This window comes from Leptinotarsa decemlineata, unplaced genomic scaffold, assembly GCF_025532065.1.
Source record: "Leptinotarsa decemlineata unplaced genomic scaffold, Ldec_3_MD MMD2_P_RNA_scaffold_2, whole genome shotgun sequence".
Classification (NCBI taxonomy): domain Eukaryota; kingdom Metazoa; phylum Arthropoda; class Insecta; order Coleoptera; family Chrysomelidae; genus Leptinotarsa; species Leptinotarsa decemlineata.
The window spans coordinates 11,859,620-12,140,535 of NW_027412529.1; the positions used below are offsets into that span (position 1 = coordinate 11,859,620).

General features: G+C 35.3%; 5 protein-coding genes and 2 long non-coding RNA genes across 10 annotated transcripts; 5 read left to right on the forward strand and 2 right to left on the reverse strand.

Moving 5' to 3' along the window:
* The first annotated feature begins 981 nt into the window (after positions 1-981).
* On the forward strand, positions 982-182,008 carry LOC111511424 (calmodulin-A). 3 transcript variants are annotated; one of them, XM_074183557.1, is made up of 5 exons: positions 982-1,234; positions 138,359-138,613; positions 170,170-170,441; positions 173,581-173,729; positions 173,912-174,194. In XM_074183557.1, exons 1-5 carry the CDS (start codon positions 1,145-1,147, stop codon positions 173,962-173,964), a joined length of 819 nt encoding a protein of 272 aa, XP_074039658.1. In that variant the 5' UTR covers positions 982-1,144; the 3' UTR covers positions 173,965-174,194. The 3 variants fall into 3 exon arrangements, with proteins under 3 accessions (XP_074039658.1, XP_074039663.1, XP_074039666.1); XM_074183562.1 differs by lacking the exon at positions 173,912-174,194 and adding an exon at positions 181,035-182,008 and having other exon boundaries at positions 1,036-1,234; XM_074183565.1 differs by lacking the exon at positions 982-1,234 and adding an exon at positions 134,368-134,514 and having other exon boundaries at positions 173,912-174,193.
* LOC111512220 (troponin C) lies at positions 29,386-119,862 on the reverse strand. 2 transcript variants are annotated; one of them, XM_074183576.1, is made up of 6 exons: positions 119,741-119,862; positions 115,671-115,701; positions 109,005-109,148; positions 35,320-35,439; positions 34,033-34,164; positions 29,386-29,523 (listed from the first exon to the last, which is right to left on the reverse strand). In XM_074183576.1, the coding sequence occupies exons 1-6, from the start codon at positions 119,741-119,743 to the stop codon at positions 29,495-29,497; spliced, it is 459 nt and encodes a 152-aa protein (XP_074039677.1). In that variant the 5' UTR covers positions 119,744-119,862; the 3' UTR covers positions 29,386-29,494. The 2 variants fall into 2 exon arrangements, with proteins under 2 accessions (XP_074039677.1, XP_074039672.1); XM_074183571.1 differs by lacking the exon at positions 119,741-119,862 and adding an exon at positions 119,618-119,656.
* LOC141485900 (uncharacterized) lies at positions 84,064-87,766 on the forward strand. Its single transcript, XR_012467521.1, has 2 exons — positions 84,064-85,603; positions 85,662-87,766. It is a non-coding gene; the product is annotated as an uncharacterized lncRNA (long non-coding RNA).
* LOC141487469 (uncharacterized) lies at positions 89,899-108,925 on the forward strand. Its single transcript, XM_074186555.1, has 3 exons — positions 89,899-90,231; positions 90,295-90,652; positions 108,869-108,925. Exons 1-3 carry the CDS (start codon positions 90,077-90,079, stop codon positions 108,923-108,925), a joined length of 570 nt encoding a protein of 189 aa, XP_074042656.1. The 5' UTR covers positions 89,899-90,076.
* Positions 182,009-210,465: 28,457 nt separating the features above from the next.
* On the forward strand, positions 210,466-218,348 carry Atg1 (serine/threonine-protein kinase unc-51-like protein Atg1). The gene is made up of 6 exons (XM_074183586.1): positions 210,466-210,486; positions 211,549-211,668; positions 211,767-211,840; positions 211,896-212,056; positions 212,208-212,359; positions 218,314-218,348. Exons 3-6 carry the CDS (start codon positions 211,805-211,807, stop codon positions 218,331-218,333), a joined length of 369 nt encoding a protein of 122 aa, XP_074039687.1. The 5' UTR covers positions 210,466-210,486; positions 211,549-211,668; positions 211,767-211,804; the 3' UTR covers positions 218,334-218,348.
* Positions 218,349-234,316: 15,968 nt separating this feature from the next.
* Positions 234,317-271,755, forward strand: LOC111515419 (membrane-bound alkaline phosphatase-like). Its single transcript, XM_074183592.1, has 7 exons — positions 234,317-234,605; positions 240,557-240,697; positions 240,905-241,038; positions 249,975-250,209; positions 260,456-260,785; positions 265,769-266,215; positions 271,282-271,755. The coding sequence occupies exons 1-7, from the start codon at positions 234,527-234,529 to the stop codon at positions 271,482-271,484; spliced, it is 1,569 nt and encodes a 522-aa protein (XP_074039693.1). The 5' UTR covers positions 234,317-234,526; the 3' UTR covers positions 271,485-271,755.
* LOC141485922 (uncharacterized) lies at positions 241,813-243,341 on the reverse strand. Its single transcript, XR_012467537.1, has 2 exons — positions 243,226-243,341; positions 241,813-241,999 (listed from the first exon to the last, which is right to left on the reverse strand). It is a non-coding gene; the product is annotated as an uncharacterized lncRNA (long non-coding RNA).
* Positions 271,756-280,916: the final 9,161 nt, after the last annotated feature.

Below are 280,916 nucleotides of genomic sequence, written 5' to 3' on the forward strand. Positions count from 1 at the left end.
GTAATGATTACATTCAACATATTTTTTTTGAATATATATTGTTCTTAATTATGTTTCAACGCCAATCGTTTACTTTTATTCAATAATGAAGAGAGATGAACATTTCTATGTTTTTTACCACTTTTAATTGTAACTAACGTTACTGCAGTTTCGTCCTATATGGACATTCTATTTCTAGTTTATTGTATTTCCCCTAGTTTATAATAATGCAAGGTAAGGTAAGGTAAAGTAATGCAGAGAGGTAAGATATTTTTTAACGTTTACGAAAAAGTAAAGTATGAAGAATTGCCGTAGTGATTATAGGTTTTGGTAATTTTTGAGTTGGCAGAATTGCATGAACAAATATTGACTTTTCATAATCTTGACAGCAGCAATCATTCATATGAAATAAATAATAATTTTCATTTCTATAATATTATGGAAGACGCATATTTTAATGAATAGAACAATACCCAAATTTCACAATGTGACGTTCAAGTTTATCTGGTGACATACCTTTACACCATTCGGATATATCCGTCAAAGTTCGTAGTATGGCGCTTTTTGATTGGTCGGAGGTAAAAACTCAACGCAGAAAGTTGAAAGTAGCCAACTTGTTACCTTGCGTTACCTTGCCTTACCGACGTTACCTTACCTTACTTTTTATCTAGAACGCAAGTGTGTTTTCTCAATGTTTCAACTTTCTTATCTTATCTTACCTCGTAACCTTGCGTTTTTATAAACTAGGGATTAGTTTGAGAATGTCCTTATAAGACGATACTGCAGTAACGTCAGTTATAATTAAAAAGTGGTAAAAAAACATAGAAATTTTTATTTCTCTTTTCATTATGATCTCCTACCACGTAGTAACGGCTACATTCATCAATTTATTTCATTCAATACTTAATCAACGAAGACATTTCTGCAAATATGAATTCAAACTTCGCATTAGAAAATCGGAGAATATGAATAACTCGAAATATCCAAACCTTGAATGCAGAACATCACTCCGATAAAAAACAAATAAATCAAGAATATTACTTTGGCTGGCAAAGTAAAGGAGTACAACGCAAGCAATAAAGGAGCCGTATTTCTTAGAAATAGATTTTGTGCAGTGAAATGTAAAATTCGTACGTGTGCAACATCCGTCAAGAAATTCGAGAAAATGGCCTTCGCCGCGGCAAGAATGATCCTTAAGGACAAAAGGAGGAAACCATCGAAGGAGGAGTACGTTCCAATCAGGAACAGGAGTAAGGTAAATGCTTTCTCATTTATATTTCCTTTGGGGCAAGACACAATAATTATGGGCATTCCCTTTGCGAACAAATAATGACAAAGAATTCATTAGAAAAAAATATAATCGATATTATTGTAATGTAATCTAAAATATTTCTATGAATGGATTTATTGGAGAAAAAATAGTCGATATTATTGTATTGTTTCTTATTACTCAGTGGGCTATGTTTGAAGACTGGCAGTAAAAAAATCTAAAGAAATCAACTTTAAACGTTTAAGCCAGTTTCGGATAACACAGTAGGTTGAATGGACTGACGCCTATCAGAAAACAACTACTTCACTGGCCAATACCACGAACGACGTTGGATTATATCCGACAGGCGTCAGCACAGGAATCTTCACAGAAAATTTCCTGCAAATGCAATTGGCAATTCATTTGAAAGAGTCGACCTTCAATTTTGGAATGGGCACACTTGCAGACCGTTTTCGGGCTCCTTAGCCACTCATCAGTGCAAGATAGTGACCATCATCGATCTAAAGTCAATGATATTCCATAATTGAAAATCGAAATTCTTTCAGAGGTATAACCTACCTTGGTATTTATGGAATTACCAAAAAGTAGTTCGGCCCAGGCTAGTCGATTATTGTCAGGGCTGGACGTGGGTAAGGAAAATATGTTTTTTTTACAGCCGAAATAGATGGAAAAAAAGTAAGCCCTGGGGCGCCAGTTGAACGGATTCAACAGGAAAGGGGGGTGGAGAAATAGCCAAAAAGTCAACAACGAAGCTCCAAGCTTGAAAATTATATTAAATTGATATATGGAAATTAATATTTACAAACGTCACTACCAACTGTGTAATAACTCAAAAATCAATTTTCACATGTTATTTGCAACGAATTGATGTATGAAAAACAGGCAAATATATATGCATCAAGTTTAAAGAACCTAATGAAAGAACTTAATACTAAAACAAACGTTTCGAGTAAATATATTATTACGTGGTTATAGGCCGTTTTGATCACGCTATTACTACTGGGGAACTGTTATCATGGAACAATATCGGATCAAAATATTCGAATAATGAACGGACACAGATGATCATTACATAAATTGAAAGTGAGGGAACAAATGAGTAGTAAAAAGTAACTGTCTGAATCTTAATCTATCCAGAATCTACTTTTCGATTAACTACAATCAAACTCGATAATTATTAATTTGATACCCCCTTAACAGCTGTCTTAGGTGCACAGAGAAAAGGCAAAAACTTAAACTATACTCTAATTTCAAGAAATGAACTGTAGATTTCAGTAATCAGACCGCTCCAAAATATATCATCAATATCAGGGCTTCTACTCATGGGGTATCATCATTTTTGATACTTTTCATACTTGCTACGATTTTCCGTTGCTACTTTCTAGAATGTCTCCTTGTATCTCAAAGAACGACGGATGTGATGCAACTATAGCTTTTCCGAAGGATTTCTCCAATTATATATCAGATAAATATTCCCTGAAAGCTTTTCTTTTACCATAAAAAAAAACGAATAAAAGGTCGGACAGTGCTTGACATGAATCTTTTTATTCTATTTTTCAGGTGATCTTACTATTCTTGTCCAAAAAACCTGAATACATGTGTTATGGAATTCTCTACCGATATTTCAAGAATGGAAAATGAAAATATTGAATTGACTGATTTGACTGACCTTAGATATTTTTAGGTTTCGGACGTTCCCTAGCTAGAGCCTAGATTTCGTGTCAGCTTTACGATAGATACTAATCTGAATAGTTTTTAAATCCTGACCGTGAAAATCTCCTCAGTTTTATTTACTCCTGCTTACTAGACAACACACCATCCCAGCAATATGCTGATAAAAAAACGAACCTACAGGGCGGCACTGCTAATTCTTCTGAACTCAGAAATTTAACCGTCACACAGTATTTCATTCCGCGTCTTAAGTTGAAGCGACCAACAAAAATATCACTTCATCTAGTGAACGAGGTACTAACCAATTGCATATCCGAAATTTGCCAGATTACTCCTAATAAGGCACATCTAGCTCTGTGAAGATTCCTTCACTAACGCCTGTTGGATATAATCCAACACCGTTCGTGGTATTAGCCAGTGAAGTAGTTGTTTTCTGATAGGCGTCAGTCCAGTCAACGTACTGTGTAGGTACATCCGAAACTGCCTTGAACATTTAAAGTTCATTTCTTTGGATTTGTTTACTGCCATTATTCAAGCATAACCCACTGATTAATAAGAAAGTTTCTATTCCTTATTCAGAGGAATCGGTCAAATTTCGGATATGCAGTTGGTTAGTACCTCGTTCACTAGATGGAGTGACATTTTTGTTGTTCGCTCCAACTCAAGACGAGGAATGAAATACTCTGAAAGAATTTTGATTTTCAATTATAGAATATCATTGACTTTAGGTCGATGATGGTCGATATCTTACACTGACGAGTGGCTAAGGAGCCCGAAACCGGTCTGCGAGTGTGCCTGTTCCAATATTGAAAGTCGACTCTTTCAGTTGTATGGCCAATTGCATATGCAGGGAATTTTCTGTGAAGATTCCTGCACTGACGCCAGTCGGATATAATCCAATGCCGTTCGCGGTATTAGCCAGTGGAGTAGTTGCTTTCTGATAGGCGGCAGTCCATTCAACCTACTGTGTAGGTATATTCTAGACGGGCTTGAACATTTCTTTAGATCTATTGTAATGTAAGTAAAATATTATGTTTATGTATGAAGTGACTTAGTGATTTATGTCTCTATAACCCTAGAAAAAAATATCAAACTGAATAAAACCCAAACACTCATATCACACAAAATCTCCCATTAATGCAGGCTGCCGTTTTTTCAACAGTCTATCTATCGCATGAAATGAAAAACTCAGGATCCCGGATGTTTTCAAATGTGAACTTAGGAAAGTCCTAGTCAGGGAATGCTGTTTTGATATAATATCAAAGGATTTATTACATCAGGTTAATCATTATTATAATAACTTCGTATTCTTTTATTTCGCCTTGTGGTAATCAGGTGATCTTCTGTGATATTATTTTCAACCACATAACATCAAAGTTTCGGGGTTGCAGCATTTTCTCTCGTTGACAGGAGAGGTCGCTTTTGATGAAAAGAGATACTCCAAAATTACGTCTGGATCAGAAGTGGAAATCAAAGCCGCGTTATAGAAAATTGACTGGTTTTGTTGAAGCACTGACTTTGGTTTCTGTGAGTGCAAGAATATGAGGACTATTTGATTGCAGAAGTTGGTGCACTGAGTTTATATTTGAGTTGAGTCCTCTGATGTTACAGAAATCGATTTTGAAGTTGCTAGTGGGCCTGTTAGCAACTGCAGTTACTATGCTATTTCCCTGTGGACTGATGTAAGTAAGACTTTGCTGACTGTCAGAAATAGTGGTTTTTCGAATAAAGGATGATGCCCTTGAATCAGCCCCAACCCGGAGGGCTGATTCAAGGGCATCTTGTATCTTAGCAGGTGATGTCGGGTGGGACCAGCATTTACCATCTATCAGTATTTTTGAATACGTTAGTTATGGATTTTCATCAAGTATCGGCCAATTTCATCATATAATTTTTATGTACTGTATATCATTACCATATGGATCAGATCTTTTTGGACGGTCATTTGGAAGTACTTACCGTTTCTACAGTTTCGACAAAAAATTTTTGAGTTTTTGAAAATTCGACTGTGCTATGTGTGTATGTTATATAGGTCACACCTTTCAAGATAAGATTCTTGCTTTCTCCGGTGGAATACTGAAGGTTTGTTAGCGCAAGAAGTGTGCTAATTAAATCACTTTAATGTGTCCTCTTCATCATGAAAGAGACACTTTAATCCAATAATCCAAGTAGTATTTCATCTAATTAGCCTAAGAATGTTTCAAAATATTTCCGCTAGCTGCTTGCAAACTTCCCGAATTCTCTTATTTCGTCTGAATTGACAAACTGGAATCTCGAACTGAAATAATTAACTTCAGGAAATTCAGGTGGGAGCAATATTGAATTTAAGGAATTAGGAATTCAGGGTATTTTCAGGTGGGTTTGGTTTTATTAAACACACAAGAACGACATAGTCGTTTCAGAGAAACGGGACAGTCTTCCCAGAAAACCTGTCTGACTTTTGGAATACTGGCTCCTGTTATATTTTCGAGAACAGATCGACTAAACACATTTCAAAAATAAACTTGCTAGAGTTTATCCTTAGCTCGCACAAGTTTCGACTTCTGAGGGTTGTCGTTCGTAGAGGTGCGGCAGCTGGTTAACGGAAGAACATATTTTGAACAGATTTTTTTTAAACAGACACGTGACTTTGTATTTAAAAAATTCAACTAGATTTGGATATTCCATAACTTATCAAGTTTTTACATGAAAACTTTGATACAATTGCGAGTCATCTGCATGTTTTTGTGCATGTTTTTGCAACGATATTGACGAGTAGATACCAAAAGACAATGGACCCGAAAGTGAACCTTGTGGTACCTCCGCTCACAGTTTCAGATCATTTGATACTTGAGGATCGAAACAAACTTGTTGCTTTCTGTGTCCTAGATGGTTGACCATGAATTTGACAGCATTTTTGAATAATCTTATATATCGAACTAGCGACGCGCTATTTCCAGACATGCGTCGCACCCCCTCTCCCCCGGGTGGAACCGCCGTCTCTGCATTTCAAATCTGTAAAATTTTCGAAAATATTCATTCACATTACATGCTGTGCAATGTAATGCACAATCTATTTGAGGTACTTAATTGGATAATCATTGATGCTGTATTGCTTAAAATCGCTTGGTAATGAAGTGGAGGATAAAGAATGGTTATTGTGGGTTATTTCTAAGAGATAGACATATACCATTGAAGACTTTTTTGCAGACAGACAGACAGATAATGACAGACAGCGGAAAGATACTTTGTTTTATACTATGTAGCGATGGTCTGCTGATATCGAAGAGAACCTAGATCGTGCATTTACTCTGATTCTTTATTCTCATTTTGTCATCGTTGATGGTATATTTGCTTCAGAAAAGTAGAGTTTTGTTCTCTAGTCTCAGTGCTCACCATACAATTTTTCTATGATAAAACAATATGTATACTATGCAATTTATCTCAGGAATTGCACGTTGAAAGGTAAGACCTCGTTAGTCCTTAGCTCGCACAAGTTTCGATTTTTCTAACGGTTATCGTTTGTACTGGTGAGACAGCTGGTTAAGGGAAGAACATATTTCAAACATATTTTAAACATAAGGACTATTCTTGTTTGGAAATCGGGATTGTCCCGATTTTCATCCAAGCCATAAGGTGTCCCGAAAAATTGTCTCGGGACGTACAAAAGTCCTGGAATTCGGTTTTGAAAGGATTTGGCAACACTGACTAAGAGTTCATCTATTGTCTGCTTGTCACGCCATTATATTACTATTTACTATTTTAGTCCTGAGTCTTGATGTTATGTCAGTGTTAGCGTAATCAAGTGTCAAGTAAAGTAAATGTTAGTGATTCTGATACCGGCTTCCCTTATTGAGCAACACGTCACAATGCCGAAACGTCAGTGCAAATTCAGTGACACTTATTGCAAAGAGTGGAACTTCATCAAGGGAGTTCGTTTCGAGTATGAAGTAGAGAATTCTGTGTCCATAGAGAACGCGTTGGACGTGTTGGAGGAGGAGTTGGCATTTTCATCAAACGTAATATTTCTCACGTACAATTCGGCATAGACTCGGACTAGTTACACGGCACGGAAGCCGTGGGCGTTGAACTCCAACTGAGAAGAGGTCGTCATAGAATAATCTCAGTTTACAACCCTCCATAGAATCGTCTAATCCCAGATTCATTAAATGAACTGCTGATGTCGACAGATACCCCCACAATTGCTGCTGGTGACTTCAACGCCAAGCACAACCTGTGGAGCAGAATTACCAATGCGAACGGCCGAGCGCTCCATGCGCATGCTGACAGGCATAAGTATCGAGTGATGGGTCCAGATGAGCCTACGTTCTATCGTGGGGATAATAGACCTGACGTGCTTGATATCGCACTGCTCAGGAACGTCTCCATATCCTGCGAAGTGTACACTTTGTCGGAACTTGACTCAGATCCAGTCATCCTGATGCTGGGTGATGATCCCCCTTCCCAGGAATATCGCATGAGATTATCCACGGATTGGGAAGCCCACCTAGTGGAGAGACGTACAAACCGTGAGGCGCTCCAAGCTCGCAACGGTCTCGACGCCGCGTTGGCGGATTTCGAATTGTCTGTGAACAACGCTTAGCGCGCAGCCACAACCAGGACAGAGATTCCGCTGTGAAGCAACAATGAGTTCCCTCCCAGGATAAAGGACCTTATCCGGGAAAGAAATCGCCTCAGACGAGTTTATCAGCGGACTCTCTATCCTAGAGACAAGGCTGCGGCTAGCAGGATGGCCAACCAAGTTGAGCAGGCCATCACCGACAATAGAAACGAGAGGTGGAGCGAGTATTTGGAATCGCTTGAGCCTGGGGATGATGAGCTATGGTGAGTCATCCGCAGGCTCGAGAAGAGAAAAACCGCTCCCTCCACCCTTCACGGACAGCTCGGCATCTGCTACTCCTCCGCCGAGAAGGCGTTGGCTTTTGCAGACACAATGAAGAGTTAGTTTCAATTTAATGTTGATCCGGATGATGATATTGACCTTGATATCCGGCTGAAACACCGGATTCGGCGCATCCTTAGGGAAGATGACGACGACGTGATCCGACCAGCTACGGAGGAAGAACTTAGGGGGTACATTATGGCCTCCAAACCCAAGAAGTCTTCGAGAGTTGATTCAATCAACAATAGGTTGTTGAAGCAGCTCCCAGAGAACTCCATGAGATATCTGCTGGACATTATTAACAGTTCAATCGCCCTCAGATACTTCCTTCGAAGATGGAAGTATGCCGTGGTTGTCATGATTCCAAAACAGGGCCAGAACCCGCTGTTTCCCCAGAATCATCGTCCGATTAGTCTGCTTTGCTCAGCAGCTGAGTTAACTGAATGTGTTGTGCTGCAAAGACTAACTGAAGAAGTTGACGACCAAAATGTTCTGCCTAACGAAAAATTCGTTACAATTCGCACACTCCACAGGCCCTGAGACTGGTCGAAAATTCCATCTCAGAGCAGAACAACAGGAAGACAGTCCATCTCGAAATGTCCTCTTGGACATTTCGAAGGCCTTTGACCGAGTCTGGCACGGAGGCCTGTTACACAAAATGCTCGATTTCGATCTGCCTCGGGGCCTGGTCCGGTGGACCAGGTTGTTCCTGAAAGGCAGAACATTTCAGGTCCGAGTTGAAGCAACCCTGTTTGCTGTCAGGAAAATTCAAGCTGGAGTGCCTCAGGGAGCTGTGCTGCCTTCACTATTGAACAGTCTTTACGTGAGCGATCTTCCGAAGTTCGATCACGTGAAGGTTTCCCTTTACGCCAATGATACGGCTCTCCTCGCCTTTTCCATTGGTCGCCTCTTCCAATGCAACGTGTATTGGACGACTTCGAACGCTGGTACCTAGAGTGGAAGATCCAGGTGAAGCCAGAAAAAACTCAGGCGATAGATTTGGGGAGACGTAACGTTTCTCCAGACACAAGGGTCACGATCTCAGGTAGGGAGATCGAATGGCGAACGCGAGTTAAATACCTAGGTATTTGGGTAGACCGCCGACTTACCTGGGCAAATCAAATCGACTATATCAAGAGCAAAGTCCAATGGAGGATAGCCAAACTCTATTCTCTGATTGAAATCTCAAAACTCAATTTCAAAAATAATATTTTACTTTACAACATGTTCAAGCCTGTCATCATGTATGCTTTAGGCACCTGGGGATAAACCGCTCCGTCAAATCTTTCCATTTTGGAAAGATTGCAAAACAAACTTCTTAGGATGCTGGTGAATGCTCCATGATTCGTGCGGATTGAAGTCATCCGCAGAGATTTGGAGCTCTAACCATACGGCAGTCCATTCAACTGAGGAAGCAGAGAGTTTTCGAGTCAGCGGAAACTCATGATAACCCATTAGTTAGGGAAGCTGTATATTATACTATAGACGACCCCTCCCCATACAGAAGGCTCCGTCGCTCGGTTGAGTGAAGGTCCAACGTCTGCTGAAATGAATAGTTTGTTCATCAAATACCCCAGTCAGGAAGGGGTACACAAGGCCAGAGCGGCATGGAGGTCATTGATCTTTATGTCGTCATCAAAAAACACCTTCAGTTATGAATCACTCGTCCTCCTGACGAAAGACAGTTGAAAGGGCAAGGGAAAAATTTTCGACCTGAAGGAAATCAGGATGACGAACAACCAGAGTGTTCCGTGTGTAACTCTTTCATTGGTATCGGTCATGGTGGCCGTTCGATCATAGTTGATAATATCAATTCGAAGAAACATATGAAAAGATTTGCTGCAACAAGCTGTAGTAAAACATTGCAAAACTATTTTGTTGCATCTCAATCAAGTAAAGATACCAAAGTTCGCGCAGCCGAGCTTACAGTAGTCTCGGTTTTCTCTAGGAATGATTTGGTCAATCTATAGTAGACTCATAAAACGGACCAAACTTTTGAAACACCCTAACACATGAAAACGGTATTGAAGAAGATTATTTTCAAAAATTCATCGTAAAAGGAAAGACCTTGTATACTGAAACGAATATTCCTCCCAACTCTCAAACTTCTGTTTCGTGAAAGTCAATGGATCCAAGCATCATTACGTAGTTCAACATCGATGTTGCTGAAGTAAGCGATCTTAGTTTGTTAATTTCCGGCTGGGTAACGAAGTTTTGCGGACGTTCATCACGTTCCGTATTGAACTGGAAAAACTATGTCATGCATTTCGGATGAGAACTTTCCAGGAAAACTTTCATTCCGAAGATTATCACGGTATAATGAAGCTAGGCTTTATAGCAATTACCTGGAAAAAAGCTGAAAACTTCGTCTGGACTGCTTTTATCATATCGCGGCTGGGTGTAATTTCAGGAAGATGTTGAGTAATTTAACAGAGTATGTAAGCCAAAAGGGCGTTAGTTAAATCAATATATTTCAAAGGGGAGGGTGGGGAGTTGTAGACGAGAGAAATGATCGAGGATTAGAAGAATATGAGGTATTCAATGGAATTCACAAATATAAAATTCTACATTATTTTGCGACCATAAAAGAACTCAGTAGTTACTGTGAAAAAACAAACCTAATTTTATTGTTTTCGAAATGTGTACAATGTTACAGTTATACAGTGTGTGGAAGCCAAATGAAATAAATTCATTATTTCGGTTGCTGTACATATTTAAAAAATCCCGAAACACGTTAAATGTAAATTATAATTTGAAATTCCTCAACGTAAAAATGTCACCCCCACCTTCAATCCCCTTCGAATGACAAGTACAACCCCCAATTTTTTAAATGCGAAGTATAGGTTTGTGATACAATGTTTGAAAAGTCTCTTTGTTCTCTATTCAAAAATGTTATCGCTTTTAAGTTTATTGCAACAATTAAGATAGAATAAATTAGAAACATGTGGTTACCGAAATACGATAAAATACACTCAAAAACTGAATTGTAATGCAAAACGTTATGAAATGTAGAATACGAAAAAGAACTGTGGATGTAAACGAAGTAGATGTTCAAAATGTTCAACGCGAACGTCTTGGCGACATCCTAATCTCAAATAAAACTGTCTTCTAACATTATTTAACATATCCGGCGTGACCGACTTAATCGCAAGCATTATTCATTCAAAGGTTCACTTTTGTACACATTGCTCTATACATATCCTTATAAAAAGAAATCTAATGATGAAAGAGGTGATCGCGCTGGCCATTCAACAGATCCTCGTCTCCCTGTCCGATTGGAAATTATTGTATCGAGGTATATCCGGATATTAACTTAGTAATGTGGTGGTGCTCCATCCTGCTGAAACCATATCGTATCCAATGGAACTTGAGGGGTTCCTAGATCAGGATATAAATTTGCTAAACTTGGAATGACATCATTTTGGAGTGGTGCCAAATAAGTTGCCCTCAATGAAAAAGGGACCACTGATATGGTTTCCTACAATCCCTGCCCAAACATTAACCTTTTGAGGTTATTGCGTGTGTTCTTCTCTCATCGAGTGAGGATTTTCCGTTGACCAGTAGCGGCAATTATGCCGATTAGCATGACCGTTGTAAGAGACTCATCAGAAAACATAACGTCTTCTAATTGGAATGTTATCCGACATGTCCATTATATGTTCACAAAAATAACTTTTCCTATCAAAAGTGTCTTTCATGAGCTCCTGAGTGGGAATCATTTTATAGGGATGCATTTTATTTTCTTTTAGTATATTTATCATCAATGTATGGCTAATATTGAATGTAGTGAATGCCTGTCTACTCGATGTATATGGGTTTTCCTCAAAATCAAGCATCACATCTAATTAGAGTTCATTACTCATTGCATCGGCAGCTGCTTTTTTCCTTTGCCCCACATGACCAAGTTGGCGAAACTGCTTTTATATTGTCCCTTGAGATATGCTAGAAGACTTTAAATTTTCAGGTAGAATGTTATACTCAATGATTGCTTCAAAAATTAGGGTTTCAATGTTGAACGTTTTTGTTCACATACAAATTATTCAACGCGTTTCATGAAAAATTGTCCTCATTGAAACGATCCAGTCACATTATAAAAAGGATCCACAAATCTGCAAGAAATTGCTCTGCCTCTGCCCTTTGCGAAATTATAGAAGAATGTTTACATACAAACTCTCCAACAAGCTGGGAAAACTGGTTAAATTTCCCTTATACTTTGTTCGCCATCCCACATGCCAAGGACTCCCGTAGATCTTCTCTCACATCTCTTATAAAGAGAAACATCAAACTTCTTGAATCCAAGACCAATGTCATTCCATCTCAGAAAGATAAAAGCAAATATAACTAAAACTTTTCTAAGCTGATGGTGAGATTAGGTCAGCTATCAGAATCTTGAGAGCAAGTGATACGTTGGCCGAATACGATGAATTTACACTTTCAGTTCTCCGATCAAAACACCCTCGATCAGACTACTCCACACATTCTCTGGATTCGCAACTACCACACGATTTTTCAGAGTTTTCGTTGTTCCAATTTTTAAAACATGAAGTATCGGAGGCAATTAAATCTTTTCGTTCTGGTTCTGCTGGTGGTTTGGATTCTTTCGACCTAGTCATATGAAAGACCTCATTAGTCACAGCTCTGGAGATTCAGAACAGAAACTTCTTTCTTCCCTTATAAAATTATGTAACTTCATTTTCACTGGTAAGGTTTCTCCAGAAATTTGTCCTATACTTTTTGGCGCTTCACTGTGTGCTCTTCGGAAAAAGGATGGAGGAGTAAGACCGATTGCCGTCGGTACCTTTTCTCGTCGATTGGTAGCTGAACTTGATTGTTTGAGGATTAAAGACGAGCTAGAATCGATACTACGTCCACTACAGTTTGGTTTCGGTACTGCAGGTGGATGTAAAGCTGTTGCTCATGCTGCTCGTAGATATAATTTTATCTTCATGGAAATCCCGATTGAAAAATTTTCCTGAATATAGACTTCAAAAATGCCTTCAACATGATTGATAGAAACATCATGCTTCGTAAAGTTGAAGATTCGTTTCCAGAATTATATCCCTTCTGAGAGAGGTGTTCAACAAGGTGATCCCTTAGGACCTGCTCTTTTCGTCTGCTGAAAAAGCAAATGCGCCACTGGAATCAATGAAGTCGCCCCGGAGCGCCAATTAATTTTAGTAATTGTTTTTATTTTATTTTTATTTTTATCGTTGTTTTATTAATTAAAAATATTTTTACAATTTTATTATTACACTGGTGGATGTGATTATTTGTCAGATATGTCAAAATATGAGGGTAGAAGGTTTGTAATATATTATGAATAAATATCATCGTTAAATATTCAAACCTACTTTCTATAAATGACCATTCTAGGGTATTCAACATCGAAGATATCGGGGTACTCCTATCACATCTCAAAATAATCCCCATTGCGCGATTCTGTGAGTTTCTAGTATTCTCATTTCATATAAATCAGTTGTGCATAGAAATGTGGTTCGATTTGAAATGTGATTGCATAGTCAATTGTTGGAAAACTGCTGTAAAAAAATATAATTTTTCTGTATGTAATTAAAATGGTTATTCATTGATGAATGCTTGTCTGCTATGAATCCTGAATATTTGAATTCCGTAATAAGCTCAATTTTGTCATTTTCTATTTTTATTTCAATTTGATTTCAATCTAATTCTCTGTACTTTGTTTTGTTGGCATTCAGCTTCGATTTATTAATTATTAAATATTACTGGAGTTTTCTCAATATTCAATTTTCATTTAAATTATTATTCAATGCCTCATTCATTTTTTGAATAGCTTTATGTATCATCATCAGCAAAATAATTTTTATAATCACATTAATTACATTTTCATTAATAGCAATTGCCCTAGAATACTTCCCTTCGGAACCCCATGATCTACGCTTATTGCTGTTGAAACATACCCATTAATTTTGATTATTTGCTTTCTTCCTGTAGGGTAATCATTGATCCAATCAACTAGTTTTTCTTTTACGCCATATTTTAATTAATATTTCACGTTAAACAGTTCAAAAACAGACGTGTCAATTGAATTGATTTTTTTCACATTTCAAATGTTCTCTTGATACCATTCAATGCCATATAGTAAAAGCAATTTTGAAATATTTTTGAACTGAAAATACTGATGCGTCTGGTACCTATATTCTGAACTATGACCTGAATATTCGAAAAGTAGTAAGTCTGTTGGTGTCCTATTTACTCGTGGTTATACTTTCTACTAGCATTATTCACTATTACGTGACGACAAGAAAACCGAGCGATACCAGATGTCCCGTTTGATTCATTATCGACCTGCTAACGCCTGTTACACTCCGTCTTCTTCTCAGATCTTGATGAAAGAGAGGTTATACGGATGATGGACTTCATAACAACGTTTTCTTTTTACCGACGGAGTATCGGTGTGGAAATTATACAGGACATTAAAGGATGACTGTTCAGGGCATAACATGATAACTATTTTCAGAAATATGAGTTTTGATAATCAAATTTGTTTTCAAAACACATACCTACTTTCTAATCTACATCCTTCATCTTCATACAAAGAATGTGGAAAATAGGAAGACCAGAACATTTTTTCACCAAACACTAATCTCTCCTGGAGTTTGAACACTATTCCTATAGGTAGGAGGAAATCAAATAAGCATATGAATGTCTATACTTACTGTCATCATAACGTATAGTGTCACCATTAAAGTGCGCACCATATGGGAAACTTTTTTTCGTAAAGTTTCAATGAAGTTCAACTTCGGCACTTGTTTGTGCTTTAAATTTAACTTAAAATGATGCGGCCAACTGCGACCCACTGACGTTTAGTGTTTGTCAAATTCAACTTTTCGAATTTAACGAAAAGTTACTTGAAAAAGTTGTGTCTACGGCAATTTTATATCCATATGCCAAATTTTATGCAACTAGGATAAAGTTAACATTTTGCTTATTTTTGACAGATATCCCCTTTATTTTAAAAAACAAGTTCGGTTAATTGTCATCAATTCAGGTATACATAACAAACTCATCATGTGTAGCATTCTTGAAGATGAAATCTGATTCAATTTCATCGATCTTTATATAAATCAATGTTCATATGAAAGTAGTTGTTGAAAGTGAGTTATATACATGATGTACACATTTTTGTAAATTTTTGGATGACGTATTGATCTAAGATCACTGTCGATATAATTTTGAATATTTTGAAACCTACCTGCACCGATATTAAAATTCATTTGGTTATTATCCGCATGTTCCTATATTTTGGAGTACCTGATATATGACTCGTGCAGTTTTTAAAAAACAGTGGCTCTAATGTTGAGCCTTGAGGTACTCCTGATGATACGATCGTAATATATCACTTGCGTATATACTAAAAAGCAGTGGTTCCAATATTGCGACTTGAGATATATCTGATGTTACGTTACGTAGGAGTTCACGTAGGAATTCACGAAAATATATCGGATCGGATTTGTTTAGAATAAAGTAGAGTATGATGAACAAGTCTTAGGTTATTGAAGTGGTCCTAATGATATCACCTTATTATTTATCAATGTTGACTATGTGTAATCTGTAATGTCGTAAGAAATATTCCTGAGAAAATGAAAACGTAATACGATTTCGATAATACAGATACCCTGTAAGTGACTTTGGATATTCAAACTGTTTTCATTATTATGTTATTTAAAAACTGTTCCTTAGTATCTCTGGCTGGGATCACGACGGCTATTGAACTCTGCGTAACTGACCTTATTAAATAATATGGTTTCCAAAGAGACACCTCATTCTGAACAACACATGCGTTTTTCTGTTTTATTTTTCACGATATAAGACCTGGGTTCATGACAATGTTGAAGTATTTTACCATTCTTCCAATTTTTACCTAATCTGAACAATACATTATTTCCAATTTTTCTGTCTGCCAAATTTTTGGTATGTCAGGAGTCAGGAATTGGATTGTTCCTGTATTTTAAAGAATCAAAATCCACAGCGTGACATTTCTTCAACATATTTTCACAAATATTCACACACTTTTTCGCCATACCATTACTTCTGGGATGTTTTAACGATATGTTGAATTCTTCTGAAAACAGTTTGAAACCTATTAAATTAAAAGATATCGTTGTCTTAAAATTGTGTATGTTGTAAATCATGAGTTGCAAATATTTTTTTAGGATTCCAGCTGAATGCTATTTTGCATCTCAGGGATTTCAATTCTATCGATTTCGAAAGTAATCCATGAGAGCTAAAAAATGTTTTTCATTATACTCGCAAATATCAGCTGCCACTTTTTGCCATGGTCTTTCAGGTATATCATGAGGTAACATTGGTATTTTGGGATTGCTGTTTCAAAATTCAAGACGAACATAACAAGCACTTGTATATTCATTATTATCCCTACTAATGTTTGGCCAAAAAATACTTTGTGCTCTTGCTTAGCACTCATTATCCCCAAATGACCTTCATGTCTTTTTTTTCAACATTTCACCTCTCAAACATTTTGGTAGCACCACTCCGTCTCTATAGAACACTAATCCTTCTTCGATAGTGTGTCAAACTTGTTTACTGTGGTTTTTCTCGGAAAGTAGTGCCACCCATTGAAAACTATCTGAAAATTCGTACTCTAACATTCGTTGTGGATGGAGTTTTATCGGATGCTCTACTGGTATCGAAGAGAGTGCCACAAGGATCTATCCTTGGGCCCTTGCTTCTCATCTTGTATATCTGTGATTTCTATCTGTTCGTGAGAAATGCAATATACATCACTAAGTCGACGACACACATTTACACATCGAAATTGAAATACTTTTCTCGGTGAAAAAAATAAAAAATGTAGGATTGTAATTTAATCCAGAACTTTGCTTTAGTAAACATGTCGGCTATCTGAACTAAACTTCCTACAATTTCCTCAGGCAGCTCAACAACACTGATCATGTCAAAAGTTTTTTATTGCGACAGTATTTATGTTTCAAGACAATCGGATGCTCTTCGACTACAGCGTATTCAGGATTCAGGATTCTCGTTTGGTATCCGGAAATATGACCATATTATGCTCAGCCATACAATAATCGGAATGGTCAAAAGTTGCGAGACGTTCAGCACTGCATTTACTTAACGTGCCGTCAACCTCATTATTTACTGAAGAAGCTTGGAACATTCTTAACAATTAATAGTTTCACCACACGGAACAGTGCAGTTTTAGACGTCCTGATGAAAAACAAATTTTCCATCTCCACCCACTGCCTCTGCTTCTCGATAAATGCACATAAACATTAAAACAAACTACCCTGTGAGTTTCGATCTTATACAATTGAAAAATTTAAAAATAGTAAAAAGACTCAGCCGATTGTCTAGTCTCTTGTTCGTTCCCGACCTTGGAAGTACAAAAAGGAATTTTCTACAGCGGTTGCAAAAACTAACTTTCTGATCTTGTCATCACATTATCACTATTACCTTGACTTTTTTTTTATTATTTTTCAATTATTGATATTTCCAGGTTGAGGTCTATTCATCTTCATACAGATAGTTTTCTTTTTCTCTTTTTGTCTGTTTTATTTGTAATTTTTATGGTGAATAAACACATGCTCATAGTGTTCAGCAGCATTGATCAACCCTGTCATATTACAAGTGTACGTAACATACTGATGAGTCAGAAATATTTGAAATTATTGATTTTTTTCTCTTGCTCGTAAAACATTTATTGCACATAGGACTACACTACCCCTCAGTCGAAAAAATGTCATGAATAGTTATTAATACTGAATACGATACTTTTATAAGCTCTATGAAATATTTGAATCAATTCTAGCACGCAGTAGTTTTCATTCAATCTGATCATATCTTGAACTACTATTGAATTCTGGTTTCTTTACAGGCGCGAAGTGGAAGCGCATCTAGCTATAGAAGTCTCAGTCAGGTAATATCAAGTTACCCAGTTCTAGACGATAACTGCTACTAGTTTAGAGAAACTTTTTCAGGTAGCATGGCTTGCTAGATTTATAGTATATCGAACAACATGCAATTATAGTGCATACATACAATTTGAGTTAATTTCGAGTACAACTGTTACTTTGCGAAATTAGCAGTAACTATTTTTTCAAAGAACTCATTTTTTAGATATCATGCATGTTCATCGTGCATAGAAATTTTTAGGATCTGATGAAATATTCATTAAGTAAAGAACTGAAACTGATGAGTCAATAAATATTTGAGAATAAATATAACTACCGTACATTCTGCTGAGTTTGTTGAACTGTTCAGATAGTCTGTTTGGGCTTCAAGTTTCCATATTATTTTGTTACTTCCTCATAATTTTCTGCTTCATCGATAGTGTTTTGAATATCTTTCAGGTGATATCTGTCGGTTTCTTGCAAATTATTGATTTCCTCTTCAATTCCTTCGTCAGAATTTCAACTGATTCACTTACATATCTTGCACGTGCGGTTCACACACAATAGTCATCTTCTTCAATTATTTAGAAACAAGATCCATCTTGCTAAATCAATCACAAAATTTTTATTAATAGAGCCTAGCCCGACCTCGAATCCAGTCTAAAATGATGTTTTTCCAATTCCAATACAGCTAAAAATCAAAATCCCGGAGTAATTCAACACTAGTTGCTGCCCACAGCTTTGCTTGTGTAGAATTTGGTTCGTCACATAAAGTTTCGTGATAGACAATTTTGAAAAAATGGGTACACTATTTTTTTAACAACCGAATACTTTAGGTTTTCAACTTCAAAACTGATGAAAATCAAACAATCTTCAAACCCTTATTTTTCTCGTTTGGGGGTAGAAATTCCTGATTCCGTTTCTTGATACCTATTAATGCTATACAAAAAACCTACCTGCACATTTCAAGATTCTGGAGCAGTAGCTTCGGCTATACGTTAATATAAGAGCGTCAGTCGATCAATAGGTACCCACTTATACAATATTGAATAGTATCAGCAAAAAAACTGAAACGCGGGTTGAACAGCGGAGAACAGCTACTTACACTCTCATATTAACGTACAGATGAAGATACTGAACTCGAAATATGCAGGTAGGTTTTTTTATATAGCGTAGATAAGAATCAAGAAAGGGAATTAGGAATTTCCACCTCCATGGTGGTACTTTGATTTTGATTGATTGATTCATACTGATGACAATGATAATAGAAAGGACAAAAGGGCAGAGGATATCATCTGTTGTAACCCAAATACAGGCAAATTTACCTACAGTACCTGCAGTATCTGCACCAAGGTGTTCTGACCGCATAAAAGAATAAACAAGAGGAAGAAACGTGCATTTTGAGTAAAGCCTTGAAGATAATAGCACGGCCAGCTGTCCAAAGCGCTCGCATAATGGAAGTTATAAAGCTTCGAATCCTTTTTGTGACATATGTTAATATTAAAATACTGAAAATAAAGGAAAATTAGTTGCGTCTTTTATAAACTTTTTCCCAGTGGATTCATTTTCAATCGACTTGAATTGAATTAGGCAATAAGTATACTGATATTAAATTTCTAAGAACAATCATTAGGCACAAGGCCTTACAATTTCTTATTTACAGTAACTGCGCTATCTGCAGATTCAACGTACATTTCCATAACACCTGACAAGCAGCCAACTCGCATTATAGACGATATTACGGTTTCCAGTTTTATTATTCAGCTGTATTATATCTTGACATTGTCCCAGTATCTTGATGTGAGATAGAAACCGACAGAACTGTGAGTTGGATACAATGTCATGTTTGTATGTTTTCTGAATGAGCAACGTGATGAAACATATGCATATATTCAGATGATCTTACATCGGATAAAAATGTCGTCTACAGTGACACGTATTTCCTTTTCTTATATCCCTCTATTCTATCTATAACGAAGTAGTGACTTCCTTTTGGAATGATGCACAAATTGAATTGAATTGTTAATTCAATCATCAGTGGTCATGATGAATAAATCGAAAACAGCATATAGTACCAATTTTGTTATGGATACTTTGACACTGAATTTTTTTTATTTTGAAATATACAGGGTGATTCAAAAGTACTTTGACAAACTTCAGGAGGTGATTCCTCACAATATTCCAATATGAATTGTCCAGATAAATAAATGTTCGGAAACGCTTTGTTTCCAAGATACAGGATGTTGAAGTTTTATTTTTATTTTCGTTTTTTTCGAATAACTTTTGAAATACTGAACTTAATTAAACGAAACTTGGTAATAGGAGGTTTTTGAGGTGTCGAATTCGAACCTGATGTTCTTATTGCTCTTACTCATAGGGGGAGCCATCTACACGTCTTTTTCTTTTTTAAAGATTCATAACTTTTTTGGGCGTACTTCTAGCACATTTGTCAGTAAAAAAATCGATTCCTCTATCATATCTACGTGAATAAGCTACCCTTGTTATTAATCGCTGTAAGCAACCGTTTCCTAAATATTTGAACTTGAAAACTTCAAGTCGATTATTTGATAATCGATGTATGTTGAAGTTATTACGAATATTTTGCTAATTTCACAATTTGTATGAAATAAGTCAGATCCTTAACCGACATTTCATATATTCATTCAATTTTCTCTCTATATATAAGTGAGTGAAACTTCAATATGACACTTGCCTAGGTATATGTTTTTTATACTTTGTGCAAACATACTTCTTCTAGTACCCCTTCAACAAAACTACTTTCTCCAATGTTCTGGTCACCAGAAAGTAGCTTCTTACTACTTCACCACTTCTGTTTCACTGATAAGGACCCTTCCTCACTTTTGATATCCAGTGTCACATATAAAGTCCACAACATATGGAACATTTTTGAATGAAATATGGTTTGTCGGAAAACAACTACTTCCCCGGCTAATATTACGCTGAATATTCAATTATATCCGACAGATGCAAGATTCCTTACAAAAGCTGGTCTCGCAGATGTTTCTCGTTCATCCAGCAGCAGGACCACCAGGAGTCACCAGGTGAGTGTAGGCCCACATCACTTAGGCTACATGTGACCCTTTGTACATCCTCCCGAGGAGTTGTCCTCCTAGGTCACCGTCCATCCTGTTCTTTCCAGAAAGGTGGACAGGTCTCTGGGAGACATCTCCTTTATAATAATAATAATAATAATATGTCTTTATTCACACTTAATTATAATACAATACTATATCCCATAATAGTGTGTAAGGGCGGAATTCAGTCGCCCCTATCCAAGGATACTGGTGACTGCTCTTCCATTCAACCCTTAAAACAAAACTAAAGAGAACGAGAAAAGAGAGAAAAAAAATAAGAGAAGAGAAAACAAATCTAAATCTAGAGGTTCACAGGCTTTACAAGTGTAACTTGAAGTCACGAAAAAATATATATTATTTACAAATCAAAAATAATAATAATATAAATGTTTTTAGCTGCGTGAATGAGAATCAGAATAATGCTAGGGTGCTAACAGTAATTAGATCATGAAGGTTCCAAAGGAAGTGATAAAAACAAAACAAGAAAACAAAGGGAGAGGCTTGAAGGCAGAAAGCACATCAATTATTATTGATCAGACTTTAAACTCTTGCTTTCGTGGCACAACACTTATATTTGAAGTCTATCCTCAAATAACATGTTTCTCAGTGAGTACTTGAAAACAGATTTATTCATGGTTTTTAACGAGTCAGGAATGGCATTATAGATCTTTGTTACATTATAAAAAAACGATCTTTGGTATAGTGAAGTATGGTGTATTGGAGGGGTAAGGCGGTATCGATATCTGGTATGAAATGCGTGAACGTCGTGTCTGAATAAAAGTTTGTTGTATAAGTAAATAGGTACTTTCGTTTGAATTACATTATGTATAAAACAATTTGTCTGTAGTAACCATCTTTGTTTCATAGTTAACCAACTCGATTCTTTAATTTTATGAGGAATTGAATTACGTTTCCTTATTCCGTATTCGGCAGGTGTAGGCCAAGACTCGCCGAACACACACTCTCTTATTGACGACTACTCCGGACATTCGCATAGGACATGCCTGACAGTTTCATCTTCTTGTTTACACACCCTACATAGAGGTATGTCCACTAGCCCCATATTATGGGGGTGTTTCCCTAGTTGACAGTGCCCAGTCAGAAATTCTACTGTTAAGCGTAGATTTTTCCTGGTCATCGCCAGATATTTCTTCGGCGCCAGCTTCCCAGGGTTTCCCAAAGTGATCTGGACAAAATTGCATCCTTTGATTTCATCCCATCTCCTCAGGGATTGAGAATGGGTGTAACGTTTGGCTAGTTTCGCAATTGTCAAAGTCATCAGGCCGTAGGTGCCACTGTGTCCTAAAGAATCGGTAATTCGATTACCTTTACTTCTGTCATGCCCTTTGATCCTCCTCAGGATAATGTTATTATCTACCTTGCCTAATCCTTAGGCTTAGTAATCTGGAGTACACTCCACATCCTGAGCCTTCTTTGGCTTTCGAGTGGTCTGTATATATGCGTATCACAATTGTAACATCTGACTCTGTGTTCTGTTTCATTTGTATTTTGCAGGATTCATTAAACACAAACGTGGGTTCAATTGCATCACTGGTTGCCTGCAGCAAATGTTGTGCAGTGAGCGCTTTTTGCCTCAATTGACCCATTCCTACTTCGAGGTTTACACCAGCCATGCGCAATCGTAACAGGGCCATTAACTCAACCTCTTTGACGTAGAGGTTCAGAGGGGTCAGACCAGTAATTAATTCCATTGCCGCGGTTGGTGTTGTTTCCATGGCTGCTGTCATGTTTGAACAAGCCATTCGCTGTATTTGATCTAATTTTTGGATGGCCATTGCTTGTAGAACTTTCGGTCCCCATGCAATGGCTCCGTATGTTAACATAGGTCTTATTGTTGCAGTGTAGATCCAGGTGACCATAATGTGACATTGCTCATAAGCCGTATATGCCCTTATTGCTCAACTCTGTAGGTAAGAATTCCATGATAGCTTTCTGTCGGGGATAGTACCAAGGTATTTCACCTCTTCAGAGAAGTTTAGTTTGCTTTTGAAGATTTCGGGAAGTTTTAGGCCCGATAAACTTCTTTGCCTGGTTGAAAAGACCATCTCAGTCTTCTTGGGATTGATCGACAGATCAAAGTGTTCTTTACACCATGTTTCTATTAATTTGAGCTCATCCTGCGCTCTATCACACAGTCCGTTCACAAATTTGCCGGTCTGCATGATAACTATATCATCTGCATATGCAATTGTGTAGAATCCATCATTGTTGAGGTGATTAAGCATGGTATCCAAAATTACGTTCCAAAGAAGGGGTGATAAGACCCCTCCCTGTGGATATCGCCATCAGGACCATGCTGAGACTATTCAAGTAAATCACCTGCAGACCGCGGTTTCGAGATATTACGTCTCGTCAGTACAGGAAAGATCCTATTCAGACAGTAAAGTGTCTGGGAGTCGAATAATTTCAACATAGCTCCGCTACATATATAAAACTTTTGTCTGAGAGAAAGATTAATTACTAGTAACAACTCCATCTCGTGAACAAACCCCAAACGGGGAAGAAACATGCCATATATCAAAACTCTTAACAGAAATCAAAAGTGAAAACTATCGTGGCGAGATACATACGTATTATTCCGAAGTAATAACATCTTCCAACTACCTACTGTGTCTGCGAGATTAGCCTCTGCATTAATGTCGGTCGGATATAATTCAATATCCAGAGGGGTGTTAGCCTGGGAAGTAGTTATTTTCCGATAGAAGTTTACCAGACCCTACTGTGTAGTTAGTTGGGAGAAATTATTATTTCGAAAATTTTTGGTACTCTCCGAAATAAAAAAAAGGCTTTTCAGGATAAAAAAGTCAAATTTGATAAGTTTAGAACGTGAAACATGACAAACTGAAAAGTCCAGTTTTCCACACATTTCTCGGGAACTACATTATGACAGAATCAAATTTTGAATGAATCTATTGATAAAAAAACTTATATAGCGAACTTCATGTGTGACACTCTGCCTATGATTCATCAGTTATTCAATATTTTGGTAAAATAATTATATGTCTTCGCTTCCGAATTATCTTCGTCTTCTTCAATTTTTTTTCATCAATATTTCTTCGAAATGAGTGAAAATATTCTGTAGTAGTAGTAGCCTATCTTCAACATGAAGTCGATGATTTCCGATAATTGAAAATAGAATTCCTTCAGAGTATCATTCCTCGAACTAGGCTGAAGTGAATAACAAACAACATGTTTGCCAACGCCCCGTCAGCTCGTGAACGAGGTAACCAACCACATATCCGAAATTTGCCCAATTCCTCGTATAAGGAAAAAACTTTTCACATAGTCAGTGGGCATATTTGAAGACTGGCTATAAATCAAATCATCTGAAGGAACAGTGTGTGTTGTTGAGAGGCCACTCTCAAGTCCCTACACTGTAGGTTGACACCTTTCAGAAAACAACTACTTCGCTGGTTAATACCACGAAGGGCGTTGTGGTCAAACATCCCGAAACCGGTCTGCAAGTGTGTTCCAATAATTGAAAATCTATTGCGGCAGTTGATTCGCCAACAGCATATACAGGAATAGCTTCAGTGAAGAATCCTGCACTGACACCTGTCGGATATAATCCAACGCCCTTCGTGGTATTAGCCAGGGGAGTAGTTGCTTTCTGATAGGTGTCAGTCCATTCACCTACAGTGTAGGGAGTTGAGATTGGCCTGAACAAATTGTTTCTTTAGATCAGTGGTTCTTAACCGATCGTTCGCGGACCACTTGTGGTCCATGGAATCATCCCAAGCGGTTCGCGGAGCCATCCTAAAAAATATGTTGTATGAGTCGACACGATACAATGCGACCCGCCACAAGAACTTGAAACGACGTCGCAAGGTGCAGCTGCTATGTCAATAAAGTCAATATATGGAGAAACATGGACTTATGTGGGAACAGCTTGCTGAGTTTTGTACGGACGGTTGCAGCATTGATAAAAATCAAAAATCCGTTTGCAATTACGACGCACTGCAATATTTATCGTCAAGCACTAGCTGCCAAGACGCTTCCAGAATGCTTTGCTTTGATGATGAAAATAGCTATCAAAGTAGTAGATTTCATTTGAAAGAATACCTCTAATACTCGTCTCTTCAAATAATTGTGTACTGATATGAACTCTGAACATGAAACTTTGCTTTTCCACACGGAAGTGTGTTGGCTTTTTAAAGGAAACATGTTGTTGAGGTTGTACGAATTAACAGAGGAAGTAAAAATGTTTTGAATAACAGGGAAAACAAAGAATTGTTTGATCAGATTTGCGAGTCCAAATTTCAAATACATTTTGCTCAAGGTCAATCAAATTATTGATGGACAGAGTGCTGAAATTAAAGGAGAAATACAAAAGAACATATCACATTTAAAAAACTCAAAAATTGAATTCATTTTCTATTTTCCCGACCGCGAGGATAAAAGTATTCATAAACTGATCCGCAATCCATTTATTTTAAACGTTTCTGAGGGGCCTGATGAAGTTCAAGAAGAAGTAATTGTTATGCTACACGACAGCAATTCGAATCAGGAATTAATCTTGAAAAATTTTGGAGCCAAAAGGCAATTTCTTCACCAAAACTCCGAGACATTGCTATTCGTTATCTAACTTCATTTTCTTCGATATATCTATGTTTTCGGTGCTTCTGATTATTAAAAACAAGCACCGAAATCGGTTGGATGCCACTGCTGATAAGCGTTTAAGTTTAAGTAACACTGAACCAAGAATTCAGAATTTAGTAAAGAGTTTGCAATCACAAAAATCGCATTAGTTTATAATGCAATTTTTTTACAGTGACAGATGTTATCTAATGATTGAAAGAAATTAAATAATATGCGTATTTCATTTATAGATGAATTAGAACAACCATTCCATTTATTTACTGTACTGTATTTATTTGTAGTTATCGTAAGGTACTTTATATTAACTACAAATTAATTAAACAACTTGTTGGTCCATGGTCTAACAGAAATTTTGTCAAATGGTCCCGCATAACTATAAGGTTGAGAACCACTGCTTTAGATGATATAACCTGACTGGACGAAAATATGACCCACATAATCAGACAAAAAAAAATCAATTATTATCATCTTTATCGTTACTCAGACAATTTTTATTCAGTTTTGTCCATAAACCCAATCATTTCAATAACGTATGAAGCGATTGAGGACCCTTCTCGTCATCTTGAGTCGCCTATAACATAAATCGATATTTGAGGAGCAAAGGAGCAAACGGTTCGGGAGGTTGACGCGATTTGTAGCTATCGAAGGTGAGGCAAAAGCAATAACTTGAAGATTGTCGACAATGTACGAGGTTGCAGTGGCGTTTCAATTGGAAATTGGAGGTTTTGAAGTAGTTTGACGAAGGATTTGAAGATAACTTTTGGTGTTTAATGGAAGTTGAAATCCACCAATTCACATCGAGTGGATCTATCTTGAAGGTTTATTCGAGATGAAATCTTAAAGAGTCCGTTTTGAGGAACCATGAAAGATGTAATATAATTCATGTAGCATTTGAATAGGAAATATATTCTGAATGTAAAATATCAAGGTCGATGAAATACTGATTTTCCTTCACAAAAAAAGACTTTCGTTGAATATCATCAAGTAATTTTTATTCGAATGAATTATTAATGATTTTATTCATTCATTCATTGATTTTTTGTCATGTCAGCTCTACGACTTCAAAATGAAGAAGAATATATTTATTGAAATAGGTAATCCTAATACACAATATTATATAAAACATAGTAAATGAAAATAAATATTTTTAGTTTGAAAAATAACGACATATGCTATTGAAAATACATTGCAATATAGGTGCAGCTCCAATACCACGATAAAAAGCAGAAAAATACAAATAGTATATTTATTAATATTATCTCACCGAGTGTTATTCTATCTAGCATTGTGGATGGATTTCAATAACTGTTTTTAAAAAATACTTAATGATGGACTAGATTTAATCTCATTTGGCAATTTATTGTATGCAACAAACCCTTTGAAAAATATAGAATTCATGACACTCCTCCTATCTGTTCTGCATAAATGCAAATCAATATGATTTCTTGTGGCATATTTGTGCACTTCTGAATTCAAACTAACAAATTCAGAAAAATATGAAGATGATAAGTTATTCAGAATTTTATATATAAATGTCAAAGTTAAAACATAATTCCGATTTCAGTAAATCAACCAGGTATTTCGCAAAGATAGTTTCAATTAACGCACTGTTCAACGTTGATTCGCAAAGTTTCGTTTCAGAGATTTCAGCCTCGAAGTGGCCGACTTCCATGAATTCAGGACGAGGATTTGAGGATCTTGGTGGATACGAACCCATCACTAACGTTGTGTGGGATGGCGGAAGAACTGAGCGTTAGCTCCCAAGCGGTGTTTGATGGTTCGAAGCGTATCAAAAAGCTTGGAAAGCTCGAAAAGCGGGTGCTCCTCGGTTTGCACGAAATTGTCACGTTTCGAAGACGTTCATTTTTGCTTTTATCACGTTTGTTGAAAAGGATATGTTCAGGGCGGTCGTTAGACACCGATGAACCACCCAGGTATTTCTCAAAGGTGACAAGCTCCAAAAAAGACCATGGTTACTGTTTGAAGGTCAGCAGCTGGTGTGATTCACTATAATTTTCTGCAATCGCGTCAAATCATCACAGCAAGTTCTATAGTGAGAAAATCGATGGAATGTACCAAATATTGTGTCAGCAGAAGCCGGCACTGGTCAACAGAAGAGGTCCGATTTTTCTTCACGACAACGCTTGCATGCACGTTACACCAATCAACTTCCGGTAATTAAACGAATTGAGCGTCAAAGTTCTGCATCATCCTTCGTACTCCCCAGACCTCTCGCTAACCAGCTACTATCTTTCCAAGCACTTCGATAACTTTTTCATCGGTAGCATCTTCGCCAATCAGGACCAGGCAAAACGGCCTTTGTTGACTTTATCAAATTCCGAGCTGACAAAATAAATTGACTTGTGTTACGTTTGCAAAAGTGCACTGATTCGAATGACGCTTATTTCGATTCAGATTAATAAATATCCACAGATATATTATAGTTCAGAGTAGACTCGCAAAAACTGACAAAACTTTTGAAACAACCTTATAGTTTACGTTTCAGAGGCTGGATTTCCGCTCGTCTTACAATACTGAAAAAAAATTACTGGAAAGAAGCTATACAAACAACTAAAAAAAAACAATTATCAATATTTTCTGCTGAGAATATATTTATTTTGTTTGCACTTAACAACAAATAAATAATAATTGCACAAAGAAACTTTCCCTTAGTTATCTCAGTGTTGTGATTTTCATGAAAGAGGACATATGCTTCTCCACTCACAAGCGATTTTGGTGAAATTGGTGACACGTGTGAATCGTTGTATACGGGTGTTTGCAGTATGCTGTATAATGCCCTCTGTAAGTAGTCCCACTGTGATTAAAAGTGCATATAGTGCAAAATTGTCCATATCCAATCCTACTACAAGAAATTTGATGACATCATTCAATATGCCTCTGAAATCTTTCAGTTGGAGATAATCTTTTTAAATGAATTAGTAAAATATGGGGAAACTTGTGGATTGATAGGAACTTTCCTTGCATTTAGAACACGTCGGTTTTTCATTTCCATCCAAAGTTTCTCCTGTTTTGAACGCATCCAAGTATTGCCACAAACTCAATTGGTCGATTCTTTGTGATATGGAGAGATACAAATCCCAGAAAGGATCAGAGGTTACTGATGAGTGTCCACAGTGTGTGCATTCCATCGTGGATTTCAATCGACCAACGAAATTATCTACAATCTTAGAGTTATGTATCCTCAAATATGTGAGCCATGACTCTTGTGCATCTCTGCTGTCGCTTGATTTTTCGTCAATCTCCATTAAAATTGATCCATTAAAATTATATTAACGTCTTCATGTGAACCTTCTAAAAGATAACGAAGAAACTCCTGGGCGTCTTGGTGGGAATTACCCATGAATCCAGGAGCAAAACTTTGAATCTGATTTTTTAAGGAGACTGTATTTACTACTCTATCAAATTAATCTTCTGACCACAACTCCTTGATGACTTCTGCAAACGCTTTGATTAAAGAACCCTTCATACTGGAAATACTAGTATTGATATCTTCCATGAATTCATCCTTTTTCAAATATTCCAATAACCATCTCGTATTTGATAAACATTGAATTACGCTGTTCATGAAACAGGTGTTACAAATATTTTTCAATCCATTTTACCCAAGGGTTTTGACTGAAGAATTTATTACTGAACAATTCGAAAAATCTTTGAAACCCATTTCAGAATTTTGCTGAGAGAAAGTATTTTTTCCATTTGCTTTTGTTTCAATTCCATAAAGTGGTTTGTTATTACCTCTCTTCTCTTTATAAAGTTGGTTTTCAGGAAACATGTAAATGTCATAAAGTTTTTTAGAACCAGGAAGAGTTATACGAATATATATTACTCTCAGTAATTATCAACTATTCAATCAGTTTCACACAAAATATTTGCATTCATATTTCTATCGATTATTATTACGTTATGACGGAACTGGAAAAAATCAATAAAACACTCAACAACGATATTGTACGTTTTATCATTCAAAAAAATTCAAATATCAACAAATTATCCGTATGGGAACTTTAAACCGCTCACTCCATTTTTTATACAGTTATTTGGATAGTTTTCAGTCACCAGTCATCATTTCCATGAATTCTGAAATAAATACAAATCAGTTAATATTTGCAAAACAATTGAGTAACTGTTAGTTGATTATGAAGTAATAGTTAGATTAGGTTAAGTCCAAAGTGAGTGGATCTATTCGACCCTCCACCGCAACCTGCGAGGGTTTATTGTGGCTCACACCTATTATCACTCTGCCAAACAAACCCAGCTTCTTAACGAAGCCGATTAGTTTGTATGGTGAGTGGTCTTTCAGGTCGGATGGTAAGAGTAGGGCTCTGCCCTACTCTGAAGACCTGATTCGGTCCCCAGCGGGGCAGGTACAAAGTATATGCTCTGGTAATGAGGTAGTCGGATATGATGTAATACTACTGAATAAATTTAAAAAAATCGTTCGATTAATTTCATTCAAGTACTACAAAATTCAGATGTGAAGGTAAGAGATCTCTTGAGAATCATTTTGAAGATTGAATTTCTAGAAATTCACCACCACATGCAGGGTTTCGGAATGAGAAGGAGGTTGTTTATTATCTGATTACATTGTGATAATGAAATAATGAAATATTCATACATGACAAAAACACATACTCATATATACAGGGTGGGCCATCGAAAACTTGACATGGAAATTTTGGGTACTAATCTTGCAAATCCGAAAAAACGCTTAGACAACGCCCATTTACAGCGTTGTCACTTCAACCCAGGAGCAGATGAGTGAACAACACTTGGAATTTTAATAGGGAATAGGGGGCGAGTCGCACATCGATCGTTTGAAAGATCTTGGAATTCTCTAAACAATGGTGTACATTTTTTTAAATTTGGACGTATTCAAAAGAGTTCTTTCCGATAATTAATAGCAACAAATTGTTCTACGCCACTGCTCAGTGGGAATGTATTTGGAACTCTTTCGTTTGTTTCTTAAACTACTTTTTTGTAAATTTGTTAGTTCTTCTCTGATAAGAGGACTATTAAAATTGAGAAATGGTTGAATATACTGTTTGTATTTCTCATTTTTATGTTAAAAGTAATAGTAGTGAGTGCCGTAAAGTGTTGCCAAAGAAACAATGGTTTACACAACTGCAGAGAGGGTTGAGTTGATTGAACTGTACTATGGAAATAGACATTGTGCTGCGAGAGCCGCTGAACTATTCAATTAACAACATGGGAAGAATGTGTCGCGATACTATGTTTTCGATTTAATTGCAAAATTTTGCGCAACTTGATCTGTAACAAATAAAAATGGCAAATCGAACCATCAGTAACAAATTAGGAAAAACAAGTGGCAATTCTGGGCCATGTTGAGCTTGACCATACTTTGAGCACAAGAAATTTGGCATTTGTTTCCGGAGTGTCACGAACTAGCTCGGCGTATTTTAAAAACCCACAAAATGCATTCTTACAAGATTGAATTAACGCGAGAACTGAATGAAGTTGATTTCGATCGAAGCTTGCAATTTTGCGAGTTGGTTATACAGTGAACGAGCGGTGGAAAATCCACATTTTGTTTTCAACTTTTGTTCCAGTGATGATTTTTTTTTCTGAATGGCACAGTGATCGTCTTAATTTTCGCTAATGGGGTGATTCAAATCCTCACATTATTCATGAAGTGCATACTCAACGTCCACAAAAATTAAATGTATCTATGGGCTGGAAATTTTGGTGACCGTATTGTTGGCCCATTGGTTTTAGAAGGCAATTCAACCGGACGAATGTATCTGGAGCTTCAAAAAGATACTAATGACCCCGTTCTCACTGATATTATTGAAAATGATTACAATTTTCGGGAGGATCAGTTAATATTTCAACAAGATGGGGCTTAGCCGCATTATGCTCTGCCTGTTCGGCATTATTTAGATCAGACTTTTCCAGATCACTGGATCACTGGAGGCGGGGCACTATCGAATGGCCACCACGATCACCAGACCTTTTGCCTTTAGACTTCTTTCTGTGATGTCATTTGAAAAAGCAGAATTTACTGTACTCCTCCTGCATTACTCAAAGATTTACCGCAACGAATCTCAAATGAATGTCGCCAAATCACCCCAGAAATACTCCAGCTGAATCTCTATTATTGCATGGAAGCTGGAGGTGTCCATTTTGAGCATATGCTAACATGAGAATGAAGTAAGTAACTTCAACTCTAACGTCCAAATAAAAAAAATGTACACCGTTATTTAGATATCTTTCAAACAATGTGCAACTCGCCCTCAGTTCCCTATTAAAATTGCAAGGGTTGCTCACCCCTGTGCTCCGGAGTTGAAGTGACGACGCTGTGAATGGAGAAAAAACTGTCACTCTCCCAATAAAAATCGACCTGTCTGAGTATTTTTTAGTGTTTGCAAGATTAGTACTCAAAACATCCATGTCAAGTTTTCGATGGCCCACCCTGTATTATCATTTCCCTCTACTTTTTGGGTAACATACCTCAAAATGAGAAAATTGGTCATAATGCTTTCGCAATTATTCCTACTTGAAACTTTCAGTCGTCAATACGCTGCAGAATCTTTTTTAAACGACATGAACAGGAACCGAATATTGTTTGGGTAGATTATCCATAATTTTATTTCCATTTATTTATTTTCCATTTATTTATTTTTTTTTTATCCACTTTCTGCTTATTGTTCAACCCATTGTTCATTTTCATTTCAGATCACAATAATTTGTTTTTTTTACAAATAAGCAATCAGTTTTCAATTCCATACTCATTGATCAAAGACGGCAGGAGATAACTGTGTATTTTTCGGATTTTTTGACCGTGGGCTGCAGGTTTTTATACCCGAAGTTCTGTCTACTATTGCGAAGATAGGTTGAAGATTTGTCTCTCTTCTATAAATACTTTCACGAAAGGTGTTCAAGTGACTTGGCACATTTGATTCCACCAAGAGCGAAATATATCAGAAATACGCGACGGACTGAGACCGCTCATCGTTTCAACTCAGTTCACCTAGAACTTTCTCTGTTTAAAAACTTTTTACACTTCCTGAGAACGTTTTTTCAAATGGATTCAAATCCAATGTGAATCACTACTTTCGCACAAGCACCGCTCTAAGAGCGTCTCAAGAATTTTTCTGTAGTACTTGTGTTTTGTCCATGAAAGAACTCTTCAGTTCCACATATTCCTTGAGTCCGTTCAGAGAGTAAATATGACTCCTATCTTTTGACTAGGATGGTGGTTTGATAGTGCGTGCAGGTATCTGTCCTTGAGCTTGGGTTTTCGGTACACTTTGTGGGTTAGTCTAGTACCACGCCTTACGATGAGTACATCTACGAATGCTATCCACTAGTCTTGTTCAGTCTCCATGGTGAACCTGATGCTGGGGTGGTGATCGTTCAAGTGGTCTAGGAAAAGGTTTAGGTTGTCCCTTCCATGATTCCAGATAATAAAAGTGTCATCCACGTGAAGTAGCCACAAGGTCGATTTTAATTCAAAGGTGTCGATTTTTTTCTCTTCAGAAAGTTTCATGAAGTAGTTGGCTATAACTGATCTGGAAATTTCCATCGCTACGCCATCTACTTGCTCATAGAAGTTACCCCTTCTTCGAAAGAAACTTCTTGTGAGACATGCTCTGAAGAGTCCGACGATATCACTCGAAAACAAGTAGGCTTTCTTCCTCAGAGAGTTTTCCAGTAAGACATTGGTAAACAAGGATACAACATCGAAGCATCCAGAATATCTGTCGTCTGCAGTCCCTCATTTTATAAATAATGTCTGTCATGAGGCTGGAGAAGCAAGGCCAGATGCTTCGCCATGTGGTAGGTTGGCGAGCTTGGGGCACTGACTCTTGGTCTCAGTGGCATGTTGGTTTTATGTACCTCCGGAAGACCATACAAACTGGGTGGAACGGCTCCACGTCTGAGTTTCCAATTTCCGGCAAGATTTTATGATTTTTTTGATGTTTCTCAACCTTGATTGTGTTGGGTCCCGTTTGAGATAGCGGTAGTTTGAAGAGTCTAGCAGTTCTTCAATTTTGCTCTTGTATTCTTTCGTTTTCAAAGCCTCAGTCATTTTGTCAAATGTCATACTAGTTTACGAAAAGTATGGAAGATGTATGAAATGGGTTTTTAATCGAGCAATTGTCGACTTTACCCAACTGGCAACCCTCTCAGGTTCAAACTTGTATATGTCCACGAATAAATTATAGTTTCTCCGAAACCACTAGAAATAATGTATTGTTATCTTCGAGTAATCTAACCTACGAATTGAATGATTGAAAACTTTGGAAACTATTTTCATTATCACTCATACATTTTTTATTCAAATTCAAATTTTAGTTTTATATAAATTCATACTTTTCTCTATAATTCCAACTGTCTCCACTGTCAATTTCACATAACCCGTTACCTGATCGATCTATGAATGTATCCTCATATTTTTCAATTTTTATTCATTTTTTTGTCATATTTTGAATTCGCAGATTTTTCCAGGTAATTCAAGTAAAACCCTTTACTCACAACAAAATATGTTATCAATAACATTGAAATAAACTGAATATCGTGTCCTCTAACGTGTACCACCATTAAATTGTTCATCATTTGCATTACCTTCAAAATCTACGGTCCCAGATGAATCTGTATCTATTTCTGCAATCATTTCATTAAGTTGATCGTTAGTGAGCTGATCGTCGAGTGCCGCCAAGATTTCCCTCAAGCTGGATGTTGGAATATATCCGTTACCTTCAACAAATAATATAACAGATAATATTTACATCAAATTCGCAAAAGCATGTTAGTTACACTATTAATAACGGCTAGGGCGGTTTTCATAATTTTTTATTTGGATCAGATGTATATATCAAGTGGAAAAAAATGATTTATTCTCCTAATGAGAGAAACGGACTGTTTGGCCACTCGTCAGTGTAAGGTAGTGTCTATCATCAACATAAAGTCGATGATTTCCGATAATTGAAAATCGAATTCCTCCAGGGTATCATTCCTCGAACTAAGCTGAAACAAACAACAACAACAGATTTGTCATCGTTTCATCTGCCTGTGAACGAGGTAACCAACGGCATATCCGAAATTTGCTCTTGTACTGACAAGTGACCAAACAACAAAAACCGGTCTGCAAGTGTGTTCCAACAATTGAAAATCTATTGTGGGAGTTCTATCGCCAATAGCATATGCAGGAATAACTTCAGTGAAGAATTCTGCAGTGACAACTGTCGTATATAATACAACGCCCTTCGTGGTATTAGCCAAGGGGTAGTTGTTTTCTGATAGGTGTCAGTCCACCTACAGTGTAGGGAGTTGAAACTGGCCTGAACGAATTGTTCATTTAGATGATTTGATTTATAGTCAGTTTTCAAGTATGCCCACTGACTATATGTGGAAGAAAATTGAATATTGATGCCTCTTAGTTGGAGGTTACATTATTCGGGAAACAAGACTCCAGAAAACGCTGTAAATATAAGGTCCAAGTAATAGTATAGACACTCAGTGAGACATGGCCTCAAAAGAAGAGAAATTGGCTCAGAATGATTATAGATCAACGAATACTGTTATTTCGAAAGAACATGAACAAAATATTGTTACGAATGTGGTGCATTGAATTGCAGGAGGCAACCAATTTTTGGATAGAAGTGGTGTCATGAAAAGGTGAGAGAAAAAGAAAATCAGGGCATGTTACTGCAACTGATTTGTCATTGACTCAAATTTCATGATAATTTATGATCATTTTCAATCATTTTGAATAAATGATATAATGAAAATATTGCTTTTCTGTACCATCCCTTCATTTGATTATATTAGTATATTCCTGATTTATGTTTTTGTTGACATCATTGCATGATTATTTCTATTTTATTTCAGATATAAAAAAAGATAACTTACCTTCTTTGTCATATAACCTGAAAGCCTCTTTGAGTTCTTTCTGGAGGGCTTCGTCATCTTCATTTTCCAAGAAATGGCTCGCTACTCGACAGAATGAATCGAAGTTCAAAGTTCCAGTGCCTAAAAAAATTTTTTGAATGTATAAATGAGTGGCTTGATAATTTTACGAGCTGAAAATGTATATATCAGATTATTCTGTTATTTTCAATAACACTTCCAAAAAACAAATTGTGAAATTATGAAGCACGGAGTGGTTATTAGTCATATTAGGAAACGCTAGATGAAGTTCCAGAAATTCACATAAATTTTTGCTACCTCTTGAACATTTACTACAAAGTAGTAAGACGTTAGTGATCGTGTATTGTCATTTGTATGGAGAAAACAGCTGTATAGTAAAAAAACGTACATGAACAGAAAACATAAGTTTTTGGAAAATGAAGAGATGATATTGATGATGATAGAAAATCCAGTAATCTATCATATGCGACCCCATCATCTCGGAATAGGAATTCTCCTGATGAAATTCGTTGCCTTGTATAGCTTTTCAAAAGCGCTAAGAGATATATCAATGAATATGATTCAACCATGTATATATATACAGGAATATAACAACTTTTAAGGAAAACATTTTTCATAATTCTATTTTGTGTATAGGTCTAACATTGTTATACTGATGAACTCTTTGAAAGAAAATTATATTTTCAGAAAATAGAAAACAAATTCATTCAGTAATCTGAGGAATTCAAAGAATGACTTGCATACAAACGAATAGAAGTAAAAAATACAAAAACCCTATGCGATATTCTGTTGATTTTTGAAAGTAATTTCGTGGGTTACGTATATTCGATTGGAATTTTTGATTTTTTTTGTGCACACGTCTCGAACATATGTTCACGTATAGCATGTTTAGATATGACAGTTGAAAATGTTTTATGTGATTTTCTGCTAACAACAAACTTAATAAAAAAATGTGAATCAAATTTTTTGTAAAAAATTGGAATGAGTGCTCAAAACAGTTGAAATATTGACAGTGGCATACGGTGATTTCATTCTGGGTCAGAAAAATGTTTACAAGTGGAACAAGCTTTCTAAAGAAGGTGGAGAAGGTCAAATCACCAATGAAGGGGTTGCTGAGGAAGTCGAGATATCGGTTGGCTCTTTCAATGCAATTTTTTGGAAATTTCGGGCATGGAGCGTGTGGCAGCGAAGGTCGTTCCGAAACTGCTGAATTAAAAAAAAGCGACGCACGATCATTGCATGAAGTCAACGGTGATTCAGATTTGCTCATGAGGGTCATAACTAGCGACAAAACGGCAGAGCCAAAAAACACGCCAAGTTCCATCAAATGTCAAGGTTTAGCTCATTTTTTTTTCGATTACCGTGGGGTAGTACATCATTAGTTCTTGCCACATAGTCGTACGATCGTTTGGTCATCCGGTATTTTGAAAAACTATTCACATCCATATCAAATCTGGTGCCCCCTACAACTTTTTCCTGTTGCTAAGATTGAAGGAATCTATGGAAAGATGACGTTTTGCGATGATTGAGCAGATAAAAACCGAATCACTGAGAGAGCTCAAGGACATACCAAAAAGAACTAATCAGGAACGCTTCGAGTACTGGAAAAAATCTTGCACAAGAAATAATAATATAATAATATCAGATATATGAGGGGGACTAATTTGAAAGGGACAAGATAGAAATTGATGAAAAACTGATCAATTTTTGAACAGAGTCGGACGTACATCATCAGAGTTATGCATTATACTGAGGAATTCTTCGGTAGGTGTTCATTTGCAAAATTATACTTTCAGAAAGTAGAAAGCAAATTCAGGCAGAAATCTGAACAGATCAAAGAAATAATCATTATGGAGCCTACAATTTTCTACAAACGAATAGAAGTGAAAAATACAAAAAACCCCATAGGATATACTGTTGATTCCTTGTAGTATATCACCAACTTTATTATACTGGAAAATTTTTCGAAAGAAAATTATTTTTGAAATCATGACAATTTTTCATGTATTATTAGGATTATTGAACATGATGTTGATTTTCAAAAATATGGCTCATACATCATCAGCGTTGTGTATTGTTATACTGAAACATTTCACTCAAGAGAATGAAAATTCTGGCAATTTTATACAAACTACTGGAAGTGTGAACCGTTGGTGAACCGAAGATTCTAAAAACCTTCGGATGAAGTGAGTAGATCTCAATAACTTTTCGTAGGTTGAAGATGTCGCACGAACTGTTCCAAAATGACAGGGGTGTGAGTAAATGAAGTAAAAAAAATGAGTATGTCATGATTTATTATTCTTCAGTTTAGTAAAAACAGGAATATTGATGCAATGTGGTTCGACCAGCTTCAAAATTTTATCTCGTGAGATTTTTTGCTGTTCGGTTTCACCATGTTAGGGTTCGTACAGAAACTTATGTATTTCTTTCAACTGATTCCACAGAATAGAATAGATTAGAATAGAATAGTTTATTGGCTAAGTGATACATTTGAACAAATATTTGTAGCAAGACAAAACAAAAAAGTATAAATATATCGTCATATATACAAGTAATATACAAATATCACAATGCTTGCATAACAGAACAATGTTCACAATAACAAATACAATCAATGTGAACTCATTTTTCTGGATAAACAGGACCCTAACATCATCGATCAATTTAACCTAATAGCTCTTGGTATACGAGTGATTGAAAAACCCAATTGGTTTCTTCTTGGTGCCCCATTATCTGATGATGCCTTAAAATTTTGTTTGGAAGAAAAATTACAATCACTTCGTGTCATGTCAGGACGTTTATCTATTTTACCAACACATGTCGCATTCCATTTATTGAAGAATTCATTAGCCATTCCAAAATTATCGTATATTTTGAGGTGCAGCCCTACTTGGCATGACGAACAGGGATTACAAAATATCGATGACGAATTAAGAAGGATGCTGGAACTCATTACTAATAACCGTATCAAAGACGAAACTTGGTTACAGGCATCACTTCCAGTTTCTAGAGGAGGATTAGGAATTCGTTCAGCCACTTCACTCGCTTTGCCATCATTTCTGTCCTCATTTTGCAGTGTTTCCGATCTGATAGAAATTATCTTACAATACCCAAAGCCAATATCTGATTGTGTTTTTGATCGGGGAAAATCTCTTTGGGAATCTAGAACTGGCCAAACAATGAAAATTGAAGACATGAAAAACCAGAGGGCATGGGATAAACCATTACTAGATCAAGCAACTAGTATTTTACTGAAGACAGCTTCTGACACTTCAAAAAATAAGGCTCGTCTTCTCGCAGTAACTGTGAAAGAATCTGGTGCTTGGTTAAATGCTGTTCCTATAGCATCACTTGGGACTCTATTGGATGACGACTCTTTCAGACTTGCCATCGGATTTCGACTTGGTACACCACTGTGTGTTCAACACTTTTGTAAATGTGGTGCATTTGTGGATGAATCGGGTACTCATGGGTTGAGCTGCCGTTTTAGCGCTGGTCGTTTTTCTCGCCACTATGCAATTAATGATCTAATCAAAAGGGCTTTAACTTCAGCAAAAATTCCTGCGATTTTAGAACCCATAGGCACAAGTCGAGACGACGGAAAACGGCCGGATGGTATGACACTTGTTCCATGGAAAAATGGTAAATCTATTGTTTGGGACTTTACTTGTGTAGATACATTAGCAACTTGCCATCTTCCTGCTACTTCTGCGAAAGCCGGTGCTGCTGCTTCTTTAGGAGAAAGTTCCAAACTACGGAAATATCAGAATTTGGGAAATAATTATATCTTTCGCCCAATAGCTATTGAAACGTTTGGTGTTTTTGGCCCTGAAGCCTTATCTTTCATCAATGAAATTGGAAAAAAGGTAACCGATGAAACCCACGAATCAAGAGCCACATCTTCTCTCATTCAGAAAATTAGTATTGCCATCCAAAGAGGAAATGCAGCTTCGTTTTTCGGTACTCTCCCTGATTCCAAAAAACTTGATGAAATTTACTTGATTCCTGAAAACCAATTTTATATAGAAAAGAGAGGTAATAAGAAACCACTTAATGAAATTAAAATAAAAGCAAATGAAAAAAATACTTTATCTCAGCAAAATTCTCAGATGGGTTTCAAAGATATTTCGGATTGTTCAGTGATAAATTCTTCAGTCAAAACCTTTGGGTTAAATGGTTTAAAAAATATTGGTAACACCTGTTTCATGAACAGCGTAATTCAATGTTTATCAAATACGAGATGGTTATTGGAATATTTGAAAAAGGATGAATTCATGAAAGATATCAATACTAGTATTTCTATTATGAAGGGTGCTTTAATAAAATCGTTTGCAGAAGTCATCAAGGAGTTGTGGTCAGAAGATTCTTTTGATAAAGTAGTAAATACAGCCTCCTTAAAAAATCAGATTCAAAGTTTTGCTCCTCGATTCATGGGTAATTCCCATCAAGACGCCCAGGAGTTTCTCCGTTATCTTTTAGAAGGATTACATGAAGAGGTTAATATAATTAATGAGAAACCTAAACCAATCTTAACGGAGATTGACGAAAAATTGAGCGACAGCGGAAATGCACAAGAGTCATGGCTCACATATTTGAGGATGCATAACTCTAAGATTGTAGATAATTTCGTTGGCCAATTGAAATCCACGATGAAATGCACACACTGTGGATACTCTTCAGTAACATTTGATCCTTTCTGGGATTTGTCTCTCTCCATACCACAAAGAACCGACCAATTGAGTTTGTGGCAATGCTTAGATTATTTTACAAGAGAAGAAACTTTGGATGGAATTGAAAAACCGACGTGTTCGAAATGCAAGGAAAGGAGAAAATGCATAAAGTCCCTATCAATCCACAAGTTTCCCTATATTTTAGTAATACATTTAAAAAGATTCTCTACAACTGAAAATAGAGGCAAATTGAATGATGTCATCGAATTTCCTCTAGAAGGATTGGATATGGACAATTTTGCAGGAGAAAATGTGGCTACTTGTTATAATCTATATGCACTTTTAAATCACAGTGGGACTACTAACAGAGGACATTATACAGCATACTGCAGACACCCGTATACTAGCGCGTGGCACAAATACAACGATTCACACGTGTCACCAATTTCACCAAAGTCGCTTGTGAGTGGAGAAGCATACGTCCTCTTTTATGTAAAGGATGGAACAAAATCGCGCCTTCAAGATAACCGAGGGAAAGTTTAACTTTTAGTTTCTTCAATTTTGTAATTTTTTTCAACATCTCATTTTTGTAAATAAATTGAATTATCAAACAACTAATGTTAAACATGAGAACAATCGTTGCTCGAAGTTACACGAATTATCTATGTTATATAACATATATTCATATGTGGAATAAAAACAGTGATAAAAAAAAGACTTCAGTTTTCGCTCGAAACGGGGGAAATTGAGTTGTTTTATGTGACATAATAATTTAGAGTTCCTGATCTCGTTGGATATTTATGTTGTTGCGATTGTGAAATGTAGTTGAATCTATTTTTATGAATTTCTATCAATGTTTTACATATAAAGGCTGAATGAAGCGGCATGATTTTAAGATGATTGAAAAGTGGGCGACAATGATCTCTGAAGTTGGAATTAGATATCAGCTGTATAACTCTTTTTTGCAATACGAATTATTTTTTGGAATGACAAGAATCCCCCCACAACACTATGCCGTATACCATGTGATTATGGAAGAGTCCGAAGTAAGAAAATTTGACCGCTCCGATACCGGCGAATTCCTTTAGTCTACGATAATGTCTTGGCCAGTTTGTCAACATGACATGACCAGTTCAATCTGTGATAGTAAATTAACTGAAAAGATTGAAATTATTCATAAACAAAAATTCAGAGAATCCAACACACGACAAAGACGCAAACAAATCCGAAACTAATTTTCAGTTCATTCGCAGTAGTCGTTATTCGTGAAAATTCATCTCATCTCAACATTGTTCTCGGAGTGGAAAACCATTTCGCCCTCTTCTCAGAAACTCTCGTGCTTCTGTACAAATTACAGTCCGTACACAATTTCCGCAATTTGCAGCCTGACACCATTTCATGAAGATGATTGACGTAGTACAAGTACTCAGGATGCGGTTGAAATTCAGCATGCAACGGAGTTTGGAACTCGAAAATGTTACGACCTGATAATTCAGGTGTACATTTTTCAGTTGTATTAGGTTGTTTCCAACAGTTTTATTTTGTTGGTATTTTATAATAACATCCAAAATGCTAATTGATTATATCAGACGTGTCGTCAACATAATATAGTTGTGAGCAATAGAAGTGTTTCATGAATTTGTCATAGGAACGTTTACGAAATAAAATTAAAAATCCGTTATAGAATAGCCACGAAATTATCAGAGAAACGTATTCACAATCAAGCCAGAAAACATATTTTTCTATGAAAGTAAATTGTTTTGTAGCGGTTTTATAGCACTTTTCAGTGAGGTTTTTATGCTCTTTATAAAAATGTTTCAACTGATTCCTGTAGCTTTAATGAAATTAATTTATTGGAATGCTTTCAATGACAATTTTATTTTCATCACCATATTGTCACTTCGATGATAATTTCCCAACTATTTCATAGTATGGTATATTTACTACAATTCCAAAACAATAAAATAACTGTTATAAAATCAATTTGCTTTCACCAATATATATTTGCTGTTGCCAAGAAAAAATGCAGCATTTAAGAAGAACCATCTGACTATGATTTTTGAGGTCGTGTAATGAGGTATAATTTGTCAGTTTTATTTGACTAGCGTCCCAATAGATATATACCTAATAACGTCGTGTAATATTGATCATTGGAAAGAAAATAAGAAAAATGGTTCGTTTTAGACGAGGACGCACGTAACCTAGTAGGTACTTCAATTTTGATATCGCTAAATATAGGAAAAGGTAATTGGTGATTAAAATCCGTCGATTTAAGTAGAGCACCATGTTTATATACACTCAAATCACTAGCTTCTTCGAAATTCAGCATTTATAATCGATGGAAGAAGCATCTTAGCCAAAAAATTTCGACAGATAATATTCATCCAAACAATACGTGAGAAATCCTGTCTTCATTTTTATAGAAATCTATAGCTTTAAAAGTAGTTCGACTCTGTCGCAATACCATCACTCCTAGAACTAAGTGTTTCATAGGAGTAACATATAAGCTGAAATACGTTAAAATTTTTACTATTGATACCAAATTATTTTATAGAACGACGCCATTTTAAAATGAATACTGACATTAGATGAGTTGAAAATATGAAATAATGCACACATTGTGACATTTACAGATGAAAAGTATATACATATCATTAGATTATATCATTCAGAACAAATAGAGTGATTTTTTGTTTAATTTAAGTTTTTTCAAAAATGTTAATAAAAGAGTGGCGCGCACAAATTTTACTAATAATAGGCTATATATTTGTCAATAAAATTTCATTAGCTGCTGAAATATCAATCGTTGAAGCACAAAAATGTCTTCAACAGTTTTATAAGTGCAAAAGTAAAATTATTAAAATAGCCCCAACGTTTCTATTTGTTAGTTTTCAGTTGATGACATCTATTATATTTTCCTGGTGTCCAATACAAAATCACTTTTTGCGCCTTTAAGAAAACATTTTGAACACTGTTTTATTTTATTATTATCGTTTTAAGCTGCATTATATTTTATAAAGCTGACTGGGAATTACTAAAAAACTATTATAAAATATTATTTCAATTATTTTATAAGATTCTTTACGAATAGTGTCATAAATTTTTTATAGTAACTGTCGAAATGTTGATAAAACTGTTTCGTAGTGTTTGTAAAAGGCCTCACAAAATAATAATAATGACACCGTTTTATAAAACGGTGTCAATTTCCTATTCATAGCTGTTTTATAAACACATTTAAAACATTTCTGGGAGAAATACAGTTTTATAATTTGTTTCTCCAGAACGTTAACACAAACATTATAAAATAAAAAATTGCTGGTTGGACTGGGGATTCTGTTTAATTTTCGAATGGTGATTTGTGAAACGTGCGTACAGGTGTTGTCATAGACCAGGATGGGATTTCTACTGTTGACTAGTACCGGCTGCAGCTGGCGCAATTTTTGGCTACATTTTGTCGATTCACCCGCAAAAGGACTCTGTTGTGATGGTTTGCCCCGGTTAAGTTATAGTAAATCACACCAGCCACTGATCACCATGCTATTTTTTGGAGGTTTTCGCCTTTGAGAAGTGCCTGGGTAGCTCATAGGTGCCAACCACTATCCTGAACGTCTCTTGGTGTCGTAAAAGATACATCACACGTGAGGATCCAATCCAGAAAAGGATCATTATGAATGCGCTAAAGCAAAGATGAACAGACCTCGAAACGTGTCAATTTTCGTCGATCAATCATATCGTGTCGCACCCACTTTCCTTGCTTTTTGATTTTTCTCATTTGATTCATCAAAAACTGTATTGGAGCTGACGCCCAGTTCTTCCGCCACCCCACGCACCATTTATGGGTCATTCTCTACCAGGGTCCTCAAATCCTCATCCTGTATTACTGTAGATCGACCACTTCAGGGCTTATCTTCGAAGCTAAAATCTCCGGAACTATCAATAACACTATAACATATCTGATTCAATTCCATAACGAATGTTATGGAATCAGATATCACAGGAACGCTTTGTTTACAGTATGGAATAATATCGCTGTAATGTTCAGTTTCAGTACACAACACCCAATCAACACTATAATATCATTACATACTAATAATATCATTACAAGACGAAAACTCATTTGCTTCGTATTATTACGATTGAATATCACCAGATGTGACAAATCTGCTCACATTTAATGACAGTGATCCCCCGCCACGGGGTGAGTGGCGGGGGATCACTGTCTCTCTCTTATGGGTGTTTGACAGTCCCCCGGTGCAGACCACACGGCACTCACCCAGTAAAGTTATCGGTCAACCACCCAATCCCGCATCTGCGGGCAACAGGCGTTGGCCGATTTCAAGCTAGATGTGTGGGAGAGGTGTCTCGCAAGAGCCCTCGGCGGTTACTCATCCAACGCTGGAAAGGTAGCTTTCCTAACATGAGTGCCCCTTGGGGTAACGTAAGGGTATGCGGTGCAGACCACACGGCGTACACCCAAAAGTTGTTGATGAACCGCCCTATCCCGCACCTATACGGGTAATGGGCGCGACATCTTCGACATATGATGTGTGGTAGAGGATGCTCGTGAGAGTCCTCGACGGTTACTCATCAAACGTTGGAAAGGGAACTTTCCTAACATGAGTTCTAGGGAGAAGGTGAGTGCCCGCTCGCGGCTGGAGGCTAGTGAGCCTCATCTCCAACTGGCGTTGGCCTCTTAGGGGCAGCGGCTCCGCTAGCGGGTAAAGGGATACGGGTTGCGGTAATCCATTCATGGTTGCATTGCAGCCCCATTCTGAGGCACTGGACGGCTTATGCTGTTCCGTGATCCTCGCCTGCTTCTGTACGGATCCAAGCGTTCGAGGTGTCGGGGCTCGCGGTCCTTCCGGGCTCTAGTATCCGAGTCTAGCCTTGGAGGGCACCAAGGCAGACGCTTGAGGTGTCGGAACCCGATTGGACGGAGCTACTAGTATCCGAGCTTAGGACCCCGGCCGGCCACTTCTGGGACCATAGTACCAACTGATTTGGCATGGCTGGTGGGGGCAGGTGTGCGATGCGAGCACACTCTGGCGAAAGAGGAGCTTAGTTAACTTGTACGAACGTTCGGTCGAACGCTGCCGATGGTCCTGTCTCTTGGTTAGCCACACTAAGTAGATGTAAGGAAGCAATTCCGGGTTCGGTGAGCGGGAGGAAGCCCTGCGAAATCCTGTTGGTGTGGGGTGAGGGGCGGTACCCGCAAGGATTTCCCGAAAATCCACCCCTCCACACCCGATCGCATCCAACGCCAGGGTGCGTCTGGGGGGCCTAACCGGCCCCTCAGGCCCCCCGGTGCGGTCGTAACTATGACTCTCTTAATGATGAATGATGCGAAAGTAGCGATTCACTATGGATTTGAATCGCTGGAGATCAAATCTATTTGGAAAAACATTTTCAGGAAGTTCATTCCACATAAACGCCGTTCTCCAAATGAGAGAATTCTTAAACAGTGAAGTTGGAGGTGTACTGAGTTGAACCTTAAAACGATGAGAAGCCACAATCCGTCGCGTATTTCTGATATGTACCGCTCTTAGTGGAATCGAATGGGCCAAGTTACTTGTACACACTTCCCGTGGAAGTCTTTATAGAAAAGAGAGAAATCTCCAACCTTTCTTTGATGTTTGGAGAACGTGTCATATCAGTCTGACATGTAACAATTCATGAGTGACTTGGGTTATCGTGATAACAGTGAAAAATTATTTCTCACTGCAATGGCGGATATTTCTCACTAGGTGAGAAATCTTTCATTTTGAACGTATGAAAGCGACGAGAGAGTGAGACATTGTATAGCATCCGTAAAAAAATTCTGATAACTTTAATTCTTCATCTCAAACTCCTGATGGAAACTCAATGCGACACACACTGTATGTATAGAGCATTTGAATGAAAGTAATCTTCAATTTTGATGTTGGTTACGATGGGGTGAAACAGAAATGAGGCTACCGTTGAGAAAATACATTGGACAATTTTTAAATATCAAATTTGAATAAGTAATTTTTGTGGAAACAGTTGAAATCACAAACAATACGAGCTTTCACTTATTCAACTCAAACTTTCCCTGAATGTTTCGAAACATTGACTGGGAAACATTACAAATAAAAGGAGCAGTTATTTGAATCGAAAAGTTCATATTGGTTGTCATCGTGTCTGTCGAATCGTAGTAATTATAAAATAATTTCCAATTGAACAAACAGTTGCAGAATTTCAGTTCCATTCGACAGTCAGTGCAATCATCCGAAATAGTGCATTGTATTTCGCTACGAATAACGCGGGTAATCAAAATTGAAACATGGGAATTATTGCCGAGGTAGCGCTAATGACAGACACTGAGGAATGGAGATAATGAGTTTCGTTCCAACGGATTCCATGGTTACCTCATTCGGATCCCGCGGGACCCTCATGCAAACCGAATAAGGAAAAACTGAAATGACGGAAAACCGACCGGGTATTTACACTGGATTTCGAGTGATAGAGGGGCTGGTCTATGTGTGATTTAGTGGATTTTAATGGGTTTGGATAAATTGTGGGCAAGATAAACTTCATGAAGTGTTTTGGGCAACAGTGTGCACATTTGCTTCCTCGTTTGGGTTACAATTTCAAATAAGGGAAATGTACATTGAATTCACAATGACCATGTTGTTTTGGTAAATGAGAGCATACAAAATACGAAATCGCAAGTGCTAGTAATGTGACCAAGTGGTCAGAAGGTTTAAAATATGTTCAACTGATGAAAAATAGAGCTTTTCATGAGAGTGTAAAGCTTTATTCGGAACAAGAATGAAATTGGGTTTGAAAACATCAAATTTACCAATGGAATGTGTTGAACAGCTAGAAACAGAAGAAGAGTTAGAGCAATTACTAGAAGAAGTACACACAGCCAATTCACTACATAGCAAAGTCGCAGAAAACGATGAATTTTTTATTGAAACGTTAGATATAATTTTGGATGATGGTTTATCATGCAACCAAATTGAAGATGAAAGTTTTGAGTTGAATTATGTTTTGAACGAGAAAAAAAATTTAATTGATAATGCTCGAAAGAAATCAAAGGACCATTTAGAAAATCAAGCTATCAAAATGTGTAATCTTTCGACTGGTGATTGGTGACAATGTTATAGTTTCCATTCCAGACGTTGATCGTGGTAAAACGGATCCAAAAAATTTGATTGGCGTTGTTTTGTCTAGAGATGACGAAAAAAATGTATATAGATTAGGGACTAAAGAGGGAGTTTTCAAGCAATCTTATTCTAGGCATGAATTCGCCATTTGCGAATAAAAGTTCATACGAAGATGTTCCTCAAGATGTTGAGAAATCGGCAAGAGAAATTATAGGAATGCAATCCCTTACTGGTGGACAAGGTTTAAAAAAATGCATCTGTAAAGTAACACGTTCCTCAAAAAAAAGCAGTTGTAAAAATGCTGGAATATTATGTAATTCCAAGTGCCACAATAGCAATTCTTGCTCAAATAAATAAAACTTTTTTCATTATGGAATTTCTATATGTTGCTTTATAGTTTTATAAAACTCAACAGTTATAAAGAAGGAAAGTATGTTATTATTATTATTTGTTTGATTCCCATCGTATTGGTCCTGAAAAACTGGGAAGAAAATTGTATTCATGAATATTGGGATCATAACCTAGGTACGACATATTATAATAATATGCAAAGAAAAGTATGTTTTGTTTGTCATTAACATTTTTTAATTAAAATAATTTTCATTATTAAACCCTTTTGTATGACGATACAATTGATAAAAATAATCGCTGAAATCAAGCATCAATAAATATAGTTGAGAAGAAGCAATAAAAATTGATTAGCGCTCCGGGGCGACTTCATTGATTCCAGTGGCGCATTTGCTTTTTCAGCTGCAGGAAAACCCGGAAAAACCTGCAGCACCACATCATCTGAAGATCTTGATCTTGTATTATGTTCATTCAAATAAATATTTTTTACTGCAATAACATTTTTAATTTATTTGTATTCCAACTTTTCTTAAAACATGAAGATAAGAGTATATATTTACTAAAACGTGAAGGCAAGAGTACACATTTGCCGGGAAATGTACATATACATTATATTCAGTTCACATATACCTAACTTTTTGGAAAATGTACACATTTTACGGTAAAAGTGTACATTTCCCAAGAGTGTAACATATCGTAACATATCGAATTGCAGTGTCTTTTTTGAGTAGTCAATACTATATCTCAATTATAAGTCAAAATTCCAATATAAAATAAGCGAAAAGAATTCTGTATGTTGAACGGTTTTATGGAAAATATGAAAGATGATAATGAAGGTCCTAGGTAACAGTCATCACACCACTTTCCTCAGCAACCTACTGTATTGATCAAATGAAAATATAATAAAATCTTTGTTCGCATTATTCACATTATTTTTCAGGTTACGCAACGCCCAACAATTTGTCCAATTGAAATGAATTTTCTGTAATTTCAGTCGAGCAAATATGAAAGATTGTTACACCTCAGGAGTTGAACGGTGATTGTTGGTTAATGATGCTGCTGCGTTGTTAGGACGAATCGGGGTTTTGAGAAAATGATCTCACCGTTTAAAGCGACTTAGGTGAAGGAATATAACTTTCATTTCAGTGTCAAAGGGTCTTTTGGTCTAACTCTCGGTGTACTTGAATCTCGGTTTCTAAAAATCAAAATGCAGATGACCTTCTCGCCCACGCTATTAGTGAAGCAAAACACCTTATGGCGTTTTATATATTGTGCTGAAACCTAGAGTGTCAGGAGGCTGAGTTCCCTTTTTGGTATTCAAAAACAGTTTTAACGAAAAAAAAAACACCTATAATGTGATCAGATTCTCCAGATTTCGGAACTGAAAAAATTCCCTCATGAAACAGAATTTTTTGAAACTCCGGTGTATTTTTCATATTGAAGAGTGGTATTTCATTTCCAATTCAGTTATATATACTCAAGATGCAAATTCAACATGGCCGCAGCTACAAAATGGCGGATTACATACTTTTTCACAACTACCTCAATATGGGTATCGAATGACAAAACTTGACTAGTAAGACTAGTAGTACACTTTGAAAAGATGCAAATTGAAAATGACCGCAATTACAAAATGGCGGATTACATATTTTTTTAAACTACCTCATTATGGGTATTAAATGATATGGCATGACTAGTAGAATAGTGGTTCACTTTAAAAAAGATGCAAATTCAAGATGGCCGCAGCTACAAAATGGCGGATTATGTATTACCTTGTAAAACTGAGGCACTGAATGAACTAAACAGAAATCGAATTCATGTTGACCGGTTTTATTGGAAAAAGATAATAATAATGTAGATTCATGCAATGTTTCAATATCCAGTCACAATTCTTTTTGTATATTTGATTACATTGATTCAATTTGATTGAGACATTTACTGTAATTCAAATTGTGAGAATCACGCAAACTCGACCCTGAGGGTCAGGTATGATTCAAAAACTCATCAATACAGTTTATTGAATGATTTTCACTATAATGGGTTTTACGAAAACCGCGACACGTGTTTTGCTATACAATGGCATTATTATTTATTATTATTAACGCTTGAGAGAGATATTGTGTAGCAAAACACGTGTCGCAGTTTTTGTAAAACCGTTTATAGTGAAAATTAGTTTCAATATGTATTTTCAACAAGTATCGGTCAGTTTTATTCAATTATCAAGATCAATGACCTCTGGATGTAAAGATCATGGCTGTCGGTTTTATCACTGTTGGGAAGAAGCGCTTTTTCGATGCAGAACGCTGTTTTTCCGGCCTACCTTTCAATTTTTTTGCTAACTTATCGATTTGAAAACAATAATCCTTCTGAAACAAGTGTTGATATTTCTGTTTACTGAACTTCCATTAGTTCTATCTTAAGTGTTCATGTTATTCAATATCACTCTTATTGATTCGATATTGTTCCTGATTACACGTGCGGTTTCCAGTCGGAATATATTACGCAATATTCCGAAGCGGTGCGTGTCATATTTCTAAAGGTAATTATGAAGGGAAACCTTACTGAAGCGAGCTTTTGTTGAAATGTATTCCATTTCAATTTATTTCGTTATTTTGTTCGGTAAGTGCGCATCGACTGAAAACCTCTGAGTTTTGTTATAATTTTCATGTCGAATGTTAACTACATTATTGAAATTTTATCAGCAGAAGTTATTTCTGAAAAAAATAATTTGAATCCACCACGTTATCTAGCTATTGGGACTGCTAATAACTATTTTTGTGCTGAGGTGACTCAAAGAGTTAACATTTTTTATCGAAAAATCTGGAAACTAAGATATTAAAATGTCGAATCTTAATTTACTAATATTTTCATTTAGAAATGATAATATTTCACCTGAGAAAAGTAGTTTTTGCCTGAGAAATTACAGTTTCCATGAAATGTTTTGAAAATTCTAATCATGAATTGTCAGAACTGCATCTGCTAATATAGAAGAAAATAAATATTCCGAAATAAAATTTCGGAACATTTATACCTACTACTGTGTGGGTACATTGTACCTACTGTGTAGGTACATTGTACATTGTAGGTACATTGTACCTACTGTGTAGGTACATTGTAGGTACTTATCCGGCTGATACCACGCTGGACATTGACAGAAATTCATGCAAGATACCTCACCAAAAGTCAGTCATGCAAATGTTTCTCGTTCATCCAGCAGTGGAACCATGCTGGAGTCAATCGAGTAGATCACCTACATAACGAACAGCAATGCCTGATATTCGATTAATTTCAACGTGGCTCGACTGCATGTAAGCAGCCTTGAGGACGAATATACTATTTTATAAACTCCGGTGATCAAAGGAGACTTCTAAAAACAAATACGTTGCTTATGTTTCAAGGAATTCCGTTGTTGAATATTTCTAAATGAAGTTGTTAGGGCTATTGATTTCTCAGAGTTACACCCAATTTTCACGAATATAGACTACACATTTGAAAATATACAGTGCGGGGAAACTGTTGTCCGTCCCAGCACTGTATATTTTCGAATGTGTAGTCTTTGTTAGAAAAAATCTAACAAATCTCGCAACTAATGGATCCTGTCACAATTTTTACACTAGTCATGTCCAGAATACCCTCTCACAGGCCGACTAAATTCCAAAACTTAGCCCTCTATAATGGAATCTTCTTGCCAACTCCGATCAGAAATTTTTAATCTGAAAATGTGTTCTGCCACCGTGTTGAATCTTTGTTTATTGATAAGTATTACTGTAGTAAACAGGAATATATGAACCATTATTCAATGTACTTTTTTGTTCTTCTTCTAATAAGTCTAATAGTTTGCTTTCTGTTTTTGATTGACTCACCGTACGTACATATCTGTAAAGTAGGGAGGGTGAGTGTAGGCCTACAACACTTAGGCGGCCACATGTGACCCATTGTACATTCTCCCGAGGAGTTGTCCTTCTAGGTCATCGTCCATCCTGTCCTTTCCAGGAAGGTAGACAGGTCCCTAGGAGACATCTCCTTCATATCAGCAGGTGGAGGCCAAGACTTGCCTAACACACACTCTCTTATTGACGATAACTTCGGACACTCGCATAAGACATGCCTGACAGTTCACATATCCTGCATAGTAGTGTGTCCACTAGCCCCATAATGAAGGTGTTTCCTTAGTTGACAGTGGCCAGCCAGAAACCCTACTGTTAAGCATAGGTTTTTCCTCGTCTTCGTCAGATATTTCTTCGGCGCCAGCTTCCCAGTGTCGCCCAGGGTGATGCTGGCAAGAATGCATCCTTTGATTTCATCCCAACTCTTTAGGGATTGAGCATGGGTGTAACGTTTGGCTAGTTCCGCAATTGTCGAAGTCATCAGGCCGTAGGTGTCACTGGGTCCTAAAATTCTCAGTCCAGCCGCTTCCTTGGCTAAAAGGTAGGCAATGCGATTACCTTTACTCCTCTCGTGCCCTTCAACCCACCTCAGGATAATCTTATTATCTTCCGAGGCTTTGGCTTAATCTTCTTCATAATTACTAGCCCACAGGGCTAGTACTAGCCCTGAGGGCTGAGGAAACACGTTTTCTTTTCAAGGCTGCTAGGGCTTGTCTACTATCAGTGCAGATTGTTATGTTTTTGTCAGAAATTCCTTTCCTTGTTATTTTTTTTGTGGCGATTGGGATACCAGCCAATTTTGTTTGAACCACTCTAGTATTTTTTTCCATTCCCCACTTAATCCTCAGGCTTAGTGATCTGTAGTGAACTTCACATCCTTACATATCGTACCCAATTGGCAAAAAAATAATTTACTATTATTGTTACTATTATTGATTATTGTTAACTATTGAAAGCTCCATCCCGTAAACAAAGCTGCTGGATGAACGGAAAACATCTACAAGACTAACATCTGTGAGGTATCCTGCATGAATCTCTGTCAAATATGATTCAGTGTCCAGTGTTGTATTAGCCAGGGAAATACTGAAGATATCTGCCGCAGAAGTAGATGAAACGTTTGATACAACAAGTTCCATTCAAACCCAGCCTACCAACGTGGATATTGTTCTCTTCGATATTGTTATTGTCTTTCATTACATATTTCAAATTTTTCAAATTATGGAAAGTCTTCGTTAAAATATCCCTCTCTCGCTCATTCTTTCAGCTTGACTCACCGGCTCCTTGAATTTTGTGATTGGCTTAAAAATCGTGATTAAATTTGAAAGTGAAACGAATTTAATGAATAGCTGTGGAAGCGTTCCAGAAATTTCACTATAGCTAGAAGATTGAACTGAAAATTACTCCACTTGGCTACTTTTACTTTTTCTAGTTGATTTTGAAAAGATTATGTGTCAGTAAATTGTTCCTGAATTGGTAAAAAATGCGCCTCCAGGTCAAAGCTCTTTCATCATGCCTCTTCACAATACCAACTCCAGCATTTTCACCAAACACCAAAAGTGCATTAGCTTCTTGATGCGTGCTTTACTAACCAAATTGATGTCATCCATGATGGGTGTTGTATGAACATTATTTGTGTTGGATTGTTTCCACATCAGAAGTGTGAATATGACTAGGTTAAGTTAGGTCCGAAGTGAGTGGGACTATTCTGAACTCCACCGCAACCGGCAAGGGTTTATTGTGTCTCACACCTATTCACACTCAAATAAACCTAGCTTCTTAACGAAGCTGATGAGTTTGTAACGTGGGTGGTCTTTCAGGTCAGATGGTAAGAGTACGGCTCTACCAAACCCTAAGAACCTGATTGGGTCCCCAGTGGGGCAGGCACAAAGTATGTGCTCTGTTCCATCATTTTCCAGAGGCGACACACACTGTCTTCCGGCAGTCCGAGTCTCTGCATATGATGACTCAAATGACAGTGACCTGTAAGAAGCCCTGTTAGAAATCGTAGTTTATTCCTACCGAAGTCCAAGCTTCGAAGAGTAAATAAATGCCTTGGAGTGAGCCAATCCTGGAAAATTTTGCCAGAAGTCCATAAATCTTCTCGCCATCCAGGCAAAGCCTAAAGCATAATGCAAATGGTAGGTTCTGGTCCGATGAAGCTGCTTGCAGCATCCTCTTTTGCAAGGGAGTCAGCAGCCTCATTACCTTCCAGGCCAGTATGGCCAGGAATCCAGACCAGAGACAATCTGTTGAGTCTTCCTATCGAGGAGAGTCGTTTTTGGCAATTTGCTATCAATTTAGACGTTGCTCAGTAGGAGCTAAGAGCTTCCAATGCCGCTTGACTATCCGGAAATATTTTCATTGACTTGTGAATGAGATTGGATTCTTCCAATCTCTCCGCACACAATTCAATAGAATAAATTTTCGCTTGAAATACAGTCGCATAGATTCCTATGCAAGTTAATATTTCTGTCCTGGATCTGCGACTGAAAACACCTGCACTAGAACCTGAAAGTGTTTTGGACCAACAACTATCTGCTCTTAATATTTCCTTCTCCTTTTCCACATAATTATTCAGTTGGGATTCATGAATACATTATTGATATTACGTTATTGATATTCCTATTCTCAGTTATCCGTGGAAGAGATCAGTATGTTTTTCGAAATCAATAATATGTTTTCAATTCAGGATTGTACCAAGAAAAATCTCTTATGGCAGTCCTATGATACTCATCGATTTTGCTGGGTAGATAATTGTGTATCTAACTTAGAGATTTACTAACCTCCAAGGAAGTTACGGTCAACTGTGTCTAACATTTCTTCATAACTGCTCGAATCAGAATTTTGTGAAACCTCACTGATTGAAAAAAGTATTCGATTGAAACGAGTTTCCGAAAGAATTTCTCACAAACGGATAATTAGCTGAAAAGAGAAATGAAAATGTCTATGTTTTTTTACCACTTTTATTTGTAACTAACGTTACTGCAGTTTCGTCCTATATGGACATTTTCAAACTTAAACAATAGGTTTGTTGTTTAAATTTGTGAATGTCCATATAGGATGAAACTGAAGTAACGTTAGTTACAAATAAAAGTGGTAAAAAACATAGAAATTTTAATTTCTCTTTTCATCATGATCTCCTACCACGTAGTAACGGCTACATCCATCAATTTACGGATAATTAGCATTTGTCTTGGAAAAAAATGTGTTTTTACAATAACGTTGATTATTTCATAAGAGCAGAAAGTATCTCAGATCTTCCTTCGTTAACTTTGATGAAACTTCATCGATGTTTTATTTTTACAGCGACCAACTCGGCATAGACTGGCAAGGTAGAATACATTCCATTTGACAAAGTCAACATCCCAAGTAGTTTTGGCAAAATCAAATTCGCACCATAGTTGTTTACACTAACTGTTAGTGTACAGATCAATTTGACAGCTCTATTATTTCTAACAGATGGGACAACAGTTTCAGTGTGTAGCAAATTTGCATGTTATGTTGTGTTATTTCATTTCTCTCCAAGACGGTATCTTTCTTCAATTAATCACTCCATTCTAGCCGTTCTCGATATGAATTGCTAGATATTTGTATTCCCGCTACACGAGCGTATTTACATTTCAAACCAGGTGATCTGTTAGGGTTGAAAGGCTTTTCAATTTGATAGCGTGGGATTAGCTTATATTCAGACGTCGTCCGCAAATGATCCACTAGAAACAATCCAGAATTTCATCACGTACAACTTCATTCTTCTTCCAAGGCAATTGATATCTAGAATTGGCTCGCATGCCACATATACTCCACGAAATAGATTACCTAACGTTGTTTCTGTATTATGGAAACTTGGATTAACGAAAATCATCTGCGAGACTTACCTATTGTGAGGTATCTTGCATGAATGTCTGTCAGATGTGATTCAATATCCAGCATGGTATTAGCCAGGAAACTAGTTGGTTTCCGGCAGGCATTTACAGAACCTATGGTGTAGGTAGTTGGGAGAGATGAATATTTCGAGATTTCATTTCGAAATATTCATATTTTCTTATTAGCCAATATGGTTATGGGAATAGTTCACTACGAAGATTGTCGATATGGGGTTGTCAACTTAAGCTATCATCCAAACTAACTTCAAGTAGCTTGACTGACTGAGATTGGCATGTGTCTGTTGAGCGAGATACAATTCCTTTGAGTGTTTGCTTCATTGAGGTTCAATGTATTTGTTGAGAACCATATTTCTGCTTCATCAAACAAAGGTAAATTCTTTCGAAAGAGAAATGTTTCTTTGAGAGAAGTATCATCCGCATAACAAACACAAAAATTTTGAGATAAGGAATCGAGGATATCATTTATATCAATAATGAATAGAAGTGGCCACAACAAGGAGCCCTGAGGCACATCATGATCAACATTTCTATACTGAGACAATATATTATCGAAGTACACAGACTAATGTTCAGATAAGATTCAAAATATTGAGTGCCACATTCCTAATATCATGAAAACTTAGCTTTTTCGAAAGTACATCATGGAAAATACAGAGAAAAGCTTTACTGAGATCGCACATAGTCAGTGGAATATGCTTTCCCATTTCGGACAAAGCACGACCTCGGAGATAGCTTCAGAGTGAAGCATATCGAAAGCAAATTGGTTCATATCCAAAATTTCATGTTTTCAAAAAAAATTCATGAGTCTTGGTTTCACTGAAATTTCAATCGGTTTACAAACAATGAGAATGACTGATATTGGCGAATATATCAACATCTCCCATATTCATTTTGTTCTTGAAAAAATTATCTTCGTGAGTTTGAAAACATCAGAAACAAGGTCTCCGGAGAGAAATAAATGAAACAAAGTTGAGAGGTTATGCTAAGGAGGAACGGAGATTCAGGTTCGAAGAATTTTTATGGAGAAATTTCAGTCAGTCAGTAGAAATATTCATTTTGATGAAGAAAATTGAAAGATGTATAGCTGATGTCAGAAGTGGTAATCTTTTTTGCAGAAAACTATCTCTGTTACGTTTCCAGCCTAGATAAAAGTTTTTTCAATAACGGGTTTTGTTGAAAATATTTTGATAATCTCTCTTTCAGGTTTTCATTCTTTGATCAATGAAGTATTTCATTCGATATATCATGGTATTTCAGGAAAGAAATCAGCGACAAAAGTGTATGTTGATGAGGAAGTATGATATTCGCCCCGGTCTGAGGACACAACGTCGTACTTTATGTTCACTATGGTCCTGAAGAAGTGAAGTTTGAATACAAGATTCAGCTGTTTGAAACGCTCTTTTCACTAAATAAAACGTAAACTTCATTATCGTTATACTTCCAGTGATTTTATGATGAACAACAACAGCCATAGAAAAAGAAAATTCACTAGCTGAACAATTTGCGTCCCACTCCACAGTCGATTTTTTTGGAAAGACGCCACCCATTATTTCCACAATGTCGAAAATTACTCTTCGACAACGTCTAGTCAAGCAAATTTTGAAACAGATTGATATCAACAAGGCGTCAGTTACAATCTGAATCCACGGAGAATGTACAACCTTCATGATGGGTCAGCGATACTCGACACCGCTGACGAAGATGAACTTGCATTTTCATTCTTATGAGAATTTTCATTTCCAAATTCAGTCCGACTTGATACTTCCTAATTGTAACACGTGCTTTTGAATAAAATAAACTCTTTAAAAAAATGTATTTTTCGAAAACCGACTCTTAACTGATCCTACTGACTGCACCAGTTTCGAAAAATGAGTTTTTCGAAAAGTTTATTTTATTCAAAAACACGTGTTACAATCAGGAGGTATCAAGTCAGACTGAATATAAAAATGAAAATTCTCATAAGAATAAAAATGCAAAGTTCATCTTCGTCAGCGGTGTCGAGTATCGCTGACCCATCATGAATGTTGTCGATTCTCCATGGATTCAGATTGTAATTCGTCCTAATGAAGTGACCGTCATCGTACTTGAACAGTGCGCAAATTAAGTGTCACCAATTTATTGCAGACTTTTCAGCCTCTTTCACAAAGAAGGGGTTTTTACTTTTCGTTGGAAGATTGAATATTTGAACGCTTCAACATCTTGAACAATCATCAATATGAATTTCTGTTACAAAGATCAACAGGTGACCTCCTATCGTATGTCACCCATATATGGGATAACGCAATCGAGAAAAATGGAGAATCCAAAGCTGTTGCGCTCGATATTCCTAAGGTATTTGATCGTGTGTGATCCTGAAAAAACTGTTTCCTGCAAGTGACCTTCAATAAATATCTCTCGAATACTTTTACCATCAACGCTGGAAAAAATCAAGAATCCAATATGATTCTTTGCTGACGACAGCACACCTGTCTCATAATTTCATTTGAATTTCAGGACAACAACTGCAGATTCTCATCTTTACCGGCAGCAGGAAGTTGCATATCCAAATAAGGATCTAGAGGTGATTTTGAATTGGAATGACAGTAACCAGGTTCAGTTCAATGCCTCAAAAACCCAAGCATCGAATTCAATGGTCCATATATATTCCAGAAACATATAATTTCCTGCTTTTAAAAACTTAGTTTCTAACAAACTGACCATACCACACAGTCCCCTGAGGCTCTGAGGAATGATTGATTCTCTACAGCCCCCTACGACTCTAAAGAATGTTTCTCCACAGCCCCCTACAACTATGAGGAATATATTTGATAGACCAGAGCTTCGGAAAGGATACACCGAAATATGTCCCGTGGAGTCCAATGAAATCATTGTATAGCCCTCCAGCTTTCTGAAAGAACGTTCCCTGCAAATGGCCGTCGATGGATGTCTCCCGAAGACTTTCACCATCAACGCTGATGTTTCCCAGAGATCCATATCGTCTTCAACTTTATTTTTATTGTATATCAACGACTTATTGGAAAAAAACAAGAATCCAATATATTGGACAAGTGTGCTGACGACAGCACACTTGTCTCGTCATTCCATTTGGATTCCAAGATATCGGTTACGGAGGCACATCTTCACCGGCAGCAGAAGGTGGCATATCTTAATGAGGATCATAGACGGAGTTTCAAATTGTGGTGAAAGTAACCAAGTCAATTCAATGTCACAAAAACCGAGGCATCGGTTTTCTACATGAAGATAAATGTCTCCGAACCGGATATAATAATGTCAGATCAGATAATTTTGCTTTCTGCTTCGATAAGTTTGTTGTGGGTTAAATGGACCCCAACAACTTTTGATGCTTTATAAAGCTCAGATCAGACCTTCTTTCGAGAATTGTTCTCATGTATAGACCTCCGTCCTTGAGCATACCCTGAAGCTGCTGGATTTCCATCCAAACGAGAGCCATCCACCTGAATTGAGAAACGAACATCACATGCAACCTTGATAGTCTGGAACATCGAAGAGAGATGTGTCCAGTCTTTCATACATTCTTTCACGGGAGGCGTCCAATTAACTTGGCACATTTGATTCCACCAAGTAAGGTACATATCAGAAATACGCGACGGACGGTAACTGCTCATCGTTTTGAGGTTCAACTCAGTACATCTCGAACTTCACTGTTTTAGTACTCTTTCATTTGAAGAAATGCGTTCATGTGGAATAAACCTCCTGAGAACGTTTTCCGAAAGAATTCAATCTCCAGCGATTCAAATACAACGTGAATCGCTACTTATCCACAGGCACCGCTCTTAGAGCGCCTTATGAATTCTCCTGTAGCGTTTGTGTTTTATTTTTGAAAAAAATTTACCATTTCAGAAACTAATGATTCATTAACTAGATCAAAAACAGTACTGCATTAATTAGTTATACTGAAATGTACAAAAAAAAACGATTTTGCTGAAAAAAATCTGTAAATTTAGACAACTCGTTGAATCAACATTGGAGAAAATTTAACTTGCAACCATATCATATTACAAAAAATAATCAGAAATAACGAAGGCTATACAGACAAACTCAAAATTCATAATGAAATTGGGAGAACTGAACAACGATTGATGTAATATTGCGATTTTTATCTAAGGCATGGCTTGTACAGAAATGTGCTCAACACACAAATAATTCAACTTATTCAGGAAATTATTCGAAATGTAACCAATTCACATGAAATATTCATCACGGTTATCGTGATACACTTTCAAATTTCAGGCGACAAATTAGCATAATAATTAGTCGAAAGTTACATAAGCTCTTGGTACGATATTACACTCATTACACGATGAGCTTGATTTATTGAACAGAGGTCAGTTATGTCGAGATTTGTTAAAGTTTCGGTAACATGACAGCTCTTCTATAATAAGAACGTTAATTTCTAGTTTATGTGGAATGAAGTGGGTCAATCCAATGATTGTTGGGGTGAGATTATGATTATGGCTACAACTATATTTATTTACACCTGCTTTGCATGGGTAGCATAGCATATTTATATCATGAAGTCACGTCAGGTTTTCACTAATAATAATAACTTATGATGAAATTAACTCAAACGAAAGTTTATCGCAACTATTCATTTTGGATTTGAAAAAGGTTTCGAATTGATTTACTTTGAAGACTTTCTAAATGATCTTCTTTAATTACAATCTCCAAACGTTTCAACTGCAACAGCGGCAGTCATCCTCAGTGGAGTGGTCGTAGTACTCTTCTTGACGTATCAACCGATATGTATCAGTTGATACGTGAATTGTATTAGTTGACGTATCAGTTGATACGTCAGTTGCATTAGTTGATGTATCAGTTGATACGTCAAAGAAGACCACGGCAAAAACCCCGAAACCAACCAAAACATTGACACCAGCGTCGAAAGCCTACATTCCTATAAAATAATTAAAATACAGCAGTTTGACTTTCAGGGCTCTAATCAAGTGTTGCAATTTATAGAGTTTTGAAATTTATCAACAATGAAATACCGGAAAGGTGGCTGTAGCAGTGACATGTAATTTTTCTAAAAACTGGGTATTTCTTGCATTGGCATAGATATGTGAATGACGTTTTGATATGTTTCGCAGGTACTAACAGATAATTATATATTAACAAAATTCATGATTGATTCAGAACGTAAGTAGGAGAAGAAAATTCAAACCCAAAACGTTTCTTGGATTTGACAATGAGTATAATGAGCAATAAACGTGAATTTTCAATTTACCTTCCCTTAGAAGTAGGTCGGATATGAATACATTCAGATGTTTAGGTAAGGATTTAGCAGAAAAGGTATAAGGTACAAAAACGAAATAACTAGCACAAATCAGTCTTTATTCATTGCTTTCTCAATAACCTTCATCAGTTACCTTTTATGATTGAATAATTACATGATGAAATTGGCCGATACTTGATGAAAATTCATAACTGGCGTATTTAAAAACACTTTATTGTGAGATTTTAAATTTTGTTCAAAAACGCAACACGTGTTTTGCCATACAGTGGCTTCTGTGGCCGCCGTGTCTTTACTAACAATATTCTACATATTCAATGCTAACTTTACCTAATTTTTTATGATTTGTAGTACCTACATTTCGAATATTTTAGTTTTACCTGAGTTTGTAATGAATTAAATTGTCTGAGCTCATGTCCCAGTTGCCACATTTAAAAAACTATTTAGTAACGGGAAGTTATTCAATTCTAGTTGGTCATTCAGTAACTTTCCCAATTTCTTCAATCTTCTGATTTCGGAACATTCTAGAAGATTGAGTTTCAACCTTTTCTCTTCTGAATGTAATACGTGGTATTCATGACTAAACCAATGTCCTTCTGCTAAAAGGTAGTTTGCAAATGTGGAATTGGTCTTTCTATTTACAGAATAGGGAAAATGTTCTCCCCGTTTGGCCATTATACACTTTTGGGCAAGAGCCACAAGTCAGCTTATATCCTGATCTATCCGACACCGAAGTTTTGTTTTTATTGTTTTTGATAAATTCACTCAGACATTTCTTCGTTTTGCAAGCTACTTTCACGCATTCTTTCTTCAAAAAAACGGGCAATATCATTGGTTGGTTCACCCAAATATGACCTATAACTGACTTTATCGCATCTTGAATTTCGGTGGACCTGGTCCATGGCTTGCTGTTGTAGTTTTTTAGACAGAACGGAGTCTACAATATCTACCTCATAACTGTTGTTGATCCCGGTTTGTTTGATCAAACTCAGGTCCCTCTGTGAAATGTTGGAATATTGAATAGTTTGTGGAGCATACTATTGAATGCAGCAACTTTAAGCTGGTAAGGGTGTGATAATGTCCGTGTAAGATGGTTTGTAGAAAATTGCAAATTCATGTTTATTGTTATTAAGTTAAATTGGTTGAGTCAAGGTGATTCATTGAATTATTCACCTCCCTTTCAATGGTGAATTTTATTAACGGGTGAATAGAATTCACATATCCAACGAACTAGTCTTGAACTTACAATGTCCAGAAACTAAGTCTAAATTTGTGGCTCTAGACGATCTTCATTCAAGTTGAGTTTACGATAGTCGTTTAAGCTCTGCACTAACATAATAAGATATACCAAATTTCAATAGAATTCAACCCATATATGTGTATTGTGTAACTATGTATGTATAAGTATATATACTCGTGTATTTAGTGACAGGTTGTATAGTACCAACCTGTCATAATAGACGCATAGTATTTTAATAACTTGACAAAAATTCATGATGCTTTATTTCTATATAATATGAATTATATTATTTCTTGACCTTCAAATTTATATTTAGGTAAAGTTGAAATTGGATCAAGTATCACACATAATTTTGAAGGTTTCTATTTTTTTTCCCAAAGCATTGCCATTGATTCATAGTGATGGTTTTCCACTGTTCAGTCGTGTAATCTATTTCAACATGTTTGAACACACATATTCCTGAATTTAATGAATTTGATTATTTTCCCAAATGAATAAATTGGTTTTTTTATATTCTTTACTTCATCTAAACATTCACACATACTTCAAGTTGGAAAAATATGAACGACATAAAAGAAATAAAAAGTGAGCAACCGAACACTTCAGAAAAACTCCAGCCATTAGAGAACAGAGACCCATCACTTATTATAACTGAGTTAAAAACTGTGAGAGGTATCCTAAAACTCCGTAACTTTTAATGACACGAATTACTTTTTCAACAAAAATATCTCATTACATCTGGAAACATCTAAGTGCAATATATTCTTATGGAAGTTTGTGAAATAATTATTTCACGACATTCAATTGAATGTCGTCTACTTTTCGTCAGATATTCATCTCTCCAGCAGGCAAGGTTTGTATTATCGACTGAAGAATCAATTTCAGATTTATTATCAAAAATTTTCCCATTTACAAATGATAATCAGGACATGTTTGGTAGAGAGATGAGATGTACAATACAATACGCCCAATGAAACAATCTGATTGGTAGCAAAATATAGGGGTATACCCCAGGATTTGATGCATTGAACTTCACAACTCTTGATGATAATTCTATTTCCAAGAACCATCTAGGAACCAACGGTTTTCTTCTTTTTACTCCCCTGATATGCGATCCAGAATTCCGGTAATCTTTATCAGCAGTTATACAGTGTGTTAAAGTCAAATGGTTTGCGATACATCCTTTGAAAGGTTTCTTCATTCTCTATTCAAAAATGTTAACGACCAACTCCCGCCAAACGGTCATCTCCCGCTAATACCAATGAAGCGGAAAGAGGAAAGAGGGGATAGGTGAGAGGTGAAAGCACCCGAATGATCTATAAATAGTCAGATCTCGGAGAAATAAGCCCAGCTATCACCCGAAGACGATTGTGGATACTAACAATCGAAACGTCGTGACGTAACTTGGTTTGGAATCTTTTAATTTTTATTTTTCATTTTTGTTAATAATATATTTTTTAATTTTCAGCGTTTATTATTATTTCAATTTTATATTTTTCGGTTGTAGCTTGTATGTTATTTCCTTGTCATTTCAGTTTTTTGTTTTAATAAAATTGTTATTTTCGGTTATTCTTTTATTTTTTTCAGGGATTTCAAACCAATTTATATTATATAAGACACTGAAAGTCCGAACTGATGAAATAAAAATGTTATTGCTTTGAAGTTTATTACAACAATTAAGATAAAATAAATTGAAATTATGTGGTTCCCGAAATTTGATAAAATACACTCACAACTGAAATGTAATGCAAAATGTAATGAAATGTGGAAAACGAAAAAGAACTATATATGTTAACGAAGAAGATGTTCAAGATGTTCACCACGAACGTCTTGGCAACATCCTAATCTCAAATTAAACTGTATTCTAACATTATTTAGCATATCAGGCGTGACAGACCTAATCGCAAGCGTTATTAGTTCTTTTAAGTCATTCAAATCTGAAGGTTTAGTTTTGTACACATTGCTCTTTACATATCCCCATAAAAAGAAATCTAATGAAAGATCAGATGATCGCGCTGGCCATTCAATCGATCTTCGCCTCCCTATCCACCGATTGCGAAATGTTGTATCGAGGTACTGCCGGACATTAACTTGGTTATGCGGTGGTGTTTCATCCTGCTGAAACCATATCGTATTCACTGGAACTTAGGGGTTTCCTGCATCAGGATATGTATTTGCTAAACTTGGAATACCATTTTGAAGTAGTGCCAAATATCCTTCGCTATTTAAGTTGCCCTCAATGAGAAAGGGACCAATGATATGGTTTCCTACAATCCCTGCCCCAACATTAAACTTTTGAGGGTATTGCGTATGTTCTTCTCTCATCTAGTGAGGATTTTTCGTTGACCAGTAGCGGCAATTCAGTCGATTAACATGACCGTAAAGTGACAAAGTACTCTCATCAGAAAACATAACATCTTCTAATTGGATAATATTGTTATCCAACATGTCCATCTTTTGCTCACAAAAATAAGTTCTTGTATCAAAATCGTCTTCCATGATTTCCTGAGTAGGTATCATTTCATAGGGATGCATTTCATTTTATTTTAATATGTTAACTATCGACGTATGGCTAACATTGAATGTAGTGGATGCCTGTCTACTTGATGTATGTTCTTCGAGATATGGGCGGTAAATTAGGAAATTTCGCTTGGACTAGGCGAGCTACTTCCATTTGTTTTCTGGTTTTATCTCCGTAACCAATCATTTATAAAACTGTTATTTTAAGCATTTCTGTTGATCAAACCATTTGTCAGACTTGAAGTTAACGGACTTTGAACTTGAATTAAAATACTGACAACTGATGTTGTAACACCCAAAACAAGTTGACAAGGACTTTTAAACTAACGTTGCCACGGAAATCATTTGGTTTTTCAAAGGATACAATTTGAAAGGAACATTGCTATGATTTCAGCTTACTTTTTTTATTATGAATACCCCAACATGAAATAAGTTTTGAGTACATTGTTGCAATAAACTTGATAGTGATAACATTTTTGAATAAAGGAAGATGAGAAGGAGAAGAGAATAAAAGAAAAAGAAGAGTATGTCAAATAATAATTCCAATTTGATCTGTTTTGAAACTTTTTTCAAAATATATATCGTTAACGAAATAATGAATTTATTTCTTTCGGCTTTTTCCCAATAGTATCTAGGTGCCCCAATATATTAGCCAGATGTTTAAGGACTGTCTTCACTTCAGGGATCCGACTTTGGTTTCTATTTCTTACTAATAACTCTAGGATTTAATGCATTAAACCTGACAATTCTTGATGATGATTCTATCTTTAAGAACCATCGAGAAAACACGATTTTCTCCAACAACAAGCTTGATTTTGATTCGACCCAAATCATAACGTCGACTAAAAGCTTCAATTTGACTTACTTTTTTTCATTTGCCTGAAGTTTTTTTAAATCTACTTGAATGTCTCGATATGTCTGAATTGGTCTTGGATTGTTTTAATTTGGTTTGATGTTGTCTGACAGAACTTTAGCATTGCATTATTGTTATGATAATGTTTACCGAAGTAGTAGACGAAACATCAGATGTGAAATCCTGCAGACCACCGTTAAAAAAACGTAAAATAGCTATCACACAGTTATCTTCGGCCATGAAAGTTAACATTCTTTGATCAAGCTCTGTTATTATTTAGAAAATAACTAGAACAATTCTTTTATTAATTTCATTTGTACCCTTTACTTCCTATACGAATTACCTACCTAACTATAATACATTGATCATACCGAAAGAAAATTAACAGCCAATCACTATATCCTCGGTTACAAACATCAAATATTTCGAAGTATAATATATTGATAACAACCTGAAATGGAATGTTCATATAAACTTGGTGATGAAAAAATTGACAACTATATCATATAAAATAAGAATTCTTACTTCCACTAATAATACCGAACAAATGCGTATAATATACTCCACACTAATAGAAAGCCATTCAACCTACGGTATTGGAGCATGAGCTGCAGCTTTGGGAAGTCACATCTCATCACTCGAAACTACCCAAAAATATATAATGAAAACCATCTACCGAAAACCCAAAAGATACCCAACAGAAGAACTTTTCAAAATTTCCAAAATGTTAGATATACGTCAACTTTATTTCTTGAAGGTTCCCATTTATCAACACTCTACAAAAAATATGAACTTCTACCGACAGAACACCGTCACAACACTAGGTATAGAAAAGCAAATGATTATTTCATCATCAAACCTGAAATGTTAATCATGCAGAGAGCGTACCTGTATCTTGAAAAACTAAAAAAAAATACCCATGAATAGAAATCTACAGAGTTGTAGAAAATAATTTATAGAAACCCTTTATTGCTCATCTGTCCATAAATTCACTTAAAAATTCGCACGTTTAACCGTTAATTACTTATTATATACTTACATAACATGGTTGAGATTATTTGTATTTTTAAATTTCATATATTATTTCATCAACTATAGATTGTTTATTTTAGATATTTTTATATTCATTATTTTTACTATGTTATGTTATGTTATCATTATCATTACTGTTCATTTGGATATTTTATATTTTTTTTATGTACTATATTATATTATCATTATTCACTTTAGATTCAATTGCACCTTCCCGTCTCATTCTCTATGCATAGACATGATCTTCTGTAGGGTTGCCCATTTATTCCCCTTTCCCGCTTTTTTCAGCACTGTGTCATATGTACCTATGTACAATAATGTGAAACAAGAGGAGAATGAATCATTATTATTATTATATCGGTGAGTAAAATTTTTGAAATACACGAAATGATATTCAAAGTAAGACTTTTTCGACTATTTTTACCCACAACACCTTCAACTTTGGGTACCGTTGGCAATTTCAGGCAACTTTTCAGAAATGTATGCCATTGTAGGGATGAGGAATATGGAATAATTCTTTTCATTTCCAGATATTTCTACTGTCAACTTTTTAATGTGATACGCTTGAATTGACCTTTCAAGAAGTCTCCCTTGATGAATAATTCACAGTCACAGTCATGGCTTCGACTGAGAAGGTTGTGCTATCAGCTGAGCTCAATAAATTGAAAAAAAGTGAGATTATTGATTTAGTTATATCTAAAGTTCTATCTGAGAGTGCTTCAGAAAATTTGATTTTGAAAAATTTTCTCAGTGACTTATCCCGTAGTGCCGAATTAGTGGAAAATCCCAGATTTGTCAACGGTGAAATAGCTAACTGTTCTGAATCTCAATGCCTATTTACCTCTAGAAAATGTCAGCAACTTGATCGTGAGTTGATACTTCTTGAGAAATTATGTGATCAAATGACAAAAAGGTTACAAGATCAAGAAGAAATAATATTTCTCCTAAAACAACAGATAGCCAATTCTAACCAACAAACCGTCACTCCGTCTCGGTCTGGTAAAAAAATTTCCAAGCCGAGTATTTCTACTGAACAAAAAATTAACGTTCCGAAATCTGATATGAATTGTCTCTCTACCAATAAAACAAATGGAACCAGAAATGTAAATGGCAATGACCGGAATCCCCCATCAGCTGTTAATAGACCAGTGAACAATGATATAATATTACTCACTGGATCAAGCCGAAGAACGAACCATAAAATACAGGGCCTCCCTAGTGACAATGATTTGGAATGGTTGTACGTTGGAAAAATCAAAGGTATCATTGATGTAATGCGGTCATTCCTCAGTGAGTCGTTCCCTAATCAAGATATCAAGTGCTTCAGGTTGAATACCAAGGGAAAAAACAGTTCTTTCAAACTTGGTGTCTCAAAGTCCCTGAAACAGCTAATCCTGAAGAGTGATTTATGGCCTGAAAATGTGTTAATTAAGGAACTTTTGTTTTTTCCGTGACGACTCAGAAAGCGTTATATCTCGTGAAGTGTCTCATGATCACTGTTCCTCAGTAAATCTTGTGATATTTCATCTTAACATTCGTAGTATTAGACAAAAAATTGACAAACTCGACTTTCTATTGCAATCACTCGATTATCCTGACGTAGTATGTTCAACAGAGACCTGGTGCAGTGATCATGAAATTAATTCAGTAAATCTGGATTGTTATATCCTCACTGATTATTTTTGTAGAAACGACAAAGATGGTGGTGAAGTTGCCATATTCGTTAAATCTTATCACAACTACAAAATATCTCGCTTAAATATTGATAAAGTTCAAGATATCTTCGAATATACTGCTACTGAAATAACTGCTTACAATTCTAAATTTCTTATCAGCTGTCATTATAGACCTTCGTCTACTGACAGTACAATGTTCCTATCAAAAATGGATACATTTTCTGATTTATTTCTTGGGAACAAATATCAATCAATGGCATTTATCTGTGGTGACTTCAATTTCAACTTTCACCTAAATTCCAATGACAAAAACGCAAAGTACCTTCGCAATCTACTCGCTTCATATGGATTGAATCAATGTATTTTTTGACAACACGAGAATACAGGGAAGCAGTATGTCTACATTCGATAATATTTTCTCGTCCACCTCTTGCCAAATTCCCCCTATTGTCATTCATCCTGATTTTTCTGACCATGCACTACAAATTATCAAACCTTCAATTAAATCCTGCTCTATTGATGAGCCCTACTACACTCGCAAACGAGCGTTCAATGACCAAAACATTCATTATTTCAAAACCTTACTGTCATGTGAATCTTGGGACTTCGTATATCTCAACAACATTGAGTTTGACACTAAATTTTCCAAATTCTACTCCTCATTCCTCAATCTATTTGATAAAGCATTTCTGCCTGTTTTACGTAAAATCAGCAACACCCACCTTCCTTAAGGCAAACCCTGGATCACCAAAGAAATCATCAATGAAGGTATACTTCTTCGTGATGTTTTCAATCTGAACAGAACTCAATGTGTTGAAATCGTTATTGAGCAGTTCAAAATTATATTGAAGAATCATAGAAAAAAAATTGAACATTCAATAAAAGAGTATTTCAGTAACAAATTCCTCAAAGCTGATAACAAATCTAAAGTTGCCTGGAATATAATTAAACAGAATACAACATCCAATAATATGAGCAATTGTTTTCCGAATTATTTTGAAACTGATGATAGAACTCGGGTTCATGGTGGTCCTGTTATTCCTCAAGTCTTTAATGATTATTTTATTGACTCTGTAAATTCTCTAATCAATGATTCTAAACCTGCTGGTGAACATCATCACGATATAAAAACTAACTCTTTTTTCTTCATCCTTTAGACGAAACTGAACTTCTTGATATCATCAAGTTCATATCGTCTAAGAACTCTAGTGGCATTGATGAATTACCAGGTAGAGTATTGTTGAATGTTGTTGAACTAATCATTGAACCACTTACATACCTACTTAATCTCTCTTTCCTTGAGGGTTCATTTCCCTCGTGTCTTAAACATGCTATTGTTACTCCTGTTCACAAGAAAAATGATAAGCACTTAATCTCCAACTACAGAGGTATTGCATTGCTGTCTTCATTTTCAAAAATTTTCAAAAAATCCTATCTCATCAGACTTGTATCATTCTGTAAAAAGTATAACCTACTCGCAAAGAGCCAATATGGATTCCAATCTGGTTTATCCACCCAAGATGCTACTCTTTCTCTGGTCAATCATGTTTTATCCAAATTTGAAAATGGCGAAAAATCGCTCAGTATTCTATTTGATTTGTCACGTGCATTTGATACTATCAACCATCAACTTCTCCTCGATAAACTTTATGATACTGGAATTCGCGGCCAAAGTCTAAAATGAATTAAGACTTATCTGACTGGCAGATCACAATCTGTTAAGGTTAGGCTCAAATCTGGAATATATCATTCTGAAAATTGTAACATATTAACAGGTGTTCCCCAAGGTAGTGTCCTGGGTCCTACTCTCTTTCTCTTATTCGTCAACGACATCTCTAATATCAATCAACAACATTGTACTGTACAGTTTACTGATGATACGTCCTTCTTATTGAGTTCTTCTTCTTGTGAAGGGTTATCTGACCAGGCTGATATTACAGTTGCTAATATGCTTAATTACTGCGCCAGAAACGGTCTCGTACTAAATAGCAATAAATCTAATACAATTGTTTTCTCGCTTAGAGTAATGGACTGCAGTATATTAGTTAGAGCTAATACTAAATCTATTGTTCAGAAAAAATCAGTCAAATTCTTAGGGTTGAACATTGACTCCCAATTATCCTGGAATGATCATATTGACTCTATTTCTATAAAATTATCCAAGCATTGTTTCGTCATTTGGAATCTCAGAAATTCTGTCCCTATGTTCACTCAAGTCTAAATTATTGCTTAGTCTGCTACGGTAACAGCAGCAAATTGAATGATCTGTTGATTGCTCGAAAAAAGATACTAAGAACCATGTGTTTCGAAAAATATGGTGATTCTTGTAAGCAGTTATTTACTGAGTTACAAATTTTAACTGTGATATCCATGTATATTTTGAATTGTGTCACTTACATTAAGAATCACTACCATGAGTTTCAGCAAAGGGATACCATCCGCATAGCTGCTGGTCAAACTCTTAGGCAATATTATAATCTGATAGTTCCTGTACACAAATTAACATCTGTATCAAACGGACCTCATGTTATGTCTATAAAAATATTCAATAAACTTCCAACATTCATTAAGAAAATTTCAAATCCCAATAATTTCAAAAATAGCGTTAAAAATATTCTCTACCAAAATGGATTTTATTCATTTGATGAATATTTTCAAACTGATCTGGCTGCTTGACATCACGATTGTTTGCTTGTCAATATTCTACTGTTCATACTATGTATTTTTTAAATTGTTTTATATAATCATCTCCTACATCTACTATTGATTTAATTTTTTTTTTATGTATGTTCCATATTTCATCACTTGATATTTTTCAACTCCAATCTTTACTGTGTATATGACGATTTCCATGCTTGTAAAAAAGTCTCAGGAAGAATAAAGTATTGTATTGTATTGTATTGTTATGAAATTGAAATGGGAAAGGGCCACTTGATTTCTTTTCAGAAAATAGCAAGTGATTTAACAGAAAAAAACCCTCGCATTCAATTAATTGAGGTATTTGCGACGAAAATTTGAAAGGACATCCATATCTCCTCTACATAAAATACTTCTATCGATATTGGTTTCCACGTCCAGTATCTACATTTTTGATTCATCAGTTGTGGATACAATTCAGCTAAAATTGTGAGTAGATCGAAGATTTCAACATTCCATAAACTATAATATAAGAATGATTTGAACCGCAGATATATAAATCAGTCGTATACACTTATGTTTTTAATGCTGCCAGCACATAAATATGTCCAGAGAAAAGTTTGTTGACGCCTCGCAAATACTCTCCAGAAACGAAAACATTGTTATCACATATCAAGTGAGTTGACAACCGAGGGCAAGGAGTTATGTTGAAACAGTCTTCTGTTTCTCTTTTCATTGGCGACATTCATCTTCCAAACAATGTCAACACAATAATATTTATTCATTCGAAAGGAACCAAAAAATTGACCAGTCTGAAAGTAGGTAAAAAAGGTATTCACCAGTCAGTTCAGGTTCTGAATGGGAATTCACCGAAAAACTAGAGATATATTATCTTCATTCGATCCTAATTGTCTTCAGTGGACTGCACAATGACATATCGGATCACCATTTTCTAATTATTTTGGGTTACATTAGTCAGAGCATATGAAAAGTAAATCGTGTGATCACTTACAGACCGGTTTGGGAGTTATGCACCTTCTACAACGATGATCATTGAAGTATATCCAATGAACATTTGTGCAAATTTCCTTTGCAATGAAAATCGTGGTAGATGTTTCATATTTGTACGTGTCTATTGAAAAAAAAGGTTAATGTTCAAATTTCGCGGTTTACGGTCATTCTATTAGCGTTTTTATATTACTTTATGTTGTTACAGTCGTCAAAATCATATATGTTTACAGTTTCAGCTGTTCAGCATGTTCAGGTTAGTTGGTGAGAGAGATGAAAGTTACAAGTGTTTTGCATTTTCGGTAATTTACTGCTGTCGACAAATATGAAATGAAAAATTTGACTAAAATTTTGTATGAAAATATTTGAAATATTGACAGTGGCATACTGTGATTTTAATCTGAGTCATTGTATTAGATTAGATCAAATTATCAGGGAGCATTCCCATGACCTGATTCACTGCGACATTTTCACATCTATTTTTTTCTTTTTTTTTTCTTAAATTTTATGGACGTTGCTTCCCACTTGGGCGCATTTGTCCAGACTCCTCCTAGCAAATTGACATTAGTTTGACAGAAGCTTCGTGGAGAGTGGCGCAGCAGTCTTGCCCAAAGCCATGCTGCCACCCCTTCTTCGTCACACTTTTCATAATAAAAAACGATGTGCTTTTTTACTATCGCTTCCTGATCAGGAGACCTTTTGATTGTTCACATATATATTTCTTGGATCGCTTCCTTTTCGGGAGACCCTCTGATTTTTGAATTCACATATATGGCTCCTTTAGGTGGTTATCCGAACCACCCCAGCCTGAATACCGGCCCGAATAAAGGTGCCCTTGAACTTCACTTTTTTAAAAACTCTCACACATTTCAATATTCATTGCAAGGACTGGCACAGCACAATACAAAACGAAGCCACACGATAGCACATGGCATCCACGTACCTTCTTTGTGGATGGACGTTATCAGCACGTCCGTCCACTACCACGGCCACCACGAGACTCCCTTTTCACATCTATTGTGATGCTCATTGGTTGTTAGAGCTCATTGTCTAGCTTGATCTCTTTGATGAGATTCTATACCCTTGACACTGACCGCTTCATATAGCTGGGCATCCTCTGGTTCTCTTCTTCGCATCTTGCGTGTCTCTGCCCTGATATCGCTTCGCATTCACAGAGCACATGCAGTACGGTTTCTTCCTCTTCTTGACAGAACCTGTATTGGGTTACTTCTGTCCGACCCATGTTGCCCATATATTTCCTGAGTCGGCTATGCCCCGTTAGTAGACCATCACTATCCTTATTACGGTTGTGGTTCAGCAGGTCTTCCGTGAATGTGGGCGATTGTTTCTTTATGATCCTTTTCGTCTGCTTTATTTCTGGGAGCTTACTTCACCAATCTATCGATTCGGTATGCATCCATGAATTTATCAACGTTTTTATAAATGCTTTCGCTTCCACCCAGAAAGGTTCTGGGCCGATCATAGCCTTAGGTGGGCCTTCACGGGCTAGAACATTGGCCTTCTCATTGCCCTTGTGACCATCATGTCCGGGTACTCAAGCTAGAGTGACCCTGTTTTGGATACTCAGCTCCTTGAGTACGCTTTTGTTTAAAAAATACTTGAAATACTGACAGTGGCATACTGTGATTGTACTCTGAGTCAGAAAAAAAGTTTACAAATTGTACAAGCTTTTCACAGGAGGTCGAGGAGATGTGAATAACGACGCTCGAGCTGGACGCTCCACCACATCAACAACCGATGAAACTGTTGAGAAAGTAAAAAAAATTGTCACAAAGAATCTTGAAATCTCTATTAGAGAAGTTGCCGAGGAGGTTGGCATATCGGTTGACTCATGCTATGCGATTTTTTCGGATATTTTGGGTATGAAGCGTGTGGCAGCGAATTTCGTTATGAAACTGCTGAATTTGACAAAAAAACAACGATCCAGTTTTGCTCAAACGGGTCATAACTGGTGACGAGTGATAGATATATGGTTATGACATCGAAACCAAAATACAATCTTCCCAATGGAAATGCACAGGAGAGCCACGACCAAAAGAAGCACGCCAAGTTTGATAAATTGTCAAGGTTTTGGTGACTGTTTTCTTCAACGAAGAAAACATTTGGAATTGTGAAAAAACAATTCATGGCTTTCGCATCACGATAATGCACCTGACCATTCTTCATTGCTTGTTTGTGACTTTTTGACCAAAAACAATACTGTAATCATAACTCAGCCACCAGATTTGATCCCCCGGGTACTTTTTCATGATCCCAAGTTTGTAGGGGAGATAAAAACCGAATCGCTGAAAGAGCTCAAGGATATACCAAAAAGTGCATATCAGAATTGCTTCGTGAATTGGAAAATTGCTGACACAAGTGTATTATATGTGATGTGGTCCATTTTGAATTACCGAATATTTTTTGAGAAGTATGAAAATCAATCTTATTTTGAACAGAGGATCTTGCCAGCAGGACCTTGCTGAAAAATCGATCGTGTGATCACTTACAGATTGATTTCGGTGTAATACTTCACTCAATGTAAGAAAGTCCCCACCAAGAGAGCAATGTGTCTGAAACTCGACTGATTTCATGGTAGTTCTGTGGCATGAGTAGTTTTGTGAAATTGTTGATATGGGTTCACGAGTTCACGACGCTGTTTTGTCATCAACTCAACAAAAACAGCTTTTCATTTGTTTTGAGATAAAGAAATTTGAGACTTGATTCAATTATAGAGAACTGTGTCTTCGAAGTCAGAATTTTACAGGGTTGACGTTTTCAAAATTCCATCGAAAACTATTGATTTTATGGAGCTATGCTCAACTATTCCTGTTATGTCCTCAATGCTGGGTCTTCCTTAGGTATTCTTTGAGGTGAGGTTGAGGTTGAGATAAATGTTGATATTTTTCATGATACATGTGAATTAAGTTGAATTTAAAGAATGAGAACTATAGCTTTTCTTGTTTTTTGAAATTTAAAGTTCATCTGATCACTAGAAAATCCTCAGTCAAATCCTATAGTCATTGAAATCTTTGTGAAGGTGTGTATTATACTTTAGAACGATATAATAATTTCAATTGAACTACTGTTACTGTTGTGGAATTGGCCGCGGTGGTAGTGCGCCCGACTCACGATCGGAAGAGCGTGGGTTCGATTCCCGCCTCGACCAGATATTTTTCTCGAGAGAATTTATCTGGTTGGAGCTGGAATGATTCTGCAACCGTGTTAGGAATCACACGTTAAAAGGTAAGACCTCGTTAGTCCTTAGCTCGCACAAGTTCTCAACTTTTGAGAGTTGTCCTTCGTATGGGGCCGACAGCTGATTAACGGAAAAACAGATTTTTTTTTAATTCATTAGTTTTTCATGGAAATTTGTTAATTTCTAAACTCCATCCATTCTAAACTCCGCCGCCCCATCGAACCACTCTATATCGACGATCCTTCAATTATAATATATATAGTTTGTACAATAATATTCCACAAAAATATAAAGTTAGTAAAGTTTCTTCATTTAAGTGCTGTTACAAAAAATATCTCATCGCTGCTCAATCAGAAAGCCATTGATTTCATAGATTTTATACTTTTGAAAAATTTTCAGTAATAAATTTGACATGTTTTCTTCCTCTCTTTCTCTCTCTCTTCCCTCTCTCCTTCCTCTTTTTTTTCTCTCTCGTTTAGTTTTCTTTTCTTCAAGGCTAGAACTAAGATCAACAGTACCCTTCCGGTACATGTTGTTTCTAGCCTTATTTGTAGTTTTATTTCAATCATTTTTATAGATTGTATGATTATTGTATTTATATGGAACTACAAATAAATATTATTATTATTATTATTATAATGTCAGAATACCTTTGAGGATTTTTCAAAATATTCTGACATTTAAATTTTCTGTGTATCGAGTTATTGAAACGTAATTGTTTTCGGAAAACAATAGATTACATTCATTTCACTTGAGTTATGCAGCCTTATATACATTTGAAAAAAAGTACCTATAGTCAAACTGAGAAGGGAATATTTCTAAAAGAGAAGGATGAAATAATCATTGAGTTGATGGATGTAATTGTTACAATGTGATTAGAGATCAAGACGGAACTACTGTGATAGTTACAAAGACATAGTGGTACAAAAACATAGGAAGTTCAAATCCTCATTTTTCATAAAATAATCTTTACTGACAAATATTCATCAGAGTATGGAGAGTATACACGAAATGAATACTTCTACATAACTATTAATCACACGAAAGAAAAAATCCGTTCAAAAACACTGCTTTCATATGGACATGGAATTACATGAACACTATCATTCTCAATTGCGTACTTCGAAGTTTCGGAACGAGACAATTGACTCCTCGTGTCATCAGTACCATTTACAGACAGATAATCCTAGCCATATGAATTCAATTCAAATTGAAAAGGAAATATTTTTCAATAGAGGTCCGTTTTTTTTAAATAACTAGAAGTAAATGTACTGTCATCGTGACAGAAACAGATGTTTCTCTTTTGGTCGTGATGTTATGAAAGGAATGAATGCTCCCTCTAGAAAAGTAATCCAACATGGTTCTGATGAAGTGATAATACAAGTGTTACGTCTTCAGACTTTGGATAATGGTTCAGGTAAGTGGCGTTGCAATTCCATAACTCAATATTCGTATGGAAGTAGTTGTTTCTAAAGGACAAAACGTCTAATTTGATATTCATGTGAGCGTAGCTATTTCGAAATGATTCTGTTTTTCAGTTTGTGTCTGAAAGAAATTTTTATGTATGCTCTACATATCTTTTTGAAGAGTTTTCATAAAAATAGTGAAGTTATTTTTGCAAGTATAATTATTGAATGAAAAAAGTATCGTGCATGAAATTCAGACCATATTTTATGAAAAATGTTACACATTCCAATACTAAACTTTTTAAGTTAATAACACTATTTCATTACTGCCACTCTTATCTTCAGTTAGTTGATTTTCTTGGTAAAATTATTCAATCGTAAAAATAATGGACAGAAAGCGAGTTGAAAATAGTAATGTGCATGTCTCAACGCTATAAATTTCAAGAAGTTGCGTGACCGAAAATCATATGAACTAATATACTCCCTTATACACACCTCTCTGTAGTTCATTGAGAATGAAATATATATTTGGATAATTTCATATAATTCTTATACGGAAAATGTATCTATAGACTCAATTGATTGTGATAATGTGTATACAGAGTTGAAAGTCTGTTGAAAAGTTAACATTTCCCAAAAAAGAAATAAAATTTTGATATTTTTCCACATGAAAGCTTATTAACCACACATCGAATTTGTGGCTTTTGAATCTACTCAAAAGTCCAATAATTGGAGTGTTGAATATTAGGCTCTTGAAAAAATATTGGGTTTGTATCAGCCCAGTAGCCACAATTGTAGGAATTCACCAAACCATTCAAAAAAAATAGACTTGTACACTTTCTGTGATTCAAGAAAGCAATCAAAGTTGACAGTCTAAATGAGTTATGATGCACAATTCCACTCAGCTACATGGCAAACCATATTGAAAACCGAGGCCATTGCACCGCCAACAGCAGACACATCACCCATATGGCCCCAGTTCAGCGAGACACATGACACCACTCATATACTCTTCCAACCAACCAGAATATTTCCCACCAAGCGTGCTTGTCCTCGACCAATCAGGACTTCTGCACCATAACTACACCCTAGGGGAAGGGATGAAGTATAGTACTTGAATATGGCAAATGCAATCTTTACGAAACGTTGTGATGATCTCAGGTATAGTCGAAGTAAACGATATTGTGTATACTTAAGGTTCTCGGCACTCTCAAAGGTCAAAAAAACCAATACATAAAAATGAACCGGCTGCGAAGTAGTACACGTGGACCGTAGAATTGGCGGTTCGCGTTGGATAATTTTTACTAACCGAGTTTTATGATTGACTGAAGGGTCATTTTATTGAATTTGAGGTCACGTTACGGTGAAGAATATAAATCGGGAAAGGTTATCACCGTCTTGTTCAGTTCTTCAGGAACTGATTGCGATTTGAGTTATCTGCTTGAAATGTGGCGTCCTTGGCGTCGTAATGACGAGTGTGATAACAACGCAGACTTTCTCTAGTGAATAAGATTCAGATGCATTTGAATATTGAAACACAGAGAGTATGTTTTAATGTATATAAGAATCCACATCTCAAGTTTGGTTTCGAGGGATACAAACTATTATAAGCTACATCAGATTTAAAAAAAAATCCTTTCTCATCTGTACGTAAAATATTCAAAAACAAACCTTATGAACGCAAGTCACGATGTGATACGGAATTATCAAAACTTTCAGATGTTCATCTAATAAAATCATTAGAAAACACAATATACGACTGTTACAGAAGCAATGAGATTCCTACAACTCAAATTATAAGGAAGAAATTGAATACTTCCGGCCATAACGTGAGCTGCTGTGACAAAACTTTCCAGAATTGGATAAAGAAACTAGGATTCAGATTTAAAATAATAAGCAAACGTCAAGCAGTTATGGAAAGCAGAAGAATAGGGAAATTGCGTGATAAATACTTAGAACAAATAACTAAATATAGACAAGAACAACGACAAATTCTCTATTTGGACGAAATTTGGTATGACACTCACGACACAGTTGCGAATGGGTGGACTGATGATTCGAAATTGTGTACGCCTAACATGCCTGCAAACAAAATTTGATAAAAAGGTAATAGAGCTTATTAAAGAAGGAGTATCTAATATTACCGAAGAATACTGGCAGGAAAGAATTAAAAAAGTACTTAATTCCGCTTGAAAAAGACAGAGACTTCAGCTCTGCATTCAAGAAAATGGAAGAAGAAATGTTGAACATATTTTATAAAAGTTTCATTATCAACCTTAATTAAACTCTCCCTTTTGTAGTTTTGTAATTTGCCAGTTGACAAATTTGAATATCTAGAACTCAAGCTCTGAATGAATATAATAACATGAAAAAAATAGTTATTTATAATGTTTCTTTCTTTTAACTTGTTTGGTTTGATATTGCACGATTTATGAGTGAAATTCTGCATCCAATGAAAAAATAATTTTCCATTTAGCAAAAAGTGATAGGTACATACATTTATTTCGTTAAAAAATATTTGTTTGGACACCTTCTAATGTACAAAATTGAAACAAGATATCTTTCGTATATTTTTATCAGTCGTCAAATGGATTTCGCTTTGAAAAAATGACCATTTTTCGAAAGAAATGCTCATTTAAGAAAAACTATTGAACTTAGCCATAGGGAATACTTAATGAAATTTGTAGAGGTTTCGTTGGCGCTTCTTATGGATCAATAATATACAGGGTGTTCTATTTAATATAAGGAAGATTTTGCAAATTTTCATTTACAATATTTGGCAAGCGGTTTTTCATACCCTGTATATCACAGGTCGATTTCAGATATATCGTTTGAGAGAGTTACCAATGTAGAATATTCGACCAAAAAAAAATTTCAACTGGACTTGGCACCACTTTATAATTTCAAATATTCTGAGTGACGAATATTGGAAAAAAAAACCTGTCATGCTAGATATCTCGAAAACCGTCAATATTTTCGAAGTACAGATATACATAAAGTTTATTTTATTTTCTATGAAGAAACCGAAAAAGCGATAAAAAATATAGGTTGCCATTTAAAAAGACACAGTTGGGATCCGCCCAGAAAAAATCGAACACCCTGTGTGACCGCCAATATTTTTATTTTGTCGAGCTCGAGCAATAAGGTAATATTATAGAAAATTAGATTCCTATCTGCTTCCTATATAGAGATATGGAACACCGCGCCACTGTTGCAGGACCCTGTATATATATATATATATATATATATATATATATATATATATATATATATATATATATATATATATATATATATATATATACATATATATACGAGTGAGTAGTATTCAGAAGTATTTTCAATTATCACCCTGTTCTGTGTTTTTTATCCTCAAGAAGGGAACTTCGACCACGTCACTGAAGATGACTGCCGCAGTTGCACTTGAAACGTTAGGAGATTGTAACCAGAGAAGACTTCGGCAAAACCCAGAAACTAACTTAAACATTCATCATATATCCAGACGATACATCTCTTCTACTCTAAGATGGAAATCATGAGTTTTCCAAAGAAAAATAAAATGAAACTCCCAAATTATCTTTCTGACGTAGTAGTAATTCTCTACTTCCTCTCAGGCTGATGTATGAAAGTTCCTTGGACTTTATTTATATCACTGTCTAAACTGGAATAGCCATTGTGACAAATATGATTTTTGAGCTTCATTCCTTTTAGTATTTGATCATAACCAGTGATCAATTGAACAATTTTCATCAGAGAGAGAAAAAAGAAGGAGTAAAGGGGGAAGGGAGAGTGGAGAATACATATATGTATCACAACTGATCAATAGATACTACTGAAACGGAAATAGATGGACTTTTTTTTGTTTCACTTTTTTTTGTTTCACCATATGTGAACAACATACGTGAAGAACAAAAATTCAAATAAAGTAGATAGATTTTCATACTCCACAATTTATCAAGAAAAATACTTCATATCTGGCAACGGTAAAAAAAGCAATGTAAAATAAATAAACGGACAAGAATAATCTTCAACAAGCTTTCAATGAAGGCATAGATTTTTTGTGCAGTTTGAATTTTAATCTGCTAATGAATGATATTCAATCATGTTGAGTACCGATGTATTCAACGGGGAAAAGCGTTTGGCAAGAATCCAGGTCAGTATCTTTGAGAACCGGTGTTTATCGAAAAAAGCTAGACACTCCAATTTTCATGTTCAAGGATCATAACACATTAATTAGAATTCCGTCACGGAATGCAGTAATAGGACAGGTGTTTACATAAAATGAGAAATCCCCGCACAAGAAAGACTTCATAATCAATTTCACACTGTGTAAATATTGAATTTTTTGACATATTGTTATTGCTTTGAAGTCGGTCTCTTCAATCAGCAGCAAAATTCAATAAAATGAATATGGAAATGAACAGTGGAATATTTTTATTCGAATTGAAAAGGCAAATATCATCCGGAATGATTAGGTTTTTGGGAAAAAGCTTTTCACTCCTAGTTAAGTTTATTAGATGTAATATAAAATACAAATCAATTCAGAGAACTAAGTTTATAAAAAAAAGAAGAGAAAAAAAAGACACCCCAAAGGTGCAGCTTCGTTCTCTCCTGTTCATAAAAGATGACATATGCCTAATCATTCACAAGTGATCTTGGTGAAATTGGGGACACGTGTGAATTGTTTTATTCATGCCACGTGCCACTATAAGGGTGTCTGCAATATACTGTGTAATGCCCGTGATAAGAAGTCTCACTGTGATTTGAAAGTTTATACAGATTATATCGACAAGGAGCTACATTGTCTGCTGCATAATTGCTCATATCTAATCCGTCTGAAGAAGATACAATGGAAACATTCAATTTGCCTCTGAATCTTTTCGTTGGAGGGAATGTTTTTAAATGAATTACTAAAATACGGGGAAACGTATAGATTGATAGGAACTTTATACATTTTCTCCTTTCCTTGCACCTCGAACACCTTGGTTTTTCATCTCCATCCAGAGTTTCCTCTCTTGTGAAGGAATACAAGCAATGTGATAAACTCAATTGGCCAGTTCTTTGTGGTATGGGGAGAGACAAATCCCAGAAAGGATCGAAGTTTACTGATGAGTATCCACAGTATGTGCATTTCGTAGTGGATTTTAATTGTCCAACGTGTCGACAGTCTTTTAGAGTTGTTCATATTCAAATATCTCAGCCAGGACTCTTGTGATTTCCGCTGTTGCTCAATTTTTCGTCAATCTCTGTTAAGATCAATTCACCATAATACAAAAAATGGTAGGCAACTTTCAAAGAAAGTAAGAAAGTGATCGATCAACTCAGCGATGGAAAATAATTCATAAAGATGTATGTGATATAAACTGAAAGAAAAATTATGATCAAAATACCTACTTCCAAAGTTATCAGCATTGAATTACACGGAAATCACTATCTCTCAGTCAGTTAGTATTCCAAGCATCCGTGATAGAATTCAACCATACCTATAACTATATTATCACAGGAACGCTATATTTGCTCCACTTGAAGAAACTCTTAATGAAGATAAACATTTGCAAATCCTAATCCTAGAGGATGAGTCGACAGAGAAATCATAACATTTGTATGTCTCAGTTAGAAGGTCCAATAATCAGATTGCGAATGGATAATGAAAATAAAGATCCATTACGCTATTTAACACCATTTCCCGATCTACCACCCAATTTTTCATTGACATTATCGATGGAAAAATGCTGCTTCAACTCAAGTATGCGCATTGTATGACAGTTGGAGCAGGGTTCTGTATCGATTTTTATATTTAAATGGGGGTTATGAAACGATACAGATTCACTAAATTGCCTTCAAATGAAATTGGTAGAAAATTGGTCAATTTCCTCATTAATAAATAACACAGGTTTGCAAAAAAACTTTTTAAAAAATTGTTTTGATTTCGTTAACTGACCTTTATGTAGTTTTTTGCGCTGATTTCAAAAATGACATTTGTTTTTATCTATCACGTGAGGTTTGCCTACGGAATAAGTATGGAATAATTGAAAAAGTACAAAAAACGAAGAATTGCGGATTTATTTTTATTTCAACATGAAGTAAAAGCAAAAAAAAAATAATGCTACATAGCTGAACTGAGCATAATAGTGATACACAAATGTTTGCGAAGTGATTATAAGTCTTTGTAAAAACGTGATATTTTTCCGTCAAAGCTTGTTTTGGTACTTTTTTGGCTGTGTTCTTGTGAATTTTCCCTTTTTTACATCCAACAGTAGTCTGTCATCATGTTAACATTCCACCGACCTTGGTATCTGCGTTCCATTCCTTTCATGTCTTGATGGAACTGTTCTCCTTATTTCTCTCTTACAGCCCCTAGATTTTCGGGAAAGTAGTCCAGATGTGAGTGAAGGAAATGAACTTTGACACTCACGTTGCAGCTCAACATTTTGTAGTTTAGTATCAATTCAGCAACCAAAGTTTTGTAGTTTGGGTCTTTTTTGTTTCCAAGAAAGCCTGTTATAACAAGTTTAAATGAATTCCAGGCATTTTTTTCTTTAATTTCCATTTTAGTTACAAAGCTTTCATCTTTTAAAAGTTTTCTTATGTCAGGCCCAACGAAGACTCCTTCTTTTAGGTTAGCATCGGATAGACCAGGAAACTTTTCAGAAAGATACTTGAAACAATCTCCTTCTTTGTCTAATGCTTTCACAAACTGTTTCATTAGCCCCAATTTTATATGAAGTGGTGGTAGTAAGATTTTTTAGGATCCACTAAACTTTGTTTTTCAACATTTTTAGCTCCAGGAATAAGACCCTTTCTTATTGACCACACCTGCTTGACATAGTGTTGTTTCCTGTCACGGCTATCCCATTCACTTAGGAAACATGGAAACTTAGTGTAACCACTTTGTGGACCTAGTAACATTGAAATAACTCTCAAGTCTCCACAAATGGTTCACTTATGAGCAGAGTAGCTGAGCTTATTGAGAACTAATTCAATATTTTCGTAGCATTCTTTCAAATGGACTGAGTGTCCAACAGGCACAGAAGTGAAGAAGTACAGCTTTCAAACTTTTTTTGATGAATCGATGAAAAGTGTTCATTTTTCTGGTTCATACGTTATCTTGAACATTTCCATGACGCCGGGTATATTGTTGCAGAAAACTAGGTCACCCTCTTGTGTAAAAAAAGGGACAAATTTCTTTTCTCTTAATCGGTACGGTTAGCCGGGGGCTAACATATGTCTTTCTTTAAGTTCAGACTCTAAAACTTCTGCTGAGTGTTTTAGGAGGCTCAGATCTTGTACTAAATAGTTTTTTATTGAAATGTATAGATTAAAACAGTATTTTATTTTAGATATACACTCACATTGTGTAGTAACTTGTTCATCATAAAAGCTCCATAATCCAGACTCAATTTACCGCTTATATAGGCTATCTAATACAGAAACATCGAACCCATACCGAACCTAAAAACCCATTCAATAAGAAAATTTCAGGTGAATTTTTATTATTCTCCGTAATCTGTACACAAAATACTATTAAAATCACTTGTTAAATATCCTACAATGTTTTCATCGCAGACCTGTGTGATCAGATCGCGAAAAGATACTGGGAATATAGATCCATGACGCTATTTAACACCATTTCCCAATCCTCCACCCACTTTTTCATTGAAATTATCGATGAAAAACTGCTGCTTCTCCTCAAGTATGCACATTTTATGACAGATGGAGACTATATAAGCAGGGTTTCGTATCGATTTCTTTATTGATACGAGGATAGAGGATAGAGGATTGGTCAATTTCCTCATCCATTCGAATTGCACTCACCTGGCTATCAGCATCGCAGTCTTGGAACGAAATTGTATGATATTGCATACTTACATAATCCCAACAATCTTGTGCAGATAGACAAATAGTAGATCAGGAACTTACAGAAAAAGTTTGGAATCGCTTAAAATCAAAAGACGCTTCTATTGGAGATAAAGGAGCTGAGTAGGAGATTTGAGCCGGTTCTAAGCCTCCCCCCACCACTATGACGTATTAATTGCTTTTTTATTGGTTGTTGTTTGGTGAAGTCAATGTGATGTGACCTTGAAGGGTGTGGTGTATGGATCGTTCAGAAATTTTTTCCCGGTTCTAATACTCCCCCCACCAATATGACGTGTTATTTGCTTTTTTTTTGTTGTGCAGTGAAGTCAAGGCGTTGTGACCTTGAAGTGTCTGGTGCATGGATCGTTCAGATTTTTTTTTCATATGAGATTTTGTGTGTGTATGTGTGTGTGTGTGTGTGTTAGAGAATGCACGGTACAGGGTTTCATCATGTGCTTGTTTGTCTATGTACAAACATACGTCTGCATACTTCGAAGATCCTCCAAGTAATGAATGCTCCATCGGTGTGAGGGCACTAAGTTAGTAGTGGAGTGACGTCACAGCAATAACCGTTCAACGGCTAGAGAGCGACATGTTCACTCCACGACGTGTGGCAGAGTAATGCGTATTCATCAGTCTGCTCTCACCTCCCTCGATGTAGTGAAGGATGTGACGTAACGCCCCAGACTCGCCATCAATGGTGACACGCAGGCGGGCGAGGACTGTGCTAACGTCTGTCCTCTCCGAGAGCGCAACGACAATTGCTTGTTCGGCTATCGCTCTCGAAGCAGTGAATGATGTGACGTAACGCATCACCCTACCCTCGCTATTGATGGTGACACGCAGGCGGGCGAGGACTGTGCAAACGTCTGCCCTCTCCGAGAGCGCAACGATCACTGCTTGCTCGTGCCGGCAACTCGCATCAAATTGGGAGATGGGCTTGGCTGTGACGTCAGGCATCTCTAGTGGATGCATCGATGTGTCCTTACCTACCCTCACTCTCTACGGTGATGCGCAGGCGACGTGGATTATGGTATTTAAGAAGCGGGCGAGTGTTGGTTATGTCAGTTTCCATCGAGTGAGTTAGTGAGAACATATCATAGAAAATGTATTCTTGTGAATGTGGTAAATCTTTTACCCGTAGTGACAACCTTCGTCGTCATCAGCTCCAGAGTTGCCAAGGAGGGCCATCAGTGAAACGAGTGAGATTAGATGACGCTGCAGCACCTATGTACACATGTAATTGTTGTAATGTGATGATTCCATTGACTCAAGTGAATTCTCACAATAGAACTCTACAACATAAGAATAATACATGTGTTCAATTCAGTGATGGTGTTCAAATTATAAAGAGCGCCTTCAAACGTCGGATTGCGACATACAGGGTGCAGAGTTCCATTGTTTCCACCGATTACATGTTATTCTTTAATGAAATCAGGCAGAAAGTTATAGAATTATTGGAATCGGCCATCAGGGTTCACAAAATCATCAAAGTGAATATGGAAGTATTTGGGAGTTATATTCTACAAACACAAGACCTGAAGGAAACCAAATCATTTAATTCACAGAATAGAACAGTTGATCAATCTACTGATTTGAATTCCTTATTTGATGGATTTCGAAATGGGATTATCGCTCAAACTACAGAATTCCAGGAACGTGATTCAGGTAAACATTTCTACCAAGTTTTAATTGGATGGATTAGTAATATTGTTCTGTATTTAAGGTTGGACTTGTGAAAAAATCATGTTTCTGGAGTTGAACATTAATAAATACAGCCCGCTCAGTGGATGTTCATATGTGAAGCTGCCTGAATGTATCGAGCGTAGGAAGGCCGTGGTTAATGTCCGTAATGAAGATCAGCATTGTTTTGCATGGGCTATTACTTCAGCACTACATCCTGCAATCGATAGAACATCAGAAGTTTCATCGTATCCACATTTCAGTACAGTCATAGATGTAACAGGTATGAATTTTCCGGTAAAGTTGAAAGATATTGTGAAATTTGAAGACAAGAATGATATTTCAGTTAATGTGTACGGTTTAGAAAGTAAATTCGAGAAGGGTAAAATAATGTATGAAATAATTGGACCATTACGTTACTCTCAGAGAAGACTTAGAAGACATGTCAATTTGTTACTTATCACAGATGATTTCGGTAATAATCATTATTGTTGGATTAAAGATCTTTCAAGATTAGTTTCAAGCCAATTATCGGCTCATGAACATAAGAAATATTTTTGTGATGGCTGTTTATTATATTTTTCTAATGAACAATTACTATTACGTCATAAGATAAATGATTGTAATCACTTGAGTACTACAACACCATCAACCAATTTCAAAGTCAATAAATATGGGAAAACGGTACCTGAAAATATACTAACTTTTGAAAACTTTGAGAAACAAATGAAGGTACCATTTGTAGTGTATGCCGATTTTGAATCAGTACTGAAGCCGATTCAAACCACTAAACCAAATCCTGAATACTCGTATTCGATCAAGACATTCAAACATGAGCCTTATTCATTTGCTTATTTGATTAAATGTTCATACAATGATGATTTATCAAAATTTGTTTCGTATAGGGGTATGGATGCAGCCCAGAAATTCGTTAGCAAAATCGAAGATGATTTGAAAAATATTTATGAAAATCATCTCAGGTTTCCTATTCCTATGGATGTACAAACTCCTGAGGAAGAGGAACAGTTTGCTTCTGCCACAAATTGTGGCATTTGTTCCAAACAATTTAATGATGGCGAAGTCAAAGTGAGGGATCATTGTCACCTCACAGGAAAAAAAAGGTCCCCTGCTGCTCATTCATCTTGTAATTTGAATTTTAAATTGCCAAATTTCATTCCTATAATTTTTCACAATCTCAGTGGATATGATTGTCATTTATTCATAAAGGAATTGTATAAAAACAAAGATAAAGTGGATGTCATCCCACAAACTAATGAGAAATATATATCTTTCACAAAACATCTCTTTACACACTCCTATACGGATAAAGATGGTAGGGTGAAGAAGAATTATTTGAAAATGAGATTCATTGATAGTTTCAGATTCATGCCTAGTTCTTTGGAGAATTTAGGTGCAAATTTAACATCTGATCAGTGTATCGAGATGCGCAAACATTTCCCACAAATTGAAAATTTCAATTTGATGAGAAAGAAAGGTGTATTTCCCTATAGTTTTGTTGATGACATCGAAAAACTGAATCATCCAAGACTTCCAACCAAAAATCAATTTTATGATAAACTCAATTGTGAACATGTATCAGATAATGATTATGGGAGAGCTCAACTTGTTTGGAATTTATTCGAATGTCAGGATTTGGGTGAATACTCTGATTTATATTTAAAGTCAGATGTGTTACTATTATGTGACATTTTTGAAAACTTTAGAAATATATCTGTTGATAAATATAAATTGGATCCGGCACAATACTTCACTGCACCCGGATTATCGTGGGATGCCATGTTGAAATATACTAATATTGAATTGGAATTACTAACTGATATTGATATGGTTCACTTCTTTCAAAAAGGTATTCGTGGTGGAATAAGTCAATGTAGTGAAAGGAAACATAAAGCAAACAATAAATTTTTACCGGATTATAATCCAAATGAACCATCTTCATTCATTTCATATTTGGATGCAACAAATCTATATGGTCATAGCATGTCGCAACCATTACCAACAGGTGAATTTTCATGGTTAGCACCTCATGAAATTCTCAATCTTGATATAATGAATGTGGATATTGATAGTCCTTATGGATATGTATTGGAAGTGGATATACATTATCCCCAAGAACTTCATGATAAACATTCCGATTTACCATTCTTAGTTGAACGTTTGATACCTCCATATGCAAAATCGAAAGTTCCCAAATTAATTCCAAATTTAAACGACAAAAGAAAATATATTGTTCACTATAGAAACTTACAGCAAGCTGTCAATCATGGTTTGATAGTGATGAACACACATAGAGTATTGAGGTTTAAGCAATCATGTTGGATGAAGCCTTATATAGATTTGAATACTGAAATGCGTAATAGGTCTAATAACAAATCTGAAAAAGATTTCTACAAACTAATGAATAATGCAGTCTATGGAAAAACAATGGAAAACGTAGACAATAGAATTGATGTTAGACTCATTACACATTGGGAAAATATAAAAAGAACTATAGGTGCTAGTTGTCTCATATCTCGACCAAATTTTAAAAAATGCTCTATTTTTACAGAAAATTTTGTTGCCATTCAATTGGCTAGAGTAAAAGTTCATTATGATAAACCACTATATTTAGGATTTTCCATTCTAGAATTATCTAAAACAGTTATGTATGATTTTTTCTATGGATGTATCAAACAACAGTTTGGAGAAGATGCGTCCTTACTCTACACTGATACCGACTCCCTTATTCTCAAAGTAAATACAGACAATTTCTATGAATTTATCAAAAATAATATAAATAAGTTCGATACATCTAATTATAAAATAGGAAACCAATTCAATATTCCAGTGACAAAGTCAGTTCTGGGTAATTTCAAAGATGAATTCCCAAATGATCCAATAATCAGCTTTTACGGTACAGGTGCTAAAGCGTATTACGTGAAATCTGTTGATGGTGAACTGAAGAAGGCCAAAGGTGTGAAACGATCTGTTATAAAGAATGAATTGACATGTGAAGACTATGAAAAAATCATTGAAGAGGGAGGTATGATATTCAGGAAGATGAACTCGTTCAGAAGCGTATTGCATGATATTTACACTGAATTGAAAAATAAAGTCGCTTTATCGTATCATGACGACAAGAGATTCATCATTCCGAATACCACTCGAACTCTTCCATGGGGTCATAGCGATATAGAATTTTATCGAAATGATCCTAATGATAACATTCGTTGGGTGTCTGAAATCGTTCATTCTTTTTCTCAAGAGAGCGCCTTAGACCAACTAATCAATTTGTTGACTGTAGAGATGAATAATTGAATTATAATTCGAAGTATTATTGCTTATTCCTTCAAACCGGAACATTCTTATTTGTGATTATTTGTGATTATTGTATTATGTATTGTATATGTATCACTTTTACCAAGTTACTTAGATGAATAAAAAATGATAAAAATATTATTTGTTTCATTTCTATTTTCCTAACCAATTACTGTAAAGTATATAACATAATGTAAATGAAAGAAATATCAGTTTGAAAAGAATCATCGTAGAGTGCACAATGTCTAAAACAATCGATAAGTTTGGTAGAAAAAGAAAATTGGGTGGTAATGTCATTCGAGGTCCTCCCGGGATTGGTTTTAAAATTAACAAAAGATGGTCATTATGACATGCAAAGAAAAATATTGAAAAATATAAGCGAACCAATTGACAAGAGTGATTGTGTAACTGTATCATATCTTGAGGGGGAAATTAACGGAACAAAGGAGGTTATACTTCTAGCCCTACAAGCTGCAATACAATCCACAATAGGTAATATTGCTCGCGATGCCCGTCAAGCATTTGACGATAAAATTGCAGAGGCTCGGATAACTTTCACTCGTAAATTTGACAAACTTACAAATGATGTGGACATAAAAATGTCTGACATAACAGCGTCTACAAATAAAAAATTTGATGCTATGTCAAACATAACAGGGACTACAATGAAAAAGTATGATGTACTAGAAGAGAGAGTTGAAGTTTTGGAGAAAAGCCATAAAGTCAGGCCATCAGGTGGACTGGGATATCCAGGACTGGACATTGATCCAAATGTTAGAATAATAGAACCAAAACCAAAACCAACAGATGACGTATTAATTGAACCAACATGGTGAATTTACTCCCGCGTTAGGTTAGATTAGATTAATACATACTGTAGGTTAGGGTCATAGGTGTTAGATTAGGTTAGGTTTCACGGCGCGCGAAGCGCGCGGGTGGGGTGGGGGGTCACCGCGCCGGCGCGCGAAGCGCGCCGGCGCGGTGGCCCCATTACGCTCGCGCCGGCGCGCGAAGCGCGCCGGCGCGAGCGTAGCGAATTGGGGCGTAAGCCGCGCGGAGCGCGGCCCGCTTTCTTCCCACCATTGCTCACCCCGCCCACTTCCTACCATTTCTCGCCCCACCATATTCCAACCATTGCGCATGCACGCCCCCACCTCATTCCCTCCACTCCCAATGATGTTGATACCCCGAGGAGCACGTTCTTCTACATTCAGTACGACAACTCCAGTCATCCAGAGCAGTCCAGCCATACTCAACCAGAAGCAGTGTACTATACGACGAGGAGCTAAGTTTGAGTAAGTTAACAATGTACTTTAATTTTTTACATCTACTAACTTTGTATTATTTTACATTTTCAGAATGGCATCCAACACTCAGGAATTAAATAACGCTGTGGCATCCATCATGCCTATGACAGAGCAGGAGAAGGCATCCACTTCACGAGTTAGGTGCAGATCCACCAGCCCTGACTTATTCGAGGAGGAGGAGGAAGTCAGGCCTGTAAAGAAGGTTTGCCAACGACCTGCAGCGAAGGTTGGTCCTATTTCTAAGTACCGAGCTACTTGCAATAGGACTAATCCTTATGCAGGTAGTTGGTCGACCGCTCCAAACAGCTTAAGGCCCTCCACACCACCCGCAGCAGTAGTGAACAACCTAGGGCGCCTTCTCCGGAGGAGCCACCAGTTTGTATTGTCCCCATCGGAGGAGGCTCCCATCGTATTCACTCCGTCGGTGGTGCCGCTTTCGCCGATGCTGGCAACACCGGTGACGAATCCTGAAGTGTTAGTGCCACAAGTGCGACAGCCTATCGGAGAGGTTAGTGAAATGTTGGACAGTTTTCTACAGAGATGTAAGGAAGCAGAACATGCTTCTCGAGCTAGTGAGGCCGCGTTGGTTAAAAGGAAGCGCGAAATGGCTGAAATTGTTAACCGACGGAGGGAAGCAGAAAAAGTAATAGCCGAACTAGATCGGAAGTATGCATCTCTGGAGAAAAAGTGTGAAGCAGATACCTCTTCGATAGAGACTTATAAAAAGTTAGTGACTTTTATAAAAACTTTCCCATAGATTAAGTGTAAGTGTAGTAAGATTAGTTTTAGGTTAGTTAGGAATATTTAATTAAGATAGTTTTAAGTTTATGTTTGTAATTTTAGGAAATAAAAATAAAATAAAAAAAAAAGAAGTGAAATTAAGGGTGTACATTGTTTTGGTTTTGGTACACATTGAACAATGCGATGGTTGGAGCATTTTTCTTCACTTCGTCTCATTATTATTTCCTTTTTTTATTTCAATTACAAGTTCTTCTATGCAAATACCTCACATCAATTTTTGTGTTCTCCAATCTATTGTAAATAATCTCTTGGAAGAAAATATGTTTCATAATGAAATCAATAAGTATATTTCATATAATTCATATAGTATTTTCAATTTTCTCTTTCATGGAATATAGCTCATGTCATTTTTGAAATTCATTCCCACTTAATCCCCTCTCCTCCCCACTCCTCTCCCCCACTCCCTTTCAAAAGTATAAAAGTAGGAATTATCTGTTGGAATATTCAGTTGATCAGCCACCTTCAACATGGAACCTGATTCAACTACTGAGCCGTACAGTGACCCAGCGCATCAACATCCTTACTGGGCTTCTATCCATGAAGGTTTCGTTACCTCCACGACTGCACCTCACTCGATGAATTATGATGACATAATTTATGATGATCGATACAAGTGCTTCACGTTACTGGAACCGATCAAGCGGACCTGTCTGATGGGGATTATCCAGATCCCTATGATTGGCGGAATGATTACGAATGGGATACACAGTCCGGAAACACAGACGACGACGACAGCGATGACGATGATGACGGTGACGCTGACAATGAGTCCGATGATAGTCCTCCACCATCCCCTATCCTGATTGATGAAGTCCTGAATTCAGACGATGATATGTAATCGTTTCCTCATTTCTCCCATCCTTTCTATTCCTTTCCTTTCCTTCCACGGAGTACACACTTTTTGGTTGGTGTACACGAGGCACTGCGAGGTGGGGCAGTGTCTTTTTTTCCCTCTCCCTTATTAGTTTTTTTTTTATAATAATCACTCAGAGTTTCTAATAATAATAATCACTTAGAATTTCAAGAAAATTGTCATTCTTATTGCTTTCGAATTTCAAACACTGAATTGTTCTACATTTACACTTCACCCCCTCCTTTTTTTTCCAATATAAATAAAGCATCAATCCCAGTTCTATATCATTCTTCCACAATGTCGAGTGCTGATTCCACCACCGAACCGATGAGTGTACCAGAGTGTTCTATGACGAGTACAGGCCCCATCCAGGTACATAGAATAGATTCAACGTTCGATCATTTCAGTACAAATTTTGCACAAATGCTGCAACGTATCTATGATCTACCTGATGATTTCCCGGCACGTATGGAAGAAGGTATGCAAGAGGAAGTAGAGGCAGAGTTAGAGATGGATGTCAATGAGTTTAGACGATCTAGAGGATAACGAGCTAGATAATTATGCTAATGATGATGCCATTAGTATATCGTCTGATTCAGATGATTATGAGGATGACATCATCAGTATATCATCAGATACAGATGATGATACAATCATCATTGTTTCTGATGATGATGAGGAGCGTTAGTCCATACCATTGCATGGATTAATAAAAAAAACAGCCCTTTTCAGGGCTACAATTGAAGACTGAAACAATAAAAAAATAGCTCTTTTCAGAGCTATCATTATACTTTCAAACAGAAACAGGTTCATACCATTGTTAACATTATAGTCTCAAACAAAATGTATGTATGTAAAAGTATTCATCATTATATGCATACAATGATTGACAAAATGCCAACTTCAACTTTCATTTAAAGTAGTACTCATCATATGCATAGATATTCAATGACTATCAAATTCCAAATATCGACTTTTCAGTCAAAGTAGTAATTTATTTGTCATATAATGTATAGATATTCAAAGACTAACAAATTACTTAGACTTTTATTAGTCAAAGTATTCATTTGTCATATAATCTATGAATACTAATACAACTAACTACTGTTTGTGTGAATAATGTAGCCCTGAAAAGGGCTGTTGTTTTTTTGACCAGTAGGTCCACGGTTATTGTGCCACAGGTTGGACATTATTACATATAATACATGTAGATACTCGGGTGAAGTTTGTTAGTGGCCTCTCGCAAGCTTCACACCAATTCTGTCCCATTTCCATAATTGAGACAGTGTTGTGGGTGTTGACATGGGCATACCACCCTCCATTATTGTTTCTATGCGAATAAAACCGAAAGCAGCACCAACATAGTTTTTTGTTCTCTCCATCTATTGTGCTGATCAATACGTATGCATCCATTGCACAATACAAATCCAAGGGATCTTCCAGTGTCTCACTGACATTGAGCGTTCGCATACCGATCCTCAAAGCACCATCGCCTTCAGTTGTGTCAGCTTCTATCCCTTCATCATCTCCTTCTTCATCCATGACCCTCTCAAACTCCATCACGTCATCATCTTCGTCGCTTTGGTTGGCCTCGTTTTCAACTTCGTCTATCTCATCTTCATCGACTCCAACATCTTCTGCTTCAACTATCACTTCCTCTAGCGGAACATTGACATCCTCATCATCTGATTCGTCTATCCAATTGTTTTCATCAACAGCAGATATTCTATTTAATGCAGCATTTATTTTTGCAGAATTCATCTTGTTGTTGTTTGCTCACAGTTGTAGAGAGTGAATGAATGAACTCTAGGTTTGCAAGTCGACTTATATAGGAGGTGATGCGACTCCCACTTGACTCGTTTAGAGTGGAATAGTAGGAGAAGTTATCCCACTATACTTTCACATGATGTTGATTTGTATAAATAGAGATCGTAGGTGTAGGAGAGAGCATTCAGAGTTTCTGTAAGTCATCTCTTAATATTTCTAATCGAATTAGTAAAATGCCGTTTCCAAAAGAGTGGAATGAAAAACCAAAAGTGTGTGTCTACCCAATGATGATTGCAGGGCTATTGTGTGCTACTTTTGTCAAATAAGTAGACCTAAGGATTCAATCAATCCATGTACTGGTATGTGTAGTGATTGCGTGTTGCGGATTCAACTATCGCCTCCTTCTCATCCACCGAAGCGAACAAAATCGGATTGTCATCAACAACAGTTACAGTGTCTGAAGTGTTCCGAACCTATAATATTTAACAATATAGGTATCTGTAGAAATATTTGCGGTACCTGTGCTGCCGTTCCAACTCCACTGCAACGTTGTTTGCGTTGTGATACATATTCCATGAATTGTTGGAATCATGTATGCAATGCATGTAGAAGTACTTGGGATCTGTGTGAGAAGGTTGGTCAACTCTACCCCAATAGGAGAATCCATTTTTTTCAATGTTGGTGTTTGACGCACGAGCAACAACTATTGAGGAATAGAGTCAAAGAACGTTCCACATCCACAGAGACATATTAACATTTTTCATTTTATATTTTTTATTATCGTTATTGTCCTCTATTATTAATAAATATATATATATATATATATATAATATATATATATATTATATAATATATATATATATATATATTTTGAATTTATTTGTATTATTTTCTAACATTTAAAAATACATGCATGCAACACAAAGTTTTCCTCTTAAATGACAAAGATTGTTACATGCGTGAATAGTTCAGTGAGAGAGCGCATGTGCCAGTTGATGAAAGAGCGCATGCGCTAGTTTATTTTCTTCTATAAATGGTGAGGTCTCAGTAAACATCATCACCTTTCCTATCCACATTCTATTGCTATCACATATCATTCCTCAGACCTTAATAATCATGAGCTCTATGCCGCTATTGATTGCTGAAGATGGTTCACCACTTGTTGATATCGATCAGACTGATTTTGAAAATATTCCAGTATTACATTTATCGAGTCAAGATTCGATAAATGATTTTGATATTAACGACTTCGTTAACTTTGCAGATGTGCCAGAACCAAATGAGCAAATTATTATTGAAAATCCGATCGTTTCGCAATTATCATCACTCAAACACTCTTCATCTACCCTTCCTCTGGTGTTGATAAGAAATCTAGAACAATCAAGAGGAAGGTTACTAAGGCATCTTCATCGATTGTCACTGACTTTAAAGAAAAGAAAGAATCCAAAAGTGTTGTGCGACAGAAAAAACCCGCAACGAAAAGTGACAGATCGAAGAGGAAGCCAAAAGGTACTCCTAAAGAAATGAAGAGTGATTTGAAAGCTGAACCGCTATCTTCTTTCAGTCCCCTCCATCGGTTTGGGGAAATGAAAAGGAAGCAAAATACCGTCTGTAAAGGCACAGATGACTATTGCTGAACTTGAAAAGAGTGAGCGAGCTATTAATGCAAATAATGAAACTCTTGAAGCATTAGATGCCAAGATTGCATTAGCGAAGGTTGAATTGGCTAGAATGTCTAAAGATGCTGATGAACTCCGTTCAAAAATAGGTAAAGATAAGCAATTCCATCAACGTTCGAGAATGCAAGCTCAGGTTGAGCTTGAGGAGTCGACTAAGCTTTATGAGATGGCATTATCAGTGAGAGATAATTGGCAAAAAGAGTTGGATACTGCATTTCAAAGTGACGGCGATTAGTTTTGGGAATGATAATGTGTTTTCAATATCGTGAGTTGAAAAATATAAGCGGGAATGGAGTAATACAATTAATTTGGTTTGGTATACACAGAACATTGCGAATGGCTGGGGCAATGTTTACCGCTGCAATATTTTTCAATTCACATACTTATAATTGAAATGAAAACAATAATGAACTTTAATATTACTTTATTCATAAAAGTCACTATTAGATACATTTAAACCATATTTGATTCATCAATCCAAGAATTTTGTTCGCTAGGAAGACCTAACCACTTTACATATACTTTATTTTTTCTTCTCTTCAACACCTTCTCAATCAGATATACGTCAGGATTCTCGGTTCGTAATAACTCTTCTTCGTAAAAACATCCTCTAATCGGCTGTTCATTCATATCTTCAAGATTATAAGTCGTTGGGATGGTTTTTATTAATTTTAACAATCTTGAATAGCTCCGTGGTAAAATTCGCAGTGTAAGACTTTTCAAAAATATTTTTGTATTTACTTATACGTACAATATCATTCAATTGGAATTTGGGTTTACTTTGTCTTCCTCCAATTCCATTGATACCCTTGAATTTCAATTTTGTTGTTGAATCAACATTGATGGGTGCCATACCTATTGTACGATGAACTTTATTATTATATCTACTAGTTATAATTGGAAGAATATCAAGCCATTTGTGGTGACCTCTCATCGAAAATTCCTTGTAGAGCCATGCCTTTATTGTACGAATCACTCTTTCTGCTATAGCTGCCTTCTTTGTGCTGAATGTTGAATAATGATTGATATTATATTCTCGCATGAGAGATGAGAAGCTTCTATTAAAAAATTCTTTCCCTTGATCGCTTTGTATATGTTTAGGGGAAAATTTGGCTTTCTTCAGTACATATTTCATTGCATTAGTTATTGTACTACCTGTTTTATCTTTAACTGGCACAGTCCATAGATATTTTGAGTAACAATCAATTACTATAAGTATATATCGGTATCCTTCATTACTTTTTGCATAAGGTTGTAGTTCAGCTAGATCTATTTGCCATAGATCTGCAAAACCTTTGATGGTAGTTATTCTTCTACGAAAATACGTCTTGCAGGTCTGTGTAATTCATTAACAACTTGTCGTTTGATATCACTTACTTCATTAGTCATTCTATTTCAATATGATTAAAGAGAAAAAAAGTGATAATGTTACTGCATTGAATGATGATGTGACAGTGATCATTACTTGTGGATATATATTAATATATTATACCTTCTTCACGTAATTCTTCAATTATTGAAATTATTTCATTATCATGTCCGGTATGTCCAGCTGACTTTGATGCTACCAATAGTCGTAGGCGAGCAACTAACTCTTTCGGTGAATTCCAGTACACATAATTCGCAGGTTTAGAATTATATGTTTTCTCCATTTTCACTCGTTTGAGTGCTCCACCAATTTTACTTCTACTCCTAATTGGATATTGTCGTGAGTCTAATAGTGGTTTGATGACTTCACGAAATTTTTTAGAATTTGTATTTTTAAAACCATTCTTCAGATGATATTGTTTATATGGAGCATTCGTTATTTTCAATATTTTGGAATATACTTGACGAGTTTCTTCATTATCAACATCTTGTGGATTCTTCAAAAAGATCATATCATATAATTCTGGACTACCTGCGCATTCATATTTTTTTCACTTTATTAGCATCCCAAAATGAAATGTTTCCATCTTTGAAATGTACCACTAGACTTCCCATTTTCAGCTTTTGTGTAATTGGATCCATACGTACGCCAAATGTTCCATCATATGCTGGATTTCTAGATTTTACATTATTCAAATGTTTCATCAAAACATCTTCACCACTTTCATTCATAACAGGTGAGATGTCAGGATCCGAGGAATCGATGTGGGACGATGATGGTGTTTCGAATAGAGTTGTTCTCATATCGTCTTGAAGTGTGCTCGTGTCACTATTCACAGATGATACACCATCAAAAGATTGTTTTCTTCTTATTGGAGTACTCATGGGATAATTTGAAGTAGATTGAACAGATCCACGATTTGGTGATAACACTGCTGATTTAGAAGTAGCGTTTGATGATAAAACATTCAATGGTTTCATTATGGGCTCATACAATCTTTCAAGTGTCGAACGATTTTCAATATTATCATTCTTGATAGAGTTGAATTTCTGTCTGACAGCTTCTGTTGTCTCTACTAGTTGACGTTTCAAATTCATTTCATTGTTTTTATGTTCAGAATCGTTTTTTGTATTCATAATGCCCTTTTTAAATTATAGCTCAATTCGTTGATGAAGTGACCTCTACAATATTCAGTGATCGAATAAGTTTCAAAAACAAGATCATGGGTATATAAAACTATCGAATCCTTTGCGATATCTACCTTCATCTATTTTTCTATCCTTATCAATTACTAGAAATCCATATTGATCCTCCCAGCATTTAACACACATCAATTGGAATTGTTTGAATGTTACATCGGGTGAAACATGATCTGAATAAATGTGATGTAAATTCGTCTCATCTTGTTTGAACATTATAATGAAATTGGTATTGTCACGCACTAACTGTTTGGGTACCCGTGAATATGTCTGTGCTAGATAAAAACAATCAACATCCTTATGACGTCCCATACAGAAATATGATCTAATAATATCTTGCTTTTCACATATCACATCATCGAAAATGAAAACAGAATTAGGCTTAGCGTCGGAGGGTTCCACTATTTCTGCATTATTGCTGAATGTATAAAAACCTAATCCTTTTATAGGTTCCAAAACACTTCGCAAGTACTGATATTTAGGTTGATTGAGTGACTTCGAATAGAGATACACATTTCTAAATCTCAATCCTTGTGGATGTGTTAATAGTGATATCATTGCATTCGTCTTTCCACAATTTGAAGGTCCTATAATGAGTCCTCGAACTGATGATGGAAGTAGTGGACCATGTCTGAATACTCTTTGTCCATTCAATCCACACCCAAATTTCTCATCTAGATTATCTACAGCAAACTTTTCTTTCTGTTTTACAATGCGCATCGTGCCGTGGTTGGAGACTATATAAATGTTATTAGCTTATTCATTTCAATGTGTACCATCAAACGATACGGACGTATTGAAAGTGATCGTAAAATTAAAAGAGGTTGTGGTTTTGTTAATGATTTAATAAACAAACTTCCTTTCGAATTACATCTACCTGGAGGATATCAATACTGTGGACCGGTACAAAATTGAAACAACGTTTAGCTCGTAACGATCCTGGAATCAATAAATTAGATATTGAATGCAAAAAACACGATATTCAATATTCTAAGCATCCATCTGATCTTGCAGCAAGACATTCAGCCGACAAAGAACTTGAATACAGCGCTTGGGATAGGGTTAAATCAAAGGACGCGAGTATTGGGGAAAGAGCAGCTGCATTACTTGTCACCAACATTATGAAAGCGAAAAGACATATGGGCATGGGTTGTAGTACCAATAAGAAAAAATGTAAGAGGAAACAATCGAAGAAAAATAATATTAAAAAAGTTGCATTTGGTGCTGGGATAGTCCATAAAGTGCGAAATGTATTGAAGAAAGCTGGTGGGAATCAATTTGTGACGAATAATAGCAAAAAAGCTATCACTGTGGCATTGCAGGCGGCACGTAAATACCTTAAAGCTGCCGGTGGAAAGAAGAAAATCCGCACACCACGCATAATTCCTGTTCCCAAGATCGGTGGACTTTTACCATTGATACCAATTTTTGCTGGACTATCCGCACTAGGAAGTTTGGCGGGAGCCGCTGCTGGTATTACCAAGGCCGTGAATTCGGCAAAAGCCAGCAGAGCGGCTTTAATGGAAACCAATCGTCACAATAAAACCATGGAGGCTGTAGCATTAGGCAAACACGGAAGTGGAATATATCTCAAACCATACCGTAAAGGTTTAGGACTATATTTAAAACCATACAAAGCCACAAACAAAACAAAAAACTGATTGAACCCCTACCTCAGAGGCCTCTTACTGATCTCGATCTCAGTTATTATGCACAAAAAATGAAAATTCCACATTTTCGTGGTGTTTTTATGCGTGATAGATTACCATCTTCAGGTCCAAAACAAAACGAGACAGCTATTGTTAATTTAGATGGAATAAGTGGACCAGGAACACATTGGGTGGCATATAAAAAATGTGGGAAAGAAGTCACATATTTCGATAGTTTTGGAGATCTACCCCCACCATTGGAATTGACTCGATTCTTTCGAAAATGTTCGAATGTAAAAATCAAATATAACTATGATCGACAACAGAAATTTAATACAGTTCTCTGTGGTCACTTGTGCTTGCAGTTTCTCTCTAAATAATTTTCCAAATAAAAATGGATTCAACACCAAAACTGGATCGGGAGGCTATCAAGGGAATGGGTTTTCACTTAGAATGTTTTCAAAATATGGTACCTTGAAAAAAATGGATAAAGTGATGCTTGCAAATATGCCTAAGGAAGTGATACTTGCATGTGTTGCACATGAGATTGCATATGTTTGGGAAAAGTTGCCTAAGCATCTGCAAGATGACATCGATATAATGAAACATAGATATTGTTATGAGCACCACCACGATCAAAATTCAGATTCGGATGTTAATGATGGTCCTATACCTCGAAAATCAATGTGTTGTATTTGTAATATAGAGGATGTGAATATTGGTATCAATAAAAATGATACTTATTACAATACAACACCTTCCAAAAAGTGTAAATTGTCTCAAATGTGCTGTTGCTGTGTACAATAATAAATTGAAATGTGTTTCAAAATATTCATCAGTCATGTCACGAAAGTTCGAGCTACAAGCTGTCGGGACAAGTGTCTTGAGTGCGGATTTTTTTCCACCAATTGAATTGGATAGGAACAGTCGTTATGGATTAGGACTTTTGGGATTCTATGGATGCAATACAATCAATAATATAACTGAAGCTAATAACTTGGTTAGTTTTAGAATCAGTAATGACAACTCATCGATATCCCAAAAGTTGACAATTGAAATTCCATGTGGTGCTTACGAAATAGAAGAGATCAATGCCGTCATACAGAAACATATCATGTTCAGATTGTTTCATGATAAAAAACCAAATGATGTCGTTGCAGATGATATTTTCTATCTACACGCCAATAATAATACATTCAAATGTGAAATGCGATCCAAATATGAAATTGATCTGACACATCCAAATTCTATAGCAGAAATGATGGGGTTCGCTCATGGAATATTTCCACCAAATCAGATACATGAATCATCATTACCAATAAACATTACAACTGTGAGACTTATCCGCTTAGATTGCAATATAATATCTGGTTCATATATAAATGGTGAAGAATCTCACATTCTTTTCTCATTCGATATTGATGTTGAACCTGGCTACAATCTTACTAAAGAACCACACAGTATTATATATATGCCTGTCAGTCCAGAAGGTCGTCAATTGATTCACAACATTACAGTGCGTATTTTGGATGAAAAAAATAACCTTATCGATTTTGGAAGTGAAGAAGAGATTTTCATTATTTTGGAATTGAAGAAAATCGAATAACTGTTGTTATGGGTTTCATTTACAATAGACAAAATCGCATTGAACAATCCCAAACGAGTTGTACTATTAAAAAGAAAGGTGTGCATAAAAAGAAAAGTGTGCATAAAAAGAAGCTCATTCCACAAGTGTATGCTAAACAGTTAGCACATAACGCTCTGTCTGTGAGTGATCTTAAATTTTTGAAATCGATTGGATTGAAAGTGAGAAAATAACAATGGTGCTCGAAACAAACAGTGAAAAGTTGAATATATTCAATGAACCAGTGCTCGATCATTCTCTCATAAGTTTACATGAGCACACATATAAGCCCTATGGATCACCGCTATTCAGGAATTCGGATGAAATCAGAATTGCAATCAATAATCAAGATGTTATACTAGATATTGCCGACAGCTTCATTTACATAGAAGGTAAATTCACCCCCAAAGATGTAGCGAAAACATGCTATCTCTCGAATAATGCAATTGCATTTCTCTTTGACGAAATTCGTTATGAAATGGGTGGTGAACAAGTGGCTGTTGTTAGAAAACCTGGGATAACATCTACAATGAAAACCATGATATCATTTGGACAATCTCATGCTAACACATTATTGACATCTGGTTGGGGACTTTCACAATTGAAGCAAGATATCTTGGATACAAGCAGTCATGTTTTTAGTGGAAAACTACCACTGAAATATTTGATGGGTTTTGCTGAAGATTACAACAAAAGTATCTTGAATGCCAAACAGGAATTGATTTTGATTATCGCTCGATCATTCAAAAACTCGTATATAGGTGAGGTTGATGCTGATTTGGAAATAAATAAAATCGAATGGAAAATAAGACATATTGTACCAGATGATAAACACAAGCTCAAACTTTTGAGTAGAATAAACAAAAGCGGTCTGAATGCCAAAATCAAATTGGCATATCGTATGTGGGACCTCTATGAACTACCATCATTACGTGGGACTTCTTCAGACATATGGGCCATCAAAACAACTAATGCATTGGAAACTCCTCGTTTTGTCATCATCGCATTCCAAAGTACTACCACATCTGAAGATAGAACACAGGATATTACAAAATTCACAACTGCTGATATCAATAGTATTCGAGTATACTTGAATTCTGAAGTTTATCCATATGAGCGTTGGAATTTGAATTTCGATAAAAAACTTGATGCTCCTGCTTATTATGCTTTTGAGAGTTTCCAGCGAAGTTATTATGATAAAGATATGAGTGAACCTCTGATGGACATTGGGCAATTTAGAGAGAATCCACTATTCGTCATCGATTGTTCCCATCAACCGAATGCAACAAAATCATCAACTATTGATATAAAGATTGAGTTTGAGACGAGGAAGACCAAGTTTCCAGACAACACTAAAGTATATGCATTAATTTTGCATGATACAGTTTTAACATACAATGCATTGGATGGTTCAGTTCATAGCAGATATTGACACTTTTTTTCACTCTATCATATACTGTTTTATGATCTTTTTTTTATTTGTAACTGACTTATATCACGTATTGTATTTTATATCATATTTATTGTTTTGTAATCATTTTCTATTGTATTTCATGAGATTTAAATAAATAAAACATGAAAATAATACAAAGTTTTTTATTTGACATCATTTATGATTTACAGGAACATACAGACTATCTAAAATAACTTCTTCCTCATAATCATCATTTTCGCGACCATCTTCAATTTCCTCTCGATTTTCATCATTCAATTCAAAGTGATGAATAATCCATTCTGGCAAGTATGGTTGGAGGCTATACAGGAATCTTCTTAGGTTCAGTTCAATCATAACCTCACAAAGTTGCCACAATTCCAATTCATTATCCAAAAATTTGTTACAAACTTCTGCACCACTCCAATAGTTCTCAGCATCACGAAGGCATAATTCGATTTGTTTTTCATCATAGCATACACTCATATCATAATTGCTTGCATGTTCGGCTCCATCACCCAACACCTTCAATTTAGACGACAAATGTTGAACCGATGATTTGAGATCTACAACATCGACCCAATCTTGACTTGCGTACTGCATCCACATCTTTAAATGGTGGAACTGAAATCGAATAAAAAAAAACAATAAGCAACCTCCAATTTTTCAGTGATATAATACTCACATTCCCATTTTACTTGTAGTTACAAAGTGGGTGTATTCAACTAAGTTAGTAATGTTTATATTTCCATATAATTATCATCTAATATATGAATATTAATGAAGCAATAAGAAATTCATTATAATTACTATTATTATTCAATCATATTGAATTTGACTAGAGTTAGCGTTTTCACACCAAAAAACTTTGTAAGCTATGACCTAAAGAAATTCGCTATAAATTATTACAATTATTATTCAATCATATTGAATTTAACTAGAGATCGCGTTTTCATGCCAGCAAAACTTTGTTGGCTCTGTCCTAAATACACCATCGTATATTTACCACCTGATGAGTTGATACAAGATATATCGTCATCACTGAATTGCAACGAAATACGTTTTGGTAGCCATGTTTTAAATAATTTATCATTGCTCACATCTTGCAAAGTTAATAAAATTGATTTACCAAATCGTGTAGAATAAGTTGACATATTTTTAATTATGTACACTTCATCAATTGGCAATGATGATAAGGCCTTTTGCTCTAGTATTTCAACCTCCTGTACAATCAAATTATTAATTTTATTCAAGTCTACTTTTGAAACGGACATGATGATAATATATATGAAAATATAAACAATTTCCAACAGACAAATACACTCACCGTCTTCCTTCTATTACGAACTGAATAACACTCTACCAATTGCTAACTGCTGCAGATATATTCGTCTACTGATTTCATAGTGTGCCAAGCATTTCTTTTATATTAAATAGTGCGAGTCACCCCCACCATGAAACCGTGAAAGGTTCACATTGCTAGTTGCTATCCACTAGAGATGCCTGACGTCACAGCCAAGCCCATCTCCCAATTTGATGCGATAACAGTTGCCGGCACGAGCAAGCAGTGATCGTTGCGCTCTCGGAGAGGACAGACGTTAGCACAGTCCTCGCCCGCCTGCGTGTCACCATTGATGGCGAGTCTGGGGCGTTACGTCACATCCTTCACTACATCGAGGGAGGTGAGAGCAGACCGATGAATACGCATTACTCTGCCACACGTCGTGGAGTGAACATGTCGCTCTCTAGCCGTTGAACGGTTATTGCTGTGACGTCACTCCACTACTAACTTGGTGCCCTCACACCGATGGAGCATTCATTACTTGGAGGATCTTCGAAGTATGCAGACGTATGTTTGTACATAGACAAACAAGCACATGATGAAACCCTGTACCGTGCATTCTCTTACACACACACACACACATACACACACAAAATCTCATATGAAAAAAAAATCTGAACGATCCATGCACCAGACACTTCAAGGTCACATCACAGTGACTTCACCAAACAACAACCAATAAAAAAGCAATTAATACGTCATAGTGGTGGGGGGAGGCTTAGAACCGGCTCAAATCTCCTACTGAGCTGCTTGGCTGATTACGAATAGAATAAAGAAAACCACTATTTGGTATGGGTCACCATCCAAGCAGTCACATAGAAAAAAGGCGCCTTATTAAGAAAAAAATTCTAGGGTATCAGCTTTTGATTCTAGAATCGTTGAAAAAGTGCGTGATGTTCTACACAAAGCAATGATTGATAATTGGAGAACTGATGGGCTTGCTCTTCAACAGATTCTGGTACGAAAAATCCTGTTATCTCCATATCTCTCCTATCATAAAGAGGAACATTTAATATTATAGAGTGTTCGTCAATGGGTCTGAACATTCAAATATTGAGATCTCTCGCACAACAATTAATGCGTTGTCATACCCCCAAAATGTCACCATCAATTTTCAGATTTCTATCATATAGGGGGGTTGTGCTTTTCTCATTAGAACTTGTCTTTGAACTTTCATACAGAATTCTTGTTTATAGAATCAGATACAAACTATGCCTCGATCCGCAAATGGAAATATCTATCTGCAATTGGAGGTCTTTCATGTTCCATGACGTGGAAATGTCTTTAAAATTTCTTTCATAGTGAAAGGCAGTTCAACAATAGATATAGTTTAAGAAACTCCTTGATATAATTCGAACTCACTTTACATGTCTTTCTTCATTTGAAAAATTCATTTTCTTTATTAACACGCTCGCCTGCTGCCTTATTTGTAACCCTCCTTTGCGCGCCTTTGGCTTAGGAGCTGATTTTCAGGCTCCCTTTTCGGAATATATCAATGGCCATTTTTCTGAACAATATACGGCTGATTGATCCCAATTCCAAATGATTATAGTTCAAAAAGACTGAAAAACACCCTTTTATAGCATACGAAACTAAAAAATGAAAAATAAATATAGTTTGAAAAAGTAAGAAACACGCTTTGGAAAAACATCGAACTGAAAGTTAAAAATATTTTTAATAGCTTAAAACAATAACGAACGGAAAATACCAGTATTTTTCATTCGTTATTGTTTCAAGCTCATATTAGCTGTAACATATGTTCGTTCATACATAAAATAATCAATAAAAGATTACCTTGATGAATAACCTTTTCTTACATTATCATATCAACCAACCTGAGCTTTTCTCAAATTGAACAATTCCAATATTGAAAAGTTCAAATCAGGTTATTAGTAAAGTTATCACTTTTATCGGGCGTACCGTGACACACCTTCTATTTTATTTTTGTCAATAAAATACGGCTAGATATAGAAACATTTTTCAGGCGTAGTGTAGACTCTTCAGCCGTATCAGTACTTGACATTTTTAAAATTTTAAAATACCGTATATGTACACACAACAGGCGTTAAAATGAAACTGATTAGATTTGAAAGGGTTATATTTTTAGGAGTGATTAATTTTTTGGGAAAGAAAGTTTTTGGCTTTCTACTACTCCATCTGATACAAAAAAAAAATGGATGAGAGAATCTTCCAAAGAAAGGAAGGATTAATCAATTTGAACATGGATGTGTAGATCATGCAAAGAAGTAACTTTCAGACACAAACTGAAAGAAAGTCCTCCTGAAACAGCTACTTTCATATAAACATTGAATTACACGAAAGAAAAAATTCTTTCGAAACAAATACTTCTATATGAACACTGAATTATACAGAAGATACTTTTCTCTATTCAGTTTGTATATCGAACATTCGTGGAGGAATAAGAATCAGATATCATTCACATGAGTTCTACTTTGAATGAATGGTAATAAATTGTACTCACATGGAACACTGTCACCCTAACTGGTATACACGTGTTTCGCCTTAAGACACTTGCCCTAAGGCTCTTCAGTACCAAATTGGATAACATTATAGAAAATACACACACTTCATTCATGAATTACGATTTTGAATGTCACGGAATAAGCTTGATCTGCTTATGTCATCGATGACATCGTAATGACATTCATTCACCTATTTTTCACGTATAGTCAGTGGGCATACTTGAAGACTGGCTATAAATCAAATCATCTAAAAGAACAATTCGTTCAGGCCAGTCTCAACACCCTACACAGTAGGTTAATGGACTGACACCTATCAGAAAACAACTACTCCCCTGGCTAATACCACGAAGGGCGTTGGATTATATCCGACAGAGTAGTTGTTTTCTGATAGGTGTCAGTCCATTAACCTACTGTGTAGGGTGTTGAGACTGGCCTGAACGAATTGTTCTTTTAGATGATTTGATTTATAGCCAGTCTTCAAGTATGCCCACTGACTATACGTGAAAGATTTCTTTCCTTTTACGAGGAATTGGGCAAATTTGGATATGCAGTTGGTTACCTCGTTCACAGGCAGATGGAGCGACGACAAACCTGTTGTTTGTTGTAGTCTTCAGCTTAGTTCGAGGAATGATACTCTGACGGAATTCGATTTTCAATTATCGGAAATCATCGACTTTATGTTGATGATATACACTACCTTGCACTGACGAGTGGCCAAACAGCCCGAAACCGGTCTGCAAGTGTGTTCCGATAATTGAAAATCTATTGCGGCAGTTGTATCGCCAACAGCATATGCAGGAATAACTTCAGTGAAGAATCCTGCACTGACACCTGTCGGATATAATCCAACGCCCTTCGTGGTATTAGCCAGGGGAGTAGTTGTTTTCTGATAGGTGTCAGTCCATTAACCTACTGTGTAGGGTGTTGAGACTGGCCTGAACGAATTGTTCTTTTAGATGATTTGATTCACCTATTTGATTTAATCCCAGCCATGAGGAATCTTATTTGATTTGAAAGGGTTATATTTTTAGGAGTGATTAATTTTTTGGGAAAGAAAGTTTTTGGCTTTCTACTACTCCATCTGATACAAAAAAAATTGATGAGAGAATCTTCCAAAGAAAGGAAGGATTAATCAATTTGAAAATAAGTAACTCTATACATGGATGTGTAGATCATGCAAAGAAGTAACTTTCAGACACAAACTGAAAGAAAGTCCTCCTGAAACAGCTACTTTCATATAAACATTGAATTACACGAAAGATGGAAGATTCTCTCATCCATTTTTTTGTATCAGATGGAGTAGTAGAAAGCCAAAAACTTTCTTTCCCTAAACTGATTACTTCGACATCGTAAAAATGAATTCCGCGAGGCGATTGCAACTCGTCTTTACTAACGATTACAGTTAAATCTGATTGACTAGCGTAAAGAGGTGTGTTTATTTCATCCAATAGATGCAAATATGCGTGGTTATCATGCTTTAATCACGCATCTATCTTTGCTTGGGTTGCTTTATTTATGAGTTGGATTATATCCGTCAGGTGTCAGAGCAGGATTCTTCACAGAAGTGATTCCTGCATATTACTGCCCGAATCGATTTTCAATTATTGGAACAGGCACACTTGCAGACTGGTTAAAACCTAGAATTCCGAAAGGTGGAGATTAAATCGTCATTCTCAGAACATGCTGCAGTCATACAGACTAGTCTGGAAATACCGTGAAGAACTTGAGGAAACTAGCGGACAGAAATGTATTGACTATACATACTGGATGCCAGGAGTATGTCAGACACGGATAATCAACTCCATATACGGGAACCAGCTGTGGAATACTGAAGTATTTGGAGAGTGGGCTTATGAGAAACTGGAAACACATACCCGGGAACACAAAACAATTTTTATAGACGTACGTTCCGAGAAGAAAACTGAGGAACTGCTTCAACAAAGCAGGGATCAGCCCAGAACTATCACAGAGCTACTCACTGGACACAACCCATTGAGAGGACACCTGAACAAAATAGGATTGTAAAATACAAACCTCGACTACAGGCAATGTAACAAAAAAACACAGACAGCTCATTATACTTTATGCGGATGTGATTCAGTGGATCACAAAAGGCAAACAATTTAGGGAAAACCCAAATTATGTCCAAAGGAATATGACTTACGTTTAGCAGAAGTTCTCTGCAAATCGAAACAGTACATACACAAGATTATTGAAATGGATATCATGAATAAGATGGGTGATAAACGCAATATAAACGCAATGAGTCCAAGATTCTGCAGGGTTTTCTGAAGACTTTGGAATGACTGACTCTATCACCGCTACACTTTCTATCTATTTCTAGACACGCAAACCAATTTCAACAGAGAGGATTCCTATTATGTTATCATTTTCTACAATTTTTTATAATTCCATTGTTATTTGTAGCAATTATCTGTTGGCACAAGATGCCAACCCAATTTCAAGTGCTCAAATCCAGTTTAATGTACAATTATTAGTGTCATCGAAGGCCGATCTAATTTCTATGCATTCATTGATTTAATTAATATAATTTCTGACTCACATTCGGTGTCTTCTCCTTCTAAAAGTGCATCCAATTCTGAGTCGTCATATGAATGTCCTAATGTGGTCAGAATGGTCCTAACTTTTTCTTTTTCTATGTTGCCCTTCTTGGTTGAATCGAACATGGAGAACGCTCTTTTCAGAACTGAAAAAAATATTGATACATTAAAAATTCCAACGGATAAAAGCATATGCAGGGTTTCTCCTTATGCCTCCTCCTTGTTTCAGGAAAAATATATAACCATATGTCCTAACGGTCCTTACTTTCGAACCTTAAGGGGTTGAAGTTTGAAGAAAAAAAATGATAAATTTCTTTGAGCTTAAATATTCTTCAGGAACGTTTTTCGCATCCTCTCTGCATCAAAGGGGATATTGCGCAGTACAATGTAATTTTTTATTGTTGCCAGTGGCGTACTCGATCTGCACTGAATCACTGTGAAATTAAAAGTGATATGTCACTACTTTCTCCTGACGTAATAATTTTCTCATTCGACATGCGGTTTTTACATGTAAAGAAATGCATTATTTAAACGTTGTTTTGGAAATGGCTACCTACGTACCTAGTAGGTAGAAAACAGATTTTGTTATTTGATTATCAACAGTTTCGTTTGGTTGTAATGTATTCAATAAATTGATAGATGTAGCCGTTACTACGTAGTAGGAAATCATAACGAAGAAAAGAAAATTAAAACTCTCTATGTTTCTTAACATTTTCATTTGTAACTATACTTATACATATATATTTTTACATTAATGTTCACTCATGCATCAATGTATAAGTTTGAAAATGTCCTTATAGGACGAAACTGAAGTAACGTTAGCTAAAAATAAAAGTGGTAAAAACATAGAAAGTTTCAATTCATTTTTCTTTGTTATGTATTCAGTTCATCGAATTCTATAATGTTATTGAAAAAACATGTTTCCTGTGGGCTGGCTTTCGAAATAGGAATATTAGAGATATACAAACTCATCTCCTCATTCATAAATGGTTGTGCAAGAGGGAAGTTTTGAACCAGACTATAATCTGAAATGAATACAACTTATTGTGAGTACATCACAAATCATAAGGTTAGTGAAATTCCGATTGAGTTTTCAAAAACTTCAGATTTTTCATTCCATCCCTACGACATCGTTAGCAACTTTGGTGCTTGTTCCGGCATGTAATTATGTACACCAAATTCAAATAATTAGTGGATGAAAAGTGAAAGAACAGAGGATTTGTCACCTAGGCACACAGACCTCAATATTTTAAATAATTCTTTGAGAATCATTTCGAAACATTGGTCTATAACACGGAAATTTGAACTACACAGAATTTGTGGCACTCCTGGAAGTCCTTCGATTTGATAATTTTTTTTCGTATATCATTTCAGATAACAATAGTGGGTATATTGACATTCACGTAATCTGCTGCAAAAAACCGGCCAAAAATAATATTGATCTGAGTTAGGCAAAAAGTGATGAAACCATTCAATTGGGAACAAAAGTTTTGGTTGTCTACTTCAATTGTTTATAATCGTTTTTTTATACATGAACCAGACTCTATACCCCTTTCAATTCAATCATTTGATTGTTCAACCACCCCTAGACAGTGAATTTTAGTATATAGTTATTGTACCAGAAAATATTGTTGTGTTAGTTGTACCGATGTTACTGATAATGAAAACTTTTTTGACCAGTTGAAATATTAATTTACCGGAAGATATACCTACCATCTTCACAGTAATCGACAAGAATTGAGAAGAACTACTATTATATCATTCACCAACGAAGGCGCTTTGTTATATTCACATGAAAAAGTCGCAAGTATTCAAAAAAATCAACTTGATTGCCTATAGGGTGATTTATTCTATATACAATTCAGTTCGCTACCTGTGACAGAAGATGCAACAAAATAATCTATTGAAAGAGTTCACTTACAAGTTCCTCAATAAAAAAATAACGTTTTGATACCACCAGAAAAATAAGCTTGGCAAAAAGATTAATATTCGAAACCAATCAAAATGACACACCTTGTAGCTGTGTTTCGATAATTTTCTTCAGAAAATTATTATTCAACTGAATTATCATCAGGAGTAAAAGTTTATATCCACAATTTCTCTTAGACACTTGAATTTCATCATTATTTCATTCATCAAAATCAGCTTTCAACATTGGGGTCATAGTTGTTACATGAAGGATTTTCCCATGAAAAATACAACACAAGGCTGGTTTGTTATAAAACTATACATATTGTTTCTAGAATATAGATAATATCTAATGTCATCGTTTCAACGCTGCTTCAATTTCGAATAATATAACAGTTTAAAAACGAAAATGAAAAAATGAAGCCATTACTGAAGACTTCAAAAAGTACATTTTCAACGTTTTTGAAGTCGCTAATATATATTAATGTTATATCTCACTGCAAACAACATAGGCACTTATATAGGCATCTTGTGAAACTATTAGGTACTGTCCTATGTTTTCCTAGGCGTTAGTCTATCAGAAAAAATAACATATTCGTGCATATTTTTGACATCTGATTGAATTACTTTTTCATCATCCAAAAATTATACTTTGGTTTTTTTACCAGGAAGTGAATGAATACATTTTTTCAATGCAAAAACCATACGTCTCACAAAAACTGTTTTTTATTTTAAGAGGAAGATTCATATTCATATCATGTGGAAGTATCGATTCATTTTAGCGATGTGAATAAGAATTCGTAGTTCAGAAAAATCAATCAATGAGAGATCAAACGGCTTTTGAATAAAATGTTCTCTTATTTCTGACACATTCCATCTCATTTCTCTGGGTCATCTGGCGCCAATTCTAAGAGTAACATAAATTAACCCAAACGGAAGTATAAATTATAACAGTCTAAAAATATTTCAAATGGGTTACGAGGACGCATTCTCCAAACTGAAACACTAAAACTTTATGTTGAATCATTTCAATGAATACAATAAAACTCTTGACACTAACAGATTCTGAGGAAACAGAATCAAAAATATTAACTTGAATAACTAAGAAAAAATTGAACAATTACGGTGGACGATTTTGAATAAAGAAATAATCATGAAAATCGCCTATGATCTGAGGTACTTTTTCCGCAAACATATCATTTTTCCACCTAAACAATATATAAGGAGCTGAATTTTGTTAATGACTTCGTGTATTCATAAATATTCTGCAACCAAATATTATCCATCTTTGCACTCGGCTACAACATACTGACATACTTGGCTTTCAAGTAGCTCAAATGATGTGTTTGTGATTTGCTCTTTTCTGAGTGTTAGATATAGCCGAATAAACTGTTACCTCCTGTTTTTCATCCTGTTTAAATTATGGTAAATACAACTACCACGAACCACCATTCATGTATATTTTGATTTGAAAAATCACCTAATAGAATTTTGAATAATGTTCCGGTGATTAATGTGATTAATGATATCAGTTATATTGACCATTGAGAAAACAGGGTTTCTTCTGTAGGTCATTTCAAAAAGTATGTAAAATGTGCAGTTTTCAAGTCCCACCTAATGAAAAACCTATGTACAATCTTATAAGCACTATACTTACATAATTTTGTACATGACTGGTAGATGTCATTTAGGTTTTTAGGTTTTTTTAATATTGGTACACTCATTTCGAATAAATGTTCACAGCTTCAGCTGTTCAGGATGTTCATTTTGTTGATGAGAAGAATTAGATGTGTTTTGCGTGTTCGACGATTTTCTGCAATCGAAAATAATGCATCAAACTGTTCGCATCAAATTTTGTGTGAGAAAAGGAAGTACGTGCTCGAAAACACTCGAAATGTTGACAGTGGCATATGGTGATTGTACTTTGAGTCAGAAAAATGTTTAAATATAGTACAAACTTTCCACAAAAGGTCGAGAAGATGTGAGTGACGCCCTGGACGTGCCAGCACGTCGTCGTGACCGAATCACTATCAGGGGGACTTGCTGCGGATGTCAGCATATCGGCTGGCTCAAGTTTTGCAGTTTTTTGAGAAATTTTGAGCATGACGCGTGTGGCAGCAAAGTTTGTTCCAGAATTGCTGAATTTTGATGAAACAAACCGTTGCATGAGCATCGCATCAACGGCGCACAGTGGGGCCAAATATACGAATTGTTGGCAAAAATTAATCTATTGTTTCCTCATGTTTTTCGGGAAAAATGTCATTTCGGAAAGTGGTGCTAGATTGGTATTTGTTATTTGCATGTTGTCAGTGAAGGGTCAAATTATTAATTTTACAAAAATATTCATTTTCATAGCGATTCGTCGAAATTATTACTCATCAATGATTCGCTGCTGTCGCTATCTTGTGAGATACCCACGTCTGGTTCCTTCACTAAAGACAATACATCTTTTTCGAGCGATACTGCTTTCTTCTTGAGTATTTTCTTCATGCTGATGATGAAAGGATCAGATATTATGAGGAGCAAGTGAAGGACATTTTCGTTCGTTGCAGTACGTGATATCTTGCGAGAATAATACTCGTGATACCTCTTGAAATCTTTGTTGCGGGCTTCTTGGGCTTCTTCGCTCAGTTGGCCTATTGAAAGTATAGCATGTTCTATAATACTGGAGCCGTGTATCAAGACTCTATGTATACTTGGTGGCATCGGGTACCATGGATACTCTTCAATAAACTGTTTTGCCGTTTCTAGAGCATACATTTGATAGCTCTCCACATTTATTTCATATCCATTTGATATGGTTTGTAGATTTATGATATCATTGTTAACACCAGTTATTTTTGCTGATATATCTGGATTATTGAAAAAGCATCTAGCAGTATTTGCGTCATTGGTACTTCCAAAACCGGGCTTTGGTTTATCTACCAATAGACCTAACTCATGTCGGAACTGATTTTGGATATCTTTTTTGGTAGTCGCTACAATTTGCTTGTTTTTCTCTCCACGAGCTTGCTATATCTTCAATGGTAGTTTATATGCAAGGTGTAGTAGACATTCGAAAAACCGTATCCATGCATGAAGCACAGATAGGCCAAATTCCAATCTAGTTGTGTCCAGTTCGGTTGCAATGTGATAGTTCCTTCTCTGGAAAAACCAACGTCACATAATTTTTCATTTCAAACTAAGGTACTGAAAGTAATACCTTTTATTGTCAAATTCGTCAGACCTTGATATTTAATCTCATTCATAAGTGTAGCGTTCCTACTCAGTATTTGAAGATTTGTCCTCAGTTTTATTAATTTTCATCGACATTCCTTCTAACAAAATGATATATTACATATTGTATGACTATACTGAGGTCGAATAGTAAAGTTTGATTGAGAAAAACGGAAAATTTAGTTTTCTCTTTCCATATTTGGCACAACCCGAAATTCAGGGGATAGTAACAAAAGTCACTATTTTATGAAAAAACAATATAATAACTAATGTTTATGACAAATTGAATCACCACTCTTATATATGGGTAAAGTAAAATGAATTACCCTTGTTGCACAAATTTTCAAACACAAAGCACAAGTATTGGAAGTTATCAATTCTACATGTATAAATAGTCACTTTAAAAAAAAAATGATTTTTCACTCTCACTCCCGTTTTTATGGCCGTTGTTTCCTGAACGGTATATTTGCCAAATACTTTTTTTTTTTTCGATTGACGCCACTAGACTTACATTACGACAGATAGTCAAAAGGTTTCTACAAAGTCAACTAATGAAGTTGATAAGAACGGTAGAGTGCAAGTAAAAATAGATAACTCTAACACGAAACTATGAAAAATACTCCCATTTCACACACCTTTCTGCCCTAGAAACAACTTGAAATAAAGTACTGAATGATTTCTCCAGGGAAAGGCATGAGAAAATATGTTTTTGTGGGCATTTAATATACAGGGTGTTAATTCAACAGATAATTCTTTAGGTGATTTTAAGACGAAATGTTCATATAAACATGGGTCCGCAAATCCTTCGTTCTCGAAATAGAGTGTGTTTAAATAAAAATAAAAAACCGGCAAGACGGTTGTATTGAAGCCGAAGGAGGCCATTTCCAACACTTGATTTAGTGCAATTCGTTAGTCTAGATGTTAATGTTATTTAATATTTGTTGTTATTGTTACATAATAAGTAATGAAAAATTTTAAAAATAATAATTTCCAAAAGAAGCATTCAATATCCCATATTATTCCTTGTGAGGTCCAGGGATATGCAATTAGGTCGAGATTTTTTCTTAAGAACTAAGCAAGATACGAAAAAAATGCAATGGACAAAAACGTTGTATTTTCAATTGTTCAATCCAAAAAAATAATAAAAATTGCACAGAAGTCGGTGGCGTACATTTTTAAGTCAAAAATATACGTTCAAATCCCGCTCGAGACGCCACTGGACTTAATAAATTGAATCACGATTGGGCTAAATTAGCTCCTTACTGTTATAAATACCATTGCCAAATTACAACAAAATTAGGTGGAGGATATTTTAGATATTCACGAATAATTTTTTTTAATTTTCATTTTAACACCCTGTATCTTGAGAACGAAGGATTTGCGTACCCATGTTTGAATGAACATTTCGTCTTGAAATTACCTAAACAATCGTCTGTGTGATTTATGGTACATACCTAATAAACACCCTGAGTACCTCTTCAAATTGTATGAAAATGCAGTGAAATGTTCCAACATGAAATGTAAATGAATGTAAATATACGTACGTTTAACTTGTTCTTCGTCTAGTGCATCGGTCTGAAAAAAAAGAAAAATATACAATAGAATCATAATGTACGTAATCACTTCACAAGAAGGATTTTTTTCGGTTTTTTCACGATTTTTGCAGCAAAATCGATTTCAAGCAATAGCAGGCAAAAATATATTTCAAACACTCATTATATTGATAATTATTAAACTTTTCGAACAGAAAGCGCCACATATGTTCTAATCATGCTCTTAAGCTGAAGCAAAAGTGAAACTGTCAATCTGAATCTTTCCAGACTGAGATTGGGGCATTCCAAGTGCCATGGGGTACAAGAACAACGCGTCCAGATATAACGACAGCTTACAGTTTTCTGAAAGGGTGGTGGAAATAAGATAAATAACAAACTAACGAAGAGATGAAATAACTTTGGTTTCTTAGCGATACTGACCTTCAAAAAACCATATTACTTGTCGTAATGAAATTTGAGTTATCCAAAACATTTCTCATAATGCTGACTTCGGCCACAGATTGAGGATTCTTAGATGGGTAGGTCCAAAATGAGTTGATTTACTTTGTATTGAACACCTTTTTTACTTTATTACTGGAAACTTTTGATGAAATTGATTACAGTATTTAAAAATCAAGAACAATCAACTTGCTGCTTGTGAGCCAAAATGACAATCAGAAACCTCTCAAGAAATTTCATTCCAAATTTTTATCAGTAAAGATGAAAAGCCTATATATCATATTAGATATCTATCTAATATTCATTCGAAAACATATGCAAATCGTTTTTTATTTATGTATGTGCACGGGCGAGAAAATTCAGATATAAGTAGTACATTGCTATGTAGTACTTGATGCAATACAGTGGATCAAAAGTACATTATAAGCATAACACAATTTCAAAGAAAGATAATAAGTAGATTATTTAAGAAAAATTATGAGGATAACAATATGAACTGATATAATTCTCACAGACAAGTAGCACTAGACACAATACAACAACACAAGCAGAGATGGCTAGGCGATGAATACGGTTTTTAAAGCGGAAAACTGATATATTGAAGCTTGAAGGTTATTTAAAGAGTTAGCCAATAGAAGAGTTCTGGGGAAAAAGCTATTTTATGAATGATTGAATCTGTGAAAAGAAACCTTAAATATTTGCACCTGTCCCGTTGAACGACTAGGGACATGTAAATATATTTTGGAGAGAAGTTCGGGGATGATACTCAGTCCGTTGATAATTCTTAATAGAAGTATTGAATCTCTATGTTTTCTGCGAGGTTCAGAAGAATGTATTTTCAAAATGCGTTCCAACGCAGTATAGTCATAATATGCCGCATATTGCAGGCAATATATCGAGATTCACTTTCTATGCAACGTAATGATGGGACCAAGATTCACTTTCTGTGTAACGTAATGAGGGGACCAAGCTGTGGAACAATAATCGAGATGAGATCTAACCAGGGAAAAATAAAGAGATTTTATAGCAATGATGATGAAGTCACAGGTGGTTCTCTTTATGAAGCCAAGCATCTTCATAGATTTTTGAATAACAGCGGAAATGTGTGATTTATAGCTATGTGTGGAGTCTAGGATCACACCTAGATCTTTGGTTTCAATAGCAGAATGTAAGGTCTGATTATTTATACTATATTCGGAAGTGATTGGATGATGTGTTCGATGAAAGCGAAGAATTTGGCATTTGGATGCATTCAAACATACTATTTTGCGGACACTAGTTAGATAGGCAATCTATATCGTTTTGTAGACACAATTTATTATTGAAAGCCATGTGGTTGAAAAACAAAGAGAGAAACAAAAAACAATTGACAATGACAGTTGTCATGTGATTCAGTTTGAAAAAGTGTGTTAGTTTGCCGATGATAAAACTATGAAACAAACGATACCTTACTGTTATGGTGCAAGTGTGATCAGAGACATCTGCTATTCTAAAAGTAACTCAATGAGAAAATCTAAAATTCAATGGTCAATTTAATATTGATTAATTGACGACACCCGCATTAGTCTTGAGGAAAACAAGTGAAGAGGTGTTATTAAATGAAAGTGAGTAAGTAAAAGGTTGGAAATTTGTTCAAAAAAAATTTTAATGTTATGAATTATATTAATGAATCAGAATTCTCACTGGTTTGGAAATCATGTAAATTTTTGTTAATATCTAATAGGAAGGCATATATTTAACTGAGGTGATCAATGTCTGATCTTCTATTAAGGAAATATTTGATTGTAATATAAAAGACATTTCCAAAAACAATCTTTTAGATGTATTTCTTTCAGTAGATATATAATTAAGAGATTGAGTATTTTTTAAGTTTCCAATTTGTAAAACAAAATTAATTGTAATTTTGTTTTTGGATCTTGAGAGCATCTAGAAGTCTTGTATCTCTAACCAAATTCGAAAATTCATTTCAATCGGATTCTCAGGCGAAAAATGGGTCTGTTTGGAACATTCCTCTTCATTCCCTCAATCGATATTTCGCTAAAATAGTTAGCATCATCAGTTGATCATTGAAACTGTTCAAGTTGTGATATGTGGAAAAAATATTTTCATTAAAGCGAAGAGAAAGCATATGAAATGTGTTTTTGTTCATATCGTGTTGTATTTCCTGAAACTGCCATTGCTACCGCCATCGGTAGCGTTGTTAGATTTTATATAACAATTTTACTTTCTAGAACACACTGTATATTGTAATAATTTTATGACTTTGTACGCTCAGGTATGCCTTCTTAGAAATGTACCAGTTTTGAATAAATCGTGTTTACAGATGGTAGTGTTCAAATGTTAGCTAGTAGCTAACACGAGACTGATTATATAGTAGAAAATTTTATGTTGTATTAGACAAAATCTAAATTCGCGACTAATTACGTTCGTTATTATTTTATCGAATTGTGAAAGAACCATTTTGGCGGGTTAATGTCTACAAAGTGTATGAAGTTAAATAAATTGATGGATGTAGCATTTAGTACGTGGTAGGAAATCATAATAAAAAAAAAGAATTGAAACTTTCTATGTTTTCTGCCACTTCTATTCGTAACTAACGTTACTGCAGTTTCGTCCTATAAGGACATTTTCAAACTTGTACAATAAACATATACATTATACATTTAACATGAGTTCGAAATTGTCCTTATAGGACGAAACTGCAGTAAGATTAGTTACGAATAAAAGTGGTAAAAAACATAGTAAATTTGAATTCTCTTTTCCTCATTAGGTATCAAGTTGGTTTTATGGGAATATCAAATATCTGATAAGAAGGCATGTTACTGATTCGAACACAACTTGTTTCAAGAAGCACGTGACATATTCGATTACAAAAACCATAAAAGCTCATGTTGGGAGATCGGTATGTGACATTATTTCTAGGTGTTTTCGAGTTCTGGGTATAGTAAAATGTGTTCTGAAGAGTATAAAAAAGAATATTATTTCTACCACTATTCTGTTCACGTTTTATCAAATTATCTTATTGAAAACTCTTCAACATTGAGGTAATAACTGGGTCATATAAAATAAAATATTCCGTTGAATTTGAAATTAGTAGAAATTATGCACTAAGTATGCCAATTTGGTGAGCGAAATTTGGCCTACGACTAGTTTTTTGTAGTTCTGCAGGGTTATTCAGCCAAAAAGCTACAGAAGTGATAAAAATGTACCATGTTCCATCAATTCAACGAGCATGTGAATATTTTTTGAAAGCAAAAAAACTGGCACATCTTTCTATATCGGTGAAAAAAATGTGTACACATCAATGACAATAATTCGATCCAAATTGAGAATTGTACTTTTTATCATAATTTTGTAGAAATCTACGATACTTTGTAGATTTTGTTTGAAAAATCAACATTATTATCAATGTAGAAATCAATTGAATAGAACTTCTAAGATATCACCTAAATTCTCGAACTGAACCAAAGCTTGCCTTCAAAAAACACGTCAAAACTTACTAATATGACCCAACCGACATGCATTAAGAAACAAACAAAACCACAAAACACAAAGAAGTAATCCAATAGGAGAGCCAAATCACAAACAATAATGAAACACCCTCACTCTGTAACTCAACTAACCATTTTTGTCGGAGTGTTTGTCGGACCAGTTATTCCCGAAATGCGGATAAGAAAGACTGGTATTTTTGGATGACTCCAGAATATATATCTCGAGGAATACAAGTGATCACCCACATATAAGATATTTTAAATTTAGAATGGTGGCAAACGGCTATACTCTGAGTTACTGAATTCTCACTTTATTCTCCCTTGTCTTTGAATCATTGCCGAAAAACTTGGGAAATACACGTCGTCATGAAAATTATTCAAGTTTGTATGGAGTTAATTCTTCTGAAATTAATTGCTTCCTTACTTTGCTAAGAAGATTTCTACATTTTTTGTATCAACATGGAGAAGTGAAAAGCCAAACGTGGGGTGGGGCGATAACAAACATATTGTTTGTTGTTTGCTTTAGCTTAGTTCGAGGAATGATACACTGAAAGTAATTCGACTCTATGTTGATGATGACCACTTCCTTGCATTGACGAGAGGCCAAATAGCCCAAAACCGGTCTGCAAGTGTGCTCATTCAATATTTGGAAATCGATTCCGGCAGTTGTATCGCCAATAGCATATGCAGTGAAAATTCCTGCACTGACACCTGTTGGTATAATCCAACGACAGAGAAGTAGTTATTCTCTGATAGGTGTCAGTTCATTGACCTACAGTGTAGGGAGTTAAGAATGACTTGAACGAATTGTTGCTTCAGATGATTCGAGAAACATAAAGGTCACATAAAGCTCAGATGGAAAAAATAAAGTATATGACTGGACAAAAGAATAATAATAGTTGACGTCTATTCGTATACATATCGGTAACATGAATAAAAATAATCAAAAAAACCATATGGACTTTGAGAAGGTGTCAGCATTCATTTGGATATTATTCATTTGGAGAACCACGGTAGATTGCTCAAAAAAATCTCAGATCTGTGAAAACATGTAATAGAAATTTAAATAATTGGCATGTTTTTATCTTGCAAACAGTGTACTGCGGTGTGTAACACTGCGTCTTTGGGATGAGAAGTAACTTCATCTCTCGAAGACGTCATTCAACTCACTACCTTCGAAACCCATCACAGATTAGGAAACTCGTGACTTAGCAGTTGTGTTTTGGTAATTTTCATTCGCAAGTTACTTTTGGTAATGAATTCATTATTTTGAGGGCAAAACACAAGCACTACAGGAAAGGCGCTTTGAGAGCGGTGTCAATGCAAAATTAATGATTCACTTTGGATTTGAATCGCTGGAGATTGAATTCATTTGAAAAAAATGTTCTCAGGAAATGTATTCTACATAAACGCAGTTCTTCAACCGAAACAGTGCTTGAACAGTGAAGTTTGAGGTGTACTAAGTTGAACATCAAAACGATGGGAAGTCACAGTCCGTCGCATATTTCTGATATGTACCGCTCTTGGTGGAATTAAATGAGCCAAGTTACTTAAACACCTCCCCTGAAAGTAATTATGAAACTGACGAATCTTCAACCTTTCTTCGATGTTTCCGACTATCAAGGTTGCAAGTGATGTTCGTGTCTCCAAGCGGGAGGATGGCTCTCCTCAGAAAGGAAGTCAGCAGCTTCATGGGATGCTGAGGGGCGGAGCTCCATACATGAGAAAAAAACTCTAAAAAATTACTGATTTGAGCTTTATAAAGCATCGAAAGTTACTGGGGTGTGTACAGTTCTCTAGTTTGAAAATAGCTTTTGAAAAATAGCTTTCGCGATTCCAGCGACATGATTGTGCCAAGGCATATTGGTGTCCATTTGAACCCCCAACAAACTTATTGGAGCAGAAAGCGAAATTATCCGTCCTGACATTATTGAATTCGGCTCGGCAACATTAATTTTTTTGAAGAAAACCGACCCCTGTGTCTTCGTGGCATTGAATTCAACCTGTTTTCTTTGACCTCAATTCGAAATCACCTCTAGATCCTCATTAAGATATGCAACTTCCTGCCGCCGGTGAAGATATGCATACGCAGTCGATGTCCTGGAATCCGAATGGAATGACGAGACAAGTATGCTGTCATCAGCAAAGCAATATATTGGATTCTTGGTTTTTTCCAATGAGTTGTTGATATAACGGGTGATTTTTTAAGAGGTATAGGATTTGATTTTCAAAACAACACAAAACATTTGAGAAAATCGATGAAATCTTTTTTGGAATCGATAGAACGACCAATATGATATAATGTTTGAAGATAATTTCATGCAAATGTTGTCCGCGGCTCCGCTTCAGAAGGCCCATGCGCAAGGTCCAATTTTGGCACACGCTCTCTAACATATCGACCGGTATTTCACATATAAATGCTTCAATATTGGCTTCCAGAGCGTCAGTCGTTGCTGGTTTATCCCTGTAGACATGAGCCTTAATATGATCTCACAAGAAATAATCCAAAGGCGTTATATATCACAGGATCCAGGCGGCTAATTGACGGGCCCCAAACGTGAGATAAACTGTTTACCGAAGGCGGCTTTTAATTGGGCCATTGTTTCGCGTGCCGTGTGGGATGTGGCACCTTCTTGTTGAAACCACATGTCTGGCATGTCCAATTCTTCCATTTTGGGCAACAAAAAGTAGTCAATCATCACACGGTAGCGCTCGCCATTCACAGTAACGTTCCGGCCATTGTCGTCTTTGAAGAAGTACGGCCCGATGATGCCACCGACCCAGAATCCACACCATACAGTGACTTTTTCGGGATGCATCGGTAGCTCTCACAATGCTTGTGGCTGGCCTTCACTCCAGATGCGTCAATTTTGTTTGTTAACGTATCCATTCAACCAGAAACGAGCCTCGTCTCTGAACACAATTTTTCGATAAAAATGTGGATCTTCCTCCAACTTTGCCAGCGCCCATTCACCAAATGTTAGACGTTGAGGGAGGTTGTGTGGCTTCAATTCTTGTACCAGCTGTATCTTAGGTTTCACATCCAAATCCTTCAGCAAAATTTTCCACGTAGTGGAGTAACAGAGGCCCAATTGCCGCGAACGACGGCGAATCGACTTTTCACGGTCATCACGAACACTGGCAGATACAGTCGCAATATTTTCTTCGGCCCTCACTCTACGTATGCGTGTTGGTGGTTTAATGTCGAATAATGTAAACTGGGTCCAAAATTTAGTCACAAGCTTCTGAATAGCTTCCTCAGTAGGCCGACGAAACTGCCCATAAATTGGAAGGAGTTTACGATGCACTTTCTTCAACAAGCATGAATTTTGATAATGAAATTCAATAATTTGCAAGCGTTGTTCATTCGTAAGTCGATTCATGGTTGAATTATAGACCAAACTGAATAAGTCTGACAATGACACAAGACAAATCCTGTCTGGTGTCATTGTGTCACTGTCGAAAACAGTGTTGCCAAAATGATACCAGCGAAAAAATCACTCATTACGATGAAAATAGGGGTTGAAGATAATAAGGATCACTGAGGAACATTAGCGTTGATGTTGAAAGTATTGAAGAGATATCCATCGACGGCAACTTGCAGCGAACGTTTTCTCAGGAAGCTGGAGAGACATACACAAAAATAATCCGTCATAGCATTCAAGTTTGGCCAGCAAAGCCTCATGCCACGAAGATCTACTCATACGCCAAATCGTTGAACTATCATTTTCTTTTCAAATACATAGTTTCCTAAAAAAAAAAGGAAGTAAAAAAATGAACTCGGAAGTTTTGAATCGCTCGAAATTCAAACTATTTTGAAGTGATAACTTTTCATGGGAGGGTAAACAGCATCTTATCGTAACGCGTAACGGCACCTGTATGTCTGGCTTTCCCCCGTTCCCACTCTAACACACAGTGCTAGTCGTATTTCGGACAGATGCTTCTTCCTTCTCCCTTCGCATGACTCAGTATTCAGTGTGCGATAGACATATACTGTTGACAGTATTACTTCTATCGGGCGTCCCGAAACGCACACGTTTTTTTAACGTTTTTGATGGCTTCTTGTGATGAAATTTATTGACACTTCAATTCACTAACGAATTTTATTTCAACATGTTCCTGTTACAAATCATAGGAAAAGTATATTATTCTACTCGCGAAAAATGACCATTAGTTTTTTGAATGATTTACGACGTCATACTTATGAGTAATAGCTACATTTCTTGCTCGTTGTTGTTTCATTCATCTATGAAAGCTTAACAAACTGTTACGATTCACCCATTTCAGTATATTTGAATTATGACTTGTACTACCGAACAAGTCAAAATTCAAATTCAGGTAAGAACTTGTCAATTACTATATAGAATGTGTAGTTTTTTCTTCAACAAATTCTGAGTTTTGTCTATGTCTTTTTACGCTATCAAAAAAAAATCTAAGCAAAATCATTTTCAATCTCTGCACTTGTCATAAATATAAAATCCATTATTGAACATAGTAGGAATAATTTGTCAATTTTTTAATCTTCCAAGAATATATATCAATAACAGAAGTGACTCTTAATTCATCTAATAGAATGTCAATACGAAAAACAACCCAATATATCTGCCATGAGTTGCCCAGTAACAAATACTTGAGAATATATGAGAAAACTATGTGTAAATAATTTATATTCAGCCTTTCTTTCAGTTCTTGGCAAACCGAAATGATAGTTTGCACATTCTTTATCAATGTTTAATGTTACTTTCATTTCATAAGTTATATTAGGAACGGAATACCATCCAAATGTCGGTGGGTGGGTCATTCTACATAAATAGAATGGGAACATCTGAACACAAGATTTCGAGAATGATATTTTCTGATACATCGCTGTGATTGTTGTATTACAAGGAATCGTGAGTTGGGGAAATCTGAATAGGATATGACATTTCCACAATAAAAATAATAACAATGAATAATTCATACTTTTCATCTTGAGAGATGAAATAAAATCCATTTGAAGGGACAAAATGTTGAAATAATTGGATGAATGGTTTTCAAAAATTCATTCAATTGCGGTTCATGGTTTGAGGTTGATAGTTTTGGAAGTGAGAGTTTGACGAGTTGAATAGTTTGTTCGGTGTTTGTAATAATATGAAAATGACATAAAAAGCCAATATTTTATTTGCACTGAATATACAAGAGTCGTGTTGTTCCATTCTGAATTGATAACGTATTGTTTTTTTAGGCACAAACTTTCCAGAACGGAATTCCATATTTCAAATGAGAGTCTACTAACAAATAATAAACGAACTTATTACAAAAAACTTGATTGTCTAGAAGAGAATTATTTTCTCACCTCCAAATTTATTAACGACTGACCAGGTTTCGTTCAATTTATTATTAGATTGAGAAAATCTTTTTACGTGAAGGTTGCTTCCAGCATATGATAGAACTGTTCTATGAATTATTTGGTATTGTTCAATATATGTTCGCGGGTGCTTTGCTGACGACAGCACATAAATTGTTTCGTCATTTCATTCGGATTCCAGGACATCGGCTACGGAGGCACATCTTCACCGGCAGCAGGAGGTTGCATATGCTCTTTCCGGCATTGTGGTAAACGTTTTGTACCACCCAATCTGTCTCACTTGATGCATGGTGGTACAAAATATGAACCACCATTTTCAAATGTTTCTACCGGTGTGCTGGAGCTGAAATATCGATGTATAGCACTTCTTTGAGGTTCTTTCTCCATGAAAGAGATGACGGTAGTGTGTAGAATATAAAAGATAGCACGTGGCATGGCGGTAAATGACCAGTTAGATGAACTTTCAGCTCATTGGTAAACGGTCTATTTGATTTGGATCTCCAAGTGTTTATTCAGTTGATATAACCGATATTTCCTATTGATTCATTGTGTAAGTATACTTTTTTATCAATTTTCGCTCACATTCGAATATTTGATGATGAATAGTAAAAAAAATTCACCTTTAGTGGTGGTCGTTATACGTACCACCATGCAACTTCAAGAGTTTTATGTGAACATTATGAATAATTTTTAGAAATTATCATGTATAAGAGAAGTTCTCTACCATTCAGACTTGTGGGAATGACCGAGGAAGAAATGTGGGATCAGCTGTATCATGATATACCTACTGATGCAGAATCTTTACCATCAGATATCGAAAGTGATGCCGTTGTATCTGGTATCGTTCTAGAAGATGAACCTGAACATGCTGCGGATATTGAACATACAGAAATGGAAATTCAGGAAGAATATGACTCAGAATCAGGAATACCACTTTCGGAACTTCTGAGAAGAAATCCCAAAATGAAACCCAAACAATTAGTAGGAAAACGAACGAAATCATCCCAGGTTGCTGTGAAGTGAGATAAACTGGGAACTGTTGACGAACGTCTCCCATTTGTGGAACCAAGTGGAATTCCTGATTTTGTGACAGATTTGAATGGCCCAACTCCCGGAAAATTGTTCGAATTCTTCATGACAACAAACGTAGTTGAACACATTGTATTCCAAACTGATTTGTATGTGCAACAAATACAGCAACGACTGGGTAGACCTAATTTTCCAACCAATAATACAGAAATCAGGATCTTCCTATGTATAAATATTCTGATGGGAATAAAAGTTCTCCCTAGTTATAGGGACTATTGGAGCAGCGCTCTAGATATGCACAGTTCTTATATCAGCCAACTTATGAATGTTATTCGTTTCAGTTGGTTATTAGGTAATTTGCATCTGAATGATAAATCAGATGATGCCAAAAAAAAGGGGAAAATGGTTTCGACAAACTTTATAAACTGAAACCATTTTCAGATATGCTCTCAATCAATTTTGAAAATTGTTTTTTGCTATCTGAGCATATTGTCATTGACGAATCAATGATAAAATTCAAAGGTAGAAGTAGCCTGAAACAACATCTACCGAAAAATCCCATAAAAAGGGTTTATAAAGTGTGGTGCTTGGCTGATAAAAGTGGCTTTTTGAAAAAATTCCAGATATACAGGGTGTTCCTTAAACACATGCTGATATTTAAGGAGGTAATTCTTAGACCCATTTTAAGAAAAAAACGTCCTAAGGACGTATGTCCTAAACGCCTTAACTTTTGAGATACAGGGTGGCAAAGATTTCAAAAATAATCAGTTTTTCAATAATAACTGAGATAATTTTGTAGACATCTTTGGCATATTAGGTACATATGTTTCATGCCTCAAGGCGCATTTTCTGATGTACACAAATTTGTATTTTTTCAAACAGTGGCATCCCTACGGGTTTCGCATTGAATATTTTGGGGGAAAAAGTACTACGCCAATGCTTTCTTTTCAAAATAAAATCATTTTTAAAATCCTCATTTATTTTTGAGAAAATTTGATCTCCTGGTATTTCTTTGTCCGACGCATGATTTTCACTCAAAAAAATAAAAATCGACAGAAAGCAAATTAAGAAATTAGATCAATTCTAAAATGAATGACAATCTGAAAATTGCTTCATAACGCATTACCAATTCCCTAATAATATTTGAAATCATAATCTGCAAAAAATAAATTTTTCACAAAAACGAGTTTTATTTTATTTTGTGACAGTAAGTCTAAATGAATAGCACAAATTTGTTAATTAGTAATAATACCAAAACTGATTATAAAATTGTTGGGAGTGGCCACCTGCACTTAGTATGCACGCTTTCGTCCTTCTACGCATGGAATTATGCACCCGTTCAAATATTCCCGGCGTATTTCGTATAGTTTCACACGAGGCAACTATTCGCTCTGTTAAATCTTCTAAAGTATTAACGGGAGTTTTATACACAAGAGTTTTAAGGTCACCCCATAAAAAAAATCTAAACTGTTGAGATCGGAGGATCTTGCTGGCCATTGCTGAGGTCCTCCGCGACCTATCCAACTATTAGGATAAACTGTATTTAAATGGTTTTGGACAATTACACTGACATGAGCAGGGACGCCATCGTGCATGTACCATATTTGATTCCTTAACGCAAGTGGCACATCTTCCAATAACCCAGGTAAGTCTTCTTCGAGAAAGTGTAAATAAAAACGACCATCGAAGCGTCCTGGTAGAAAAAATGGGCCTATTAGATGATCACCTATAATTCCTGCCCATACATTAACCGAAAATTGGTGTTGGAAATGGATTTCGGTTATTGCATGGGGATTTTCTTCAGCCCACACACGATTGTTATGGAAATTTTGAATGGCATTCCGAGAAAAATTTGCTTCGTCTGTGAACAAAATTTGTGTCTCAAACTGCGGATTTAGTGCAATACTTTGTAGATACCACTGACTGAAGTTCACACGCTGTGGAAAATCTCTGGGGAGTAATGCCTGCACTCTTGAAATATGGTATGGGTATAACAAAAAATCAACCAAAATACGCCAAACAATTTGATGACAAATATCCAGAGTTCTAGCGATCTTCCTCATACTCGTCTCAGGATGTTCCTCAATTTCTTGCAGCACCGCTTCCTCAAGTCGACGATGAATATTTGAAAAGGTTCGGCTATCTGGTAAGGCACGATTATGATATCTTTCCTGATAAATGTGCCTGGCTTCTGTTGCATTACCATCGGCAAGGCCATATACGTAATGCATTTGCGCCATTTCCGCATTTGTATAATTTACCATATCTACTGATATTCAGAAAAACAGCGGACTACCAAAATAACTTCAATAACACTTCGAAATCAATCAAAACGCGCTGTGACAGTTTTTAACACCAACATCTTACTTTAAACCAAATAAATATTAGCTAATGACGTTTGTACATACAGAGAATTCGTTTTTTATTGCTATGGTGGGTACGCTTTTTTTTCTGCTTTTAATCTTTAAAAGAAATCACATATCGACAAACTCCATATTTCCAAAAAGTGCAGTAAATAAATTCTGCTACACGTCATTTATTCCAGGACAACTGAATTTATGTTTTCAAAAATTATTAAGCGGTGCTGCTTTATGACGTAATTTCAATTGAGAACAGTGCATCTGACAACAAACAAATACCTTTCAGATCCTCAATTATTTTGCAACAAATCTGATCTCTTAGTTTGCTTTCAGTCGATGAACGATACCGCATCAGATTTTTAAGGAATTTATCCTTAAGTAAAGCGATTTTTAATTTTTTGAGAAAAACTATGCGTCGGACAAAGAAAATTCAAGAAATCAAATGGTCTCAAAAATATATGGAGATTTTAAAAATAATTTTTAATTCAAGAAAAAGCAACGGCGTAGTATTTTTTTCGCCAAAAATATACATTTCAAAACTCGTACGTACGCCACTGGCAGAGAAAATTAAGAAAATTGTACATCAGAAAATGCGCCTTGAAGCATGGAACATATGTACCAAATATGCCAAAGATGTCTACAAAATTATCTCAGTTATTATTAAAAAACTGATTATTTTTGAAAACTTTGCCACCCTGTATCTCAAAAGTAAAGGCGTTCAGGACATACGTCCATAGGACGTTTTTTCCTTAAAATGGGTCTAAGAATTACCTCCTTAAATATTAGCATGTGTTTAAGGAACACCCTGTATACTGAAAAAATCAAAGATTCTGTTGAGAAAAAATTGGGTCCATGAGTTATCAAAGATTTATGCGAGGGACTAGAGAACAAACATCACCAACTCTATTTTGACAATTATTATTTCAGTAGCGTAAACTTGATGGCATATTCGAAAGAAAAAAAGATTTACGCTTGCTGGACGATAAACAAAAAAAAAACTTTTGCCTCAGTTTTTGCCAGATGAGTTTATGGAAAGGGGAAAGTATGATTACTTCGTCAAAGACAAGGGAATAAGTACAGTGAAATGGAAGGATAAAAGGGCTGTACATCTCGTTTTCATGATCTCAATTTGACTACCACTGTGAAACGAAGAAAGACCGATGGTTCTACCACTTCTGTACCTTGTCTATTATTCCTGAGTGAATATAATTGCCATATGAATTCTGTTGATGAATTCGATCAGATGAAATCGTGCTATGAAATTGATAGGAAGTCACGAAAATGGTGGCAGAGGATTTTTCTCTATTTTGTAGATGCATGTGTAGTTAAGAGCGTTGTACTCTACAAAAGTCTTGATTTGCCATCGCTGACTATGAGGAATTTCCGAAGGAAAATAGTGGAACATCTTATATATGATACCCTCACAACCATAAAGAAAAAAAAAGAGAGCAAGTAGCACAGTCTCCCGTATTTCTAGAAGATAGACAGCCCACAGTACTTCTGCAGGTTCGTCAAAGTCAATCAGCTCATTTGCCAGTTGAAACCTCAAAAAGAAGATGCGGTCGATACTGTATCAAGGCAAACCAAGTTTGTACAGAATGGATGTACACCGTGTGCAAAATACCACTTTGCTTTTCGATAACAAAAAACTGTTGTCATGACTACCACTTATAAATTTATTAATAGTTGCATGGTGGTACATATGATGTACCACGTCAAAACTCATATTTTTTCTGTGAACAAAATCTGCTGAAAGATTTCAAAAGTGTTTTTTCATGCCTTTGAGTAGTTTCTAATTTAAAAAAAGTGAAACACAGATATTAGTTTTTTCGTGCAACAAGGGGATGTTATTCTATAATTTCAGCGTGCAACAGAGAGTTTGAGGATGTAGAAATGATTTCGAATTGGGGTGAAAGTAACCAGGTTCAATTCAATGCCACAAAAACCTAGGCATCGGTTTTTTCCAAGAAGATGAATGTTTTCAAACCGGATATAATGATGTTAGGTCAGACAATTCCGCTTTCTGCTTCGATAAGTTTGTTGGGGGTTAAAATGGACACCAATATGTCTTGGCACAATCAAGTCGCTGGAATTGCACAGGCTGCCTCTCAAAAGCTTGGAACACTGTTCTGAACCAGAAAACTGTACACATCTCAGCAACTTTTGATGCTTTATCAAGCTCAGATCAGATCTTTTTTGAGTATTGTTCTCATGTATGGATCTCTGCCCCCAAACATATCCTGAAGTCTCTGGATTCCATCCGGAAAGCCATCCGCCTGATTGGATACGCAAACATCACGTGCAACCTTGATAGCCTGGAACATCGAAGAAAGGTTGGATTCTTCTTCGATGGATTCTTCACGGAAGGTGTTTAAGTGACTTGGCACATTTGATTCCACCAAGAGTGGTACATATCAGAAATAGGCGACGAATTGTTGCTGTTCACCTGTTTAAAAAAGATATGTTTTTCCGTTAACCAGCTGTCGCACTCCTACGAACGACAACCTTCAGAAGTCGAAAGTTGTGCGATCCAAGGATTTCAATGAGGTCTTACCTTTTAACAGTTTTACTTTTATATTTTTCATGCAGGATAAAATCCTATCATTTAAATTTTCAATTATTAATATACATTCAATCTAAATTCACTCAGGTTAAAGTATACAGGCTGATTCACGGTGGATGGCACATTAGACGTTTCTGGTGAACCAGACAACAGATCACTTTGAAAGTTTAATGGAGGGCATATTCGGACATTCTCTAGCCAACTAAAATATTTTCGACAATGCGGTGTTGCCGCTTCTATTAGAAAGCAGTAGCAACTTTGATTTTTCAAATAGAACACTCTATATATAATATTATTTTTGGAATCTCCAACAATTGCCCGACAACTTTTCTTGATATTTCCCTATACCTATCTGTTACTGTTTTCGTAATAAAAATTAATTTCAATTTTTTTCTTCGAAAATCATGACTTCTAAAAATGCCGATATCTTTTAGTTAAGAAGTACTATGATATCGAAATTTGGTTTGGAGTTAGGTGATACTTGGACACTTCCCACACGTCAGCCTAATCTCCGTTACTTCAATACAGGGTGGTAAAAAAATACAGTTTTTTCGTTTGCTTGAAAAAGTTGCTGAAATTTGATTATTTAAAATGGAACACCCTGTATATTATTGAAAATTCGGAAAGCTGCTGAAATTTGCTTTCTTTTTATATATATCATACCTATACCTAACTAGAATGTCCCTTCAGAATGGTATTTCCATTCGGTATTTGGTAAGCAGGCCATGATTCCTATTTGACAGTAGCGTTGTGACATTCTCCTAATAATATCGACATTTTCGTCACTTCAGAAGTTGCAAATACCTTCAAAACGATGGAACAAAACTATTCAAACGAAGTTCTTATGAATTTGTTTATTATTTTTGGACAGTGTGACAAAATTATCAGCAGAACATGTAGAAAGTTCAATGAAATATATCCGAATCTACCGCCAATGAACCTCAAGAAATTTATACGAATTCAGAACAATTTCAATGCATTTGGATCAACTTTAAAAGCACCAAGAAACTTGCCTCGACCCGTAACTTTCGAAGACAACCAGATTAATGTCTTAGCATATTTTCACGCATTTCCCGAGTCATCGATAAAAAGTGCTGAAGAAGATTTGGGTATAAAATATTCATCGGTTCAAAGAATATTGCGAAGACATAAAATGCATGATTATAAATTCAACAAAATTCAAGCAATGAAGCCTCAAGATCCTCAACAGAAAGTAGAATTTCGTGAAATGTCGTTGACACGCATTCAAGAAGATCCACTTTTTTTAAATAAAATTATTTGGACTGATGAATCGAAATTTTCGAGAGAAGGGATTTTCAATAGAAAAAATCGTCATTATTGGTCCAGTGAAAATCCTCACGGATTTCAAGAAAAAATTAGTTTTAATGTCTTCTGCATGTTGATGGACAACAAATTGAGGTACGTGATATACGAGGAGTCATTAACATCCAGAAGCTACCTGAATATTTTGGAGAATACTGTAGACAGTTTCGTGGATAATCTGCCACTCGAAGATTATCGAAACTGTTGGTACCAACTAGACGGAGCTCCTGCACATTGCACAAGATAAGTGAGCGCAGAACTGGATAGACTATTTGACGATCGGTGGATGAGGCGCTTAGGACCATGGAATTGGCCAGCGAGATCACCCGATCTTAATCCATTAGATTTTTATTTGTGGGGAAAGTTTAAAGAAAAAGTTTACAAAATACCCGTGCGTTCGAGAGATGAATTGTTAGAAAGGATTGCCCAAACATTTGAAGATTTGGATCCCAATGAAATCAGATCTGCCACCACGAAAGCAGTCAACACCCGCATTTTAAAGTGCTTGGAAGTGAACGGCCAGCGATTCGAACATATTTTGAAATATTCCACATGATTGTTTTACTTTTTTATAATTATTCATATCAATATTTCCAATTTCAAGTTTCTTGGTGCTTTTTTAAAGTTTATCCAAACATATTGAAATTGTTCTGAATTCGTATAAATTTCTTGAGGTTCATTGGGGGTAGATTCGGATACATTTCATTGAACTTTCTACATTTCCTGCTGATAATTTTGTCACACTGTCCAAAAATAATAAACAAATTCATAAGAACTTCGTTTGAATAGTTTTGTTCCATCGTTTTGAAGGTATTTGCAACTTCTGAAGTGACGAAAATGTAGATATTATTAGGAGAATGTCACAACGCTACTGTCAAATAGTAATCATGGCCTGCTTACCAAATACCGAATGGAAATACCATTCTGAAGGGACATTTTCACAAATAAATGTTCATAAGTCCGAAACTTGACTAGTTAGGTATAGGTATGATATACATAGAAAGAAAGCAAATTTCAGCAGCTTTCCGAATTTTCAATAATATACAGGGTGTTCCATTTTAAATAATCAAATTTCAGCAACTTTTTCAAGCAAACGAAAAAACTGTATTTTTTTACCACCCTGTATTGAAGTAACGGAGATTAGGCTGACGTGTGGAAAGTGTCCAAGTATCACCTAACTCCAAACCAAATTTCGATATCATAGTACTTCTTAACTAAAAGATATCGGCATTTTTAGAAGTCATGATTTTCGAAGAAAAAAATTGAAATTAATTTTTATTTCGAAAACGGTAACAGATAGGTATAGGGAAATATCAAGAAAAGTTGTCGGGCAATTGTTGGAGATTCCAAAGATAATATTATATACAGAGTGTTCTATTTGAAAAATCAAAGTTGCTACTGCTTTCTAATAGAAGCGGCAACACCGCATTGTCGAAAATATTTTGGTTGGCTAGAGAATGTCCGAATATGCCCTCCATTGAATTTTCAAAGTGATCCGTTGTCTGGTTCACCAGAAACGTCTAATGTGCCATCCACCGTGAATCAGCCTGTATGTTTTTCAACGAATATATGTAAACCACCACATAGTACTATGCGCTGGGAAATTAATTTCCTAATGCATCTTCTACTTAATCAATTAACCTCTCGAAGTATCTAATTTTGAATATTATTATTAGAATTACAAGTATTATTTCTGGGAACCTTTGCTCTGAACCATTGAAGAGTTATCAATATTAAATGTATGTTTTACTAATAATATTTATCTATTGAATAACACTCATCAATTTGATAACATCATATGGTAGTCTCTTATAGATTTGGGTATAACAACTATTTAGTCATTACTCGGTTGCTCAACTTTCCAAGTAAGAACTCTTTGACATAGACATTTTGAAAGTTGCAGTGGCGCCCCTCCTATTTTTGACCAGTCAATTACTGTACAATGATATACTTTTATTTGTAAACGAACCCAAAGTGCCAACCGACGAAGAACTGCCGTCTGCAATTGCTCCTCTTCATTAAATAGAAAAAGTGCTGCAATTGTTTCAAAAGTGTTGCGGGTTTTCATTTTTCTAATTTAAATTGTACTATCTCAGTGAATACTCATTCAATTTAATCGAAATGAGCACCATTTGAATCGGTACACGTTTGCCAATGTACCGTAGTTGTTAAATTTCGTCAGCATGAACATTGCGTGTTTCGGAATTCGAAGAAGTTGATGAAGACCGTTTTTTGCCTGATTCTGAATGCCAAAGGTTCTAGCGGTGAGGAAGTTATCGAAGTGGTGGGTGAGACAAAACTTCGACGCTCAAGTTGTTTAATTTTCAGACAGTGATTTGTTGAACGTGCGGACGGTTTTTGTCATGTAGCAGGATCGGACCTCGTTTGTTGATGAGTGCTGTGATGATTTGGCCCCGTTGCAGAAGTCTATAGTGAATCACACCGTCCGCTCACCACCATACAGTAGGTTAGGTTAGGTTGGGTCCAATGTGAGTGGGTCTTTTCGACCCTCCACCGCAACCCGCGAGGGTTTATTGTGGCTCACACCTATTCAAACTCGGCCAAATAAACCCAGCTTCTTGACGAAGCCGTTTAGTCTGTATGATGAATGGTCTTTCAGGTCAGATTGTAAGAGTTCAGCTCTGCCGAAGCCACAAAGTATATGCTCTGTTGTTTTATCATTTTCCAAACAGGGGTGACATACACTGTCTTTCGACAGTCCAAGTCTCTGCATATGATGATTCAAATGACAGTGATCTGTAAGAAGGACTGTTAGACATAGTAGTTCATCCCAACTGCAATTTGGAATCAAGCTTCGAAAGGTGAATAGATGCCTTGGAGTGAGCCAATCCTGGAAGATTCTTTCAGAAGTCTATAAATCTTCTTGACATCCAGGTGATAAATCTTTGTTTGGCAAAGCCTAATGCGATGCCAATGACAGGTTCTGGTTCGATGAAGCTGCTTGCAGCACCCGCCTTCGCAAAGGAGTGAACAGCTTCGTTACCTTTCAGGCCAGTATGGCCAGGAATCCAGAACAGAGACAATCTGTTAAGTCTTTCTTTCGAGAAGAGTCGTTTTAGGCAATTTGCTACCAATTTGAACGTAGCTGGGTAAGAGCCAAGAGCTTCAAACGCCGCTTGACTATCCGAGAATATTTTTATTGACTTGTGTATGAGGAAGGATTCATCGAATTTCTCCACACATCATTCAATAGCGTATATTTTCTTTTGAAATATAGTCGCATAGGTTCCTAGGCAGGTTGATATCTCTGTCATGGGTCTGCGATTGAAAACACTTGCATCAGAACCAAAAGATGTTTTTGATCCATCTGTGAATCAACAACTATCTGCCCTCAGTATTTCCTTCTCACTAAGTAACCTCATACAGTAACCATGGTTTCATTTTGTTTGGTTTTCGCCTTCAGGAAATACCTGGATGGCTCATCGGTGTCCAAACACTGTCCTGAACATCTTTTCTTGGTTGCACAGAAGCGAAGAGGAACATACCTTGAATCGTGACAATTTCAGTCGATCGTTCAAATGGTCTGGCACATATTTTTCGAGCTCTTTGGCCTTTCTAATATGATCACTTGGTGGAGGAAGATCGAACTGTTGATCTTCCTTTCGAAGATGATCACTTGGTGATAGAAACACGTGACGAGGTGTGAAAATAATGGTTTGGTATTGGAAAAAACTCCAGTTATATTCACTCTCCGAAATGGAGGACTATTTAATTTTCATGTAATGAAAATGAAAAGGCTTGCAAAAAAGAATTGAAGAGGAAACAACGTCATAGTGTATCCAATATGGTGAAAAATATAAAAAATTTTTGAGAGAGAACGGATACCATGTGAATGCGGCAAATCTCATATCGGTGGAACTGAAAGGCCATTGAATGTCCGCATTGCTGAGCACAAGAGAAACACATAGCGTTGAGAAACCTGCAAAAAGGGAATAGTAGAGTATGTTCACACTCATTAAATGACATCAAGTGGTCCCAAGCTGGATCATTCACAAGGAGGAACACTGGTTTGAGAGGAAGTTCAAAAAAGCTGCAAATATGTTGCCCAACAACTCAATAAACCAAGCCAGTGTGAAGACACGCAACAAATGGAAACCTGTAATCAAGCGGAAAAGGGTCAACTCCCGCCAAACCGATAATGCGGGAAGCGCTCGAATGACCAACGAATGGTCATCTATAAAAGAAATGGTCGTCTATCGAAGACGATTGTGGATAGTAACAAACGAAACGTCGTGAAGTAACTTGATTTGATTTTTTTTTAATTTATTTTTTTAATTCTTTTTCTATTTATATTTTTTTATCTTTTTATTCATCTTTATTCTGGGGTAATTTACATCTTTCATCTTGATTATTTTATTCGTATTATAGTATTTTTATTCGACGTTTTATTATATATTATATAGCAAGCGGCAAACGTGCGAGCGATAGGGCAGGTATAGACTCTCCTAACTAAATTACTATTGGATTACGATAAGCCCCATGCCGGCCAGCGTCGTATCTATGATAATTAGTTTTGAGCAGGGTAGCAAATGGAACATGACGTCTTTGCAATTTCATATTTTATTTAGTATAACAGATAGTTGTACAGTTTTGTTAGACGATGACATTATTTCAAAAACATTAAAAATCATTCAGATAATAGTAAACGCCAACATCATGGTAGGACAAGTAATGATACGCCTCTGTACAGAGCATTTGTATGTCTTGCAAGAGTTGTAGGGAGGGTTACATTGAAATTGAGTGGCGGCGGGCTCGCCAATACGTTTGGCGCTTTCTGTAATTGAGATTTCAGCTATTCATTCTAATTTCATTTGTTCTTTCATAGATATCGAATCATATTAGACAATGAATGTCTGAAATAGTAAAATTCACCGCGAAACATTTCAACCACTTAAAAAAAAATAATATGACGTCACCTCAATTCAGAATGGCAGACCTTCCAAGAAGGCAAACTAGTTATTACTGGAGGGTTTGTTTATGAAAACACGTTAAATGAAATGATGTCATTCCAGATCCACCTCGATGATAAGAATATCAAATGAGAGGGTTCTAGAAAGTAATGCAAAATTCTCTCGGACTGAACTATGTTAGAAACCATCAATTTCAATCTCGAAATGAAAAGGTGTGTACCTACCTACTTCAAAATGACGAAATTGAAACCAACGCAATTTCATTCTACATCATGCAAATCGCATCGATTTGTCAGGTTTCTGAATTCATTTTCTGATGTGATTGTTTCAATTTTGCGATAACTTCTTGAATATCAATTTGAACTGTATGGTGGAAAATGCAATTATAATATGCATGAACAGCTTTGGACAATCAATGTATCATTATTATATCCGTCTAAATAGCTTCTTTCACACAACATTATATATTAATATTATTTAAAACATTGAAATGGGTATAGTGAGCTGTCCTAGAGAGGTATACATATGCCATTGCAGACTTTTTTTATGGACCCATGAAAGAAAAATGATGTGTACTGAATTATATTGCTATATCCAAAAGGCATTAGGCAGCGTTTCCGATAAAAGCTTTCCAAGTAGAATAATGGTCCCACTTTTTACGGTCAACATCGATTTCTCCATACAAATCATTATAGAAATGAAATTTGTATTCAATAGTTACCTTAAACTTCTACTTTTACTTCAATGACAGAATTTAAAGTCATTTTGAATTTATTTGTATTCTGAACTAATCGTTAAAAGGTAAGAACCTCGTTAGTCCTTAGCTCGCACTAGTTTCTCAATTTCTGAGAGTTGTCGTTTGTATGGGGACGACAGCTGATCAAGGGAAAAACAGATTTCAAACAGAGAACTACATTTTTTACTGTATTTATTTTGTCAGGGAACATCCACGTGAAGAGTCTCAATTCGGAACAAATAATTTTGTTTTTTCAATAACGAGATTTTACATTACTAATTTTTATGATTTTTGTCGTGATCGCCACTTCAACATTTTTTTTCAAAATATAGTGTTCCATTTTGCATATAGTTTCCAATCCATTTCTTCTACGAAACAATGTCAACAATGTCAATGTCAACAATGTCAACTTCATCATTTCAATTCATTTTATAAATTTCAGTTGGTATTTTAATTTTCAGGCCCGGAACAAACCAGCTGACGGAAGTGGACACATTGCACAGAAGCAATCCGGTCAGAGGACACCAACACACGGTCCCAAAAACTCCGGACCCAAAACTCCGTGCAAACCCGGACAAAAGCCGGTAGTGCCACAGAAGGGACAACCCATCAAGCAGGCCCCCGCTAAAGTTGCTGCTGTATGTGTTACTAAAACAACTAAGAAAACCAAAAAGGGGAAGCATCACCAACATGATCTTATCGTTACTATAAATCTGGTGAGTAATGATACAGTTTTTTATGGCAAATTGTTGAATAGAGAAGGAAACATTGTAATCAAAATAAATTTGATTCCAATATTTTCTGATATTTCATTCAATTCAAAAAGGTGTTCTTGTTGAGGCATGAAAACAAAATATTCAATTTTTTTGAAAACGGAAAAATATTCTATTTTTGTGTGTCATTCGATAGTACCACCTAAACGTTATGACTCATCAGCATAGTTTATTGTATGATTTTCACTATTAAGGATTTTCAAAAACCGCAAAACGTAATAGCTTTCTCAAGCGTTAATAATATGGTACTTCCAAATTACAACTCTTCTATACTGTAACAATATCACCAACTTATTTGCCTACATTCAAATGAATGAATCCACCTGAAAGGTCAGGTATAAATTCATTAACTATCTATATGAATGAATTGAATTTCCAAAAATACCATAACTACAGCAAACTTTCTACCCTGGAAATGGACAGATTTAATAATAGCGAATTATTCAGTTCAGTTTGATCGTTTATAAGATATTGGGAGTTTTCAAATTCGTTTATTTCCATACTCTCCAACAGGTTAGGCTTTGAATCTTTTTTCTGGAAATGGAGGTGCTCGAATTCATGATTGAATTCATATAATTGGGTGGTATTTGAGGTGTTTATTTTTCCACCCTGGAAACTATTTTTGTGTTCCTTTATGCGGGCTTTGATCGTTATTTCAGTTCGACCTATATAAAACATCGGACATGACCCACACGATGATTCATAAACTCCCTAGTTAATATGGATTTTCATCAAGTATCGGCCAGTTCTATTCAATTCTTGAAGAAAGCCCATATCGCCTTTTTGGCCTTGTGGTATTTCAAGTTACTTCTATAGTGTTCCATTCAACCAATGTTTGAAAATAGTTGGTCGGTCGGTAGCCAAGCGGTTCGGCGTGGGTGCTTTGTTCACTCACTCGAATTGACTGCCGTGTTGGTCTGTTGGACTGCCCTAGTCTGAACGATCGATCTTCACTTGCTATCGTCCAACCCGTGTTGGAATCATACGTTAAAAGGTAAAACCTCGTTAATCCTTAGCTCGCACAAGTTTCGACTTGTGAGGGTTGTCGTTCGTAGGGGTGCGACAGCTGGTTAACGGAAAACAGATTTTAAACAGATTAAACAGAAACAGAAGTGTTTCCGATAGTTATCCAATTGAAGACCAATAACATAAGCCACGGTGCATCTGAAGAAAGTAGACAGTAAAAATTTAATGAATAGAAATAGAAAAAAAATACAGCAAAAGGGACTTTGCCAACATGTATCCCAAAGTGATACATACACAGCTCATCTGTGAACTCCATCCACTATGCTGAATGTCAAATCCTGGATTCGTATATTCGTGATAAAGTTAATGGTATTATATCAGAGGAAGAAATTAGAAGTTTCAATTCGGAACAGACCACCGAAGAAATAGCAAAAGACCAAGACAGTGAACTATTCTCGCAACATGAGTTCTTTGACAAATTTTATCAATTTTACGAACACCAGTTTCACAGAACATGAAAGTCGTCTATTGGAAAAAGATCTCAATTGCATAATTGAACCCAACATAAATTCGTCGAATTCAGAAGTTTCGTGAATTGATACAGATATTGCGTTGATGGGGACATGTTACGCCATTAAACATATTGCTGCAGAGATTTTGAAGTCTGAAAGGATGCATAAAAATAGGTTCAATCCGGAATTGAAAATAGTTAAATCCATAACAGCAAATAATATTGTTTTCATGCGAGCTGATGAAGGCAAAACGGTCATAGTCATGAACAAAGAAGAATACGTAGAGAAGATTATAGATTGTTTAAATGCTGTCATGTACGGTAGTCTCAGAAACGACATCACCTATTTATATCAGAAAGAAGTCAGGAAACTTCAAAGAATATTCATTGTATCTTGGATGAAGCAAAAAAATTCAGATCGTTGGTCATGAACGCACAATCATCTAAACTTTATTCGTTGATTAAGTTACATAAAGGTAATCACCCGATTAGACCTGTAGTTTCTTTCGTCACAGCTCCTTCAGTTCGAACATCAGAGAAACACCAGAAAAACAAAATTCAGTTTGAAGAATTCATACCATTTGATCAATGAAATTCAAGATATTACACTCCCGAATAATGCCAAATTTATTTCATTCGATGTAACGAATCTGATTCCCAGTATTCCTTCTAATGAAAAGATTACTCTTGATGAGAATCTACTGTTTAAAAGGTCTATCAATCCTGTTGTGAAACAGAAAATACAAAATTTGTTTGCGGTTTGTTTGTCACAGAATCACTTCCAATCCAATGAAATTTTTTACTCATCCTGCAAAGGTCTCATAATGGGAAACCCACTAATTCCCATTCTGGCAGAAATTTTCATTGATGATTTGAGGCGAATAACATACAGTAACCGACTGGTATGTAGTTTCGTGTATTGGTATAGATATGTAGATGATATCCAGGTATGTTTCACAGGAACGAACAGACAATTGACTGAGTTTTTGAATTTCATCAGTTATCTTCACCCTTCCATCACATTCGCCATTATTATATTATAATTATTATCATCTCCACCCTTCTATCATATTCGCCATGGAGATGAAAAAGGACGACTCTATGCATTTTGTGGACTTGCAGTAACGAAATTCAACAATGAACATGATTTTTCAATTTATCGTAAACCAGCACATACAGCTATCACCATTCATGTCACCCACCAAATATCAACACCCATGACATGACATATGATCCACAAACTGATAAATGTTCCCTTGTCAGATGCAAATTTAAATGAGGAACTGAACATAATAAAACAAATAGCGGTCAACAATCATTACGATAACAGTCTAAAATATTCTCTATTATCAAAAAAGTTATACATATATCCAAGCTTTGAAGGAAGTTTACCAAATTTGAAGAAATGGAGATGAAAGTTATAGAACCTCAAAGTACTTAGGCCAATACACTACGAATAATTAATTGTTGAGTTTTTCCCCGTGGGTCAATAATTGACTACACAGAATAATGAAACATAACTTTATTTTATTTTGAAAACAACAAACACTCCAACAAAACTTCAACCATTATTTGAATGTCTATTGCCTTATTGGATTAGGTACTTCCCGTACCGCACTTCCACTTGACTGTGTCGATATCCCCCCATGCCCCCTTCCGGGTTGAGTGCCCTGAAGTAGAAGCTTCCCCGCCCCAGCTATTTAGCGAGGAGAACCTACTACCCCACTCCATCCACCCCCGCTCTCCGAACGGTCCTCAACTTACTAATGGGAGTGTTCTCGTTGCTTATAGAGCGGCAGGGAATATTGTGCATTCACGATCTCTTAGCTACGTCACGTTTGGTTTATGGTTACCAGTGGCGGCCGGCATTATTTTCTTAAGGGCATGATTTACAACATTATTATTAACGCTGGAAAAAAACGCGACACGTGTCGCGTTTGTAGTGAAACCCTTCAACTTAAAAATTATACAATAAATTTAATTAACGAGTTTTAATGGATTTTCATCAAGTATCGGCCAGTTCTATTCAATAACTGAACGTTATAAACTACTAGCTGTACCGGCAAACGTTCTGCCATGTATATTTCTATAGAGTGTCAAATTTGATGACAAATAAAAAAAAATAAATGAGAAAAGTCGAAAAAAATTAGGTAGAAACACTCTTATCATCTAGCGGTATATTTCTTCATGACCTACCAAATTTATGAATTGTTTTTTATGAAAATCGGCCGAGTCGTTTCGGTGGAGTGCAATCACAAACACTGTGAAACAAGATTCAGATGAGCATTCATGAATACTACTGGAGTTTTTTCCCAACACCAAATCGCTATTTTTAACACCTCGACACGTGTTTCGATCACCAAGTGATCATCTTCAAGAGGATGATTACACTAGAAACTATCGCGAAGCTAACACTATTTATGCTATATAGATATACCCTACAGGTACACCCTACAGGTGTATCACCCGTACATACCCATACAGGAATACCACCCTACCTAGTTCAATCTGACTCTTGAAGATGATCACTTGGTGATCGAAACACGTGTCGAGGTGTTAAAAATAGCGATATGGTGTTGGGAAAAACTCCAGTAATATTCATTACTACACCAAAGGATCCAAACAGTGCATCACATGAGCATTCATAACAATGTTATCGAGGCGACTGCGCATACAACAATTGAAAAGTAGTGACTCACTCTTCTCACTATTCATTTATTTGGTACAGTGTATCTAAAGTAAGGATGTCTATCAAAGGGATCTCCGGAACCACAAGAAATACAAAATTGTTTTATTTGGAGAAAGGGACCATGAAAATAGCTAATTTGATAGGTAGAATCGAAACCTTTCGAGACAAACAAACAGTCTTCTGGTGCGCGTTTCGCTGAATTAGCATCGTCAGAAATGGATTGATCAGAATTTTTTAAAAACTAAATATGAGCTTTCAAATCTGCTCGTGTTGAGAAACGTCAATATCCTCAGGATTTTTCGTGAAACGCTCAAAATATGTATATAACGTAAATTAATGAAAAATACACTTTTGATCTACAATTTTGGACCGAAATGGAATTTTTAGGAGCATCTGTTTCTGGAATTCTTCCATTCTAAAACAATTTTGTTGAAAAAAATTTAAAATTGCCTTTCTCGTTCTTAGTATGGGATTAGTATATCAACGTCTTCCATAGGTATTTCATCTTCGGAAGATATAAGGGAATATAGTCAGCTTCGATTGAAGCATTGACAAGTATTCACGGTTCTCATGGTTCATTTAAAAATGTTAGATCTACTGAAAACATTAAAAACCGAACTAGTACGGTTTGGATTGATATTCTTTCAAACAGGGCCTCTTATTTCTTCTTTTGAGAAGGCAGCAGGTACTCAATCCTTCTGTTGCTGGCATTAACTCATATAAATGAAGAAAAAGACCACATACAGAGTGGACAAAATTGCACAATTCTGAAGGGAAACTTCTGTTTTCCAACTACAAAGACAAGAACTGCTGGCTGTGTCTGAGGGTTGAATTTTATGATGTACCTAAAGGTAAAAACAGCATATCGATATCTATCATCGTGGTTTCTGAAAAGTTGTAACAAAGTGCGGGATTTTCCGTTAAATTGCATATGGACAGATAAAGCGTATGTGAGCATTTTCAACTGCTACAATTCATGTGGAGCAGAGAAGTCAAGAAAGACTTGGATATAATGAGTGGTCAAGGGTAGAATTATCGATCCGTTCATTTATAATGGCACCCCCACATCCCAGAGGTATTTAAAAATTTTAAGCCAAAATATTGAACTCCTTGGTGATGAATTACCCTAATAGAGCTCAAAATAAAATATATTTTCAATTTAAGTGTTGTGAGCTTCGCCTCACAATACTTAAATTGTCACCAAGCTTTTGCCTGCAAATTTTGGTAATAATCGAATAGCCAGCCATGGACCCAACTGTTTGCCGGCCAGGTCAACGGACCTAACGCCTATGGACTTTTATTTCTTGGGAAAGTTGAAAGTTCTCATTTTCACATTGCCTACTAAATCTAGATACGAATTGAAAGCGGCAGTTTTGTTTCTCTCACTCCTATTGAACTAATTAATTCGACAAAAAACTTCCAGAAAAGGTGTCGCCTCTATGTAGGAAAAGCTGGTAGACGTTTCGAACACCTTCTCTGAAGGAATATATCTCATTGTTTGTTCTTTTTATTTATCAATGTCATTTATAAGTAATAAATATAGTAGCAATTGTTATCAGTTTCATTGATACTATGCGTTTTGATTACTGGTGGAAAAGCTTCCAAAAGCTTCCTCAACATTTGATAGCTCTAACTGAACGAATTCTTTCTGTTTTATCCCTACTTAATCAAAGTGTGCTTATCAAAGTCTAGATGAAAAAACCTAAAATTTCTGTATTTTGAAAATGACTCTGGCAAAACATCAAGTGTACTACATTTTCGAAAATGTAGTTTGAAGCTCTATTGATATATGCAGGAAAATACAGGATTTCTCATAGAAAAAAATAGTTTTCCATTAATACCAATGGATATCTCCATTGTTATTGAATTCTACGCGAAAAACTGCGCAAAATATGTTTTCATAGAAACATTAAATTTCTGCAAGAAGAAAAGTTGCAGGAACTTTTCGAAGATGCGGTTTTTTACCATTAAGTTTGTGATTTGATACCAGTCACAGCCACAAGTTTTCATCTATATAGTTTGAAAACAGGAGTTTTCCTTTAAGTCTCCAATTTGGTCCACTGTGTACAAATATCAGAGTATGTCAAAAGTATTCTGTGCAACAATTGAAACACCCCATCTCAGTGAGATTCCACTATTCAAATAGGTAAGTGTTCCGAAATACTAGAAAGTGAATGACTGTAATACTGAAATGAAAATTGTTAACATTCGAAAAAACTTTCGTAGGTCTTTTCTTCTCCAGGTTATTGCCTACAATAAGTCTGCGCCTGAATATCGACTGCTGCTTTTTCTGTACAGTGGTTGTTTTCCAAAGAATTCTTCATAGAGTGATTATTCCTTTTCATTCTTGATATAATTTGAAATTCATCATTATTCCTCGAAAAAAACCCTTCGCAGAATAATAATTCCTATTCATCTTCGACGAAATTTGAAACTCATTACTATACCTAATTGAAATTCTACACAACAATTTGGGATATTAAACAAATATTTCACAAAGTTCATCTTTAATCGTATGATCAATTCTCCCAAAAATAGATGAGCTTCAACAATATCAGGACTAACGACTGAAAAATTTCTCGATTACTTCCAGATTCACAATCGACGTACGCAACATTGAAATAATTCAGACCTGAACTCCCGAAATTGTTTAATTTCTGGCAGATATTGGCTAATTTGGTGGACATGTCGTTTGCCAACTCAAAAACAAATATATAGAATCTTATATAAACCTTCAGTTTGTTGGATAAAATCGCACAAAACGGACGAAATTCGGACATTTTTTTCGAAGAATTAATAAATTATAACGTGAATAGTTACAAGGTGCAAGCCATAAAGTTTCGTTGTTTGGTGTAGAATCTGATAATTTAGTGTGAAACGTTGAAACTGCGATAAAAATAGTTGGCTGCTTCCTTTGAGTCCCCGGCGAGGAGGCTAACAATATAATAATGACTGAAACGGAGCGATATGGAAGAGAATATACAAGGTTGAGGAGACTGACTAGCAATTTGGATGTACAGCAAAAAAGTGTGAGTACATACTAGTAAAATATTTGAGGGATTCTATATTTCCAGCAATTCAATTCATTCATAGAGTTGACATTAGAACATACTGCGTTTAATTCCTTCGAAATAACTGTCCATACACGTGTTTCGAAACGGAGTAGAAATAATGAGACGATTCATTTAAAATTTGTCAATTCGGATATTATTGAAAAGGAACTTTTTTTCAGTACTTACAGATCGTACATTTCTTTCCATTTATAAGTCACACAGTATATTGAAACTTATCGGATTACCATAACTCTTATCTTGGAAGTTGTTACTTTTGTTCTCAACAAAAATGGTTTCGTCCCCTGTATGTGAAATTCAGTTTCACGTATCAATATTTGTAATTCAGATCTGAGTGATTTATCAACTCTGCTTCGATTTGAATTTGAAATCTAATATAACACTCACCTAATAATATTGAACAATGATAATATTGAACAATTGTGGGTCGGAATTAAATACAACTCATCTGTTTATATTATTGGTGTTATATATAGGCCTCCAAACACGAATATTTCTGACTTCATAAATGACCTTGAAGAGAGCCTAACCATAGTCACGCCGCATTCTGACAATATAATTTGCATGAGAGACTTTAATATTAACGGGTTAGACATTACAGATAGGAATTATATCCATCTCACAGACAGCTTAGATACTTACGAATTGAAACAAATTATAAATTCGCCAACAAGAGTAACACAATCATCATGTTCTCTGTTGGACTACATTATCGTTCACGTTAATTTCAAATGGTCTTATTGTGGCACAATGGACTTATATCATGTTTCAGATCATTTTCTAGTTTATTGTTATGCTCCTGAAATCATTGTAAAACACAACCCTGTTACGCGAGCTTTCCGAAATTTTAAAAATTCCAACTATGTTCATTTTACAAATGAGTTAGAATCAATCTGCTGGAATCCCTTGTATCTTTCAGAAAACATTGATGAAAAAATCAGTTTTTTTTGTTTTCAAACCCACACGTTGTTTAATAATCATGCACCATATGTCACAAGAATTTTTATCAAACCTTATACACCATGGATTACAGACAATGTGAAGTTTATGATGAAAATAAGAGATAAAGCCAGAAACAAATTCAAAAAAACCGGTAGAGCTGAAGATTGGAATTATTACAAAACTCTTATAAACTTCACTAAATCTTCTATTGAGCGAGAAAAGAAGGCTTATCTAGACTACATTGCCTCTAATAATAACCATAATAACTCTAGAGATCTATGGTTGAAACTGAAACAACTTGATATTCACAATAAAAAACCTATATTGAATCTTCCCTCCCATTTATGTGATCCTAACACCATGAATGATTTTTTTATTGCTTCGCAACAACGGTGTAATAAGGTTGACCCAAATCTGGAACAATTTTACTGTAATACTGTGAATGATTCTATCACATCATTTCTTGAATTGACATTGATCACCGAAAATAAACTGTTAACCTTCATGTCACAAATAAAAAGTAGATCAAAAGGAATAGATGATCTCGATAATTCTCTCTTAAATCTCTGTTGTCCACCTATAGTGCCCGTTATTTTACTTCAAAGCTTCAAAAAGCTTTCGACAGAATCGATCATCACATATTGCTGTCAAAGCTGGATGTGATGGGACTTTCTGATCCTCTTATAAAGCTAATGTCATCCTACTTGATTGCGCGAGATCTTTACGTTGAATATGGTGGTTACAGGTCAGTCGAATTTCAAGCAGCTTCTGGTGTGCCTCAAGGATCCAACCTGGGACCACTGTTGTTTTTAATATTCATTGACGATCTATCTCAGTTGTTGAAATGCAATCATCTTCTTTTTGCTGACGACCTTAAGATCTACAATCGTATAAATAATTTGAATGACTGCCATAACTTGCAGATTGGACTCGATTTGGCAACTGAATGGTGTTCTAAAAACCGTTTATCTGTCAACATTGCAAAATGCAAAGTTCTATCGTTCTCCAGAAAACAAACTATTTTACAATTTGATTACAACATAAATAATGATGTCCTTGAAAGATGCCTTTCTATAAAGGATTTGGGAGTTTTATTTGATCCTAAACTAAGTTTTATGGATCATATATCAAAGACAATCTCGTCGGCCCTCAAAACATTGGGATACTGTATAAGAAACTGGTCCAATTTTGCGAATACTAGTACGCTCATTATCCTGTTTAATTCGTTCGTAAGAAGCAAATTGGAGTATGCTGGCCTAATATGGTCTCCTTTTTACCAGTACGCCAAAATAATGATAGAATCTGTCCAGAGGAAATTCCTGAAATATCTATTCTTCAAGTGTAATGGCATATATCCTGAACGCGGAATTGAGTATAATGTTTTGCTTGAAACGTTTTCATTCGACTCTCTTGAACTACGAAGAGATCTGTCGGCAATTACATTCCTCTTTAAAGTCTTGCACAACAAAATTGATTGTCCAGACATTGTAGCTCAAATTTTCTTTAGAGTACCTCGTCTTCAGTCACGTAAAGAAATTACGTTTTACACTCCTACACCAAGAACCAATCTACTTATTGGATCACCAATATTCCATATGTGTGGTTTAGTGAATGGAATGAGCTTGCAGTGCGACATTCACCATGACTCACTAAATAGTATATTGGAATGTTATCGGAGGAATACGGTCTTACTCTGAGATCAGCAAGGGCTACGGGTTTGTCGTTCATAGTCAATATGCCGTATGTATGTGTATAAATTCCATTTATAAGTTTCTGCATTCTCTTGAATTTCATTTGTTATTAATTAATTTTATATTAGTACTAATTTTCATGCCTATGTAACATTTCATTATAGTATCTCTAAGAAATAGTTTTAATTGCATTGTTCTGTATTTCCTGTGATTGGGTGTTAACCTGTTGGAAATAAAGGTATTATTATTATTATTATTATTATTATTATTATTATTATTATTATAAACTTTTGCTTGGAGAAGAAAGTTTTACCAAGTACGTGAAAGCAGTCTATCGTGGTACCAATACCCAAAATTAAAGAACCTAAGGAATTCAAAGACTTGCGTCCTATAAGTCTTCTTCCATTTCTTTCTAAAATTTTGGAAAATGCTATTGCTCAACAGTTGAGAAACCACCTTCACAACAACAATTTACTTCCAATTATGCAATCTGGTTTCAGACCAAACTATAGCTGTGCTACAGCTTTATTGAACATATTAGATGATATCGTCGCAGCATCGGATAGAGACGAAATCACTGTTCTACTATTGATCGACTTTAGCAAAGCTTTTGATACATTGAATCATCAACTACTTCGATCTATATTACATTATAATGGACTTTGTCAAAGCATTTTGAAATTTTTCGATTCATATCTTTCACATAGGCAACAAATTGTTAGAGTGGAGAACCATATGTCAGATTTCAAAAATACTTCTTCAGGTGTCCCACAGGGTTCGATCCTTGGACCTATCCTCTACATAATTTACACCTCCCATTTGACAACCTGTTTGAGAAAAATCAAATATCATATGCATGCCGATGATACACAGTTGTATTACTCTTTTACTCCTGATTCTGTACAGCAAAGCGAAAATGTCATTAATGACGATTTGAATCAATTCGTTAATGTATCGAAGAAACATGCCCTGGAAGTTAATAATTCCAAATGCTCTATGATTGTATTTGGAAGGAAAGTCGCAAGGTCGAAACTTAGAGATCTGATCATAAAAATTGATGACACTGTTTTACCGATTGTAAATCTAGGAGTTTGTATCTATGATGAACTAAAAGTCAAAAAACATACGTCAACATTGATTCAAAGAGCATTTGGGAAAATGTAATTATTACACCCTCATAGGCATGTCTTGAGCCTAAAAACCAAATTACTCATTTGTGATTCGTTGATATTATCTATTTTCAATCATTGCGACGTAGTGTATCATTATATTCTGAATAAAAATGAGCAACAACAAATTCAAAGAGTTCAAAACTCTTGTTTGAGATTTTCATACGGTATCAAGAAAAGAGAACCGATTTCTCATACACTCAAAAAAGCTAGGTGGCTGAAAATGTACGATAAGCGGACTCTTCATTCATCGACATTATTTCATAAAGTTATTGTCAATAGAACACCTCCCTACCTCTATAACAAAATAACTTATCGAACTGATGTTCATAATGTGAACATCAGGCGCAAAATGATCCATGTTGTTATACACTCCATAGAACTATTCAAAAGGTCATTTACATATATACGATAGCTGAATTCTATAACAACCTACCACCTTCCTTTCGGTCGGAATATGTTTCCAGTTTCAGCTACTGCCTGAAAAAACACCTTCTGAAAGATCAATAATACCCGAATATATTTTATGACACATTGGCTCTTGTAGGCCATAGCTAAAATATGTGTAGTATCCTTATGTTTGTATCGATATCCGCCTCATGAATTAAATGTTGTACCCGCTATCACAATTCCAATTTTATTTCAGGTCCTTTGTTATTTTTTTTGTTTTTCATCTTTTTAATTTTTTTTTGTAAGGTGCAAGAGGAAGAATGAACTCTGTTCAATCTTGTATCCTATTGACAAATTTGTATTTTGTTTTTCCCCATATTGTATCATGTTATTTCAGTTGTCAATAAATTCATTTATTATTATTATTATTATTATTAATATAATAATTTATAATTGAAATTCTGATTCATGAACGGAATTGATTATTACTCCTCCAGAAATGAAAGCCGCATTCCACGATGCAAATGAATCATTTTCACTGAGTGAGTAGCTTAAAATTCAAAAAAATACGTATGGTCTATCCATTCCCAATTGGAACGGCAATAAAAATAAGAGTACAGTCATAAACATTTCTTGCCTGTGGCCCCTAGTCGCCCAGATAGTTAGTAAACGTGCTATAAAATGTAGTGGAGGAATAATGGCTCGGCTAGCTGGAATGGCTGAATACTGATTTTTTGTCCGTTTCACAATATTTCTTTATCAGTGCCGTGTGTTCGTGAGGTTAGGTGAGGAAGTGAGTAGTTTTGCAAACCGATTTTTGAAAACTTTTTCTAGAGATCAATTACCCTAACATCAAACTGATATTTTTGCACTCGACGCGCGTTTCGCTAACAACACTACCTGCAAATTAATTTGTCAACAATAGATTAAAAAGCGGACAAATTAATTTGCAGGTAGTGTTTCCACTAGTTAATTACCGAAAAATCTATAAGGATAATCATCATTTAACAAACAAAGTCCACATCGGACCAAAAAACTTTAGCTAACCTTGTCTTTAGATTCAGTATCAATTTGCTTCTCCTGAAGTTGCTAACCTTGTTAGCGAAACGCGCGTCGAGTGCAAAAATATCGATTTGGTGTTATGGTAATTGATCTCTAGAAAAAGTTTTCAACTCTTACACCAAAGGTTCCAACCTCATCGTTCAAACCGATTTTTGTGAAAATCTTAGTGTTTCAGGGTACTTTCATCAATATGGCTTTCTGAAGACCTTTTGATACAATTGACAAAATCACGTGTGAGGAATCTGTGTCAATCAACAGGGATCCGGAATTTGAAAATAAGGGCTTACATGTTCAAGTTCAGCGGGTAATTTTAAATATTCATGAATGCTTGAAGAAGGAAAACTGTCACACTTCACAGAATGCTATTGTGAATAGAATATGCGAGTTCGACAGTTCTTCGAGTCATTGAAATAAGGGATATCATTGACTATGCAATGAAACGAAAACAAAGTAATAAAAAATTCGCAAACGTTGATGGTGCTACAAAAGATGTGGTATATGGAATATACCAAAAAAATGAAGTACCTACCAACCTTGGAAATGATTTGGTATGAACTACTTGACTATCCCGATTACAATTACAAATCTTTGGAAACTCTACGAGGTGTTTTATTGTCTTGTGGTTTCAAATATAAGAAATTGAACAATCGGTTGGTCATAATGGAATCGACACGCATTGTTCAACTCCGACAATATTTGAGGCGAATGAGAAGCTACCAAAAATCCAGCAGAATCCAGAATCCAGCTACCTCGACGAAACTTGGTTTGACACACATGATGTTGTCAAATATGGCTGGGTAGACGAAACGAAGTATTGTGCTTTGAACACACCTTCTTCAAGGGGAAAACGTGTTATAATTTTTTATGCCGGGAATGAAAGTGGTTTCGTACCTAACGCTTTGCTTCTGTCGGCCAAAAATATAAAAGATTCGTCTGCTGATTACCACGAAGATATGACTGCGGCTTTATTCGAAACCTGGATCAGTGAGCAGCTTCTCCCAAATATTCCTCCAAACTCGGTTCTTGTTATGGATAACGCTTCGTATCATTCCCAGTTTTCGACTACAATACCAAACAATAACACAAACAAGCAGATATTGTTGATTTCATGCGAAAGTATGACATGGAAATACACGAAAAGATTCCAACGAAAAAGGTATTGTTGGCAACCATAAAACAACGTAATTTCATAAAAGACTATATTATTGATTCAATGTGTTGAACATGTGGTCATATTCTCTTACGTTTGCCTCCATACTATTGTGTGTTCAATCCAATTGAAATGGTTTGGGCCACAATGAAAGAAAGCTTGCGGAAATGTAATCAGTCACTGACTTTAAATGCTGTAGTGCATGACAATATAAGGCGAGTGGTGAATGAAGTAGGTAATAGTGATGTGTGGAAGAACTGTGTAGCCCACGTTATAAAAAAATAAGACAAATATTATGTACAAAGTTCCATAAATCCGATCGTTATTCAACACGATTATGATTCCACCTCATCCCAATATAGCGAAGAAGATTTTTGATTCTTCTAGCTATTTTGTTGGCCTCTATTACTTTGTAAATATATATTTGACGAGAGTTGGATGTGATTATTTGTGTTTTCATTATATTTCAGAGTTTTTGACTCGGAAATCAACTACCTCAAATTCTGAAGTTTTTCATAATCACCCATGGTGGAAAAATTCAGTTGAGATAACTTTTTCATGGGGTGATCAATTGTTTTGATTATAAAAACAAGTAGGTAACAGAAAATCTACCACTGAAAAATAATATGCCGACGCCTATATCGAGGCGGAAATACTTTCTCTGTGCTGTTCCAATTAATATTGGAAATACTATACAAATGATTCATTACTTGTCTAGAGTTGAATCATTTCATGCGATCATATTCAGCTGAAATCTCAAAACATTACAAGTCGACACTGAGAAGTGAGTTCAAAAAAACTGTTTTAGAAAATTGTTTATGAAGTTGTGATTGAAAATTCCATCACAAAGTCGTAGACAAAGTGTAGTGTTCAACACATGGGTGTGGACTTTTATACACCCTAACAAAACTTCGGTTGATCCTACTTGATCTGATCCCTCAGGTCTATTTGACACGAAGAGTTTCACATCTCTCGCTCACATACGGGAACATTCATTACTCCTACCTGCCGCCCATCCACACTGGGAGCCTTTTTAACTCCCGGCTCCTTGAGGTCAGTCGTAGAATGGATCGCACGCGAGCTGTTGCCACGTACCTTCTCTACCGTCGACAAAAACCTCGACGACAGAAACGTCAACTATCAAGAATGGAATGAATAAAGTTGCGAAATCTACGTTGAGCACCTTGCAGACTTCCACCCAACTTTTCACGACTTCATTTCGGTCCTTTTACATGTCAAGACGTTCATCCCAAAGAGAGGTTCGGTTGCAGACAGTACTAATTAGCAGCTCCACATCGTAATCTGCCATGATAAATAGTGTGAAGCGTCAACTAGAGAGAGCCGTTTTCACGTCTCGTATGGAAGCCCCCACTCATCCTTTTGCAGTTTCAGAAGAAGACGTGGCTGCCAGACTCGAGGTACAGGAGACTTGAAAGCACTCTTCTTCCGAGACGTGGGGACTCCGCTCTTCTTCTGAAAGCTCCATTGGACTCGGTGCATTTTGGCGCTAAGAGCCTTCCTCTCACTCGTGAGCGAGAAGTTTTCCGTGTTCTCTGAGTTGCGTTCATGAACTGACTCTTACCGGAAAAGTCAAAAAAAATCATGTGATTGCAAGCGTTTTGACATCTAATATAATCGAAGTACTTTGAAGTACAATCCACAATTTCGCATGTTACTTCCCTAGAGCGAATTATAAAACTGATTCTGAAATACAATATTCTGTTTTGAATGAGGTTCATATAAACGAACTTGAGAAATTGCACCAATATTGTGTAGAAGGCATATTGAACAAATCTCTCCGACAAAGTTCCTCATTGAAGTTCACGAAGTTTCTATTACACCTTTCAGGACCCTGGTCAAAACTGTCAATCCCTATTCTACAATAACAAACTAGATGATCTGAAATAAGGGGATAATTCCCTTTACTATAGCAGGGGAGCCCACGATGCAAAATGGGAATTTACTCGAGCGTCATTGAGATATATTAGGTTGCAAAGCTTAGATGATAAGAAGAAAGAAATGTTATATAATATATACCTTTTCATCGGCGGGGAAAGCGGCTATAGATTTTTGAATATGTAAAAAATACTGTTGCATGGACATACTCGAGCGCGTCAGATATTGATAGCATCAATGTCCTAAGTATTTTTAATAATGTTGGTATGTTAATCTGATCGTTTGCATGATGTGTGTGATTGTACGTAAGGGTTAAAAAAGAAAAGAAAAAAAATTCATTGAGCGCATCAGATTTTCTAAGGGGGTGTTGAGTGCAACATAAAAAACTGTCATTCAATAATCTGACGATTATTGAATACCTGAGTGTAATGACCGAAGGTCATTACACTCAGCGTGTTTCTATCATGAGGTTATCTGTAATAAAATTCCGACTTATCTATATAATAAAATTACTTTTCGGACTGACGTACATAACTTGAATGTACGGCACAAAATATTTTAAAATAGGTAATTTTAGGCAAAAATTGAAAATTGAACTACTAGGTAAACAAACTTCAATACTCAATAGTTGATCCATATGTATATATTTTTTTGTTGTTATTCGTATGCTGGTTGTTATCAGGTATATAATGTATTATTTTTCTATTTTTTTTTTGTTTTTTTTTGTATTTGTTTATTTTTTTTTTGTTGCCAGTTCTCGTACCTGGCTGTGGAGGTTAAGTGATAGAACAAACATGTAGAGTACTACACTGCAGTTTTGAACTTCGCCTTGTGGATGTTATATTCTATTTCACCCAATAGAGACCATTAGTATTATTATTGTTATTATTATTATTATTATTATTATTATTATTATTATGTATTTAACTCTTTCACCAAACATACCCTGAAGTTGCTGGATGCCATCCAGAAAAGAGATATCCTACTTCGCATGCAACAACAAGGGATCCAAAAACTAATTTCGATACTATTACTGCAGTTATTTGTGACAATTATTCTTTCCCAGCGCATCAGATTTTCTAAGAGGGTGTTGAGTGCAAAATAAAAAACTGTCATTCAATAATCTGACGATTTCGATCTGACCCAAACTCGGCCATTATTAAAATGTGCAAAAAAATCGCGGTTTTGAAAAACTCATGCGCGTCAGATCAAGATATATACGGTTCATCTTTATGTTTTAGACGTGTTGGCTCATAATCTGATGATTATCTAGAGCGATTCGCTTAATCGGACAAAAACAATATTTTTTTTCATTTTTTAAAAATTTATTGAACTTAATTATTTGAAAAGCTCAGGAAATAGCATTCAAATGAATGAGTGTTTGTTTTTTAAGAAGAATACTTGTATTTATAAGAAAATAATTTTTAAAAAATGCTCAAAAAAATTAAATTTTGTATTATCAATTGATCAATCAATGAAGAAAAAGAGAAATGAAATTTTCTATGTTTTTCACCACTTTTATTTGTAACTAACATTACTGCAGTTTCGTCCTATAAGGACATTTTTAAACTCATATATTGTATAAGTTTCAAAATGTCCTTATATATTGTATAAGTTTGAAAATGTCCTTATAGGATGAAACTGCAGTAACATTAGTTACGAATAAAAGTGGTAAAAAACATAGAAAGTTTAATTTCTCTTTTCTTCATTATGATTTCCTACCACGTAAAAACGGCTACATCCATCAATTTATTGATTAATTAATCATCTTCATCACGAACGAGTCTCTGTTATCAGCTGTGATGGCGGCATGGCAACAGAATTTAGAGTGAGGACGGAGTGAGTGAGTAATATATAGAGAAAAAGTGAATATTGAATATAGGAATAGAAACTCGGAGAGGGAAATATATGTATCACACAGCTACACGCAATAAAATTTATCGACGAATTTTCGTTATTTCGGCTTGGGGAAATCGTCAGACTATATATTTTTCGTTATCCTTGAATTATTTCCTTCAAAATGAAAAAAGAAAATTTGCTTCACTCGAGAATGTCGATATGACGTTATTTTTTTACAACTTTGCTGCCCTCCCCTTTCTTGACTCTCACTCTCAAATCGTCAGAATACTGGAATATACACTTTTTGGCAGGTAAATAACTCACCCTACATTAATCTGACGCGCTCGAGAATTTCTGATGATCAATTTTTTTACTAATCTGATCCTTTATCCCTCACAGGCGGCCTTATATATGGGGCTCATATTTGGTGGAGGTACTTAACCGGGTACAAGGTATCCCCCTGTATATTAATCTGCCGCGCTTCAGTAAATCCCGAAATCCCCGCCTGGGCTCCCCTATTACTACACACGCTTTTCGTTCACTACAATAACACCCATACGTTTGAAAACCACCTGAATATTACATAATTCTTTTCACAATCATACGAAAATATACTCACCAATCATCAATAGTATTTGATGCTCAGAATTCGATGCTCCAGGTATCTGTCCTTTTGGTCGAAAAGGTTCATAAAATCAAAATAAACCCACGAACTTTCGACTGAATGTACCCTCCAGGTACCTGCACTTCTTTTTCGGCTTAAATTTCATTCGTTCCTGATTGGATCTCCATGTTGATCCTTCCAATGGGTAATGGGCCTGATACGTATTCAATTTTAATAACACATACGAACCTTTATCACCACTAATACAAGCGGATGGTTCAATTGCAACAACAGCCATAGAAAAATCAAATCTACTAGCTGAACAATTCGCGTCCCACTCCACAGTCGATTTTCTGGGAAAGGCACCAGCCACTATTCCCACACTGGAATCCACAATGCCGGATTTTTTTTTTGAAAGCGTCTAGTCAGGCGAATTTTGAACCAGCTGAATTTCAACAAGGCGTCTGGCTCTGATGAAGTGCCCGTCATCGTACTTGAAAAGTGCGCAAATGAACTCGCACCAGTATTTTGCGGATTTTTCAACCTGTCTTACAAGAAAGGAGTTTTTCCTTCTTGTTGAAAGATTGCTCGCGTTCAACCTATTCACAAAAAGGGCAAGAAAAATCTACCAAATAATTATTAGTCGCTTTGCTATCAGTGATATCAAAAATCATGGAGAAAGTCGTAAACCTCAAATATTTGCAAGGCTCCAACATCTTAAGTGATCATTGATATGGTTTTCGGAACAGGCGACCTTTTATTGTATGTTACCCATTGTTGGAATAACACAATCGAAAAACATGGAGAATCAAGAGCTGTTGCGCTTGATATTTCTATGGGCTTTGACCATGTGTGGCATGAGGGTTAACTAACCAAACTTTGATGCTATGGATCATTTCTGTGTATGGCTCTTCAGCTTCCTGCAACAACGTTCCCCGCAAGTGGCCATCGATGGATATCTCTCGAATACTTCCATTATCAACTCTGGTGTTCCCCAGGGATCAATATTGTCTCTAATCCTCTTTTTATTGTATATCAACGACTTATTGAAAAAACAAACATCCACTCCATTTGGATTCTAGGATATCGGCTACGCAGGCACATCTTCACCGGCAGCAGGAGGTTGAATATCCTATCGAGGATATTGTTTGTTGGGGGTTAAAATGGACATCAATATGTCTTGGCACAAACTTGTCACTGGAATTGCAAAGTCTGCTTTTCAAAAGCTTGAAACACTGTTTCGAACTAGAAAACTGTACATACCTCAAAAACTTTTGATGCTTCATAAAGCTCAGATCAGACCTTCTTTGGAATATTGTTCTCATGTCATTCCCATGTGATCCCATGTGATGATTTCCATATAAATAAACTAATCCAGAAAGCTTACCTCTCACTTAAGCTGACTTACGGAAATTGAAAATTCCTCCCTAAAAACACAAAAATTACTCTATGTGACTCGTTCTTTCATCTATGAACTATGCAGATTTACTCTATGGACCAAGCCTCACAATCAGGAACAAGAAAAGACTCCAAAAGAGTCAAAACTCCTGCCTTCGCCTAATCCATAGGGCACGTAGAAGAAACATAATCTCATCAAAGCTGTCAAAAACTTGTTGCCTCGATATGGAAAACCGAAGGTCATTACACTCAGCGTGTTTCTATCATAAGGTTATCTGTAATAAAATTCCGACTTATCTATATAATAAAATTACTTTTCGGACTGACGTACACAACTTGAATGTACGGCACAAAACATTTTAAAATAAGTAATTTTAGGCAAAAATTGAAAATTGAACTACTAGGTAAACAAACTTTAATACTCAATAGTTTATCCATATGTATATATTTTTTTGTTGTTATTCGTATGCTGGTTGTTATCAGGTGTATAATGTATTATTTTTCTATTTTTTTTGTTTTTTTGTATTTGTTTTTTTTTTTTTGTTGCCAGTTCTCGTACCTGGCTGTGGAGGTTAAGTGATAGAACAAACATGTAGAGTACTACACTGCAGTTTTGAACTTCGCCTTGTAGATGTTATATTCTATTTCACCCAATAGAGACCATTATCATTATTATTATTGTTATTATCATTATTATTATGTATTTAACTCTTTCTCCAAACATACCCTGAAGTTGCTGAATGCCATCCAGAAAAGAGCTATCCTACTTCGCATGCAACAACAAGGGATCCGAAAACTAATATTGATCCTATTACTGCAGTTACTTGTGACAATTATTCTTTCCCAGTTTGTAATATCCTCAAACATTTATGAAAAATTCAGAATCGTATGTTTGGTCTCACCCCCATATTTTGAAATGTTCAATGAATATAACAGACAGTCTCATCACCTGAGACAAGCAGTGGAAAAACAATATTCCCATTCACGATTCAAGATCCGTGTCATTTGTATATATTTAATCTGGATATTTGATCACGATGGGTTTTTCTATCTCAGTATTCTATTTCGAGATCTTCATTTTGTATACAAACATAATCTTGGTGCCATGGTGCCTAATGAATCTTATAATAAGCTATTAATATATTAGTTATTTTTGAGCGTGAATATACAGCGCCGGGCTGATGTCAGGGTCATAATCGTGTTCATAAAAATAACGGAATTATGACACTGTTTAATTACTTCAAACAGTGTGCAAATACAATATTACTAAGACAAATGAAATCTATGGTTATGTTATTTTGTCTGTGATAGAAGTGTAGCATTTTTCAATTCATTCAAAATCAACCTAGTGTTTGATACATTCTTGAATATTCAATTCAACGTCACTACATCAAGAATATGAAAGAACAGATATCTATACGATAGTAAATTTTCGTTCAAATGAAAGTTCAAATGAAAGTGCAAATTTTTGGTAAAAAAAACCCACATCTCCGTTTCTGACGGGTCCAAAGAAAAAGTCCAATTGATTTTTTCTATAACTGAAATATCAGGTTGTTTAGAAAGTTTTGTCAGTTTTCATGAGTCTAATTTGAACTGTAATACCTCAGCAAATGTTGAATTACGGCACTTTTTCTAATGTAATACAAGTCGAATAATTCCGTCAGCATAAAAAATGTGTGCTCGGGATTCGATGAAATCAACGAAGGCCGTGTTTGTCTGGTCTTGATTGGCGAAGGTTCTACCGGTGGTGAAGTTGAAGAAATGCTTTGAAAGATGGTAGTCGGTTGGTGAGAGGTCTCAATTAGTTTGATTTTCGGATAGTGATTTGTTAATCGTGCGGATAGGTGTTGCCGTAGTGCTGATGCAATTTTCGGTACATTCCGTCGATTTCCGCTCAATAGAACTCTGCTGTGATGAGTTAACCCGGTTCCAGAAAATTATAGTGAATCACACCAGCCGCTAACCACCATACAGTAACCATAGTCTTTTTTTTTAGTGGATTGTCGCATCTAGGAAGTGCATGAGTAGCTCATCGGCATCCAAACACTATTCTGAACGTCTTATATTCTAGTAGAGGATCCACATTGCATTACACGTGAAGATCCGATCCAAAAAAGGATTGTTTTGGTTGCGCAGAAGTAATGAAGAAGGTAACAGTTTCTGGCCATCGATCAAATCGTGGAGCACTCACAGTTTGAGCTTTTAGACCTTTCCAATACGTTTTGAACTATCAATAACCGCATGGGAGCTGAAGCTCATTTCTTCCACCATCACAAGCATCGTTTGTTCTAGGTCAGTTCTCCTGTTCAGCACTGTTCAGTGGTTGGGGTATTGAAAGAATTAATGTTTGTGGAACTCATAGAGGTCACCAAAGAAGAAGTAGATGTTATCAATCTGAATAGGAGAAATGATGAACGAATAGAATGAATATTAATTGCCATCAAGCCAATGCAGCAGAAAGAAGGTGCAATTAAAAAAAACGCAATAAATGCATTCGTTTTCGACTGTGGTGCAAACATATCATGCAGGAAGAACTCAAAACCACTATGTATCATGCAATCAGTGATAAAAATCATATGAGTTAACAATAGGAAAGTCCTGCTTGAAAAATAATGGATCAGGATACCACTTTGAAAAAGATGATTCAATGCTTTTTGAGATTGTTGCCAATACAATTCTACCCCTAGTCAAGATTTTTTTAAGGGCGTTAGGAATCACACGTTGATAGGTAAGACCTCGATATGGAGAACTTTATACAAGTGTAGAAGGGCAAACTTTTTAGTTTACCCCGATAAGTTACTGCGTAAAAATCAAAGTATTTTGTGGAAGGTAAGAATTACCCAATAAAGGTCGATAAAAAAACTGATTTTTTCCTCTACAAAAAAAATGACTTTCGTTGAATGATGGATAAGTTACGTCATCATCGATTGAATCCTTTCATCAATCCATGTTGTACTTGAAATGGAAAAAAACTTTTTTGTTATAGCGATTGTGATTGGCTTCTGTAGGGGTTGTTGGTTGATGTTACCGATAGAAAGAATATAATGAGATTATGACCCTATCTTAAAGAATAGAAGAAGGAATTCATGCAAACATAATGAAATACTACAGAAAATGACAAATGGTTCATATGAACAAATCAATGACGAACTATTTGAAACAATGAGGTGGGGGTAACGAAACGGAATCACGTAATGTCTACTGAATATTCATCTCATATTTTCTACTTTCATCATAGATAGAATACTCAAAATCATATGCAGAGATAAATGGCGAGACGAATGGGAAGATATCATAAGTAAATCATTGAGTATTCATGAAATATAAGACACATCACACCCAGTGACTTATCATAAAATCCGTAAAGGTTTGAATTGAAATGTTAAATCTAAATTTCTCACGGATAGAAATATGCTGAACTGGTTTCCAGGTTTTGATTCGTGTACTGTGGTGTTATCCCCAATCACAAGACGTTTCGAAGCAATCTCATTTGTTATCATCTGGCGATATCTGTTAGTTCGGAAGTTGACCGACCTTTGTTATGTGTTCAGAAGTAGCCTACCCTTACACGATCCGCTAACTACTATTTAAATATTGTTGTTGGTATTTACCTGAGTTCTTTTTCTTGCTTGACCTCCTCTTTCCGTAAAGGTTTGAAATGGTAAATCTGAATTTCCCACGGATAGGAATATGCTGAACTGGTTTTCGGGTTTTTAATCGTGTACTGTGGTATTATCCTCAATTACACGACGTTTCAACACAATCTCATTTATCATCATCTGGCGATTTCTGTTAGTTCGGAAGTTGACCGACCTTTGTGAAGGTTTGAAATGTTAAATTCAAAGTCCTCACTGGTAGGAATATGCTGAACTGGTTTCCGGGTTTAATTCGTGTACTATGCTATAATCCTCAATCACACGAGGTTTCGACAATACCACATTTATCATCATCTGGAGATTTCAGTATATATTTGTATATATATATATATATATATATATATATATATATATATATATATATATATATATATATATATATACGATTACGAGCTAGAATGTGCTTCCTCCAGTGGTATGTTTGCTTCAGTATCAGTAGCCAGTGGCGTTCCAGCGGAGTAATAGCTTATATTTCCCCCCTTATTTTTTACGCCACTGACTTTATATCCACAACCGTCTTTTTTTTGAATTCCTTGATCAATTTTACGTAAAAACCAAATTAACATTTACTATGAAAAAACCAGTAGTTTTCGAGAAAAATTGAGTTGAACCGATACGTGCATTCTTATATGGGAATAATCGATTAAAATAATCGAAATTCCAAAACCAAAATTATTAGATCTCTTTTATGATTTTACCATTAATTTAGCGCTTGCAAGTGATGGTAATTATTGTGGGTTTTCTATCATCGTACCAATTTTTGTTATGTTTAGCATATTGTAATGACAAATCATAACTCTTGAGGCTTATTTTCGTGCTTGTCAATAGATTTCATTGTTGAAATGTTTTCATTGTTCTCAGATCTTCGAGTGACTTTGTGATCTGAAAAAAAGTGACCCCAAATAAAATTTGCGATCATTCGGAATCTCGACTGAGTTAGGCTCCAATAATCCTAAAATAACACCATTATTCTGGATTTTGGGAAAATTATTTTTTGTTCACAATTATCCTGTCTTTCCCATTCGTGAAATCACACTTCTCTTTGTAGAATCGTAAATATCTTGAAGAATATACATTAATAAGAAAATGAAAAACATTCTCGAAGTATACAGTGTTTTCAAATTTTCACAAATGAAGCCGAAAAACAAAATTTTACCAGTAGACTCTAATTATACGCCTGAAAAAAAGAAATGTATTTGGAAGAAGTCAATTTATTTGAATAACCATCTGATAAGATCTTCGCTAACTCTAGTCAGTAAATGAAGTTTTTCAAATAAATGAAGAAATGGAAGTTGTCTATTCACAGCTAATTACATAACTCTTAGTTGGATGTCGGTACTCATAATTCATCTTTGAGTAGAAATATCATGTTCAAAATATACCTTCTCTACACATATTTTAGATAATGTGATAAGAAACAATACTGTTGAAATTCTAGAACAGTGAGTCATAAACACGAATTTCTTTTTGAAATTTACGTTGAAAATTCAAATGTGCTTTTGAATAGTAATGAGAACATCTGATGAATAATCAATAGGGTAATTATTCGAAATTTTTTCCGTCAACACTTATACACGATCTGCAACGGCGCAACATAGAAAATCGCACTTTTTCAAATGATTCTAAATTTTCGGCAATCGTTATCGATGCAGCTTGAATGCGGGCGACTAATTCTTCTTGGCTTTTTGATTCTGTTTCATAAACCAGTGACTTCATATGACCCCAAAGAAAATAGTCAACAGGATTCAAATCTGGTGATCTGGCAGGCTATTTGTGGGGTCCACCTCGACCAATCGAATTGTCACCGAATTTCCGATTTAGGTACTCTCTAGCAGCTAACGAAAAATGAACAGAAGCACCGTCGTGCTGAAACCACATTCCATTCCGGATATTCAGAGGAACATCTTCTAACAATCCAGGCAATACTTATCCCAAGAAAGTGCTATAATTGTCCCCATTCAAATTATCCGGTAAAAGATAAGGACCAACTAAACGTTTTTTTTACTATTCCTGCCCAAACATTCAATGAAAATTTTGTTTGATGGCCATGAGGATGAATAGCAAAAGGATTTTCCTCGGCCCAAATATGGCTATTGCGAGAATTGAAAATACCTTCCCTTGTGAATTTTGCCTCATCAGTGTATAACACTTGCTTGATAAATTCCGGATTATTTCTCCACATACTTAAAAACCATCGAGAAAATTCAATTCGATCTGGATAGTCCTCTGGTTTCAGTGCCTGAACTTTTCTCAGTCGATATGGGTATAACTGCTGTTCATGCAAAGTCCTCCAAACAGATGATGAAGACACATGCAGCACTCTAGCTATAGATCTACTACTTTCAGACGGATGTTCAGCAGCATAGTTCAATATCTCCTCTTCTGTGATATAATTTCTTACAGTTCTCTGTATACCTGCTTTTTTTCTGGTAATTAAAAAACTTCCTGTTTCCCTGAGTCTTCTGTCCACGTTTTCGAACGTTTTCCAATTTCTTCCAGGAAAATTTTCACGATACATTCTTTGTGCCAACCTTCCATTTCGTCCCGATTTTCCATAAATAAGGTGCATGTCCGCTAACTCTTCGAATGTAAAATTCATTTTTACTATACGAAATACACAATCAAACACTTTCTGACAGCTACGTTAACTTGGAAGTGTCATACGAATCTCATTTCATTTCCACAGCCCCCTAACAAATTTATTGTTGTCAATGAATAAAGTAATCCTCATTGCTTTCTCATTAGGTGGATCAAAGATTGTTATAAGTCACGTGAATGTATTCTGAAACTATTCAACCAGTGGCTGAAGAACTCGAGAATATCGGTACAGTTATCTAACAAAACTATAATAGATATGCCCAGGAAACATTGTAGATGGCTAAGGTTGAAACAAGTAATGGTATTTTGGTTAATCGATAAAACTTGGATTTTTACCCAGTGAGAGAAGATAATTCGATAAAACATTCTGAGTTCAGTTTTGCCAACTATTCGTAATTGTCTTTGAAAATCGTTTGGATGGAACATTTTATAAAAAAATTAATCTCGAGGTAAAGCCATTCAGTAGGTCTGCGGGCTCACAACATATCTGCAAAAAAAGTTGGTGAAATGATAGAAAATCCGCAATATGTTGCCGAAGTGAATAATTTTTCAAGCACACAATGAATGGTAGAATGATGAGAGAGTTCAAATGATTTCGGTTTTGGAATTTCGATTATTTTACTCGATTATTAATATTCCCATATGAGAATGCACCTATCAGTTCAACTCAATTTTTCTCGAAAACTACTGGTTTTTTCATAGTGAATGTTTATTTGGTTTTTACGTAAAATTGATCAAGAAATTCAAAAAAAAGACGGTTGTGGATATAAAGCCAGTGGCGTAAAAAATAAGGGGGGAAATATAAGCTATTACCCCGCTGGAACGCCACTGGCTACTGATACTGAAGCAAACATACCACTGGAGGAAGCACATTCTAGCTCGTAATCGATTTGCTGAGTTTCATTAATTTATTCCTTTTAGTCCGGGAGCTACGACGAAAAGGGTCTTTTTATTTTGCAACTTCAACGCCCTGTATTTCTGAAACGGCTCATTTCCGGACACACATGTCCTACCTCATTTTTCATCATTTTGCAAGAGGAATGACGTGGTATAAGTTTGTCCGTCGAATTCAGAAACACCCTGTATATATCACATTTTATGTAACAGGCAATATCTGGTTTGTTGAAGGAGATACACAAAAATTTTTCATACAAAAGTTTTAGGAGTTCATGAGAGCTATATTTTGATATAATTTTTAAATATACAGGGTGTTTGGTGTAGGTGCTACAGACCAAAATTCCATTTTTTAAAATAGAACGCCCTGTATATCATTACATATTCAGATGCTACGTTAAATTCTAATATCATTTCATGTTTGATTTTTGAAATTCAACTCATACAGACCTACGACTTTGTAGGTACGTGTGGCAGATATCCCACGGAAAAACAAACAAGTCACCCAGCTAATGCCGCGCAGAGTGAAGTAAAACCATCAGGCACCTGTGCAAAGTCTTCGATTTGGAAGATTCGTCGCAAATTATTTCCCACTATGAAAAGCAAAAATTAATTTCGTTTGGTCGATCCGACCAACCCTTTAGACCGGTAGACAGCTGTTTCAGCCTATTGGGCATCGTCAGTACCGGGCAGGCGATTCTCGATTGAAGACAAAATGTGAAAAAACTAGAAAAGAACTCAATAAAAATACCTGCGTAAACGCAAGCGGGACATAAGTGGAACTACCTATAGGTGCAACTCTGCATGCAAGGAAAGGGGCAACCTTTAGCATGTCATAATGCACCTCTCCGGAATAATAATCAGTATTCTGACTCTCACCCCGGAGTATGCTTGTGGAGTTGTTTTTTGGCCTTTCTGCAGGTGGCGCGGTAAACATTCCACTGAACCAACTGCAGAGAGATTTTATGACTAGCTGGAATGATATGTGTTTGATCGTGGTACTCAGATGGTTAACACCGGTACTGATGATGGGGGAATCACCCCGAAACCGGTCTATCGGTTGGTCGGATCGACCAAACGAAATTAATTTCTGCTTTTCATAGTGGGAAATAACTTGCGACGAATCTTCCAAGTCGAAGACGTTGCACAGGTGCCTGATGGTTTTACTTCAACTCCCTGCGCGGCATTAGCTAGGTGAGTTGTTGTATTTCCGTTGGGTATCTGCAACACGTACCTACAAAATCGAAGGACTGCATGAGAGGAAAGGGGCAACCTTTAGCATGTCATAATGCACCTCTCTGGGATATTAACCACTATACATATATACAGCGTGACTCACGGTCGATGGTAGATAAGACGTTTCTGGAAAACGCAAATCATGATTTTTCTGAAAATTTCACCTCCCACATTTCCTTACCTGTTCTATCGATCTAAAATATTTTCAGCATTGCGGCGTTGCCACTTCTATCAAAAAGTCCTAGCAATTATATTTTTTTAAATGGAGTACCTCGTATATTAATATATTTTTGGAATCGCTCTAGTATTTTAATACTTTCTTGTTGATAATGTTCTATACCTATCTCTCTGTTTTCGAGATAAAAAATAAATTGTGCTGAATATGGTCCAAAACATAGCCTTAATTGAAATTAAGTACATCAGCACTCTCAACTCATGAAAAGTTGATATTTTGATGATAGTTTGGACAAACACGAAATATGCAAATAACACCAAGAAATCGACTCCATATCCTATAGGGCGTGCTAAAATTACTATTATTTCCTTTGTGCAAAAAACTAGTCGAAAGTTCATTTTTTCAAATGAAACCCCCTGTATATTACTCGATAAAATGAAAAATGCTTCAAGATGTATACATGTCCCTATACCGAAATCGTCAAGTTTTCTTAATTAAGCCGTTTTTGTGGGAAAATAGTTATTTACGTTTTACCTACAAGTGTTGAAAGTGGCATTTTATTTTGTGGGTGGGGATTATTGCAAAACGAGCGTCAGCAAGTGGAGCAAACTCACGAGCAAAATAAAATCACTTTTAACAAATGTATCATACAATATTTTTTGTATAACTTTACTGCTGATAATAAAAAAATTATAGGGTCCACGGGATTTGAACACACGATCTTTGGATTAAAAGGCATATGTTACAACTATATACGCCAACTCACGTTATTTTAAGGAGGATTATTGGTTAGTCATGAAGGACTTTCTACAGTTGGACTGAATACTACTTCGTCATCGTCAGTAACTTCAGAAGGATTTAATATTACCAATAGCACAAACTGCATGTGTGAACTTTTTTAAATGATTTTTTGGTAGGTGTTCTGACTGAAGTGTTTCTATGAAAGATATTTTCAATAACAGTTGTACAAAAAAAATTTTTAAAGAATTTGATTTCTAGGTAGCCGTGCAAATATCAAGCTTATGACAGTTTGGTGACTTTTATAAGTAATTGATAAATGGTTATTGACGGTGTTTCAAAAAATCGCCAAAAATCAATGCAAATATTGATTATTCAAACGAAGTTCTTATGAAATTATTTATTATACACGGACAGTGTGATCAAATCATTGCCAGAACTTGTAGGAAATTCAACCAAATGTATCCTGAGTTAACACCAATGGACGAGAGGAAGTTTGTAAGATTACAAAATAATTTCCTTAACTATGGCTTCATGTTAAAAGCGCCTTCAACATTACCAAAACCTGTTTCTTCAAATGAGGACAATACTGTTAACGTTCTGGCACATTTTTATGCATATGCAGAAGCTTCCATTCGCAGTGCAGAAAAAGATTTAGGTGTATCACATGCTTCAGTACAACGAATTTTGTAAAAGCACGGAATGCATCCGTATAAATTTACCAAAGTTCAAGCTCTAAAAGCAGAAGACTTCGAACGTAGAATGCATTTTCGTGAATTCTTTTTGATTCATACACAGGAAGATCGGGAATTTTTGTCAAAAATAATTTGGAGCGACGAATCAAAATTTACGTGGGATGGTATTTTCAATAATAAACATTTTTGTGCTGATCATAATCCTCATGTTACAAAAGAAATGGGTTTTCAAGAAAAATTTGACCTGAATGTTTTCTGTATTCTGAAGAACAATAAATTTAGCTTTTTCATTTATGAAGATACACTGAATGCAGAGATATATCTCCAAATATTAAGGACGACTGTAACCGATTTTTTTGAAAATTTGCCTTTAGAGGAATATAGGAATTCGTGGTTTCAACTGGAAGGAGCGCCAGCTCATTCCACCCAGGAAGTTTACAGGAAACTTGACGAACTCTTCGACCATCGTTGGTTTAGGCGTTTAGGGCCGTGGGATTGGCCACCGAGATCACCCGATCTCACGCCACTTGACTTTTTTTTTATTGGGTGTTTCGAAAGAAAGGGTATACAGTACTCCAGTGCTTACCAAAGAAGTATTGCGACGGCGAATATTGTGGAGTATTCAAGATCTGGATCCCCTGGAAATTGAAAAAGCAACCACAAGTCGCGTACAAAAAACATTTTAAAGTGTATAGAATGTAATGGACAACATTTTCAGCATTTATTGGGAAAATGTGATATTTTGTTTACAATTTTGTTATTTTGAATCATCCTATCCTGTTATTGTCTGTACTCTCACATGTTTTAGCACACAAAATCTTACTTTTTACCTAGAAATGACTGACTTTTGGTACAGTTGTTCCCTGGAAATTTTGATCCATAGTTAAGGAAATTATTTTGTAACCTTTCAAACTTCCTCTCGTTCATTGGTGTTAATTCAGGATACATTTGGTTGAATTTTTCACACGTTCTGACAATGATTTGATCACTTTGTTCATGTGTATAATGAATAATTTCATAAGAACTTCGTTTGAATAATCGATATTTGCCTTCATTTTGTAAGATTATTCGAAACACCGTCGATAACTCGGTTACTTATAAAAGTAACTGAACTGCTATAAGCTTGATAATTCCACTGCTACCTAAATCCAAATTCTAAAAAAAAATAATGTTTCTAGAAGAAACGACTTTATTGAGAAAACTTGACGATTTAGGTATAGGGACATGATACATCATCTTGAAGCATTTTTCTCCATCTTTCAATTTACCGAGTAATATAAAGGGTGTTTCATTTGAAAAATTGAACTTTTGACTACTTTTATGCACAATGGAAATAATAGTAATTTTAGCACGCCCTGTATGATATGGAGTCGATTTCTTGGTGTTATTTGAATATTTCGAGTTTGTCCAAACTATCGTCAAAATATCAACTTCTCATGAATTGAGAGTACTGATGTACTTAATTTCAATTAAGGTTATGTTTTGGACCATATTTGGCACAATTTATTTTTTTATCTCGAAAACAGATAGAAATAAGTATAGGACATTATTAATAAAAAAGTAATAGAATACCAGAGCGATTTCAAAAATGTATTAATATACGGGATTTTCTATTTAAAAAAATAAAGTTGCTAGGATTTTTTTATGAAAATGGCAACGCCGCAATGCTGACAATATTTTAGATCGATAGAACAGGTAAGCAAATGTGAGAGGTGAAATTTTCAGAAAAATCATGCTTTGCGTTTTCCATAAACGTCTAACCTACCATCGATCGTGAGTCACGATGTATATATACTGGTTGTCGTTGAGTCAACTGTTTTCTCTAAGGAGTAGGCAGATTGAGATCTTAGAGAACTCATGTCAAGGCCTGGGGAGTAGGCAGATTAAAGCCCCGGCATCAAGTCATATCAAATTATTGAAAATGGCTTCAAAATGGGTGCCGAAACGTCAAATACAAAACTCTAGACGCGGTTCATCCTGAACTCAACGCAGTTATAAACTATTACAAATTACCATTTTGAGAATGCTTTGATATTCAAAGCACCTCATCCGCTCATCTAGAGAGGGTAGCAATTACATGAGCAATCACTAATCAACCTGAAAATCATCTTAATTTTTTTTTCTTCCAGACGGAATATGGACTCTCAGAAGACCAAGTAGCAGAGTTCAAAGAAGCCTTCATGCTTTTCGACAAAGATGAAGATGGAACCATAACAATGGCGGAGCTTGGCGTTGTTATGCGATCCTTGGGGCAGAGACCCACCGAGACAGAATTGAGGGACATGGTGAACGAAGTTGATCAAGACGGAAATGGGACCATAGAGTTCAATGAGTTTCTTCAGATGATGTCGAAGAAAATGAAAGACGCTGATGGTGAAGAAGAACTTCGGGAAGCATTCAGGTATGAAAAATCCTCAAGGGACTAGGTCGATTTGTTGGCAAATTGAAAGAATTGTTATACTAGAAGTTTGGGCTACAGCATGTTAGTGTTATTGGGTTTATAACTGATTCATTAATTTACATATGCCAAAAGTTGTTTCAACAAATGGTCGGTGAACCAACCAAGTTGATTTTTAGAAGTTGGTGAGGGCCAAGTTTCAAAAATTTCAAAGCATGAATATTTGCAAAATTATTTCCGCATAAATATTCATTTTTAATATTCCAATGGATAGTTAGTTCATTTGATGGAAAAACAATGTTTGGAACAACTGTTTCATTGTCAAAGCTATTCCTCGGGTTTGTAGGCCGTGGTTGACGAGTTTTAATGCATGACGTTTCGTCTACACCTGCTGGAGACATTATTGAAGTTGATGAAATGATTGACGGTTGCCCTCAAAGCAGATTCTATCTCAGAATCAGTTCGCAAACATATACTAGTACTGATAGAACACCTACCGGACATGTATTGTATGATATTTTGTTTCATTATGTCTTTATAATATTTCATAGATAAATTGAATCACAAGTTTTATTTGGCAGTTTGAATTTATAGTACCAATTTGAGAATTTACCTTTGAAATCTACAAACGTAGTTATGAAGGACTTTTCATGATGAGCGTTAATTAGCCGTTTCTGGCAAACTATTCAACGGATTAACCTGAAAATTCCACAGTATGCACAGACGAAGCGGTGTTGTCGCTTCTACAATGAAGTAGCGGCTTCTTTGATTTTTCAAATGGAACACCCCCTATATAATATCATATTTTGATTCATTATCACTTTGTCAACAAATTCATAAACTGTTTTCCTATACCTATATATTACCGTTTAGAAGATATAAATTAATTTCGATTTTTTTTTTGCCAAACATGAACTTTTATAAATGCTGATAATCTTGAACTCTCTTGCACTAAAACGATCAAATTCGAAATGGAGTGGAGTGATACTATGAGGATCTTCACTTCGAGTCATATTTTCATTTGCCTCATACAGGGTTTTCAAAAAATGCAGATACTTTGATCTCATGAAAAAATTAGTGGAACTCAATTTTTTCGTATAGAATACCCTGTATATTTCAATATTTTTGAGCTCTACATTCAAATTTAGATCAACTTTGTTCAGATAATACTATTTCTATTTTGAACCGTTTTCGAGATAAACTGTTTCAAACGGAAATTGACATGGTTTTCTTGTTCATCACTCATTTTTGTAAAACAGATTTCGTTTGATGTTTCTCAATTAGTCACAGATAATACAATGAAAAGATAATGATTTAAATACTCCTCAACAATCGAATGAAACTTCTCTTTAAACAATAGTTTTATCAACGCTGAAACACGAATTGAAAATAATAAACCTATAAATTATTGAGTTAATTTAATCGTCAGTTTATTTCAGAATATGTTCAGACACATCTCCACCTCTAATTATACAAACATGTAATCTCTTCAGAAGATTGTTATGTGTAGCACTTCTGATCAAGTCTGGAGTCAAACTATTGAAAGCAGTTGTAACTCTCGATTTCATATCTTCCATTGTTGTTGCTGGAGTAAAGTAAACCATATTTTTAATGAAACCCCACACGAAATAATTTAATGGATTGCCATCTGGTGTTCTAGGAGGCCAACTAAAAGGTCCATTATCACCAATCCATCTGTCTTCGAAGATTTCGGTTGAAGCTTATGGGGTGGAGCAACATCCATTTGGTACCATACACGTTCTCTTCCTGGTCTATTATTTAAAATCATTCGAATTCCATTTCTCAGTGAATCTTCATATTTTGATGCATTCAAATTATCATCATAAAACTGATATAAAAAATTGACTCATTCTTTATGGCACAAAATACATTGAATTGTCATCTTTCTTGAAAACCCCTTTGGCGGACAACATGGGGATTTTCTGGCGCCCAATAATAACTGTTGTGTCTATAGAAAACTCCATTTTTTGTGAACTTGGCCTCATCTGTCCATATGATATTGTCAAGGAAATGTTCATCCTCTTGAGTCTTGACAAGTAACCATTCAAAGAATTCCACTCTACGAGGTGAATCAGTCTTTTTCAAATGTTGGATACAGTAGAACTTATAGGGATGCCATTTATGCTTATTAAGAATTCGACAAATTGTCACGTAGGGTATACCTATCTCCCTTTCAGCCTCGTGCAGAGAAGCTTTTGAAAATGCATGAAAGTATCCCAAAACTGTTATACCATTGTCATCATCATCCACTTTAGTCTTCTTACGAATGATTTTTGGGCGGAAGTTTCCATTTAACCTACAGTTTTTAAGTAGTCGATTTATCACATTATTATTCGGCTTCGGAAGTTGTGGATATCTTTCATGAAATACTTGGCACGTTCTACTTGCAATTCTATTGCACTCACCATAAATTATTAATAAATTCAAGAAATCTTCATTACTGTAACCTAATCTTGACATTATTCTATTATAATTTGTAGCTATCACAATCAGTCAAAACCATCAACAAAAGTCTGACGTTAAATGATTGGTTTATTTATTTTTCCGAAGCACACTAATAAAAAATAATAATGTGTACTGTTGTACGTTAGAGACCACTACCTCAATGTTTACAGATTGTAACTTTTTCTAAGGTAGGTACATACCAATTTTGAATTGACTGATCTGAGACAGTTAAAAAACTTATACTAAGTATAAAAAAAATGTTGAATATCCAAAATATGTAATGAATTCAAAAAACGAGCAAGAAAACCACGTCAGTTTCCGTTTGAAACAGTTTATCTCGAAAACGGTTCAAAATGGAAATAGTATTATCTGAACAAAGGGGTTTACCCCGGTATCAAGTATAAAAACTGGAAATCGATCTTGAAAATAGAATAACTAGTGGAAATTAGACAAAAGTGTTCCATTCATTTCATTAAATGTACTCTTTTGTTATATGTTTCATTTATATTTTACTGATTAAAATTTTCATATATTTAAAAACTCCAATATATCTATCTATCATTCAGGCAGTTTTCGAATAACCTGTTTATGGTATCCCCTAGTTAAGTAAAATATTTAGAACCTGCATCCGTTTTCGTGTTGATACCAACATTTTTGCAGCTTTATGTGCTTTCAGGGTTTTTGACAAAAACAACGATGGTCTGATATCATCAACTGAACTTCGTCACGTGATGACTAGTTTGGGTGAGAGGCTGTCGGAAGAAGAAGTTGAGGATATGATAAAAGAGGCTGATATGGATGGAGATGGCCAAGTGAATTATGAAGGTATTATATTTTTCAATACACTGGTGTTACCTCAACTAATTCAAGAATATCAACTACAACTTCAGTAGCCAAGTTTGATATGTACATTAAAGTCATAAATCAATTAACACGTTCAATAACTCAGGTATTACAGAAATGCTAATGTCAATATTTCAACTTGGTTTTCTCTGTTGTTGTTCCAGAATATATCATGAAATATCACAAAATATTTCAATGGGAATGTGCGGGCTTATAATTCAAAATTGACAGCGTACTTGGCAAGAAAAGCATTTCATTGAAAACATCACAGATGCTTCAGAGCAAGTCACTGAAAGGAAAGAAATGATCAAGTGATAGATTTATTTATTTATTTCATGCACTATTCTACAGGGAGAAACAGAATAGGAAGAAACAGTAGCACTTACAAATATGTACTTACATAATATAATTTGTGAATCTATACCAAAAAAAAAAATAGAAACAGAACTGTCAGTTGGCTGAAAAATGTCTTTTGATTCGTGTAATCTGGCAGTTGAATATATCTAGGACACTATTGACAGAATTAGAGGTATCGCACATTGTATGAATTGGGGATTTTTTCATTACATTTGTTCGCGGAGTGTTGAGATAAAAAGTGACAATATTCCTAAATGACCGTCTAGGAACCCAAAAATTCAACATATGTAACAATCGAGATTCTGAATAAGAAAATAAATGAATAATATTTACGCCTCACCTCGAGACTACAAAATGTGAGTTTCAAGCAATTCATATTAGGGTATTCCTACAGTAGGATACGTGCCTTCAAGTTTAAAAGACATATATTTCAAGAAGCGCCTCTGTGGGGCTTCTAGTTGATTTGTATGAACCTGATAGTAGGAACTCCACACAACAGATGCATATTCCAGCCTAGATCGAACAAAAGTGAAATAAAGTAATTTCAATGTTGAAGCTTTTTCGAAGTCTTTTGTATTTCTAACTGAGAATCCATACATGCGATAAGTAGCTGTCAGAGTAGTGTCAATATGTTCATTAAAAGAGAGGAATGAATCAAAAGTAACACCTAAATCAGTGAGTGTGTCATGACGCTCCAGAACTTATTGTTTATGACGTAGTTGTGTAATGTCAAATTCGTTTTCAGTGGGTGGGACATTACATTACATTTGGATATGTTGGGAGATAGATTATTCTTCACGGTTTTAATTCAGGGCGCGACATTCGCAATCATTAGATAATGTTATATTGTGATAGAGTTTCAAGTCATCTGCGTATGAAAGGAAATTGACATCAATCTCAGCCCCGATATCATTGATGAACATATTGAACACTAGGGGTCCTAGATTTGACCCTTGTGGTACACCAGATGTGGCTACATATTCGACAGACTTGAGGCCATTGATTGATGTAGCCGTTACCACGTGGTAGAAGATCATCATGAAAAATGAGAATCAAAATTTCTTATGGATGTTTTCTAATGATTACAATAAATAATCGAGTGAATAGTCTCTTCAAAAATGGGGCTAATTTCTGCAAGCAGAAATCTAAACGATAAGAAACAGAAAGTTAGTTGAGTTGTGAAAAAGTAGCCTATTTTTGGTGAATGCCAAATTATAATGAAAAAAACAACTCTCACTGTTTTGGTTTCGGAGATATACTGGATAAAAGAACCTTTCGGATCCAATTTTTGTGTGCATCTTTTATTAATACTCCAACCATAGAAACTTTCAACTGGCATTCAAAATATCTTCATATGATTTTCATACAAGTGGACGTCAGACTCAAACAAACGACATAGAGGTAATAAGTGATACATAAAGAGAAGTGAATATTATTTCTATCAGATTAATTGTCATGACTATAATCGAATAATGATGATTAAATCAATAATTAAAAGGAACTGGTCGAAACATGATGGTAATCCATTTCAAAACTTACTAATAGTTTTTACTATCAGAGGTTTACAAAACAGCCACAAGTGTTTCGCTATACAAAAGCTTTCAGAATTTTGCTTGAATAACGAAACGCGTATCGCTGCTTTGTGAATTTTCTATTAACAATAGCTTTCTCGGGTAAAATTCCTGATGTATAGCGAAACACGTTTTGTGAACCGTTCACGGTCGTAATCAAAATAAATCACATCAGTTAGTACAGAATAGTCATTCTTAAGGAACTCTCAAGAGTATTGAGTGAATAAATTGATGATATTTTTGACAAAATAATAATGGGATGATATCTGATATATAAAAATGGATGTTTGTTGGTTGGTTGGTTGGTAAGTGATAAACTTCTACATCGCTCAACCGATCGTGATGAAACTTGAGTAAAACGTGAGTAATTTTTCATAGAGAAGGTTTTTAGGCTATCAATTTTTCTGTAACTCGCCACTAGATGGCGCTGTAGAACAATTTTTTGAAAGCATTGTTCTATAACGCTGCGCACGCCTGAGTTCGTTGATTCTGATTCTGTCAAAAACATTGGAACAATAGCGAAACAGCAACATAGTACTAGTCATTTATAAAAAAGTAGATAGAAATAAAGTGAATGTTAAAATTTCGCAGGCTATGTGTATTAGAATAGGGTTTTCAATTGTTTTATGTTGGCACACCTGTCCTGAACATATGTTTACAATATCAGCTGTTTAGCATGTTGTTGGTGAGAGGTATAAAAGTTTTTGCTATGAAAAATAGATCAAAGAATTTGAATCAAAACTGCTCAAAAGTACTTGAAATATTGACAGTGACATACGGTGATTGAACCCTGAGTTGGAAAAATGTTTATAAGTGGTACAAGCTGTTCACAGCAGGGAAGACGTGACGACGCTAGCCCTGAACGCCGCAGCACATCAACAAACGATGAAAATGCTGAGGAAGTGAAAATAATTGTTATGGATGGTCGTCGAATCACTTTTAGAGAATTTGCTGTGAACGTCGACATATCGGTTGGCCTATGCCATGCATTTTTTTTTCGAAATATTGGGCATGAAGAGTGCGTCCGCTGAATTTTGACCAAAGAAACCGTCGCATGAGCATCGCTCAGGAATTGTTGGATCTGGATCGCCAGATTTGCTCGAAACGGATATAACTAATGACGAGTCATGGATATATGGTTATGATATCGAAATCAAAGTCCAGTCATCCCGATGGAAGAGCCCAGGACATCCAACACCAAAAAAGCATGCCAGTCTTTATCAAATATCACAGTTTTCCCGCTGTTTCATCAGAAGTTTTTACAACATGGGTATTCTTCAATAAGGAGTATTACTTCGACTTTATGTGCCGCTTGTGAAAATTTAATTCATGGCTTTTGCATCACGATAATGCACCTGCTTACTGGTCATTGCTTCTTTCTAATTTGTTGGCCGAAAACAACACTATGATCGTGTGTTAGCCACCGTATTTACTACATTTGCCTCCCTGCCACTTCTTCCTGTTCCAAAGCACGAAAAGATTCATAGGTAGATGGCGTTTCGCGACGTTTGAGCAGATGAAAACCGAATCTCTGAGATAACTCAAGTAAATACCAAGAAGTGCTTATTTGAATTGCTTCTAGGAATGTAAAAAAATGCTAGGATAAGTGTATTATACCTGAGTTGGACTACTTCGAGAGGGACAAAATAGAAATTGACGAATTTGGGAAAATGAAAATTCTCCAAATTTTTTGAATAGACTTCGTATCTACACAAACCGAGTTATGTATTAAAAATTTAAAAATTCAGTGTGACCAAAGTCATACAACATCATACATGAAAATTTCATGAACATTTTCTTTTAGCTCACTGAAAGATCTCTTGGACAAAGTATAAACAAATTTCCAATGTCTTTGGCGAATAAGAAGCCAATAATATATAATCAATGGAAGACCCTCATGGCAGGTGACTGGTGGAGGTGTTGATTACCACTATTTAAATTTTTTCCTAAAGATAGCATGAATCCAGGGCCGTAGCGAAAAGAAAAACCAGGGGAGGAGGGAATCCAAATTTTCACAACCCCACTAGCAAAATTTCCCAACTTTCGAAAAAAAAGCCAAGGGATTAGTTAATAATATAATATATTAACTTTCTAACTTTAGCTATCCAGAGATTGGCTGAATGCTTATGCTCGTTAGGGTATACACAAAAAAAATTTGCTAATTATAAAAATGATAATGGGAATTATTCTACTTTGGACCAAGGTCCTTGGTCTTTCAACATCCACTATATATAGGAATATCCAATACAAATGAAAGGAAACAACACTTCAATAATTTTGTGCTTATTGTTTTCTATCTTCACGTTCCGAAATTTCCCAACTTTTCCAAGTCGAAAAAATGACGAAAATTTGGGAATTTTGTAAAATTATCACTCAAAAATTTGTGGACTGTTCAGGACTGTTCTCTTACTTGGGAGAAATTAAACTTTTTTTAAGTTTTCAAACAACACAGAATTTCAAAGTATGGGATCTCCAAGTTATGCATGTTGGGAAATCCCAACCTGGTTTTGGTTGCCTTGAACTCCTTGACATATGAACAGCCTATCTGATATTTCACGCCGAACATTTTCGAACACAGTTACGTCAATATCTCTACGAATATTTATTTTTTTCTGCGGTATATCCAATACTGAAGCAGGTTCAATTTCATTCACCTTTTGCTTCAAATAGCCCCATAAAAAAGTCCAAAGGTGTCAAATCTGGCCAGCGGGCTGGCCATTCCGTAGGATCTCGACGGACAATCCAACGATCTGGAAAAGTAGCACCCAAATAGTTTATTACTTATCTGGAGTAATGTGGTGGTGCTCCGTCTTGTTAGAATACAATATCCATATCGAATTCATTAGGATTCGCTTCGACGATTTCAGTGATGAGAGGGTTAACAGTGATTTCCAGCATATTCAAATACAGTTCCCCTGTTGAATTTTGGTCAATAAATAGAGGTCACACAATATGGTTTCCATATATTCCAGCTCAAAAGGTAATATTTCCTGGATATTGAGTATGTGTTTCCTGGAAAATTTGAGGTTTGGTATCACTGCAATAACGGCAATTTCATCTGTAAAGATTGCCGTTTAAAAAAAATTACATTCGTCACTTAAACAAATATTGTGAAGATAGGTAGGAGGTCTTGCATTGGTTTCCGTCATGATTCCGCAGAATTCTGTACTTCGAACAGGGTCATCTTCAGTTAATTGGTTCACTATTTTAATTTTGTATGAATAATACCTATTTCTCTTCAAAAGTCTCCACACAGTAAAAGAAGACACCTCACAAACATTCGCGACGGAATGACTGTTGATGATTTACTACCATCTCACCAATTATTTGCAGTTGCTGTTCTTCCGGAATGGACGAATGACCTGGAACCTTTTTGTTATGTACACTAACAGTAATTGTGAATTTGAATACAAGTCCCTCAAACATTTTCTACAGATAGGGCGATTCGGAAAACGTTCATTGAAAATCCTTTCGGTCTCGTGTAAATTACGCGTCGCACCGTAAATAAAAATCGCTTCAATTTTTTTTTACAATGGACGAGAATTGACCATTTTAGAGATTGATGAACGAAAACTAAATGAGAATATTTCAACTGATCAAACCTTATCGGGTTGTTGGAATTGCCATATGGCAGATAAAAAGGAATATTTCCAGGAATATCGATATCAGGTAATGTGTTTGTCTTCAGGAAATTATTGAATGTTTCGCCATTTTGTAGTAAGTGAAGATATTGACTTCATATTCTAGTGTTGTGAAGTATTCGTCAGGAGCTTCAAAATATTGTATCACAAGACCCCTCTTTCTATTCAATTTTTTTTCCCAGATGGCGCCCAGTCGCCATTTTGATTGTTTGGTCTCTCAATTTCACTTATTGATAGTTTTGATAATGAATTAATGGATGTAATAGAAATGTTTATGCATGTTTTTTACCACATTTATTTGTTACCAAGGTTACTGCAGTTTCGTCCTCTATGTTTATTTTCAAGTTATAATAATGTAGAGTTAATTTTGAAGAGATTTTGAAACGAAGTTCGATCGGGTTGTACACAAGAAAGATTATATTAACTATCGAATGCTATTAGGTTCAACTTCTCAATTTACAAGTTACATAGAATTTTAGGCATTATAACAGAACCAAACTCAGCCGGTTAAATAGTGTCAAAATCAAAAATAGTATCCATTCTTGCCAGGTAAGGCCAGTCAATTCTTCCAACTACTGAAATTTTAGAAAGTGGTTTTTATGTCACCATAGAGATGTTCAATGGAGTATAAAAAACTTGATGACTTTACAAACATTTTGGAACTGCTCGGAAACTCGGTCAACATTGGTGCCATTCATGGTTTTTATAGTAAATCAATCATCAACAAAAAATCCACTATTTCTTTCAAAACATTATACGTTTCAGTGCTAAGAATCACAGGTTGAAAGATGATACCTTGGTAATTACTAGCTTGCACAAACCGCTATCGTTTGAATAAATCACAAAAGAACACACTGAATTTCAATCTGAACTTACAACTATCTTTTCGATAGTTTCAAAATTCTTGGTATGTATTAAAAAAAAAAAAAATATTTTGAGTTTTTGCTTCTATTCCATCGAAGAATACGTGAATCATTTTAAATGTTTATGTCAACATACATACTCAATTTTGTTTTTAAATTTTTGTATTTGTGTTTCTCGTTTGTTTCTATAATATTTTGATTGTTAACAAATCACTTTCATGCTATTTTTTGACTCGCTACAAACATTTTATTATGTGACGTGGTGAAATAAATTATCTTATCTTATCTTATTTCCACCTAGGGGGGTTATTGTTCGTGGAGGAAAGTCAGGTGATCAACAGAAAACAGGTTTCGAACTCGTAAGTTTTCAATTGTTAATGGAGGTTGAAAGCTTCCAGTTCAAAAACAAACAAAAGATATGCAGATCTTTCCTGAGAATATATTCCTTACAATTTAATGAAAATTAGATTCAACTGAATGGTCCTATTATGGATATGACTTTGTCGAGAAAACATAATTGATTATTATCCTGAATTTCATTAGTTCGGACTTCCATTTTATATAATATCAGACAATGGAAGTCCGAACTAATGAATTTCATCATGAAACTTTGTCAATCACCTTCGAACAAATGATTATTATTCTGGTACAAAACTATTTTCTGAAACTAAAAAATATCTCCAAACTCGACTCCGTGTCAATTGGTGAATTGTTCTCACGCTTGCAAAAAATGTGGATTTGAAAATGATTATCCGGATCTCAAGTAGTGATACTTTTCAGGGGATACATTCGAAATAATCGATTTTCAATGATAATCAAATATTTCTCATATCTGAAATACTTCTTTATTTCCAGAATTCGTGACCATCCTCACCTCAAAGAACTAGAGCAAGACTGCAAGAATATGGTCCAAACTTTTCTACAAGTTCTGCTTGGTTGTAACGATATATCAAAAAAATATGCAGCTTTTTTCTTCGAATCAATCATCTCCGATAGTTTTTAAGTCAACGGCACGGCCACACTTTAACGATAATACAGGGTGTTATGAAATTCTGTGATGTTTACCGTAGAAGATGTTTTTTCTGATTGAGAATTTACAACAATGAAAAACATGTCTGTCTTGCGTTATCGATTCCAACAAATTTTACTTTCGTCAATGTATAAATGATGGAAAGCTTCCAGAGGAAGAAAGGGAAAGGGGCCGTCCATTAATCACGTGTTGCTTGGAAGGGAAAGGAGAGTGTTTAGCAAAAATCACGAAATATTACAAGAGGGAGGGGGGTGTAGTAAGATATCAGGTGTGTTTATGTTTTCGTGAAACGCGCGATATCTAAACCGAAAAACGGCGTGTAGTGTGACTTTGACTCGCTGTTGCCAGGCAACGAACAAAGTCCCCTTGCGCCGCGCACCACGATGACCGCCCGGCTCGGCTTGCCGGTCGCCAGTTATATTGTCTAAGGACAATGTACATTAAAACATATGTTCATGTATCAGTGCAATATATATTTTCTGTATGATTACACCTTCCCTTCAATATTACGTTTATGCCAGTCAAAAACAATTTGCAACCTTTCTCTCATGATCCTTAATTCCAGAAAGGAAGTTATTTGTGTATTCAAATATATTTATGTATTTGTGTATTCAATGTATTCAATGAGAATATTCTGAACATTTTATGATTTTTTGTACTTACTAAAAAAAATACGTGACTTTGGGTCTGGGAGGAGAGGTTAGTTCTTAACCTCACCACGTATCACCAAGGGTGAGGGGGTGCTTGATGAATGATAAAAAAACATCACGTGATTAAAGGTCGGTCCCAAAGTGGAAAATATCAAAAAAAAGGAATTGATAACAGAATTCAGATCATATACAAATGTTACATCGATCCCTAGTAAGGAATGGACTCATTTGAAGGTTTGCAGGTAGTTTGATGTATATGGACATATGCATTTCATTAGTTCAGACATCCATTGTCTAACTTGATATAAATTGATTTGAAATACCTTAAAGAATTTGTAAAAAAAATAGCTGAAAAAAAGATTAGCTGAAAAACAACAACTATATTAAGCAACAAAACTGAAATTACAATGAAAAGAAATACAAACAACAAAGAAAAAATAAAAAAATGAACTAATAACACAAGATGAAAATTAAAAACTTATTGACAAAGAATAAGAAACAAAAATTGAAAGGTTCCAAACCAAGTTACTTCACGACGTTTCGATTGTTAGCATCCACAATCATCTTCCGGTGATAACTGGACTCATTCCTCCGAGATCTGAGTATTCATAGGTCATTCGAGTACTTTCAACTATCCCCTCTTCCCTCTCTCCACTTCATCGGTTTTTGCGGAAGCTGACCATTTGGCGGGAGTTAGTCGTGTCCCGCTTGATTAGAGGTTTCCATATGTTGCGTATCTCTACGCTAGCTTGGCTAAATGGGTTGTTGGACAACAGTATGCGGCTTCCTTAAATTTTCTCCTAAACCAGTGTTCCTCTTTGTGGATGATTTCAGCTTGAGCCCATTTGATGTTATGTTGATGAGTCCAAACGTGCTCTGCTATTCCTGATTTGTTGGTTTCTCTTCGTTGAGCGTGTTTCTTATGCTCGGCAATAATTTTTTAATTTCCATCTCGTGTTATTAGTTCATTTTCCTTTAGTTTTTTGTTGTTGTTAGTATTTTATTTCATTTTAATTTCATTTTTTTGCTTAAAACAGTTGTTATTTTTTCAGCTAATCTTTGTATTATCATTTTTCAAATTTTTTACAAATTCTTTCAGGTATTTCAAATCAATTGATATCAAATTAGACAATGGAAGTCCGAAATAATGAAATGCACCAGGAAACATTGTCAACTATCTCCAAACAATATGGACATGTGTTCCATGAAATTTCGAAATTTTTAAATTTGTAAGCAACTCACACTCTTCTCCGAAACAAAATTCAAGAGTTTCGTATCACCCGATGAAATTATGTCAGTTTTATATTCAACTTATTGTTATATTCATAACATTTATGTGAAATGACAAAAAAAAATACATGGAAGGTATATCGTGAATACCTTTCAATTTAATTGTAATGTGATTATTAAATGGAGTTCATAAGTCATTCAGTTACAATATATATCTCGAAAAAATTAAATCTATGGAATTCCTGTATTTCAATTCATCACTACAGGTATCACGATTATTATAATACTCTCAAAACGTAACAATTTCAAATCTAATACATTTTCTTGCTGAAACATTTGCTGCTTGCGTAGTCACCTGATAGGGAAAAAAAGACATATTTTTTATTACCTTGTTCATACTCAAGGTGCTAATTTTGTTAATATTTCAGAAAATGGAAACGAAAATGATTCTGGTAGTATAGGACTATCAATTCCTGAAGAGATCAGTCAACTAATTGCAGCCTTCTGAATTTTTATCAAACATTCTTTCCAACTGAAACAACCCTTAAGATGTCCGGGGAATCCGAAGTCAGAAAAGCGAAAATAATCGAAATTTTGAAAATAAGGAAAACTGCAATGAAATGAGTTATCACCTGATTTACAAAAAAATAACTAAAAAATTGAGGTCCGTATCATAATAGTAATTTTATAAAAACTGGATTATTATGGTGATTTTCAAATCAACAACAATGAACTGAGCTGAACATGATCAACTGAGTTGAACATGATCCAACAAAAATTCTATGGAAAATTAAATTTTCATAGATATCACCATATCTCTGTTTGTTTTCGATGTTTGTCTTGGGACGTACTTGCTGAAGAAATAAATCACCCAAACCATGTTACATAACTCTTGACGATTTTTGAGTCTTGGTTTATTTCCTGATTGATTCGACCATTACTTGATGAGAATCCATAGAAACTTACACCTTACGATTTGATCTTCACAACCTTTATTTTCAAAACTATCATGTTTCGCTAACACAATAGCTATATTTCGTAGTGAATAACAAACTAAAAGTAAATTAATATTACTTGAGTTTTTTCCCAACACCAAATCGTTATTTTTACACCTCGACACGTATTTCGATCACCAAGTGATCATCTTCAAGAGGAAGATAAAACTAAAAACTACTCAAAACTAAAGCTACTAATCAGGTACATCATACAGGTAGGTAATCAGTAATACCACCCATACAAGTGTACCATCCTACATAAATTTTACAATTGGCCTTTCTATTATTTTACAATATGTCCTTATGTATGTTTAAATGTTACAGCTATATATAGAACAATTTTCAGCTATATAAAATTAGCTTCACAATATTGCCTATCTAAATATATTTACAATGTGTCTTTTTGTAGTAATCACTAAACCCTACAATATTATTTCAACAAGCTATATAGTATGCTATTTGGTATTGGTCCGTTATCGTTATTGATAATATTATTATGTTTACTTATTTCTACACTCTCATAGACATCTAGTTGCCTGTTGTTGTTAACTTGTCTAACTAATCTTAAAGAACTGAAGTCTATGGAATGGTTTCGTTGCAAAATATGATGGGCGACTGCTGATTTTTCAGGTCTTCCATATTTTAAGTGTGCTATGTGTTCCTTAAATCTCACTTTAATAGATCTTTTTGTCTGTCCATAATATGGAGGGTTAGAATACGATATATTTAGAAAAGAAACAAGCACGTACAGGTATATTCCTAACAGTTCACATCACTGTGGACAGCACAAACGTGCTGGGTTGAATTTTTTGGTGCATCGTCTTTTGACTTTCCCTCTAACACATGATAGGTTCACAAAAGAAAAACGTACAATACAGGAAATAGCAGCCACTAACGGTTTCCCGAGGGGTATTGTAGATGACATAATTAGGAAAAAGAAGTTTAGGTTAAGAACCTAAAGGACAAAAACCAAGATAAATACATCTCAATTCCATACCACCAATATACGAAGAACTTTGGAAATATTTTCAAGGAACTAGGTATGAAGGTGGTTTTTAAAACAAGTCATACACTGCAGAGCCTTTTGGGAAGTCCAAAAGACAAAGTCAAGAATTCGGAAAAGTCTGGAATTTACGAAATTGAATGTAAGGACTGCGATGCAAAATATTATGGACAGACAAAAAGATCTATTAAAGTGAAATATAAGGAACACATAGAACACTTAAAATATGGAAGATCTGAAAAATCAGCAGTCGCCCATCATATTTTGCAACGAAACCATTCCATAGACTTCAGTTCTTTAAGATTAGTTAGACAAGTTAACAACAACAGGCAACTAGATGCCAATGAGAGTGTAGAAATAAGTAAACATAATAATATTATGAATAACGATAACGGACCAAAACCAAATAGCATACTATATAGATTGTTGAAATAATATTGTTGGGTTTACTGATTACTACAAAAAGACACATTGTAAATATATTTAGATAGGCAATATTGTGAAATTGATTTTATATAGCTGAAAATTGTTCTATATATAGCTGTAGCATCAAAACATACATAAGGACATATTGTAAAATAATAGAAAGGCCAATTGTAAAATCAATTTAGGGTGGTACACTTGTATGGGTGGTGTTACTGATTACCTACCTGTATGATGTACCTGATTAGTACAAGTAGCTTCAGTTTTGAGTAGTTTTTAGTTTTATCTTCCTCTTGAAGATGATCACTTGGTGATCGAAACACGTGTGGAGGTGTAAAAATAACGATTTGGTGTTGGGAAAAAACTTCAGTAATATTCATTACTACACCAAAGGTTCCAAATAGTACATCACAAGTAAAAGTAAATTATTTGCTCTAATTTTCATATACTATCAAATTCACCTGAAGCATCTACTCAACTTGTATATACCTAAAGTACATTGTACATCCCCAATTATAATTACCTAAAGCATATTATATCAATTCTACATCAATAAAAATATGTCTATGAAGACTATGATAACATCGATTTCTAAGAAAACAAGTTCAATAATGGTGATCTATTCAAATTCAGTTAGTCATCCAGTAAATTGTTTGAATATTTGAGTATATGATTTTCTTCTAAACAATAATTTCAATATGTTGTTCTCATTCACATAGCTCAAATGATGTTTCTCGATACGATTTCTGAATGCTCTGCCAGTTGGACCGATATATACTCCGAATTTCTCAAATTTTGATGTTTTGTCTTCATTATTTTTAACTAACTTTCCTAACATTATTACCTTTTTTTCATGCAATTTCAATATCTTGGTTGGTGTATTGTTGAATTTCCACTTCAAATCGATCTCTGATGAAAGTTAAAATCGAGCCAGTTACTGATAATTTCTGCATCATGTAATGGAGCACCATCCAAATATAAGAAATGAGTTTGTATAACTTCCAATAATTTTTCCTAACTTATTATCGTGGATATCGTCCATCCTTTCTGAATCAGAATTCCATGAAAAAGGATCGAATATATTCTATTATTTAATATTATTCAACATTGACTCTCTGAGAGTATTGGATCTTGCAATTCAAAAGAGGATGTGGATTCTCATGAGAATATAATGTTTTGGAAAAAATATCTAGCATTTGAATATTGTCAACAATAGCAGTATTTGAGCCGCATTTCACGATTGACAGATTCGGGGGTAAAGAAGAACCTTGATTTTTTTAACAACACCATTCTGCTTGTTTTTGGATCTGAATCGTTGCTGAATTCAAAGAATGTTACACAATCAATTTTATGAGTTTTTCTATTTGTAATTCACGGAGCAAGTTCCTCTAAAAATATTTTTTATGTGATTACAATCTCACGTGAAATGGCTCTAAATGATTCAAATGATACAAATCTGCATAAAAAATGGAAGACGGTCATGAAAATGAGATATAAACAAATCTTAGTTCACATACTTCCTTTTCCTAAGAATTTTCAAGCGGGCTCCAAATCGAAATATTCATTACAAATCTACAATTCCTGAGAAACATAAAATATGAATGATAATAATTAAAATATAACTGTGCAGGAACAACAAATATTGAGAAAAAATGCCCTAATTTTTTTCCCCAAGCCCGGAAGAGATGAATTCCCACAATTCTCAAGACTACAAAATGGAAAAAAAATGTCAGTTTGGGAAGATTTCAGCAATCTTTCACAAATGATTTTTTCATAGAAATAAAAACAAAGTATCTTATTTCGAAAAATATTATAGTGAACATAGATGATAACTCATTTTATCGTGACATTAAAAAATCCTAAGGAATTGAAAAGAATATCTTACAACTTCAATTTCTTATAGAAAAAAATTATGAATTGGTTTTGATCGAATTTTCAAGGTGTCGTTTTCAATTATGTAATCGACATTTCAAAAAAAAATCCGCGAGTTTCAATTCAGTAAAGGAAATCTGAACATCTGGTCTTTCTTCTTGACAGTGGTGTAAACTTTTATTATCCAGAGATATCTAGACTGGAAAGTGACCTAGATTAGCAAAATAAAAATGAACTGAAAAAAGCATGTGCTAACTGAATTCATATTGTAATGGCTGACCATTTTCAAACAATATTCAGAACTTTTGTTAGGAGAATAAATTCTGGAAAATCGCAATTCATAATCGCTTGTTATTAGATACATATCATTTGTAGGTAAGATGCGTGTATTTCATTTAAAAAATGATTGAATTGATAACCATGAATGTATTCAGTGAAAAATGTTTAGAGTATGATGAGTGTTTGTATCAAATGTCGATGTAATTGGGAAATTGCACTTTATATATATTCGAAGCTCGCCATTAATGTTGAAAGCGATATTCTGTATATCGTAATGAGTAGTACCACTGGCTGTGTTTAATATTCCAAAAATTTTCTTTGAAAATATGTGTCAAAAAGCAAATATATCAGATGACCTAGACTAATCCGTGATTCTAGTAATCATCTTACTGTTGAGATATAATATATGCACATTATGATAATTCATTGAAGGTCGATGTTTCATGTTTTGTGAAAAGTATAACTTTTGCACTTCGAATATCTGCACTTGGTTTCAAATATTTCATAGAAAATCTCGTTTCATTTATCAGCAGTGCATCCACTCAATGAATGTAAACTTTCACGGCCGGTAGTAACTGTGTGGAAGCTATTTTCGGTTGTTTTGACCATGGTCTGCAGGTATTTATGATTGACGTTTCGTCTACTACTGCGGTAGATCTCATCAGAGGCGATGAAGTAACGGTCGCAGTGCCCGAGTCTGAAAAAAATTTTCCGTTAATCAGCTGTCGTCCAACAACTCTCAGAAGTTGAGAAAATTGTGCGAGCTAAGGCATAAAGAGGAATTACCTTTTAACGTGCTCGAGTTGCTGTTTCCATTGTTTCCGAAGCAGAAACTATTTGACTCTGGTTTGATATTATTATTATTAGTGGGTGTGGCTTGGTTTCTTTTTATTATTATTGTTATTTTATGATTGTTTATGGCCTCTTTTTTAATATTAACACCTTTTTTGTTGAGAGCATGTTCGGCTACAGCTGATTTGTACGATTATACAATTTCTCTTGTCTTAAAAGAGTCGGGAACCTTTACTTCTTTTCATGGTTCCAAGGTGGACTAACCCGCAGCTACAAAGTCGAAACTTGTGCGAGCTGAGGACTAATGAGGTCTTATCTCTTGACGTGTGATTCATAACACGGGTTGGACTTATAGCAAGTGAAAATCGAGCGTTCAGCCTGAGACTTGAACCATCGAATCACACATCGGTCGATTGACTGAGTGAACAAAGCACCCACGTCGAACTGCCCGGCCATGTGGGGGATTGCAAGAATTGAGATTAGAAAAAAACCACGAGCTCAGCTCGTATTAGTTTAGGAATCACACGTTCAAAGGTAAGACCTCTTCAGTCCTTAGCTCGCACAAGTTTCTTAACTTCTGAGAGTTGTCGTTCGTGTGGGGGCGACAGCTGATTAACGAAAAAAAACAGATTTTAAACAGATTTCAAACAGAATTCAAAATGAATAAAATGCTTAGATGCACGAAGTTGTTCGTACGTTCATTGTAAAATTGATATGAATTTCACCAAATATCTGAAAACTATGATTATTGGTTCATTTCGACTCTGAACAACTTGATTGAATTTTATATCAATCTTTTTGAGAGAAAAACTCAGCTTGAAGACTTCGTATTTGCAAAATAATTGTCATTATCAAAGGCGGTATATAACTTAAGTATCAATTTATGACTATAAAGCTTAATATGCTTTCATATACAGTGCATTTCTTTAATGTTCCCCCCTTTTTTTGTTTTTTGAACGGGTCAACTGGAAAAATTGAAATTTGGGATAATGAAATCATTACATGAATACGTCATTTTGAAGTAAAATTGACAGATGAAACTTTCAAGATGGCGACTATGCATCAGGAAAAGAAATAAAATGGAAGGGGGGTCTTGTGACATCATTTTGAAGCTACTGACGAATACTTCATAACCTTAGAATATGAAGTCAATATCTTCACCTACTACAAAATGGCGTAATATTTAATAATTTCCTATAGACGATATTTCTAGAAATATTCGTTTTTATGTACCATATGGCAATTCCAACAAGCCGATAAGCTTTGTTAAGTTATTTTTTGTTTATGAAAAGGTCAAGAAATGAACGACAATGAACATCATTGACAATATCCAGAAAAAATTAACGTTTGTAGGCAGGAATATTGGAAAACCATGTTGTAGGATCTCTATTTATTGAATCAAAATTCAACAAGGTATTTGAATATGCTGGAAACTACTGTTAGTTGACCCTCTCGTCACTGAAATTGTCGAAGCAAATCCTAATGAATTCGATATGAATATTATATTCCACCAAGATGGAGCACCACCACATTACTACAGACAACTAAGAAAATATTTGGACACTACTTTTCCTGGTCGTTGGATTGGCCGTCGAGGTCCTACAGAATGGCCAGCCCACTCGCCAGATTTGATACCTTCAGACTTTTTTATGTCGCTATTTGGAGCAAAAGGTGTACGAAAATGAATCTGCTTCAATATTGGATATACGGCAAAGAATAATAAATATTTGTAGAGATATTGACGTTACTGTGTTCGAAAATGTTCGGCGTGAAATATCGAATAGGCTGTTCATGAGTCAAGAAGTTCCAGGCAACCATTTTGAGCATCTTTTGAACTGACCTCAAGCTCATGACCTCATAATATGTAGTTAACTGTCAATATATTCAGGTAATTATTTAAAGTTCCGCCATTTAGTAATGGTTGAAGATATCGACATTATATTCTAGGGTTGTGAAGCATTTGTCAGGAGCTTCAAAACGATTTGTCACAAGACCTCCCTTTTCATTTAATTTTTTCCCCAGATGGCGGCCTGTCACCATTTCGAAAGTTGCATCTGTCAATTTCCCTTCAAAATTAAGTATTAATGCATTAATTTCATTATCTCAGATTTCAATTTTTTGAGTTGACCAGTTCAAAAACTAAAACTGGGGGGTTGGGGACATTGAAGAAATGCATGCTCTGTATATAATTCGAGTATTTTTTATAAATTAAGTACTTACCTACTTGAAAATATCAGTTGGTTTCACGAAGCAGAGCATAGTTGAATTTTTTCAATACACAAAGTATCGGATTCAACATATTTGGTGGAAAACTAAACGTAGGTTCGTGTGAGAACAAATGAAAAAAATAAACATGAATTATTATTCTTTTATTTTTCACATACGTTGTTGTGGTATGAATGGCAAGAAAGTGAATATTATTTATGTTCTCATTTCAGAATGGGAAAACTGCCATATGACTCATGTAATAGTTTCAATATATAGACAGAAGTTATATTGCAGTTTCTGAAAACATTTCATTCTTTTATTCACGTAATATTCATGTAATCGGAGTAAGTTTTCATGGGTGTAATGTACAATTTTTCATATTTCATTACTCCATAAAAAACTAATTGAAAAACTATAATTGTTCATATACTAGGTATAATTGCCTTTTAATATTACTCATTATTTTGAAGAGGTTGTATTATCAATGTTATTTGCATACGTGAACAAACAATAATAGAAGGAGTTGATGTATCAAAATATCCTTCGATAGTCATGATGTTCAATTATATTTCATACAGAGATATGTTGTTTGAAATATTTATATATTCGAAACTTGTCAATCATGGACGGAAAATCAACAGAGGTTGAAACATATCCATTCAGTTTAGGATTATTAGACGCTAGAGAAGGCAAATTTGATTTATTCAAAGTTGAAAGTGATGAAAAAGGTTTTATTGTTTCTGGAACTATCAACGGTAGTGATTAATGGATTATCATCTTTCTGCTCCTAAACTTTTTTGGAAAAGTGACAGTTTTTCAAAAATTCAAATATGGCATTCCAGCTATGATACTCATGTTACATAAAAATGTGAATGCTTTATAGGTAACATTGATGTCATAGTTGAACAGATTTTCATGGAAGATTGTGAAGTTATTTGATTCATGATAAACTTCCAAAACTCCCCAAGTTACAAAAGAATCAGATATACTCTTTTCTTGTTCATTATGTTTTTGTCAAATAATCAATTCGAAAGAAAACCACATCAATGTTGTGATTCACAGAGAAATATACAGTGCATTTCTTCAATGAACCCCCTCCTTTTAGTTTTTGAAAGGGGCAACTCAAAAAATTTAAATTTAGGATAGTAAAATTAATGCATGAATACTTTATTTTGAAGTGAAATTGACAGATGAAACTGTCGACTGGGCGCCATCAGGCATTTTTTATTGTGAACCTTACAACATGAGATGAGCAGATTTCAGCTCTCACTCAACACCATCTTTCCCCACAGAGTTTCCATATGAGTTTTTTCCCAATAAATTTTTTTTATAGCTCATACACAATATCACGCTGTCCGAATTGTTCTCACTATTGGTTTTTTTCTTTCTACATAGTCAGTGGGCATACATATATGTGAAAAGTTTTCGTTCCTTATACGAGGAATTGGGCAAATTTCGGATATGCGGTTGGCTACCTCGTTCACAGGCAGATGGGGCGATGACAAATCAATTGTTTTTCTTTAGCTCCAGCCTAGTTTGAGGCTGCAGCCTCTGAAGGAATTCGATTTCCAATTATCGGAAATCATTGACTTTATGTTGATAATAGGCACTACCTTGCACTGCGAGTGGCTAAACAGCCCGAAACCGGTCTGCAAGTGTGTTCCAATAATTGAAAATCGGTTGCAGCAGTTGTATCGCTAACAGGATATGTAGGAATAACTTCAGTGAAGAATCCTGCACTGACATCTATCGGATATAATCCAATGCCCTTCGTGTTATTAGCCAGGGGAGTAGTTATTTTCTGATAGGTGCCAGTGTCACAAATATTCGTTTCCGGGTCTTCCGAATTTTGTTTCACCATTCTGTAATCGGCTTTGGCTGTTGAATGGTGTACTAAATTTTGTGAGAATCATTAAAGTTCTTTTGTGGGTAATTTTTGTCACAAGAATATTGAAAGTGATAATTTTTTTTCTGATAGTTTTGTCACATCCCGAAATACTGCAAATTTTAGGTTTATGAAAGATGAACATTATGATTTGGATGTCGAATTCTTGAGAAACTGCGATTCCTAAGAAAAATTTATATAATACTTTAGTACAGAGTACAGAGTTTGTTTTCGAAGATGAAATGAAGTTATAGAAAACACTGACACTTTCATTAGCAATGAAACTCTAATAATACTAGACAAGTTTGACATGTTTTGCTTTATCAAATAAGGCTTTACGTCCATAGATCATGTCGAAATGTACGAATAAATCTTTGGGATTTTGTTGTATTAGATTTGAATGTTCAATATAATGAATGTTTTTAAATGATAGTTTTATTCACAGCAATTTCCCCTGAGAATGCATTTGACCATTTCATAGTCATCGTATTGGAGAAAGCAGCATATTAATCCTGAACACGTGTTTCGTTGTGAAGAAGCTTCTCCAGCCATGGGTGACACTTCACCACTGTAGATGAAATGATGATGAAATTTTTCAATGAGAAGATATCTTATCTTGATAACATTCACGCACCAATTCGAACAATCAGAATAACGAAACCACATGCCCCTTGGCTCACTAATAATCAGAAGGAAATTATAAAATTGAGAGATGAAGCTTTTAAAAAATTCAAATCAACAAAATCCCTTACTCATAATATTTATAAGCAATTGCGAAACTATGCCTAAGACGCAAAAAAATGCTTACTCAGAATTTACTTTGAGAAATAATAACTCTAAAGTAATCTGGAACACCCTTTGAACTCTAGATATCGTCAAGGCAAAGCCAAATTCAATTCTCCTACCATCATTATCTCATTTAAATTGAATTAATTTACATTTCGCTAATATAAACTATACTCGAAAATCATGTATTCAAGAATCTCTTCTAGAAAAATACGACCAAATTCCTAATAGGATACTCCTAACCTTGTCAAAAATAAATCCCTCTCAGGCGCAGCAACAACTGAATCGTATGAAAACTAACTGTGCTGGATCGGATGGTAGGTATATCTCTAATTATGTTGAGACCTGTTGAAAGCTACCTTATCAATCATACCACACATATATTCAACACCGCAATTGAAACAAACATGGAAAGAAGCCATCGTTTTACCGTTACCGAAATGTGATAATCCCATAGAACTATCATACCTGAAGCCTTAAAGTAAACTGCCTGTTCTCTCCAAAGCATTTGAGTTGATCCTCAAAGATCAGCATGATTCATTTGTGTATAGTAATAACATCACTGGCTGAGCAGTCAGGTTTCCGGGAATCCCACAGCACTACAACTGCTCTTGTTAACATAACGCAGGATTAATTCAATTTCATTGATAAAAATGACTTGACTTGACTCTGATAGTACTACCTACTCGATTACAGTAAGGCATTTGATACACTTTTCTGTAAGAAGATTTCATACTTTGGATTCGATCAATACATCATTGTTACATAAAAAATTGATAGCAAATTGAAGGTCTGATCGATGTGCGACTCGGTGATGATACACCACGAGGATATGATGATGATACATTCACGATAGTGAATGCAAGCAAAAACCTAGGACTCTGACTTCAGATTCCACAAGCATGTAAGTGTAATCTGTCAATCCAGAGCCTCTTACTGTGTTTATGGGTTTGCCAAAATCCAAGCGAACATGAAACGCCTCTAGAAAATTCAGAACAACTGTATACGGTTCTCTTATGGTGTGAGAAATTTTGATAAATCTCAGATAAATTTGAGGAGTCTGGCTGGTTCAGACTGAATGAAGGCAACTGCACCTTGTTACAACTCACAAGTTTATAATGATAATAAAAATAAAAAGAAAGCAGGCTTTCTGGCAAGAATAATTTTATGGAATAGGTTGGCGGCATGCAAGATTCTTCTGTTATTCATATTTAACCAATAGGCATCTTTGAGCTTATGAGAAAGTCTCTGAGAACGTTTTATTCCATAAATAAGTGTCAAGCACGAGTTTCGTACTTTTCTAATTTCACGTTTATACTGCTCCCTCAAATAGACAGTATAAGCATAGTTGAAATGTGATAAAACTAGTGCTTCACATAATACTAATTTCAATTTTAGTGGAAGATACTGCCTAACTCCATATATCCATTTTAAAGAAGAAAATGCACGTCGTATTAAGCTATTCAAGTTCTTTTCGAATCACGCCATTAATTGACATATTTAGGTACTCTAAAATATCAGATCGTTTGGACTTTGGTCCAAATAATGAAAAAATTTATTTTTGAGAGTTTAGGAGTGAACAGTGTTCTGTTGCAGCCCTATAAAAATTATCCAAGTCTTCTTTGAGTATCATGCAAGAATCATTTACATCTAGAGGGGGGAAACTATAATAAATTCGGGTGTCATCCGCATAAAAGTGCACCTTGCAGTGATTCAAATTTTTGATAAGATTGGAGGAGTAAAGAGCAAACAGAATCGGCCCAAGTATAGAGCCTTGTGGCACTCCGCGTTGAAGAGATAGGGGAGATGAAAAAGTTCCATCAAACGTAACTCTTTGACTTCTTCCATTAAGATAATTGGCAAGCAAGATGATAGCTGAAGTTGACAGACCAACGTAATGTAAAATTGATATCAATAAACCGAGGTTTAAAGTGTCAAAGGCTCTGCTGAAGTCAAGAAATACTTGATGTACAATGTCCTGAAGCTCTGACAATGTCATCTACAACATGCAGCAATGCTGAAGTGCAACTGAATCCCTTCCGAAACCCAGATTGAACCGATGGTAAAATGTTGAATTCTGAAATGTGCTCCAGGAGTTGTACTTCTATGGCTTTCTCTAGTACACTAGTACACTACGGAAGTACACTAATGGGTGGTAAATCTTTAAACTCAGTGTGAGTATTTTTTTTTGGTAACACTTTCACAACAGTACTGCCTCACATCTTAGGAAAAACATTTTCAATTAGACAAAAGTTTATTATGTGAGTAATGTACTCAATAATATGCGGACAACATAGTTTTATAAGCATTATATTCAAATTATCACAACCAGTTGCATTTATTTTAATATCACTTATTGTTTTAAAAACAAAAAGATCATTCACTTCTTTAAAACATAATTTTGAAGTAGTTGAACAGTTAGTTTTGTAATATTCAAGTAAGTTTGGTGGAGGTTCCATTATTGGTATAGAATTAACACAAAAATCATTGACCTCATCAACACTTTTCAGATAAATTGGAATACTTTTCCCCTTATCTAAATTTATTTTATTTTGTTTCAGGATACGCCACACTTTTTTCGAGTCATTTTGTTGAAACTCAAAAGTAGAAAATGCCTTCTTTTCCCTTTCTATTGCTTAATTTACATGATTTCGCATATCTTTGTAAAATCTAAAACTAGCCTCTGACTTTGTCTTTATCTCTCATAAAAAACCTAACTATTTATTTGAAGGATGCGTAACTTTTGAAAAACAGAGTAAATCTAAAACCAGAAATTTATTATCCCCAAACACTCAACAGAAGTGACGTAGCGTAGTGGGGGCGAGAGGTGCGGCCCGCCCCGGACAGCACCTTTTTAGCGGGCGCCAAAATTTCACAGTAAACAATAAAATATATTTTGTATATATTTGAACCATTTCATATTTCAATGCAACTATAAATTCAGAACGATTGAAGAGACCACGGAATTTTTCATTACTTATTCTGTGACGAATTCGGGGAATTCCCTTTCTTTGAATGGTATTTTGTAGCGAATGGTAACACCGTCTATACTGACTTGCGGGGATTTCCAATATTTTATTTTGTGCTTGGATTGTTTATGACGTATAATCAGCAAAACTGACTTCTATTACATATTTATTGAGTTCAATATTGTCTATTACGTCCCTTTAAGAAAGTATGTGATGATTTGACAATTCAAAGAAAGTTCTATTCGTGGATCTTCAGTTGTTTAGTTCACACTGTTTCGTAACTATGATTTTTGTGCAAATGAGTACGTGTAGTGGTTATGAAATTATTGGATAACTCAGTGAAAATTTTAATTTTCCGCTACGTGTACCTACATTGAACTGTGTGAGTGTTAAATATTTTATTTATGTAATTGAATGTTGGAATGTCTGATATGTTGTTCAAGCTTTAATTTAATAAAATCTGGCCATATACGAGTTTTACACTCACATACCCAGGGTTCCGAACAAATATTTGAGCAATTTAAAAAAAGTGTACCCTTGTCCTTCGACTTTGTTGATTTATTTCTTGGGTATTGAATTACTTAAAGCAGAATATAAATAATTTATGTGAAAATAAACTATCTTAAATACATTTATAAATTATCGTTATGATGTTACCATCGAATATACCTGTCCCTTTCCCAACTAGGGTCAGAAAAACTATGATTCCAAAAAAAAACAATGTATTGGGAATGGTTTATAAATACAATTGAATTTTTAAAGTCGAGTTCATCAGTAAGAAGTATAAATATTATTATTATTTTATATTAAAAATGAATAGAAATTAAAATCGTATATTAAAAATTTAATTTCAGCCAACCGGAACATTCAGTTTTGTGGGAAACCAACATATCGTCTTCATCGGGAGACGGTACTTTGTTTTCAATGTGAAACTAATTAGTGACCATCGCGGACGTTTTGTTGAAGTGTTCTGGGTTTTAATTTTATTGCTTATGTATGTGACCAAGTTTTACTATTAGAAATCTATTATCTTTGGCTATTGAATTTGATAATAATAAGATGAAAGGGCTAAGTACGATAGCTAATTTTTAAATAATTTAAAACTACAAGAAGGTAGCAATATAAGACCTCCGTTTGTGACTCATTTCACGATCACGAAAATATACTCTATTGCCTAATGTACTAGGATCAAAATTAAAAAACACACACCCAAGAAATGAAAACCGAATTTCAGATCAGGGTACACTTTTTTGAAATTGCTCAATTACGATTTTCAGAGTTTTGCCTATAGATAGATATGCTGTAAAATATAACTAGTTTTTGAAATGTTCGATATTTTATTTTGTAACTCTAACTTTTATCATTACTATTTTTTAATTTCAGCATCAAAAATGAAAAGAGTAAAAGAAAGTTGGGCATGTTACCGTGATAAAAGAAGAGCTAAGTTGGAAAATATTAAATGAAGGGGCTCTCCTCAAATATGTGACAATTTTTGTTCCTGAGACGTCAGATTCTACATTAGACTTAAATTCATCACAGTCAACTGGAACTTCAAACCCAGACATGAAAATAAAGTGATTAATACAGACTCACTTGAATTATTGAAGTTAATTGTAAAATATAAGCTGCCATAAGTTGCCATAAGCGATGCCAGCTGTGAGAGAAGTTTTACGAAACTGAAATTGATTAAAAATAATTTAAGGTCGACAAAGAGTAGCCTAAGACTAACAAATTTGGCTATCTTGTCTATTGAACAAGAGGTGTGTGATGCTATAGACGTTGATGGTGCAATTAAAGACTCTGCTCTTAAAGAAAGTAGATGTTTGAATTTTCAATTAAAGCCGAAGGTTTTGTTTTCATCTCTTAACGAGTATCTATCTATATTATTCTTCAAAAAGATATAAATTTTACTTAATAGTATCATCCTACGTGTAATGAAAAACTGATTTTCGTTTTATATTCAGTTGGCTAATTATTCAATCATATCAAATGAATAATACCTATGTACTTGATATCAATGATTGAAGTAAGAATTTTTGTATCATTAAACGTGATTGTAAAACAAATAAACTTTCTTATTCAAAATCTAACTTATATATGCAAAATAATGATAACTATTCTCGCCGAAAAGTTTTCTAGAATCATATAGAATTATATTATGTATATAGTATACATTAAATTGAAATACCTAATTAAGAGGACGGCAAAATTGTCTTCCTCCCCGGGCAGCCGGTGCCCACGCTACGCCACTGCTCAACAGCTTGTTTCATTCGAAGTTTCATATATATTTCAGTTATCCTCTATAATGCACTTCCTAGTGAGTTCAGACACTATACGTTATATAGCTTCAAGAAGAAATTGAGACTGCCCTTGAAATTAGCTGGATAGTTCAATTGGATACTGTTAATGCTCTCTTTTGTAATATGTTATTGCAGTTTTTTCTCTTCTTTTTCTGTCTACTATTTTATTTTTCAATTTTTTTTATTCTTTCATAAGTTAACTATTTGAATGTCTGTTTTAATTTGTGTCCATTGTGTCCATTTAATTAGGTTAAGTTGAAAAACAGCTCAAGCTGAACTTCGTCTTTCCTCGTTATTTTTGTTTTTGTAGGTATGTTATTATTCTTGTCGATGAATGAAGCCGATAATTATTATTATTAATTTGTTCGAAAAAGGTGAGCCTGGATTATCGAGTGTAAATTTGAAAGATATGAATTTCAGAAATCTCCAAAGTGTAAAACTACAAAGATACAATTTTTTATCATAAAAACTTTGAGCCTCCCGAGTTCCATCTCTAGGTTTAAGTTTCCAATTGAAACGGAAGTAAACTACATAATACACAACACTAGCAATATTGAACTATTTTCTAGTAGATGGCGTATAAATCTGCAATCATATAACTTTTTTATATCGACTATAAAAAAAGATATCACTGGAAACAGAATATACAATGTATCCTTAAAGAACATACTTTCATTTCATTTGAGATCGCTGAGCAAATGATTCATTTCTATTATCCTGGTTGTGAAGTTAATTACTTTTCATTATTCTTATTGTTGATTTTGTAGCGAGCGGTAATAAATCTGATATAAACTTTCCGCTACTGGGATTTTTCTGTCAGTTAACAAAAATTTGGAGACCCCAACTGGCTATCAACTTTTGTTGAACTATGTATTGTTGGTGAATGTTTGATTTATGAAAAATGAGGAATACAACTTTCCATGTTTTCAACCAGTATTTTAACTGACGTTAAGGCAGTTTAGTCCTATAAGATTAATTTCAAACGAATTCAATAAAAGTTTCATTTCTCATTTTTCATGTTGATCTCCTGCCACGTGGTAACGGCTACATCCATCAGTTTAATTTTTGATTTCTTGAAAAAGAAATAATATTAGTGATAGCTTGATTGTCCATCATTTACGTTACTCTTTCACAGAAAAATACACAGAGTCATCCTGACAATGAGAAGAAGATAAAAAATCAAGTTAATGAAGGAACATCAATCATCATTATCTAGATCGAATATAAGTTAGCAATTTTTATAATATTCAGATTGTCAAGAATATAACACATAGAAGAGATGTATTTTTGAAATGTTTATATTTAAAATATCATGTAGAAATGAGCGATATGTTTGTTCTTGATCCATGGTAAGTTGAAATTAATATGTGGTGGTCCAAACTGCGAAAATGTTCAAACACCCATATAATTCATCATTACTGATATCCCTCTTAGGATGAGTATTATTGATTTCAGAAATAAAAAAGGCTCATTATACTCATTCAATATCTTGCAAGAAATATTCGCATATTCAGTTTTCGAACGTAGGTACATATACATCTGCTGGATACCTGTTCTTGAAACTATCTGTTTATCAATATAGTAATCTCTATCATTTCACCATCTACCAGAATGAGTATAAAATTCCTACAATAAATTCTATTTGAAAAGCGTTTCGCTACAAGGTTGCTTCATCAGTATTTGTCATCAAACGTAGCGAAACGTGTTTTAAAAACTTCAATGAAATGAATAAAAACACATTTGTCTAATTCCCACTAGTTGATTTATTTATACGACGGGCTTCGGGTTCGACCCCATTATCAAGTACAAAACTGAGATGTGAAGTTTGAAAACTTGGTTTTATCAGGAGTAAGGACAGGTATTTGATAGACATGTAGTTGGGCGAACCAGGATGCCAACTTTAAAATTCACTACTGAAATTCTAGAGGTTGTTAAACTTATAAATTCAAGAGAGGAGACCTACATAAATTGAGTTGCTCATTTAGAGGTATATATTTCTGGGTTTAATTGATTTGTAAATTTCCACGGCTTATCTTTAATTATCTTGTTTTGATTCTTGAAGATGTCCGTGCATTGTAGATTTTTTGATCAAATAGACGTGTTAACGTAGCCTTATGTCAAAATTTCTACCGGTTTGGCCTGCATATACTGCAGAGCATTCGCCACTCTATTGTATATATACCTGATATTTTCATTTTCATTTTCTATTAGAGAAATTCGTACCTGCAATTTGCTCATATATTTCAGTTCGACCTAAACGCGGATAACTTATGTGAGAGTGGACTGAAAGAATCAAAGTGGATTGTGCAGTCTATGAACGTGTTTTTCCAGAAGATATTGAATTGAAACCCGGAACTTAATTTTGTTATGCAGACTATTGAGGAAGTTTAAAAATTGAATAATTTGTCTGTTTGAACCATCAAAACCAACTAGTACGTCATCAACATATCTGAAACAAAATAAAACTCAATGTGAGAGTTCTATGATGATCATGGATAGTTTCAATAATTTTCATCGAGTAACGGGTCAGAGTATTCATGACCTATCAATTGAGGTCGATAATTTTTATAAATTGCATTATAAATTAGTCCATAGTACCAGTCCAACTGAGGAAACTACTATGTAGTGAAACGAGTGTTGTTGATAAGGTCTATAGTTATTGTGAGAATGTGTAATCATCATCATGAATAATAGTATTACTGATTTTCACTGAGTAATAGGTCAGTTCATTTTAAATATAATATTTGGTCGTTTCAAAAGTTTCGTCCTTTTTATTGTCATGTGTATTTGTAACTACATATCTCACTGAATATTTATTCCACTCTGTCGTGGTGAATACTAATCGATAGAGAACTTTGTACTCTAAACATTGACACTGTTCATTTTTTCCCAATTTTGATTTTTTGCCTCATTTCAGCTTCTGTATCTCTGTAATTGTAGAGTAGGGATCGTGTGTGTAGGCTTACATCACTTAGGCCACATGTGACCCATTGTACATCCTCCCGAGGAGTTGTCCTCCTAGGTCATCGTCCATCCTGTCCTTTCCAGGAAAGTGAACAGGACAGTGGGAAACATCTCCTTTATATTGGCAGGTGTAGGCCAAGACTCGCCGAACACAGCCTCTCTCATTGACGATAACTACGTATACACGCTTAAGACATGCCTGACAGTGTGTCTACCAGCCCCATAATATGGAGGTGTTTTTTTGTTTAGTTGACAGTGGCCAGTCAGGAATCCTACTGTTGAGCATATGTTTTTCCTGGTCATCGCCAGATATTTCTTCAGCACCAGCTTCCCAGGGCCTCCCAGAGTGATCCTGGCAAGACTGCATCCTTTGATTCCATCCCATCTCTTCAGGGATTGAGAGTGGGTGTGACGTTTGGCTGATTCCGCAATTGTCGAAGCCATCAGGCTGTAGGTGCCACTGGGTCCTAAAATTTTTAGTCCAGCTGCTTCCTTGGCTGATGAGTCGGCAATGCGATTATCTTCACTTCTGTCGTACCCTTCAACCCACTGCAGGATAATGTTATTATTTACCGAGGCTTTGGCTGAATCTTGGTGGCACTCTAGTACTAGCCCCGAGGTAATACGTTGTCTGTTCATGGGAAACAGGGCTTGCCTACTATCAGTGCAGATTGTAATATTTTTGCCAGAAATTCGTTTCCTGGTTATTTCTTCTGTGTCAATTGGGATACCAGCAAGTTGTGTTTGAACCCATTATCCACTTAATCTTTAGGCATAGTGATCTGGAGTAATCTCCACATCCTGAGCCTTCTTTGATTTTTGAGTCGTCTGTGTATATGCGCATTGCATTTATAGAATCTGACACAAACCTGGGTTCAGTTTCATCACTGGCTGCATACAGCAGAGGTTGCGCAGTAAGTGCTTCTTGCCATAGGCTCAGTCTCAATTGACCCATTCCCACTTCGAAATTTACACCAGCCGTGCGCAATCGTAACATGGTCATTAACTTTCCTCAGCTTATTACTATAGGATACCGTTGAGCGATTTTCAACCAATTTTCCTCTATGAGTTCGAGTTGAACCAAAGCGTAGCCAAAACAGACCGAAGAATTAACTAGACAATTGGCAATGATAACATTGATGAACGCACTGTTCGATGATGGTTTGCGAAATTTGATTACAGGTATTTTAGCCACGAAGTTGACACCCGAAGCTGTCGACCTATAGTAATCCAGGATGAGTATTTGCTGACCCTGAGAGATACTGACTCATGCGTGGGATGCTGGAAGAACTGAGGGTCAGCTCCCATATGCGATTTTTGATGGTGTAAAACGTAGGTCAAAAAGCTCAAAAAGTGGGTGCCTCATAATTCGAACGATCGTCATAAATCGTTACGTCTTGAGGTTTGTTCTTTTGTGTTTTTGCGCAACCAAAACTACCTTTTTTTGAATAACATCGTCACGTGTGTTGAAAAGTGCATCCTCTACGACAACAGGAGACGTTCAAAACTGTTGTTGGGCATCGATGAGACACCCATTTACTTTCCAAATACCATAGTTGTTGTAGGATTGTCAGTAGCAGCCGATACTGGTCATAAGTTATTTTAGCCTTTCGGGTTCAACTGTGAATGAATGAAAAGTAAATGATTAGTACCCCTCATTTTGTATCCCTCATTTGAATTTATTCAGGAACTGAACTGAACTTCGCCCTTTATTTTCAAAAAGTTGCTGCTGATATATTTCGTCAATCTTGTTTTTTAATATATTTTTTGAAAATAATAAAGACGATTACTATTACTATTAATAAATTCCACTACTCTCGTCTACTCATGATATTATTTCTTGAGAAAAATTGATGCAGTTAGTGATGGTGAGTCTTCTCAACTGTAAAAAGACAGTATATGTAATTATGTATCAGAACCCAATGATGACTAATTTGAATATTCACGAAAACATTACGTGTGGCAGATGTAAATCAGATTATTGTTTATTAATTCAACCTCGTACTGCATGCGAAATTGGACTGTGAACCACAAAATGAATCACGATTTTCGAAGATGGTACTTTACAAAAATCTGCAATTTGAATGAATTCGCCTGACTGACCAGTCCCTCCCACGACCCATAACTATAATATACAGTACCTGGTAGAAAATACCTGGTAGTCAGGAATCGACAGGAAGATAACATTCAGGTCCTATATCCAACAGAGGTTAGGGCTGGCGAAACCGCTCAACACAATCTCTACCTCATCATAGAACGCAGGCATAACATGGATCTCCAGGTGAAACGGCTCCTTATCGAAACTATTCTACTTCCCATTATCCCGTATGACTTCAGTGCCGGGTGCCAGTGCACAGAAACATACAGACGCCAAATCCAAACGTTTATGAACACCTGCTTCCGGGAGTCAGATATATCCCAGATATATACCAAACCGATTCATCTACTATGACTTGAATCTCAGCACCCACTACGTGGATGCACTCATGAGAAACCACTTCGAAAGCATCTTCGCGTGTATCTTCTCAACGCACTGATTCCGCAAGATGGGCAAGCACCTGAGGACGACAAAGCAGAACCAGCGACCACCTCTGGCTCCAACACACACATTCATGTTCTAAAACACACTCACTACTCCGCGACATACAACACATGGTTCCAGTTATGTACAGGGAACATCCTTGCGCACACTACACTCAGTAGAGACAGGTTTCACTGATCATTAGACACGAGAATAAAAGCCCTAGATAGAATATAGGCATAAACATACATAGGGGTTGCCTACGTACAAATATAAACAAATAAATATTCACCTATGATAATAGGTGTATTCACAAACTACTACAGTAAAATCGATACAGGTGAGTACGGGTGTTTCATCTCGAGTAGATATAGCTGACGTGAACTGTCCTAAAATGATCGCAGTATTCCAAAACTGAGTAAAAACATTGGTTGAGTAACATTTCCTTGATGGTTCTTTTGAATTTGGTGATACTGAGCTTCTTTAAAGTTATCAGGCAGATATTTGAAAAGATTGTAATCAACATAATTCATTTCTGATCTGTTCAAACGATAACGGCATGTTCTTACCATGTCCGAATTTCTCGTGAAGTCAGATTGTCTTGCTGAAGGGTCTAGCAGAAGGTTGAGGACCACTCGGAAGTAAGTAGTGGGGGACGGATGAGACTTTAGTTTCTGCAAATAGACACAGTGTGGGGAGGATTTTATTTTGCAGTGGTTCAGCACCAGCGCTGTCTGATGTTGAATCATAAATGCGTATTTGGACTCTTGTTTTGACTCATGCTTTGCAGTGAAAGTTGCAGTGGAGAACAGAAGACTAATCCCGTCGGTGGTTGATGTCAAACCTTGACTTCGCAACTAACTGCCTAGGGGATCCTCGTTGATTTTTGATATTCGAGAATTGAGTTCTCTGTCGATCCCATAGATGGTGTCTTCGTGAGGGGATATGTCGTCGACCTTATACTTTCTAACGAATAATAATGAAAATATCTAGTGAAGCGAAGATATCATCAAAACATGATTCATTTTGTCTAAACTGCAAATGAGTAAATAAACGTGCGCAGCATGTTAAAATGAGACGACGCCATCATCAGAGTTTCATTACCAGACGTCATATTCTAAAATAGTAGACTTCGACATCAGTAGCCGCATTTTCGAAAGTTAACCAGAGCGCTGAGTATTGACTTCAGATTTATAACCAATGAAGTGTTTATTAGAACATTTTTCGAAAACTAACTATGTTCAAAGGACGAAATTTCACCATCTTGATTCAGTGTCAACTTTGAATTATTTTTTTCTTCATTTTGAGTATTTGATGGAGATTGGAATACCAAAACGAGAATTCTGTGAGACCGTGTGATCATAAATTTGATAAAAAAACTATCTATCGAAAACACTATAAATCAAAAAATCAATTGTTCCACTAAAAACGAATCCAAAATAGTTATACAATAAGATTTTGGGGTTTAGATAATACTTTTATGAACCGTTAGTAATTTTATTAATCCGTGTTACTTCTTTTTGTGATAATTTTCATATAACGACTCTGTAAAGAGTCAATTTGGGAGTGTTCGACCCTGCCTTGCTCGAATCTTGTTAACAGTAAGTTGTTACGCAACGTGGTCATGCATAATTCATTGGGACAATTCGCAATATCAATATTATATTTGTCCAGATAAAACCGGTAATATATTTTTGCCATCGCTTCGAATTGCAATTAATTTCCATTAATTTGTTTGAAATAAAGCCATTAGCCATCGATTGTTAAATTGGTTGTGGTGGAAAACAAAAAAGTAGTTCCTTGACCCATTCCATAGGTGGAGGTCGTTGGAAATCATGAAATATTTCACGCAGAGTTCATTTGGTTTTTATATTCTTGATTTCATTAAAGCATGTTTGCAACTTCAGCAATTAATTTGTTTTTTCAGTTCTGTTGGTACGGGTCTGGAAAGGAAAAAAATATACAGAAATTGAAATTCAGCCAATGTCGAGGTTACGACCCTGTTATTGAGTCATTCTTAGGTCACTAAGACTGAATCAAATGAATAGGATCAAAACATATAACATACGAAAATATGGTAATACAATTGAATACAATCAATTTATAAGACGAGCTTTGAACATATCAGGTTTTTTTAAGGACAATACACAAGCAATACTGGAAAATCCTAATGACGCTCCAAGAGCGGTGCTTGTGCGAGAGTAGCGATTCACGTTGGATTTGATTCGCTTGAGATTCAATTCATTTGAAAGAACCTTCTCAGGAAGTTTATTCCACATAAATGCAGTTTTCCAGATGGAAGAGTTCTCAAACAGTGGAGTTCGAGGTGTACTGAGTTGAATCTCACAACGATGAGAAGCCACAGTGCGTCGCGTATTTCTGATATGTACCGCTCTTGGTGGAATCAGATGTGCTAAGTCACTTGAACACCTTCCGTGAAAGTACCTATAAAAGAGTGACAAATCTACAATTTTTTTTTCGATGTTCCAAACTATCAAGGTTGCATGTGATGTTCATGTCTTTAATTAGACGTATGTTTTTTCTGGACGGAATCCAACATCTTCAAGGTATGCATAGGGGGGAGCTACTTACATGTGAACAAACAATCTGAGCTATATAAAGCATCAAAAGTTGTTGGGATATGTAGAGTTTTCTGGTTCGGAACAGTGTTCCATTCTTTTGAGAAGCAGCCTTTACAATTTCAGCGACATGATTGTGTCACGACGATGTGTGGAATCCATTTAAACCCCCAGCAAACGAAGCCGAAAGTGGAATTATTATATCCGGTTTGGAGACTTTTTTTGAATTGTGGCATTGAATTGAACTTGGTTACTTTCACCCCAATTCAGATCCTCATTGAGATATGCAACCTGCTCCTGCCGGTGAAGATGTGAATCTGCACCCGATTTCCTGGAATCCTAATGGAATGACGAGACAAGTGTGCTGTCGTCAGTAAAGCTATATATTGTTTTCTTCCACTAAGTCGTTGATGTACAATAAAAAGACGGTTGGAGATAACATAGCTTCCTGGGAAATACCAGAGTTGATGAAAAAAGAAACATTGACTGCCACTTTCCAGAGAACCCGCATTCCACTCATCGTCAAAGGTCCTAGGAATATCAATCGCAACAGCTCTTGACTCTTCATGTTTCTTGATTGCATCATTCCAAATATGGGTGACATGATAGCAAAGCGACTGGTATATAGTTATTTGGAACGCGAGTAATCTTTCAACAATTCGCCTGACTAGACATTGTCGTAAAGTTGTTTCTGGCATTGTAGATTTCAGTAAGGCATTAGTGGGTGGCGCTTTTTCCAGAAAATCGACTGTGACATGGAGCGCAAATTATTCAGGTAGTACATTTACTTTTTCTATGGCTGTTGTTGCAATTGAACCGTCCGCTTGGGTTAGTGGTGGACTTGTTAATTTTGTAATGTTTTGATTGACAGCTAACGACCAGAAGGTTCCAGACCCGCTGGGATTGGTAGGCAGTTCCTCCCTAATCCTCTGATTGAGAAGTTCTTTGCTTTCATTCATTCTGGTATCGTATATAACAGGGTTGTGTATGACACTAGCACGATCATGCTATATTTCATAAAAATATACGATTTATACTTCTTTGTGCTATGGGAAAGCTCTGTTGGTACATAGTTTTCGTACTGGAGATATGATTAACAATGAATCGAAAGAAATGAAGAATTATCCAATGAGCACAATTTGATTTTATATTCTGATGAATCGAAAGTAACGTACTTATAAAAGAGATGAAGACACTATGAAACTTCGTATTCATAATGTAACATACCAGGCTAACTTACGCTTTTCTCAACTCGTAAGTCACTTTATCAGCAAATCATTCTGATTTCTAAAACTGATCTATAGCAATCAGCATGTTCTTGGCTTCGAAATGATAATAACGCTCTATGAGTACTAGTTTGAGTCATTTCAACTATTACGATTTCCTTCGTGGTTTTTGTTTACTTGAAGTAAACATAAAAAAGTGTGATACACTTGCTGTACACTGGTATTTAGAATACGTTGATATGATTCAATTTTCTACAAACTCAAAAATGAAACTGATTGATCATAGAAAATAGAAAGCATTTCTATTCGAGTTCATTCACACATAAGCTTCTCAACAACTCCAACCCTCGAACTCTGTTATATAAATTCACTCCAGCATCTGGAATTCATTCTGAATATATCTGAAACAGATCCGCCTCGACTATGCCCCAACACAAAACTATAAGTTTTTTATCTGCAATTTCATTATAATATCCAACCATCTTCCTGATGAGGTATTTATTATAAAAAAATTCAAATATACATTGAAAAACCACCCACTACACATGCCATGATGTACCTATAATAAAGTTGACTGTGAATCAGTTTTATAATTGTTCCCAATAGGCGATTAATATGTAATCTTTTACGTTATCTTTCAGTAATAAGTTAGCTTCTCACACAGTCATTGTGGAAATTCGAACAGAACAGCCATGTATCAATGTATCAATCTATTTGTCTTTTGTATGGAAGCTAATTTTTGAGTTTTTCGGCCGGGGTCTGCAGGTTTTCATGCCAGACGTTTCGTCTATTACCGAGGTATATATTATCAAAGATGTTAAGGTAACGGCCGCAGTATTCGAGCTGTTGTTTTCGTTGTTCCCAATGCAGAAACTACACTGCTGGTATTTTTCACCAGCCGGTGGGAGCAGTCATGGCCGGCGGGAGCAAGTTTGGGTCGGTGTATGACAAAGAAAGTTTTGGAATGAAGGAATAGATACTTTTGTTCGCCATTACACGTTTACGGCTCGAGTAATTTAATAGACTGATAAGAGATTTCTACACATCTATTACACATCTTGAGGAAGAGGCTTCTTACCGGTGATGACTCAGTTCGGCAGCTGTATATTATTATTAGTAGGCGTGACTTGATTTCTCTCAATTGGATAACCTGAACTTGTTTATGTATGATTAAGGACAGGTAGCCAGATTTTATTATGTTCATTGCCTTTCGTCTTTTTCAATTATTCCTGTGTTTTAGAATTTCCATTGCCTCTCTATTGGATAGTGATTTTGACTTTTATCAAGTAATACTTCATCTTCGAATTAGATAATGTGAGTGCCTTCTCTCTTGAAAGCATGTTAAGCTACAGCTGATTTGTCGGTTTGTTCGAGGCAATAATTTCTCTTGTGTCCCGAGAGACGAGAACCTATACTTATTTTCGTGGTTTCAATGTAGACCGACCCGCATTCAAGTAACACCTCATAATAAGATTTTCAGTGAACTGTTTACAAAATCGACAATTGCTTCCCACCATAGCCTGTGGACCATCAGTTTTCCCTTGGGAGTAGTTAGATTGAGAACATTGCAGAGACCAGTGACCACACCTGTGCAGTGGGCAGATTGAGACCCAGGGGTAAATTCACGAAATACTTGAAGTGTGTTACTAACTGGGAAGTAGGCAGATTGAGACCCTAATGCCAAGTCACGAAACCTTTGAAGTGTGTTACTTACTGAGGAGTGTAAAAATTGAGTTTCCAGTATGGCTATACTTTTTTTTTAATGAAGAATCAAAATAATTGGTCTTCCTTGTATTCCTGAAATGATTTTTCCAGAATACACTCAAAATAACGATATTTTGGATTACCAATAACATTCATCTTCAAATATCTGTATATTTTCTGTTCGTAATAATACGTTGATGAACATCATATGGAAAATACTGAACGAAAATCAGTGAAAGAAAATATCAGTTTTCATCAGGAGGAGTGAATATTTTCATTGAATGAAAGAATATTTGTTTTCAGCAGCTTGAAGAAAATTATTCAATATGAGACATATTTATCATGTTCAATATTTTAACAAATATTTCTCTCATAAAAACATGAATATATGATATCTGTTATATTGTTAGCAGGACGATCTCACCGGTATCAGATTACCTAGATAACGACTTCCAAGACTTTGAGTCAGCAGAGTCAGCAGAACGTGATACTTTTATTATTTTCCATCGTCTCCTGCTGACACCGCTGTCTACACATTATAAATGGACCCTGCGAGGTCAAATCATTGTCAGAACTAATTCAGGATTCGTTTAGTATCAACTTAGATTCTGTTCAATTTTTTTCATTGCTGTTTTTGTAACGATATTTTGTTGTTATTCAAAGAAAGTCTGTAATTGAAAATAAAGTGTTTTAAAAAAAGTCAAAACAGTGGATATAACGTTGCTAGAACAAGGAAACCCTAACTAGTAGCGGCGGATTCTAATCCCTCAACAGAGAAAGAACCAACAACCCCTGAGGAGTCATCATTCGAGGAAGCAGCGGAATACCTGGTGAAGCCCCTGGCTGGACGACTTCGAGAACACGACGAATCGGAATGAAGATTGTAATACTGTATGTCGATATTGAATTGTCTTGATTTATTTTGCAATCTAATTCACCATTATTTTAATTCTTTGCAAAATCAATAATCATACTGATTGATTATTTTAAATAGTAAATAAGTACTGTGATCATTCAAATTTTGATACCAAAAATTTGTTAAGATAAATCAAAATGCCTCAAAACCAACCAGAACCAGAAGCAATCGAACCATATAAGTTATCGGAAATATTTTCAATAGTGCCTGAATTCGAAGGTGATCAAATATTTTCGAACACTTTCTTAAATGCTTGTGATTGTGCATATCGCATGTCAACAGCAGACGAATGCGATCTATTAGTGAATAACATCAAAAACAAACTGAGATAGTCTCCAAAAAAACTCGTGAATGAAATTATAGTTCACAGCTATACAGTATTAATGGCGGTAAAAATAGTCAATAAAACACCCTTGTGTCTACGCAATTGGTTGCATTTGACAAATGTCATATTCTACACATTTTTTAGCCATAATTAATTGTCTCAATGCAGCTAAAAAAGAAATGAATGTGGAGACATCTACATTGTTGTTAGATTGCACATTTTCTTTAATTTTACATATGGCAAATGAATTGTGATGTCACACAGAGTCCCTGAATCTTTTGAGTATAGTTTCAAAAAATGAAAATGTGCGATATACTTCGAAAGATTTAGGACTATCTCAAATGAATTGAAAATGTATTATTTTTCATTGATATTTTTGAGGAAACTTCAACATTGTGTTACTAATGATTGTTTCCATTTTGTTGTTGATTAATTACTATATTTGAGATTAAACTATATGTGCAAATTATCAGTATTTTCAAAACAGGCATTAACTATATGAACATATGAAATTGCTTTGAGTACTATTAGATAAACTACAAATACCATAATTCATAAACTTCCTCTATTGTAAATTTAGGATCCTAGACTGAAGAAAATAAAAACTTGCGAATGCATTTGAAAATTATTCGTTTTGTCCAATTGCAATGCATAAAAACAGTTTTCTAAATAATGAAATGAATAATTTATATTTTTCTGATTTATTATCTAGCTGGGGCAATAAAAGCTCTTTATGCCAAAGGAGTTGTTCATAGAGATCTGAAACCGCAAAATATTCTACTGGCACATGACCATAAAGATCCTAAACCACACGAGATACAATTGAAAATAGGTATGTTCACAATTTCTACCTGCTTGTATTATTTCACCATATAGAAATTCCTACTTTTTTGGTAAAATTTTTACATCAATGGTTTTTTGATATTTCAGCCGATTTTGGTTTCGCGAGATTTTTGCAAGATGGTGTTATGGCAGCTACACTTTGTGGAAGTCCGATGTATATGGTAATACGATTCCTCAGTGACATAACGTTCTTGTTACAATATCATAACTTTTCAGGCACCAGAAGTTATAATGTCCCTACAGTATGATGCAAAAGCTGACCTTTGGAGTTTGGGAACTATAATTTTTCAATGTTTGGTTGGAAAAGCACCCTTTCAAGCTTCAACTCCACAAGCCTTGAAGCAGTTGTATGAAAAGAATTGTAATTTGTCTCCAAAGTGAGTATTCCCAGTTTAAGTTAGTTTTTTCTCACTAAAACTCTATCATTGAACTAGATATGTCATCAAGTGAAATGACACGAATTTGTAATTTATCTAAGTTAATTTTTGTATTACATACATAGTTGTTTTAAAAACAATTCATTTTCAGAATTCCTGTTGAAACAAGTCCGGAGCTGTGCGATTTGTTGGTGGGGTTACTTAAGAGAAATGCTAGAGAAAGAATGAATTTCGAAACGTTTTTCAATCATAAATTTCTTAAGAAAGCCTCACCGCCTCGTCGATCTCCAAGTCCTTTACCAGGTAAATAAAATCTTTCCTTGATACATCAAATGCTGTGAGGAATGTGGTATGAACAGAAATTTTTAATTTCACGTTTTCATTAGAGGTCACCTCTCCAATGCAAATAAATTAATGTTTTTGAGTTGCGTTTTTGTTCAGGTCTGTTCTTCCATCATATGACGATTTAAGTAACCGGTCGATTATGAAACTCGATAAAGAAATAACACTATTTGAGCATAAAAACATATCAAATTGTCCAAATACAGAAAAAAAGTGTACAAAAGTCGAAAGTGAAAGTTGTAGCAATTGAAGATTTCGAATGAAAGAAAAACAAGAGGAAAATGTCTCCTTGAAAATAAAAAAGTAAATAAATTTGCCAGCATAAATAATTGCATCTAAAACACTTGAGAGCAAAACGTAAACAGTAAGTTCAAGAAATCCTGGAATTCAGCCCGAAATCAAACATCTATTAAATTTATATTTTGGTTCACTTTTCACGATCTCCAGCGTATCAAACAACTTCCAAACGAAACACCTTTGATATTTTTCAATCGCCTTCAAGTCCACAATGCACGCATGTGTATAAAAATCCGTTCTTTCTGCGGAACAGAAACACGCGCAATCCGCACTGATCGAAACAATGGCATTAAATACGCTTTTAACCGGACCAGAACCGCGAATAGGTCGAGTAATCCGTGCCTCCAATCCGGCAGATCTACTTGAAGCTCACGTTAGAATTAGGAGAGAAATGTAACTATCCTAATTTGAACATCAAAAAAATGAAAGATCAAACCAAACACGCCCTCAACAAACAATCAGACGAAACGCCCGAGCAACATACCAAAGAACCTGTCACACTTGTAGTGTGACCCCAAAATAATTATCAATACTCCAACCAAAAGTTCGCAAGACCAAACCCTCAACTCAATCAAAATTTTTCGAGCCAAGCAAACTTTCAACCCGATCAGAATTTTTCAAGACAAAACTTTCAAACGAATTCTCAGCCAAACACCTCCCAGACTAATCAAAATCAAATTCGACCTTCAATCTCAAAACCAATTCAGACCACCCGTAATTCAAAGAAATTCGAATTACCCTGTCAATTTCAACCAGAACCAAAGAGCTCATTTCATAACATATGAATCTCAAGATTATCATACAGGTGATAATCAAGACTATCATATAGCTGATAGCTATAACTATCAATACAACGATTACTACCCCACCGATTATTAATGACTATGATTACTATACCCCTAGTGATCAAGATTACCAACACAACCAAATTGAAACACACGAAGATTCGTCAATACATCAGAAATTTCTCTCACTCCCGAATACGAACCACCCACCTATTCAACCCCAAACAATCAACAATCAATCGATCGACCCTATATCAGAAGTCCAAGACTTTTTCAATACTTTCAAAATCCTCATCGATACGGGTGCAGGAATATCCATTTTCAAACCCAAAACATGCGAAAAATACCCCCTTAGATTCCCTGAAAACGTCACTATACAAGGTATCACTGACCAGAAAATTGTCGTGAATGAATCCACTCTAATAAATTTCACACAAAACGATCCACACAAAGTCTTTATCTACGACTTAGACATCGACTTTGACGGTTTACTCGGATCTGACTTTCTCGAACTTTACAATTGTATAATTGACCTGAAAAATAAACAACTCATAACAAATTTCGAAACGGTCCCTTTGTTCGAAGTTTCAGACATAAATGACCATATACTCACTGAAAAACCGAACCAAATTCAAATAGAACCCAGAATGGAGAAAATATTTAAATTACATTGCAATCTCAAGAACACTGAAGCTATACTGCTAGCTGACGAAAGAGAAAAAGAAAGAATTCCGAATGCCATAGTCAAAATTAATGAAAACGGTATGTTCTACACTACTATCGTAAATACAAACGCGATCCCAAAACAAATTGACTTTTCTAAAATAGAACTCGAACGCCTTCCAACACGCGAAACAATTTTGAATATAACGTATTCCAAAAACACTTTATTGTGAAATTTTCACTAAATTGTTTTACAAAAACGCAACACGTGTTTCGCCATACAATGGCTTCATCTGGCGTCAGATGAAGCCATTGTATGGCGAAACACGTGTTGCGTTTTTGTAAAACAATTTAGTGAAAATCTCACAATAAAGTGTTTTTAGAATACGTTAGTTATAATTTTGAATATTAATGAATCGTTTAAAAAAAAAAATCCCATATTGACCGTATCCAAGAAATGAAACCGCAATTAAGGACCGAACATTTGAACGGGGAGGAACATCAATCAATAACTGATTTATGATCTCGCCTCCGGATTTCATCAAATTGAAATCGAACCCAAAGATATTCCCAAAACGGCTTTCTCCGTAGACAATGGTCACTACGAATTTGTTCGTATGCCATTTGGCTTGAAGAACGCTCCAAGCACATTCCAGAGAGTTATGGATAATGTTCTTCTAGGTACACAAAACGAAAGATGTCTCGTATACATGGATGACATTATCCTATATTCTCCTACCATCAATGAGCACATAGCAAGGTTGACCGAAGTATTTGAAGGACTTCGAAAAGCGAACCTGAAAATCCAACCGGATAAGTGCGAATACTTGAGAAAAGAAGTCGCCTATCTTGGACATGTCATTACCCAAAACGAAGTCAAACCCAATCCAACGAAAATTGAATGTATCTAAAATTTTCCCGAACCAAAAACCCAAAAAGAAATAAAATAATTTCTACGTTTAGCTAGATACTATCGACGATTCATTTGCAATTTCGCGAAGATTTCGAAACCATTGACCAAATTATTACAAAAAGATACCCCCTTCAACTTTGATGCAGACAAGCATTCGAACAACTTGAACATGCACTCATAACGAGCCCTATTCTCATTGACCCTATTTTTGAGGAATCATTTTTGCTCACCACTGATGCCAGTGCATTTGCAATTGGTGCTATTTTATCGCAAGGTCTCATTGGCAAAGATCTCCCAATAGCATATGCGTCTAGAACACTTTGTAGCGCAGAATCGAAGTACTCTACGATAGAAAGAGAACTTCTCGCCATCGTTTGGGCAGTAAAGCATTTTAGCCCATATCTTTTCGGACGAAAATTTCGATTAATTAATGATCATAGACCCGTCACCTGGCTTTTTTCAATAAAAGACCCTGGTAGTAGGCTGGCACGCTGGCGACTCAAACTCGAAGAGTATGATTACCAGATAGAATACAAACCCGGCAAAATAAACAAGAATGCAGATGCACTCTCCCGAATCAAAGTAGAAATCATTCAAAAAGAATTCAATACATTTGTCAATTAATATAGATCAAAATCTCTAATCGATTATTCTAAAATAGAGTTCGATAATTCTCAACTCTTTGATAAACACCAAAAAAACATTGTTAGTTTCTTTGGCAAAACAAACTAGAACCATTACACTATGAAATCATCGAAGACCTCTTCGAAGAACACCCAGAGTTTAACAATGATAGAATCAACATACTTTCCAGCAAATCAGTAAAGGATCGTAAATACTACATCATACCCCTTCCTTTCGACCCTGAATATGCCATAGAACACATGCTCTATATTATTTATAAATCCCAAAATGAATTCGATCTGAGGAAAACTGTTTCAATTGAAAACAACCTAGAACTACCCATATTAGAAATATTTCCATTTATTTTTGCCGATAAAGAAATCAAATTAAAAGTTTTCAGGAAAAACGAATTTACACCGTGACAATAATGAAACCATCAGAAGAGTAAAACAGAAATACAACTGGCAAAATCTCATTGAAGACATCGAAAATTTCGTGAAAAAATGCGAAATATGTCAAAAAGTCAAAATTTGCCGAAAAAACCTCAACACACCTCTCATCATAACCGATACACCAAAAACCCCTTTCGAACGTATCAATGTAGACATTTTAGAAATTCCCACAAAATACTACGCTTCGACAATAAGAGACGAACTGACCAAATTCACGCAAGCATACGTCATAGAAGACAAATCCTCGAACCAGTCGTGAATACCCTTCTTCTTTACTTTCAACCCTACGGTACACCACTTAGGATACATTGCCACTACGGTCGAGAATTCACAAGTCAACTTATGGAAGACTTATGCTTTCTGTATGACATTAAACTGACATATTCGAGTGTGAATCACCCACAAATGATTCGCGCCCATAAAGCCGAAAATCCCGATGAACACCCTATGAACGTTCGAATTACTATTCGAACATACAGCTAGTCGATCCCCAGAAACACTATATAATCAAAAAGACCTAATTTCAAAATATGTTAGAGATCTTAATAACCGCATGACATATTTCTAAAATCAGATTTGATAAGACAGTTTCCGAAAACGTCCCTAAATATAAAGTAGGAGAAAAGGTTTATGTGAAAGAGTCACAAATTTCAAATAAACTCGAAAATAAGTTCAACAGACCATTTGAAATATTAGAAATTTATCCCAACTCCGCGATGTTAGTAAATTGGAAAACGCGAAATAAAACTAAAGTAAATTTCGACCGCTTGAACCCTTCAATGAAAAATCTTTTTCAAGACATTCCTACTGTCATCAACAGCCAGTGTCCAATACAATAACTCGATCGGCGTTTCCTTCCATCAAGAAGGAATCCTCAAAATAACAAACGAAAAATGGACCCTTTTTGGTCTACAAAGATTTATCATTCATCAAAGACGCTCTATACAATAATGATGAAATACTAGAAAACCGTATTTATTTTCTCGACAGAGATGGGCCTAGAATACAAGCTTTCAAAGCTCAAATAAAAACACATACCAGTCTTTTAAGCCAAATATCAGACTCACTACAAGTAAAGTTTAGAGAAATCTTCACGGACACAGAAAAATTTGAAAAAAGAACAAAACGTGGTTCAATAAATGGTGTAGGAACTTTTTGGAAAGCAATAACCGGAAACCTTGACGCATCCGATGGAGAATATTTCACGGTTTGTATCAGTAAAATAAGTCAAGACGAACACCAAATCGAAAATCTATTAAAAAATCAAATATCTGTAACCACCTCGGTGATCAAAAACTTCAATTCAACAATTCAAAATCGAAAAATCATTAATGGAAATATCAGACGATATGGCATTTTACGAAGCTCAAATAAAAACTATAGAGATGTGCGAATCACTCATGGAAAGCTACCTATTCCTTGAAACTTTTATTGGTGATATCATCAATTCAATCATTTTCGCTCGATTGAAAATAATTCATGGTTCAATCATAACATCGAGAGATTTACTTTATTCACTTCAAGAAATATCACAAACATTGAACAAAAATAATTTACCATTATACGTCAGTATTGGAAATATTCCCCAATACCTAGACCTTATTGAATTGCACGCATATCAAACAGACAATAAAGTAGTATTTGTTTTAAATATTCCCCTAGTAGAGCCCGAAACATACACACTTTTTCATTTATACCCAATACCATTCTTTGATGCTCGAACAGGACTTCACCATATATTATCCACATTTCAAAAATTCATTGCGCGAGACGACGATTCAATGTTGTACACTTCTTTTCAAAATTTAGATAATTGTAAAGTGATCAAAACCGACTTGAAAATTTGTGCAGAAGTGCTTCCATACTCGATAGACAGCAATGCTATATGTGAAGCCCAGCTCCTCAAACAAATTGCCTGAAAATTGTAAATCAACAGTGATCTACGCAAAAGACTACATCGTTCAAGTGATTTCTCAAAATTTGTGGCTGATATCAATATCCGACCCTCTACCAGTCACCATAAATTGTATTGGCAGAGAATTAATTTCGAAAATCATCGAATCCAATACTCTCCTGAAACTTCAGCCTGAATGCAACGCCTTCATTAGAAACACGAGAGTTCATTCCAAATATTTCGTTGAAAGATACCAGAACGTAACTTACAACAAACATGCATTCCAGATACTATATCAATGCTGTGACCATCACCCGGAAAAATCAAAACTCCCGGAGCTGAAACCCCTGAAATTAAATAAAATAAATGTCGACGATCTCAACATCACCGAACACAAGTTGAACCAATACTGAAATGAATTGGACAAACTCATTAAAGATCCGTTCGTGAACAAACATATTTCTTGGTTCACGTATTTTACAATTGCACTCATCATCGCACTAGTGATCCTGTATATTTTCTGCAAGTGCAGTCGCAAGAAGTCAATTGCGATAGGAATCACCTCTTCAAGCAACGACAACCCACCGAGACCACTGGTATCAGATTACCAAGATAACGACTTCCAAGACTTTGAGTCAGCAGAGTCAGCAGAACGTGATACTTTTGTTATTTTCCATCGTCTCCTGCTGACACCGCTGTCTACACATTATAAATGGACCCTGCGAGGTCAAATCATTGTCAGAACTAATTTAGAATTCGTTTAGTATCAACTTAGATTCTGTTCCATTTTTTTCATTGTAGTTTTTGTAACGATATTTTTGTGTTCATTCAAGGAAAGTCTGTGTAATTGAAAATAAAGTGTTTTTGAAAAAGTCAAAGTCAAAACAGTGAATATAACATATCTAATAACAAACATCATTAACATCATACGAGAATATACATTATTTGTAAATCATTTCCATGATCATATCATGAAATGAGATGAAATCATAATGAATAAATTATATTGAAAAGAAATGCTTTATTCAAATAGGATATATCCTAATATATACAACAATGATAGTAATGTTAACATTAATATGTATACATATAAATACCATAATATAAAAAAGATCTACTTATATTCGTTATTAAGTAGTCTCACCTACGATACTTGAAAATGCAAAAAAAAAGGATAAAAGATAAAAAATATCACATATTCTTAAATGGTCTAATAAATCTCTTTTGAACAGGATGAGACTGTTAGAAGACTTTACATTTTCAGGTAGACTGTTATACTTAATAAATCCTTTGAACATTAATGTTTTAGTGTTGAATGTTTTTGTTTGATTATTTACATACAAATTATTTTTTATTCTAGTATTATACTGGTGGATTTGATTATTAAAAATTACAAATTTGTCAAAACATGAGGGTAGAAGGTTATGTAACATTTTGTAAATATAAATCATCGTTAAATATGTAAGCCTACTTTCTATAGATAACCATTTTACAGTATTTAAGATTAAAAATATATGAGTACTCCTGTAACATCTCAAAATAATCCTCATTGCGCGATTCTGTAGTTTTTGTAGTGTTCTCATTTTATTCAAATCAATTGTGTATAGATGAGTGGGACAATATTTTCAAAATGTGGTTGTATAATTGTCTTATATACAGTTATCCGTGATTGTATAGTTAAGTGTTGGGATACTCTTGTGAAAAAAAAATTCTTCAACATTTTTTTTGTATGTAGGTGAAATAGTTATTCATTGATAGATGATTGTCTTACATGAATCCTAGATATTTGAATTCAGTAATGAGCTCAATTTTATCATTTTCTATTTTTGTTTCAATTTGATTCAAATCTAATTCTCTGTATCTAAACGGTGTAGTAAGTATCACACCCTTTGTTTTGGTCACATTTAGTCTCAATTTATTGGTTTCTAAATATATAGCAATATTATGCAATGCTTCATTCATTTTTTAATAGCTTTATCTATATCTTTATCACTAACCGATACTAGGGCATCATCAGCGAAATAATGTTCATATTCACATTCATTTGCTGATATCATTACTGTAAATTAAGAATGATAATGTCCCCAAAATACTTCCCTGCGAAACCCCGTGGTCTATGCTTATTGCCGTTGATACAAATTCATTGATTTCGGTTACCTGCTTCCTTACTGTGAGGTAATCACTGATCCAATCAAGTACTTTTCGTTTAAGCCATATTGGTCTGTGAATGGTATATTTTTTTATTGAAATATTCCAGCAGTAGTTGATATACTGCCCAGGGACCCCCCCCGCTCTGCACGGATTCAATGCTGATAGTGAATATACTACAGGAGGTCTTTATATACAAGGTTCACAGCTTTCTTGTCAGTAGACGATACAAATATAATTTCCTTACTCTTGAAAGAGCAACATATGATTTTCAGGGGACATAACAACCGCTATGTCCCTGCATTTAAAATCAGTGATAACTTCAGGAATATTAATTCAAATTACAAGCTAAAAAGGGCCATATCGATGACATTATGGACAGATATGATGAAGGATATATAGAAGATAGTTTTATGAACTTTATGAACGCGCCTTTTTTTCCGTGGCTGGCGTCTTACTTGTAATATATAATCCTATATACAGACCTACATACAAAATTTCAGCCTACGAAAATTTACAGGTATGGAAAAACAGTAATGGAAAATTATTTTGTTTTATAGACGGGCCTTTCTCCCCCACGGCTCGCGCTCCATTTGAAATATTTCAAAATCCTTTCTGATTGCACATCTACAATATCAAACAAACCTACATACAAAATTTTAGCTCCCGAAAATATACCGGTACGGAGGAACAGTGATGAACATTTAATTTTATTTAATGAACATTTCTTCCACTGCGGCGGGCGCCCAAGTTGAAATATTTGAAAATCCTTTTTCATGGCACATCTACAACATAAAAAAAACTTCACAAAAAATTTCAGTTTCCGAAAATATAGCGCAGACACAGTGATGAAAAGGTAATTATCATAAGTAAACGCACCCCCTTTCATTCCAAAAAGGAAGCCCAATTTGGAATATTCGAAAATTTACAACATAAAAAACCTGCATACAAAATTTCAGCCTTCGAAAATATAGCGGAATGGAGAAATATTGATGAAAAGGTAATTTTCATATGTAAACTCACACTTTTCACCCACAAAAGGATGTAAACGCACACTTTTCACCCACAAAAGGATGTGCATGTTGGAATAATTGAAAATCATTCCTTACTGAACATCTACAATATGAAAACAACCTACATAGAAAATTTCAACCTTCGAAAATATAGCGGTACGGAGGAACAGTGACTTACATTTTTTCACACTAATAGAAGCCATACGTCGTTCAGGTGTGTAATTCAAGGTGCATTATTAATTTACATGATATGTGACGACCTTTTCCAGGAATGGGAAAATGACTTGAAAAATGTTTCTACCGAGGACTAAACGTTTCTATAATGTACTAGCCTTCATTCAACGGCAAATCCAAATTCCGCAATTTTCAATGTGTGGTTTTCATTGAGAAGTGGTAACTTTCTCATATTGTATATAACAATATGTGTAACATTGTAACGTTACATTATTATTTTCGTACAGTATTTATAAAGACCATTTAGAATTAAGTGACGACCTTCATGGTCAACTTGTTTATTCATATGCAAAACGATTATGAATTTTGAATCAAAAAATATTCAGGAAACATACAGAATTCAGAATGCCGATGATTCAACGAGTTTTATTTTGAATTTTGGAATCAATGAAGTGAATTTTGTTTCGATTCACAAAGAGAAATTTTGAATGGTTTTTATGTTCTGAGAAAAATAATATAACTGTTTCATAGTCTTTGGATTATATTCTTCTCAATAAAAGAATCACATATGTTTGTATATGGCTGATAGTTCGCCCTAGAAAATTTTACCGGTTGTTATTTTCTGCGTCTTCAAATAAAGAATGAATTTGATAATTGAAATACTTGAAATAACGGTACCATGATACTTGAAAGAGTAAATTTAAAGAAAAATAATCAATAATGGGAAATAAATATGATATTAGAATGGAATTGAAAAAATATAAGAATAATGATTTGAGGAAAAAATGTAATTTGAAATGAAATATGAAATAGATAAAATAATAATGAAAATAATATGTAAGCAAGAAATCAAACAAATGAAAATGATGGAAATGAATGATCACGACGTTTCCATTGTGAATATTGACAGCCTCTTCGACTGGTAAGAATAACATACTCACTGTGACTATTTTCCAATTTCTTATATAATTTCCTGATGGAAGTTATCCGAATATTCAGATTCTGTTATTATTAGTATTTCGAATATTTTTAATATTTCAGCCATTCCATTTTCTCCTATTATAAATAGATTTCAAATCTGTTAACATGTTTTTTAGACAATGAAAGTGCGAACCTGTAACACAATCTTGTGAGTATTTATGTATTTTTTCACCAGTAAAGGAATTGAAGTCATATGAGGTGAAGTTTAGGAAAACATTTGGAAAAATTGCAAAATATACATATTTGTATTCCAGAAACAGATACCTCGTCGGAATGAAAGGATGTATTCAATTATTCCTACTCTTCAAGCTATCGAGTACAATCAATTAGCACTAGATTAGGTAACGCTCTTGAAGATATTTTATGTGTTATCCATTTCGAAAACAAGTTAATGTTTTCCATACAAAAAAAAATGTGAAAATGAATAATTCGAAACCTTAATTGAATTGCACCTCTACTGTAACAAGTGAAATTAGTTCAGAAGAACCCTTAGTTGAAATCGAAAAGTTCTTACACATCCATAGACATAGACTTCACTGCTATTATGAAGATAGTCGAAAGAGGGTGATGATTCACAGTTTTATGTGAAATACCCCCAAAAAACTCACATTTTCTGTCCAAAATGTGACTTCCATCTTCCCTTTAAATAGATAGTATAACTTCTCTCTACTCTCTGGTAAATCAATCACCAATAAAAATCCTTACTGGAGTGGAGTGGATTCATCAAATGGCCAATAGTACTTTGACACTCGCTGTGGAGTAAAACTGAGAAGTTTGTCTCATACACCCGAACTAACGTGACTTGGAATCTCTACACTTTTTTATTTTTTTTATTATTTTCTTTTTTCATTCCTTTAATTTTTTATTTTTTCAATTATTATATTTTTACTTGTAGGTTATTTCACTATCATTTCATTTCAGGTTTATTGTTGCTTAATATAATTGTTATTTTCAACTATTCTTTTTTAATTATTCTTTTTTACTTGTTTCAGGGATTTCAAATCATTTTATATAGTAGACAATGGAAGTCCGAACTAGTGAAATTCAGGATTTCTTGTAAAGAAGCATTTTCATTCATTTCAGTTTGTAAAAAAAAATTTTGTTTGAACATAGATATTATTGAAAATAATTTAAATTTAGTATTATGAGACACTAACAATGTAGAACAGTGTTCTCGTACGCGCCAGTATGGTTTGGAAAGTGACGATGGTGTGTTGTGATTTTAAGGAGGAAGTGTTTTATGTGTCTCTAGATAGTGCAATTCTTTTCCGATTATTTTGTATCTACCATAATGGAACAGATTTTACAACACTGGGGTCTTATACAGTTGGAAGATATTTCCTTGGGTAAGTATTGTAATTGGATAACATTGAGGTGTTTGGGTTACTTGTGAAAGAAACTCCGCTATATCAGTAAGTAATGCGTTGTATACCTAGTACCGAAGGGAAAGTGGTAAACTTTGACTGCAACTCTTAATTTTGCCCTCATCAATGCTTCATACATGCATTATTACATTTGCCGAGCTCTGCAAGTGTATATTAATTTGAATTGAAAAATCCTACACGTTGATTCAAATTCGCCAATCTCTTGTTTGAACATATCTTTTTTCGTGTTTTAAATAAGTGCATTTTCTCTAAATAAAGTTTGATTTTCTCTTAGACCAAATTCATTTTTCATTGAACGAGAGAGGTACTTATAGTTTAGACAATAAATTATAATACAAAAAATTCCAAAATAGAAGGTATGAAAAGCACCTACATAAGTACCACTTTCTGATTTCAACATGTACATGTTTGTTGAATTTCGAAATGTCTTCACTTTCTGTAATTACTTCAGAAAAGTTTTTATTCATTAGGAACGAGAAGAATGTACCCTACTCAGTTTGAAATTATTCAATACATTTCCTTTAGGAATGTAAGAAATAGGTAGAAATATTACCAAACTCACTAGAGGAGAAATCAGAATTTTCAAAAACGTGAAAACAGTGAATGTTTTTATTCAAATAGCGAATCACATACCTTCAAGTATGTTTGTATGATCATGAGTTGAATGTTTTAAATGAAACTTTTTATATTTTCCATTGATCCTCTACTAATACTCACACAACACTTTGAATTCCTATAACGGTTCCAAAATGATTATTTTGAAAGGCAATTTTTCTGGAAAGACTTCGGTCCACTTCAAAGGGATTTGAGGTACGTCTTTTGAATTGATTATTTATTTCTGATAAAGGAATTTTTGAGCACCTTTTGACTTGATAGAAATCGTATGTTAAACAATAAGACAAGTTTAAAATTTCAAGGGTTGTTGTTCGTATGCGGACAACAATTGGGTTGGTTAACGGGGTGGCAGCTGTTTTCATAGTTTTACCTTTCTAGATATTTGAAATAGTGGCTAACGATGATGTGCTGATTTCTTCTTTCTACAAATAGAAGCGTTTGAATGGAAAATGCTTCTCTTCAAAGGAAAACAATTCATTTCTCCTACGGATATATTCAAATAGGGTTCCAAGTTAACATATCATTCTTTCAAAACCCAAAAAAGTTTTGATTCGAGATTAATTTTGATCACACTAAAGAATGAATACTTACTTCTCTTGAGCTAATGTGATGATTTCTATTGAAATGTATTCACAATCTTGGTGGAATATTTTTTTTACTTTAAATTACCGTTTATTCAGTCCATTTGAATTGATGATTCAAATTCAACTTGAGAGAATATATTTTTCAGTTTATGAAAATATTTCTTCATGAATATAAGAGAGCAAGATTTCTTTAAATAGAGATACTTTGAGATTTTTATTTTTACTGTGCAGGGAACGTTCTTTTAGAAAGCTGAAGAGTCATACACCAAAATGATTCGACAAGTCATAGCATCTAAGTTTGGCCAGCAAACCCTCACGCCACTCATGCCATGTTTATCGACTGCGTTATTCTAAATATGGGTGACATACTATAGTAGGTCGCCTGTTGAATCTTTGTTTCCGAAAGCCATATTGATGACGCTCAAGATATTGGCAGCTTTCCAAATATTTGGCTGAGTGCAACCTGAAAATTAATTTTTTGGTCTTGGAAGGGCATATTTGTGAGAACTCTTCTATTTGTAAAACGTTTTTCCAAATGAATTTGTTATCCAGGTATTCTTTTCCAACGTGAATCGCTACTTCCGCACAGGCACCGTTGTTACAGCGCCTTAAGGATTTTCCTGTAGCGCTTGTGTTTCGTTCTCAGAAAAAATATATAATTGACAGAATATAAACTTCACACTGTACCAAATAGAAGGCATGTTTTTCAACGAGAAATCTATTTATAATGCACATAATAGATACTGAGAAATCAGTAATGATAAAATAGTTAATCTACAATTTTCCACCTTTTGAAAACATGTTTGATTATCAGTGTTAATCAAGTATCTTGATAAACAAATTATAAAAATGATTGGATTTGAGCGAACCTGCATTCATTATAAACCTAGACTACTTTTTATATGAATTTTTTTATAACTAGTCGAAAAGTTGAATTTTTCAGACAGGTTGAAGAATTAATTGGCATAAATTTTATTTCTGTCATTTGTATCAGAACTCTTTATGAATGTTATGATTTTTTGTTAGACTAGTTTTTTGAAGCGATTGCTGGAGGAAGAAAATTGTGCAAAAATCACAACATTTTACTTCTTCTCAAAATCCCATTATCTGAATTGATTTTGACCAATAATGATCTTGGCGCTAGACGCTGTTCAACTGACGGGATTAATATTTAGATTTCAGATCTTGAATCCAAACGCGAACTGAAGAAAACATTATCATAACTTTTGGAATACCAAAGTGTAATAAAATGTGGCACATTTGGTCACATTCCCCTTCATGGGGATAGCTGTTACCCGCCGGCAGGTGTGATAATATATTTCTTTTGTTTAAGATAAAACACCAGTACTATAAAAAAACTCTAAGAGCGGTGCCTGTGCCAAAGTAGTGATTCACATTGGATTCGAATCAATGGAGATTATATTCATTTGGAAAAACGTTCTCCGGAAGTTTATTACACATGAACGCAATTCCCCAAATGAAAGACTTCTTGAACAGTGAAATTCGAGGTGTATTGAGTTGGACTTCAAAACGATGGCCGTTGCGTATTTCTGATACGTACTGCTCTTGGTGGAATCAAATGTGTCAAGTTGCTTGAACAGTTTTCGTGAAAGTATCTATAGAAGAGAGACAAATCTTCAATCTTTCCTTGATGTTTCAGATCATCAAGATTGTAAGTGATGTTCGCGGCTCCAATCAGGGGTAAGGCTCTTTCCTGTATGGAATTCTGCAGTTTCAGAATATGCTTAGGGGCGGAGCCTTAAAAATTGCTGAGAGTGTACAGTTTTCTGGTTCGGAACAGTGTTCCAAGCATTTGAGTAGCAGCTTTTGCAATTCCAGCGACATAATTATGCCAAATTGGTGTTTGTTCTAACCACCATCAAACTCATCGAAGCAGAAAGCGGAATCCTCTGTCCTGACATTATTATACCCCATTGGGAGACATTTATTTTTTTTGGAGAAAACCGAAGCCTGGGTTTTTGTGGCATTGTATTAAATTTGGTCACTTTCACCCTCATTAGAAATCACTTCTAGATCCTCATTGAGATATGCAATCTCCTGCTGCCGGTGAAGATGTTGCTCCGCAGCTGATGTTCTGGAATCCAAATGGAGTGACAAGACAATGTCCTGTCGTCAACAAAGCAGTATATTGAAGTCTTGTTTCTCTTCAATAAGTCGTTGATATCTGGGAAACACCAGCGTTGATGGTAATAGTATTCAGAGACATACATCAGGAAGCTGGGGAGTCATAAACAAAAATGATCCGACAAGCCATAGGATCGAAGTTTGGTCAGCAAACCCTCATGCCACACACGGTCAAAGGCAACTGTTCTTGATTCTCCATGAGTTATTTCAAATAAGGGTGACATACGATATAAGATCGCTTATTGATCTTTGTTTCCGAAAGCCATATTGGTGATCGCTCAAGATGTTAAAGTCTTCCAAATATTCAAGATATTGGTGGTTTACAGCTTCCTCCATGATTTTTGATATCACTTATATCAAAGCGATAATGTTATGAGATGATGACGAAAATCATTTGGGTTAGAATAATACCTGAGAGAACGATGTAGCAATCTACATACATACATATACATACATATAATCTAATGGCGTTCGTGATGTTGGCCAGGGGAGTAGTTGTTTTCTGATAGGAGTCAGTCCATTCAGCCTACTGTGTAGGTATATCGGAGACTGGCTTGAACATTTGAAGTTCATTTCTCTAGATTTATAATCATTTATATAAAGTTAAACTATGAATGAACTCAATTTGGTTAAAAGTACACTTATAATTCTTCTACTCTGTATATGAAGGTGTATCGATTGTACAGAGTAGCCCAAATTGGACACTTTCGAAGGGAAACTGCTGTTTTCAAACTGGATAGATGAAAACAGATTGCTGTATATGGCGGTGAAATTTTATGACAAACTCAATGTTGAAAACCACATATCGATATCTTTTATCGTTTCTGAGTTACAAAAGTTGCTGTGATTTTTTTTCTGTCAGAAATTTCTTGTTTCAATGAAAACAAGCACTTCCTTCCTATAATTCAATGCTGTAAAATACTTAGCTTTTTTCAAATGAGATATAAATATGTATTGATGTATATTCCTGCAGTAGATCCCAAAATTACCTTTTCACAAATGTAGCACACTTGATGTTATGCTAGAGTGATATTTCAAATGATAATAATAATGAAATGTATTCATTCAGCATAAAAGTACAATTGAAACAAGCAAAAAGAGAAAAACTTCCAGTATAAAGGTGGATAGGCGGAGTATTAGCAAAGGCTGTTTTTTACTCAATCTGGAAATAGCAATAATTGAACAATGACAAATAAGTCGGGTTAACTGTGAAACTGTCATGACAAAATCGGAAAATGTATGCAACCGCTGTAGAAAATTCCTTTTTGTAATGCCAAAGTCTTGAACTGACAAGAGACTAGATAGTTAAATAGGACTTTAGCCTTTTTTTAAAGTTTTTTATTGTATAACATCTAAATTCATGGGGTTCTTGATTAAAATGTTTAGGTGGGTGAAAATGTGTCTGTTTCTTGTGGTAAAACTATTCATTGTTGAGAATGTTATAAGCCTCTTTAGTAAATAATCAGGTTGACGAGATATCAATACTTTATGTGTGTTGATGAGTAGATGCAGTTTTCCAAGTTTCTCAACTGTTGACCATCCTGATACTTGCATGGCTGAAGATATATGGTCTTATTTCTGGATACCAAACAAAAAACGTAGACAGCCATTCTGAATACGTAATAAGAAATTTTTGACATGACCAGTGACTGGCATAGTTTGATTTTCAAGTTTGGTTCAGATACCTGAGAAGTTCAATGAAGTGAAGTTCTAGATTAAACCACAATCCTGTTTTTTATCTCGGTCACGGAGGAAAGTATTTCATTTTTGATGCAGATTTGAGCGGTGAGCTCTCTGTACTTCTTGAGCCTGAGCCTCTGTTCTTTTCGAGATGGTTCGAAGATCCTTATAAATATATGACTAGGCAGAGATAGAATCACGAGGCTGAAAAGAGAAATATAACTACGTATCGTCGGCATAGTGATGTATACTGCATTGTTCAACAAAGTGATAAAAATTGCAGATGTATCAGATAAAAACAAATGGCGCAAGGATAGATCCTTGTGGCACTTCCTTTGATATCGGTGGAACAACTTTCCAACTCCATCCACAACTTTCTGAGAACGATTTTGTAGAAAGTAAAAAAGATAGTCAGTAATTAACAGTGGGTCCATGGTGGTACTATGCTGTGATAGCAAATAATGATTTTATTCAGATATTCTACAAAGGGTGACATTTTTTAAATATTCAGGAAGAGTTTGTTGAAACAGTTTCTTCTGATTGTCTGTTTTTTACGACATTTGTAACCAAATCCAATTTTCAAATGACTCAATAATCAATATGATATGACATATCTGAACAATATGAATTATATTTTTCAAAATTGAAAAATTCACAGAATCAGCCGATGTGCTGATGACTATATCTGATTGTTTTCTCAGTCGCTTTGTATTTTGCAGTCAATATTGATGCAAACAAAATTTTGGTTTGAAAAATTTGGAGTCGTGAACTGGTTTTGTTTGAAGCCACCGCAAACTTGTTGCTGAAACAGCATTGGAATGTTTACCATTTTACCGAAACAAAATTCAATCGGAATGTGACACAAATTAAAATAATATGCACAAAGACTATGGAATTTTTGCAGGTATAATAAAAATAATTTCCAAAATGCCTTCAGATTTCGACAAAAATAAATCAGAAAATATTCAATTTCAAACCTTAGACAAACATACCAAATTAGAACAATTTATATAGAGAAATATTTGAAAAACATTTTGCAAACACTGACATTACTGAATACAAAATCAAAGATCAATAAAGGGTTCCAAGTTGTTGAGTGTACTCTATATTCAATGCAGCAACATTCCATATGTTTGAAGGTGATTGACAACGTTTCATGATGAATTTCACTAGTTCGAACTTCCATTGTCTACCATATAAAATGATTTGAAATCCCTGAAACAACTAAAAAAAGAAGAATTGAAAATGAATAGCTCAAAATAATAATTATATTAAGCGAAATAAACCTTAAATGAAATAATTGTGAAGTAAAATAGAACAATTGAACAAAAATAATGAAAATAAAGAAATGAAAAGAAAAGTTGAGAGATTCCAAGTCACGTTAGTTCACGACGTTTCGATTGTTAGTATCTACAATCATCTTCGGGTGATGACTGGACCGATTCCTCCGAGAGATGACTATTTATAGGTCGTTCGAGTACTTTCAACACAACATTGAGTGGTCCCAAGCTGAGATCTTGCACAGAGAGGAACATTGGTTCAGGAAAAAATTCAAGGAAGCCGCTTACATGTTGTCCAACGTATTCAGCCAAGCCAGCGTAGAAATACGCAACATATGGTAACCCATCATCAAGTGGAAAAAATGGCCAACTCCCACCAAACGGTCATCTCCCACGGAACCAGTGAAGCGGAAAATGAAAAGCGGAGATAAGTGAAAGTACTCGAACGACCTATAAATAGTCATCTCTCGGAGGAATCGGTCCAATCATCACCCGAAGGCGATTGTAGATACTAACAATCGAAACGTCGTGAACTAACGTGACTTGGAATCTCTCAACCTTTTATTTATATTTTCTTTTTTTCATTTCTTTATTTTTATCATTTTTGTTCAATTGTTCTATTTTACTTGTATTTTATTTCACTATTATTTCATTTCAGGTTTATTTTGCTTAATATAATTGTTATTTTCAGCTATTCATTTCCAATTCTTCCTTTTTTAGTTGTTTCAGGGATTTCAAATCATTTTATATAGTAGACAATAGAAGTCCAAACTAGTGAAAAACATTCCATATGTGAGGTTGTTTAAAAAATCCGTTTTTATAAGTCTACTTTGAACTGTAATATATCAAATAATACCCATTCAATTCGAAGTAAGCGCCTTTTGAATCAGTGCTATTAATTCCGTCTGCATAAAAACTGTGTGCTCGGGACTCGACGAAGTCGACGAAGGCTGTTTTTGTCTGCGGAAGGCTTGAAAAAATGGTAGTCACTTGGCGAGAGGAGAGGTCTTGAGAGTTTGGTAGGTGAGGCAAACTTCGACGCTCCATTTGTTCAATTTGCAGACTGTAGGATCGGATCTCTGGCGTTGACCAGTGTCAGCTACTGCTGACACACTTTTCGGTACATTTCGTCGATTTTTTTCACAATAGAACTCTACTGTAATGGTTTGACCCAGTTGTGGAAAGTTGTAGTGAATTGCACCAGCCGTTGACCACCATATAATCATCATGGTCATTTCTTATGGGATTTCGCCTTCAAGAAATGTCTAGGTGGCTCATCGGTTGCCAACCTATCCTCAACGTCTTCTGTTGTTATATGAAACGATCCAAAAAGGGATCGTTTTGGTTGCGCAAAAGCAGAAAAAAACAAACCTCGAACCGTGACAATTTTTGTCGATCGTTCAAATCATAGGTCATTCACTTTTCGAGCTCTTTGACCTTTCCAATACGTTTCGAACCATCACAAACCGCATGGAAGCTGACTCCCAGTTCTTCCATCATTCCACGCATAGTTTGTGATGGGTCAGTCTCCACCTGGGTCCTCAAATCCTCGTCCTAGATCATTTTAGGTCAACCACGTCGAGGTTCATCCTTGAAGCTGAAATCTCCGTAAGGAAATTTCGCAAACCAACGTTGAACAGTGCTTTTATTAACATTGTAATTGGCAAATGCCTAGTTGATTTTTTTGGCTCTTTCGGCAATGCTTTGGTTCAATTCGAGTTCGTAGACGAAAATGGCGAAAAATTGCTAAAATGAGGAGAAAAATTGAAATTCAGAAAAAATTAACAGCATCATTGTATACACTATAAAATTCCCTATCAATCAGTATATACCACGACTCAGTTGAATGAAAATTGATTTATTTGAAAGAAGTTAGGTTAGGTTAGGTTTCGTGGTGCATTTCATTGGTTCGGACTTCCATTGTCTTATATGATACGGAACAATATCTGAACCAGGAATCCAATCGCCATCAATCGACTACGAGAAGAATCATCAAGACCGTACTTTCGGGCTCTATAATGCAAAGAAAGGTCTCAAAAAGGAACTAGGTATCATCAAAAATGACTTTCAATGGAATGGTTATTCAATGGAATGGATAGTGAAACTTTGGTTAGGAGACTGTAAAAGCCTCACAAGGAAGAAAAGCCGCCACAACAATTACTTGTACTTCCCTACATCAGAGGATTGTCGAAAAGGATAAGAAGGATTGGGTCCAAGTATAACATCAGGACCTGCTTCAGATCTGGGAACACTATCCGTAGCAGTCTCACGAAAACCAGGCCACCAAACGCGGACTGCGATTCCAAGAATTCCATTTACTGGATACCTTGCAAGTGCGGAAATCATTCATTGGTTAAACTAATAGGCCATTGAAAGTTCGGATTGCCGAGCACAAGAAACACAGCAAGGAGAAATCAGCCAATCAGAAATAGCAGAGCAAGTTTGGCTCATCCACAAGAAGGAACACTGGTTCAGGAGAAAATTCGAAGAAGCCACGTGTATGTTGTCCAACAACTCATTTAGCCAAGCCAGCGTAGAGATACGCAACATATGAAAACCTATAATCAAGCGGAACACGACTGACTCCCGCCAAAGGGTCACCTCCCCTTGAAACCGATGAAACGGAGAGGGGGAAGAGGTGATAGGTGAAAGCACTCGAATGACCTATAAATTTTCAGATTTTGGAAAAATAAGTCCAGTTATCACCCGAAGACGATTGTAAATACTAACAATCGAAACGCTGTGAAGTAACTCGGTTTGAAATCTTTTAATTTTTAATTTTCATTTCCTGTTAATGATTTTTAATTTTCATCTCGTGTTAACAGTACATTTCTTCTTCATATTTGATTGTTGCTTGTAATTTGTTTCATTGTAATCTCAGTTTCTTTTTGCTTAATATAATTTTAATTTTTCGGCAAATATTTTCAATATTGATAGATTCTTTCAGGGATTTAAAATCAATGTTATATCATTTTAGACAATGGAAGTCCAAATCAGTGAAGTGCACATGACATTGAAACTTTTGAAACAACCCAATATATTGGTTGTGTGATTATGATAATTATAATTCCACGAGGAATCATATTTGGATATTAGATAATAATGAAAAAATTCAAAATATGCTCACATTGATTTATTTCTGTTTCACAGATTATCTATTTCACCTAAATCCATAATGGAACACTAATGTCGATATATTTCTACATTTCAAATAATCTTTTTTATAATAACTTCCAAAATATAAATCATGAAGTTATAAAACAACAACAAAAATTAATTGGCGCTTCAGGGCCACTTCATTGATTCCAGTGGCTCATTTGCTTTTCCAGCTGCAGGAAAACCCGAAAAAACCTGCAGCACTACATCATCTGAAGATCTTGATCCGCCAATATCCTCTCTTCCATAAAACAAACACTTAGTGACACGACTATCGTTAAACTCAAACCAGTCCGTTTCGTCTTTGACCAAGGCGTAATAATGACCAGACTCAATGCTAGAACCACAGTGAACAATGTCTGCATGAAGATTATAATAGTGGTCTGCTAGATTGAAGTTCTCATCTATTTCTAACCTTCGTAAGAGTTTGGTGCTTCCGTCAGAGGTTGACTCATGTTTAAAGATCATCAGTGTTATTATTAGATTGACTGGTGCCTCAGCTATACTTGTTTTCTTATAACATTCATTTAGTTTGGCGCATGTTTGGCATTGCATGTCAGTACATGCATAAGTGTAAACATAAGTGCATAAGTGTTCACACTTATGCATGTACTGACAATTCTTCTGATGATTAAACACATTCATTTGATATTGTACATTTTTTCAGGACAAAACACAAGCAATACAGGAAACTCCTCAAGGCGTGTACATTTGCTGATAAATCTGAATTTCAATAGGGATAATATATCATTAATCCCACTAGAAATGTGACCGGAAATATGTGTGTTCACCTACGTTAATACTTCAATGAGAAAAAACCTCCATTCTTGATTTTCTCAGCTATTATCATATTTCAGTTCACTTCATTACTTTTTTATCTATCAGAAGGTATTTCAAGAACTGAAATGATAAAATTTTCAAATCCTTAGTTTGAATAGGTCAGAAATAGAATAATGAGCAGAGAATTCGTACATTTGTTGGATAACTACTCAGTTCTTGTCCAAAATTCTCCAGGTATTATTGATAACTGTTAAGTTGGGTTCCACTCGGTGACTGTGATTTCATGACCCCACTTCGCGGTTAAACAAAACCCGAAAAACGTGAGAGTGAAGGTGAAACAAGAGTGGTTCAACCATAGTCGATTCAGTTTGTGTATTGATATCCACTTGACACACTGAAATGTAAAAAATTGTTCTGGAGGTCTGAGAAAAAATTGCATTGACCGCAAAAATTGGTGGGAGTAATATATTTGCGTCGATATAAATGATTTAACTTCAGGCAGCACCGGTTTCGATGTTGATTCGGAATTAAATACATTCGTCGCTGTTTAATTTTTATAATGTTAATCTACCTCTTGATTTTTGGTGTGTGTGTGGGAGTGATGCTGTCCCATCCAGCTTTACTGTCTGATGACGAAGGTATGATGATTTTTCAAATTTTGACTATCGCTTTGACTGTGCTTTCTGTAAAATAATTCAATAGTTAAATTTTGAAGTGTTTTTGACAAATGTAATAGGAACACTTCTTCTGTAAATCAGAACTGTAACACTATTTTCAATGCGCGTTTTCAAAACCAAGTTGAGGTCATCAGAAGATGGTGTAATTCAATATCTGAACTCTACAAGTCTATTTGAAATTGTCAGTGTGAAAGTTCACTTATATAAGAGCCAATTTCAAAAAAGTGTATTGAAGAAGAGTGAGCGAAAGACTATTTGAAATAGTATTTTTTGGTTTAAAGCTATGGTACCCCAACTATACTCTTTTCGAACTGTTGAAAGTATTCAGAAGTCTAGTGGTATGTTGACTTACACTTGCTGAAATGATCAAGCACAAAAACCCATTCGGAAAGTCGTTTCACAAAAAGGTTGGAATTTCTAACCAACTGATCAGTGTTTTTTGATTCTCATGAAATAATAGAAGAGTGAGCAAGGGACTATTTGAAATCTAATTTTTTGCTTCATAGTTGTGATATTACACTTCACTATTTTCAGAGTCTCGGAAGCATTCAAAAGTCTAGTGGGATGTTGCCCTATATTCGTTGAAGTAATCAAGCACAAAAACCTATTCGAAAAGTCGTTTCATGAAAAGGTTGGAATTTCTAACCAACTGCTCAGTGTTTTTTGATTCTCATGCGATAATAAACTCTGACCATGGTTGTCTTTTCAAAAGGCCACCATATAGGAATGTTGTCTCTGAATTTACGTTTCCTCATCAATAGACAGCAAGACCATGCTTAATTAAAAAAGGAATCTTTTGATACTTATTAACAATATATGATTTTCATAGTCCTGAAGTAGAAAATATTTGTGCCTTCAGTTGTAGATAGTTCGCGAATTGAAGGGGTGATTTACCAAAAATCCCATAAATTTGAAAACTTATTACAACTGGGATTTTTCTAAAAGAAACGCTCTACCCTACAAAAAAAAAACATAAAAATGGGAAACATTCATATAGCACGATGATGCTTCCAAGATATTTCAAAAATGTATATTTCAAGACCCAACATATATCTCAAGAATGTCCCCCATTTTTGGAAATATACATTCATGACCAAATATATCTTCTATTACGAATAATGATATCTACGAGATTTATTTGAAATACATCTTCGAAACATTTTTAACATATTTGTTTGAAGGTGATTGACAATGTTTCGTGATGAATTTCACTAGTTCAGACTTCCATTGTCTACTATATAAAATGATTTGAAATCCCTGAAACAAGTAAAACGAATAATTAAAAAAGAATAGCTGAAAATAACAATTATATTAAGCAAAAAAAATAAACCTGAAATGAAATGATAGTGAAATAACCTACAAGTAAAAATATAATAATTGAATAAATAAAAAAATAATAAAAAATTAAAGGAATGAAAAAAAAAGGAAATAATAAAAAAGTATAGAGATTCCAAGACACGTTAGTTCACGACGTTTCGATTGTTGGTATCTACAATCGTCTTCGGGTGATGACTGGACTGATTCCTCCGAGAGATGACTATTTTATAGGTCGTTGAAATACTTTCACTTTCTCTGCTTTCCATTTTCCGCTTCACTGATTCCGTGAGAGATGACCGTTTTGGCGGGAGTTGGTCATTTTTCGTTTGATGATGGGTTTCCATATGTTTCGTATATCTACGCTGGCCTGGCTGAATACATTGTTGGATAACATGTATGCGGCTTCCTTAAATTTTCTCCTGAACCAATGTTCCTCTCTGTGCAAGATCTCAGCTTGGGACCACTCGATGTTGTGTTGATGGGTCCAAACATGGTCTGCTATTCCTGATTTGCTGGTTTCTCCTCGCTGTGTGTGCTTCTTGTGCTCGGCAATGCGAACATTCAATGGCCTCTTAGTTTCACCAATATAGGATTTTCCGCACTCACAGGGTATCCGGTAAATGCAATTCTTGGAATCGCAGTCCATCTGAAGGACGAATTCTTTACACAAGATGAGGGACTGCCAATGGGATCGCCACTTTCACCACTTTTACTTGTAGGTTATTTCACTATCATTTCATTTCAGGTTTATTTTTTTGCTTAATATAATTGTTATTTTCAGCTATTCTTTTTTAATTATTCTTTTTACTTGTTTCAGGGATTTCAAATCATTTTATATAGCATACAATGGAAGTCCGAACTAGTGAAATTCATTTTTAAGATATCTTTCGAATGCATTTTTTAGATATTTTTTCGGTCGGTCGATCGGTAGCCAGGCGGTTCGACGTGGGCGCTTTGTTCACTTACTCAATCGGCCTATGTGTCTGTCGATGGTTCAAGCCGCAGGCTAAATGGTCGATTTTCACTCGCTATCGTCCAACCTGTGTGAGAAATCATACGTTAAACGGTAAGACCTCGTTAATCCTTAGCTCGCACAAGTTTTAACTTTTGAGGGTTGTCGTTTGGGTTAACGGAAAAACATATTTTAAACATATTTTTTTAATCATTAGGTCTGTAACTGACATACTCTTCAAGAAATTCCACGAGGAAAAAATATTTGTATTTTTCAAATGCTTTTTACATAGGTTACTTATATTTAGGTAACATCCAGAATTTTTATTTACCGACAATACTTATTGTCGACCAAAAATTCCTATCCACAACTGTATCCACGATTCACTTTCCTTTTCTGTGCAGTTCGTAAATTCTGTTGCAGTTTCTGAATGAAAAAATTCTCATTTTTCTCAAAAAATATTTAGTCATTCATCAATTTCTATTCTATCTTCTCCAAAGTAGTCTCACTCAGATATAATACATTTGTGTCAGCGTTTTTTTTCAAGCCTCGAAGCAGTATGACCTACGCCACGATAATCGAAGGAAGAAGTGTACACCTTGACATTTGATTGAATTTGCCGTACTGTTTTTGGTTTTGGCTGTCCTGGGCTCTTTCATTAGGACGATATACCAATGATTATAAGTAAGTCTGGGTCGCTATTGACGTCATCCAACAATTCCTGAGCGATGCTCATGGGACGGTTTTTTGGTATAAATTCAGCAATTTTGGAACAAACTTCGCTGCGACACCCTTTATGTCAAACATTTTCGAAAAAATTGCACGGCATGGACTAACCGACATGGAAACCACATTTTTTCGTGTGGTTTCCATTGCCCAGTTTTACAAAAACTCAACACGTGTTTCACCATACAATGGCTTCTTCGCGCGTGTTTTAGAGTGAAGGTTGGTTAAGAATTTCAATCTTTTTATGAAACGACTTTTCGAATAGGTTTTTGTGCTTGAATACTTCAACAACATGCCACTAGACTTTTGAATGCTTTCAAAAATGCTTTCTAAAAAGAGTAGAGCGTGATATCACCACTATGAAGAAAAAAATAAGATTTTGGATAGTCCCTTGCTCACTCTTCTATTATTGCATGAAAATCAAAAGAACACTTCTTATCGATTGGTTGGATATCCCAACCTTTTTATGAAGCGAATTTTAGAATAGGTTTTTGTGCTTGATCACTTCAACAAGTGTAGTGCAACATGACACGAGACATTTGAATGCTTTCAATAGTGTAAAAAGAGTAATAATGTGTGGTATCACAACTACAAAGCAAAAATTAAGATTTCGAATAGTCCCTTGCCCACTTTTTTGTTATTACACGAAATTCCAACCTTTTTATTAAACGACTTTTCGCATGGGTTTTTGTGCTTGATCACTTTAGCAAATGTAAGGAAACATGCCACTAGACTTTCAATGATCCCAACAGTTTGAAAAATGTATAGTGTGGTATCACAACTCTGAAGAAATTATAAGATTTCGAATAGTCCCTTGTTCACTCTCCTATTATTGCATGAGAATCAAAAAACACGGTGGTTGGAAATATCAACCTTTTTATGAAAGGAATTTTTGAGCTGATTGCTATCAGCATTGGAATGTTTGTATACTTCTTCACAGCAATACATAGATTTCAAATCGTTCATGATGAAAAACCCACAGGGAACCAGTATCTGTAGAGTAGGGAGGGTGAGTGTAAGCCCACAGCACATAGGCCACATGTTTAGTTCAGGCCACATTATACATCCTTCCGAGGAGTTGTCCTCCTAGGTCATCGTTCATCCTGTCCTTTCCAGGAAGGTGGACAGGTCACTGGGAGACATCTCCTTTATATAGGCAGATGTAGGCGAAGACTCGCCGAACACACACTCCCTTATTGACGATTACTTCGGGCACTCGCAAAGGACATGCCTGACAGTCTTATCTTCCTGTTCACACATCCTGCATAGAGGTGAGTCCACTAGCCCCATATTATGGAGGTGTTTCCTTAGTTGACAGTGGCCAGTCAGAGAACCTACGGTTAGTCGTTTATTTTTTCTAGTCATCGCCAGATATTTCTTCGGCCCCAGCTTCCCAGGGTCGCCCAAGGTGATCCTGGCAAGATTGCATCCTTTGGTTTCATCCCATTAAGTTATCAGGCCATAGGTGCCACTGGGTCCTAAAATTCTTAGTCCAGCCGCTTCCTTCGCTAAAGAGTCGGCAATGCGATTACCTTTCTTTCTGTCGTGCCTTTTAACCCACCTCAGGATAATGTTATTATGTACCGAGGCTTTGGCTGAATCTTGGTGACACTCTAGTACTAGCCCAGAGGTTATACGTTGTCTGTTCAAGGCTAATAGGGCTTGTCTGCTGTCAGTGCAGATTGTTATGTTTTGCCTGAAATTCCTTTCTTGGTTATTTCTTTTGTGGCCATTGAGATACCAGCCAGTTATGTTTGGACCACGCTGGTATTTCTTCCCATTCTCCAATTAATTCTTAGGCTTAGTGATCTGCAGTACACTCCACACCATGAGCCTTCTTTGGTTTTTGAGCCGTCTATATAAATCCGAATTGCATTTGTATCATCTGACTCTATGTTCTGCTCAATTTGTATTTTGTAGGGTTCATTAAACACAAACCTGGGTTCAATTGCATCGCTTCTTGCCTGCAGCAGAGGTTGCGCAGTGAGCGCTTCCCATTGCCGCGATTGGTGATGTTTACACCAGCCAGTTGCTGTATTTGATATGATTTTGGGATGGCCGTTGCTTGTAGAACTTACGGTCCCCATACAATGGCTCCATACGTTAACATAGGTCTCATTATTGCAGTATAGATCCAGGTGAACACGGGGTGAAAGACCCAATGCGCGTCCCACTGTCCTCCGATATTGGTCATAAGCCACGTATGCTCTTTTTGATCTACTTCATGTTAGCTTCCTGTCGAGGATAGTACCGAGGTATTTTATCTCTTCAGAGAAGTTTAGTTTGCTTTTGAAGATTTCGGAAGGTTTTAAGCCCGTTAAACTTGTTTTCCTAGTGAAAAGGACCATCTCAGTCTTCTTGGGATTGATCGACAGTGAGTGTTCCTTACACCATGTTTCTATTGATTTGAGCCCATCCTGCGCTCTATCGCACAGTGTGTTTACAAATTTGCCGGTCTGCAAGATAACTTGTCATCTGTGTATGCAATTGTGTAGAATCCATTTTTGTTAAGGTGAATAATCAGGGTAACCAGAACTATGTTCCAGAGAAGGGGTGATAAGACCCCTCCCTGTGGAGATTTCCTCATGACCAGTCCTTTCACTGCGATGTCTTGTACATTAATACTTGTTGCTCTACTATAGAGCATCTTGAGTATCCATACTCCTACTACCAGGGGTACATTCCTGGAGGGGAACCAGTATAAAAATGAGAATTCATAACTGCTTTTTTTTCCAATATGGAAGGAAAACGAAAACTAATATACGCATATGGTGCATGATTTTTTCTGTACAGTTCTGTAAAATTCATTCACAAATTTTTTCTGTCAGGCTTCAAACTCACTTCAACTATAGAGTGGATATCTACTAAAATTGTATATGAAAACTCATGTCTCTCAAAAGACGACCTTTTATTGTAGATGCAGAAATATTGGCCTATAACAACAAACTGGTTAGAAATAAGACTCAGGAAGAAATGCAAGAAGAAACTCTGAAAGAATTTTGGAACAATAACGCAGCAATGTTTGTGAGAGACAAACTTTTCAGAAAGAACAATGAAAGTGAGTATACATTTTGCGAGTTCATGATTTTGAAATTCAACTCATACAGGAAAAATTAAGGAAATGGGTATTTCCAATTTGTAACCAAGCCAAGTATTGTTGTCAAGATCATATTTCAATTCAGAATGCACGATTACCACAATGTTTTCAATTCTGATAATGAAAATGTGATTCAGGAAACTGAAAAAATCTAAATGATCTTTACAGATACAGCTAAGAATGTTATATTATTCCTTGGTGACGGAATGTCAATCCCAACTATAGCTGCTACAAGAGTTTATATAGGAGGAGAAGAAAAACAGCTTTCCTTTGAAAAATTCCCATACACAGGACTATCTAAGGTAAGATTTTGAATATTCAATGAAACAGAACAAAATACGGGCTAGTTGGCCGAGGTCGGATACCAGACTCTCTGGAAAATCATTGTGATCTCCTGATTTCATATATAATATACAGATTCATCGACAAAAGTTTGAAAAACAAATTATTATAGTACAAGGGTTCATATTCGATACGTTTTCTGTATAGTCAAAGAATGTTTATAACAATATTTGTGTCTTCTACAAGCATATTATTTTGATTTTTGAATCGCCTCATGCAAATTCACGAACTGAATTAAATTTCTTGAAGATTAGTTCAGCACGTATCAATAATTACGGAGAATGATGCATGACATTTCAAACGTCATAGGACCATTTCTGTTTTAAGATCCGCAAAAATTCAAACGTGTCTTAATTGACGAAACGTGATTCCTGTCATTACTTGACTACAATGAGATTTCAAAGTTAGTATTGCAATCACGTAATAATAATTATTACTTTATTTAACATGTGCACATTTTTCATGAATAACCTTTGACGGGTTGCATGCAGACAATATAATTGAAAACCATCGATTTCATACTTCAAACATGATGTAATCGGTGATATCATTGCCATATCATTGGTTTCAACTTGGCGAGGAGAAATAATTGGCACATAAACTAAAACTAGATAAATTGGATAATCTATTTTGATTTGATTAAACATACATAATATAGTAAACAGTTTATCTATCATTCAATTTCATCGTGATTGTGGTTTTTTGCTTACCTGTGAAAGCATCCTGGAAAAATGTGAAACTTCCAATCCAAACTTAGTCAGTGGCTTTGGTTGATTGTATTATTGCGATTCAATGAAATAATCGCAATTGAAAAGTATAGTGATTTTCTAGAGACCCCAAGAACATTGGGCTTGAAGTTGCCATTGCTCTTCCATGAATCAAATTTCAGTTGGAGATGTATTGTCAAACGAAAAGTACTTCCTGGAAGATTGAACAACAATATATAATAACTATGAATGAAGTACGAAACATAAGTTTTGAGGAAAAATCTAACGGAACGATCAACGATATTGGGGAATTTCGTCAAAATCCATAAAAAACTGAGTGCTTGGCCAACAAGAGGATCAGCAGTACGACCATGCTGATATCATTCGAATAGATCACCTATAAACCGGTATTGGGGTATCAATGCAGGAAAGATCCGACTCAAACAGCAAAGTGTCTGAAACAGCAAAAAAGCAAAAAACTAAGTGCTGGGTCAGCAAGAGGATCAGCAGCAGAACCATGATGATACCATTCGAGTAGACCATCTACAAATCGGTTTTGAGGTATTACCTCTCATCAGTGCAGAGAATATCCGACCCAAACAGCTGAAAAACTAAGTGCTGGGACAGCAAAGTCCCACGCGCAATACAGAAGACCAGCAGCAGGACCATGCTGATATCATTCGAGTAGATCACCTACAAACTGGTTTTGAGGTATTATCGTTCATCAGTACAGGAAGGATCCGACCCAAACAGTGAAGTATCTGTAACATCAAAAAAAAGCAAAACTCTTGAGTGCTGGGACAACAAAGTTCCAAGCACGTGATAGAGGACCAGCAGCAGGTTTTGAGGCATTATCTTTCATCAGTGCAGGACCCAAAGAGCGAAACTAAAAGCAAAAACTAAGTGGACACCAAAGTCCCAAGAACATGACAGAGGACCAGCAGCAAGACCAAGCTGAAATCCCTCAGCAGCAGCACCATGCTGCTGAAATGAGAGTATATTACCTGCAAACCAATTTTGAGGTATTACCTCTCATCAGTGCAGGAAATATCCGAACCAAATAGCAAAGTGTCTGGAACAGCAAAAGAAAAGGCAAAAAACTTAGTGCTGGCTCAGCAAAGTCCCAAGCACATCGCTGTTTGGGTCTGATCTTTCCTGTAATGATGAAATTTCATGTATCTGTCCTCGATACAGTCTTCAGAGACGGTTTGAAATCAAGATAATCATGCATGCACACTGATAATTCATTAATCAAAATCAAAACTCATAACAAATGAATGATCAAATGAATAATCTGGAAAATTTGAACACGATGAAATTCAAAATTTCTGCGAAAAATTTTTTTAAGTTTTAGTTTTATCATGTGTGAAACATAAATGAATAAGAACTCACTGGAATAATTTTTACTCAAGTCGTATTTTTATCATGTGTGGAACTTACATAAATAGCTCATTTGTAGTCTTCTTAGATATTTTATCACACTGAGGAATTTCAGAATTTGTTATCAGCTCATAAAATAGTTGAACTGGAGTGATAGTATCTCATGATTAGTGACTGGAAACAAACAAACATAGATATCTTTAATGAAATGAATATAACAAATCCATTTAAATGAAATGAATACAAAAACTACTTTATATTTAGTTTCTACTTGATAATGGGGTAAAACCCGAAACCGGTCGTAAAATAAAATAACTAGTGTAAATTAGACAGAATTGTTTTTCATTCATTTCATTAAAGTGATAATGCATTTCCACAAAAAAAAAACAAGTCATCAATTACACAGATTACAAACATAGATGTGACGCTATGTGTGGAAGACATGACGGCGAGTGTTTTGGCGCGAATTTCAAATAATGATATTAATTCTTGTGCCCCAGACTTTTGATTTTATGAAGAATATTGGGTTGATACTATTCAGCATTATGAAACAGTGTTTCGAATGAAAATCTATCTATTGCAATAACAAAAATATATATGAATATAACCTTTCACAGCTGGCGTCAATGTTTTGGTTGGTATCCGGGTTTTGCCGTGGTCTTCTTTGGTTACAATCTCCAAACGTTTCAACTGCAACTGCGGCAGTCACCTTCAGTGGCGTGGTCTTGATACTCTTCTTGATGTATCAACTAACGTATCACAAAACATTTGAATGCATATGTATCAGATATCCACAGAATTAGCTCTATCAGTAATTTAATGTATGATCTCTTTTGTACTGATGAAAAACAGTCTGTAAGAAGCCCGGAGGTGGTTTTCTGAAGGAATTCTCAGTACATATATTCGAGACTCATTTCATATTTCTTTCAGGTAAAAATTGAATGATGAACTCTCTGTGAAAGTCGGAAAAAAATCGGGCTCAAATCAACGTACTTTCTACAATGCGGTCTGAGAAGTCGCGAAATAAGTAGAAATTTTTCAGATCTTGATAGTACTTTTACTGCTTGATCTATTCGCGGGCAGATGGCGCTGTACGTAACCTCATTGATATTTCTTGATATATTCACGGGCAGATGGCGCTTTTCGTAACTATCAATTATTGTTCGATCTGTTTGCAGGCAGAGGGCGCTGTACGTAACTATCAATTATTGCTTGAGCGATTCGCGGGCAGATGACACTATACGTAACCTCCTTGATAGGCTGTTCAAAAAAAAAATCAAAATGAAAAACACATTTTGAGAATTATAAGTATTAGCGAAATTTTCTACTACCGATGAAATATTTAAATATTTACAATTGCCGTGATTCAGTACAGAAAAAAGTTTTGAACGAAACGGAAGATACATTTTAAAATCTAATTCGATTATTTGGAAGCAAACCAGAATATGAATTTCAACATTGAAAACTTTATCGTAAATTGTACACCTAAAAAATTCAGTTACTCAAATATTTCAAAAAATCGAAAAATTAGAATTAAGGTGCTTGACATACCTATATATCAACATATGATGCACTGTTTGGAACCTTTGGTGTAGTAATGAATAGTACTGGAGTTTTTTCCCAACACCAAATCGTTATTTTTAACACCTCGACACGTGTTTCGATCACCAAGTGATCATCTTCAAAGAGGAAGATTAAAACTAAGGACTAGTGCGAGTTCATCCTATTTATGCTATAAAGGTAACTCATAAAGGTAAACCATCCAGGCATACCAACCTAAATTAATTTTACAATTTTGCCATATCTATTATTTTACAATATATGTTTATATAAAACAATTTTCAGCTATATAAAAATTAATTTCACAATATTCCCTATCCAAATTTATTTTTGCAATGTGTCCTTATGTAGTAATCAGTAAACCCAACAACATTATTTTATTTTATTTTAACAAGCTATATAGTATGTTTTTTGGTATAGGTCCGTCATAGTTATTCATAATATTATTGTGTTTACTTATTTCTACACTCTCATAGGCATCTAGTTGCCTGTTGTTGTTAACTTGTCTAACTAATCTTAATGAACTGAAGTCTATGGAATGGTTTTGTTGCAAAATATGATGGTCGACTGCTGATTTTTCAGGTCTTCCATATTTTAAGTGTGCTATGTGTTCCTTATATCTTACTTTAATAGATTTTTTTGTCTGTCCATAATATTTTGCATCGAAGTCCTTACATTCAATTTCGTAATTTCCAGACATTTCCGAATTCTCGACTTTGTCTTTTGGATTTTCCAAAAGGCTCAGTAGTGTGTGACATGTTTTAAAAACCACCTTCTTTCCAAAGTTCCTCGTATTTTGGTGGTATGGAACTGAGATGTACTTATCTTAGTTTTTGTTCTTTCTGAAAGTCGAGATTTCGTTTATCTCTAACCTTAATTTCTTTTTCCTTATTATGTCATCTACAATACCCCTCGAGAAACCGTTAGTGGCTGCTATTTCCTGTATTGTACGTCTTTCTTTTTTGAACCTATCATGTGTTAGAGGGAAAGTCAAAAGACGATGCACTAAAAAATTCAACCCAGCACGTTTATGCTGTCCACAGTGATGTGAACTGTCAGGAATATACCTGTACGTGCTTGTTTCTTTTCTAAATATATCGTATTCTAACCCTCCATATTGGCTCCTCATTACCAAAACGTCAAGAAATGGTAGTTGTCCCTTATTTTCTGGCTCATATGTGAATTTTATTGATGGACATCTATTATTTAAAATGGAAACAAAGTCGTCAATATTCGATTTTTTGGTATCGAATATCGCGAAAATATCATCCACATACCTTACGGACCAATTAAAAATAACGATTTGGTGTTGGGAAAAAACTCCAGTAATATTTATAAATATAAAATCAAAAGATTGATTTGATAAATAAAATGATTAACTGAAAAAATGTTTTCAGTTCATTAATATTTTGATTGAAACTTCAAATCAAAACATCAAGACTGAATTGTTTTTTGAAATGATTACTGCAAATTTTCTCTTTACTTCGAAACAAATTTTACAACTGTCCGCCCTCTGTTGGAGGCTTACTGCATCTCAGTATTACTATAGAATTTCAGACCTCAAACTTTATTATATTGTTTGAGAGGAATTTTACATTTTACATTCGTGCGCCGTATGTTAAAGATTTATGATACTAGTGACTAGAAATGATTTTTGACAATAAATCGGACTGAAATGTGAAAAACAAATATAGTTTAAGAAAACTAAAAAACACGCTTTCAAAGAACATCGAACTAAAAAGTTTAAAATATTTTTTAAATAAGCCTAAAACAATAACGAACGAAAAATACAAGTATTATTGTGAAAAAAGAGTGGGCGCTTTGTGCCATATTTTTGTATATCAGGCGCCCGTCGCTTTTTTCACAATAGTATTTTTCGTTCGTATTGTTTCAAGCTCATGTAAAAAAATTATTTTCAACATTTCAGTTCGATGTTCTTCAAAGGCGTGTTTTTTAGTTTATTTAAACTATATTTATTTCATTGCTACCTCAAAGATCGTTCGTGAATCCGCTCCAATAACGCAAAATCGCCACTTTATTGACTACCCTTGTGAATCTTGTATTCAATTACTGAAAATAAATTAAAATTAAGTGACGAGTTCCAGTGGTTTTCTAGAGTTGGTGATCTTGAATTGAAGACCAGCTTTTTGATAAATTCACCTATAGTCCAGAAATTCAAAACAATAATAACAATATTTTATGTATAAAGAAAATCTGGAAAAATGACAGAATATGTTTTTGTGTTGAAGCTGTTTTTCAGGATTCTCGGCCATGGAATGCAGGTTTTCATGCCAGACGTTTAGTCGATGACTGCGGTAGACATCAACAGAGACAATGACGTAACGATACAAGTGCTCTGGTTGTCATCAACGCATATTCTTTATAGAATGTATAGTTTAGTTTCTGTATAGTTTCTGTTGATTGAATTTAAAGAACTTAAACGAGAATAATTGAGTGCAAGTGCTGTCATATCAGGTAATTTAATTTAACTAATAGGAATGAAGCCACTCAATATCAATGGAATGAATTCAGATATCCTAACCAATTTTGTAGTATTCACTTTGATGGGAACCAGACACTTCAATCGCCTTTGATAATGTCTACAGCAGTTGTGAACGAAACGTCAAGCATAAAACCTGCGAACGACAGCTAACAAACCCAGAAAGTTTCTCGTGAAATTGGTTTACCCTCTTTCGAAAATTGATTTTTTTTCTCAGTTACTTTTTTATTGCTGATTGCAAATCCATAAATTTCATAAGGAAAAAGGAATCAATATGCAAAGCACCTAGTCTGATGTTTGAAATTTTTCCACAAATCATTCAAATTATTCGACATTTTCGATAATGGGGTTAGGTTAGATTAGGTTAGGTCCAAAGTGGGTGGGTTTATTTGACCGTCCACCGCAACCCGCAAAGGTTTATTGTGGCTCACACCTATTCACACTCGACCACATAAACCCAGTCTCTCAACGAAGCCGATTAGTTTGTATGGTGAGTGGTCTTTCAGGTCATATGGTAAGAGTACTCTAAAAACCTGATTCGGTCCCCAGCGGGGCAGGCACAAAGTATATGCTCGGCTGTTTCATCATTATTAAGGTAGTCGAATAGTCAATGTGCAAGATTCCCACCTTGATACCCGCGACAACCTTCCCATATGAGGGTTTTCGCACGTCAGCTACACCTGACGATGACTTAGATTCAACCGTGCAGTGCTTTTCCGCCTCTGGTTTTGGTGAATCATCACTTGAGAGCAAAGTTTGCTAACCTGCTCATCGGGGGTTTGTTTCTCCACTTGAGACAGATTCTACGCCGCTCAAGAATTTGGTGCAATGCGGTTTCTTAAGGTACCCCGCTCTTGAGGAGACGACCCAGTCGTTTCCTGGCTGTACCCCTAAACCTTTTTTTTAGGTTCAGTTATTTGATCAGGAGTTGGAGAGTTGAAAAGTTCTCGCTGCTGATTTAAATTTACAGGGAGGTCAGCAGGGTCCATCGCACAAAGACCCATATAATGGGGAGCAAAACATTATTGGAAAGATATTTTTTGTAATGGATTCAATATTTTTCATAACTTGATTAATGTAGCCGTTACTCGTGGTAGGAGATCATTATGAAAAATGAGAATTGATACTTCCGATGTTTTTATACTCTGTAAGACTGTGCAAGGCGGAGTAAAACGTTGTGAATGAAACACATGAAGATAAATCATTGTCCTGATTTTCAGGCAATGGGCATATTTTTCGCAAAATGATCTAGGTAGAAGTCGTGATCAGTGACATAAAAATTATACGTGACCCTATTTCGGTGACTCAATTTTAATTTGACAATTGATGAAATACAAACTTTTGAAGGTATCAAAAATAGAAAGATTTTGTAGTATTCGCAAAATTACTTGATTTTCATCTCTAGGGGTATCTACAGAGTGTAACATAAGTACATTGAAATATTCAAGTGATGTATTCCTGAGACAATTAAAAAAAAAGTCTTTATGAAGTTGTGTCCGAAAATGCTTCGTTTCGGAGATACGGGGTGATGAATTTTTTTTCGCTTTTTGAAAATAACTCTTGCAAAAAATCAGCACGAAATTCGGTACCCGGGTTTTTTTGACGTGGGAATTCATAATTTCGTATTAATTTTCATGTAACATCTAGAGGGCGCTGCGTACCCTTTCATTATTTATTTCAAATTGCCCTAACTGTAAACTTTTGGTACTTTTCATGGAAAAACCTGATTTCCACACCTTCTCGAAGTAAAAAAGGTACACCTCCTCAACAACGCTGAAGGAGATATTTACAATGTTCTATATCGATGCCTATTACTTAGCTCCTAGGACGCTAAGTGAAGTTGCTGAGAACATTACAAAAACCAGGTATGTGGTGGATCTAATCAAAATGAACAACTTTTTCCTATGAAATGTTTGATGAAAATAACTAAAATTGAAAAAAAAAACGTATGACAAAAACCAACCATGTTTTGGTTGTTTCGAAAACGAATCATTCTTCGTTCAACATTTTATAGAAAAAAGTTGTTTATTTCGACGAGATCCACCACATACCTAGTTTTTGTAATGTTCTCAGCAACTTCACTTAGCGCTCTAGGAGCTACGTAATATCCATCGATATAGAAAACTGTAAATATCTCGAAAACGATCACCTCCAGCGTTGTTGAGGAGGTGTACCTTTTTTACTTGGAAAAGGTGTGTAAATTAGGTTTTTTTCATGAAAAGTACCAAAAGTTTACTGTCAAGAAAGTTAGGGCAATTTGAAATAAATAAGGACAACGTACGCAGCGCCCTCTAGATGTTACATGAAAATTAATACGAAATTATGATTTCCCTCTTCAAAAAACCCAGGGTACCGAATTTCGTGCAAATAACTTATTTTTTGCAAGAGTTATTTTCAAAACGCGAACTAAAAATTCAATTTCAACACCCCGTTTCTCCGAAACGAAGCATTTTCGGACACAAGTTCATTTAACCTTTTTTCTTAAAATTGTCTCAGGAATACGTCACTTGAATATTTCAACGTACTTATGTTACACCCTGTGTAAAAGAGTCTAGAAAATAAAATCCACCATTTTCAACGACCGACCTACAAGCGAAATACTTCTTCTACTTGTTAACTTTTCTGTGTAAAATTCTGACAGTTTACTTGTTTCGGATATTTTATTTCTGTACTTCATCAAACATAGATGTAGATCGATCCATTTTTCCTTTTTTTAAGTAGAAGAAATTGATATAAACATATTTATCAGACCTATTGCGTGGATCACCAAACTCCAGATTCGGCTTGTTCAGCTACAGCTTACCTGGGAGGAGTTAAGGCTAATCTTGGAACAATAGGAGTATCTGCAGCTGTAAGGCCAAATAACTGTACTGCCATGAATGACGTGGAAAACCATGTGGATTCCATAGCGAGATTGTTTCAGTTGAAGGGAAAGAAAACAGGCTTAGTTACCACTATGAGGGTAACGCATGCTTCTCCAGCAGGTTAGTATTACTCCTAACTATTTAGCATGTTTATCAAATATCTTTCATAATTCAGTTTGATTTCTTCCGAAATTTAATAATTTCAGTATGTTAATTTGCATAAAATCAGTAAGAAATTCTTGTCAATAAATCATTGATTTTTTGGTTAAAGTCAAAGCTTGACTTGATAAACATCACTCGGACTTTGCACCAGAAAAATCAATCTTTGAAAAGTAGTTTGCTGAGTTTAAATGAGGTAACAGCATAAAAAAAGTCCACAAAAAAAATTTGAATGACCGCAAAGTGAGATAGCTGAGGCTCTAAAGACATCGAAGTAACGTGTTGGACATGTTGTGCATGAATATTTGGGTATGCGAAAGCTCTCTTCAAAGTGCGTACCACGCGAGCTCACAAGCGACCAAAAACAACAGCGAATTGATGATTCTGAGCAGCGTTTGAAGGTATTCCACCATAACATAAACATGGCTACATCATTTCACACCAGAATCAAAATGATCCTCATCTGTGTGGACTACACGTTGTTAACTCCAAAGCGTGAAAAGTCGCAACAGTCGGCTGGTCATATTATGGTAACAGTTAATTAGATTGCGCATGGTATAATATCCATCAACTACTCAAAAAAGGAGAAAACCATCTACAACGACTATTACATATCGTTACTGGAGCGTTCAAAAGAAGAAATCGCGAAAAAAGATCTCTTTTGAAGAGAAATTAGGAGGTGTTTTATAAAAACAATGCACCATGTCACAAATTATTTGAAACGATGGCAAAGTTGTATGAATTGGGCTTTGAATCGCTTCCGCGTCCACCGTATTCTTCAGATCTCCCTCCACCGACTTTCTCCTATTCTCAAACCTCAAGAGAATGCCCAGTAGAAATGATATGCATCGATGAAGAGGTAATCGGCTAAACTGACGGTTGCATCTGAATCTGTAGATAAGGGAGGATGATTGTAGACTAACAGCACTTAGGCCACATGTGACCCATTGTACATCCTCACGAGAAGTTGTTCTCCTTGGTCATCGTCCATCCTGTCCGTTTCAGGAGGGTGAACAGGTCACTAGGAGATATCTCCTTTATATTGGCAGGTGTAGGCCAAGACTCGCCGAATACCCACTCTCTTTGGCAACCTTGAGGTGTCCCACGGTGGCCTTCGCGAAGGTTTCGGAAGGTGCATCGATATTACTGTCGTTGCGCGGCTTCTTCAACCTTCTTGGAGTTCCCTCCGTGGAAGTGCACAAGTGAGGGAGCTTTCCTGCAGGGGCAACCGGTTCCTTGCTTTTATTCAAGGCGGAGCCCTTGGCGCCCGCCGCAGAAAGTGCCTTTGCTGTTGAAGGTGATCTGCCAGCCTCATTCCTAGCGATATATTGGGGTGGACATTTCTGTTCATCCCCAGCCACCGCCTAAGATTGAGATGAGCACTTCGGTCCAGCCTCGAGATTGGTTTTGTTTTTGTTGAGTAGCAAGGAAAGAGTTGATCACCTCTGGTAGAGCTCCGCATTGCCAGAGGTAGGCTGATTACAATGAGGTTTCGCCCAGCTCCCCAATGGGATCGTTCATGACCGCGGCCATTCAGCTGTCGGCACAATTCCTTATACCTTAGCTTGGGTAGGCCAGTCCACGGTGGCATGTTTTGCAAAAGCTTTTGGGGGGTTTTAGTCCCGCTCACCCTACTCATTCCTGCCACTGACCAGGAGTCCGGCGACCCCATCCGCAAGGGCTCATTGGTTTCCCGGACAGGGTCTCCACTCCCTTAGCAGTTCCCCTGGGGACGCCACCTGGGGACGCGCTTGACGCTATATTGAGGCTGAAGCTAAATCATACTAGTAAAATGGTATCGGAAAATTGAATGATCGCTATAATCGTTGTATCGCCATAGAAGGCAACTATATAAAATGATAGAATCGAATTTTATCAAAAAAATCATATCATGTTATCCTACGAACTTTTCAGCTTTGGGATCTTGTTTCATCTGGTTGCCTCACAGTGAATGCTGTAGTGAAAGACGGAGGGCGAATTTTGTTCAGCGGTCGATGTCAAAGTTTGGCTTGCAACGAATCGTTTTGAAAAGTCTCGTTTACGTTTGATATTCGTTGATAGAGTCTACTGTTGAACCGTAGATGAGTTTTCATGAGGAAATATGTCATGGTTTTTACTTACTCAAGCTCATCACTCAAGGATAGTTGAGGCAACCAGTGCATTCATGTTCCAGCGAGCACAACCGATAAGACGTTGGCAGGTCAGAACAGCGTTTTCAGGTTTCAGATCATGGACTCTGGTTTCATTATTATTCTTTCCGATCTGAGAGTTTAACTCTCGTTGCACTAATAATTCTTGAAACTGTGTGTTTGGTGTATAAACATAAAAAGGAGTTTGAATTTATTTCTTCTCCTTATGCTACTCGTAATAGCATATTTAATATCAGACTTTCCATACCTAAGTAAACATTTTAAAGTATTAATAACATTAAAAATAATAATAACAATAATTTTATTGCTTCTGAAAACGTGTATATATATATATATATATATATATATATATATATATATATATATATATATATATATATATATATATATTCCAGAGTTACACCTCTCGAAGCGAAGCAGTAACACGTCTTGATAATGCCATCTGAGATGATGGCGAAACGTCGACAATCGAATAGTACACAACGGATGAACACCCAAAAAAACAACACATCATATTCCACCATCATATTCCATATATATATATATATTTTTATTTATTTATTTATTTATTTATTTATAAACGGATTTCACCAAATATGACAAAGCACTTTGATAACCATAATTTGTGCGATGGTAGAGAATTAGGAATAATTCAGAGTTACGAGTAGGTCTGTTTGGAACTTTAAAATAAATCGAGTGGAGCAATGAAGGACAATCAAACTCCCCTGTTAGTATCTTGTTCTACTATCTTCCTAGCTAGTAATATTCAGATTTTGCATAACGTGCATGTAATCGTAATCACCATATTGTAGATCTATTTTAAAAGCTATACACCTCAAAAAAATTTTATGTACTCTTTCTCTTCGATCGATGTGAGTTTGATAAAATGGTGACCACATTTGTGAGGCGTATTGAATGACCGAATGAACCAATATTAGATATAACGTTCTAAAAGCAAATACTGATAGTTTTTTAGCATTTCTAGAAATGAAACCCAATAATTGAAAAGATTTGCTGACTGCGGAGTCAATATCCTGTGCAAAATTTAATTGATGATCAAATATGACTCCTAAATCGCAAATTTCAAAAACCCGTTAAAGAGTGTTTTCAATTTGATAATCAAATCGAATAGGATTTTTGGACCTAGAAAATGAAATACAATAGCACTTATCAACATTCAGAGACATTCCATTATTTTGTGACCAGTTGATCAATTCGTTCAGATCAGATTGAAGACATTTACAGTTAAGGTTGGTTTTGATTGGCATGTAAATTTTGAGGTCATCAGCGAAGAGAAGATATTTACAGTGGCGAAAGTTTAGAGCTGTATCATTAATAAAAATATTAAAGAGAAGTGGACCCAGATGGGATCCCTGCGGGACGCCTGATGTGACCTGAATATCACTGGAAATGTGGTTTTGAATTTTTATCAGCTGTTTCATATCAGATTAATAACTGTTTAATCAATATGTTAACCAAGTTGGAAAAACTGTTACTTGAAGTTTACTAATCAACAAACTGTGGTTGACTGTATCAAAGGCCTTACTGAAATCAGTGTAAACTGCAGCAAATCCATGTTGATTTTCATTTAGCATATTTTTGCAATGCCACGAAAGATAGTGCACAAGTAAAGATTCGTGTATATATATATATATATATATATATATATATATATATATATATATATATATATATATATATATATATATATATATATAGGGCTTTTCATGATGAGCGTTAATTAGCCGTTTCTGACAAACTATTCAACGGATCAACCTGAAAATTTCACAGTATGCATTAATAAAATAAATATGACCTACACGCCTAAAATATTTCAGACGATGCGGCGTTGTCGCTTCTACTATAAAGTAGCGGCTTCTTTGATTTTTCAAATGGAACACCCCGTATATAATATCATGTTATGATTCATTATCACTTTGTCAACAAATTCATATACTATTTTCCTATACCAATCTATTACTGTTTAGAAGATATAAATTAATTTCGATATTTTTTTACCAAACAAGAACTTTTATAAATGCTGATAATCTTGAACTCTCTCGCACTGAAACCATCAAATTTCAAATGGAGTGAAGTGATACTATGAGGATATTCACTACGAGTCATATTTTCATTTGCCTCATACAGGGTCTTCAAAAAATGTAGATACTTTGATCTCACGAAAAAATGAGTGGAACTCATTTTTTTCAAATGAAACACCCTGTATATTTCAACATTTTCGAGCTCTACATCTAATTTTAGATAAACTTTGTTCAGATAATACTATTTCCATTTTGAACCGTTTTCGAGATAAACTGTTTCAAACGGAAACTGACGTGGTTTTTTTATACTTAGTAATATTTCTTTTTGATCCAGTTTTTTAACTGTCTCAGATCAGTCAATTCGTAATTGGTATGTACCTACCTTAGAAAAAGTTACAATTTGTATACATTGAGGTATTGGTCTCTAACGTACAACAGTACACATTAATATTTTTTAATTGTGTGCTTTGGAAAAATAGATAAACCAATTATTTAACGTCAGACTTTCGTTGGTGGTTTTGACTGATTGTGATAGCTACCAATTATAGTAGAATAATGTCAAGATTAGGTTACAGTAATGAAGATTTTTTGAATTTATTAATAATTTATGATGAGTGCAATAGAATTGCAAGTAGAACATGCCGAGTATTTCATGAAAGATATCAACAACTTCCGAAGCCGAATAATAATGTGATAAATCGACTACTAAAAAACTGTAGGTTGAATGGAACCTTCCGTCCAAAAAGAAGACTAAAGTGGATGATGATGACAATGGTATAACAGTTTTGGGATACTTTCATGCATTTCCAAATGCTTCTCTGCACGAGGCTGAAATGGAGATAGGTATACCCTACGTGACAATTTGTCGAATTCTTAATAAGCATAAATGGCATCCCTATAAGTTCTACTATGTTCAACATTCGAAAGAGACTGATTTACCTCGTAGAGTGGAATTCTTTGAATGGTTACTTGTCAAGACTCAAGTGGATGAACATTTCCTTGACAATATCATATGGACAGATGAGGCCAAGTTCACAAAAAATGGAGTTTTCAATAGACACAACAGTCATTATTGGGCGCCAGAAAATCCCCATGTTGTCCGCCAAAGGAATTTTCAAGAAAGATGGAAATTCAATGTATTTTGTGCCATGAAGAATGAGTCAATTTTTTATATCGAGTTTTATGATGATAATTTGAATGCATCAAAATATGAAGATTTACTGAGAAATGGAATTCAAATGATTTTAAATAATAGACCAGGAAGAGAACGTGTATGGTACCAAATGAATGGTGCTCCACCCCATAATTCTCATTCAGTCAGCGAAGCTTTAACCGAAATCTTCGAAGACTGATGGATTGGTAATAATGCACCTTTTCGTTGGCCTCCTAGAACACCAGATGGCAATCCATTAGATTATTTCGTGTGGGGTTTCATTAAAAATATGGTTTACTCTACTCCAATAACAACAATGGAAAATATGAAATCGAGAGTTACAACTGCTTTCAATAGTTTGACTCCAGACTTGATCAGAAGCGCTACACATGACAATCTTTTGAAGGGATCACATGTTTGTTTGAGTAGAGGTGGAGATGTGTTTGAACATATTCTGAAATACACTGACGATTAAATTAACTCATTAATTTATGGGTTTATTATTTTCAGTTCGTGTTTCAGCGTTAATAAAACTATTATTTGAAGAGAAGTTTCATTCGATGGTATTATCTGTGACTAATTGAGAAACATCAAACGAAATCTGTTTTACAAAAATGAGTGATGAACAAGGAAACCATGTCAATTTCCGTTTGAAACAGTTTATCCCGAAAACGGTTCAAAATAGAAATAGTATTATCAGAACAAAGTTGATCTAAAATTGGATGTAGAGCTCAAAAATGTTGAAATATACACGGTGTACCATTTGAAAAAATTGAGTTCCACTCATTTTTTCATGAGATCAAAGTATCTGCATTTTTTGTAGAACCTGTATAAGGCAAATGAAAATATGACTCGGAGTAAAGATTCTCATAGTATCACTCCACGCCATTTCAAATTTGATCGTTTTAGTGCAAGAGAGTTCAAGATTATCAGCATTCATATAAGTTCATGTTTGGTAAAAAAAGTATCGAAATTAATTTATATCTTCTAAACAGTAATAGATAGGTATAGGAAAATAGTATATAAATTTATTGACAAAAAGATAATGAATCATAATATATTATATACGGGGTGTTCCATTTGAAAAATCAAAGAAGCCGCTACTTTATAGTAGAAGCGACAACGAAGCTTCGTCTGAAATATTTTAGGCGTGTAGGTCATATTTACTTATGCATATTCTGGAATTTTCGGGTTGATCCGTTGAATAGTTTGCCAGAAACGGCTAATTAACGCTCATCATGAAAAGCCCTGTATACCCGTCCACCCCTTCCTAAGGCCAGCCCTGTATTGAATCGATGAATAATAATTCACATTAGTGAAGCCTGAAAAATTTAATGCTAATCATGAAAGAAGTTGTCTAACTCATCTCAGCTAGGATAATCATGCCTCTTTCTATGTGGCTCAAAGTGTTTGCACAAAATACGAAGCTGGTGCTCCCAATGGTACATATATATATATACATGTACAATTTAGCAGGAAGTCAGAATAGAAAAATATTATTGGGATAACAAAACCAAGATCAATCAAATGAAAACGTAGCATATGTAATTGAAAACAACTTCTCAACAACTTCTAATATGTGAAACACAGAAATTAAATAAACTTTGACCGAAAATTGAGCTGAATTTTAAAAACAAATAGCACTTACTATTCAGATAGCGACTGGTGGAATCTTGATTCGGAATTTTGATATTTTAAACTATTCTATGTGAATACAGGTATTTTTACGATCAACATTCACATTCAAATTTTGGTATGTTCTGAATATATAATTATAATTCCAACCAATGTTTATTTGTGAATTAACAAGATTTTATAGTTACATTAGTAGATTAGAAACTGAGTTTGACGTTTTCATTCAGCTGTGCTTCCTTCTCATTAACACCATTTTCATAATCACCATGAAATATTTCAGATATGCAGGAACTGTGAAAAATTAATATGAGAGTGTTTCCATTACAAACCTTCATTCACGCTTGCATTATGTGAAAACATTAGAGAGATAGTGTATCTTGCACTTCTCACAAAAACTTCATATCTCACATTTTCGTGACAATGATAGATTATTGGACAGTTAAAGAAGATAAATATTAATTATAATGCTAGAAGAAATCTTAAAAAATTAATACTGATAAAAAAACACAAATATTGGTGACTTGCGAAAAGAAGAATTCTTAGAGCTCATTGGATATAGAGAGTGATATCTTCAATCTCTTACAAAACTCCAAGCAGATTCGACGATCGTATCGGCAAGAGAGATATACTAAGAAAATTAATGGAATCATTTTTGTGGTATTAGCTATATTGGAATTCCAAAATAGTAGGCACCAAATTTTCAAAAATGACTGACGTTTCTGCCTTAATCTGTCACTTGCACTGGCGTATGGAAATTATACTGAACAGATGAAGAAAAATGATATTGAAATATATACAGTCACAACTTTCACAACAATGTTTTTATTTCAATGCAATGATATTTTTGAGAATTCAGTGCCCACAAAATCCACAATTGTACCAAGAGCCATGGAGACAGCTAATCTACCAGCCAAACAATTTGCGTCCCACTTCACAGTCGATTTTCTAGGAAAAGTACTAGGCACTATTTCAACACTATACGACAAAATCAAGTCAGGCAAATTTTGAAACAGCGTAATATCAACAAGGTCCTAATGAAGTGCCCGTCATCGTACTTGAAAAGTGCGCTAATGACTTTACAATGTTTTACGAGGAAGGGGATTTTCATTCTTATTGGAAGATTGCTAGCATTAAGCCTATTCCCATCAAAGGAAAAAATAATTATCGCTTTCCAGTCGCTTTCCTTTCAGTGATATCAAAAATGGTTAAATAGAACTGGCCGATACTTGACCTTGATCTTGAGCTAACCAGAAAACATCGACAGCTATGTTATCATTTGAACGACCTGAATATCAAAACCATGTAATGGTGTGTATAAACCTTCTCGGCAAGAGGCACATTACCTAGTCGTTTTAATAAAGTCTATGTTTATGGGTGAGCATCAACCCGCTAACATCGCGGGGGACGTTCCCCATCGCCTCCTCTCGGCGGTGATTTTCACTATAAAGGGTTTTACAAAAACTGCGACACGTGTTTCGCTATACAATACCTTTCTCAAGCGTGAAATAATAATTCTGAAGAGTATAAAATAGTTGTAATTTAGAAGTTACTCAATATTTTACAATTGAGAAAGATATTGTATAGCGAAATATGAATCGCATTTTTTGTAAAACCCTTTATAGTGGAAATCATACAATAGGTAAACGGTATTAATGACTATCAAAAATCGTGAAGAAAGCCGTAAACCACATTATCCTTCAATATTTGGATGGCTTTAACATCTTGACCGATCCTTAACATGGCTTTCGTAAACAAAAATCAACAAGCGTCTATCGTATGTCACCCATATTTGGAAAAAACGCAATCGGAAAACATGAAGAGTCAAGAGCTGCTGCGCTTGATATTTCTAAGGCCTTTGACCACGTGTGGCAAAATGGTTTGATGGTCAAACTTCGATACTATAGCTTGTCGGATCATTTCTGGGTATGGCTTTCCAGCACAATTGTCTCGACTTTTCATTTGGATTCCAGGATATCGACTGCGGATGCACATCTTCAACGGCAGCAGAAGGTTGTAGTGTCAATGAGGATCTAGAGGCGATTTCGAATAGAGGTGAAAGTAAACAGGTTCAATTCAATGCCATAAAAACTCAGGCATCGGTTTTCTTCAGAAACGTAAATGTTTTCGAACCTTAAAATTTCATGACATCAATTGAGCTTCCTGCTTCGATGAGTTTGTTGGGGGTTAAAATTGGTACCAATATGTTTTGGCACGATCATGTCGCTGGAATTGCAATTGCTGCTTCTCAAAAAAAAGCTTGGAACACTGTTCCGAATCAGAAAATTGTACGAACCTCAGCAACTTCACATGTATGGATTTCTGCCCCTGAAGCTGCTGGATTACATTAATTAAAGAGTCATCCGCCTGACTGGAGACACGAACATCACTTGCAACATCGAAGAATAATTGGAGATTTGTCTTTCTTTTATAAATACTCTTACCGGAGGTGTTCAAGGGACTTGACACATGTGATTCCACCAAGAGCGGTACATATCAGATTGATATGAGTTAGCTGTTGCTGGATGGATGGAGAGTGCAGATGTTGAATTCTGCCATATATTGAGTTACGTTGAGTAACTTTTCAGTGGAAGCATTCATTATTATTATTATTATTATTATTATTATTATTATTATGATCATTAATAAATACGCGACGAACTGTGGTAGCTCATCGCTTCGAAGTTCAACTCAGTAGACCTCAAACTTCACTGTTAGACAACTTTTTCATTCGGATAAATGCGTTTACGTGGAATAAACTTTCTGAGAACGTTTTCCCAAAAAATTTAATCTTCGGCGATTCAAATCCAACTTGAATCACTACTTTCGCACTGGCAATGCGCCTTAAGAACTTTTTTGTATTGCTTGTGCTTTGTGCTTAAAAAAAGCTATTATGAAATTTTACCATAGACAAGTAGTCTCTTTCTAGCCGTAACTTGTTTCCGAGACCGAATGATAGAATAGACTAATAGTTTGAGACAGATGGTTTTCTTGTGTTTTTATCTACCACAATCATCTATATAGACCGCTTTCATTTTCGACCAGCCAGAAGGCACTTTGTTTCGATGTATATTATAGTTCTGATGTTCTTTATTCAATTTATTCTACTAATTGCATATGAGATTTTGTGTCCTCATTATTTTTTCACCATAATTCATAACCCAAATATTTTTTGATTTTACACTCAAAAAATATTTCCTTCAATGAGTTTATGTTCGAATATATTTCAGGAGTTTATGCACATACTGCTTCTAGACACTGGGAAAGTGACAGAAATGTGTTGAACAGAAATATGGATCCACAAACATGTGAAGATATTGCACATCAACTCATTTTTGGTAAAACCGGAAGAAATCTCCAGGTGATTTTAGGCGGAGGACGAAAAAAGTTTCTACCAAAAGGAGAGAAAGATGAAGAAAGCAAAACGGGTGAAAGATATGACCATCTTGATTTGATAAAAGAGTGGCAAAAGCAAAAAGAAGTTTCAGGGGGCAAATTTGCATATATTTGGAACAAAGAACAATTGCTGAAGATTGACAACGATACGGAATATCTTTTGGGTATGTATGTAACATTAAGATTGAATTTTTTCAAAAATTCATGGAAATATACCATTGCAGAAAAGTGCCTCTTTCCGCTTTTCATAATCATTAATGATGGCCACAGTAGAGATAATGAATACATTTTGAATTTAAAATGAATTATATGCGACATACATTCGGGCAAATTTTCTCATAGAGAAACATTTTCTCGTTCATTCAGCAGGACTCCGCTGAGAATGATTATCTGGTTTAACCAAGATAGCAGTTTGTCTAGAACTCGACTGACTTCGTCATAGTTCAACCACGTATGCGAGTAACAGTTCCATCTCGTAAACATAGGTCCAAGTGTGAACGAAGAAAACTTGCACAAATATCTGACAAATATAATTCAATATCTGTCACGAGGTCATGTAGGAAAATAGTTGTTTTCTGGTAGGCATCTGACAGATTCCACCAAATGAGAACTTTGAGAAAGATGAATAATATAAATTTTACTTCGAAATATTCGTTTCATCATTACACAATATTCTCGAAACAGTCGTCAGTCTCATTTTCTTTTTCATCAGAGTTTTGGCACATTCAACAGAGAGATAATTTTATTTTTTGATCATCTGATATAGGTACTTTCAATAAGGCGGTGAAAACTACTATTTCAACACAAAACTTTGGGTCATGGTGTAACTGAAAACATTCACTAATGTCAAACTCAGTTCAATTACTCTCTCATCCATAAATTTTGTTAGGTCAGGTTAGGTAAAGTTTGTTTTTTTTTTAATCATGGATTTCTCAGAACAAATACCAGACTACAGTTCTGTTTATATACAATTGTTCAATATTTATTCGGATCCAGAACTATTCAGTCAACTCTGACAAAACCTGTGAATATTTTTATTATTTCATAATTATCGTAGTAGTAGATTATATTTGCAAGGTGATACACCGCACCTTCATAGGTGCGGTGTATTACCTTGCAAAAGTACCAAGTTAGGGTTTTGAAAATTGAGGTTTCTGTAACTATTCTTCACTTTCGCTGACATTTTGTTTAAGAATTCAATATCAATATGAAACTGTCAATTTCGGGAGAAACGGCCAAATGCATATTGAAATGGGCCAGCCAAGGTCTCAAATCAACTATCACGGTTGAAAGAAGTTCGCTCTTCTACATGATGCGACTAATCGATTTAAAAAAATCAGAAGAGGAATCTTGGTATGGAACCATGCACCAAGAATGTCACGATTGAAAACACGTGCTCATAGTAATGCCGAAACATGGAGAATACTAACAATCTAATGGAGGGAAAGGTGGTAAGGAAATAATGTCCAACTGAAGACCAAAAACAAGACAATTACAAATCCACCAACGTCATCAACGTAAGTTTCCGCACGCTCACGGCTATAGAAGGATCCTAGCATGCAAGAGATCTCAACTTCACCATTGCTTTGAAATCAGAGCCCATTTTGGATATAATCAATGCAGGGTCTCCATCAGTTGTCTTATTGATCAGAGCACGACGGAATAATTCACATGGTGAATCAGAGAACTGCTGGATCGAAAACCACTTGTAACATCTAATCAGTTATGAAACACGAAAGGCTTCGTACGGTCTACGAAGAAATGACACCATCAAGATTCCACCTGTAGTAAAAAAAAATGCAACCGTCGTGTTAGATACCGATTTCTACAAGTAGAAACGAGACGTCATCACTGGCATTACATCACAGTGAGCCCCCTCACCTGCATGGATCACTTGAGATTCACACAAGAGAATAACCCGCTAAGACCGACCATCAGTTTCGTAGATTCAGTTACCCTAAACTCATCCAGATTTAGACGGACCATTAGTTTCGTAGATTCAGTTACCCTAAACTCATCCAGATTTAGACGGACCATTAGTTTCGTAGATTCAGTTACCCTAAACTCATCCAGATTTAGACGGACCATTAGTTTCGTAGATTCAGTTACCCTAAACTCATTCAGATTTAGACGGACCATTAGTTTCGTAGATTCAGTTACCCTAAACTCATCCAGATTTTCACTTCCGATGGTAATTCGCTTCAGAAAAAAACTCTGAAGTTTTGATATGTGAACTAAAATATTTTGCCAAGTTCGGTGATGGTGGTCATAGAATGGGAACAGTTGATCAGTTTCGACGTAGAAAGTTTTATATCAAAAGTTTTTGGTGAAGAAGCACTTCGAATCTCAGAGATCCGAAGACGAAAACTGAGTAGATAGAAACGAGGTTACCAATAGGATCCATCGTAGAATTCTACGATGGATTCTAACTTCTATTTCCAATTCAGGAACGATTCTTTATGCAAAAATGGTAATTGCCAATATCACTAATCATATATATATATATATATATATATATATATATATATATATATATATATATATATATATATATGCTGAACTGGTTTTTCCGGGTATTTGATCCCTGTATGTGATATTATCTCTAATTTCACCGACGTTTCGACAAAATGTCATTATCAAGGTGTGCTGTTACGTGTTCAGAAGTTTGTTGACCTTGCTCAACTCACTTCTTACTATAATGATAAAATGGTATTCGTTACATGTTCAGTGATAGAGTAGTCCATAAACTCTCTACTACCTACTATTTAAATGTTGTTGAGTTTTACCTGAGTTCTTCTTCTTCTTAGTTGACCTCATCTTCCCGTTAAGGTATCGAATATGAAATCTGAAGTTTTCACGGATAGGAATATGCTGAACTGGTTTTTCCGGTATTTGATCCGTGTATGTGATATTATCTCTAATTTCTAATTTCAATGAACACGTAACGAATACCATTTTACCATTATAGTAAGAAGTGAGTTGAGCAAGGTCAACAAACTTCTGAACACGTAATAGCACACCTTGATAATGACAAATGAGATTTTGTCGAAACGTCGGTGAAATTAGAGATAATATCACATACACGGATCAAATACCCGGACCAAATATATATATATATATATATATATATATATATATATATATTATATACATATATATGCATTCGATTTGAAACACTGGAAAAAGCACACAAGGGAATCATTTCTGGCTGAGACACGTTGACAACACCTACATAGGATGGAACAATAAATGAACAGAATAAGATGCCTATTTGTATCACTTTACCAGCATGAGACATTCTATCATAACAATCACAGTGGTGCAAAAAGTCCACAATGAGTTGACGTTCTCAGATGTTATGATGAAGAGGACCGATGAGTGAAAAACATCTCTTTACCGAAAATCAAATCATGAGGAACAATATCCTACCACCATCAATCAACCAAAAGAGAAATCATCCAGATTAATTGATCGTGATCTCCAGCAAAATGTTTACTACAAAAAGCTGATGGAACAGCAGACACTGATCAGAAGATAACAACGATTTCAGAAGAGAAATAAATCATCACAACCAGAGCTATTCCTTCCTTACGTCAGAGAATTATCGAAGGGGATAAGAAAAATGGGATATGAATACAACAGATTCTGCTTCAAATCAGAAAACATCATCCGTTTGTAGTAGTGTCATGACAAATTGCATTTGCTGAATAGCTAGCAAGTGCGGTTAGTCGTATATTGGTTAAACCAAGAGACCGTTGAAAACCCGAATTGGCGAGGATAAGAAAAATATCCAGCGGGAATAAATCAACAAATCGAGATTAGCGGAGCATGTTTGGACTCACCATAGTAACATCAAGAAATTCGAACTTGAAATAATCCACAGGAAGAAACAATTTCAAATAACTCGTTCGAATAGTTCGATCCGATAGTTTTTAATATTTTCAATAATCTCAACATGTCATTGAATTTCGTTTCAATAATGTTTTCTGCATATTATAAATTTGTAACCCTCTGATCAGTGAGAATGTCCGTACGGACCTTTTGCAATATTTTTGAGTTCATAAATTTTTGCGCTAGAAACGTGTCGCTACATGTAATACATAAAAACAACATGCTGAATCGATTAACACATGTTTCATCTCAATTCAATCTTCGGTTACATTTTTTCTTTTGTTTTAAGCAATTTTCTTGTATATAAGAAAAGGGTTACAGTGGAAAAAAACCGTTGAATGTGTATTTGAGACAGGTACCAGCCAATTTGAGATCATCGTTTGACGATTAAACACGTATTATTGTGCATTTGGGTTTTATTGTTTGATTCTTTCGAGTGTATAATTTTGTTTCGTTACTTATTTTTCATGTTTATAAGGTGATTTTGTTTGTTTTATTTTTGTCTAGTGTATAATTTTGTGTGGTTGGTTTTATTCTGTAGAACAATGGCAGATGATGAGTGGGTCCTTGTGAACATGATTCTGAATAATAATACTACATGCTACAAGCGTTTGACTTAGGAGGGAAAACGTATCGTCGATGCAAAATGTCGAACTTATACGGAAGCTGAAATAGGCGACAATGGTGATCCTTTTGATGACGGCGATTATGACACTGAACTTACATATCGACCAGAATATGATAGGGATGTGTCCGATGTTGAAGTTGAAGGAAAGATAGAAATCGATTATATATATATATGTTCATCTTGATACCGATAACCTTCAGATCCATTGTAAGCTTCATTATTTGTTTTCAAAATACTGAAATCGTTTCATAGCGAATTTTTTAATTGCCACAATTTTTTTATTTTGGAGCATCTTTCAAGATATAATTTGAAGATTCGAATACTGACACTCTATTGAGATATTATTCATCAAATGTTGTTAAACTTATATGAAATCCATAGTTTGATATTTCATTTGCAGATTTCCACAACAAATTCGTAATTTCCATTTTCGGCAATAATTCGAAAACTTCCCATTCAAAATAATATGGATTTGTTTTTAGAACCTCTGGCCAAAACGAATCTGATGAGAATATTTTTCACACACCAGAATTATAGCGCTGGCGGGGTTTCGTTGATCAGATCAGTATCATCAGGAGATGAAAAGTGTTTTCATTAGATTTCTCACACACATCTTCATTATTTACAGGCCTATTCGAGTCCAGCCACATGCACTACAATCTCGATAGAAACAAAGATACCGACCCTTCTCTGGAAGAAATGACCGAAGCTGCCATAAAAGTCTTGAGCAGAGGAGACCAAGGTTTCTTCCTTTTTGTTGAAGGAGGAAGAATCGACTCTGCTCACCATGACACTCTCGCCCACAAGGCCTTGGACGAAACTGTCGAGTTTGCGAAAGCTGTTCAGAAGGCTGTCGATATGACTAAAGAAGAAGATACTCTAATAGTTGTTACTTCGGATCATGCTCACACTATGAGTTACGCTGGATATGCAGGTCGAGGAAGCGATATATTTGGATACGCTGGAGAGGGTAGTGACAATCACTTGTATACTATTTTGAATTACGCCAATGGGCCTGGATATAAGCCAATTGTAGAATCTGGGGAGCGATACGTGCCTACTGAGAATGAAATGAGTAAGTGTTCTGAGTTTTAAAAGCTATCACCTGCTTTGGAAAACTCCTGTTCCTCTCATTATGAATGTTCAAATACCTCTTCCTATCCTGTGACACGATTTATATTGTTTTTCATAATAATGGAGGTTATGCTGGTGATATCATTTCAATCACCATTACCATATCTGTGTGATTAATGATAATTGTATCCACAATAAGCCAATAATGACAAACTGCAGTAAAATGGCTAATATTCATGCCATCTCACAATTATCTTGCTTTATTTGGAACTCAAAGTCAAGAGGAAGATCGATACCACCATAGAATTAGAATTACCATTTTAGCCAAATGGTCTGAATAGAATCTGTAGTGATCGGAAATTGCCGATATTTCATGACTTTTTTCTTCTTTCTTCATTAACAGTTTTCACTTATGTCAATCCAAGTTACCATATCTTCATATGGCAGCGACTTGGGAAGAGCCCTGATAAAAAACTCTAGTGATGTATGCTGTAGTTCAATAATTTCGAAGGTTGTATGAATGCCTAGGAAGATACTACTCCTGGCAGATTCTGCCAGTAGTTCATAGCTCATCGAGCAGTCCGGGTACTCAATGTTAATTTTGAAAAATTTGAAACGATGCCAATGGCAGGGTACGGTCCGATGAAACCGCTTGCAGCACCCTCTCTCACTTGGAGTTTGCAACTTCATTACTTTTCAGTCCAGTGTGGTGAAGAATTCAGATCAGAAAAAATTGTTGAGATTTTCTATTGGGGAATCTTTTTTTCTGTTAATTTTTCACTAACTTGGATAGTACTCAGTTAGAACCAAATACCACTAGAGCCGTTCGGTTGTTCATGATTATTTTCATTGATATATGTGAAGCTGATTTCTGCAAACCTCTCAGGCAGATTTCAATGGTGTTAATTTGGGCGCATCTCCTCGTTACTTGTTGACGCAAAAGGGTTCTTTTATCCTCATATATCAATAGGACTATAATTTCCTTCATAAGAATGATATTCATCTGATTTTTTTATTATAGTGCATAGTTGGAATAAATTCATGTATTTTGGTATTTGTATTTTTCTTCAGTTATGAGGATGAATGTATCAATCGTATTTTTTTATATTCGTGTTTACCTTTATCAATATGTTAGAATGAATATAGTTTGTGTACGTAGTTAGATTACATGTTGATTATAATGATTATAACACTTGGCAACTCTACCAAACTGATTCAGTTAATTTCTGAAAAAAAAAACTCGATCAATGTGTTACGAATCACATGTTGAAAGGTAAGACCTCGTTATTCCTTAGCTCGCACAAGTTTTGACTTCTGAGGGTTTGTCGTTATTAGGGGTTCGACAGCTGGTTAACGGTAAAACAGATTTTAAACAGATTTTTTTTTAACAAAATGTATTTTCATGACTATGTATCACAATTACAATAGTCTGACCCCTCTAGACCTGAACGTTAATGAGGTTGCGTTACGGGGCCATATTACGATTGCGCACGGCTAGTGTGAACCTCGAAGTAGAAATGGGTCAATTGAGGCTGAGCCTATGGCGAGAAGCGCTTACTGCGCAACCTCTGCTGCAGGCAACCAGTGATGCAATTGAACCCTGATTTGTGTTTAACAAACCGTTCAAAATACAAATGGAACAACAGACAGTTAGATGATACAAATGCAATGTGCATATATACAGAGGGCTCAAAACCCAAAGAAGGCTCAGGATGTGGAGTGTACTCCGGATCACTAAGCCTAAGGGTTAAGTGGGGAATAGAAAAAATACCAGCGTGGTTCGAACAGAACTGGCTGGTATCTCAATCGCCACAAAAGAAATAACCAGGACAGGAATTTCTGGCCAAAACATAACAATCTGCACTGATAGCAGATGAGCCCTATTAGCCTTGTACAGCCAACGTGTTACCTCAGAGCTAGTACTAGAGTGTCACCAAGATTTAGCCAAAGCCTCGGTAGATAATAACATTATCCTGAGGTGGGTGAAAGAGCACGACAGGAGTAAGGGTTATCGCATTGCCGACTCTTCAGCCAAGGAAGCGGCTGGACTAAGAATTTTAGAACCCAGTGGCACGACGGCTCTTCTACAAGTAATTGATGATATTATTGGATCACTTGATGAAAATAATTGTACGGTATTGGTAATGTCAATCATATCTCAACAATCGTAGACAAAGCGTCAAATTGGGAAATCAATTTTCTGCAGCTAGATATGTCATCCTGGGAGTACCTCAGGGCTCAGTTCTGGGACCACTTTTTTTCACACTTTATACTAGCCAATTTCATAAACACGTTGAACATTGTAAAATACACATGTATGCTGATGACACACAACTATACCTCCCTCTTGAAGTTGATGACTTGAACAACGCTGCTAGAAAGTTGAACAATGACTTAGAAACCATATCAAATGTTGCCGAACTGCATTCCCTTGTGCTCAATTCAAAAAAATCAGTAGCACTAGTATTTGGAAGCAATGCTCATGTAGCATCAGTTAAAAATAACTTGAAACTGTATCTGAATAATGAAGTAATTAGATTTGGAAGTAATGCAAAAAATCTTGGTTTAATTTTAGATGAGTCTTTAAGATTTAGAGAACATATCAAACGAAATATTCAGAGAGCCTATGGTGCACTACGATTACTATATCCTCACAAAATGTACCTCAATGTACCTATAAAGAAAATGTTATGCGAGTCTCTAGTTTTAGCACAATTCAATTATTGCTTTCCGGTCTATGGACCTTTTCTTGACTACGATACCTGGTCCAGAGTACAACGTGTTCAAAACTCTTGTATTCGTTATATATATGGAATTAGGAAGTATGGATATGTGTCCCACAAACTTGCGGAACTGAACTGGTTTAACATGAAAGATAGGTTCAAATTTCATTCATTATGTTTATTTCATAAAATTATATTATACAGAAATCCGCCTTATTTATATCGTAAAATAACATTCAGGACAGACGTACACAACCTAAATTTGAGAAACAAAAATGTAATCACATGTTCACAACACAAGACCGCAATTTTCCAGAGAATTTTTTCGTATTCGATTTTTCATCTTTATAATTCTATTCCCGATTCGCTAAAACACCATAGTAATTTATATAAATTCAAAAAAGAGCTTAAAAGTTTCCTGCAAGTTAACACATTTTGATGCAGTTCCGTTTCGTATACCCCCTTTTTTTGCTATAATCTGTGTTTCACAAGTAGTCATTTTTCGTTATCTCTCATACAACTTTCCTTTTTTCCACTTGGTTATTGGTGGTGAATATTCAGGTGACCCAACAAATGACAAATGTCAAATGCCAAAAAATTGTGAAATAAAAATTTAGGTTGTGGGATTAGTTAGGTTAGTTTTCAAGTTATAATATGCTCATTTAAAATAGCAAGGGTTGAGTGGTAGAGCACCCTCGGGTGAACTCCCTCTTGGGATTTTTGTGTAACAAGATGAATATCATGCATTTTATTTTTCATTGGAAATGAAGACATTATTATTATTATTATTATTATTACTTACGGCCTGATGACTTCGACAATTGCGGAACTAGCCAAACATCATACCCATGCTCCATCCCTGAAGAGATGAGATTGAATCAATGGATATAATCTTGCTAGGATCACCCGGTGCAACCCTGTGAAGCTGGCGCCGAAGAAATATCTGGCGATGACCAGGAAAAATTTACGCTCAACAGTAGGATTTCTGACTGACCACTATCAACTAAGGATGTGTGAACAGGAAGATGAAACTGTTAGGCATGTCCTATGCGGTCTACATTTGTCGATATAAAGGAGATGTATCCTTCCTGGAAAGGACAGGATGGACGATGACCTAGGAGGACAACTCCTCGGGAGGATGTACAATGGGTCACACGTGGCCTAAGTGCGTGGGCTTACACTCACCTTCCCTACTCTACAAATACAGATACCACAAATACAAGAAAATCCTGATTTCTGATAGATTTTTAGGCTATATCCATTACTATTCTCAAACACTCAAGTACCATGATGAAGGTAATTCAGGATATACATTCCTTATTAGCTATAGTTACTTATTGTGAAATTTCATATAAAAGTGTAGATAGTGCTGTTTGGAAAAGATTTCAATGGGTAATTTATTTCAAATGCAACCCCTCTGGACCCATTCCAAATAGCCTTTCAATCAAAATTACTTTTCCACTTTTCTATTCTAAGTATACGAGTACATATTACAAATCATTCTCTGGAGAAATTGTGGAAATTTCAATCACCTATAAAGGGAATAATTTTTTTGTAGAGATGAAATTTACCATTTGATGTTTTAGAAATTATTCAAAGTAATACTAACTGATATGAGTAAAGAATACTCATCAATGAAAATTTATCAATTTCACCAATGTTCAAAACTGAATCGAATGAAAATTTTCCATTGGTGACCTTCGATGAAAGGTTGCGATATAGGAGTTCCTCATTGGAAAAAAAAATTCGTTGAGATGGATTATTCAGTACAGTTTGTTTGAGAGTGGTTGAGAATATTTCATGGTGAATTTCATTAGTTCGGACTATTATGATTCGAAATCTGTGCAAGAACAAATAAAATTAGAATGAATAGCTTATATTTCAATTATATCAAGCAATTAAACCTGAGATGAAAATGAAATGAAACAAATGGAAAATTCAAGATACAAAATGAAAATGACTACAGAAAAAAATAATAAAAGAATTTAAAATGAATTGAGAAAATAGAAAATTTTGCATACCAAGTTACTTCACGATGTTCAGATTCTTAATTGTTTTTTTTTCTGTTTACTTGTTGCTGTTTCAGGTATAATTGCTTAATATGATTGATATTTTAGCTATTCATTCTAATTTTATTTGTTCTTTCACAGATTTCGAATCGAAGTAGAATCATATCAGACAATGAAAGTCCGGACTAATAAATTTCAGTTCAGTTGTTTCACAAAAAAGATTTTTCATATGGTCGTTTCAAAAGTATTTTTTCACATTTTTTCGTTGACTATGATTGAATTGATTATCTGTAGTTTCATCACAATTATTTTAAATGTTCATGTCTCGTTTACAGATGAAATAAGTTTCAAATGGCCCTCCACTTCTCCCCTAGATTCAGAGACACATGGAGCAGATGATGTGGCAATTTTCGCTCGTGGTCCTTGGGCACATTTGTTCACAGGAGTGATGGAAGAGAATGTCATACCACATCTCATGGCCTACGCATCATGTGTAAGCAAAGAGATACCATGTGATAACTTCAAAAGGGAACCCTGAAACAAGTCCTATGAAAGTAATGTGAAAGTCTTCAACTCCAAAAATGGAGTAGACTGAAATAATTACTCGAACGAAACTTAGTATAGTGAGAAGAAAGTTTCTCAATATTTGTGATGGATATTTTTAGAAGTGGAATTATCGCTAACGCAGATGTGATATATAGAATATGTGAATTTGGTTACAAGTTGATTGACGATATTGAAAAAAATATGAATTATGTATATAGGAAATGAGAATATTAAATATAATTGAAGTTCATGGAAAAATTGAAGGTAGTATCAGTTTTTTACAGAAACATTTTTTCTGGAACACCCTTTCACCCTTTTCGTGAACAATAAATAATCTTGTATACGAAGTTTTGACATCACTGTTTGGGTATAATTTACTCATAAGTGTTTTGTGAGTTTTACCTAATATTATCTTTTCTATTAGAGAAATTGGTACTTACAATTTGCTTAATTATTTTTAGTTCACTTTGGAAATTCTTTTCAGGTAACGGGATTGCGAAAGATCTATGTACCATTAACGTAAACGCGGATAACTTATGTGAGAGTGGACTGAAGAAGTCTGTAAATGTATTTTTCCGATAGATATTGAATTGTAAACCATTATCGACTCTTGAAATATTTAAATCTAAAAAGTTCAGCTCCTTGTTTTGTTTTATTTCTACTGTGGATTAAATTTTGTTATTCGGACTATTGAGAAAGTTCAAGAATTGATTAATTTGTTTGTTTGAACCCCACCAGTACGTTATTATTATTATCTTTGAAGACATTTTGTTTTAGACGTGTATTAAGGAGTTTGTAATATATATATATATATATATATATATATATATATATATATATATATATATATATATATATCTATACAATTCTGGAGTCTGGGGGCTCATGCATATTTGTTTATATCACATGGTATGGGAAACAGCATTGTTGATTCCTCCATGACATTCCTAGCTTAGCGGTTAAGTCCTGCTACTTTGTTTGTGAAGGAGTGGGTTATCTAGTTTTTTGGCGTTGTTAATGATCCCCTTTCCCAGAAACATATTGTGTTTTGGTTCCGATATTATTTCTCGAAATACAAAATATCAACAGATTTCATAAGTAATAATAATTCAGGTAGAACCCTGTTCAATGCAAATCCCACGGGATAGAATGAAAAATCAGGTATTTATAGAATAGAGTGGGGCAAATGCTCTGCAGTATATACGGGCCAAACCGGTAGAAATTTTGACATAAGGCTGCGTGAACATGTCTGTTTGGACAAAAAATCTACAATGTACGAACATCTTCAAGAATCAAAACACAAGATAAATAAAAATAACCTCAAAAACCTACACATATGTAATAAAGAGAAAAAAATTTATTTGTTTTAAGCCATGGAAATTAACAAATCAATTAAAAACCAGAAATATATACCCCTAAACGATCAACTCGATTTATGTAGGTCTCCTCTCTTGAATTTATAAGTTTATTAACCCCTAGAATTTTCAGTGTTGCATTTTAAAGTTGGATCCTGGTTCGCCCAACTACCTGTCTTTCAAATACCTGTCCTTACATCTCACCTGAAAACTCCCGATGTAACCGAGTTTTCAAACTTCATATTTCAGTTTTATACTTGATAATGGGGACAAACCCGAACCGGTCGTTTAGATAAAATCAATAAGTGGTAATTAGACAAAAGTGTTTTTATTCATTTCATTAAAGTAATTCTAGAAGAGATATAGACAGTTTCACTTCTCCTTCAATATTTTCCTCACACATTTATTCTTCAGCATACTGTAGAAGGGATAACTTTACATGAAAGTGTACTGTGAAAAATACTCTTGAGACGCGTTAAAAAGCAAAATATTAATTTAAAATAGTGTTATAACATTTTCACAGTTTATATGTTTGGGAACAATAATTTTGCTGAGTATTCACCTATTTTATAGGTGATCTAAATCAATTTCACATTTTATAAACGTTTCATATCTACACAACAGCGAACATAGAAAAAATAATTCGGTGTCACCAAGTTCAATCCAAGGTTTGATAAACCCTGAGTGATTTTCATCGATTATCCAAACTTTCTCGATAACACTTAGCAACAGCGAACGCTTTATAGCGGAGAGAAATGAATGTCAAGCCCATGGTTAACAGAATTACCTTACAATTATTTATGTTTCGACCCATTATTACATGCTTTAATGTCGATCACACCCATAAAGCAGCGTCCTTAATGAACAAGGTGACAGAAGAACATTCCTTTGCAGACGACTGGTTGTGTTCAATAAAAAATTATGTTTATATACAGGGCATATTGCCACTGGAGTTGTTTGAAATCCCGAAAGTATTTGGATCTGTTACTCAATTAGTTTTGTGATGTCCCAAAAATTTTCATTTGCTTGATTAGTGCCATAGGCGTACTGCAGTGAAATGATTTACAATCAACGAATTGAATAAATGAATATATAAAATTTATTCTAGAAAAATCTCATTCATAACAAATTTAATAAAATAACACATCAACTACGATAAATGTGAAAATATGTCCAGTAGTAACCAAGACATTCTCCAACAAGTAAGTCTTTAGTTGAAGGGAATTGAAGGGACATTGTTTTTTTGACCAACTTAGCTTTTTTCATAGAAAGAAAATATCACATTATTTTCTGTTGGAAGGCCATAGTAGAGGGGTATGTTTTAGTCTTAATCTTATTCTCATTCTTAGTCTTAGTGTTATTCTTCAGTTTACTTCGAGAACGCGTTGAATTAAAACCTATAGAACATGGAAGCTAGTTCTTCTGGAGCCGTGAAGCGTCTGAAACTGTCAGCATGAAATATGAATGAAAGAACATTCATTATGAATGTATTCAATTCTTTGAGAATACAATAATCGCCGTAAATTAAAAGTAAATAGAAAGTATCGCAAAAATATGACCGGTGTCATCAAATCGACGATTTTTAGAATTCTCAAGGAACTTAAGGAAAACAACTGCTTTTTGGTGTTTGGTTATCGACGTAGAAATCAAGAATTCTATCAGGAGAAAAGTAGACTCTTCTTGCATAAAAAATGGAATACGTACAATAAATAACGGTTTGTCAGTTATTCGTGAAGGCAGTTTTTTCTCTGAAAAAAGAAGAACTAGATTAGAGAAGATATTACAAGAGCTGAATTTCACTTTTGGAAAACAATATAGAAAGACCATGTTAATAGAAAAATCAGAGATCGTAGGATGGAGAAGAAACTATTTAAGAGAAATAAAGGAAGCCAGAACACTGGGTAAATCTATTTTTTATTTGGAAGAAACATGGGTCAATGAGGGTTATACTGTCTCGAAGGTTTGGCAAGACCAGAATATGGAAGCCCCAAAGTGTGTCTCTCAGTACAGCCATACTTTTCTACTTCTTGAAAATGGCTTTGAAGTCGAAGCTGAAACGTCGAACAATGTAAAACTTTGAGCGCGATTCAACCCGAAATTCAGATGGTTATATGTATATTATTCCCATTCAATATTATGTATTTAGTAATACATAATATTGCATCTCAAACACGTCCATTGCAGTGTGTGTATCTCACATTGAACTTCCTTTATAAGTTCAATGTTTTCATATCTAAAACATTTTTCCATAATTTCACTTCTTCTCAAAGTGCTAGTGGAAATTCGATATGATACATCTTGAATGAGACCCTGTTTTGTGAGTTAGCCAATCAAGTCTCAGCTCTTTGGGAGCTACCAAATAGCCGAAGCTAGATTGAGGAGGCAGCAGAGGTTGATCTTTCATTTTGCCTTCCGAAGCTCTAGTTAAAAAATATTCAGCTTTGAAATTGTCTATCATATCCAATATCCAACATGGATATTGAATATGACCAAGTTATTAGCGGTTCACCTCGCACCTTAAGTATACTTCAGCCTCACAAAAAAGGTTGGCGTTAGTACGTGCGCAGAATGTAATAAATATGAGGTTGAGCATTAACAGCAGGTATTAATGAACAGTTCACTTACAGGGTGAAGCAAAAATATACAATGAATTTTTTAGAATACCAAGTGATGTTAAGCGAAGTAAAATGGAAATATCTTACAGATACAGAGTATCTCGTTTAGGGATGTATTTGAACCAAGCTCTGACTTGGGCCGTAAAGGGCAAGAAAAATCTTTCATGTGACATATCGATTTACTACCAGTGATATTAAAAATCATGGAGAATCAAGAGCTGTTGCACTTGATATTTCTAAGACCTTTGACCGTGTATGGCATGAGGGTTTGGTGGCCAAACTTCGAGTCTATGACTTTTCGGATCATTTTTGTTTAAAAACTTTCCCTGAAAGTGATCGTTAATGGATATCTCTCGAATACTTTCACCATAAACGCTGGTGTTCCTCAGGGATCCATATTGTCTCCAACCCTCTTTTTATTGTATATCAATGACTTATTGGAAAAATCAAGAGTCCAATATATTGCTTTGCTGAAGACAGCACATTTGTCTCATCATTCCATTTGGATTCCAGAATATCGGCTATGGAGGCATATTTTTACCGGCAGCAGGAGGCTGAATATCTTAGTAAGGATCTAGAAGTGATTCCGAATCGACGTGAGAGTTACCAGGTTCAATTCAATGCCACAAAAACCCAGGCATCGGTTTTTTCAAAGAAGATGAATGTCTTCGAACTGGAAATAATAATGTCAGGTCAGACGATTCCGCTTTCTGCTTCGATAAGTTTTTTGGGGGTTTAATGGCAGAGGCTGCATACCAAAAGCTTGGAACACTGTTCCGAACCAGAAAACTGTACACACCTCAGCAACTGTTGATGCTCCATAAAGCACATATCAGACCTTCTTCGGAGTATTGATTCTTATCCAATGAGTTTGATGATTACTCAGATAAATTCCCACCGACCATCCATCGTGAAATACGAAATTGTCAACAGGACGGTGCATCTTCTTATAATTCAGCAAAAGTAAGAAAATATTCTCAACAGAATGCATTGGAAACAATGAATAAATTGCCTGGTCAGCACGATCCCAGAACTCACTCCAATATTATATATTATTCTTTCACTAAGTCTCAAACAAAAATGAGAAATGCATGTAATAGTATAACACCCTTCATGCTAGAACATTGTCGCAGAAAATGTATGTACAGACAATTCATGTGCATTCAACAAAGAGGTCATCAATTGATGCATTCAATGTAATTTGCTTTGTGAAATTTCTTTTCTGTGTTGGTTTTATTTGACTTCAAAAATATTTTATGAAATGAACTGCGTTTCTATTTGATTGTTTTCTCTGATTGTTAGGTCTCAAAATCTCACTATCGAAATTATTATGTGTTTCAAGTGAATCTTAATTTTTTAATATTTAGCCTAGATTTGCCAGCTCTAAAATTTGTGCAACAAAACAGAATGTTCTATGGCATTATTTTTATTTTATGTATTGTTAACTAATCTTTTTCAAGTTATTTAATTTTTCATTATTCATAATCGGGGTTTTCCAGTTAGTCTCAAATTTACGGGTCTTTCTAATCCACTTATGCTCATAAAATTCAGTATTCCCAAATAACTTTTCCCAAGCAACCCGTACATTTTTGAATACTTGATTATTCCTTGTATCCCTTATCTTAGGAATTACCCGCTATTATGATCTCGCCTACCTATGTTAATCCAGACCTTTGTTTACCCCTCCAAAGACCAATCTGAAACCCCTTCTCTAAAAGACCTACCAATGTGAAACATTATATTTTTTGTAAAATTCAATTGATTACGTTTCAGAACTTGTAACAGTGCAGTTAGAATTAAATCTTGTCTTGTCTACAGTACTTCTAGCTAGTTATTGTTCTCATCCTATCTTTTCACAAGACTTATTGTAATTCTTGTGTGCATTGAGCATTCATACTCACGATAAAACTATCGTGGGTCAAAACACTGAGATTTCACTCATTTCCAATGAAACGCTGTGGAAATATCACGTGTGATGAACCACTGAAATGTGACTATCGCATTATCAATATTTGTAATATAAGGAGCAAGTCTGTGTTTGACAGAAAAAATTGATCGTTGCTCTGTTGACACTAAACATTCTGTTGAATATTTATGGTCACATCGTTATAGTACATTTCTCTCTCGAGAAAGGAAAAGGTCCCTATAAAGTTATTTTGACCACTGTACTGGTCCCTAGGATTGTTACTTTTTTCCCATTGAATTGTCTTAATATCTTTTACGGTTCAGAATATAGTTATATTATCATATAATATTGGTTGAGATGTTTCAATCTTGGTTTTACCCACATTGGTTCTCCGGAAAGGTCACACACCTAATCAAAGGTCAAATCAACGCAATTATGAGACAAAATAGTAATTGAGTATTTCTCATAATTATGCCGTATATTACCTTCGACACATTGTTTAAACATTTCTGTTTTTATTCCAAATGTATTTCTAATTTTGTTCTGAAAGTATCCAAAGTATTCTGCATAAAATACGAATTTGGTTTTAAAAAACTTCATGAATAATATCTTCTAGCCCACTCAATTGACCAGATTTTTCATTACTTCATTTAGTTTTTTCGTGCTTATTTATGATCAGTTCAACCTCCAAACCAATTATACGCTGCAGACCAATTGATCAAAATTCCATGATGAATATATCTTCATATCATTTCAAACTGAAATGAAAAACATGATCTAATTTTTTTAATTCATTCACGTTCATATACAGTCAAAATAGTATTGAGAAAGACATAGAAATTATTGATTTCCGTTGTTCAAAATACCACAAAACAAATACCACCACTATTTCCCAAGACACTGTTTCAAATGAAAATATAATCTATTCACTTTATCCTCTGACTTTTTTTCAAACTTCAACAAAATTGCTCTCATCTAATTTTATGAACTTCATAATATAATGAAAACATTACATCCGTTATGAGATTGAAACTTTTTCATTTCATTCACTTCTTCCTCTCTATTTTCCCCGATAGTAATCATCATCATCTGTGTATGTAAAATAAGCTCTTTACTGAAACTTTCATCCTAAATGGAGGTGTTTTTATCAGTAAGCAAAATATTGCTATCAGATTATATCTTCATTGAATTACGCAAGAGTTTTCCGAAGACTGATATTTTCAGATGGGGTCACACTTTATTAATGAGAAATTTTTGAAGATTCACCACTTTTGGTATCGATTGAAATATTATTTGAGGTACTTTGTCTCTGTCTACTAGGACCCCATTGAAATCAATCGAGACGTTGAGATGATTTTCTCCGGTATTGTTGTGCAACACTAGACTTCTCTGGTCTGAGTAATTGAATATGTTGAATATGTTTCCTGTAGCAAGCTAACATAGGTTCCTTTGTGTGACCAACATATTCTTCATTGCAAATTATTTTCAATGAATTCAAACAGTACCCTGAACACCTCTAGAGAATATGATGAGGTGAATGTTTAAATTTCGCGGGCTACGAACATTTGATTAGCGATTTTTTCATTCTTCATGTTGGTACACTCGTCTCGAACATATCAGTTCCAGTGTTTCATTATATCCAGTTTGTTCGTGAGAGAAATAAAAATTAGAAGTATTTTGCGTGTTCGGCGATTTTCTGCTATCGAAAAAAATAGATCACAGAGAAATTTGCATCGAATATTGTGTGAAAATGGAATCAAGGGCAAGTGGCATACGGTGATTGTACTCTGAGTCAGAAACATTTGTACTAGTGGTTATTGAGATTCGTCGGATCACTTCGCTGCATGTGGCAGCAAAATTCATTCCAAAACTGCTGAATTATGAAATAAAACAGTCGCATTTGTATTGCTCAGGTATTGTTGATTAACGTCAACGGCAATCCAGATTTGCTCAAATGGATCAAAGCTGGTGACGGATCATGTGCATGTGGTTATCACATCCCCCAATGAGAAAACCCAGGAGAGCCAAGACCAAAATAGGACGCCAAGTTCGATCAAATGTTGAGGTTTGGCTAACTGTTTTTTTCGATTACTGTAACGTTGTGCATCACGAGTTTTTGCCACATGATCGTCAAAAAGGAATATTGTCTTGAAGTTATGTGCAGTTTGCGAGAAGCAATACGACAAAATCTTCCGGTATTGTGGGGAAACAATTCATGTCTTTTGCATCTTGATAAAGAACCTCACTGACCATATTTACCAGATTTGGCCTCCTGCGATTTTTCTCTGTTCCCAAGACTGAAGAGACCCATGAAAGGACGCCATTTTACGACGATTGAGAAAATAATAAAAATGAAAATTCACTTTATTTTTTGAACAGCCCCGTATGATTAATAATTTGTGACCAGATTGTGATCATGACTGAAGAAGACCCACACGATGATTTTTCATAGAGTTCAAGCCTAGAATGCAAACATTGAATGCACATAATAATGATAATAATAATATTTTCGATAAAACACAAATTACAACACGTTCATAAATTAAAATAATTTTTGAAAACAAACATACTAATCACTGAAGCAAAAATGCTTGTGCGTGGTACATGAAAGTATAAGAAAATATATATAAATACAGAGAAGTAAATTTGTAACATAATCTAGGTGGGAAGTCCATATCAAGTAAAGGGTCACAATAAGGTAAATGCGTCAAATTAGTGTAAATGTATCAATTTCGTGTTTCTAAGTCTATATTGGGTAAGTGTGACAATATCGGAACGATTCAGCAAAAGCAATCATAAGCTATTTCAAAAATTTCAGGTTGATAACATTGTTGAATATTATTCTACCAGTTCTGTTTATCCATGTTTTTACATGACGCTTGAAAGAAAAATGATTTTTAATAACTTTTTTTTTCATCTGGTAGCAAATTAAATATTTTCGGAGCCAAGAGTTCTACGGAACGTTGCCCAATACTCTTTTCACGGCACGGAACGTTTTTAAAATTTATCTTAGTTCTTGTATTATATGTATGCTCAATGGATTGGAGAGAAATTTGGTTTTTATTTATAGAAGTTAATATTCTTTGGCAGAGTATATGTCTGATATCAAATATATAGTTTTTGGAATAAAGTAGATCCGATGATTACCTCATGTTTTTTTTTAAATATTATTCTCAATATCCACCTTTGTATTACACTCAAACTACTTTTGTTATTTTCTGCCACTCCACCCCATCCCAGCATGCCGTAGGATAGCTGAGACTGGACCAGTGCAAAATACAATATTTTGAGGTTTTCCATATTCAAATAGCCGACCAGATATCTGAATTTGCTTAGCAATCCTCTCAATTTATTCTTTACGCTGGTAATATGCAAGTCTCATCTCATGTGCCTATCTATAATGATTAAGAGATATTTCGTTTCATTTTTTTCCACTATCACCGTATCTTTGTCTATTTCCAAAGGTCCTAGATTAGGTAAATGATTGGAGTAAATTTTGAATGGTAAGTAATAGGTTTTTTTGCTTTCAAATGTTAATTTGTTGTATT

Bases quoted from the DNA above. Each gene is read 5' to 3' on its own strand.
- LOC111511424 (XM_074183557.1), top strand. From the start codon at position 1,145: ATGGCCTTCGCCGCGGCAAGAATGATCCTTAAGGACAAAAGGAGGAAA. The intron at 138,614-170,169 runs GTGAGTAATGAT...TTTTTCTTCCAG, and splicing joins TTATCGTTACTATAAATCTG to ACGGAATATGGACTCTCAGA. The intron at 173,730-173,911 runs GTATTATATTTT...TTGTTGTTCCAG, and splicing joins TGGCCAAGTGAATTATGAAG to AATATATCATGAAATATCAC.
- LOC141487469 (XM_074186555.1), top strand. From the start codon at position 90,077: ATGCACGCCCCCACCTCATTCCCTCCACTCCCAATGATGTTGATACCC. The intron at 90,232-90,294 runs GTAAGTTAACAA...TTACATTTTCAG, and splicing joins CGACGAGGAGCTAAGTTTGA to AATGGCATCCAACACTCAGG. The intron at 90,653-108,868 runs GTATTCACTCCG...TGTTATTTGTAG, and splicing joins CATCGGAGGAGGCTCCCATC to CAATTATCTGTTGGCACAAG.
- LOC111512220 (XM_074183571.1), bottom strand. From the start codon at position 119,641: ATGCATGTCGGTTGGGTCATATTA. The intron at 115,702-119,617 runs GTAAGTTTTGAC...CTTTTTTTTCAG, and splicing joins ATGTCGGTTGGGTCATATTA to ACCGATGCACTAGACGAAGA. The intron at 109,149-115,670 runs GTACGTATATTT...TATTTTTTTCAG, and splicing joins AGACGAAGAACAAGTTAAAC to TTCTGAAAAGAGCGTTCTCC.
- Atg1 (XM_074183586.1), top strand. From the start codon at position 211,805: ATGGCAGCTACACTTTGTGGAAGTCCGATGTATATG. The intron at 211,841-211,895 runs GTAATACGATTC...ATAACTTTTCAG, and splicing joins GTGGAAGTCCGATGTATATG to GCACCAGAAGTTATAATGTC. The intron at 212,057-212,207 runs GTGAGTATTCCC...ATTCATTTTCAG, and splicing joins AATTGTAATTTGTCTCCAAA to AATTCCTGTTGAAACAAGTC.
- LOC111515419 (XM_074183592.1), top strand. From the start codon at position 234,527: ATGTTAATCTACCTCTTGATTTTTGGTGTGTGTGTGGGAGTGATGCTG. The intron at 240,698-240,904 runs GTGAGTATACAT...TGATCTTTACAG, and splicing joins TTTCAGAAAGAACAATGAAA to ATACAGCTAAGAATGTTATA. The intron at 260,786-265,768 runs GTATGTATGTAA...CATTATTTACAG, and splicing joins CGATACGGAATATCTTTTGG to GCCTATTCGAGTCCAGCCAC.